At 40.2% G+C, this 218,643-nt stretch overlaps 4 protein-coding genes and 1 long non-coding RNA gene across 6 annotated transcripts; 3 read left to right on the top strand and 2 right to left on the bottom strand.

Moving 5' to 3' along the window:
- The first annotated feature begins 1,087 nt into the window (after window positions 1-1,087).
- SLC10A7 (solute carrier family 10 member 7) lies at window positions 1,088-141,176 on the top strand. Of its 2 annotated transcripts, XM_053941353.1 has the most exons (12): window positions 1,088-1,253; window positions 4,668-4,750; window positions 8,526-8,662; window positions 12,855-12,930; window positions 47,172-47,210; window positions 92,479-92,514; window positions 104,195-104,278; window positions 114,494-114,659; window positions 117,563-117,614; window positions 119,139-119,212; window positions 134,543-134,688; window positions 137,921-141,176. In XM_053941353.1, exons 1-12 carry the CDS (start codon window positions 1,154-1,156, stop codon window positions 137,963-137,965), a joined length of 1,038 nt encoding a protein of 345 aa, XP_053797328.1. In that variant the 5' UTR covers window positions 1,088-1,153; the 3' UTR covers window positions 137,966-141,176. The 2 variants fall into 2 exon arrangements, with proteins under 2 accessions (XP_053797328.1, XP_053797329.1); XM_053941354.1 differs by lacking the exons at window positions 8,526-8,662; window positions 47,172-47,210; window positions 92,479-92,514; ... (4 more) ...; window positions 134,543-134,688; window positions 137,921-141,176 and having other exon boundaries at window positions 12,855-12,929.
- A 7,612-nt stretch (window positions 141,177-148,788) lies between these two features.
- Window positions 148,789-151,825, top strand: LOC128786886 (acrosin-like). Its single transcript, XM_053940591.1, has 5 exons — window positions 148,789-148,949; window positions 149,174-149,380; window positions 149,718-149,983; window positions 150,217-150,362; window positions 150,831-151,825. Exons 1-5 carry the CDS (start codon window positions 148,879-148,881, stop codon window positions 151,629-151,631), a joined length of 1,491 nt encoding a protein of 496 aa, XP_053796566.1. The 5' UTR covers window positions 148,789-148,878; the 3' UTR covers window positions 151,632-151,825.
- A 6,416-nt stretch (window positions 151,826-158,241) lies between these two features.
- Window positions 158,242-165,906, bottom strand: REELD1 (reeler domain containing 1). The gene is made up of 6 exons (XM_053940505.1): window positions 165,478-165,906; window positions 164,455-164,677; window positions 162,676-162,827; window positions 161,646-161,931; window positions 160,600-160,660; window positions 158,242-158,847 (listed from the first exon to the last, which is right to left on the bottom strand). Exons 1-6 carry the CDS (start codon window positions 165,695-165,697, stop codon window positions 158,242-158,244), a joined length of 1,548 nt encoding a protein of 515 aa, XP_053796480.1. The 5' UTR covers window positions 165,698-165,906.
- Window positions 165,907-173,655: 7,749 nt separating this feature from the next.
- LSM6 (LSM6 homolog, U6 small nuclear RNA and mRNA degradation associated) lies at window positions 173,656-179,686 on the bottom strand. Its single transcript, XM_053940592.1, has 4 exons — window positions 179,632-179,686; window positions 178,589-178,701; window positions 175,347-175,460; window positions 173,656-173,833 (listed from the first exon to the last, which is right to left on the bottom strand). The coding sequence occupies exons 2-4, from the start codon at window positions 178,680-178,682 to the stop codon at window positions 173,799-173,801; spliced, it is 243 nt and encodes an 80-aa protein (XP_053796567.1). The 5' UTR covers window positions 178,683-178,701; window positions 179,632-179,686; the 3' UTR covers window positions 173,656-173,798.
- A 463-nt stretch (window positions 179,687-180,149) lies between these two features.
- LOC128786888 (uncharacterized) lies at window positions 180,150-182,451 on the top strand. Its single transcript, XR_008430499.1, has 3 exons — window positions 180,150-180,214; window positions 181,708-181,804; window positions 182,233-182,451. It is a non-coding gene; the product is annotated as an uncharacterized LOC128786888 (long non-coding RNA).
- The last annotated feature ends 36,192 nt before the right edge of the window (window positions 182,452-218,643 follow it).

Raw genomic sequence — 218,643 nt, 5'->3', positions numbered from 1 at the left:
ACATCGGCAGAGACTGCAGGATGAAACTTGCCCAAAATGTTCGGGAATCGCGCAGCAGAGCTGCCGTGCTTGGGAGAGCCCTGCGGGACGGGGCAGCCGCGGCAGCACCGGTGGGAGCCGCTGGAAGACAGAGCGTCTCCTGCTTTATCATCTCCCTGTTCGTGGACTTGGAGCGCGGTGGCCGCGGCCGGCCAGGATGATGAATCCATCGGGGAAGCGCCAGAAGAGGGGAATAGGGAATGGAAAGCGCGGGTGGAGCACCAGGATGAGGTTTTACGATACTGTTTTAATGGAAGCGGTTCTAGCACAGAGGCAAACCAGGGAACCGCCCGCCGCTGGGAAGCGGCTGGCCCGACAGGGGCTGAACGGGTGCCTTTGGGTCTGCCCAGAACGGACAGACAGGCGCTCCATGCCAACTCCAGGGCGATCCCGATCCACGTGTCCCTGGCGGCGGCGGCGGCGCAGCGCCGGGACGGGCGGGCGTGAGCGCACACGGGTAACAGGTGCGTGACGCGGCGGCGGCCCCGCCCGCCCGGCGCTCCTGGCTGCCGCGCCCGGGGCTGCGGGGAGCGCAGCTGTCGGTGTTCGCCCCGCCAGCCCCGGCCCGCGCCCGCCCTCACGGCGCGATCCCGGATCCCGGATCCCGCCCCGGCGCTTCCCGGCTCGCGCCCGCCCTCCCGCGCGTCAAACGCCGGCCGTCACGCGGGCGTTGTAATGTACCGAAACAGCGCGCATCCTCTCGCTGCGACCGCCCTGCCGCGACCGCCCAGCCCCGCTCCCGCCCGCCGGCACCGCCTCCGTGCCCGCGCTCTTCCCGAGCCGCTCGGCGACGGCAGCCACGGCGCTGTCCCGTTCTCGCCGCCGCCGCCACCCGCGGTATCCGCCTCGGCGCCGAGATGCGTGGCGGGGGCGGCCGGAGCCGGTGGGGGGGCCGCAGTTGCGGGTAGCCGTGCGGACGGGCGGGCGGCAGCGCGGGGCTGCGCGCCTATTAGGAGGTGCGTGGTAGCGATGGCGGCGGTGGGTGAGCCTTTTCCCGTCAGCGGATCCGGCTGGCCGTGCCGGCGGGCGGTGGGGCCGCGCCCCGCCCCGCGCCCGCAGCAGCCCAGCGGCACCGGGCCGAGCCCGGCCGAACCGGACCGAGCGGAGCTGCGCCATGGGGCTGCTGGAGCGGCTGCGGAAGGAGTGGTTCATCCTCGGCATCGTGCTGGTCATCGCTGTGGCGCGGCTGGAGCCCGGCGTCGGCGTCAAAGGCGGTGAGTGCGGGCGCCGTGCCCCGGCAGCCCGGCGGGGGCACCGGCAGCCCCCGGGACTTTGCCAACTCCCCGCGGCCGCGCTGCCCCGTCCCGCCCGTGAGGGGTCCCTGCCCTCCATCGGCTCCTCTTCCCCGCTTCCAGCCACTGCTCCTCAGGAAGCCGGGAATTGCTCCCGGGTGCGTTCCCGTGTCTTTGCTCGGCACTGTACCAGTGGCTGGAGGAGCGTCCTGCTCTTTTGGGATTAGGAGTGGTGGAAGCCAAGCTGGCTCTGAATGTGCTCCTGTTCAACTAAGTCATAACTTCCAGAGGTGTGGGCATGAAGTCCCGGCAGCTCAGGGTATGGATTTCTGCCGCCTGGGAGCTTCCCCGGAGGTGTAGCTGGAGGAGTATTGTGGTAAACTCTCAGGTGCTGTGTTTCGGCCAGACCTTTTCTTTCGCTTTATAGTAGAACACTTGTATTTTAAAGTTTTGGATTTTTTTTTTTCGGTCTCGTTGTTGTTCCTCCTTACTCCCTCACGAAAGGGAGAGGAAAACAGGGAAACTGCTCCTGTGGAAAGTGGTGGTGTAAAAAATGCGTACACGGGGCAAAGCAGATCTGTCCTCTCTGCTGAGCAGGGAGGGCTTGTATGTTTCCCGGAACAAGGGCTGATGAAATATCCACTGTTATTTAAACATAAACAATGTATCTTTAAGTATAAACGCTGGGGGTGTATCCCGGTCGGTTTCCATTGGAACTTCAGCTCCAGACGTTCACAGATTTCAAGACCAAATTAAATTTTGTATTTCTTCTTCCCAGTTGTTCTCTGATGGCTTGAGAAAAGGGATGTAAAACACTTCAGTAGAATTCCTCTGGCAGTTCCATGTTATGTGAGAGGAGAAAGAATCTATCTGTGCTTTTATAGGCACAGGGTTTTAAAAAATTTTTTTTTTCTTCTTCATAACAGAGCTGAAGTTTGAGGATAGGCAGCTTCTCACTGAGGAGCCAAACTTTTCCCTCCTCTTAAGTTCTGGGGGAAAAAAAAAGAAAGTGATTAAAAAAATATGGCTTTGAACACATGCTGTGGCAACTAAGGCTCCGGTACTTCATGGAGTTCAGGGTAGGCAAAATCCCTGCTGTGCAAGGATCCCTTCTGACATCGGTGTGCTGTTCTGCATGGGTGAATAGAACCCACGTGGAGCTTCTTGCAGGATCCGTGCTGTGTTTTCTGCAGACCTTAGAGACTGACCTGAAATTGATAGTATCAGGTGTTTTGTCCCTTTCTGCTTTGAGTGCCGTGCTAATTGTTAGCAACCGTGTGGGAGGGAGATCCTTTTAACTAGAATAGGAGATAATTGTTCCTCGGCTCACTTCCTGCATGGAAGCGCTATGATGGAGCACTTCATTAAATTATCGTGCTGCAAAGAGATGTCAAGCTTTGACACTGTATTGTTCCTGGGATAACTTGCTTGAAAAATCTTGGAAACATTGATTGAGAGTAGTGAGCACATGTTCCTCATAGTGGTATCCCCTCCTCTGAAACTGTGGGATCTCAGTGCTCTGAGGAAGAAAAATATTTCTTTTTAAAAGCAGAAAGAGGTGAGGGGTGGGAAGTAGCAACACATGAAAAAACCTTAGTTTGTCATCTTCCAGCTGACAAAGCCATGCACGGTAATTTGCAGGGCTTTAGTGAATGGTATGGATGGTCCAGCATCCATACCCGTGGAAGATTGTGCCATAAATAACAAAGATTTGTGTTGTTGTCACCTTCGTGACATAAGCCAAGCCATTTTTGTGTGTTTTCCTATTTGATAAATGAGCCCATTTAGTTCCTTTGTGCAAAGAATTTTTCTGTTGTGACCAGAGTTCCCTGTGCTCCTCGAGTGTGTGGTTGCTCTGGTGGTAGAGGCTTCTCCTGGGAGAAGGAGTTCAGGTAGCCCAGTGAAAAATCATAAACCAGAAAAAACGGAGTCCTGGAAGAACCCCTGTTTTAGCCAGATTAACTCACTGCCTGTCTGCTGTATGTGCATGTGCATAGAGACTCTAATCTTCTAAAGGATTAGAAAATAGAGGTAATTGTGTCTATAAAATATAGTTTTCTGTAGAGCTATATATTTATATAATCTTTTGGGGTTTTCCCCCCCCATCTATTCAGTTAACATGCCATAATTTTGCAACTAGTCATGTGCTTTGTTGCAACTGTAACTCTTGCATTTCCTGTCTTATTTTTACCTTAGTCTTCATAGATATAGCTTGCTTGGGGTTTTTTCTTGTTCGATTTTTTTTTTTTTTTTTTTTTTTTTTGGTGTTTGGCACACACACTTTTAGTGTCTTGTCAACAGAGTTCTCTCTGAGAGTAGGATTAGAGTTGAAATTACTTGAGATACTAATTTGACTTGTACAATCAAGTCCCTCTTATTTAAGGACCATTGACCTTAACTCCAGTGTGACCATCAATGTATCATTCATCTGGGGGAGCAGAAAGGTTCCTCTCTTCTGCAGTGGTGAGTCAAGGCTGGCTTGTTTGCTCCTGCACTTTTGCTCCTGACAACTTATGGTCACTTATAGAGTGAGGATATTACTTTGGTCCTAAGTAGACTGCTAATATTTTCTTTCTAACATAATATCTGGTTGAATGCTCATGAAAAAATGAGCACATATGTTTTATGCCTGGTGGCCTCTGCAGGCAAAGTGTATTAAGAGCATTTGTCATTTTTATAGGAGTGTAAAAACGACTATATTTTAATCTCCCTGAAAAAAGTATATAAATATATACAAATGTAAGCCTTTAATACAGAGGAACCCTTGGTGATGCAGGCATCTGCCCTTGCTGATTTCACTGCAGCAGTGTCTGAAATGTGTAATTGTGGGGCTGGAATGAACCATTTTGAACCATTTTCTGTTGTGAGTGGAATAACACAGAATTGTATTGCCCCAAGGAAATCATTGCAAGGTGTGATTTGGGCTCTTCTGTGCAGGCAGCCAGACAGGTGTGTGTGTTGTAGGGAAAGAAGAGAGAGGTAGCTGTGTGAGGGATGTCAATGGCCCTGTGAAGGTACCAGCTAATATTTTTATTGGAGTGCATGGTTTGAGTTTGTTGATGCTGTAGGGATAGTCTCATGGCAGAACTGTGAAAGGCTTCCCATCTTCAAATTTCCAGAATTTACCTGCGAGTTCCCAATGGCCTCTAATCATGGAAGTCAAATTTATATAATGACATAACTCACTCTACACTCACTGGTTTACTTTTATTTTAAAATGAATAGCATGCTTTCTGTAACTTGCTAGAAATGCCATTCTTTTTATTACAGACTTTACTGATTAGATTTTCTCCAGGTATTTTTTTTTAAGTATTCTCATTTATTCTGATATAGTATATGCATATCATTATCCCTTTGACTGTAGTTCACTTTGTTCTCTGTGTTTGTATTTTTTAGGACCCTTGAAGCCAGAAATTACCATAACTTACATTGCTGTTTCAGCTATATTCTTTAACAGTGGACTCTCCTTAAAAACTGAGGTACTGTACTGTTTCATTGCTTCATTCCTATTATGCTCTAAAAATTTTGTGTTCCTTTTGATCAGATTTGAATGTAATTGGAATGGTGGTGGTGCTGGGAGGAGGGCTAGCAAGAGAAGATAAATATTAGATGTTTAAGGAATAACCCTCCTTGATTTTATAAAGTGCTTCACAAAGTAATGAAGATGATGAGGAGAGTGTGAATAAATGTCACCCATCCACAGAGGGTGGGTGGTTTGTCTCTGCACAGCTTTAACTAAATGGAAGTGATGAGCACAATTTGGAGACTGGACCTACACCCTGGTTGTGTCCCAAACCCAAATCAGGGTGAGATGCAGCTGTTCACTGCTGGATTGATGGAAACAAAGACTTGGTGGATTTAAGTTACCTTTTTTGGTAGGGCCAGGGCAGCAGCTAGGATTAGCACAAAAGGGTTCCTATGCAGATACAATGTCAATATAAAAAAAGGCAAAGTCTTGGCAATCTTTTCCCATAGGATTTTGTTGTGGTTTTAGGTGGGTTTGAGGTACCTACACTCTGGTGCATATCACAGGCACTGAGATTTCTTTAAAATTCTGTGTCACATGTTGTTCAAAGAGGAACAGTCTGGGATTCAGAAGAGATGAAGGGGCATGTAAAGGAATAGTGGAGAAAGGAGATGATGGCTATGTGCCAAGACAAGTAGCAGCCAGAGTTGAAATGAAACACTGCACATCTCTGCTAGTCTTATTTTCTGATTCCTTTGTGCTGTTGACTAACAAGGGATGCTATTCATAAGTTGCATGATACTAATGCCTGAAAGAATCATCACAATTTTGTCCAGTTATCTCTTGGTGGACTGGGATTTGAGTGAACACTGTGCATTCAACAACAACAAAGTCTCTCCACCTGCACCATGGTTATAGTGGTGAACTTTCATCCTTTCAACTTCAATGGAAATAGGCTGTGGAGGGGCACTCTCTTCCACAGAGAAGAGAACTCAAAACACAAACCTGAGTAGTATTAATAGAGTGGAGCATGCAGAGAAAAAAAAAGTAAAATTTTTTTGCCTTTCACTAGTTTGTATCTTTGAAACCTTGTATTTGCACAGCAGCTGTGAGAAATCAGTAGCATTGTCAAAGTCCTGATTAGATTCTCCATGCTAGTTTACATCTAAATTCTTCCAGTTAAGGTGATGTGACTGACAGATTTCTGGGCAATGTGTCATGTCTTACTTTGAACTTACATAACTTTTTTCCATCTATTAAAGCAATATATTGATGTGAATGAAGCTTTTACAGGAGCTGATGTTTATGTCCAGGTAGATGATCTCAGAATGTTTTGGGAGCAGCAGTTAGAGCTAGTGCTGTTATCCAGCTTCATGAAGAAGCTAGGCCTTTCCTGAATTTCTGCCATGGAGATAGAAGACAGAAGAAGAAAATAACTTCTCACATTGTAGCTTGTGCTATTACTTTCTAAAGTGTATGTTAAAAACAATCCTTATATGTGTTAGGTGGCCAGGTCATGTTTTTATTAAAATACTTTGAGGCATGTTTTAGTTGTTTAAGGCACAATGTAAAGCTGGTATTATTACTCAACAGGCCTTTTTATTGGATTGCAAAGTATATGGTTTTTGCTTTTGGCTTTATTTGTTCTTGGCCTGCATATCAGCTGTTCTACCTTAGACAATGTATTAGTTAGATGGAAACTAGTGCTTGGTATGCTTTATGACAGGATGAGATGTTTGTAAGTGATAAATCTGACAAAATTAGAAATAACTGATGCTCTTTTAATGTTACACTTAATCTGGTTTAATCTGCTGTGTAAGTGCATGCTCAAAACAATTTGCTAGTGTGTTCAAAAAGCATTTTACAGAATAATTGGCAACATTCAAGGAGAACCTATCTGTGCATGGCATTGTTACACTTTCAGAACCAGAGGTGACAAAGGTCCTCTTACATTTGTAGAAAAACTCAGTGTTCTCTGACAAGAGCATTTCATTCCACCTTAATATAATGCTATTTCAGTTTGCAGTGACTGGAAAGCTTGCTCTTTTAAAGCAAATACCTCCCATAGGGCCCCAGAAATTAAATCACATACTTGAGTTATCCATTTCAACGAGGAATTTGGCAAGCCACTGAGAACACTGTTTGCTCTGTGTGGGTATTTGCTCAGAGGAGTCCAGCTGTGACTATCGGAAGAATGGCTGGATGGCAACAGGGACCCACACCAGCCAGGGAGAGGCTGGATAGGCTCCCTAAAGGGTGTGAAATACTGGGGAAGACAAGGTAACCTGTTCTGTCTGGTGTGCAGAGACAGAGTCATAACTAGAAGCTTCCAGCAACTTTTTTGAGGTGGCAGATGTATTTTTGGATAAACCCTTGTAAATTGTTTAAGAGGGTGAAGGCTGTTTGCCTCCGTGTTTATGCTGTGATCATCCAGTTTAAGGCATAATATTATAATGATAACTATTCTAAATTACTGTTACTATTCTCAAAAGCAATCACTGGAAACATTTTCAAGACTGGTAATTTAGATCTGCAGAGATTTGTTCCATCAATAAATGCAGTAGGTTGGCTGTGTTGTATCACCTCTGGAAGTTAAAATGAGGCTTTCTTTCTGTCTTGGGTTTTGGTTTTGGAAGTATCACAGAGTCTTCTGAAAACCCTCTGGTTTTGAGGCATTTTCCAATTGTAAAAATATGAAATTAGAAGGGTACTTCTGTATGTGAGATATAGATAGATATGTTTAATGCATCCGGAGCGTCAGCTGGAGAATCCCAGCAAAATAGATTTTAAATAAGAGTGCCATCAGTTCTTTTGCATTGCTTACTTGAGAAGAATGTGAGTTACTGTGAGACAAAGGAAGAGGAATTTTTATTCTCAGTCTGAGAGATTTGAAATGAGTTGAAATGTGCAAGACTCTTTCAATGTACTCAAAAACCTGTGTAGAAGGTCCTTGAAATGCCTGAAAAGGGAGAAATAGAGAGAGACAGAGCTAGCTGAAGAGTTTTTTTCTTTAAGGGTACTTGATCACCTCTCTGGAGTGCTCTCACACTATTTAAAATTAATTTTTTCTTTGTTGTTTTCTGAGTCTCCAGTGGTGCTTTAGACTTTATTTCTCTGAAATTTATGGCTTAACAGTTTTTAGCTTGTTATGGTCTTGGTATTCTTTCTTTGTTATTCTTCATCAGCCAAATTTCTTTTTCCTATAAATTTCCTATTGATACAATAAATAATCAAAGTCTGCTACTTTGCTTTTAGGGAAAAAATAACAAACATGAAAAAACCTCCGACATCACAAATGAATGGTTGGTAATACAAACATCCATAAACAAAATCCAAAAAAATCCTTTTTTTTTTTTTTTTTTTTTTTTTTAATAGTATAAATGAGAATCACCATTTCTGGTTCTCTTCAGACAGAGGAACCTGAAATCATGTACTCCCTACAAGTTTTCATGCGTCTTGATATCAAAAGTCAATAAACAGCCATCAGCGCAGTTAACACAGGTTTTTGAAGCCGTGGCAAAGTGCTAAGGCTGCCTGCTGAAAAGCTGCTGTTCTGAGAACTACACTATTATTGAAGTAGTGGACAATTCCTGTGGAAAAATGCCCAGGAGCAGACAGCTTTTATGTTGTCTGGAGGACATTAAAGAGGAGATCAGATGATCCCTAAAGGTGACTTTTTGACGTGCACTCCTTTTGTATTATAAAGCTGATCCTAGTTTTAAAAGCACAAATGTGATCTTACTTCAGCTGTTATGACTGCAACTTCCTCTCTTCTTTTTCTTTTGCAGGAGCTGACAAGTGCTTTGATGCATGTGAAACTACACCTTTTTGTCCAGATTTTTACACTTGTGTTCTTCCCAACAGCAATATGGGTCTTTCTTCAGCTGTTATCAATCACACCTATAAATGAATGGCTTTTAAAAGGGTATGTTTAAGTATAATGGAGTAAAATATATTTGTAGCTGTTTTCTTAAAGGGCTGCTTATCCTGCAACTGGTGTTTTGTTGTATTGTGAACAGGTTTTGCTGGTTGTTTTTTGTGCTTCAGCACTTTGCTATTGAAAACAAAGTACGTGCACAAGATTATCCCTTCAGGAACCTGGTCTCATTTTCAGAAAGTCTGGACAGTTTTATGTGTAGGGAGGTTGCAACAGGTTAGCTTTCTTTTTCACAAAACACAGCTGAAAGGATGTGTTGGGTCTCAAGGAAGGTGGGGAAGAAAGAAAAGGAATACTGAAGGAAAAGCATAAATCAGTGAATAAATATTGTGTATGCCACATTCTGGCCTGCTGTTTTTAAGTAGTTTTCATTGAGCATTTCTTGCGTGGGTTCAGTATCTGTTTCCAGCTAAATTATTGGGGTAAAAAAGAGTAAAGTTTTTGTAGGACAAGAACTTTGTGATGAGCAGAAACTAAGTTACCATGAACACAGTGTGTTTTAAACCTTGTCTGTACACTGCCAATGTGCAAAGCTGCATTGATGGTGTGCTAGGGATAGATGCTATGTTAAAAAAAAAGTTAAAAGGTTTTTTTTTTTGAATGGGAGTCAATACTTAGTGCCATGCAGGTATACTGGAATGTTTGAATGTAAAAATCAATTATTTCAGAAAACTATTGAAAGAATCCCCATTGTTTCTTACTGCTTGGTGAAACATTGCTTGGGGAGTTCCTTGTCTTTAAAGTTTAATGAAAAAGCTGCTCATGTTTGTGTTTCTACAAGGCCTAAACATAAAGGAGCATTTCATTTTGTTTGTAAGAGGCTTCTCCTGATGCTCCATCAAGTGTGAATTGGTCCAAGTGAAAGTGAAAAGGTGACATTGAGACAACATCAATTAAAAGTTAACACACTTTTGCTTAACAGTATCAGTAAAGCAAGGAAATAACAAGATTGCTATATGATGTTCATTTGTATTTAGCTATTTTTAGTAAAGGGTATTCTTCAAAATAAAATAATTGTGATTTTTTTTTTGTCAGCTAGGAGAAATATGTGATTTTCCACAGTAGCCAAAATTCCTTTCTAATCCATGGAGTTTCAGTTTCTGAAATGCAAAGTGAAAGAGATTTTTGGGGATTTTTGGTTCCATGAAGCATGTCTCATTCCTTCTTTCCCATGAATCTTATGCCACTTTGATTCTTAGTACTTAAGTGACATGATCTATTGCATGCACAAGTATAATTGTATGTATATGCATGTACAGCTGTAAAACTGTTTGTGAAACTTGGGATGTATTTATTTTTGTAAAGAAAATAAATACTTGTGCATTTATCTCCCTAAATGTGGAGCCTAAACCAGGCTCATTTGTCATGAGTGTGTATCTGTGTCTTACTAGTGAGCTGCTGTACTTCTGTATGCTTCAAGCTGCCTTTCAAGCACTTGTTCCTTGAGTACTGCTCCTGATTTGGCAATTTTATCTTTTAGTGCAGTAACTCTGTTGTATTGAGGTTTCATTGAAAGAATGATCAGATTGAGGAGTTTAATTGAGGTGGTTTGTTTGGGTTTTTTTTTTTTTTTTTTTTTGAGAGTACTTTCTTGAGAAATACTGCTGTTCAGGACACACTCAGAGCAGCAGCCACTGCACTGGGAGCTGTACAGTGTGATGCAGGTGCAGAGGATACTGAACTCTGTCCTAATTCTAGAATAACACATTTCAAAGCAGGTCCCTGTGCATGTGTGAGGAGCTGATGGGAGGGACTGTGCTGTGGCAGCTCTGTGTAAACAGAAGTTCATCCTAATCCCCCACAGCTGTAGTTTTTATTCCCTTAGAAACGCTGCAGTACCCAAGGAAAACAGTGAGGGAAGACAGGTTTGGGCAAAGTTACTTCCTTATCACACATTTAGTGCAGCATGTGGGGGAGGCTGGTGGATAGCTCTCAAAAAGGCCTGGAAGAACAGGCTTCTGCTTCCAAGGGCATGCAGCACCCTTTGGCAGGGCAGCTCCCCTGGGCACTGCAGTTCTTCACTGCTCCCTACACTAGGTTATGCCTGAAGGGCACAGCCCACAGAACCTTTTCCATCTTGCATCAGAATGCATGGTAGATTCTCCCATCTTCCCTAATGGTCTGGTTTTGCTGTAAGTGTTATTTGAGAGGCAGATTTGGGTGGTACAGCTTTTCACCTGTGTCTCTACAGCTGAGTGGGATTTTTGTCTTTCCCTCCCCCCTCTGTCTGGGATGATATTAGGAAGTTTGTTGCTTTGCAATAATTGTGAAATTTATAAAATAGAGGAGAAACTGACATCCACCCAGGCATCTTATAAGTTGATTTTTTTGTTAGCTGACCAGGTTTTGCATTGATAACATCTATTTGTAAAGGAGCACGAAGCAGGTTATTAATTTATGCACAGATTCACCTCTTCTCAACTCTAGGATGTAGCATTTACAGCACAGGTGGTAAGGCACGAGATGCAAAGATTGGGTATAAGATACGTCTAAAACATGTGACTTCAGACTCTACTGCTCAGTTGTCTGTAGTGATATCAGCAGAACAGCAAGTGTCTGAACCCCTGATGTTAGTACTCATAGCATGGCCTCATCCAGTGGAATATATGAGTTGGTTGGTTGTTATCTCTAGTAGTCTGTTGGCCATTAGAGGAATCTGTTTATATATTGGTAGAATTGTGTTGTTGATACAAACTGAAAAAAAATTTACAGGTGCATGTTTCAATACACTCAATTAAGAGTGTGTCCTTTTAGTGTGTACTAGTTTTTTTTTTTTTTTTTTTAGATTAATATTGCTTGATAGGGATTTTTATTTTTAATCCCAAATGTATTATTGTCAATTTGAGAGGGTTAACAGAGATTGTATGATTAAATCTTTCCCTTATAGTATGGAAAATCCCTGCCAGCTGAGAGGAATGCCCTTGCACACATTTTGTACCTCTCTGGATAACTCTGAATTTAATCCACTCCTTATTAGAGCAGGTGAGAAGTCTGAGGAGCTGGCTGCCACATAGGAGATAACAGTATCACAGTGTAGGAGACAGACATCAGAATTGCCATGTGTTTGTCTGCTGTATATTCTCCTATATATTTCCAAACTTTCCTGCACGGTTTCTTTTTCCTTTCTTTTCTTTTCAGTGTGAGCTTATTCTCCCGTGTGCTGACAACTCTCTGCTGCCATAGCTTATTTCACTGTAAGCTGAAGGTGCTCTGTGCTTCCAAGGTGGTGCTTGGATTTCTATAATGCTTACATTGGTTGCCTCTTTCCTTTCACACAGTGTCTGTAGCTGACAGAGGGAATGCTGTCATTGTCGCTTATCTGTTTCTTCTTTTTAAGCTTTTTGTATACTTGTGGAATATCAATTGCACTCTAATGTGCACCCTGGTGCCTGGATTTAATACTTCTGTTTGCTGCAGCTTTTTGACACTGCCTTTCTTGGGGGTTCTACTGACAGGGTTACGAATGCAAAGTAGTTCACAACTAGTAATTGGTTGTTCTGAATTAGAATCTCAAGCTCTGATACTTGAAATCATATGTAGATTCCACACTTTTGGGGATTTTGCAATCTATTTTATTCTATGCATTACTGTTCCTTCCAAGTCAAGACAATTTTTCTTCAGAAGCCCTATTTTACTTAGTTTCAAATTTAATTGTAATTTATTGCGGTGTGATTTTGTGGACTGTCTTTGAAAACAAAGGAAAGTTCACCACTTTTTTCTTACTTTGCAACAGCATTTACTGTGCACTTCAATAACTTTGCTGCACAAACAATGCTAAAAAATTACAATAATAATAGGGTATCTTGGATTTCTAAAGTGTAAGAGAAAGCTGTTGATGCTTTGATGGCAGTCAGGTGATTTTATCCGGAAGTCTGTGATAGATGTAGATACCTCTGTGAATGAGAGCTACAGCACTACAGATGGGGAAGTGGAGTCACAGAGAGGTTAAGTGTGCTTTTTGCATGGTGACATGACTCTTCACCGTGCTGACTGGAGAGAAATGGTATAGAAATGCTGCCAGCAGGAGTGCCCTTCCTGGTGCAGGGCTGTAACTGATTGGAAGCTGATTGCACTGCACAGGTGATAAGACTTCCTACTCTGCTATTTGGTGTTTTAAGGTAGCAGGTTGCTTAGTGTTTGCCTCCTGTAAGGAATGTAACACTCTTTTTGTTGTTTTCAGCTTGCAGACAGTGGGCTGCATGCCACCTCCTGTGTCTTCTGCTGTAATTTTAACCAAAGCTGTTGGTGGGAATGAGGTGAGTTTGCATTTTGGCTTTTTTAAATAGGCATTCAAACAAGTATGTATTGATGATGAACTCAAGTGGCAAAGCACAGACAGAAATATGACACTACTGTGGTTTGTAAAGCATTCTGGAATTAGGGATTAGGTGTTGACTTGGTGTCAAACAAGGAAAACAGTGATATGTTACATGCTGCCATTGATGAAACTGAAAGAAACTCACTTTTCTGAGGTGATACAAAGGTTTCTGATAGAAATTAGTGTTGGGAGATTTCTGGTGGTTGCTGTACTGGAAGTCCTAACCCTGTGCTGTGTTGTAGTTATTGCATAGACCAATAGATTTGCAGTGAAGTCATGCCCTTGCAGAGATTCTTTGGATGTGTTCAGTATTAAAAAGCCCTGTAGTTGGGATTTCTCAAGCTTGAAGCTGCAAATATATCAAGTGACATGGCAATACAAACATGGATTTAAATCTTATATTGTTATTTGAGACTGCATGAAGTGAAAATTCAGGGAACGTGGAGTTCTCTAACAGTGATGCAATGCAAAGTTCTCAACAGATAGGAAATGCTGGGATAGAAGTTGTTGGTGTAAACTCAGCTTGATCATGATAAATTTCTGCCTTAAAATGGCATATTCTGGTGTAATTTCAGACTCTTTCTTTATCCACAAAGCACTTGCTGTTTTCAGGAAGGCCAGATAAATGGCATTTAGCAGATTAATCCAGCTGTGCTAATTAATGAGCTTGTTTCCTTTAGATTTGCCTCCTCATAGCTGCTGAAGGTGGAGGAGACCTGGTAGGTGAAGAAAGAAGGGAATTAACATTGACAGATGGGATTTACACCCGGGGCAGTTGGATGCTATTCTGAGGAGTTAAAGGCAAATCTTAATTCAGCCATAGAACTCCTGTGTGAGGTTGGGTGGTTCACTTCAACCGCATGTTTTAAATATGGCCGTTAGTTGTGAACTTCTCATTTTCTGAGTTCAGGCTCTTGGGACCGATTAATGTCAGCTTTGAAAACACATGATAGCACTGAAAGAGATTGAAGTTGTACTTTGTACTGACAAAGTGCTGTTTAATTGCTTTATCCTCTGAAGAGAGACCCAAAGTATTTCAAGTCAACCATCTCTAATTATGGGCAATCCTGATGCACATCACTGTCTGCCAGTTTGCTGTCTTGAAAAAAGAACCATAAAATTGTCTGATGGAGGTGCTGGGGAGTAGTTACTATAAAGAAATAATTTAAGTACCCAATAGTGATCAACAGAGAAATGAGAGGTTTTCCAGTTATAATTCTACATGTAGATGCTGTAAATTACAGCAAGATACCACACAGTGAACAGTGAGGATTAATTGAGTGAGAGCTCATTCAGCACTGTTGTACTAACCTTAGAACAGGGTAAAGATCCTCTGGAAAAAACTACAGTGAGATTGGTTAGTTGAAAGCCATATAACACAGTGTACAGGAGGGAGAGAGCTACTTTAGTTTCTTGACCATTAGAAAACACTTTCTTATGGTAGTGTCCTTCAGGGGTGGTGAGGGTGTGTGCATTTTATACCTGTAAAAGCTGAAAAATGGCTGCTTTCTATTATGTGGTTGTATAAGTCTCTGACAAGGTAAGCTTTAAACTCTGATTTTTCTGTGCCAAACTGGTGTTAGAGGAATGTAAAATGGCATACCTTGTAGTAAGTTTTACAGATAGTTGCTGACAGCAGGGAGGGTGAATCAAGAATTGAGTCTTGGGAATTGAGAGTCTGTAAAGGAAACACTCCCTTTAAACACGCTCAGCGTAGACAAAGTGTGTGGCAAAGTTATTGCCAAACTTGACCTGTTGGCATGTTTCCAATGCAAGTATATTTTTGGAATTTGGTATTTCTATGTTGTTCAGACTAATTTTTCTTCTGAAGAGCACCAAATCACATCCCTTGTGCTAGGGGAGGTAAACAGTCTTGCATCTCTCCTTGCCAGACTTCAGCTGAGCTGTTACTGATGTATTTCTTTTTCTGATAGAAGCAGAACACTGCATTTTTTCCCATTTCAGTTTGAATCCACTCTGATATATGAAGAATTTAAATGTGGGAGTCAGTTGGAAGTACAAGTGGTTATACTGTGAAAGCATTTGTTCATAATAATGCTTCTTAAACTGCTTTTTGCCTCAACAAACATGTATCCCTTACCTAGAGAAATTGATTTGTCTGAGGATGTATCTAACACTGCATAATAGAATATGAAGATAAATGAGCTTGCTCAGGACTATAGCAAGGAAGCTCCACGTGAAGTAATTAGTCTGAGAAGTGTCCTGCTGCTGTAGAGTACAGGCACACCCTCAATAACTGCTCTGAAGACCTCTTTGGATATCTTGAAACACAGCACTTAAGAGCTGTGGTGGTTGCCTGTCTTATGAGAGTGTAGAGGGGTTTAGGTTTCTTTGTCTAAGTAGAAGTGACTGTTAATTGTCAGTTTGGACTTGGGGTATTCTTAAAGAAATATCAGGCCCTGTGTTATGGTAGAAGTAGTACCCCTGGGGCTGGGGAAACATGGTCTCTATTTTTAGCTCTCTCATCAACCTTTTGGGTAAAACAGGGTGAGTTACTGTGTCTCCGGAGTTGGCTGTGATGCATAATAGCACATTTGTGTTTGAAGATCAATGCTGAAAAAATCTAAGATCTATATTTTATTGGCCTGGCACAGGGTAGTTAAGTATTTGGTAAAGTGCTTCGAAAGTGACCTACATCATTAGAGGCTGCTTGGGTGGTGGATTTTGTTGCATATTAATTGGAAAATTTGGTTGTGAGATAATAAAAGGGAGACTTTCTTTCTTTTCTGTTTCTCCTTCACCCTGATTCTCCAACACTGCTCCTGTGATCTTTTCCTATGTTACTTTCATTAACCCTGCAAGCAACTTTCTAAACCAGCCTATTCCTAGCTTTTGTTACAAATGCACTTAGTTCATTAGCAAAGCCAGTTTCAAGTACTGAATGTTTGATATATTTGAAGGCCTATATGAACAAAAAAACTTTCATATGTTGACTGGTGAAAAATGAGGAGGGATCACCATAAGAATGAAAATCTAATTTTTAATTTGTTGATATTTTCTCAATTACTTATTTGTTTCTGTTAAACAATCTTGTGTTTTGTGTAGAGGACAGTCCATGAAGCTAAAAAGATTGGCATGAAAGCCAGAAAGCCTCATGTTTGTTCTTTGCTCTTGTGCTGTGAAGGGTCAGGATTTTAGTGGTGTAGCACATTGACAGCACTGAAGGCTTTGTTGTGAAAGACTTGGTTTTTTTCAACAAGTCTTGTAGTTTTTCAGTGAAATTATAAAAACAATTTCTTTAAAAGTCTGCAATAGAGACAAATAAATATGTCATCAAGGTTCTGTTAAGACAAACCTATTAAAAGCTCAGAGATACTCAGACAGAAGTGCTGTAGAGATGCCAGATATTACTACAAAGTATTCAGACAGCAAATGTCACACTCTCCTTAAGAATCAAAGTAACGAAGAAAAGAGATTGGAAATTAGATCTATAAGTCTATTATCAGTTTGGGAGAAAAGGCAATTTGTGATGACTTTTATGGCAGCTTAATGACATATTTTTGAAAAGTGTAACATAACAGGAAGGAGCTCTGATGGAATTGTACAGATAAATCGTGGCAGACAGCTCATTTTGCTGAAGAATACTTTGGCTATTTTGCTTTCTCATACACCACACAACCACTGAGGATTTTTTGTTATTGTTCAGTTGAGCTATAGCTTGTACAAAACCTCTTAAACCTCTTAATCAACGTAATGCTTTATTCTTTTTTTTTGCAACTTTAATGTTGCTATGCCCTTTTGTAAAACAAGGTGTTGCACATGCAAAACAAGATTTTGAAATGTAAAATAGGCTACAATGAAGAAAGCCAGAAAGGTGTTAATGAAATATGGTATAATGCAAAGAAATAGTTCTATTATTGATTTTTAGATTTGTTTTTTGAAGCAGATGTAGAACATAAAATTGAGTACAAATTTGCAAGGTCCACAGCTAACCTTTCTGGGAAAGAATCAAGGGAGAGCAGCCACATTTACCCAACAAATTATATACAATAGTTTTAAATGATATTTTGAAAAACATAGCACATGAATAGTTTCTGAGAAATGAAGACTGGAAAATTCCTTTGTTTGTCTCTGTGTTTTTCGTTTTTTTTTTTTTTTTTAGTAGAAATAAAGAAAAAGTGAACTCTAACACTACTGTAAAGTCACAGGAAAGATATTGATTTCTCTAAAAATACCTGAAGTTCTTTGAACTGTGTATACATGTACATTAACCTTTTAGAAAACAAAATAAAATGAATAAAAAGAAGTACAAGCTCTAATGGTTTGTGATTCATACACTGACTGATGCACCAGTGTACCGTGAGTGTTTACTCTTGGAAGGTAACACATGAACATTATGAAATAAAATTTTTTAAGATCTTCAAATAAACTGTGCCATGATGTTTAGTTATCTTCTATAATATAGTTTTTCCTCTCTAAATATAAGTCAGTAGTGTTGTCTAAAATTTGATTTCCAAATTGCACTTAAAATGTTCACATGTTCAGGCTTTGTTTATGAAAGGGTAAGTAGTTTAATTATATTGTTTTTAAAAATGATACTGTAAAAGGAAAAGAAATATCATGATTCTTTTTTCCTTTCCTAAGTAGTAAATTTTGTCTGCCTACACAGATTAAACAATTCTAAATGAAAATTAAATAATTCTACTATTAGATACTACACTGAAATCACTTGGAAGTATGAGAATGTTGGAGGACAAATTTAGGTAAGATGTCTGTACTTCACGTGTACAAATATAAAGAATTGTGTCAGCATAAGCTTTGTATGTACATAGGAGCTGTTGTGCTGTTACTCACCCACTCTATTCTAGTATTACAGTCTATTTTTTTATGTATCCTAAGAGTTTACTTTTATTTTATTGTTGCTGTGCTTTGAGCAGATGGTTTTTATTGAACTATTTATTGATGCTTAGGGTTTTTTTCCTTCCCTGAGTGGTGAGTGCATTTTATATCCATCAATACATAGGAGGAGCCCAAATTATTACTTACAATATGAATTTCATCACTGTAATGTGTCCCAGTCATGCAGCTCCATTAGGTATCTCTAGAGTTCCTCATATCTTCTCAAGTCTTCCATAACCCAAAGCAATTGGGAGTCTTTGGGGTTTTTTCCTTCCCTCACTGATCTCCTTTTGTTTATCAATAGCAGTTGTAATACAAACCCACTACTCAAACTGCCGAGAGGGAGGTGGATTTTCGAAGGCATACAGCTCTGCTCTTAATTCAGTGGAGCAAATCCAGGCTAAAATGAGGTGTGTGAAATCCCCAGCCAAGCACTTCAGCTTCAAGCTCTTTACTTTGTGTGAAGTTTCAGATTCTCCAGCACCTTTGAGAAGCAGCTGATTTACTAACCCAAGGTGTCAGTGGTTGAGTTACACTTGGGATAAGATTTAATTTTGTCTCTGGTTGCCATTACCTGTAATTGAGGGTCTTTCATATTGCTCATAAGGTGTCCAGTGGAAAAAGTCCTGGAAGTACAAGACTCTTAGAGTTGTGCAGTTAAGATATATAAAACAGAACTTGCAGTCTTGTGCATGTTCAGCCTTCCCTTGTAGCAGTTCTGCCATAATCTAGAACACTGTAAAATAGCCTCTTTAAATTGCACTGATCTGGGCTGTGGCTGGAAGCTACCTGGGATCATCACAGCCTTGTGTTTTTACAGCTGTGTTTGCACAACTGTCCTAGATCTGACTTTGTAAGAGTGTTTTTAGAGGCTTTGCTGTTGCTGTTCTGCAGTGCTTGACTGGGAAGCCAGTTGTTTTTTTTTTTTTTTTTTTGTCTGGTATGGCACAGTCACTGACCCTGAAAGCTGTTTGTGGTATAAAGAAGCCAGGACAGAAAGGAGAGTCTTGCTCTCACGCTTGATAAAAGTGGCCTTTTAAAGAAAGGTGATTTTGAATTTGTCTTGGGTTCTTTGTCTTGAATTTGTCTGCAGGTTAATTCAGTGTGAGGTTATACTGTGCAGGAGCTTCCTTTATTTAACAGTGAGTGAGGTATGAAATGCATTGTGTATGCAAAGCAAGCATTTTTAAATGTGAGCAATTCAGAAATAGTTATATTAAAGTATTTGCAGAGAGTGGGATCTAGTGCTCTAAAATTCAGGCTCTGTACTTTTTGCTGTTTAATATTATGCCTGTTTGAGAGAGAGCAGGTATTTTGCTAGCAAGGAGCAACCTGCTCTCCCTAACTCAGCCTTTGAAGATAAACATGTTTTAGAGGGCAGTGAAAATTTGAAAGATTATTCAAAAAGTTACAAGTGATTTGTTTTCACTGGAGTGTTTTTTTTTTTTTTGCAGTCTAAATTCCATTGAGCACCTGCATTCATTGTGTGAGGGTGATTTCCTAATGAAAACCTTTCTTTTGGCAGAGTGGTGCAGTTGTTTGCTGGCACTGAAACCCAGGGATGTGCTGGCTTCTGGTTCCATTGTCCCTCACCTGTTGCCTTACAGCTCATTGCAGATACATCTAAATTAAACAAATCTATTGAGAACAAAAAATGCCATTTAGGAATTTCTTTGATGGATTTAGTCTAGGAGCATTGCTATTGGAGTTCTGAACACTGACTTGTAAATAGATAATGTTACATTGTTTTGTCTTTTTTTTGATTTTACCCTTTTTGTGTTAAAATCAAAGCTTTAGCATATTTCACTTGGAAAATTTTTTCTTGTATCCAGGCACTGTTTTAGCTGGCATGAATATTTTTGCTTAGGGGCTAATAAGAATATATAGGAAAGAAAGCAAATTAAACATTTTCATAATTTCTTTTCTTTAGTTGTCTTTTTGGGCATGCAGTATTAAGTCTTGATTTGTGGAAATCAAAGCTGTAAAACATGAAGCAGGATTTTCAGTTAAGATTATTCTCTTTAAATTTTAATTCCTTTTCAAGGAAATTAAATTTATTTTATTATTCTTTTTTATCATTGTGGTTATGAAAAAACATTGTGAATGTTTTTGTCTTCTAAACTGTTTGTCAATTTATTCAATATGTGTTAAGAGAATGTGTTTTCTTAAAAAAGGAAAACCTCATTTGTGAGAAGACAGAACAAACTCCTAGGTTATTTTATCCACAACTAAATAAGCCCAAATTTATTTAAAATTCTTTCATATGAGAAGTTTGGATATTTTTTTCCATTTGTACTTTTCAGTTCAAATTTTTTTCCATTTGTACTTTTCAGTTAAACTGTCTTTTTGTTAATTTGTTAGAGCATGTGGCAAAAAGTGTGGAGATCAGTAGAGCAACAGATTTTTACTGATTCCAAAGCATTTTTTGTCCTTCAGTTTCTGGAAAATATTGGCCCTATGATGAAGTCTGAAAAGAGCAAGCTGCTGATAAAGTGTTTCTGGACATGCTGAAGTAAAGCCATGTGTTTCCTGGGAACCCTTTTTCAGACATGCAGACCCCATGCTCAGGTGCTTTCCTGCTCAGCCAGGAATTTTGCTCAGGTTCCCTCATGAATATGTCCTTTCCTATTTGAAATCCTGTACTTTGCTGCCACTTTTAAATTAGTGGGGTGGGGGGTGGGAACAGCAGCACTTGGACTAGCTGGTGCAGAAGCTTAAACTCTTGTACTCACATGGGAAGCCCTATGAGCAGATGGAAATTTTGAGAGGCAGGAGACTGGTGAAGGAGTGCCCTGGAAGCACAGCAGCCCCTGATAATTCATCTGTGTGATGGGAGAGAAGTTTTGCTGTTAAACATAATCTTTGCCAAACCATCCAGTACCTCATGGTATATACCCCCTATACAAGCTGCATTTACAGGCTATTTGCTTCTCTGGCTCTTGGGGTCCCCTCACCAGCCTCTGTCTGACCTCCCCAGGTCTGTGCTGTCTGCCTCTGCATCCTGCCCTGCCCCAGGCCCTTGGGGTGTCCAGGGAGCTGACACCAGGAGGAATTTTCCCCTAGATTCAGGGGAACAAAAAACTTACCTTTAATTGAGGTGGATACAGTAGGTCTGACTTCATCTATTTATTTTTAATAGTAAAGACATGTTTAGTAAGACCTGCAAACAGAGAAGTTTGTTTATCTTCTTTGTTTATCAGCAGAGAAGTCAGCAGCCATGTGCTAACCAGGTAGTCTAATGCAGTAATTCTGGTAGTTATGTGGCACATGAGCTAAAGAGAGTATTACTGGGCTTGAACTGAACTGTATTTGAGCTGGTAAGTTGAGAGCAACAGTATATTTCCTGAAATAGTGTGCCAATTTATGTGTGCTACTTTAGTGAAATTTTGCAACTCCCTGTTCTAGCAGTTACTGTGGATTATTGCAACAGGATTCCCAAAATGTTGAATTTCTAGTGTGTAGATGACTTTGCTTAGTTAGACCTATTTTTTTGTTGTATTTTTTTAATGATCAAAATTAATTTTGTTTAGTGATATGGTTGTAAAATGTCTGTAATGTATGTGGTGATGTATACTTGAGGCATGCTGTGTGAGTGCTCCAACTGCATATCCAAAACCTTTTAAAAGGAAATCTCAATGAGCCCTATGGGACAAAGTAAATTATTACATGTGGTGAACTCCTAAGTCATAGACCAAGGTCATGGCAGTGAAAGTGTATTTCAAAAAGGTTTTATCTGTGCTTGGAAAGCAAATGAAATCTCTCATCATTATCTTTAGAATTATAGTTGTAAGAGGATTTTCACTAGAGGTGAAAGATCAAGTTCATGGCAGACATAATGGAGTCTGAAAAGTTATTTCTGAGCCATAATACTGGGGCATGAAACATTCACTGAGGTTTTCACATTATTGAGTTTACAGCCTGTAATCTGGATACTGAAGATCAGAATGGTCGTCATCATTGCTACTGTTATGACTTTATTTTAACCTTTGCAAAGGGGAAAATTTTTAAAAAATTATATTGTAAAGACTTTTTAAAAAATATCCTAGATTTTCAGGTGTGTCAGTCTCTGCCATTGCACACAGGCTACCTTAATAATAATAATCCTTCTGTAGGAAGATAATTCAGTAAATCTGAATGATCTTACTGAATCCATCCAAGCACATGTGCATGCAGTGATGTGATCTCTGTCCTTATTTGCTGATAGTTCACATAAATCAGAAAGAACAGATTATGAAGGGAAACAGGGAAGAAAAGCATAAGTAGAACTAAAGTTCTTAGAGACCCAGATTTTTGTCCTGTTGATGGAAATGGATATTTGTCTGTTTATTCAACACAGTGATCTATTTTGCTAAACTTTGCATGTGTACATGCATTCCAGTGGTACTAATGAGCAATAGAAACCTGCCCAAGAGTAGAGTCTGAACTCTTTGCCTGCACCTTGGGACTGGTTTTGCAAATATCCCTGCCTGTAGCAGCACTTACTTGCTTACAGAGTTTATAGAGCTAAACCTGTTTGCTTGCAGAAGTGATGAAATCTGCCACTGATGTTTAAAAGACGAGCATTAAAAAATCATCACTAAAAATGAATCTGTGCTTTTGCTGTCATGAAGGTGATTCCATTTACAGGAAAGTTTCAGCTGTTGCAATTTTATTCAGAATAGTCTGCTTAGCCCTCTTTTCATGCCATTTCACTTTTGGGTTAAAATTCAATGTTTTGCTGTTTTGTTTCCTTAAATCCTTCAATCTCCTTAAGAAAAGGTACTTGTTCTTCAAGTTACAACTGCAAATGGCAAGCACATTACATATTTTTGGCAAGTGTTATTTTAATTTCTTTAAATTAAAATAAAAATTTCTTTGAGCTAATTCTACAGTAGTAAGATTTTGTAACTGAAGCTACTGCAAGTCAGCTCTAAGAGTGGCTATCAAATTGTATTCGACTTGAGCAAAGTATTTTGTTTCAAAATTAATGTGTTGGGAAACCTTTCATATATTCTGTGCTTACAAGATTACTTAAAAGTCATGTAGGAAGAGGAAGCATAAACTGGCTTGATAGGTTACCTGTAATTCAAGAAATGGCAGCATTAAAATTAGACATAAGATCTCAGTTCTGATCTATGCATGTGTTTTATGCTTCTGTTTTAAAATGGTGGTCCTGCAATTTAGGAAATACATCCTATAACTTTTTTTCCTGTACTGTTAATATCGTGTATGTTATCTCAAAAACACTTGCTGTACTTTCATTATCCAAATGGCCCGGAATATCAGCGTTGAGTAAGACTTTCTGTGTAGGTTATGTCCTCCAAGGCATATATTGTAATAATTTAGTTGATGGCCTCTCTTATACCTTTTCTTCTCAACCAGCAGTGTCTGTGCAGTTGTGAGGCATTTCAGTTTCTAAGCCTAGTCACAAATGTCAGTGACCTATTGATACTGGGACGTTTCTGCTGTTTGCAGCACCCGTGCAGACAGCTTCTGCATGGCTTAGTTCTCTATAATTTATGATCTGAGGAGCTCAGAACAACAGATGGTATTGGTAGGTATGAAATACACAGAAAATACACAGTATTGTACAGGGCTGTCCTCAAATTCCTTCTGCAGACAAGTCACTCTGGGGCATCTCTGCTCCGTAAGGGGTCTGCTGTCATGACCCCTTGAGTAACAAATGCCTCTGTTGTTACATTTGGGTTTCCAAACCTTCATGGAACTCCCAGTAGATAAAACTCAATTTTATCTCATCTTCTGCAAGTAACAACAAAATACATGCCTTGTAACCTTGATTTCTTTTATTTGATTCCTCAGCATTTTAATACAATTTTCTTGAACTTTAGATAAGTCCATTAAATTAACTCAGTTCTAGCGGTAATAATGTATACAAATTTAATCCACTAGCCTATGCAGTAGTTTTGTGTAACTGATTTATGTAAATATGAACTCCTAGAACATAAGGATACTTTATAACTGAGATACTTTGTGATTCTGACAGCTGTGCTCTCTCTGTGATCACGATTCAGATGTGCATGTTTCCTTAAGAATGTGTAAAATCTTCCTCATTGTCTTAGCAGCACAGTTATGCTTACCAGCCTCCCAGTTCTTCCCTTCTCTGGGATTTTTGCATAATATAAGTCCTTGTGCACATTGCATAAGTATTCTGTCATATCTCTAAGTGATCAGACTGATTTTAATTGCTCTCCTCTTCCAAAACATCAGCCAGTTGCAGCATGCTGTTTGCCATCTTCCCTACTAGTATAAAACCACAGTGTAAATCTGTAGTAGTCTTCTGTTTCCCTTACTGTCTGGTTTTAGTATCAGTCAGTGCTTCTTCCAAACTGCAAGAGGATTTTACACTCAGACGAATGACTTGTCATGCTAACTCAACATACAGTGTCTTGTGAGGTGGATGGCTCATTTAGCAACACTTCCAGCAGGCTGTGTTCATGGTTTCTATATCAGCTTGTGGGTGTTTTTGTTTGGTTTATGGGTAGTGGGAGGCAAGAGTATCTTTTAATACTCTAATAATTTTTTGCAGCCTTAATGCAGATCTGCCATACAAGCAGATTTTAAAGAGATTTCCTGTCTTTCAGGCTTCAATTTCCTTCTAAATTGTGTGATGCAAGGCAATGGAAAATTCAATTTTGTCAGGTTATTTCCTCCTGTGGAACATATTGTAATATACTGAGACTTTATTCTGAGCCATCTCATTTCTTAGATGTTTTTACAAAACTAAAAATAGTTGAGTTGGGTTTTCCTTCTAATTAGCACATGCCAGCTGCTTCCAGCAAAAGAACACCTGTGCTGCTAGTGAAGATACCTGGAAACTTGGGCTTGATTCTTCTCCTTTATCCTAGTGTAAATCAGATATTCTTCTGTTGAAGTCAAAGCAATGGGGTGGATCAGTGTAGGTGAGAGTCACAAAGGAAATTTGGATCTATATAATTTCTAGTAGGTTGATTCCAGAGGCAGTAATTGGTCTGAAGTGGTGTCCTTATGCAAAAGTGTGCAGCTGATGTAAATACCAAGTAGATGCAAAAATAGTGGAGCACTGCAATTTTTTCCACTGTATTGTCATGCTAAATACTGTATTTTTGAAAATATGGTCTTTATTTCAAATAACTGAAACTGCCTGTATTTTTAAAATAGAGAAGGAAAAACAAGTATCAGTATTGTTCATGCTATAAATGGTTCTAAAGATGGAACTTTATTTTCGGGCTAAGTTTATGTCATTATCTTGAAGTTAGAGTAATTGTATTTATCTCTAGGAAGTGTGTTCCTCATCACTAAGCTTGCCCTCTACTATCTCCTTATGCAGATATTAGAGGACTGTAAAGTCATTTTATTAGCTGACAAACTGCTTAATTACAAGATAAGAAGCAGAGCCTTGCTCAGTGGAGGAAATGTGTAGTTCTTCCATCTACATTCAGAAGCCTATTTCCTCCAGCTTTCATTGGAGGCAAAGGCAGCCTCCAAAACCCAGGAGAATTTAATCAAAGTGGTTTATGGATGTTTTCTCCTGGGTTTGTTGATACAGTCAGAAATGAAACGCAGAAATAAAATACCTAAACCATGAAGAAGTGCACAGTATGCATGTAATCAGCAGTGAACTATAGAGCTATACTGTTAAATGCCCTGGATTGGGAAAGAGGTAAGAACATGTACCAGTTGTATAGACACCTTTCAAATATGTAGGTTGAATCCTAGTTAGGATTTAGTACTTGGAGGGTTCTGCAGTTTAGTACTTGGTTCTGCAGTGAATCAATGCTTGAACTTATGCCATTTAAAATATTACTCATTAAACCTTTTTTGGTGTAGACTAACTAGGTTCTTGGAGGAGTTCTGGTCCAGAATGGCTTTGCCTCTCTCTGTTCCACCGTAGGGACAGAAAAATGGGAACTATTCCATTCAATTTCCAAATTAGGAGAAGTGCTAACATGGATTTTGTTTGAAGACCTTTTATCTCTGGAGTTTGTTTTCATATTTGATTTGCTTTCTTATGGACATCTTGGCATTCCTGTCATGCTACAGTGCTTTCTGCTTCCAGCTGCGGAACTTCTGGAGAAGGGCTGTGGGGAGCTTTATTCACTACTAGAAAACCTCACTGAAGAGCTGGAATTTCCTAATAGATAGTGCCAGGCAGCATTAGCTACTGATGTTTGGATACCCACAGAACATAAATCAATACTTAGAGTCAACAGAGGAGTATTTATGTTCTGGAGCATTTGCTCATTTGCTGTTGGAGTCCTGGTGATGGCATATGGTCTTGCAAATAAGGCTGTAGTACCTAAGTCTAGGCTGTAACTGCAGTATTTAACATAGTCTTACAAAAATGTGCCTTTAGGCACTGTGAGAAATGTTCATTAGAACATGTATATAATTTGAATTTTACTGTATTTGATAAGTAGAATTTGTGTGAGATTTCTTTGCTTTTTGACTGCCTTTTCCTGCCTGATTTTGAGAAGTACATAATGTGGTTTTTTGTGGAGTTTTGTTTATCGTTGATTTAAAAGGAGTAGAGAGAAAGGCCAGTGTGTGGGATGCACCATTTGAATTCTATGGCTGGTGAAGTCAGAAGGTATTAGGCATCTACAGTGCATAAAATACCAAAATTAAAATTCCACCTAGTTTGCTCTTCATTTTTTGTTACTTGTATTGATGCCAACTCACCAATAAAGTCACATACTTTTTTGAAACACATTAGTTTGACCTGTTCTGCCTTACAGCACTTTTCTTGTTATGCTGCAGTCTGGATTGTTCTGCAGCAGACAATGTGTTGATGAGTACAATACAAGTTTTTACCGTGATGGTATGGACTATTTTATGACTTCTTGTTTCTGTTGTGCGAAGCATCATAGCTACTTGCAAGATACAACAGTCACAGAAGTCATCAATTAAACTCTAACAGGCTGATATCATAGCAAAGCTTTTAAGACAAACATTTGTTCAGCACGTGTTTCATAGAGCATAAAAGCCAGTTTATGTTGTCCTGGTGCTGCCAGTATTTAAAAATTTGATTATTTGGACTAATCCACATTCACTCTAACATACCATACAAGCAGAGGAGAATTTGCTTAGTACATATTCAGAAAGAAATAGCTTAGCATCTTTCTGAATATCTTGCAACTATGCTGAATTTTTCAGGAGTTAATTTACTGTTGATATCATGCAGCTAAAGCCAGTGGTGCCCAGGTTCTTTTCTTATTGGTCCAAGTGTTACAGTGCATTAGGAAACTGCTTACATACTTTGGGGTAACTTTTTTGGTGTTGTTTGTCCCACTGGGAGGGGACTGTTGTGGCTGGAAGGAAGCAGGTAAACTGTGGTGTGAGAAATGAGGAAATAGAGTAGGATGCTCTGTAACAGCAGGATCACCAATAAAACACATAATTTTCAAACTGCTTCTGTCTGTAGCACTTGCTGAAGGTTTTCTTTGGGAGCTGGTGTGATATGACATTATTCAGAGGTTTTTCCATAGCTTTGTTCTCAGCACTTTGAAAATATCCTGAAATGAAGCAAAGTTAAATCATATGGGCCTGCCTTTAGAAAAGCATTAGAATTTGCCTTTGTGTCCATTCTTTTTAGCTTGCTCTTTCCAATCGAAGGGGGGAAAAAAAAGGATGTTGTGGCTGATTTGAAAGGAGGGGACATGCACACAGAAGTGAATTCTTGCTGTTATGTGCCACCCCTGGATTTTAAAAGCAATGCCAATGGAAGTACATGGCTCAGATAACGTTCATAGTTATGGGCATGTTTAATTGCTCTCAGAAAAACATGTGAGAGTTCTGTTTATTCCAGGCCTAAGTGCTCTGGTTCCTTGTGTTGCTGAGTGCAGGCAGTAAGAGAGCCCTGGGAACACTTGGGATGTAGCTCTGCTGCAGGAATAGGAAAAGAGCTCTGCTGAGATCCCTGCAACAGCTCTTGTCCAGCTGCCAGCAGCACATCTGATGTGACCTACAGAGATTTGGGCAGGGTGGGAGTCTGGACTAGAGGTTGTGGCAAAACCCAGGTAGACTGTGATAGTGAGAGAGCCTGGTCTCGGACTTAAACCTTCCTTTGGCCATGGACTTAAATCTTCCTTTGTCCATGTTTGCTGCCCATTTGACCCCTGTGGGCTCTGTGCATCATGAGTTGCTCAGTGTCTAAGCTCAGAGCAGCCAGTCGGGCACTGAGCTGGATCTGTTGCAGTTGTCAGAGGGTCATTCTTCTGGGATAACACTGCTGGCAGCTAAAACCTATGAATGACTCAAGAATAGAGTGTTTGAGGTGTTGGAGTATTTTTTAATAGGTTTGAAAAACATTGTTTGATCATGCAGCATGTGTTGGTTTTTCAATAAAATCTTCATTAAATCCATCCACTCCTTGCAGGATTTTTTTTTTTTTTTAACTTCTGTTTGCCTGTGTCACATGTTCTTGCTTGGATTATCATTCATTAGTTTCTCCAAAGAGATTAACAGTTCCTTAAAAGAGGATCATGTGCATTCTGCTGTTCTGTGTGAAAGTGGTGCTGGAGAGCAGAGAAGCCCCGGGATCCCTATAGAAATTTGCAGGCAATTTTGATACTCTAGTCCACTCAAAAAATCTGCTGATACCGTAATGTTTTTTCCCTTGCCAGGACCCTCCTTGCCTGGTGTCATTTCTTGAGCTCTCCTGGGATGAGATTAGTCTAAAACAACAAAGTAGCCAGATGTCTGGTTCTGAGAGAGTCCCAGAGGCCAGGGTATGGTAGGCAACAGTAATCGCTGGGGGCTGAAGATCAAAGATACCTGAGAATTACTTATGGGCACATACTATGTGTCATTCCCATTATTAACAGTCTGAGAAAATTTGTATCCCTAATTAACCCTTTTGTTGGTTAAATTTTTTTGCCAGTACAGTCCTGTCTGTAAGAACTGTTTGTTCTTTTTGATACCATTACATGTTAGTTTAAAAAAAAAGAACAAAAAAGTAAATTAAATATTCTTATAATAGCAAATTTATGTAACTCATTCAGATGTTTTTTATCATGGTCATTTGTAAATGTCAGAAGTGAGAATGATTTCTCTTTGTTTACTGTGCCATCCTTTGGGTTGGTGTCATTCCTATCCAGAACTGTGTAAATAATGATACTTAATCAGGGTGGTGATTTTAGCTTATTGCTTCCTAATAATCTAAAATGGATTAGTATCTAATTCCAGGGATGGGATATCATATCATTACATCCCCCTTATTGCTATTTATAATTAAATGCTAATTAATATTTTTAGTGATCAACACTTGTTTGTATTCTATATTCTGAAATAACAAACTCAGACTGTAAGTGCTGACTGAATTCTTGTAGTGCTTTAGGAATTAGTGAGTCCTAGAGAGAGAGAAAAAAGAGAGGAAAACATGATTGTGGCCTTCTGTGCTTCTCTTTTTTTATCCTCAGGTAAAAATATCAAGATTGTGAGTTGAATATCTATTTTAATAAGTAATAACATTTTCTGGTGTTGTAGAATTGAAGACTGAACAATTTTCCCTGACTTTTGGATAATAATATATAGTTACCAGAGATACCTGATGTTTGTTCTGATTAGTGCAATTTCACTATCTTTAACATTATACAATATTTTGTGTGGCAAACACTGTATGTGCACGTTTGAGTGTGAATTTCTGGTCACACTAAGTTTGTGTGTGGTTCAATGTCTATATTGCAGCTGTTTAACAATTCTAACAGGCAATTTTGAGTGAGCAGTAAGTGAAGAAAAGATCCCTGGAGTGCTTTAAAGGGTTGAATTGATTTGTCTGTTTCAGTCTTGACAGTCTTACTTCAAACCATTTTATTTGAGCAAGAAACCCCAAAAGCTGACCTGTCTGAAAGCCTGTTGTGTTTTTTTTGTACTTCCACTTCTGTCACAGGTGGTGTGACAAGGTGCTGTCTGCATCTTCCAGCACAGCCACGGCTGCTGCTCCACTGTCCCCATTCCTGTTCAGCTGCACACCCAAAGCTTTGTTCAAAGCAAATTACCATCTAAAGAAATGTGAGGGAAAAGCTTTCCCGTGAGCCAGACTTGTTTAATCTGTAGCTGCCAGCAGAAATTACCAGTTATTATCTGAAAATTTCACTGAGGTTCTTAGTATGAATAGGATGGAGACAGGTACTGTGTTTCTTGGAGATGCATGGGAAGGGGGAGCTGCACAGGAGTGGCTTGCAGGCAGTAGCTGTTTTCATAAGGATGCTGGCAACCTGGATTTTGGGTCATTTGTTGCCATTCATATGCCATAATCCAGGCACAAGCACTGTGACTGCTTGGCTGCCTGCTGCTCAAAAGATTCTGCCTGACCATCCTAACTTAAAGAAATGAGGTCTTCATGAGGTTTCAATTCTGTTTCACACAACCCCTGTGGGTTGCTTTTTTTCTTACTTTTCATTCTCTGTTGTTCCTTTTGGAGGCATTGCAGCAGTTTTGTTTGCCTGCACTGCTCTGTTGAAGGTTACAGTCAGAACTGGAATATGCAAAATCCAGGTGTCCATGAAGTTGTGTCTGTGGAGGCCAGTCAGTATGACCTCCCTTTGAGTTACCTCACACAGGCAGCAGGGTGCTTCCCAGGAAGGTAGAAGCCCCAGGTGAGGTTTTGGGAAGAGCTCTACTGGATGGATTTGCAACGTATCTGAAACAGAATTCCTTTCACTTCATTCTCTTTTGTTATCTGCCTGGAGGTCTTGGAAACCATTCCACTACAGCTGACAAGCAAGAATGTGACACAGTCAGCAAATACTAGATGAGTTTACAGAAGTAGAGGCACAGCCATCTTCCTGTGTTTTCAGGCTGGTAAAATTCGTATATTTTGATCACTAGTGCCACTTCAGCAATTTAAGTAAAAAGGTGACTGGATCTGAGGTGATGTGGGAGATTCCAATGCAGTGCAGGAGCAGAGCAAAGCACTGCAGAACTACTTCTCCCTGACATGCCAGCAACTTTTTATGTTGAGAGCTGGAGTTATGAGACACTAGTTGTTATTAAACAAGTACTTGGAGTTTGGCAGTGGTGCAATTACTGTTATCTTCTGCAAGTGGATTGTCACCTGCTTTCTTGTTCATGTGGCACATTTCTGTACCGGGAAATGTCATAAGGACCTGTAAAGCCGTTCTTTATTTGGATTTAAAGAAAACTGGCGTTAGAGCAATGCAGGTCCTTGAGTGGACTCCTGTAAATACCTTACACAAGTGTATTTGACTTGTGTGGCAAAGCCAGGATGCTACAGGATGTGAGAAGCTGCTGGAAGTGTCTCCTAGACCCGATGAAGCCAATGCCAGCTGGCTCCAAGATGGACTGGCCAAGGCCCATCAGCAGGTTGTGCCTCTGGAATTATGTTGTTAAGAAGAGCCAGAAGTCTCTGCGCAACTGCAGCCAGGAGAGAGGAGTGAGAATATGTGAGAGCAGCAGCCCTGCAGACAGCCAGGCCAGTGAAGAAGGAGGGGCAGGAGGTGCTCCAGGTGCCAGAGCTGAGGTTCCCCTGCAGCCCGTGGTGCAGCCTGTGGTGAGGCAGCTGCACCCCTGCAGCCCATGCAGGACCATGGTGGAGCAGAGATCCACCTGCAGCCCATGGAGAAACCCACACTAGAGCAGGTGGATGCCTGAAGGAAGAGGTGACTCTGGGGCAAGGCTGCACTGGAGCAGGCTCCTGGCAAGACTTTCAGATCCATGGAGAAAGGAGCCCATGCTGCTGCAGGTTTGCTGGCAGGACTTGTGAGGACCCATCCTGGAGCAGCCTGTTTCTGAAGGACTGCACCCATAGAAAAAGACCCATGCTGGGGCAGTTTGTGAAGAACTGCAGCCTGTGAGAAAGACTCATATTGGATACCCTGTGCCAGAGCAGGGGAGAAGAGTGTGAGGAGGCAGAGGCAGTGTGTGATGAAGCCCTGTTTCTCATCACCCTGCACCTCTGGTGGGGAAGAGGTAGAGCATTTGGGAGTCAAGTTAAGCCTGGAAAGAAAGGAGAGGTGAGGGGAAGGTGTTTTTAGGATTTTATTTTATTTCTTGTTTTCCTACTCTGATTTGATAGGGAAAAAAAAATTTCTTCCTAAAGTCAGGGTTGCTTTGCCTGTGGCAGTAAATGGGTAAGTGATCTCCCCCTGTCCTGATATCAATCCATCAGTGTTGTGTTATATTTTCCTCTCTTCTGTCCTGCTGAAGAGGAGAGTGATAAAGTGGCTTTGGTAGGACCCTGGCATCCAGCCAAGGTCAACCCACCACAACAAACTGAATAAATTTGAGTACATTAAGGTGTTACATTGCATGTTAATGAATACTGCTTCATTCTGGGTGCTTCTATTACCACAGAGTCTATGAATTTGAAATAACTTTTGTGAAGGAAAAAACATAGGAAGTCAAGACACAGCACCATAGAAATCTGTGGGAACAGTGTTCTCTGGTTAGGGCTTTTGGGTATCTAGGGATGACAGGGATGCCCTGCTGGCGCAGCTATGTAGGGATGAAAACAACTGGGTCACTAATATGCTCCTGTCTGGTATTTAAGAATAAAGCCGTAGGAACTATGAAAGAGGAAGGGCTCTAGAAGCAGTCAGCAAGTGTTGTAAAAGAAAAGAAAATTAGGGTTGAATTGAAGGGTAAATTATACAGAAAATTAAACCACAACATCTGCATGGAACTAGTAGTTTGTTACTTCAAGGGAATATGTAGGTGTTTTATAGTTATGTCATCAAATGAAATGTATCTGTATATATTTTGCTCCATACTGCAGTTGTTATATTTAGTGGTTTTGGGGCCGTTTACTGTTTTAAACAGCCCATGACAACCCAAGATGAATGAGAAACTGAAGCCATAGTTTCCCTTTTTACTTACCTGAGCCATTACAACCTTGGGATGTGTAAAGTCAAATAAAAAAATCACATATTGATGTAATTGAGGCAGGGACATGATCTAAAGCTCATGTAATGAGATAAATAGGAAAATCTTTGTTTCCATTCACAAGTTTATTTCAAGTCTCATGTTCCATTCACAACACTGGAATTCATAGGAAAAATGTGGAATGTAACTAACATGGCAACTTTTTCAAAGGTGTCTGCACATGGCAACATGTGAGTAATCAGAAACAAAAGCTGCTTGGTGACTTGATTATACTCAAATTCTTGGAAGAGAATTCTTGCTGTAGAATATCCAGTTTTCCAGCACGTCAACAACAACTTGGTGTTGCTTTAGTTTGTGGAGCTTTTGTTTTCTAATGTGGGGAAGAAAGGAAATTAATTAGAACAAACTCCAGAAAGCCGTGACTGTTCTTATGATCTCTCATATTTAAAAATGTCAGCTCCTTTTCCTGGTTTTTGGATGAGCAAAAAATGTTTAGAGGCGTTGAAGGAGAAACGCTGTAGTGAATTTTCCAAGTTCCATTCAGTTTTATGCCAACAATGATGGGAACTGCCTTGTGTGGCAGAAGAGATGATGGAAGGATCAGAAGCTGGTTGACAAAGCCCTTCCTCTCTAAATTGCAGATCCTAAACATCTAAATCAAGTCACAGTAATATATGAGCTTGTGGCTGTGTAAGAAGTCTCCTGTCTATATAAAGTACTTAGCAAAGCCCTGGGTTATCCTGGTGTTTTATTGGTGACCCTGTGACCCAGCATAAATTCAAGGCAAAGGGCTGTTTTAACTGTGCCCCCTTCCCAGCTCAGAGGGGTGTGCTGCTAACAAGTTATGGCTGTGATGGCAGAAAAGACTGTCTGTGTTGGGAAAATTAATTGCTTGTAAGCAAATGTTTTTAAAATGTGACATGGTTTTCATAATGTATGCTTTTTGTTAGTGTTATGTATTCGAGGAATAGTAATAGAGCTTGCCTAAGGATTGCTTTCTAAAATATTTAAATTATATAGCTAATGTTGTTTTCCGTGGTCTTTCTCTGACATCCATTGTGACATGGATTACTATGCTTAACACTTCTCTGTACTGATACTATAACAACCAAGCATTTAAAATGAAATGCACATTTGCTGCTGAATGTTTCCTTCTTTGAGAGGGCTAGATTAATGAAAATTAATGAGGTTAGGGAAATTTTGCTTCACAAGTGATCAAGTAAATTGGGCTTTGCACAGTCTGCAAAATGTTATTTTAACAAGACTGAATTACATTTCTGTTGTGCCTTCCATTGTTAAGGGTAATTAGAGAATATGTATGTTTTAATGAGAATAAAAGTTATGTTAGAACCGAAAGCTTTTCTCCTAGTAGTCTCTGAGGTTGTCTTGTATAATATGAGGAAAATACTGGTTTTTACTGGCAAGTGTGTTTATTTTTCTTTTTGTTAAGTACTTTGTACAAGCAGCATATATACTGTAAATAAAGGGTTTTTACAGAATTACACTGAAATACACTGCATAATACGTTTATTTAAGGGCTTTTTTTAAGGGCTTGATAGAGGATATGTGCAAATTAATATTCTGAGTTGTAGTTTGCTACCGAAAGCATTTGAAATGCGGGAATATTTTTTAGGTGTTAAAAAATGTTAGTTGGGAAGAGTAGTACTATTCTAAGCCTTCTTTAAATTGGACGTTTTCATAGGTCTTGTGTCTGAAATCAGCATTATAGTGATTCTTGGAAATATCTAGTATGTGTGTTTGTACACTGAAATCTTGTTATGGGCTCTGCTCCTTAATCAGTAGCTGTGTCCTGTGGGGTGGCAGGCCTTGTACCAAAGATTGTGAAATAACTTTACTGCTGAAAATCCTCCAGCATTCCAAACCCCAGCAAGAACAAGCGAGCCCACCCTAAACTGGCTTTCTTGGATGGCACGGCACGGAAATAACAAAGACATCTCTCTTTGGTTTTTCCTGCTCTTTCTTTTGGGGAAGAATCCAGAGGATAGGTAGGGCTGAAAGTTGCATCTGGAGAGCAGTGCTTTGTATTTGAATTCTTGTTCCAAGGTGGATCCTGCCAGCAGCAGCAGTAGGTCCTGTTCCAATCCCTAGAATTTCCAGAAGTTAAAAGGCAGGGAGCGAGTCGGCTGGAAACGGCACGGCAAGGTGCATTCGAATGGAGTGAATAAGGATGTGCAGCAGGCACGTTGAGGCGTGGAAATGTGTCTTCTGTGGGAAGGTAATTGGGATGGGGGCTTGGCAGGAGCTGCGTCGGCCGAGGTGGGGGCGACTGCCACAGGTTGATGGGCAGGTGATCCGGCAGGCTCGGCCGGGCGGCGCAGGAGGGCTGCCTAATATGCTGCGTGCCCTAAGGGCCTGGGGAACACAGTTGGATTATTATGTTAATGCCTGAGCCTGCTGCCCTCTTCCTATCCCAGCTGGGCTCCCTGTTGTTAGGAACTGCTTTGCTCTGACAGTGGAGTAATATACTTCATGATTGAAAGGGCAAAGGGGCTGGCAAGGAAAGAGAGCAGGCCTGCACAGATATGTAAATGAAGGGGGGAAGGCTGTAGGGGGGTTTGCATGTAGGTGTGGGTAGCAAGTTTATTAGGAAATGAGTAATATAAATCTGCTAATTGAATTGTTATTTACAAGTCCCATTCCCTGATTTGTTTCTTTGTGCGTTACCCACCCTAATGCTGATGTACAGTGAATTCAAAGTGCTTACCAAAGCAGGCACTTAGGTTGATTTATTTGGAACTGCGGTGCTATAATACACTGGTACCAGTGTACAGTGCTGACAATGGTGTATTTTTCAGGACTTTGATTACTGTCTCATGCTCTGCCACTCTATTGCTACACTACAGCTTATAGTGGTGATATGATTCTTTTATGTATTGTAGATAAGTATATCACTCTGCATTTTGTTGATACTTTGAGAGTAGGATATAGATACAGATTACAGGAATACATTTGTTATGGTGTTAGAGCAAATTGAACTTTGATTCAATGAGATGGTGACGATGTTGTGATATTTTTCTGAGGTCTTTCCTGCACTACAATTGACTAAAGACTGGGTTTTAGAATGAATGCATGTGAGAGATGAAAATGTGTTCCACAGACAAATGGGGGGGGGGGGGGCTTAGTGTTTGGTTGGTTGGGTTTTTTTTTTTCCTTGTGATGATACGGTCGTAATGTACTGAGTCTTTCTCTGCCTTTTATCAAGCTTCTATCAGTGGCGAATTGTGATTCAAAATACCAGTCAGGTGGGATTTATAACATCCTTATTTGTCTGTTTTAGATCCCAAAGTGCTGATCACTGACTAGTCAAAGAAATTGGTGTTCTCTAAATTGAACTTCTGAAAGTGAAAGCTATTTTTACAAAATGCAGCTAGTGTGTCAGATATAAAGTTGTTTGATAGATGAGGCGCTGCTCGTGGAGCTGGTACTTGGTGTTTGTCAAAGATGTGATTTCTGATTGCTTCTAGTGTATAAGGTGTCTTTTTCTACTCTTCACACATTTGGGTATTCCAGTTCTGCTCCTTATCTTTGTGTTCCCATGTATTGCTGCTCTGCCTTGCCCTTAAGAAGGTGTCTGTCTTGGCATGGGAACCTCCTGCTGTGCAGCAAAATTGGCAGCTCACACTTCTGACCTGGCAGCTGTGAATGTTCTCCTTGCACAGTGTTGTCCACATATGCATCTTATGTTACTGAAGTACTGTGTGGTGAAAAAGAACTCTGGATCTAGTTTGCTTCTGCAGACCTAGTGCAGATACAGGGTGTTCTGTGCATGACTGAGAATTTCTGTAGCCCTTGCCTCACTGGGTGCCCATGAATAACCATCACAGAACAGGTAATAACATTCTGTGTCCTGCTGGAGCCTTTGTATTTAACACAAAACTATTGATTTTCTTTATCGAAGTATCCTTGGCATTCTTTGTAGGCAAATCAGAATGTGTTGTACCTGTCTCTACAGCTTATGAGTTAAAGTAAGAAGATAGTTTTCACCACAAAATGGTGAAAAACAAGAGCATTGATGTAAAAGAACTGCTTTCTTGTTGAAGGAGTGTATTTTTCAAAATTTTCCTTTTTGTTTTTCTTTCACATTGTATCTGCATGTAGTTCTTGAGTAACATCTTTGGGAATATGGAACTCGAGCTACATACTGTCTCAAATTTGGAATGTTTCCATTCTTGTGTGGTTTTATTTATTTTTTTTTCCCCTTCCTCCCCCGTTTATGCAATTTAGACTTTGCAGAAATGCTTCCTGACTCTTTCAGGAAGATATTTGTAAATGTTTTGTTCCAGGTCAGGTTAACTTTTCAGTTTTGCAAACAAATCATTTTCACGTGGTCCACATTTCTCAGTACAACTTAGGTGTTCCATGTTTCCATTTCTCATGGTAAACTGATCTCCCTGGCTATGTCTTCTCAGTGCATCCTAAGAATTTGATAACAGTGCTGCATTGTGGATCAGCTGGAAAGCTTTGTGTGGCAACAGTCACAGAGGCCATCTTTCACTAGGTATGGGAGAAATTCAGCTGAAAGCAGTAAAATAACAAAATGAAATTATTAAAACAGAAAATATCAAACATGGGGCCAAAAGTAGTGATTCTAAAGATAGGGGGACCTTAGGGTTAAAGCACATGTTTAAATACTGCAGTATCCCTTATGCTGCATATTCCAGTTTTCAGCCAGCTCTGGATGTCAATGGAAGATTTGGTGAATGCTGCCACAAAGTGCACGTTCAGTGTGAATGGCAAGTTTTTAACTTTTTGCAGTAAAACAAACAGCCATCACAGCTTTTGGTGATCCTCTGCTCTCCACAGAGCACGAGTAGAATTCTGCACATGAAACTCATAGGTTTTAGAGTTTTCTCTCCACCTTTTCTTTAGAGAAGTAGTGGTTATATTATAGTAGTCTATATGACCCATTAGAGAGTCAAGTAAATTACCTTAAGGAAGTAATAAAAATATCTTCAATTTAGTTGCTAATGAGTTGCTATGTATTTTGTTTATGTTTACATAATAAATATATACACATATGAAGGAAAATTTTAAAGAAGTTTCAGCACCTTTGTAGTTCATGATGTACTCGTGCTGTTTGCTGTGTAGTTGTGAAACTAAGTTCCTGACCTAGACTTGATTGGCATTTGAGTATTAATCCTTGCACATGGAAGACAAGCCCCTTCTACCCCCTTTGGAATAGAGGATGTAGCAGTCCACTTGAAAAATGGGGGCAACCATCTGAGTAGAATTTAAAGATGTTTTGGGCATGATACAGAAGAAGGGTGGTGGTAATTACCAATGCTGTAGTTAATTTGTTGTCAGTGAAAAGTAACTTGGACCTTCAGTTCCCGCTGATCCACTGCTGAATTCCTTGGGCATATTTTGGGGATATGTAATATATAAGGATGCACATTTAGGCACTTTCTCACTCTGTGCATGTGTAAGTTGTAGTTAAATGAATTGCTAATATAGAGGGTGAAAGTAGCTGAGCAGCATTGCAAAGCGTGCAGTTGGATGCATCAAGATTGTTCCTTTTTATCTTTCATGCAGTGGCTGTTATGTTGGTCTGGTGCTTATTGTATGCAACTTTTCCTCCTCTCTCTACCTCTGCCACAATATTTCAGTGTGCAGAGCTTTGGCTAGTTAATAAAAAGGGAATTTCCAGTACCATATAATATTGGCTTATAGTAAAGCCTAACCTTTGGGCTAGGTTAAGGAAAAACAAATTGTTCTTCTTCGAAATATGGACATTTGTTGATGAGAGGACAAATTCTAACACGAGCTCCAGAGTTCAGGATTCATGGATCTGTGCAGAGGGCCACACTTCATTTATATTTTACAAAGCTGCTGTTTCAGCCAGTCTCTCCCCATGCTGTGGCCTTCCTTGCACTACTGTTATGTTTCCTATCTCCTGGCATTACACAAATGCTAGTGAAGCTGTTGCCAGTGGTAGTAGTGACAGGGACTTTCATAACAATGCTATTCTGAGCTGGTTTTGAAGGCATAGCAGTTAAAATGTCTGGTTCTGCTACTAACTGCCCAGAAAGCAATATGAGTGGGATATTTATAGAAGAATACTGGTGCAGGCACAGCCTTACAGTAAATGCAAAGGGCACCTTTTAAAAAGTGGCCTTGTGCTTTCATTTCACTTCAACAGGGAAGCAATACTCTTTGGAGTTGTGGGATGTATTGTTTAACTAGACCTCTAATCATGTTATGGATGGTGTGTCTCCAGGAGAATCAGGGGACAAGACCTTTAAGTGTTTTTATCACAGCTTAAGATCTCAGAAAATGTGAACTTAAATAAAAGTATGTTCAGGAGGTTGTTATTGCTCTGTATCCTTTTGAGGATACCTTCCATAGCATTTTTTTTTTTTAGAGAGAAAGTCTCTTACAGTTATGAAGTGTTTGGCCATAAGAGAGGAACAAGTTGGCAGTACTTATTTACCACTGTTCAGCTGAGCCTCCTTTATTAAATCATTGTTCAGCAATCTGTTTGTCCTGGTGTGAGACCCAGTGTCTTCACTGCTAAGGTGATAAACCTGAAGTCCCTAAGAAATGCACAATGTACATAAGACTTGTGGGTAATTTTGATACCAGAGTGACAGTGACTGGTTAAATTCTTAACTTTTTGCCCTCTAACCACATTTCATTGGCCAAATGTATGGCAGCTAAGGCTTACACTTCACAATATGTGAGTACAAGAGGGAAGTTACCTTGTTTTTCCCTGATTAGGAAAATGATGGAAATGGGCTTTCCATTTGGGGAAAAATACATACAAAAAGTTTGGCTAGATGCCTTTCTAGGAACTAAGAGCTTTCTGGTGTGTCAGAGCCACGTGAAGTTTGTGGAGGATTAAGTCAGATGCTGGAGCATGGTGTTTATGCACATGTGTATTTGGTATGAGAAAGCCTGTGTTGTAATGAGCCTGTCAGCTTTAAATCACTGCTTGTGCCAATGTTTACACTGGCACTGGACAGTCATCTCAATGTTTGCATTTGCAATTTTTAAGTAGAAGAGGAAAAAAAGAGAAACTGCCTCTGTTTATTCATGTTGGTATTCAAAAGTCCACTGTAGGTGCTCAGGTCGCTGCCCCGCCAGGGTGTGTGACGAAGGAGCCAACAGTGGAAGGCACTGTGTCTTATGAGAGTGATTTTGTGTTTTGAGCTGCAGCTGACAGGAGGATGGGAAAATTAAATAAGATCTTCAGGGTACTGCTGAGCTTGGGGTATGACTGTCACACAAGACGAGGTGAGAGTACTGGTGGCTGTCTCTACTGACAGCCCTTCTTGCTGTCGAAAGGAAGAGGATCACAGTTGCTAGAAAAGGAAGATTCCCTTAACCCTGGCAACCTGAATAGACAAGGCTTTGTGTGTTGCCTACATTTGTGTTTCTGAATATGGCCTAGATGGCTTTTTTTTCTGCTTTTTTTGTGAACATCACACCAGTTTTGTTTGCCACACAGCCACAGGATCATCTGGTGTGTGTAAATCTTTGCCATTTAGGATAAAGCAAAGAAACTATGAACAAAGTGACAGCATTGTACAGCTGATGGCATGGGCTAGTCAGGCATGAAGCCTGTCATCTCTTCTGTACCTGAGGAGACCAAGTCTTGGTTCTTTCATTGTGAAAATGGACATTCCAGCTCCTGACAGAGGTTCTTTCCTCCTGGCTTCATTCATGTGATCTTTCTGATGACAGAAGTCTTTATTTTCACTGAGCTCAGTTATACAAGTAATCTCAAGTAAAATGAGATACAGTAGTGTTGCTTTCCAACCTTTGCTAAACATGGATTTTCTGTTACTCATCCATATATTAGAATTGGTGGGAATTTGCAGAGTGACATATAAATATTCCTGAAACCTGAATGATTGATGTTTGCCATTTGAATTGTTAGCAAATGTTTACATTCTGGCTTTACTCTCAAAAAAAAAAAAAAAACAAAAAAAACCAAAAAAAAACCCCAAAATAACCCCAACACCTCTCCTGGCTCTGGCTTTTAGTCTTTCTTCACCTCCTCCTGCCTCTGAGTGAGAAATACCATGCTGGCACTCCAGAGTGCCCTTGAGTCATCCCAGTTGCTGTCAGTAGAGACAAGTTAGCAATTTTAACAAAAATATGGTGAGCAGGATAGTTTTCTTTATCTGCCTCAGTATTGCTAAAATTATTGGTGAAACAGAGAAATCCTTCAATGGGAAGAACCACATAACTTATTAAGTGTGTCCAAAAAGCTTTCCTTTTAACAGATGTTTTTGTATTTGTGAATATTAGTTACCAAAAGATGGTGATGGATATGAGGAACTACAAAAATTGGGGAATGAAAGACTGATTTTCAACAGAAACAACTTTGCTGGTAAGAGGCAATAACTCTGCCAGCAGAGGCCCCAGCCTGCTTCCATGCTGTTTCTGTGTTCTGCTTGTGGCAGAATGCCACGCCTGCCTGAAGCAGCACCAACTTCTACTCAAGTGATGGCAATCTCTGGCAGCCTGGAACAGAGGGCTCAGCGCTGTGTTTTAGAGAGCAACATTTTCTGGATTATGTTCCCCTGCTGAAATGCAAACAAACAACAGATTAGTTATTCTGTTTTCGTTTTCTGGTGCCTTTTCAGTGTTGTTTCCGTAGGACTGATGGTTATTGAAGACAGTTGAAATAAAACAATGTTTTCATGTTGTCAGCACAGCTCTAGGGGCGGGTTGGGGATTAGGTGATATCTTTGCTATTTTTTCCCAGTCAGCAAATTGTGTTGGACCACAGGGGACGTGGCAATGGATAAATACATAATCCCCTCTGTACTTCAGGGTTTTTTTTTTGCTGGTATACTGAAAGCTTCTTGGTTGGTAGGTGTGGTATTTATGTGTGTGTATTTTGGATTCTCTGGATTTTTTTATTTTTTTTAATAAGAGCATAAGGTCGTGTACATTTCCACTCTACTAAAATAATTAGTATAATTTGGTATTTTTATAAGAGACTTTTTGAACATCAGCACACTTTTTTTTGGAAGATTTCTTTGGACTCAACATTTAGTTGATATCAAAGTTTTGTGGGTTTAGTTTGTTTTATTTTGTGGGGATTTTGTGTTTTTCATATGTTGTGTGTTTGTGTGGTTGTTGGTTTGGGGGTTTTGTGTGCTTTTTGTTTTGTTGTAAATGCAATACAGCTGTTGTGGTGCCCTATCTCATATACAGCACATGGGCTGGAGTCGTGTGTAAGTTGTATTCTCCAGCTTCTGCTGAATTCAGTATGGAGTCTGCGTATATCAGAGTCAAATCTAGACCCTATTTGTTTCCCAGAAATGATGCTGGAGTGTTAAAAAGACATGTGCTTTGCCTTGGAGGGGGCAACTGGGCTTCTGGAGATTTGGTTGAGCAGTTAACACTGCCTCTTTCATTTTTGCCATGCTGGAGCAGAATTTTTATATGCATTTTAACAGTTATTTAAGAGTCCCCATATACTTAGAAAGGAATCTGAATATATGTGCCTTTTTTAAAGCTGCATCATAACTAGGTTATTCCATCAATACAGTAGAAGGACTGGGAGCTGCAGTTGGAACAATATGTAAAAATACAGCTTGTAAAAGATTTCCTTTATTAACTGTCATCATCCACAGAATATATGTTCAAATAAACGTTGTGTAATAACTAAATTTGAGATTAATAGGCCCCTTAAGAAACAGCGAAGTCATTCAGGATAGTCAGTGAAAAATAGCCTGTAAGACTGTAACATGCACATATTGTCCTGCTTACATGCTCTCTCTGGTGTCGTTCCCATTTATCAATGTCGGCAGGCTCTGTTCTCATTAAAACACTCTTGCACAAAAGCAACTTAATTTTCTTAAGAGAAGAGGACACCTGATTCAATTTAGTGCTCAAAACCAGGAACTTGAATATATATTTTTTTTCCTGTCTGAACTCAGATGAATAGTTATGAACAGCAACACAGATTAAACCTTATTAGGTATATTTATATTCTGTTTGCAGTAACAGTGCTGTGGCAAATAGCTTTCTACAGAGATGTAACGTCTTGTTATTGGAAACAGCAGTTAAGACATGAGCTGTGGTAACACTTACATGAGATTTTATTTTTAAATAGGAGATTGAAGGAGTTGTTTAAAGGGACTCTGCCAACTCATTCAAGTTACTTCTGACGTCCTGCCTTCTTCCACCTTTTTGAACCACACTGATCTTTTTGGGTAGATAAAATTTTCTTTTCTGTCCTGTTTGGTCAAATAATTTCCATCACTTTCTTCAGTCTTTCTCTCTCTCTCTCTTTTTTTTTTTTCCCTTTCTTCTTTTGTCAAATAGGAGACATGGTTGTATTAAATTCTGTAATAATAGTATGGATGCTGTAAAATGTTACACTACCATATTTTGTTCTCTGTCCTCTACTGCATAATCCTGCACTAGAACTGTGAGAGTCCTTGTCTCTCCCCAGTTCTTTTCTGCTCTTCTGGGTTTTTCTTTCTTCTTCACTGTGCCTTCTGTGTTAAATAGGATAATTAGTCTTGTGCTGATGCTTGAGCTGTATATCCCACTAGTGTGTGGTACATCCCCCAAGTGCTCAGGTTTTAACTGCAGGAAATTGCAGACAGACACAGAACAGCTCTGTGTGATGCCCAGGCCGCTTCCTTCCAGGATGTTCTGGGGCTGTTTGGTTTCATTACTCTGCATCTGTGGCCTTGACCCTGGAATGTCCTTTCCTCAGAGCAGGGATGACTTGGGGCCAGACAGGCCCTGGTGTCCATAGCATGTGCTGGCCCAGCTGTGGGGTGCCTGGGGGTAAGTGTAGGCTTAAATACAGCTTGGAAGGTTGTCTCCCTAAAGGCTGCCAAATGGCACTTGAGAATCAAATGTTTTTGTATTGAAGCACTATACACATATTGGTGAGAAAATCTCTTACCTTTTTCTCTGAGGTCCACGTACAAAGCTGTGAGGCCCTGCTCTTTCCCTGTGCTCTGCAGTAAAGTTCCAGTTCAGCTGTGCATAACAACTTGTTTGAAATACTGCTGATAATGATGATATGTTGCTGTTTGACCCAGGTGTTCCAAATGTGGCCAGGGTGTCTTTTCCTGTTGTTTAATGTAGTCTGGCTACTTTATTATCAAAACATTATCTAGTCTAATAAATTCCAAGATAGTTTAGCTTGGTACCAAAACCAAGGCAATGGAACAAAGTTCAGAATGTATTCTATATTTAATACTTGAATTCTCAGCGCACTTGTTTGATTTGCTCTTCAGTCACATGTACTTGAGCGCTGCATGTACTTGATGCTGCATTTGGATCCATACCTGGGGGGGAATGCTCAGCTCCTTGGTAGTGGCTCTGCCTTTTTCTTCCGTCTTTTACCAGCCATTGTTGCCAGGAGGACTGTCTTAGATCTCGTTGCTGCCACTGTAGAAATCTAAGCAGTGTTTTCCATACCTATATTCCAGGAAAAGGTGAGAGATGAAGGGCTGAAGCTTTGTGCTAGACTCTCGTATGAGAAGAGGAAACTTTCTGCCAAGTGCTGCCAGACAGGTGTCCTTCTAAGGTGGCCTGGTCACTTGTCATTTGGAATTCTCCTTGGAAATGTAGACCCTCAGCATTGCCTCAAGGCCAGTGCCATGCAGAGTTGACTGAAATTGTACCTGCCCAATAATAAGTGAATTTGTTGTTTAATTGAGCTAATATGTACAATTGTTAACGCAAGTGATGCTGTCCATGCTCTTGTATGGACAACATCACTGGCAGTGACTTTCAGTCATGTCTCTTGTGTTGATGCAAGTGTAGAAAACTTGTCTAGTTGTTGGTTCTGCTGCTTTTGAATGCAGTCTGACCTTACATTTCAATACATGGCTGTGCACTTACCTTTTGAAAGGACTTCACCATGGATTTTATAGAGAGCTCTCCCCTCATACTAATGGTCAATACAGTGAATGGTTTGCAAACACATGCAAATATGAACTTGGAGTATTATAAAGACATCCAAATGTTTTCGTGTTTTATTGTTTCATTTAAGCTGGCTGCAGACTGTCTGATATCTGTCGAAGCACAAAAAGGGCAAACACTAAAAAAAGTGATGCAATATCAATGACTAATAAATGTTTCAAATAGAAAATGAAGAGTCTGGCTGTATCATGTGTCAGCACTAATGTTTATTTGCATCATCCCTCTAAGGATTTCAGAATGCTTTTTAAGGAATGAATTAATTTTGACAATGCCCTGTGAGGTATGTGTCCCTTTGATAGAAGGGAGTTGGAAGCACAAAAATGTTTAAATTTACAGGGTTATGCTACTAGGTATGTTTAATTACAAATTGGAGCAGTTGATTCAGTTTACTACTAGTTTGTTTAAACTGAACCAGAATCACAAATATAAGCCCCAGGTTTGTGAGTATGAGAAGAAATTAGTTCTAAGTTTGTTTTGTAGGGGAAATGTTTTAAAAAAAAATGCAGATAGAGTAATTGGCATATGTAAATCCTCCCTCACTGAGGCAAATAATCTGGATGATTGTATCTTAATATGCAGTCTTCCTGTTCTGTTTTTTTTTCTCCTCCTCTTCTTTTGCCTGTAATGAGTGTTTAATCATCTGCTCTGGATAATTTCTGACACTTCAGAGAAAGGGAGTTAAAAATTGTAAACTAGGATACTCCAGAACTGGTTGTGAATTATGACTTTTGCACATGACTGACTAAACATCTGAAGCATAAAATTTGTCCAGGATTGTTTTAGTCCCTGTTATGTGCTTGAGATTATTTAAAAAATCCAGATATCTTCCAGATGGATCAGGAATTAATAAAAGCAGTTTGATAATGGGCAAAATACCACCATCTAGTATCTCTCCTTTATACCTTTCCAGATACAGAATTTCTCCTGGAAGTGGAATTGCAACCTGTTCTAAGTAAAATAATGTGATGTCTCTAGATGATCCCCAAAACAGGATTGGTAGCCATGTTCTAGGTTTGTGTGGATGAGTATAGTGTGTCTTTATCTTGCTACATGAAAGTGTCAGTTGCACAGCTTCAAATACAAGTAGAAAATCCTGATTTAATTCACACTTGTTGAAGAATTGTTTATACTACTTACACTTCCTTTCAGCTATGATCTCTGACAAGAGAAGCTATTTGGACTTGTGCCTCCTTTTTTTTTTTTTTTAATGTTCAAAAAAGAAATGCTGATGAGAAAGAGGTGTTAAAATATGTTACTGTAGTTTACAACTGTCAACTATAATGTTTTATTTAGCTGTATCTATTCAGATAGTCCCTCCACAACACAGAGTGCCATATGCCATTGTCCCTGTTAGTGAGTAAGTCAGCAAGGGTTTCCCAGTCTGTATTTGTTTTTCTATTTGGGCCACTGAGGAGCTGTGGTCCAGTGCCATCTTTTATTGATAGGGCCAGCAGAGGAGGAATCTAATGAAATTATCAAAGCTTTGAATTAATTATGAACTTGAATAAGAAAGCTAAGCTCTCTAGAGCCAAGGATCTCATTACCCATTCATTTTCATTGCATCCTCTTATGGAGCAGAAGGCAGGTTCAGCTACTGCTCCTACCCTGATTTTGGACTTTATTCAAACTTGTTCAACTCACTAACAGCCTCTTGTTATTAATCTGTGGCTGGAAGTGTCCAGGGTGATTAATTTGACTCTAAATCGGCACATAAATGGTAGATTTCCCTCCTCCCTTTCCTCTTACCTTTGCTGTGTGGCTTCTCATCGTCAGACTGGCTGCCATACAGGAGTTTCTGTTCTTTCTTGGTAATTGGGGAAAGCTATGCAAGACTCAAGTTTTAACTTCCTGGGATTTAATGAGTTCATATTAAGAAATAATACTGCTATCTTATATTTCCTGGATATTTAGGTAAGCACAAACACTTCTTAAGTCATTATCAAAATTGTTTATTTTCTTATTTTAAAAGACTATGGAGTGAAAAATAATGACATTTTGGACTCAGAAGTATGGGGTCGTTGTGGGATTTTTTTTTTAATTGGGTTTTTTGTTAGTCCTATTTTAAATTTGTCAATCTACAGGAAATTCTCTCTGTCAATACTTTATTATGATGAACTATTAAAGCAGTTTATTTACCAGATTAATATTTCATTGAAATTTTTAAAGTGTATGAAAAGGCAGTATTTTAGTTAAATCAGGTAATGTTTATTTTAATTAATAGGGCAGTATATGAAAATGTTCCTGGCGAATTAGAGCATGAGTAGTGAGACCAAGCTTCTGTTTAATAGTCTTAGTTCTTGTGGATATTCCTCTTCAGTCTATTGGCAAAAATTTTCTTCTCCTTCTGCTTTTGTCCGTTTCAGCACATTATTTATGAATACATAAACCAGAATTCATCAGTCTTCATAAGTTACAGGCAACTGGCAATTTTTTAAGCAGTGGCTAACTAATGGTCTCTGTGTATGTGTGTATTTGGAGAATCTAATAGCTTGGTGTGTGGGGGAAGGACATTTTGTTCTTGCACTGTAGCTATTGTACCATTGATGATATTTATCCTTTTTTTCTCTCTAGGCAGCTGCTATATTTAATTCTGCTTTTGGAAGTTTTTTGGTAAGTAACACAGTATTTATAGCAAGTGCTTTAATAGTCTTATTTTTAACAGTATCATTGGTGTGTTTGTATTTTTTCACATCATTGTTGGTGGAATTTTGCCATTCAGATGGCAAGATTTTGAATAATCTTTCAGTTTATGTCACCATGCCCTTAAATATGGATATTGCAATTTCTTTTCTTTTTGTTAAACTCTTGAGAAAGGTAGTGAATAAATTGTCTTTGCTCATAGTAAATTAATAATGTGTAAACACATCTTAATTTTCTCCTTAATGGGTTAACAGAATCTATTATTATGCAGATGTTTCAGACATGGGCATCAATATATTGATTTTTCTAATAAGGCCCATCAAATACTCATTATTTTCTATCAAGAGGCCATGGATTTTGAAAAGAAAACATGACCCAGCTGATCAGAGAGTAGATGCTAATTTACTCAGTGACTTGTCATTTGTTTAGCATATTTTACTGTCAGTGAAGCCACTCGATGTCTCTGAGGAACACACTAAAATAGCTAGATATGGGAAAGCAATCAATCCAGCTGGAAATATAACTGTTTCTTTAAAAAGCAAAAGCAGTATTTGTGGTCCTGATGGTCTACAAGCATTTGGAAAGGACAGGGTAAAGAACACTAATTATATGTATGAAGAAAGGAAGAATAGATTTCTTTTACTGATATGTTGTTTAGAGAGATATTAATGAATGTTAAGGAAAAAATTATGTGTTGGCAAACTACTGTGACTGATTGTTTATTTAGGCAGCTAATAATTGAATTTGTCCTCACTAAAATTTATGCATGTTCAGAAGTATGTGTTTGTGATGCCAGTCTTGTGTCCCAGTTTTATACTGTGATGTATAAAATGAATGAATGATAAAAGAATTCAAATTACAGAATTGAAATCAAAATAACGCACTTTTTGTTCATGGCATTTTTAAAATGAAAAACCAGCTTTTAGAAGCTTAAGTATATGGAGAGAGATAAAGTCGCATGGCATTTTGAAGTTGTGTTGTGCTGCTGCATTTTTGAGGGATTAGGTTGAAGTTAGGAAGGTGGATGTAAGTTTTTTGGGGTATGCATGACCTCTAACATATTTAAAATATGACTTCCCAAGTACATTTTGTTACCTGTAATGTCCTGCTTCCATGGGGCTGCCTCAAACTGTGGAAGTGTTGGGAAAACTCTTAAGTCTGTGTGTGTATGTGCATGGTATTTTCTCTTGCTGTTTGGCATGAGCTCCTGGTTTCCCTGCTGTCTCCAGCTTTCAGTTCAAGAGGTTTCTGTGAATACCCAAAGGCTCAGTTCAGCTGCCATTTGGAGATACTTTTTGGCTTCAAATAAGAATTTAATCTCCACTGCATCTGACTACAATGCTGGCTCCTAGTAAATCAACAGAGACATATTTTCCATTTCTAGTAGCTGTTTGCAGCTCTTTGAAGAAATCTGAGCTCAAGAAGCTGAGTTAGGTTTTATTTTCTTGTAATACTCCTAATTTTGATTTTGGTCTTAGTTCATGATCATTGGAAAGTCCTACTTACATGTAATTACCTCATTTCACTTTTTGTTCCCTTCAGGTCTTTTTGCAAATGTTGGAGCAGCATTGCAGTAAACATTATTCTTACAAAGTTCCCAGAAAAGACTTTTCAAAAATATTAAAGATCAGCTAGAATGAAACCATAGTACCAGCTGATTTTTTCTAATTACCAATTTTTTTTTTTTAGAATAACATGGTAAAGATACTAGTTACTATTAAATTACAAATATATTCCATACATTTAAACACTTCTTATGGTAATTCTACTTTGAAATCATGATTATATAGGGAATACATGTGTATGACAAAAAGCAAATCACAAATATGTTTACTGAGTGCTTTGTTCTTACAAACTTTTCCAGTTATGATGTTGACAGGATAAACCTTGTGATTGAAATGTGATAGTAGGCCAGGGATAGTAGTAAGTAGGCAGAGTTGTTCACCAGTAGTTTCACAATGGTGTGGGTCTACATGACCTTGAACTGAACTCCAGATATGGAGCACTGGCAAGCATGTGGTCACTTACAAAGAAAGTTTGCTGTTGAAAAACTGGCAAAGCATTAAATACATCTGTGTTTGTGTGTGTGTGTATATATATTTGTTTGAAATCAAAACCATTATATAAAATGTAAAAATAATTGTCTTGTTTCTGAGAACATAATGGAAGGTCCTAGTGGAAATGGTTTTGGGAATCCATCAGTTTATATTGGTGCCTAACTTAGGATTTGACTATGGGTGGAGAACCTATGTTCTGTATCTTCAATTCATGATAAATCTAAATCACATCTGTGTTTTTCTTAGGAGTGTCTAATGGTGAGTTGTATGTGAACAGGCTTAGATGGAGTTACAGACCTTTGTGACCAAAACTTTATGGAGATTATTTGGAAGGCTCTGACCTCAGCAAGGCTGAAGTTTTTTCTTAAGTTCCTTGTCTTACCATGTGTAGCATGTGGGCAGGTTGTGGTGCTGTGACAAAGCCAGGACAGTGTTTTCCCTTTTCAGATTATGCCCTGTGGGCCAGTGCCTGTGTGTGATAGTGTCAAACAGGCTGATTTAAAGGGGCTGAAAGATGTGCTGTGCTGATTACTCTCCTGCCCCCACCACCTTTTTTTTTCCCCTTAAGACTAGGGAATAGTGCTTGAGGAGTTAAATTAAAGTAAGTTGTAGAACAAAATGTTTGCAGGAAAATACTTGGTATAATGTTAGAATAACACTGAGATCAGCTTATTCAGGTGAGATGGAACCTCTTGTGATATACAAGATTCCAAATATGTCCTGATGAGCAGAAATGCACTTAGATTAAGGACCTGGGGGTGTTTCCACTGGTAAAGAGATTTACAAAAACTGCCAGCCAACCACAAAGTAATTCCTTTTTAACTCCACCAAAGTCTATATTCCTATAAATATACAGACAAAACAGTACATGGAATGATACTGTACATATTTACATTATTTTATTGACTTAGTTTAATAATGGCTCAGGTCTAATTAAAACCCAGCATTTGAAAAAACTAATTGTTACAGAAAAGTGTTTTTATATAGCTAGGTTAGTAATAACTAACGATAGATGAATTCAATTTACATAAATTTCAGCCAAGAGAATATTTAGGCTCATACCACAGAGGATTACTCTGAGCCGGGTAGTTAATATCATTATCTCCTCCCCTCGTTTAAGCAGTTTGGTTTACACTAATTGTAGAACATGAGAACTGATTTCAGATTTTCCTCTTAATGGAGTTTTAATATAATCTGGTAGTGTTTTACTCATACAGAGTGGTTGGTTATCCCAAGGTTGCATGCACATGCTAAGATAGAAAGCACTGTGTTAGCTGCTTCCACTTGGAGGAGAGGATACTTTTGCACCTAAAGGCTGAAGAAATTGTCTGGAGTGTGAAGTGTGGGTCTACTGGAATTCTTAATGTTGTGTGTGTTGCCATGCTTCCTAAGCATTTCTATTCCGCTTCTAAAAGAAGAAGACAAATACTTGCGAATGTACAAATCACAGAGCAATAGGCAGGAGACTGCAAATCATGCTGTGCTGATGGTTGTTCCATGGTGTTTGCCTGAGTGGTTCAGCTGCTTTGACTTTGTCCACCAGTCACTGAGGCTGCTCCTGCACTGGAGACGTGCTTGGTTGAGAGCTGCACTCAGTTTGCAGTGACAGTGTGATGCCTTGTGCGTGGGACATGCGCTTCCAGAACACTGTGTCCTCACAAAATGCTCTGCACTGCTGGACTAGACCAGTCTTGTCTAATCTTTCTATCTCTCATTAATCTCCTTTCTGCTTGAGATGGTGGGCTGGGAATGCTGTAAGAATATCCAGCCTGAGGTGTGAGTCAGTGCAGGCTTTTTCTTCAATACCTTGGTGTGGGATGTGCCTATTGGGAGGACAGTGTGGAAATGCCATGGGAAACTACAGTTGTTTAGCATAAGGCATTTCCCCAGAGTCCTCTGCCCCCCAGTGCAAATGAGCACATGCCCATCACCTGTCAGTTTGTGGTTGTCATCTCCCCAAGTTCTGGAAAGTTCCCTGTTCTCGTTGTTTCTAATGGTTCCCTCTGTAAACCACTCCTTCCCTTTTCCCTCATTGGCCCAGTTTATGTTACCCCATCCTTCTTCTCCCTCACACCCTCTTCCCATTGAATCATTTGTACGCTATCCAGGCCAATTGAGGGTCACCCTGTGGGACTCAGTCCGGGCTAGCCTAGACCTTGGGATTATGAACAGTTAGTGTGAAAGGAACAGCCATCAGCTTTACCTTAAACAAAGAACTGCAACTGAGGGTCTGAAGGTCTGTGGTGACAGGAAATCAAGAGGAAAAGAGAGGATTCTGGGCACTCTGCTCTGGTGACCACTGGACTCCTGAGAAAACTCCTTTAAAGTGTTGTTTAAGACTTCCTCCAGTGCTGTCTTGGATTAGCTTTTCTTTCTCTGTTGAAACATAATAGATGAAATGAGGCACATGTCAGGTGCCCATCATTCCATTAATCTTCTTTGTCCAAACTAAGTATGTGTGGGTTTTTTCTGACCATATCTCAGAGACAGAGCTGGTTCATGTAGTTCAAAAAGCTCAAATAATTTTTGGAGCCACCACATGGCTAGTATTTACATTGTCTTCCAAATGCAAGCTAAAGCTAGCAGAGAATAAAGTCAGCTTCTCACATATACACAAAGCTTAGTCGGTTAATGAAAATGTATGGAATTCTTATCTAGTCTGCTTTAGCAGGCATAATGATTTACACAGCCTGACAGCACTAGTGCTGCAAGTAAATGCATTAGTCATAGTGTCCATTTTTCTTGCAAATTTGTGACACAGATTTAATTATGGGAATGACCAGCGACTTACAAATCTAATTTTGGTAGGCTGAGCCAACTTTTTTATTTTAATAACAATGGATTTTTTTAGCAATGATTTCATTACCATTTAAAGAAATCCAACCATATGGAAATAACCAATTGGCTGAATTTATTTACTTTATTTTACCTTAATGGATGTTGAATGGTTTAGGTTTATTTGGGGCTTTTTTTATTATCACTTTTTTAATCTTAGTTATTTCTAGGATAAATATTTATATCTGTCTTAAGTATTTCTAGTATAAACATTTTAAATATTTTTCTAAAATCAGGCACATGCTTGAATACCCCTTTGTTCCATCTTAATTGTGTCTTTGCAGTATGAAAAGGGGCAGAACAGTCATCTGGGATTCCCTTTTTACTCTGCTAGCTGTTTACAAGGAAATCTTGCCAGGAAGTCCGTTCACAACAGGTGCTGAATTCTAGATTGAGTCTTGTTTAATTTCAAAGTGGAGTTGCTTTATGGTGAGCCACTGCCCTCTCAGCAGCAGTCTCCTCTTGCTCTGTGAGCAGTACAGAGGTGCTGCTGGTCTGTGCTCCGAATTTGATTGGGGTAGTTCTCCAAGTCCTGAGCAAGTTCTCCCTCTTAATCAGCCACTAGAGAAGGCACCTTATCTTTGAAGAATTGTTTTTTGCATGAGTGGAAGGGGATGGCAGATCTCGGCAGCAGTGAGTGTTTGGGCCAGATAGTATGAACCAGGCAGGAAAAGTTTATATTCCATGGAATTTAAATAATCTTGGGAGCCACTTATGTTGCCTTACTGTAACTTATTTCATGGTTGATGCTCAGATCTCTTGTTGTTGTTTAACATCCCCATTTTGATTTCTGCTAGCTGGACCTGAAATCTCAAAGTAAGATTGGGCATCATTGGCTGTTTCCAGGTTTGCCAAGTAACTTCTCAAAGCATGTAGGCCTTCAATCTCACTGTGTACTCAAACTTCCAGTGTATCACATGCTCAGTTGAATACCTAAACTTGAGTTAGTTTGTATTATTTTGGTACAAGCAAGGCAGAATAACAAAGCTTCCTGTGAAAGACACCCTTTAGCAAAAGCTTAAATACATATGTGATTATTTTCAGGGATTGCTGGGCATGTGCACCCATCCCAGTATTCCTTTATTGATCATATCTCTCCCTCCCAAAGACTGACAGAGTGGGTGTCAGATAGAATAAAAAAATCTGCCTGTCTATGACTAATGCTGAACTCCTTAAAAAAAAAAATAAAAAGTATAAAGGTGCAGTACTCCAAAAGAAGTAAATGGGATCTTGATCACAAGGGATTGAGAGAAATAGGGTAGAGGGATAATTGGAAATGTGGGTATTGTAACACCCACTGTGTGGTCTCACTGATGACACAGTTGGTCTGAAAAGACATTTAAGTCAGTAGGGATTTGCAGAGCCAGCAAGCACAGAGAACTAGTTAACAAATAACAACCCTGCTGGTGGTTATCTTTGATATGTTACAGAGAAGGAGGGTAGGTAACAGTAACCAAGAGGAAAGAAAATGTGCTGGCAAGGTCTCAAAAAAGAGTATCCTCTAGAAGGCCAATGATTAGTCCCTGTATTTTTTTTTTACAGTGGTCAAGAGGAAAATGCCTTGAAATCTACCTAATAACAAAAAATGTAAACCATTAGCTGTCAAATGTATAGAAATTATGTGGGCTGTAGCTTATCTCAGGGCTTTCTCAGTTTTCCCATTAGCTTTTGCTACTGATCATTTAATTCATCTTGCTTGGTCTTATGGGACTCAAGCAGTCAGTCCTGCCAAAAAAAAGTTTGTTTAAAGATAGCAATAAGTAGGCCATTAAATACAGCTCTTTGTATTATCTTTGAGGCCAAAAAAATAAGCAATTGCTACCTTTCTAAAGATCAATATATTTGAGTATTCTGCTTTTCCCACTTCCTCATATGACAGCAGACAGGTAGGATTTTTTTTTTTTTCCTTGCATCTACTTTTTTTGGTCAGCAACCTCATCTAGTGCACTTGCTAGGCATGGTACTCAGTGATGGCTTTTGAGACAGTAGGTTGAAGCCTGCCCCCATCATTACTGTTTCCATGGATTAGCAGGCTTTTAGGAAAAGAGACAGCTGAGGATATATGTGCCACTAGCATTTCTTGAGTTAGTAAAACAAACAGCAAAAGTGGATGTTGCTGGTGAAAATTCAGAGGGAGAACTCAGCATGTTTGTTGCACTTTGGAAAGATAGTGCGAGAGTTCAGGCAGCTTCACTCTTCCAGTCCAATTGTCAATTCAGGAATTGCAAGGTAGAAGGGAGAGAAGTTGCTATAGCCAAGAGTGGACACTCAAAGTATCTTAAACTTTGTGATCTGGTATCTTTCTTCTGATCACATAGCGTGGGGAGACTGAAAATGAAAGTGTCTCTGTGACTGTGGTGCAGCATCACCACAGTCATCATTGTTAATGGAGAATGAACACTGGAAATTTACAAGAAGCTTGATTCCATTTGAAGTGAAAGCTAATGGATTAGAGAATCAAGAGTGCCTCTCTTTGGTAACTATTATTTGGAGAACCTCTAAAGAAGGAAATAAATGTGTTTAATATTATATAATCAAGTGATTGGTTGGATTAGTATGTAAATCAAATCTGTGCTGATACAGTTTTAGCATGAAATCAGTTTGTCTAAGATTACTTATGTAATAATTAGCAATTTGACATTGTCCCCTTTAGTATGAAAATACCGCATTTTTGTCAAAAGAATTTGCTTGTTTTGGGCTATTTCTTTTCTGGTTTTGCTTACTAAGGTTATTGGCCAGAACTTGAAAGAAAAAAAAAACCAACCAAAAATCACAAATAAAAACAATTATCCCAGGATGGAAATCGTGTATAGATCACAATGTTGAAAGGTCCTGGGTTTAGTTTATGATGTTTTCTTGTCTTCTGTATTAGAATGGTTTCCTGTTTTTTCACTCCAAAATAAAGTGAAATTAACAGAAAGAAATATCAATTTTTCCATTATAAAATAAGATCAAGATGTCTGACTTCTAGTTAAGTCACTGAACTTGTATCATGGAACTGTGTCGTATCACTTAAAATTAGTTTTAAAAAATGTTTGCATTGAAAAGCTACTTTATTTGCTTCTGACAACTACTTGGAGAAATACACGTGTGCTTTTTTAAAAAAAAAAAGTGAAAATGTACACTACATAACTTTGAACAGTTTATTTGTAAAGCAAGAGATTTAAAATACTTGCAAGAATTTAGTGGTGTCTGTGGGAACCAAATGTTTGATTTTATTAGTTCTTTTTGTTAGGTGGGTTGGTGTATCAAGTAGAAATTGAGAAGGGAGGCACTGTGAAAGACAATTTGGCTTTTATTTTGCCCTCTCTAGTATCTTTTAATACTAGAAGAAGCATTCCTCTGCATTCCTCTAGGGCTGTGGTTATACACAAACATGTAGTCATTTGGCCTGATTTAAGGGTAAATGTTCCCTGCAGACAGATTTGGAAATGCACAAAATATGTAATTTTCTCCCTCACTTTTAAAAAATTCATCAAAAGGAAATGAAAATGTTTTTTAGAATCTGCTGTTAATGTTCTCCCCCAAAGTTTTAGCTTCTGATTGAAATGGAGCAATGTTCTTTCCTCTTTGCTGCAGCTTTTAGTCACCTGCATAAGAAAAGTATGCGTGGGGTGAGAGGGAGTGGAGAGAAATCATCCTTTCCTTGGGAATAGGGATATTTAAGCCCCTGTTTTGTGCTTGATTAGGACTTTGAACTGCTGCTGCTGCAAGGAGTTGTTTCACCCAGCAGCTGTGTGTGTGCGCTGTGAAACATGAGCTGGTGTGCTGAGCAGTCACCTACACTAATCCATCAGGGAACAGGGAGCTCTTTTTCCTTCTCTGGCCACCAAGCATGGATTCGGTAGCTAGCAAGAGCTGAGTTCTAGCATGTAGTACAAACAGCAGTACCAGTGCCGCATTGTTCTATACAAACCTTCTTTTACCTTTAGTTAACTCTTTATGGGAGGAAAATATCCAAACCACATTAATTTATTAAGTTTTTTTGGTCCAGAACAGGTTAAATCTCTGCCTGGATTTTTTTTTTTCTGTGGTTCTTCTCTATCTGACTGAACAGCGCCTACTCAAAACTCGGCAGTCCTCAGTCTCTAGGGGTGAAGACAAGACGGATGTCATTATTACTCTAAGTTGAGGGGCTGGAAATCATTCCCCTTGCTGTCAGGGTGACAAATACTGTCTTAGTGGAGGTGCCAGAGGTTAGGTCAAAAGCTCTCGCAAAGTCTTTAGCTCAACTAGCAAGCAAGGCGTGGTTATAAAACTGGAGCTTCCTTTGGAAATTGTGTTTATTCTTTATTGTTGACTTTTTAAAAGTCAGTTTTGGGAAACCATCATGACCCTTCTGTATGAGCCAGGAGTAGTTAATGAATATTTTTTTTTTTTAGTTGCTGTACTTGTTGTGGAGAGGCTCCTTTCATTATTATTTTGCCTTATCTTATTTACACCAGCCCAGCAAAATCCAAACCATCTTAGAGTAATGAGGCTCAGACTTGCTTATACAGTTTATCACCTTTTTGGCATGGCACGAGCAAATGCACCTTGCAGCATCTTGTTTCCTTCACCATCATTCCAACTCTCCACCCACCTCCTCCAGATTACTTTCCTACAATGATAAGTAAATTGTTGTATTTGTTGATTCTACTTCCTGAAAAAAGATTGTATGACAAATTTCCTTTTCTAAATTATTTTCTGATGGTACCTTCTTGGTTGCTCCAACGTAACTTTTTGCAAGGATGTTTATGTGCTGTCCTTTCCGTGAGAGCTGGTGGAAGATCAGACTAGAAGAACATCAGACTTTATCTATGACAAACTCAGTATGCTCTACAAAGGGTGAAATGATTGAAAACTTGTAATTTTTTACTTTCCAAGAAAAAGAATTATATATACTTGTTTAGGTGACTAAACAAGTTAAGTGATTGTGTCAGATAGAAAATTTTGCCTGTTGATATATGAAGATAGGTTTTTCATATTATCTTCTGTCTTTCAACCAGTGTACTGAAAGCTCAACATGGGACACTTTCCTTGGATACATTTGTTGGTATCGAGTGTTTAACTTGGCTGTGACTGTGCATGACTGGGAACAGCTTTTTGCCTCACATAAACCTGCTGGATGAAAGCTGCACGTGGTTTCACCTCCTCTGCCTACTCTTTCCACATGCCCTTGTACTGTGGTAGCTACAGGTGCCAGCACTGATGTCCACCTGAGTGGAAAAGTCATTCTGGCTTCTTCCTCCTGGTGCATTTGAGGCAAGCTCTTATAGTCTGAAAATGCACACCTTGCTATGCCTCATTGCTTAATTGTGATCCACTTTCTTAATCACATTTTTACTACTCTATGGAAAGCAAATGTTAACTATTTGAAAGAGAACTATATTACACAGAATGAGATAACATGAATAATGGGAAAGGGTTTTTGAAAAACTCAAATCTTTTAATAAAATGGACTGTCAAATATATGAGCACGTCTTTCAAGCAGTGATCAAAAAAACGTGTGAAAAGTTTCATATCCTTTTAAAAGTCGAATTATCCAATATCATAACATTTTTTTGTTGGATGGACAGTACAAAGATGAAAGAAAATTTTACAGATAACATTGCACTTCACAGCTGACTGAAGCAGGTGTTAGAAATGCAGATTAAGTATACTGACTAAAGACTATATAAATTTGAAATGAAAATGCCACTGGTCTACTTGCAGCGCCCTGCACATGTGAAGTTTCAGATAGTTAAATTATTCATTTTATTGTGTGAGATAGTGCAGCAGTTAGGGAGAAGGTCCTTGTGCATTTATGATTTAACTTTTCCCTTGTAATCTTTTTAATGTTAAGTGATGAGCAGCTGACAGAATTTGATTCCTTGTTGAGTTTTGCTTGGAAAGAGAATACATAATGCAGGTAGATAAATCCACACTGTAGGTTTATTTGCCAGTTAGGTGTTTTACAGGAACATGCAGTGCAAATACACAGTTGTGGGTAAATGCAATTTCTGTAAAGGAAAAAGACTGAATGTTAGTAGTGTTGCTGTGCAAACCTGCAGACATGGGAAATCTGAATCTGGTCCTTCCACACAAAGTGACATAAGGTGTTAATTTGCAGGTCAGTCTTTTTTGGACTTCACAGGCTTTGTGTAGACATTATGCTCCATGATGTACAGGTACTTTATTGTGTGGGTGGTGTGAAGCATGGGAAAGAAGGCAGTGGGAGAGAATTGAGGGTGTTTCCTTCCAACAGCTCAGTAATCTGCTAATAAACTGTACTAGACTGTGAATTTAATTTTGTCATGACTTTTCAGGTGCCTGGAGCTAGTAATCAATCTGTAAGAGGTCTAATTCTTGGACAAATTAAAATTGGAAGTGGATTGGAAGACGGAGTCTCTTAAAGTGAGGAGCAGTACTGAGGCCCCTGCTCAGCACACAGACTGCCAGTGTCGTTCTCACTCTGGACTGCTGTTAGAAGAGTCTGGTGGGACCCCACAAAACCCCAACATCTGACTAGCAGGGGAAATAGCAACCAGGACATGTTGCTGTCCTTTGTCACCTAGAATGACTGTGAGGGAAGGGGAGCTTTTGCAGGATTTATTTCTTAAGTACTCCCTGGATCTGCTGGTTCTAAAAGTATGCTGTTATGCAAGAACTGCCTCTTTGATTTTGGTTTTTTGTCTGTTATGTTTTGGTTTGGTTTTTTTTTTTTTTTTACATAGACAGCATTGTTTTGTCCATCAGCTCACAGGGCATGGTATTTGTATTGGCAGCAGTTCTGCTCTGACTGGAGGAACTAGTCCATGGTCTGTAAATATTCTGTATATGGTTGTGAAAGCTTGGTTGTAACGAGTGAAGCAGATATTCAAGAGTCTGTCTACTGCATCCTGGGAAGTAGACAGCATGCAGCTGGCAAACCAGTCTTTGGAAATTTGAAAAGGCTTCAAATTGGTCTAAGATTTTTACATGCATGTAATTAATTTTTTTCGTAAGAACAAATAAATCCCAGAGGTTGCACTGCTTTCCATAAGCACCTAGACATAGCTCAATTTCTTTCTTATTTCTGATAATTGGTGCTTAGAGATACATGCTTTTGTTCCTTCAGTGGTGATCATTGGATCTTTCCCTGTGCTACAGAATGGAGTTACTTCAGTGGGTACAAAATCATATGAAGTTGTATTTAGTCCCCAGAAAGGCCACTTGGTGCATTTGTAGTACAGACAATGCACTACAATGAAGCATTTAGCAAAATAACAGTGTCAATTTTACTGTAGCCTTAACTCTTGCTTAGCATTTTGGTAAGGTTTTTTGGTCATTGACTTTGAGAAACAGCTTCTATCCATCTTCCTGAGTTTGAAGGCAAATTAACACAGAGTAAAAGACTACAGATTCATTTTATAGACTGTATAGTGTCCCCAACAAAGAACTGGTACATGAACTCATGTATAAAATATATTTATTACTATTGCTTTCCATATTTTTAGTAGGTAGTTAAAATACAAGCTAAGAGCATCACTGTAACACAAACAGCTTGCAAAATAATAAAATCTAAATGAAGCGTAATATTTATAGAGTACTGCCTTACTGTCTAGTTTAGTCACTCAGTTAATAAAAGTATGGTTTTGCTGCCTGCTTTTTCTTTTTCCTCTTCCTCCCTCCCTTCCTAATTACAGTGTGGACTTCCCAGCAAAGCTGGCCCCTCTGCCATTTTGTCTTGCAGTTTCAAAATCTAGTAAGTGTGCATATGAATTCAAGTCAGAGAACTAAAGTAAATTTCATCATTATTATAATTTCAGTTTGCTTAGCTCAAAGCAGAGTTAGTGGAGGGCTGTTCCTACCCATGTACATGAAAGTCTGTGAAATTGGAATATGTCATTCCAAAGACATTTGGAAAAATATATTACGAGAGTCTTACTATGTCAAGCTGTGGCATAATTATTGCACCATAAATGCTTAGAAAGCATTATGCTGGATCCTTTTTTGTTTTTCAATCTGATTTCTCTTAACTCTTGGGATTAAAATTGTTATGCTAATTCAGACAACCGCACAGTCCAGTGCCAGCTGCACTTGTATTGAGACCATCCCAAGCCAGTGCTATCAAATAATACACAGAAAACTATAAAGTCTGTAATATATGATAGGAGGTATAATTTGTTTTATTTGCTGTTGGTATTATTTTATAAGCTGTTAGAAACTCTCCACAGCCTCTTCCAAATAATTACTGTGCTTTCCTGTAGGAGCAGTAAAGGGCTGATAGAAAAAACCACTACGATCTTGTCAATAAAGCTGTTCAAACACTTTGGAATAGTGAGATATACATTAGGACTTGTAGATGTATCTTTTTCTGCAGGAGTACTTGCTGTCCCTAGGCTGTCCAGTTAATGTTTTGGTCGTGTACTTGGCCATGGATTTCCTAAAACCCTGTCAGAATAAGTTTCTTTTTGGAGAACTAGTGAGGGGGTGATCCATCAGACATCAGAGCTTGGTCAAGCACTAGCACTGAAATGTCCAAGCAGATTAAAAAGAGGTTTGTGACAAAGCAGGATTTTGGGACAGGAGAGCCCTGGAGAGCAGGAGGTCTAAATTAAGATGATCCACTGGATAAGCGAGAGAGGATGGGCAGATCTCTGGGGATTGTGCTGGCTTCCATGCAGAAGGAAGAACAGCAAGTTCTGGCTCAGCCTGAACCAGGGTTGTCCTGAGGCAGCCCCGACCTGGGGGCTCCTGTTTCAGCAGTAGGGTGCACACACTTCAATTTATTGTAAATCCTGCAGATTTATTCCCTCTGCACCATTGCCACACATCCTCTGCCTAACCGTTCTCACTCCTGAGGTTTCTTCTTTTTTTCACCAGAAACACAGAAGTCCTCATCCAAATAGTCATTTGAGAGCCAGCACTAGCATAACTTGTTTATGCTGAGATGGGAGAGTAGATCTTCAGGGTGTTAACATCAAGTAAAAGCCTCTGTGGTGAAAAACTTTGGAATTACATTTTCCAGACTGATTCTGTTTACAAATATCCCAACAGAAAAATAATTGGTTTATGACGTTACATGATGAAGTTCAGTTTTCATGGGCAATCAGGCAATAATCTTGTAGAGGATTTGGATGCTGTTCTCTAGGTTTTTAAAGGGACTATCTTAAATCATGGTGAAAAGCTAATCAGCTGGACTAAGATGTTGATGCATTCCTTGTGCTATTAAGATTCTTTCTGATCACCTCTATATTAATATTATTTCAATGCAAATATTGCAAATTCAGCAAATTAAGGAATTATTTTGAGGTGTTCACCTGCACTAGCTTCCCTAGTGCCTGATCTTTGTAGGGGAACATTTGTCCTTCTGCCACTCAGGAACTGTGGTGCACATCAGATTGTACCTTCACTATGCCAGGAATGTACAATGTGGGCACATTAAAAGCATGTGGACAGAAATAGGTTTTTTTCTGCAAACTGTAGTCTAAGAATTAGGGCTTGGTTGCGAAAGGAAGGTTTTTCTTGTCTAAATATTTCAAAGCCTGTTTGAGTGAATGTGTCCATATCTAGAGTTTACCTTAGGCTGGCTGCTGCAGAAATGTCTGAATTTACTCTGTATTACACAAATACCACAAGCATTTCAAAAGGATTTGTTCTTTCCATGATTTCCATTGACATGTGTAAAAGGGGATTTTTGCTCTGCCGTCCAGTAGTTGTGCTCGTAACTGACTGTGTTATATACAGAGCTATTAGCTTTGCACTAGTATAAATATTTGAGTCCTACAGCTTTATTTCTTAGGCCATAAACTCATACTGTCTGTGCTGGCAGTAGCGTCTTGCATAGACAATGTTACTCTCAGGAGCTGGATTAATTTCTTCCCATCCCATTTTATAATGTGTTGAAAACACCACTGGTACGTGCACAAGTAACAGGGAGGGGGAGAAAAGAAGCCTTTCAGTGTAATTCTTACTATAATGTCTTTACAGGACCTGGGATTTTTTTTTTTTTATTAGAAATGCTCAGAGTTTTTGTTGTGTAAATTACAGAAGAAACATTCCTGAAGTCCTTAAGAAGGGACCATTTTCTCCTGCATCATGATAAATGTAGCAATTGTGTGTGTATACTAGAATAGATCATATTGAACATCCCCTGAGCTCCGTTTGCAGACAAGCCCTATCTCCACCATGACAAAATTCCCATAAGAGTTTAAATTATTAATGCTCTGGAATCTGCGGGGTTCAGCAGATATGTTCAGCGTTATTGATGGCAAACTTTATCCCTTTATTCCTAAGACACATAATGAAATAGGGACTCCCTCAAATAACTGCATTTCGTGTTTAGGCTAATTTTGTAGAGGCCAGTGGGCTTTGCCTTAATGTGTGTAAATACAATTTTTCTGATTTACAGCAGATTGTGTGGTAGCTGGGAATGAGACTGATTTGGCACTAATTTATGAATTCTTCCAGCATTCTCTGTGTGCTGCACCCTGTGCGGGCAAGATGCACTAATTACACCTACTCTGTATAATGAGAGCTTTTAATGACAATTACTGATTGTAATTACGGATGTTTAGGGACCATTCTTTTCTAGCTTAAGATGATGTATTGACTTTTATAAGAGAAGACTTGTATTTTCACTTTATGCAATATCTCTCTTTCCTCCCCCCAGCCTTCTCAACTGATAGGCTGACTGGTGAGGCTGCTAAAGTATTGCCACAGAGAATTTCACTTCAGCAGATAGAATTTCACTTCAGCAGATATAATTTATCACTCTTTTGTATTTCTGAATTCATACAGGCACTTTCACATGTTCTTTTTCATAGCAGTTTAGTATTTGGAGTGATGTTACACAAGTTGCATTTGTTTTAGGTAACAAGATAAAAGTACTTCACACTGAATATTTCACTGCCATGTTAAGCAAGCCCATTTACAAAAGCTTCATTTTCTCTTAATATACTGGTATAAATGGCATTTTAATATGAGGTTGTTGATTTTAAATAGGGAGTAGGTTTTATCTTTGTTCCACATTTCAATTAGATTAAATTACTGTTTGTTGTTGAAATCACTATTGAAAAACAGTGATTCCACTTGTGGTCCCAGATTACAAACTTGCTTTGCAAGGAGCCTGCTCACTTTTCTTTAAGTAAGGCTGTGAGACTTCTCAGTGGCTGTTGTCTTGAAATACAAATAAAGATTTAGGCAGCTTCCAGTTTAGTGGCCACTCAAGAAAGTGAGACAGCGAGATATTAATAACTGAAAGATCAGTTTAACACTTGGGTGGAAGAGACACACTAAAGATATTTTTTATTCCTTTCACTTTCATTTGCTAGTTTTTAGGTGGTTTAGGGATATCTTCCTTTGCTTTGGCTTCTACTGCTGGCAGTCTTGTTTTAATATTGGAAGCAAAGCCTTCTTGTATTTCCAGGGAAGCAAAAGCAGAGTTGTTGTAATGCAACTAGCAGTGGGACGGGACTGGGAGACAGACCTGGTCTGAGTATAAAAACCTCCCTTTCCATGTTTGCATGGCTTTCTTGTGCTTTGTTCCGTTTTTAAATCCTGGGCACGGCAGTAGTCTAGTTTAACAGAGAGCTCTCAGTGAGAACATGGTATTCCAGAATGTGGGAACAGAAGTAAGAGGTTAGATGGAAAAGAGAATGGCACTAGGCTATGCTTGATCCTCATGAGTAGAGGAAAACTGGCTCCTGGGCCATGGATTCAGGATCTTAGTCCAGGGAACAGCAATACACAACACAGGTGCCAGGGGAAGTGGCAAACACAAGGGAAAGTGCTGACAGGCACAGCCTCTCAAGAACTGTCTGTGAAAAGTGACATGTCCCACTTTCAGTTTCCTGGTAAAACGCACAATTAGTTGAATCTGCAAGAATCTCACACAAAAATAGGTAAGGGACCGAACTGACTGCTGAGTTTCTGAACAGACTTGTATCTCTGCAAGCAAGCTTAACCTCTGGTTTCAAAAGTGGAAATGCAGCCTCAGAGAACAAGGATTTTGTCCGAGGCTTAGCCAACCTGTTCTCTATGCTGATTATATTTAGTTTATCTCACTTCCCTACCTCTCCCCCTCTAACTTAGGGATGAGTTGAGGCTTTGATTTTCTAATTACCCTTAGTAGGAAACACTTTTCAGGAAAGCAAAGAATCACAGACTTCAGAAAACAGGTTTATTTTTCAGAAGTCTTATGCAGCAAGAGATTTAACCTCAGTAAAATCACAGACTCCCGTTCCTTTGTTCTTCTGTCACTGCTTTTGGGAGTCTTGCATTTGTGCCAAGCCATTTTTCCTGCCTTCTTGGCTCAGTGGGCTTATTTTCTGGCATTGTTTGACTTCTCTTGCTTACAAAAGAACCAGCCCTTACAAAACGGACTGATTCCCAAGACTATTTATGGAGATGTGGAGTGGTAGTTTCAACTCACACCCCATGTCTCTTCACTTCCAGTATTCTCTTCCCAAACCTTCTACATTTAAGGAATTCAAAGCCCATGCCACAGTTAGTGGAAAATATGCTATTGTAGGGGAGAGGAGTCACCCTGGTGTGTCTTCTTTGCTTGGTGGCCACACCATCCACTTGATGTCAGCCCTTGGTAGCAAAGGGAGGTTTCTGGTTGTGTTGGCAGAAGGTGGTGGTGGAGGTCAGTGTAGCAGTGGATCATCAATGGAAGTTCTCTTCACTGTCATCCCTAATGGACAGGCAAAAATTGTATCACAAGGACTAGAGAACCACTAGGAGAATGGTGAATTGCTGTATAGGACAACGTAGTATTAGGGAGGAAATATCCTTTTGAACTTATACATGTACTTATATGCTTGAATTGGTTTTTCTCCTTGATTAACAGTTGTTTTCTTCTTAAGGAACACTGAAAATGTGTCTGAAAAAGTAAAACTGAGTGTGTAAAGTAGGCAGGCATTTTCTGTTTGACCAGAAAGAAACACTTCAAAATAAGTCCATAAGTGGAGTTAGTAAATTTACCTGCTGGAAGTGACATCTTGGATGTCTAATGCCTTTTTTAGAGAGTTTTTTCCCTGTAACTGGAGGGATAAAAATTTGATTTTGTCTAACAAAGATGTGGTAGTCTTTTCAGGAATGAAGCTGGTGAGCAGGTTTGAGAGTCTATCCTTTGCTTGTCAGTGTAACTGGAGACTCTTAGGCCAGATATTGTTGATTTTATGGTGCACACCAGAGTAAGTTCTTTCTCTGGGGTCCTGCAGGAGGCTTGAGTGGTGCATGTATTATTTTGTACAGCCCTGAACAGTGATGAAATGGTTGGGAGAGAAGTATTTCATGGAATGCTTTGGATAGTCAAACCAGAGTCACTTTAAGATGAATTTGGGATCATGAGGACTGCATTGATTTCTATAGGTTGTTCAGGTGAGTGGAATTACAAAAGTGAAAAACCATCAAGCAAGTCAAAAAGCAAACTTGGCCTTTTAAAAGAAATATTATTAATTTGGAACTAATCTTGTTTGGAGAAAAAAATGTGGCGGTAGAATGGATGCTAATGTGGCTCCAAATGGGCATTTGGCAGTTCTACGTGTTTTGGTGAGGACATCACAGTGGGTGTTCTCTGCTGGTGCCTGGAAACATTGAAGATAACTAAACTTCTTGCTTTGCTGCTTACAGCAAGAAATGTGCTTTAAATGCTGCAGTTGTGAGGGATTATGTTTCAAATAAAGCATGTATTTTCCTAAATGTGATTATTGGCACACTTCTAGTGAACCTGGTTCTGAGGATCTTTTGGTAGATAGTAGCAGGGTGCTCAGAAGGAAAATTTTCTTGTCCAGCAACTGTCAGAGTTTTTTTGTAGACACTTCTGTTTTTGTTTTTTTTTTACAGCACTTTCAAAAGGAAAGTGTGATCCAGCAAAATGGGATTTTTTTTCTTTTTTTCCTTCTTTTTTAATCTGAGGTGCAATTCCTCACAGACTTCTCTGATGACAGTCAGTTTAAGAGGTGACAACCTGACTTTATGCTCCTCTCATGCTGCAAAAAAAAAGATGCCAACATGTTGGTTTATTAGGCTGTGTTTCAGACCAGAACAGTGAAATGAGCTGAGTTTTAAAACAAAAACCAGGTGTTTATTTCCCCCACTCAATCATGTCTGTGATCCATTTTAGAAATAGTCTCATGTGTGACTGAAGATGAGAAGATGGTTAACTGTGGCCAAAGGAGAGGAGGCTAAAGATAACATTTTTTGCTGGAGGAGATTGAAGTGAAACTGTGCCTTGTGTAAACTTAAAAGGTGGAATTCTGCCCTGATGGAAATCAATGGAAAGGACTGGTCTGGTGCCAAAGTGCAAGGTTTCTTAAAGTAATGTTTTGCTACAAAACAGAAGGATTACAGGAAGCAGTTACTTTTTTTGGTAGAATTGTTCTTCTGGGTTTTTTTTGGTAGTGTATTTTGAAGTTTTTCTTGTCAAGTATTGAAGTGCTCCAAGCTGCAGCCAGAAAAAAACCAATGAAGTGTATTTCATATCACTCTCATATCGACCTTATCTCTCTACATCTGCCTGAAAGGAGGCTATAGCCAGGTAGGGGTCAGTCTCTTCTGCCAAAAAACAAGCAATAGGATGAGAAGAAATGGCCTCAAGTTGCACCAGGGGAGGTTTAGATGGGTACTAGGAGAAAGTTTTTCTCAAAAAGGGTGATTGGGTACTAGAACAGGCTGTCCAGGGAAGTGTTGGAGTCACCATCCCTGGAGACATCTAACAGACATGCAGATGTGGCACTGAGGGAGAAGGGTTGGTGGTGGATAGGCAGTGCTGGGTTTATGGTTGCATTTCATGAACTTAGTGGTCTTCTCCAAACGAAATTATTCTATAATTCATTCCATTCTTATGGTTTAAAAACAGTGGAAATGCTGTAAGTTGATACATGTATCCTTACACAGTCTTTCTGACAATGTCCTTCTCATGATTCTACTGGATTCCCTCCCTGGTCCAAATAACAAATCATGTATGCAATATTCTATCTTTTTATAAATAGGATGAGTACCTTCCAGCTAGAGATATGTTACTGCTTTCAAACCCCTTTTGCTTGAATAGAACAATTGCAAATATTTTAAAGATAAAGTTACATTAAATTATTTACTTTTCAAATGCTGAAGTTAAGAGTTTATGTAAAATATATGTAGTACCAAATGGAGGTATAAGTAGCACTTAATATACTGCTGACACTGCCTTTATTTTTTAGCTGTTTGAGGCTTCCAGACTCATTTTTGAATATCTGTGAGATATGTCACACAGTTTGATAGCAAAGTTACGACTTGGTAATGTTTCTGAAAAGTACAAATATTATAAGAAAGAATCCAAAGAAGAGTCTGCTAGAGTACCCAAATGAGATGGAGCCTGGACTCTTCTGTTTTTTGTGTAAGAAATTGGAGGAGAAATTCCCTTTGTGGGTACCAGTGATGTATCAGTTGATTGTGGGCTATACTGCTGAAGAGGACCTGTGTTCTATCTGATCTGCTCGATGAAGCAAGGGGGAAGAATTGTCAGTCCTTATTTATTCAGAGCCAGGTCTACTTATCCCCTAAAATGTAAATAAAGGAACAATCACCTCTGTATTTTTCATTGCTAGTATGAGCTGTGGCATACATGTGACACAGATGGAGTGTTCTTTGTCTCTAGTAACCAGCTTTATCAAATGCCACCTCCTGACTTCCCGATGATCAAGCAATGGCAGTCAGCACAATAGCACTTTGTATTTAATGCTTCCTTTTAATCTGTTGTCTTTGCCAGCCTGTTACACATGACTTTGTGTTAAATGCTTTGAATGCTCTGGGTGTGCACTTTACAAAGCTCTGTCTCAATTCCTTGAACTCTATCTGTAAATATCTACTCAGTCCATTCTGTTCTGGAGCCCAAGAGCAGATAGGTGTGCTTGTTCACCTTGTGCCGTCACTTGTAACTTCCGTGACTCTTAAGGGATCTTTATTAAAAACCCAGAATGAAAAAAAAGCGGGGGGGGGGGGTGCCAACAAAACCAGGCAAACCCCATCATATATCTATCTGTCTCTTGGCTTCCTTTTCTGTCCTCTGGGGTTTTTTAATGTGTGTCTCATAAGCCAGGTTATAGCCTTTTGGAGGAAGAGACTGCCTGATAAATACATGCAGTTCACTGCACATGGTTCATCTAACCATTTAGTGCTATTGTAAAACAAATAACATAAATAACTCTGTTCTAGTGCTGAGTCTTCCCTGGTAATTTGTAGGTAAGCACTTACCTGGGTGTTTTCAGTTTTTGTTTCTCCTGTATGTGTGTATGAAGGTTGCATACAGATGAAATAGGAGACTGATTAACTGGCAGTGTAGAAAAATCAGTGCAACCAGCTACTCTGGCAGTTTGACAACCATTTGCATACTAAACTGAACAAAAAGGAGAGGTGCTCTTTAGCCTGTTTCAGTCACGGCAGTCTAATGAATTGTCCATAGCTATAGAAGTTATTAAACATAATTTGTGCTCAAGCTTTTTTAAAAAAAGCGTTTATAATATTCCCTTTAAAGATAATCTGTTGGTGCTTTGGTACAGAAAAAGGAGGATTTATGTTTTCATGGTACTGCTAAATAATTTGAGCTTATGCCATTTTTTAAACGCACTTGCATAATATTCCTGTCTGGCATTTCATTATACAGAAGATTTGAGGTGGGTGAGGGAATGTTAAAATTGTGTACGAGAAGAGCATTTAAGAAACCTCATTCACTTGTTTGATTAACATTTAGCTGCCTCTGTTCTCTCCATATGCAATCATGACAACATTTAAGAAAATACTGTGTTCAAATATGCCATTTCATGGAGGAAAGACAAAGAGAGTTTGCCAGGGCAAGGGGCAAGGTCATCAATTTGTATTCACTGAATGTGACATATATTGCATAAAGAGGATTTGATCAAACCTTTTTAATGTACTTTCTTCAAGAGGTTGAAAGGAATCCTGCTATAATTGTCTACATTGTGTTGGCATAAGAAGGACAGATGGCTACTAGAGGGCACTTCACAGTTTTCCTTTCTAAGGATTGCAAGTATATGATAAGTGAAATCCTGGTTTTGGATGGGAGTATGTTGATACCAGTAAGATAAATACATCCATCTACAGAATTTCACCTCATCCAGATGCCTTAATGTAGAACTAATTGATACCATGACTCATGTACTTTGGGTTGTTTGGATTAAAAAAAAAAACAAACTGCCCAATAAGTTATTATTGTCCTTAATTTTGAGTCTAAACACATTGCAGGATGGCGATAAATAATTTCAACACACAGATGACTAAGTTTTTTATATCTTGTTGACTGCTGATGGTCATATAATTTCAAAATGCACTTTTTGTCATGTCTCATTCACAATGCCATTTTGAAAATCTCTGTCAGTGTGGGTTTTTTGTCTTGCATATACCCATTAACTGGATGGTTAGCTTTTCAGGCCTCTTAGAACAAGATTTTATGTTTATACCAGTGAATTTTCTCTTTCCAAGTTTCCCACATTTTGAGAGTGAATGCACTTGCATCTATTGTGTCCTGGCCACCTGAAATTCTGCAGAATTTTGCAGTGCCTGAAAACCTTTCCCAGTTGAACACCTTTATTATTCCACTGGGTATCAGATTTTGTTCTACAACTTATTTTTATCTGTCCTCTTTGTCCAGAAGAATAACTACCACGTTCAGAAGGATCTGATCCATTCTGCTAGCAGGCCTGTAATACCGGAGCGCATCGTTTGCAAAAAGCTTGGGGCTATTCTCCTAGCACTTGGACATTTTACATCCCTCAGCCACCAGCAGTACATCCTGATTCATTAGGACACAGTGCAGGACCAGGCTTTGTTCCCTCTGTAGCCTGGGAATGTTCACTCTGTGCCCGCTGTGGTTCTTGGCTGTGCAAGAGGCAGGTGCTCTGTCCTGAGGCCCTAATTGTTAACAGGGATGGCATCTCTGTTAACTGAGATGATCCACACTGACCCAGCAGTCCTGGAGGGGGCAGCTGCAGATGTGGTCACTGAGGCTCGTGCTTTCTACATTCTGAGAACTTCAGTGGAAAGGGAGGCTCTGTGCCATTTTGGCCTTTTATCCTGTTTTTTGAACTCGCTATTTCTTCACAGTTCTATCATGCTATTACAGAGCTTTCTGCTGGATCCATTATTCTTCAAAGACTTAATTAAATTGTACAGTGTAATTAATCTGTTGCCTTAATTTCTGAGATTCTCCAAGTCTGTAGGTAATAAAACAACAGGGAGAGGTTCTGTGGCTGCTCAGTTGTATTAGGAGTCTGGGGGGAAACAAAGTATATTCCTTCGATGAAAACAACTTCATACTTTTTTTTTTTTCCAACTGTATTGCAGCAAACAAAATCTGCTATCCTGTTACTAATTGAATATTCCTTGTCTATCAGTGGCCTAGAGCAGATAGTTAATAAGCACTGCATGTAAAGTTCAGGTTATTCTTATATGTCACCTTTCCCTGAAGTTCTCACACTCTCCAGCTCTGTATTTCCTAAATTACTTAAAATTTCTGTATATGTAATGAATTTCAACAGGTTTATCTTCTGTGAGTTTGTCCTGTTTTCTCTTCAATCCGTTCTACATGCATCCAGTTGTAAAAGAATAGTTTTAAGGAAAGAGGTGTCTGGAATGAGGGTTCTTCCATTAGATTTTACCAGAATATTCTGCCATTTCTCCCATACGTTAGCTGTGCTTACCTGCTACTACTTGAAGCATTGCATTGAAATAGTAGGGCATTGGTATCTCTGTGTCTCACACATCAAGTGGAAAACAGGTGACTGAGTGCAAATCTTTGGAAATAAACAATACTACATGCAGGATAAAGGCACAGCTATAATAGCTCAATAGAGATGGACATAAGAAAAACACATTGGTTTGCTGCTCGGTTAGGACTGTCACTCACCAAGATCACTCACTTCAGGACACCTGTTTAAAGTTTGGCTTTTGGGTTAGGAACATATGGGAACAGGTTGAGCAAAGCCTTCTGTATGTCCTTACTCTGCTTTGTCTATTTGTTCCTTTAACTATATCCCTTCTGATGTTTTCAGCCATATATCTTGATTTTGCAAACAAAACTTCTGTACAAAACTGTATCTGTCAGCAGTCAAAAGTATGTAATTTCAATTACAGCTTTAAAAAAAAGGTCATATGATGCTTGTGTGCATTGACAGGCATATCTTCTATGGTTAAAAATATGTGGAGGGTTTGTTTTGGGTTTTTGATGTAGCTATTGATAGCAGAGGGGAATACAAATGTAACAAAGAATAATTGAACAGGCTCTTTGAATCTGACTTCACAACAAACATCAAAGAAAAATGCACTGCCACCTGTTAACATGGTATGAAAGGTTAGCAAGTGTGCATTGTTCTCTGCTAAATTGTTTTGCTCTGTTAAATCAAAGTTAGCTAGTTGAGAGACGGTGTTATTTTAATAGGTGTCTCTTTTAATTGTATTTCTTCTGACATTCTTCATGCTGTTGTTGGGCTGGGAGATACTTTTCAGTTTTGTACTTATCTCGTCTTTCTGGGGCACTGAGCGAGCTGAGATAATAGCTTTGTTTTGTTGCTTGTTTCTTTTTAATCCAGTAGTCACTAAAAAAAGTAAGATATAATTAAGCACAGTTCTTATAAAAACTGCTGCTGATCCTTTCAGTCTGTGCTCACTATTTTGAGCATGTGCTTGCTAACGGAATTCATAAATATCTTGTATGATCTGTGGGGGAGGGAAGGAAGCATGACCTATATGAAATGCCTCAGGCCAAAATAAAGTTTGTTTAGTCTGCACATTCTTTAGTTCAAATACAACTGTTTTTATTGATATATTTCCTTTGTTTCATTGTATTGTCAGCTCAGTTTTCATAACTTTACATTAGACATTAAAAGCCTGAAGGTGTGGAAGCTTTTCATTGGCTGGCTCTGAGTTCTGTATTGCAAACCTGTATGTAATTCTGAGATCTTTGCAGGATAAGGGAAGAATGTCACTGATAGGGAGTGCCAGGCTCAGGAACGATGGGCAAAGCCCATAGCATGACACCAGCACAGTGTTTTGATGCAGAATTACCATGTATGTCAGGTAGAGAGCTGAGATGAAGGATTTTCCAAGCATCAGAGCAGAGCTGTGGCTCCAGGAGCCCCAGGTTCAGAACAGGGGGAATCTTCTTTTCTGAAGAGTGGGCAGGATTGAAACTCCCTTTACTTGCTGACTCACAGGTGTCCAAACACCTAAACCAGAGGTACTCTGTATTCCACTTCTGGTGTCTGCAGGCAGATATTCTGTCACAGCTGAGAGTTAGTTATTCACTTTGTACAGCTCAGACATAAATGAATGTGAACTTTCATGTGAAACACTCCTGTTTCTTCTCCTTTTCATTCCCCTGAACAAGGCAAGGTTGCATCAAGTTGCCTATCTGTACTTTCAGCATCCATGTGAAATGGAATGTGTTTGCAAAGAGCACTGTGATAAAGACAAGCTGATTTCTCTCTCCCTCCCTGCACCTGAAGTGCAGGTGAGTAAATCTTGAGTGCAAACATGAGCTACAGAAGCCAAGAGCAGCAGCTTCTCCTAAGCAGAATCTCAAGATAAAGCAGGAAGATAAATGGATTTCTTTCTGTGGCCACACTTGGCAGCACAGTAGAGATAGCAAATGACTTGAAGCATATGAAGAAAACACAGCTTCTGCTTGCAAATATAAATCACTTCATTCATGAAAAGGTATGAAATGTAAAAAACTTAATTTACATGGTGATTCAAGTTACATTAACAGCAAAGTGAAAAGAAAAAATTATGTTTATCTTATGTCTGCAAACCTCCCATTGTTTTCCTCATTAGCCCCATGTAATTTTAAAGTAGCAACACACAAGTTGCATCCTGATTTGACCTTAGGAGCCTTGCTGTTCAACTCAGTGGTTTCCCTGTAGAAACAGAAACTGACACTGCCTCGCTGGAATTTTCTTCAATCAATATAGTGTGGCACAGTACAAATTATACAGCAAAATGGTATTAAAGAAAAGCTCATCTATTGATACAGTTGGCTAGAGAAACAGATTTTTATTTAAGAGCTTTCAAAATATTTTTTATAAGTGAAATGGGACCCTGTGGAATGAATGGTGTATTTTTTACTTTTAAGGTGCAGACATTCTTTTCAGCTGGTTTAAGCAGTGTAGAACTCCTTTGTATTGTAGCCTGTGCAGTAAATAACTGTTATTGTATATCTCAAATGTGGCTATATAACAGTATTTATGCATACATTTCTGTAATTTTTAGAACAAACCCTTAGAGATTATGTATTGTGTGAGTGCAAGTCTACAGCAGCCAAACTGTTAATTTGCCTGACTAGAAATATTAACCATACTATATCAAATAACTGCCAGGAACAATTCCCCACCATTCCCTGTGACTTCATTTTAATTGATTTTTTTTTTTAAACTTCCAGCTTCTGAGATTTTGTTTACTCTGACAGAATGTTTATTAAATGTGTAAAAAGAAAATTGTTTTGTAAATTGTTTCTGAGAGTGCTTTTATCTTCCATAAATTGGTGGCTCATTCAACATTTTCCACCTACCTTTGTTTTCCACCCCTGTGCTCTGCCTCATTTGTTTCCTTATTGGATTTGGTGATTAAATACTGATCAGCTGCTGGTCTGATCAGCTGTGCATATTGCTGCCTTTTAAACATTGTTCATAAACACCCTGAGGACAGGGTGATAAACAGGGTGGGGGTGTTGAGTGGGACCGTTTGATCTGTTTTACAAATGATGGGCAGCTCCACAATGAGCATTTGCAAAACTGGTCACTGAACACAGACCTATGTGTTACAGCAGAAATTCGTGACACCCAACTGTCCAAAAGGGCTCTCAGCTGGGAGGTTTACATTGCAGAGATGTAGTTTGTGTTCGGGCCTCTGATCCCAACAGAGAACTGGCAATGCTTTTATTAGGTTGTTTTTTTTTTTTTTTCTGTCTTGTTCTCTTTCCCCTTTAAGATATTTTCTTTTCAATGTTAATATTGTACAGTCTGTCATGCATTGCAGTGGCAATCCATGAAGGAACATGGAATTTACATATGAATCTAAACTGTTATTTTCTCTTTGAAAAGCAGAGATAACATGCGCAAGTGCTACCTCTGAACAAAAAGAACAAATCAGGATAGTAAAGAAAATAGTGTAAGGATTTAGACTGTACTTCAGTTGAAATATCAGACTATTTGCTGGGAGGTATCATAATATTTTATTTCCACTTGAAACAAGGATTTCTGAGTAACCAAGTTCTGGGAAATCACTGGAAGTGTAACAGGAACAAAAGACATGTTAAAAGCTGGTATTTTGTACAGTGAATTCATACCTTTTGGTAGACCTCTTCCAAGGACAAGTTAAATCTCTTTGTTGCTGGCTTGGGTACAGTAATGCTGGTCTGATAACACTAAGTTCTTTTGCTGTCAAGATTTCAATTGAGATTTTTTGCATATATTTACAGTATGTGTGATAATTAATATTATTTCAGGAATATAGTTGTCTGTTGAAGCACACAATTTGCTTCTTGTATGCTTTGTAAAGTCGTGATAGGTACTTTTCAAACTTTTCAAAGTACCTAATTTGGTTTCAATGGGAGTTTCACTTATAAGCTCCTTATTCGATTTTTGTTTGTTTGTTTTAAATGTTTCTAGGCACCTCTGCCTATCTTTAGTAATTGGGTAGCTTCAAGAAATCCAGTTGGTGGGAGTTATGCATTTAAGCCACTTGATAACCTAAGGAGCAAGGTGTAGTCATGATGAGCATAATTTCACTTCATTTTGAAGTGCTTGGATCTCTTGCAATCCTTGAAGGCATTGCCTGGCTCTTGCATCCAGCTGCTGGTGAGTTGGGGCTTTTTAATTGTTTCTGTAATGTAAGATCAGGTTCTGGAGTGTGATATCCAGTCATTGCTAAATGATGTGCTTTTTATTTACCCAAAATTTACCAAACCCAAAATTTGCCAGATTTTGGGAAATTACATGCTTATCACTATGTGTAGAAAGAAAACACAGGGCTCCTGTTCTCATTCAGGGTGGCAGCAGCTCTGGGCATGCAGAATAGAGGAGTATTAGACACCTCTGGCATTTTACTGATGTGGTATTTAGCAGCTAGAGACTTGTTCACACTTAGATGATAAGATTTTATACTTCAGATTCAGAAAACTCAATTCTGCTCTGGTAGCACCATGAGTGCTTGAACAGTTATGGGCTCTACCATTTGCTTGTCTTTGGTTATGTTGTTGGTTTTTTTTTTTCCCTTTTGGTGGTTATTTGTTTGGTTGGTTTTTAGACTTCACTCATGCTGTGATGTTTAGAAAATGCAAAGATTCTAGGTGACTCTAGGCTCATCTTGCCTACAATCCTATCTGGCTGTTCATTCTGACCCAGGTAGAACAGGTGGATGCAAATAAGGACTGAAAACTTCATAACTTCAACTTGACAGTGGGATCTTGAAGGTCTTTTCTAACCTAAAATGTTCTGATAATAGGGTTTTTCTGTGTGCTGTGGGGAGAACCATTTACACCTTCTAACTTTAGAGCCCAAGTTAGATCTCTCATGGGCTTTAAATACAGAATCTTTCTAACCTATGTGCTTAAATTATGTTAAAGGGTTAAATATCTTCCTCACCAACACGTGTGTTTAATACAGTAGGTTCTACCATAGCATAAATTGATAATTGCTTATTTTACATGTGTTATTATAATTGTAGAAATAGGCTCAAATTATTTGGATTTTTCTATAGTTTGAGCAACTTTGCAGATTTTTTGCATTCCTAATTTCTCAGCACAATTGTATTTGATAGTTATATCCTGAAAATTATTTCCTGCTTTTTTTTTTTTTTTTTTCTGGTAAAAATACTAGCCATGAGAACCACAATAAACATGTTTGTATAGCAACTGGTAAGAGTTGAATTGAGTGGGGTTTGTGTCATCAGCTGTCAGGGCTGGAGAAGATGAGTAGTTAACTGAGTAAGTAAAGTGTAACATTACCACTGACGGAACATTTCTTACCATTAAGCCTTCAAACTCTTATTCAGCTGTCAACACATGGGCACTTTCTGGAGCCAAATTCTCTCACGCTGTGCACTGCCTGCAGCTCGCCTGGAGCTCAACTTTGACTAAAAGTGTTGATTTCGCTCCTTTTAGCCTTGTTCTCATTTAACGTTAAAACCTGCTTGAGTCTGCCTTTTATTCTGCAAAGTACACACGGATGTATCATCCCTCGCACACTTCTGATGTGGAGTTAAGGCACTCAAAAGATATGCTAGTAATCTTAATGAATAATTGATTAGAGAGGAGTCTGGCAGTGTTAATTGTGAGGTGCAGCTGAGTGAATGCCAAAACAAAAGCTTCTCTAAATGTTTCCGAAAACCTTGTAAAGTCTTTAGCATTGAGCAACAGGGTCAGTGCACTGAAGTGGAATTTAAAGGAGGTTCTTGAATGTAATGGATTTTGACTTCCCTTTGTCATGTGCCTCAGTGCATCATTGATTGATCACTCATTTGTTAAATCAGCTGTATTTTTTGCCATTTGTCAGAGCATAGACACTTACTGCAGCCTTTTTCCTTCTAAACACGAGTTTCTTGTCTTAATAAATCACAGGTGTAAATTAGTTTTTATCTAAGGTGATCAATTTTTCAAGCAGGAAGGCATGTGAAGATGGTCACAGGGAAATGTATTGTGAGATTTTATTTTCTTAACTATTAGGAGGAAAGGGAAAGACTGGGGATACATTTTAGCTGAAACATCGATAATTCATGTCTTTAAATTCAGCTTCCAGCAAAATACTCAGAAATTATTTTATTTGGAAAGCTCTAAATTGTGTGCATTGAAAGAGTAATTCAAGGTACCCAGTGTTGAGTCAGTTGTGTGAGAAATGAGCAAAGGAAACGTCAGGGTTAAGGAACAATCAGTGTCCTGTATGTTTGCAGCAATGAGAGATGCTCTCTGATTAGTGGAAAGGCTAATTACCTGGAGTATGCAGGACCACTGTAGGTGCTGTGCATACCTGATTAGAGTTCTGACAGCAGGGCAGAAGAAAGAAGACCTTGAGAATATGCCAAAAATACCCCTTTATGTAAGCAGATGCTAATACCCTTGGAAGAGAATAGTCACTTACCCAGAGTGGTTATTGCTGCTAATTACAAGAATTCTGTGGATGGGCCATCAACTTCTGAGAAATGTATTCTTATGGTATTTAATACAGCAATTACTTGTCAAATCTGGAAATGTTCATCTTGATAATCACTGCTTGCTGGATAAATGACCAAAGCAGATTTATTTGCCAGTTGTCTGAGTGAGTTGCCAGTAGTTGTGAGGGACTGAAGGCAAGCTAATGTTGGGAGTTTTTTCAATGTTGATACTAGTAATGGAGTTAGAAGGTTTTTCTTGGTCTCATGGTTAAGTAAGAGATATTGAAAAAACATATATATGACAACAAATGCAGAGAGCCTCGGTGTCCTGCTGGGTATAGGCTTAAATGTTAGGTACTTGGAAGTCAGCTCCTTGAAGGGTTATAGTTTTAATCTTTCTGGAAAAGATTTTGAGGAGAGACTGAAAGAAGCAGAAAAGAAAGAGCCTCAAGAAGACTAGGGAAGGGAAAAGTCAGTCATGGTGAATTTGAAGCTTCTCATTAGCCTAGAGTTTAGCACCGTTACTACCTAGATGTAATTAGAGTGAGGAAGGGTGAAGAAAAAAATCCTCAGCTCTGACAACACCTCTTTTAAAAAACAAACCTTCCTGCTAGGGGCAGAATGCCTCCTTTCTCTGGGAGGAGCTGTAGTTGCTCAGCAGCATGATCAAGGTTGGGTCCCTCATGAGCAGCACTGTGAATTAACCACAGGGTAATTTGAGATGTAGATTTGCTGGTGAGTAGAATGACAGTGTATTTTTGGTGAATCATGATATGCAATTAAATTATGACTGTGATTTGGTAGGGGTGTTTTGTTTTGCTGGCAAGTGCACTGCAGTGGCGCTGCTGGCGCTGCAGAGGTTGTTGCTCCCCCAGCAGAGCCCCTTGCTCCTAGAGCCACTCTGCAGGTAGCTCAAGCAGCTGGTTTCACTTTTGTTACTGCCAGGCACTGGGGATAGTTTCCTTTCTTCTTTCTCTGGCTCCCTAGGCTCTTATCAAAAGTGTGAATCTGAAACAAAACAAAATAAAGCTTCAGTCCACATCTTTGCTCAGCCTTTACATGTACATTTTCCTGTTTTGAGTTCTTTTAAACTGCATCTATCAGAAAGAATAGAATAGTGCATCACCTAGTAGAGTATTGAAGTGATCATCCAAGCAATTTTCTTCTCCCTGAAGCCAGACAGCCAAAGCTTTTTATTACTGACTGACTGAACTTCCTGTGTCTGTCTGTCTAGGTTGCTAGGCCACCTCGTTGTCATGATTTGTGATGTTAGAGGCTTTTGATTGTAGGCAAACCAGAAATACTAATTTAAGTATAATATTTACATTTGAAAACCCCTCTTATGTAAGTTATATAAAAAATAACTCAGCAGTTTTATCTTTTGTGTGTGTGCATGTAAAGCTCTAGTAGGCATGTGGCAAGCAGTCTTTCAACTCTTTACTTCATGTAGCTTCTCAGTAAAACAGTGTGGTTAAAAAAAAAAAAAGAGTATGTCTTTAGATATTTTGCAGCTTGGGAACGACCATCCCAAGTTATTGTTACTTTTAGCCTTACAGGATGGTTATTTCTGCTCTGTGTATGAGGTAGCCTGATATCTTTTTTGTATGATCCAGAAATGAGTGGGATGATGACATTGTGGCCCTTTAGTAATAGGGCCTTGATTTGCCCATTGGGGTGTGGTGCCAACCTGTATTATTTGCATTTGCACTGCCTGAAATTGCTTTGGAAAAGAAATCAAATAGTTGTATGTAATTGAAAATAACCAAAACAGCTTTTTTTTGGCTTTGTCACTTGTGTGAGAGTGAACAGTAAGACTTCAGTACAAAAACCCCAAAGAAATTGTGGCTTTTTCACATGGAAATTACACTTAAAATGAAAAAGGCTGACAGTAAACTGGTAGTGAATGAACTGATGGGTATGGATCTGTTCTCTGAGGAAACATACTTTTCATTCCTAGGCAGACAGGATTTGTATTTCTCATTTTCAATCAAAACCAATACTTAACACCAAGATGAGGGTGTTTAACTCTTCCATTATGTGGGTATTGAAACTGCCCTGTAATGGGTAACTATTAGTTATTAGGTAATATTGAGCTGGTTTTGTGATTTTCACAGTGGTAGATGGCAATGACATGTAATGTGTTATTGGGGTGCATATCACTGATTTATGTTAGATCAATGAGGCAAACAGAGCATCTGAGAACTGCTTTGAAAACAATGTCAGTTATTTATCTTAGTATGAGTTAAATCTTGCTGCTCTCCCTGCACTTCCCATGTTCAGGGTAGGAATGGATAGCGTGTGATTCAGTTCAGTGTTATACAACTTCTGTGGAGAAGTCCAGTCTGCCACCCACCAGGTGAAACAGTTTATGGAAAGTCTTAGGCACACAAAATAGGCACAAACAAATCTCTTGTTGGTTAAAAAATCCTAGAAGCCCTCAGTAAAACTCAAAGGCCTTAGGGATATGTTTTGTCCCTTCAGCTATCAAGGCTCTGTGAATGTGAGTGGCGTATCATTTAACCGAGTAATTGCAAGGGATTCCACTTTTTAAAGGAATATATTCTTCTTGTAGAATGAGAATTATTCTGGATCCAGAGGACTGAGGCTTTTGTAAATTTAAGTACAGAAATGGTCTAATCCCATACTGTGAACTTGCAGCCTTGGCAGTGGTTCCTTGGGAAGACCTGGGGCAAAGCCTAAGGAGTCACAAAGGAGCCACCTCTGGAACTGTGGTTCACTGAGGACAAAGTAGACTGAAGACTCTTGCTCTGAGAAGAGGAAGGTAGAAATCTTGGATAAGACCTTTTAGTTGTTCCCTTGTTTTACCTCCTGTAAAATAGAAATACCTTCCAATTTAACACTGTCTTGCCACTTGAGCTCTTAGGAGCTGAAATAAAAAAAAGCATTTGTTGTGGGGGTTGTGAGGGAAATATTTTCTCTTCCTTTGGTTCCATCTCACACACCAGCTCCCTTTCCTGCCTAGACAGTCTCTGCTAGACTAGGACTGTTTTGTTTTCAGAAACAATTTTCCCCCTCTGGAAATATTCTGTTATCTTACTGAATCAAAGACCCGCATTTCAGGGCAGATGATTTAAATGCAAAACCAGTATTCATATCAGAGAGGGGAAAAGCAGCCTCCTTCTGATGGCACAACCCATACAGGAAATGGAAGTACAAAGCCAAGTTTTGTTTGCTGCCCTCCTCCCCTTTTTTTTTTTTTTTTTTTTCCCTTTTCCTGTTTGTTTTCTTGTTTGGGTGTTTTGTGATTTTTTTAAAGCAGTTCTTTAGGATGCTTCTGCCTGACTTTTTTACCTTTCTGGTGTCAATTCAGCAATGGTATGATACTGAAAAAAGCCCCTGGCCTTTTCTTGAATGTGAGATCTGTATCTAGTGAAAAACACACCAAAAAATGAACTTGTTTGAAGCAGATGGATTAAAAAAAAAAAATCATAAGATACTCCAAGGGTCATATGACATTGATAACAAGAATGAGGTTTTGGCCCATTCTACCACATATGAGCCCCCCCCCCCCCCCAAATTTTCTTGTTGCAGACGTGCATATTCAGCACATTAAAATGTGTGCTAAGTCGACTGTGTGCTCCATGGGGATATTCAAAACAAGGCAGAAGTTTGTGCTGCCAAACCTGTATTTGGGCAGTAGGCTGGAGGAGGGGATCTGAGCACTTGCAAAACCACAGAGAGATGCCACTAGGAGAAGAGAATTTTTTACTGACTGTTAGAATTTGCAAAATGAAATCTATTTAGTGTAGTCATGCTGAAGTGCATTTGGAATTAGAATGGAGAAGCAACTTTTTCTGCTGTGAAATAATTTTGGAATTTTTTATATAGGATAAAGTTTCTTTTGTAAGTAAATTATCTCAATTTAATCAGTTAGTTTAAAGAGAATCACATTTCTGTGGTTTGGGGTTTTTTAACCTTAGTGTGCACTTATGATTTTGAGGCAGTTATTTTATTATCTGCCACAGAAAGGTGGTTTATGGTCCCTTTTCCTTATTCACAGTCATTAATAACATATTCAACCCATGTACGAACGTTCAGCGATTTATGCACACTTGAGCTCAGCTGAATACTGTAATATCCCACTCTAGCCATTAAAAACAGTTATCACAAGATAACATTAGGTCAGAACGCAGAGCAGCCTGGTTAAATTGTATTATTGATTGCTGCTTTCTGAAGATTTTCCTCAGTTGTGTTTAAACCATCTGCTTTTTCTTGTTACTGGCTTCTAGAAAAGAAGGCAATGTAATCTGAATTGAGATGTCTTGCTTTTGATGCTAGGTTGGAAGTTCATGTTTATATAGTTTCATTTCTTACATAAATCATCTCAATTTGTCTAGTTCCAGGTTTTTTGAAGACAAGGGTGCATCTTCAGTTGAGTCTTCCAAAGTGGAGAATATGTACTCATCTACTGCAGAAGTTAATGTTTCTATTAATTAAAGGACTTTCTCTGGAATTTATGCAGATGTAGAAAGCAAGAAAGATTTGGGTTTACTACTGGGTTTTCAATCAGTTTAGTTTGTGTGTGTCCTGTAGACATTTTGTAGTCTGCCACCCACCCTCCCCAGGGGGTGGATTGGTAGTGTACCAGCTGGTGTGTTCTGTTTGTAAAATGTGAGATAATCACTCCTGTAAGACCACAGTCATAATGTCTTTAGAAATGTATTTGGGATTATTTGAAAAGAAATAATAACTACAAGTACCACCTTTTTTTCTTTTCATGTATTCTAGCCCATTCATGAGGATCTGCATATTTTTTAATAATGCCATTGCTTTCACTGACTGTGTGTATAAGTGTTTGCATGCATTAAGTTTTCTTCTTCAAGAACAAAATTTATTTGATACTGAACTTACTGGATTCCTAAGAAAAGAAATCCTTTCTCCCTCTATGTAAACTGTGGTATTTGACTCCTCTTGAGTATGTATTCATTATCTTAAAATAGAAAAACCCTCTCCTCCCTGGGCTCAGAATCAACATTATTGTTGAATTCTCAGGCCTAGGAGAATGCTGGTTGTATTGCAAGCAAGTGATTTTCTAATCTATGTGGCTGAGAAAAACTGTTCATTTCATACAAAAAGGGTTAATCATATTGCCCCTTTTTAAATACCACTTTGCTTTGCCCTTCCTGTGTTTGCAGAAGACACAATCAAATGGCAGACCTGTGTTTTTGTTCCTTTTCAAAAATCCCTGACAAGCCCATGACACAGGCTACTGCTGTAGCTGTACATTTCTATTCATTATTGATGACTTGGGGCCATGCAGGCAGCACAGAACACAAGCAATATAGATTACCATACTGGGGGCTGGGTTTGGGGGGTTTGTGTCTATGCATGGGTTTCTGTGCATTTGGGTTGGGTTTGGCCTTGGAAATACTCAATGCTGAGTGGAAATCCTACCTGAGAATAACAGTGGGAACAGATTAAATGAGCTTTGTCATACATTTTATTAAAGCAATTCAGGGCACTTAGACTAAAGATAAAAAAAGGAATGTATCAGTGAGTTTGCTCTCAAACTAACTGATAATAGCTTAACTTTCCAGCAGACTTGGGAATGATCTTGAAGGATCCTGGGATATTTTGAGGGCATTTCTCCCCTTACAGAGTGCAGGTAGCAGGTTGGCTGATGAGACATTTTTTCTGATAAAGCCAATGTATCCTATCTAATTCATAAGAATAATTACAGACAAACTATGCTGTTGGTTTGATTTGGGGTGAGGGAGATAGTGTCTCATTTCATGGATAATGCAGTTAAAACCTATATTTTGGGGGAGTGGAGAATTATGCCAGCACTTTAGTGATAAGTTTTAGGTGGTATTTCTGAATAGGAGGTCACCAAGAGACCTTTGCAATAGTAAGGAAGTGTTTTAGTACTACTGATGCATAATTAACCTTTATGGGTTTTTATTGGAATAACACTCCTGTCCATTGTATAAAGTTTTATTTTCTTGCATGTGTCAAGGAGGGTTTTTACACTGTTTATACTTGCACTGTTTGAGGTTCTTGACTTGAAGAAGAATGAAGGAGATCAGAGTTTATTTAAACATAGTGTTTATATTAACAAAATGTGCTTTGTTTTATATGTTGGTGGTGTCTTTATACATAACCTGTTCTACTTGAATAGTTTTCAATTACATGAAAAGCCATATAAAGAAATAAGTAAACTCAATTTTGATAACAGCTTATAACTGCTCATTTCTCTAGAATTTGCCATAGCTTTTCTCTCAGGTTTCTATAATCATTCCTTTACACTTCTGGGTTTTTTTACACAACTGATCATCATGGCAGGAAAAGTAAATGCACAGATTAGTTCGTTCAAAGTTTTGTTAATTCAAAGCTTATTGTGTCAAAATAAGTTTTTAAACATTGGCTGGAACAAAATGCTGTCTGTTAAAGGATGGTGAGGTCCACTCCCAAAGAACGATAGTCTTGTGAGGACCTTTCCTGTTGGAGCTGTGACCTGGGACTGTTTCAATTCTGTTCTCCCTTTAAAGCAAGGCTGGTGGACCAGCCTTTGGGAAGGAGAGGCAAGAAGCCTTCCAGTGGAAGAGTGGCACTTAGCTACTCCAAAAAGCAGTGACAGTCAAAGCAGAATGTTTACTTAGTGTCTTCCTTCCATTTCTGTGGCTCTGGTTTCTTTTGTTGGGGCTTATTACTCTTCAACGTGTCTCAAAATACAGAATCAACTCTCTGGCAAATTGAACAATACAATAACTTCTGTTTTATGAGGAGATTGTTTTCCCTGGAAGGTCCCACAGCACCATCTAGTGCCATCCTGTCCTAGTGTCACATGGCTTTGTGGGAGCAGAGGTGCTTAAGCTGGCATGCTTTGCTGGGAATGGCTTCTTAGTAATTTAAATTAAGATTTGCCTGTGACTTGGCATAGATCCAAACAGAGGGGAAATTTAGATTCTTTTTTACTTTCTCCTTCAAGAAAACAGACTCAAAAGTTACCTTTTCTTGTGAAACATGTTTGTTACTGCTACTTCATTTTTATTTTCCCTGTACAGTACAAAGGAGAAATAGTGGTGCATCCTTAACACTACACTAATATACTTTGCACTTAAAGTACACCCCAACACATGTAATTAGCTTTATTATATCCTTATTATATCTTAAACCCTTTTTCTAGGAAGGGCTGGGCTTACAGCTGTAGATACCCTAATCCTACAAGCTTTGTGCCTTTCCTCCTCAGTCCCACTGAAGTCATGCTCATATGGTGTGGAGTCTGCTTGCAGTGGTAGAAATTACAGGATTGTGTCCAAGTGATTTTTGCAAAGACAAAGGGGTCACTCTGAAAATAGTAAGGGTGTGGATGATTGAAAAGTTCTTTCTCACTTTTATGTCTCCTCTAACCATGGTCTGCTTAATGCCAGTGTATAAATGCCTATCCTGACATACAGAATCTTAGTGATCTTGTTCTCTGCTGACACCCCATGAGAAATTTATTTGAATAGGAACAGACAGTGGTTTAATCAGCTGGAATTAGGAAAAATGTTTGCATAGGATGAAATTTTAAAAGGCTCCATTGAGATGGAAAGTAAAGGAGAGGAATAAAGTCTTAAGGCCAGGAGTGATGGACAGCAAAAGCAACTGAAGAGGAAAAGGAAAGAGGAAAATGTAGCTCCAGCAGGCTCGACAGTATCCTTGAAGTCATTGAAGATAGCAACAAGAGAGCCAAGTTAAATGTGTTGCACAAGAGAGAGGCAAGAAAAAATTACAGGAAGGTGTTACAAGCGTGGTGGATATGGCTTGATCCTGTTCCAGAAGCGTGAGCGAAGGCACTGGAACCTCCTCGGTCGCACACAGAGCTGTGGAGCTGCTGCGGAGAGGATGCAGCACTTGCTGCATGTGGCCAGAAGCAGCACCCGGGATCCCACCTGTTCTAGAGGCTGTTCCATACCCTGCCAGCCAGCTCCCAGCTAACTCATGGTTTCAGATCATTTGATGGAAGTGGTCATTTCCACCTCTGATTGAGACTTGTGTTGTATTTTGTGCATCATTCCAGATATTACTCTTGTATCACCTGCGAAGCACCAAGGAGTTTTCCTAGTTGCTTTAGAACTTCAGGGTCCTTACTGCTGTGTTCTGAACTGTTCTGCTTAAACACGTTTCTAACGTGTTTCAGATGCCCTCTGCTGGGAAAGCCAGGCAAACTGGGCTTATCTCTAGTTTGCCTTACTAAATTACCCTGTTCTTATTCTTGGCTTAATGCTCAATCTGATACCAGAAACTCCCCCCTCAACCTTACTGGAAAAAAAAAATGCTCTCTCCTTTTGGATTTATTCTTTACACTTCATCTGTGACAAGTGTGGTAGTGTTACTGCTGGTAGTTCAGATCGCAACATTTCTTGTTTCTCTGATCTGTTTTGTTGAAAGAACTGAACTCTGGCTGCTCACATTCCTTTTGATTCCATTTTTTCGCACTTGTATAAAATGTAGGCAAGAGAAACATCTGCAAATAGTAATTATTAATAGATACTGGAAATGTTTTTGATTTCTACTGTTATCTGATGCTGGCACATTTTTAAATACCATCATTCTTTTTTTTTTTTTTTTTTTCAAATTAATGTCCATTCCCACAATTGGGGGCACTAGATTAATACGACAGAACAAAGGTGATGCAATGTCTGGAACAACTCACAAAGTCCTCTGCATAATCTCATAGTTGATATGAAATCTGGTTTATTTTGCCCCTACTGATAAATCAAAAGCCATTTTGACACAGTGCTTCTAATTTCACAGTTTTGTTATTAAAATCTAATATTGGCCTAATTGAATGAGATACAGCTATTGTCGTGGTCTTTATTTCTAATTATAGTTGAATTAGGGTTACATAGAATTGTAGTTTTGATTTTGTATTGTAGTTTGTAATCTTGGTAGGCTACAATATTTATCATTTTACCAAAAATGTGTGAATTTAACTTCATATTCTTTTCAATATCTTTCAGATTTTCCTATTGTTTATTATGGGGAGAACGAGTTTATTAAGCATCCTAAAAAGCATCAGTTCATAAGCCTTTGTTGTCCCCAGCTTTCAGAATAGTAATTTCATATAGAACAAGACAAAAGAGCTAAATTACATGTTTTATTTCGAATAATTGCAGTTGTATAAGCCTCCTCAGAACCAACAATGTCATTAGAGTAGCTGACAGAAGAGGGAGGAGTTTTACACTTGAAGTTATTTTGAAAATAATTGAATTGAAAACAAAAGGCAAGTAATTATCTGACACCAGGAGCTTCTGTGATGTCCATGGGGGAGCAACACAGGGATACAAGCTGCATCTTGGGGAAATGACTGAAATTACAACAATATGAGAAAGCTGTAATTTAATCTATGAGATTGCAAGAGACAAATGCAAACACTTATGTCATTTACATGGGGACAAATTTAGAAACGGGGGGGAACATGTTTTATTGTGGAAATCAATTTCAACCTCTCCATCAACATAAATTTGTCATCTCTGCTGCCATCTTTAAGTAAATCAAATGAACAGCATAGCTTGTATAGCCATGCTTAGAAAAATATTAAAAGCTGCTTAAAGAACCCATAAAAAGATAGTCTCTCAAGGAGGCTCCTGTAGCCACTGGATCCAAATACTAAGGCACTGAAATGTTTTTGGAATAATTTCAGTTGCAAACTTGAAATCTACCTCCTCAAATGATTTAGTACTTAAAAACGGAGCTATGTAAAATTCACAGTTGCCTCTGCAACTGTTATCAGGCCCTTTTCTGTTATGCCACTTCTGCATCCAGTGCCTACTTGTGATTTCACAAGAACTTGCCTGGTCCCAGCCTGACTTTTAGTGGGTTTTGCCCTTCTGGTTTGGAACCAAGTGTGTTAGCATAGGAGATTTTTTCTTCATCTGTGGTTTCTGTCAAGAGGTTTTGCATAGTTCTAAAGCTATGTGGGGACAGGTGGGAAAAGGGAGAAGACAGCTAATTGCTGAGGATTTTGGTGTGTGAAATCCCTACATGTTTTAGCAGAGGGATTCATTCTATATATGATATTTAAAGTTAAGATTACTGCAAAGCAGTATGACATGGGAGTACACTTGAAATCAGTTTATTTGAGATAATGAATAATGTGGTATCACAGGTAATAAACAGTGTATTTACTCAGGGGTGATGCCGTGAAATGGAGCTGTGATCAGACTGAGAGGTGAGGGTAGTGGGAGTCTTGTGCTCCTTGATTTGAATAGACTGAGAGTTGGCTCTGAGTGCTGCTGTGCTCTTTACAATTTCTGTAAATTCCATCTTCTAGAGGCAGGGTTCTCTTTTTAAAATGTATAACATTATAAAGTTGCCTGCAAATTTGTTAAAAATAAAGGAAAAAGTTTGAAAACACACTTCCATGCACAAAATCAAGGGGAAAAAAAAGATGTAAGAAATAGAAATAACACATATTTTGACATTAAGTTTCACTCTTATTGTAATCATAAAAACTACAGTTTTGGGCTTGGAACATTTGTTTGTTTATTTGTTTGTTGGGTGGTGAGGTGGGATGCACAGGCCAGGGTTTTTTTGATGTTATTAACTCCATACTCTAAGCAACTGAGCTAATTGTGGGGTTTTTTTGGCTGATCTTTCTTTTCCAAAAAGTGCCAGCAACTCTTGAAATAAAGTTGTTTGAGAAACACTGCCGTACACAGAAGACAGAGGTTCATTTCTCATTTATGCTTGTCTTCTGATGAAATTATCCAGTGTTCATAAGCTTTTTTCTCACACCTTACCCTATCAGCAGCATGGAAATGCTGCCCTGTAAGTTTTTATGTAACACTGCTTACACTTCTGCTTCTTTTGTATCCTCCTCTGATAAAGCATTCAGGAACCTCTGTAGCATTAAGCACAAATAGGTAATTGATTTCAGAAAATACACATTTGTTCAGAACCTTGGTTACAAACCCCTTTCTTTGCTTTCTAGCCCTGGTTCTTTAGACAAATCAGATGTGACTTTGGTTAAGGTTTTTCTCCCTAGCAGTTGCCACATGCGTGTCATATTGATGACCTGTAAGAATGATGAAAAATTGCATGGGAAATTTGTGGGTAAAGGAAACTAAGGAAAGTTCACATGTATTTCATGCCTCATTACAATAATCCCTACTTGTCTTCTACCATGTGTCCCTCTGGATCTGTGCCCACCTCCTTCTTCCTATTTGCATAATTTCATTCTTAATGATTTGCCACCATAGTTTCAAATTCATTAGGTGACTTCCCTTCCCTGTCTGATTTGGCAGCCAATTCCATGTATTGATTTTATATATTCTTTTGGAGGATAAACACTTCTTAATACCTGCTCTACAGCAATGCTATACTGGATGAAACCTATAGAAAACCTCTTAGCAATTTTATCTAATCAAAGCAAATAACAATTAAATGGATCTCCAAGTACATCCTTGCTGTTTACATGTGTTTACATGCTTGCACACCCAAACCTGTATTTAAACTCTCTTAAATAAAATTGGTTTCATGATCTTTACTGTGGGGAGATGTTTCCAAGTATCTGACTCTTCAGACTCCTATGTTGTATCAGTGTCTCATGTCAGGCTGAGATTTTTTTCCTGCCCTTTCCACTAAAATCATTGAAATATATTCAGTCAGTCTTTCACATCAGAGGTGTAAATGGATTTCTTGAAAGTTTTTCTGCAGATAGCAAACGACAGTCACTTTACAACTTTGACTCCATTGTGGGCAGCAGTTGGGAAGCCTAACACTCCACCCGAACTTTGAAGATGCTAAAACTGTGTAATGACCTTGCATTCTCAAGGGCAGATGCTCAGCTTTTGCTGGAAGTGCTAATCTACAATTTATCTCCATACACTATGTATTTGACAGCACTTGCCTGGAAAGCAAGGCAGGGAAAAGCATTGTCAAATTTAGTGCCATTTTCTTCTCTGACAGTCTCAGTATCTAATGGACTTAGAAATGGTCATCTTTATTTTAATTTTTAGCTTCCTTTGTGCTTCTCAGCCAGTTGCAATCTTAGAAAGCAGCTACAGTGCCAGTGTCGGAGTATTTTCATCTTCGTGAAGCCTCTGCTGTAGAGTGAGCTGGGCTCTGGAGTAACTGTTTTCTTTCCACATTTTCTTTATTCTTAGTGAATCAGACTTTGGGCTTTACCTTCAAAATGTAAATTGTCTCCTGTATTTTCTGTCAGTAGGCTTTAGATTCAAAGTGCTCTATTTATTATTCTTTAGTGGATATGAATTGAGATGCATCACATAATGCTCACAAGCACATCGAGGAGCATGTTCCTAATGAAGAGGTGATGTGTCAAAGCAAGGTGCTGTGTGCAGGGAAAGGTAATGCCTTTTGTTAGACACATACACCATGGCTGGGTAAACCCTTCTTCATATCTGGAGCAGGAACCTGAAGAGAAGGGCTTCAGCTCATAAAAACACATCAGTGTTTTCAGGTTAACCTATAGGTAGGCTTTACATCCCCAAAGTCTGTTCTTTAGCAGTTCCATCAGTTGGTTGGGTAACAAAGGTTCCCTCCCTGAATAAATCGTGCCTTGCTTGCCCCTGTAAACCATCAGCCACCACTGCACTATTGACTGAAGAAAAAAACCCCTTTGGTTTTTGCATGTAATGTAAACCCTGTGGTTTTTCAAACTGGCACTCCCTATCAACATAAAATATTAGCATGAAATTACTCTGATTCAGCAACAGCATCTATTTTTTAATATGAACTTGTCTGTTCTGTCAGGTAATTGTTTCGCTTCCCAGGGAATTGGGTGTGTGTTGCAAATGGAAAAGTTCAACCTTGTAAATCCTTTCTGTGGTGAGGCAACAGGAAACCCACTTCTGATTATTAAGATCACCGGGTTTAACAGCAAAATTTAGTAACAAATTGCAAAAATTGACCTTTTGAATGCTAGATTTGCAGCATGCTCATTCAGGAATCTCTTTACGATGTATAGGAGGATTCTCTTGCTCTCCACTTACAGTATTACAAGTGTTACTGTCACAGAGGTGCAGTTTCCTTTTGTGTCACATGCTTTGAATTAGCAGTGGCTGTTGCCCACTGTGTTAATATCAGCAAGCTTCTGAAGTAATTAAGTAGTAAGTCACAGCTCCCATCCCAGGGAGGAAGGACACCATCTTGATTTATCAAGAAGATAAAGAGAAAGGTTGGTTTTTTTTGGTTTGTTTGTTTTTTTTTTTTTGTAACATAGAAAACCTCACTGAGGCATGAAGCACATAAGAAATAGCTAACGGTGCTGAATCAAGGAGTTTGTTCAGGTTCAGAGGAGAGCTGGCTGTGCTCTCAAGCTGGTGCTGTGCTCTATTCTCCCTACACTCGGTTCTCAGTTGGAATATAGGATGCTTTCAGATCACTCCTGCTCCATCCATGCTCCTCCTCACCTGTGCAAAACCCTGAAGGTGGAGCCCTGCTGCAGTGCTGTTCTATCATCCCAAACTTAGAGGAGTTTGGCAGCACTCAGGCACTTGGTAATGTCTGGTGGTGTTTGAGGTGTGCAGTGTAGCTGTTGATGGGGAAAGGGCAAGGTCTGGCTCAGGTACTTGTAGCAGCCATCCCTAAAAGCTGGAGTTTGGTCGCCCTGATGCAGTGACTGTGTTGTTTCCTGCATTACACAGATCTTGCAGTCAGTTCTTCCTCATAGGTTCTGCTGTATGCAAATGTCAGTTCAGCCCTTGATGCCTCCTCCCTTCCCCAACTTTTGTTTCTTCCTCTCCAGCTGCTGTACTTGAACACCTATATTTCTGTATATCTGTTATCTGCATTTTGGTCTAGACCTCCTGTAAATAGTGAGTGACTCCCTGAAGCAATTCTTACTGCTTCTACTTCTCTTTTCAGTCTTTTATGATCTATCTCAATTGTGACATTTGCAAAAAGATAAATTATTATGGATAGCTGGGCTGTGGGGCAGTCAGATATGGCATGTATTATTTATTTTGAAATACATTTTTAAATTCTGCAGAGGCTTCAAGTTGCACAGCTTAACTGTTGCCTCCTTGATCCTTCCTGTCTGCTATAATTTGTGGCATTTATTTGTTGCATTTTGTTTTAGGAACACAGTAGGAACTCTCTGTGACTGATAGTCCATCTGGATCTGTGATTTTTTTGTGGACTCAGAAAGCAAATACAAAACTAGTTGTTTCAAGTTTTTCTTTGTATTTTCTTCCAAGAGATTGAAGTAAAGCCATGTTACTCAAGTTAAGTGAAAAGCAGGGGACAACTTGGTTTTTTTGTTCAATTATTTTTCACTTGCAGCTAAATAAAACATAAAATAAGAACCCTTTTAAATAAATGTGAGCATGTTTTGGACCTTTGTCCTTTAAAAATAATTTGAGAATAGCTGAGAAGCTAGCTGTTCCTGTGACCTATCTGGATGAAGAATAGTCCTGGCCTAGAGAAGTTTTGAGCCAGCTCTATGAATTAGCATGCATTAAATGATGGACTCATTTTATTGAGCAATAATAAAATATTGAAGTCAGATGGAAGGATGATGGGGAATTGCTGTTTGCAGCTATGAAAGTGATGCATGTCATATTAACTCCCAACCCAAACAACTCATTCTAAGATTTGCTTTCATGAAACTTAAAATCCTCTATTTTGTCCAATCATCAGCTTTAAACCTGTTCCTTGTCAGTGAAGACAACAAATCTTTTTGCTTGCATCTGCCCGGGGGATGTGGAAAGCTGAGGTGGTCCTGTGTGATTAAATTAGATGAAAGACTTGCCTTCTACCAGTGAGACATGAAGTCTAATCAAGTGAAATGAGTTTTGAGATCTCAGCTCATTTCCTTGGGGAATATCTGCTTACATTACACAGTCACGACACCTAATTCATCACAGTTGATGCAGCTTCTGCTCAGAAGAGGACCTGGGACTGGGTGGCATGGGACTTGATCAAGTCTCTCCCTAAGGAGGAGCTGCTTAGTGAAGTTAAGATACAGCACTCTGAGGGGAGAACTTTAATATGTCTTTTTTTAAAATAAATTATCTATATTTCTGTGTATCAGAATATATATCTGTATATTTTAGAACAGAGAGACTTAGATGCAAAAAGGTAAAAAAAGGTACTTGGTACTGAGTGTAGTTTATAAAATGATTGCTGCATAAATGTTAAAGAACATGCTCAGTGAAGAGCAAAGTTGAGCTTGTTACTTAATTTCTATGAGGTTAAATGATGTTTGTATATTTCCATGTACTAAGGTAAGAAAGTAAATATTTTTCTGCCTCCCTGACTAACAGAATGTTTTTGTTTGTTTCTTCCAGGGCATTGTTATAACTCCACTTCTGCTTTTGCTTTTTGTAAGTATCATGATATTAATTTATCTTTTACTGGGTAATCTTGCACCTATTAGATGTTATGTTTAAGATGCAAGTTTGGATGGTTTTCACAGTGCATAAATAATGAAGAATATTTTTCTGGTCAATATTTGAAATTAGCTGCCTCCCAGGAAAGCCATCAAAATGTATCATAGTGTATGCAAACCTCACCTACACTTCATTCTAAGACTACCAAAAGCTGTTGCTCTTACAGAAGTGTAAAATCATATGCTGTTAGTCAGGCTGGGTAAAATGCAAAAACACTTGCCAGGTAAGGAGATAACTCAGCTAGGAGAGCTCTTGGAGAGCTTTCACTTGCAGGAGCTGGACAGGATTGCACTGATCTGAAGTGGATGAGAACAACTAGAAAAGCACTACTCAGATAAACACAGCCTTGCTTTTGGGCAACTAAGCCCATGGATATTTTTGTGGCAGAGACAAGACAGATTACTGGAGCCCCTGTGCATCACTGAATGTAATGCTGCTTCGTTCCTGTTAGTTCAATTGTTACCCTTCAGTGAGGGCCTTGGATCCTTGCAGCTCATGGTAGAGAGAAAGGGAGGAGACCAAGCTTTATCTTCATGTTTTATAAAAGCATGGATATTAGCATACAATGGAGAGGCTTTTGCAGGTGTGTGGTGGTGTTTAGTAAATCCCTGGTCAGATAGGAAGTCTTGATGCTTGAGGATTTGCTGGCATAACTGGTGTGGTGTGGTGCAAGCTGCTGAGGGCTGTGGCTTTGTGAAGAGCAGGGAATATAGCCTGAAGCACTTCAAGAATTTCAAGGAAGACATAAATTTTCTTTTATGTTTGTCTTTCTGATGGCTTTGTATGTGTCTTGGTTTGGAAAGTGTCTGCTAAGGAAGGCAGGAGCCTCCCCTGAAATGGAAAAACATAAACCCCCTCCCTCTGAATTGTTATAAATTTGAAATTAAGGGGTGGCTCTCAGGCAAAAATATGGGAGCAGGAATAACAGTTCTTTATTAGGGAAGAAAATAAAAAGATAAACAATGCAGTAAACCAAAAGAACACTGACAGAGTCAGAATACAACCTGACACCCAGGGTGTTGGCAGCAGTCCAGTTGGAATTGTGGCTGCAGTGCTCCTGGAGTGTCAGGTGTGGTTCTGTTGGAGCAGTGATCCTGTAGAAGGGTGTAGTCTTCCTTTGATGATCCAGTGGAAGAGGCAGCTGTTCCTTTGGAAAATCCAGTGGAGAAGCCGTGCTGGTGCTCCAGATTCTCAAGATTATGTCCAGGTAGGAATGCTTGTCTCCTTCCTCTGGGCAGAGCATCTCACAGTGGGATGCTGCAACTTTTAGCAGTCATGTCATGACATTCAATAGGCCATTAACAGCAGATGTCACCCGGAGGGATGATTGATTGTGGAAGAGATAAGGAAAACTGCCCACTTAACAGAAGACAACTGCCATACAGATGGCAAATAGAATACATCTTGCCTTGCAATCTGGGACAGTATGTAAGTCAGCACACTGGAAAGGGGGGGAAGTGAGAAGTTGGTCTGAAACAATTTGTAAGTGGCATGCAAGGGATGCACTGTTTATAGCAGGGATGCTTAAGCAACATATGGGCTATATACAAATATAGCAGTATAAACTGGGATAAATAGCACTGTGAGAGTGGCTGTAACATCAGCTACTGCCTCAGAATAACTGTGTGGGAAGAGTTTTATTTTACTAGAGCAAATTGTAATTCACTGACGTAGCTGTGTTTACACACAAACTGCTTTAACCATATTGTATATATTGATACACACCAGCAAAGCTTTCTCAGTACACCTGGGATCATAGACTTATTGTAGGTTGAAAAAGATGACTTTTGTTTAAAAAAAGACAAGTGTTTTGTTATTCTTACACTGAATATGTTGATCCAGGATGATCTGCTTTGCTGTTTTCCAGTCCTCTTCTCTCCTGTATATAGAAGCTGTTTCTTCCACAAGCATTCATTCAGAAAACTGTGCCCTTGATTCTAAGTGAAACTTCAGCTCTTTTTTACTTTTGCTCACTGGCAGCTTTCCCCGTGCTCTACCTCACTGAGTTTGGTGCAGTGAATAGTCAAATTGGGTATTTTCTGCAGAAACTGAAATGTTAAGGAAAGATCTGTGTGTCTTTTCAAGCAAGATAAAGTTCTTTTCTTTGGTGTCTATATAGGCAGATAACAAGATATTCTGCCCCATAAATTGCCCCATAAATCCCTCTTCTCAGAAGAGGTGATAAAGCTTCATGTGTGCAAGGACAGGAAGACAAATCATGACTCTGTTCTTCCTACTAGCCCTGGAAAGATTTGTATGAGAAATGTGTAAAATTCACATTAATTGTTGGGTGGTTTGTAACATGACTTGGACTTGTTCTTCTTGAGGAAGATACACACATGAATTGCTTTGTCATCAGAGTGATAAACAAACTAGTCTGGGGACGAGGGGAGTTACAAGAACTGTGGGTTTTTGTCACAGAGCCCAAAACTTGAGGACTGTTCTTGTGCTATGTAAATATTTAAATCTTCTTGAGGTCTTTGTTGAGGGTTTCACAGATGAAGAGCAGTATTCTGGTCAGCCCAGCAGCACACTTTGCTAAGATGAGGTCTCCCTTCTCTGAAGGTTCAGTTTATCCAGTGATAGATATTTAGGACAGCTGAATGTGCAAAACTCGAGTTTCATGTCCTGTGACAGCCTGTGGTTTGGACTGCTGAAACCTTTCTTTCTTGTGAACCACTCTAGTTTTCCTCTGAGTTTCCTTGATGCATCTGGCCTGGTGAGCATAGTGGAATCAAGCACGCAATTCACATGTTTCTGTATGCTTGCTTACAACCTGCAGCTTTGTCATTTCATGTGGTACTGTGGAGTTACTGTGGAATTAAAAACATGGACTAGAAGAGTCCTGGTTTTCTTCTCTGAACCATTTAGCAGTTTAGTCATGTGACTTAGCCTTAATGCCTAATTAATACAGGGTGAAATTTCAAGTTTCAAAATAAAACTTCCATTTACCTCTACAATAACTGAACTGAGCTGCTGAATGCTATTCATGGGCCTTTCAAGTCAACGTCATCAATGAATTTTAATTAATGAATCTGGTACTCGCAAGCATTAACTCTTCCACTGAGTTGTGCTGTGATAGCCTGAATGCTCTGTTACATTAGTGTTCATATTTGTTATTCTCCCTGTGAACAGTGCATAAAATAACTTTAGTGCTGCCAGAAATAAAATACATTGTTGTCTATTAGCTTGTTTTTGTTATATAGCTTAACCTGAGGTAGTAGTTACTGTTTATATTTTGCCCTGTGTGCACCAGAGAATATAATGTTCTGAGCTGCCTTTTTGTTCATAATTGCCCAGTAATGTAAATATAAATTGTCTAAACAACATTGATAAAGGCATGTTGAAGCTATAATAAATAATGCATTTAATGCAAATAATTTATCATTTTAAGTGAATGGTGTTGAAGAAGAAGTCAGTTACATTTCTGAAAAGTGTATTTCTGCTATGAAACTTCTGGTGTAAAGCTTACTCAAAATTAACATTCTAAGAGGTTCAGATTAATTTAATGAAGCCTTAAATACTGTGCCTGTAATTACTGCACTGTATGAGGATGCTTAGCTAAACTTTATAAAGAATATCTGACTTGGTCACAGATACCTCTGATTAACATTTTGCCTAATAAGAGGCTATTGCATCTTTCTTCCCAGATATGTTAATCAGCAATATCATCTCCTTATGTTAACCCTTGTTATTAACAGTTAATATGCCATATTTCCAGCAAAGATGTTAGAAATGGCCAATGTCCCATAAATTGTATATAACTGGGGCTCATATATGTGGTGAGCAGAAACAAAGCAAGTTAAATCGGTTTCATGTTAGCATGAGGTTATGCTGTTTGATATTTCTTTGCAGCATTCTGCAGTGCTTCATTAGCAATGATTAGGAGGCTGTGTGCCGAAGCATTCAGAGAGTGAGGCTGTCCATCTCCCTCTTGTCACTTTGCACACTTAAAGAGAATAGCAGATCGATCGTGACAATTTTTAAAGCAGAAAAATAAGTTTTGTTTTCTCCAAGGTTAGTTATCAAAGTAGCAGAAGTCTTAAGGGTGTGAATCTATGTACTTCTTTTGAAAGCCATCAAAAATATTTGAGCTAAGTCAGTATTTTACGTTTTTATCTACTTCAGAAGCATGTCTGCAGAGCAGTTAACGTGGAATGTAAAAGACCCCATACGAAATTCATGTGTATTTTTAAAGATATGCTTGGCAAACCTTCTATGTGACTGTCAGGCATTACTCCCCCATTAGCTCTTTTGCCAATAGAACTACCATTTGTGTCAAAACAGAATCTTTTCAAGGCTTTATCAACTTGCTCCTGTTCTTGATTTCTGAAGTTTTATTTTGATGTTGGTGTTGTAGTGGTGATGTCATAAGTACTAGAAAGTAGCACTGCTGAAATAATTCAGGAGTAGACAAGTGAAGGAAATCTGGTGCAAGTAGCGCAGAGAAAAGTGAAATAAATAGAGTGAAATTAGAAGCTGATTTAAATGCTGGAGAGCTTTCACTTGTATTCACAATCCTTAAATTAAAATATGGGTCCAAAAGTTGTTGATGCTTCTCAGATTTTTTTACCAAGTCTATCCAATCCAATTAATTCAGATAAATCTGCTTATTGAAAGGAGCTGTCAGTACTTTTTTTGTTTTTAAACAGAACTTCTACACACTATGCCTTGTTTTTCTTCTCAAGCACTTGGTAAATGAGAGCTGATACCAGTCAAATGAATCGTTAAATATGCAAATATCTTAGTAGCTGGAAAGCCTTGGAAGTTGATAAGGAAGTTACAGCTAATGGATTTCACTGGTATGTGACAAAAGGCTGATTACAGTGGGGAGGGGAAGGGAGGGGGAGCAGCACAGTGCATTAGCTATTAACAGATCAACTCATTCATGTGGAAGGTTTAAAGTGCATCATTATTTTTACCTGGCTATTTACCTCACTGTTTCCTTTCTTCTTTAATCATTGGGAAAACAAAATTCTCTGATCTGATCCAAACTCTTTGCAATTAACTAGAACTTTTCAATGACTGCTGTAAAATATTTACTTACTAATTTTATTGCTTTTTTTCACATGCACCTTTTATGGCTTTGTTATTTAAATTGGAGCAAGTAACAGAGAATAATAGGGACCCTCCTTGTTCCTGACTCACACACAAAATACTGTAGGTTTTTCTAGGTCCTTCTCTACATGTTATTGCTCTTGAGATTTTCATCTATGTAAGACTAGGAGAGCCTTTCAACTGCACAACCTGCTTCAGCATGGGCAGAAGTTAACCACACATTTTTAATAGGATCATAGAACCAGGCTACCAGGAGAATCCCATCCTGACTCACCCAATCCATCTCTTTTCCATGCTTTGCAATTCACCTCAGAACTGAACATGATCCAACCTAAAACTAAGGATTTTTGCTCTGCCTCCACCCTTGCAGTACTAGAAACTTGTGTCTCTGATGAACAGAAAACTAATTTCCATTAAGTACTGGTTAAGGATGTGTAATCCATTTGTCTTTGTTGCCAGTGTTATACATCTGAATAGCACTTCTCTGAAATTTATCACCCTGGCTCTGACTTTCTCTTTGCCAGCCTCCAGTCAGCTAGGCTAAACAAGCCATACATTTCTAATCTTTAGATTCATAAAACCAATCTCTTAATCTGAGGTGTTTTGTGCACCTGCTCCAGTTTTAATTCCTTCTTCAGCCCAGGAATACAAATCCTGCACAGTTGTGCAACTTGCTTCACCAAGGGCTTATCCAAGCCTTGTGCTACATCTCCAGTATCCCCTATCTTGACTGATTTATTTCTTCTGGTACATCACAGTTTTCTTTCTCATGGATAAATAATATTCATGGTTCTTGACTAATCTATGTCTTTCCAGCTAGTCAGGCCCTTGTTTGCAGCAGAATTTTTGGATGCTAGTCCTTAAGTCCCTGCTCTCCAAGGGTATTAATCTAATTCCCATTTAGGTGTTTCTGGGTTGTAAACTTGATCTTGTTTCTGTACATTAACCCTCCAGATCATCGCACCACAGTTAAGTGGAAGAGTAGCTCTGGTGTATTTCAGATGAAGAACATCTATGGTTATTTTTACTGCTCTATAAACGGCTTTAAAATCCACAGGTGTGTTTGGATTGGCTTGGTATTTAATGTGTCATAGGGGAGCCCAAAGGGGATTAGTCATCTGTGATCACTTTAACAAGGGAAACCCGAAATATACAGTCTCATTGCCCCAGCCAGGAAATAAAAAAAAACTTAAAAAAAAAAAAAAAATCCAAGATTGTCAGCTTTTGTTTTTCCATACTTCTGACTCCAAAACTTTGATTTTTTTTTTTTTTTTTAAATTTGGCAACATGGCAACAGAACTGGAGGATGTATGTAGACAGATAGATACTTTTTAATTTGTGCCAAATCAACTCCCACAGCTACACAAGCTGTGTGGCTAAGCATACATAGAATATATAAGCATATATAGAATATGCAAGAATTTGCAAAATATGTCTAGTTATTTAGCAGAACTGGGGGATTTAAGTTTCATTCTTAAGAATAATAGTGAAAGATCTCTTTGTTAAAATACATGACTGCCAAAGCATCGTATGCCATCTCTGTTTGCCCCTTTCTGAGGCAAGAGACAATTTGCAGGTTTTGCCAGGTGTAATTAAAACCTTTATATTTAAATTTAGACATGTCCTGTAGAAACTCCATTCTCAGTGATATGCTTTCCCTTCCCTTCCACCCATTCCAAGTGGATTATTTCAGTACCAGTCAATGACTCTTGGTCAGTGCTGGCATTTCTTGCACGGCTTCTGTGCCTTACCGAGATCTTGGAATGCTGTGCGTGTGACTGCCTGTAAAGCAGGGGGGTGGGAAGGACACCCCAGTGACCTGTCAGCTCTGCTTGGGTGTCATGTGGGAATGCCCTCTTTCGACCTCCTGCCTGAAATCTGGAGCTGGGCACTGTGGAACTCACAGGAGCACATCAGCACTCTTCCATCTGCTCCCTGCTTCTCAGAGCCTCAGCATTGTTGCTGCCCATGGTGGTTCCCATTACAGCATTTCCATTTCTGGGCTACTGAGGCAGACGTGGTTATTTTTCTGCTCTACCGTAACATGCTGCAACGACTGGGTCAGGGTGAGGGCTCTGGAAGGAGTCCAAAGCAAGGGAGGGTTTTGTTCAGCATTGCCCTTCATCACTAAACTGGATGCCATCCACATCTTTTCCAAAAGTGCATTGCTTTCTCTGGCCTTTCTGTAATGGGCCGGCCATCCCCAACAGGACGTAAAGGGATTGAGGCATGAGGTGTTCCAGACAGACCTCTGAGGCAGCTGGATCTGGGCTGGGTGAGGAGAACCAGAAGCAGTGACAATGCAGCACTGAGTTCAAAATTTAAAGGGGGTGTCAGAGTAGCCAGACCTTTCCACCAGAATGTAGAAAATAAAAGCTTAAAATTTACTATCTTGTGTAAAAGAGCAGCCAGTAGTGCCCCTCCCCATCAGTTCTGCCCTCTTTTCACCCCTGGTTCACTATCAGTGCTGCCCTCTTTTCACCCCTTCCTCCTCTGTGCTCAACAACTGGTGAGGCTGAAGCTGGTTGATGGTGTGTAAAGAGCACAAAGACACAACCTGAGGAAGCATTAATTGCAGGAGAGCACTGGGAGAGTAAAAGCTGCCCCTAAAGGACAGCCTGCTCCGAAGTGGACGCAGTGTGTGCAGCACATGTGTCACTGGGCTGTAATTTGGTGGGACTGGGATGATGTGTTTCTTCTGAGTCCATGGCAGTGTAGACATGGGAACACCCACTGTGATACCTGCCTGGGCAGCCAGAAAGATGAGAATGGAGCATCTGGCTTGTGGAGACAGTCTAGGCTGGGAGATGGAATTGTCTTGTTTTTTATGCAAGGAAGTTTGGGTTTTGCTCTTTGGTTTTGTTGTTTTTTTTTTTTTGTTTTTTTTTTTTTTCCCATATCCAGTTAAATATAGCCCTTTAATTAAGGATAAGCCAGTGTTTCTACCACAAACTCATAAAGAAACCCACTAAATTATTTGTTGGGTTTTTACAAAACAGGCAGTCTCTTGAGAAGAAAGGTCTAGGACTAAATTAGCAAGAATGCTGCAGGTCAGGTTTGAAGTGCTGCATGGTGACAGAATTGTTTGGGAAGATTTGCCTGGAATTATCCTTCTGCTTATCTGAGTTACTCTGCTGAAATCATTCAGATTATTTAAGTAAAAAGTATCTTTCCCAAATCAAGAATTTTCAGGGTCTTTTCTTGAATAGTGAGTCCATTAAAGCAGAGCTGCCTTATTTCTAAACCTGTAACTGAAATGCTGCTATCCAGCATGGTGTGTAACAATCTTTTCACAATATCAAACTTTGAAAATGTTCCTAAATAAGCATGGACAATATGGTGGCATGAAATTTGTGATTCCTTTTTCATTAAGTGGTGCATTTTATCTTCCATATGTCATTCCAATCAGGTAGGGGTAGTGTTTTTTCAGCTATAAATCAGCAAATTGATTTTATGATGTTTTTATGCCAGTTCTTACAGTATACCTGTTTGCCATTGAAGAAAGGTTCATTTTTAGGCATAAAGATTATTATAACAAGGGGAGCAGCCAAAGATAATCAGCCATTTTAACATAATAGTAGTTTCTGTGCAATGCTCATCATCTAGGTAGTTAGTTCTTACACAAAACTTTCATGACAGCTAATGGAGCACAGAACTTACCTTGATCCAACTAAAACCTGAGCGAAATCCTATTTATTCATTCAGACAGAATATTTGCATTTTGTAAGTGTGTAGGCAGGTTTGGTTGACATTATATCAAGGTTTTTGTTTCCTCAGTTCTCACTTCTCTTTCTCAAAACAAGTGTGGTAAAAGTATCCAAAAGATATGTTCAAAGGAGCTCTGGAGCCCAGGCAATCTCTGAGAGTCCATGGGACACTTAGAGTTGTGAGCCTGATGAGTTTTCATGCTACAAATGTTGAGAAGGCCCTGGTCAAAGTATGCTTCCATTCATTTTGGGGTCTGTAGTAATTTTGATTCTTTGTGGTTAGCCACCATATGTCCAAAGTCTGGGTTAAAATGTCCTTATTTTCTGTGTAATGGAGAAGTTTGTGCCTTCTCTTCAGCCCATATCTTATCTTCTATTTCTTTCTCAGGAAATAGATTTAAGTTTAAGGTAATACAAGAATTGGTAACCATAATCTAACAGATAGATTTTGATAAAAAACAGCCCACTGAAATTATTGTCAAAGTATACAGAAGGGAAACAAAGTTTAGAAGTCTGTTTGAAGACATAATATCAGTACCTTTAATTCAGTTTGTAATTATCTAAAAAACACAACAAAACAAATACCAAAAGCCCCACATCCAAAGCAGAACATATCCTTGTATATATACAAAGTGCTTAAAAATTCCCAACAGTTTGAAGACACTACATTTGAAGTAATATTTTAAAAAGCTGGCAAGAGTGTGCCTTTTCAGCAGTGTGTTATGCTGTTGAATAGTTTTTCTTTCCTGACTTAGAAACTGATTATGCATCCACTGAGCATAAAACTTAAAAGTAATGAGCAAAGTCCAATCAACATTTTATAGAAAAGCACGGGAATCACTGCCAAATTGTCATAGTTCTGTGAAGCTGTGCAAGTGTCCTGGCTTGCTTAGACTGACTCCTCTGTGGCCCAGGCAGACTTTAAAGTTTAAAAATCTTGACTTTCACTTGAAAAGGCTTCCTGGAATACACAGTAAGTAATGCTTTTAGCTTCTCAGCACGTAACAGTAAGTCCAAATACAATTTGAAAAACTAAGAACATTTAAAATTTCAGAAGCTCCTTACAAGAATTAAAACAACAAGGAGATGATGAGTGGGATGATGGAGGTCTGTGCTCTCTGTAGGGAAACACTCAGAGTGCCCTGTGTCCCTTGGGAATGTGGCTGCACTGCCAGACTTTGGCTACTTGTGGGTGATCTGAATGCAAGCTTTTACTTGCAAGCTTTTACTTCTCTCTCTTGGCTCTGTGGGAAATTTAGGCTCACATAGTCCCTACCTGCAGACCAAAATTCTCAGCTGTGGTGTCATCTTCAGGTCCCCTCCCGTGTGCCCACATCATTAAAGCTGGAGGTGATGGTGACGAGATGTTGTAATTTATTAAGCAGTCAGACTGAGTCTTAGCTGATGTTGCCAGTTCAGGTAGCACATAGGAAACAGCCAGATCCTGTATGTTCCTCCTGTTCCACCTCTCCACCCAGAGTGTATTCAGCAAGGGATATATGAAATCTGAGGCCGTTTGCCTGCACCCAAAGCTCAGCTTGCCCAGAGACATCCCCCGCAGCTGTGTTCACCCATTTCCCAAGCAGTGAATGTACAAATGTACAGGTACAAAAAAGCAGTGCAGTTGTACATTTCTGCATAAATTAAAATACTTAATTATATAAGATTTCTGATTTTTCTGTTCTTCAGATTTATGAAGAATTTTATTTTATGCCAAATCCATTTGTATGGCCACATGTTGATTTTTCAAGGCAGGCTTATAGAGAGTTACTAGATTGCATGATCACCTTGTCGGTCATGCACGTAGCTTGGAAAGGAAGGTAAGTGTGAAAAGTATAATTCAATCTGAGTATGATTTATGAGAATGATGTATGCAAGAATGTTTTAGGAAATCAACATCATTTAGATGGTGCTGAAAAGATTCTGTATTCTGTTGTCATTTTGAGAATCTTTAAAGTGAAGTGCAAAATATAAAATAGAGTGGGTCTGTGAAAACCTTAATGTTGTGTCCTTTGCCTCATCTTAAGCAAGTGGTTGTTTATGGGAACTCTGACAATGCTATTCAGTCTCCTTAGTGTATGTTTTTAAATGTGTGTTCCATTGTGTTAAAGAGGTGTTAAATTACATTAAAGGAAACTTTCCAATTACCTAGCCCAAAACAAGTCCAGTCAGAATGTACAAAATACTGTATATTTTCCTAAACATTCTGAAGCAGGTTCCAAAAAAATTCCTCTGACTGTATGTGTTCCTCTTTTCTAAATACTTCTAGCATTTACAATTATTGTTAGAGAGATCACCTATTTGAAGACTAAGACTGTCAGTTCAATTGTCTTAACGAAAGAATAGTTCTATATTTCCAGCATATCTCTTTTTTTGACAGCACTGAAATAAAACATGTGAATGTTTTCTTCACTATTTCATTATTTTCATTTATTTATTGAAGTAACTACACTGACTTCTGTTGCTTGATGTTTGTATAAATGGTAATGTAAGTCGAGCTAACTGTTTGGTTAGGAGGATTCACTCCCTGTCTCTTTAGACTATCATCCTACAAGTGCTTATATAATTTAATTGGCATATATGTATAGCAGGTTTTCAATTAAATGAATATTGATGGAAATATTACCCTAGGTTATAAAATAATCAGAGATTGGTTTAGTTCTGTTTTGTGGAACACCAAATGCTTTATTGTGACTTAACTATTAAACATGTGTGCAGCTACTTCCAGTGCACACGGTTCACAGTTTTTATGTGTAAAATAAATTGCATATTAATGTGTGATAGCTGTGTATGAAATTTCCAGATACTTAGAAAAAGTGGAATGTTAATGGTATATCTTTATTTTGTAGCTTGGATCATCCTCCTCTGTGCCTTTTACATCCATATTCTCGCAGCTGTTTATGACTGTTGTAGTCCCTCTTATTATTGGACAGGTATGTCTTTTAAATATACATTCTTATTTAAAAAAACAAGATAAAGAGAGCTATCTCAAAGACAGACTGGCAATCTGATAAGCTGCCACATAGGAACAGCCTCAGGATAGTGAAGTCTAATATCAGAGAAAAGATGCTACAGTGCTCCCTGGAGCCACATTGATCTTTGTTGAGATTGAGCATCTGTCCCTCACTACCACAAACATACGCTGCTGCAGAGCGAGGAGGGAGCTCGTGAACATAAAGTGGGGAAAATGGCAGCCCAGGCTGTGCAAAATTCCAGCCCCATACAAATGAGCTTTGAGACTACTACACAGTCCTTTTGTCACATGCCCTTTGCCTGGGGGTGAAGGAAGTCCTTCCTCCCTGTGTAGTATCTACTGATAATTACAGGAATTTTAAAAAAAAGAAAATCTCAACATTAATAAACATATAAAGGCTAAGTGGTCACAAGTTAAGAAATCATAAAATTAAGGCTGCTCGAGCCATTTTGCTTATGCTTTGCAATAAGGGGTTTAGTTGCACACCTGCAAACTATTTTCATATGACTTCTCTATCATGTTACACTGGGTGGAAGATATTTGTGAAATGAGCAGTTATTCAACATTTAATTTTATACTCATTGTTCATATGTTCACACAAAGCCTTATTTTTCATGGCATATGATAGAAAACTTCCACTGAATGTAAAAAATGCTAGTTGCATATATAAGGTTTTCTGTGATCCTTGTCTCTGTAGTGTCTGTTTGTTCATAAATATTAATATTAGTTATTTTTTCTCCCAAGTCATGGTGGGAAATCACAATAGTAAGACCAAAAGTTGTCATAACTGTTGTCATGTTCTTGGACACTGAATCACCTTAGGACTAATTTTTACTTACTTGTAAGTATTTGTTGTTCTCAGGCATTTGGAATGCACAGAGGGAATATCAGTGGGATTTGCAGCTCGTTCTAGCATCCAGCTGAACAGGTTCAGCTGGAACAAAATCTGAATTTTGTCAGCCTAAAGCAGACTTTAAAATGGAAGGCATGGTTGAAATACAGGCAAATGAGAACAGAGGCTGTAAAGGAGCACCCTGGACAAGGTTAAGAATGTCTGTCATTGCCTGTGCTACACAGGATGTCAGTCAGTCTTGTATCAAACTATAATTGCACATTTCAAAATCAGCATGTGCTGAAATGTAACAAATTCCTAGTGAAGTTTCTTTTGATTCAAAACACCCATTGAAGTCTAATAAAGGGACAAGCATGATAAGCATGACAGTAGTCATCAGCATCAGCACCTGTGTAACCTCTTGCAGCCATGTAATCTAGAAAATGGACATTAACTCTGTGTCCCTGAAGGCTGTGGAACTGCTCTCGTACTTTGAATTAAATGCCAAAGAGTTTCCTTATTAATTAGGACACCGGGTTGCTGATTAACCTACCTCTGTATTGTGTTCTTACCTTATCAAAATCAAGTGTCCTCCAAAAGCAGACAAGCAAAAGTACTCGAATCCTCTTCTGAAAGGTCCAAACACTGGAAGCTGTTAGTTGGAAGCCTTAGGTGGACATTTCTAGGGAACAAATGCACGACAGCAGATTTAGCAATAGTCCTATAGCCATGGAGTATCAGCATCTGTGCTGCAATGTAATAAACTCAAAGATGAGGTAGATTGCTGGACAAAGTGATGGCAAAATTTCAAGAGAACTTTCACCTGTATGTGTAATGGAATGTTGCTTTGGAAAGATGTTATAGGAAATTGATATGTCAGCAAATTGGTGGAGTTGGGTGTTCTTTCAGCTGTAAGAAGTGATAAAGCTGAGTATCATGGATGGAGCAATAGCCATATGAAATAAGTGTGATCGCAAGATCAAAATCAGAATTGTGATTCTGATTGAGATGGGATTTAGGAGTTCTGATAAAGACTGAAAGAAAAAAGAGATAATCTTAAGGCTTGTGTAACCCAATGACAAATTAATAGTTGGGGTTTTTACAAATACACTTCAACAAGAAATAGGATGATTCTCCTTTAAAAGCATTTTAAGCAGTTTCTGGAAGTGAAAGGTCAACAGAAGTAGCTCTCATTCCTCTAAGCATAAAGACTTTGTTTCTGGAGTTACTGCACTTGACCATATCTGTTCAGAGGATGTGGAAGAGAAGAAATGCTAATGAAAGCTACAGATCAGAAATGCCAGTAGTTTACAGTGATTATCTTGATTAGGTAGAGATGTACAAAGGTAAACCAACCTGCCCAGATAGGAATGAATAGAAGCCATTTCTGAAGGTGGATATCTAAAAGTAATGGGCAGGAATCAGGGAAGGCAATAAGCAAAAAATGGACTGATACCAAGAGATGCAGTGATAGGTCTTCTTGCCCTTCCTGTGCTCCAATTAGATGGGAAGTTTTGCCCTTTGTTCATAGACCACCACTCACTCATCACTAAAGTGTTGCCCAGCATGTGGCACAGGGACATGTTTGTGAATCACAGGTCACTCACTCTGGGGTTCCAGATGTGTTAGGGGATAATGGCCCACAATTCCTGAATGATGCCTTCAGCAATTAATTCGAATTTATAATTTCATGCCCACGACATTAATTCCTTACCACATGCAGCCATATTGTTCAGCAGAAAAGTCAGTGGAAGAATGCCTGGTAAGGTTACCTGGTAACAAAGAGCTTGACTGGGGGGAAAAAAACCCTCAAGCTTGAAACCTGCCTGCTTAGAGGATTGTCTCTCCTCAGCCTTTCTAACTCATCTGTGATCAACGGGGGCTTTATGCTTGAACCACATTGGTGTAAAACAGAGGAGGCTGCTTAAAGGAAGTGTTCTCCCAGGGCTTTCTTTTCCTTTAAAAAAATCTCGCCTCTGGGAAAACCTGTGTTGCCTAAATGCTCATTTCCTGAGCAGGCTGCAGAGCTGGCTGTTTGAGCAGCCTCTGGGATATAAGCAAAGCACATAAAAAGGTGCTTTTAGATTGGTTTTGTTTGGGGTTTTTTGTTTGCTTTATGGCAAAATGTATCAAGAGTTTTGGTTGCTTGGCTGATTTGTCAGAATTTTTGATGATGGCTGGGAGAAAGAAGTCACAATAGTGTAATTGATGCTTATTTTCTTCTGTGTTTTGAACAGGTTTTTTAGCTTTTAGGACTACTGTTAACAGGAGTCAAACATGCTCTTCTAGGTGCTGGCATTGAAATGTGTAAAGGGCTGCAGGTACAGGCTCTGCTCAGATGGTGGACCATTCTTTAGGGAAAGAAAGAAGTGTTAAAGGAAGAAGGAAGATACAATGTTATCAGAAAGGCACTGAGTCTCACAGATAGCAGTGATTGATAAATGGTCCCCAATAAGAATTGCTCCATTCTTTGTCAGAGACGTGCAGGTTGTCTGATCCTAAAAAATGTTGTAGCCTGTGTCCTCAGTGTCTGCAGATGTATTCTGCTAATTGACAGGCTGGTGTTACTCAAATCAATATTGATAGTATAATATTGCATTTGTATTTGTAGAGTAACGAATGAGACCCCTCTGACAAGAGGTCTCGAAAAGGGATGTAATCTGTAGTATTTTATAAAGATCTAATTTCCTATAAGCCTTGAAGATCTGTACTGGGTAAGAGCTTGTTATTTGTGCATCACTCTTGTATACCTCTAAGGGGAATTTGAGAATACTTGTTATACAATAAACATGGTAATAGATATTTCATGGAAAAGATTTTTGAATCTGCTCTGGCAGCTTGAAGTTCTGATTATTTTTTATCTGGGTAGCAGAGTCCTGGGTAAGATTGCTGCTCTTGAGTTGTTGTGATTTTGCTACAATCATTGTTTCCCTGCCCATTGATATTGGTAATACTTTTAGCCATCAAAATGTAAGGTTTTGAGAAATATACAAGCAGTTTCTTCATGACCAATTGTGAGATTTAGCTGGAGACTGTTGTTTCTTTGCTTATTTTTTTTTCTTCTGAAGTGACAGATAACAGGAGCAGTGAAACCCACCACAATGTTTCCTTTCCCCTTTTTGCAGACTTTCTCCGTTCCCTACACCTAAGTGCTTATGACAGACTTTTATTTTATGTTTTATATTAAAGAGCGATTTATGATTAAATGTTAATGAAATAGAATTTTCACTGTGCTTTCATTATATTCTACTAGTTTGAACATTTTTCAAAGCAGCACACCAAAACCCACTGTTTTCTATGAATAAATAATAAAAAGCTTGTCTGTACATTATCATTCATGCATTCTCTAGTTGCCCCATTGGTAATTTGTCTGCCAACGTAAAGTGGGCACTTCGCATTAAACAGACCTTAACTAAAGCTAAAATTAATGTTATGATTCTGTGTAGTTCTTCTTCCCAAATCTATAAAATGAAACCAGTTGTACAGAAATCCTCACTGAATCTAGTCACACACACACAAAAAAATCTTGATGTCCTACAAGTAAAGGATCTTAAGTGCCTTCTGCATCATTGCCCAAAATGTTCCAGAGGAGCCCTATCAGCATTTGGGAGCTGTGCTTATCAACACAAGTCTAAAAGGGTGCTATGTTGCAATACAAGTTGTAAGTGAAATTGAAACTAAAAAGCTTAGCAAGGTATTTATTTTTAAAGAATGAGAAATGGAAAGGGGAAGGTAGGTGGCAGTTGATAGGAAGTAGAAGGAACTATTTAACTAAAGTGGGAGAAATAAAAATTAACAGAACTGTTATCAAAAAAAAGGGGGGAAAACAGTGTCAAATCTGTCTCTTCTTGTAAATGAAATCCACATTGAAGTAGCCCTAATTCTCTTCGAAGTCCAGGAGAGCTGCAGGGAGGAGAGACCTGGGAGATGAAGTCTCCTAGGAGCTTGTTGCAGAGGACAAAAGAAGTGGATAAACAGCCTTCAGAGCACACTTCACTCCCTACTAACACCTGACATAGGCAGGGAACAGAGCTTCCTTTCCACAGAAGGCAAAATATGAGGGAAGGTACTGCTGCTGCAGGAACCCTTCACATTTTTACCATGTCGCACCTGTTTATAAGGTTTTAAAGCAACAGTTGCAAATTACCCCAAACTGTGAAAGATAATTTTGAAAATGGCCTTATGTGGTTTCTATGAACCTTGCTTTAAAGGTGTATAGGTGTCAGGAGCTACCTCTTGGGAATAAGCTTTTAGAGGAGTTTGGTAAACTGAGGGGAAAAAAGCAAGATGCTTCTAGAAAAAGATTTTTTTTTCCCTTCAGATTGCAAAAAAAAAAATTTTTTTCCACCCTTTCTTCAGAAAGCAAACATTAGATTGCACACTCTGTAGCATAAGGGTGGATTTGACAACTGATGATGTCCTAGGCAAGCAGGTGAACCATCACAAAATCTGAAACTTTACTGCAGTATTCAGGAAATGGTGGGAAATTATGCCTTCACACAGGTAAAATCCCTCAAAAATTATCAGGTCAGGGTCTGGCTGAGGTGGTGCAAGGTTTGCTTTATAAAGGGGTCTATGCATTTGGACTGGCATGCAGATTTTCTATATATGGAGGCTGGTTATGCTATAGAAATCTGTGAATTATGTCCATCTTAGCATCTTATTTCATTTATATTTTTATACAACCCAATTCATCTCTCTTGCATTCCAGGATTTGATTCTTTATACTGGTTTTTACAGCTGCTGCCATCTTAGTTGATTTTCTTTCTTTTCTTTTTTTTTTTTTTTTTTTTTTTTTTTTTCCAGTTTTCTCACCTTTCATGTCTTACAGGCTTCACTGACCTAGTTCACAATATTCCCTGCAATTGTCTTTCTTGGTTTACTATCATTATATAAGAAGAGATATGGAAAAAGTATAGGACTGTTGAAAATATCTACCCTGACTCAAAGATTTTCAAAAGAAAATTTTGTATTTTAGACTTCATTGCATAAGTCTGTTGCTATAAGTAGTAGTAATATTAATTAAGAATGAGTTAGGAATCTCACCTTAGAGGACAAATTAAGTAAGGTAACTGCTGCATTTAGGTGTGGTGATAATCCAGCAGTTTCAGCTTGTTTACTCTTGTGTTTGAACACAAGGAAAAAGGTGACTTGTGTTTCTTTTTTGAGATGGTAAAGCCCCAGGTGTTTTTCCCAGGTATCTAGAAGAACATACCAATACACAATAAAAAGGAGCAGAAGTGCAGTAAAACCACTGTAAATTCTGTTAAAGAGGAGGTCAGTCCAAAATAATTGGTAGAAATAGGAAAAATCTATTTTACATAATGATGTAAATACCAAGAGAGACTCTTGTGTATAATGGAAACAGAAACTGTGACTTCCTATCCATTTTGTGGGGTTTTTTTGGATTGGGTTGTTTGGGTTTTTTTTTTTAATTTCTTGGATTTAATAAACAAATAAGTTACAGATCTAGATAATTTTTAGGAGATGTGCTGCATGACTAATTTCAGACATTATTCCATTCCATATGAGGGAGGGGGGGGAGCTCCTTGCCCTATTTAGCTCAATTAATAATGAACATTAATGTATTACCTTGTTTATTGCATTTTTTACCTTCTGTGTCCAGCACTTGGGCAGACAGGTAGAAACAGTCTAGCTGTATTTTACTGGCAGATTTCTCTGGGCATACAGTGTGACTGTTTTGAAGGTACAATTAGAGAAGTGAATTGTTTTTCTGTAACACACCTTTTGCTATTTTCATGTGTGATCTAATAATAGATAAGCACAGTTTACCTGCTTTCCTGGAACAGCAGATCATGTTTCTTTGCCCAAGGATGTTAAGTGAAATAAGCATTAGAGCAGTGAGCCCGTTTGCTTAGGAAGGTTGGTGTTTAGACAAGAGGGTTATGGCAGGATACAGAGCAGTCTGTAGGAAAAATACTGTGGATATAACTATTCTGGTAGGAGAACTAAATTGAAATGGGGACACTACTGTGAACTCAAGTGTAATTACATTTCTTTGTTGTTAAAAATTAAATCCTGGGCAAGAGGAAAGTTTGAGCCTGAAACTGTGTTTTGAAGCAAATTTGAGCTGATGCCTTTCCAAAACCTTTGGAGGTTGCCAGAATATAGTCTTCAGAAGGTGCTTGCTGGACACGTTTATGTTCTTTTATTATCCAACTTTTCTGTGAGTTTATCAGGCGGATTATTTATAAAATATCACCTACTATGAAGTTTTGCTTCTCTCCCGCTGTTTTCTCCACTAGACTGCAGTTTGAGGGAAGGATTCACCTTCATGTTCTTTCATGTGCCACCTCTGGGTCAGCCTTTCCCTGCTCTTTGGGGCTGGCATTTGAATCTGCATGGAAATCTTTACAGTGCATCATTACGAGCATCGCTGCTGAGCTCAGCCTTGGCCAGGGATGGATCCATCTCGGAGCTGGCTGGCACTGGCTCCACCAGTCATAAGGGAAGCTTCTGGCAGCTTCTCCCAGAAGCCATGCCTGTCACCTGCCCTGCTACCAAACCTTGCCACAAAACCCAATACATCCCCTTTTGGCTCTATTCCATCAGTGGGATGCATCCATTTTGGATGCCATTGATTTATATTAACATTCAAAAATGACTGTGTTAGCTTTTGCTGCATTTCAGACAAATGAAGCTTTAGTATCTCAGCCCAGGCTCTGAATGTGTGTTGTCTTTGTTGTGTTTGTGACATTTATCGTTATTTCACTACAAATATTCCCAATTTTGGTTTTTTGTAGTTCTTTGTTTACCCTGAAAAGTTATAGAGTTGGGTTAAGAATGAAAAGGCTTTCAAAGCATCCTTGTCCTGAAGCAACTCTGCCAGGCATGAATAACAAATGGATTGTTTTCCAGTCAAAGTGCATCAGCTGACATGAGCTTCTGTAGGGTTGTATTTCTCCCATCAAGTTATACATGAATTTAGGTTACCTTGAATTAGTGATTATAGGCTGAATTGACCTCTGAAATTACAGATCATGTAGAACCTTGTGAGAAAATCAAAATGTATGAGATTCTGTGTTAGAGAAGATATATTTTGTCTGTGTTTTGTGCACATTTAGCATGACACTGGGTTGATTAGATGATTTCCTGAAGCCAAAATTTAGTTCTTCGGGGCCTATGTAATTTTTTTAAAAATACAATGTGCAGTAAGAAGCTGTACTGGTATTTATGGATATTGATTCACAAAAAATCCAGGCTAGATACAGGTGGATATTTAAAGAAAGTATCACTCAGTTGAAGATTCTAAGGAAATACTTGAAGTTTCATTTTTAAAATGTTTTTTATTTCTCTTCTGTGTCAGTCAAGGATAAATATGTATATAATGTTATTATTGTTGTGTCTGTTATAATTAGACCCTGAGCAGGCACATGGTTATAGTTTTTGAATCAAATACTTCTACTAGAAATTGTACCATGGCATAATGAACCATCACTTTTCTTTTTCAACATCTCGTTACTTTCAGTATAAATCTTCTGGAAGGACCATAAATTAATAGGTGGCCTTAAGTAGTTTTTCTTTTTCCCCGATGTGACAATTTAAAGGATAATAGGATTTTTTTAAACTTCATTAAAAAAACTGCTCACTTTAGAAGTGAAAGACTACTTTTTGCTTCTGATAATTAAAGTCCCAAATTTGCTCAGAATTGGTCTTATCTGAACTTCCCATTAGATGTCTTTCACATTGCTCTCTGCATGTCTTCACTTTCTTGTGTCTCTTTCATCAGTGCAGTGTCTTATTTCTACCCAGTGGCTGAAGGAGCTCCAGTGGAGGCTCTTTCAGAAGTCTGGCCTTATATTTTTTGTTATTTTCTCTCTTTAACATCTGGCAAGTGTGACATTTTAAAGTTCAGTGTTTTCACCAGGGTGTTGAGCATTCCCTTAGATATTTTCCTGCAAATTTGTTATTTTTCATCAGCAGGAAGCCCACAAGTGCTGGGAGGTGAGTGCTGATCTTCAGCCTGCTTAGCTTGGCATGATGCCCATGCACCAAAGTTTTAGCATGTGCCCTGATGGAGTCTCACTGCTGTGGTGACTGGGATGGCTGCTCCCAGGACTTCCCTGCTGAGAGGCTTGCAAACAGTCCAGGAAAGCAGTGAGGAAAACTGAGAGCAGCTTGATTCCATGGCTTTGGCATTTGTTGTGTGAAAGAGTCCTATGGTAGCATTGGTGGCGATGCTTGATATTAATCTTGAATACCTCTAAGATTTTCTGTGTTATTAAACCAATAGTGGTGATGTTGGCTAGTGGCACCACTAAGGGAAGGTCAGGAGACACCTTTGGAGCCCTCTGGCAGAAGTGCTTCAGGATCCCGGGGTGTGATTTCCAAAAGAGTGTGGTAACAGAGAATATCAGGAGCCCTCAGGAGAAATTAGGAAAGATAATGTGCTTGCTGAAAAATTAACACAAGCCGCAGCTGTACGATAAAAGCTTTAAAATTTTTTTTCAAACCATACAAAGTAAACAGAAAAACTAAAAGTGACTCCCCAGGCAGGACTAAAATAGATGCATTGTATCTGGTGAATGAGGCTTAGTGCTATGGTATTCAGCATAATTTGAAAGTTGAGGTTGCTTTAAAATTTATAGTAGTTTCTAAAAAATTCTTGAAAAACTGCTTCATATTCTGCTTCCTGAAAGTGCAAAAGTTCCGCTGAGTACAGTAGGTTTCCTTGTTTTCATGTGTTAATTCTGGTATTCTAAAAGCGTGCAAATGGCATTTGTCTTTGGATTTACAAAAACTCCAGATATTCAGAGTTTGAATTATTTAAACTCCCACAACACATGCACTTTTGCTTTTCAAGCTTGAGTTATAATTTAATTAAAAACTTCTGGTGCATCGCTAGCTATTTAAATATTAAAATGTTCCATGGATCACTTTCGATTATCTACCATCATGAAATTCCTGAAGATGTCAGATTTTTAAGATTCCCAAAGTTGCACTTGGAATTGTCTGTTGATGCAAAGGGGACTGTGATAATTACATACATCCATTAGTATCAGCAGAGGAGATAAACTTTGGGGAGGCTTAATGGGCATGTCTCAGTGACAGCTAGCAAAGAACATTTGGCATGATTAAGGATGGATTTGAATGCACTTGAAAATATACTCTCATTATGGACGCCCAGTGGAAGTTGCACTACAAATGTTAAATTCCCCAGAAGAGGAGTGGTGTGGCAGGGAAGCTTTGAAATCCACTGTGGCCGTCATCCAAATTACTCTCTTCTCTTTGTGTCTTTCCACTGTCAGATTCACTTTGTGATGCCCAACTTGGCTCCCTGCATCTTTGAAAAGAGACAACCTGTTGGTTTCTGTGTTTCAGATTGTCCGAAGATACATCAAGGACTGGCTTGAAAGGAAGAAGCCTCCATTTGGTGCTATCAGCAGCTGTGTGCTCCTGATGATCATCTACACAACGTTCTGTGATACTTTTGCCAATCCAAATATTGACCTGGATAAATTTAGCTTGATTATAATCGTGTTCATAAGTAAGTTTAGCCCTAAAATTACTATTTTTTTGTGTGTTTCTGGTCTGTAATGAGCTACATGTAGTGGGGGAGCTGTGGGGCTACTGGCATGGTGTTAGAGCTTCTAAAGCATCTACTACACCAGACTGCCAAACTTCTTAGAAGCTGGATGCATTTAGGGATTTAAGTTAGCATTTAGAGAGGAATGAACCCTGCTATTTAGGTGTGCCCGAGGTTGCTCTGTGGCCCTTCTTTTCTGAAAGGGCATAGTAGTACTTTACAAGCACTTACTGGCATTCTGGTTTTGGCTTCTTTGTTACCGAACAGCCATAAAATACACAAACGTCACATTCCAAACAGCAACGAAAGATTTGGGGTTGAGCTGTTACTCAGAAGCACTGTTAGAATTTTTACACTGTTCTTCCTTAGCATATTATAAACCTATTAGGAGTTTGAATGTGTTGATCTGTTTCTGTGGATGAGCACATTTCTTAGGGTTTCTTTTAGAAGCACTCAAGTCATTCAGCCTTAAATAACATCCATGTGAGAATAGGCTGCTGGTATCCTTGCCATCAGCTGGATCCCTCCCTCCCAGGGAAAGGCAGTGCTGTACAAGCACTGTCTCCTCTCCCAGCAGGGAATTCCCATCTTGCTTCAGACTGTCCACAGACAGGAGTTTCAATTTGCATGGAGGAAAGGTAACTACAGTATGCTTCAGTATAAATCACATCTCATACTCTAAAATTGTTAGGTTTCAGGAGATTAGACCATCACCTACTTTGAGTTGTGTGTCTGCATTATGCTTCTGTCTAATAAAAATAATGGATCTTCTACAAATCTGACCTCTACTAAAGCCAGTAGGAAATTTACCCCTGCCCTTTGTGCATCAGATCTTAATTCTGTCCTAATTGTGGCTTTTTTTTTTTGGATTATGAAACACTATACCTGTGTAATATAATACATGGAATTATAAATGGTACAATATAAATGTTTTATTCTGAAAGCAAAGGAGTAGGAAGTAATGCTATTTTTGAAATGGAATAAATACTTCTTTGCACTGGCACCCAAGAAGGACCTTGCACTTAAATCAGTGCAAAATTGTCAGCAAAAAAGAACGGTACAGAGATTTTAAACTCAAACTTAATGTGTAGAGAAACTCAGAATGAAACAATTTTAAGGTACTCTGCTGACCCCTAGTTTGAACAAAAAAACAAACCAGTTTCTTTTTTATTTAAAGAAGACATGTTCTTCCTAGGACTGCTAATGTATATAGTGTTTGCTTCTGTTTCCTTGCTGGGCCTTTATTTCTCTTCAAGACAACTCTGTATGTGTGCCATGTGGAATGAAATGCACCATTTGCTGTGGAATACACTGAAAGTCATATCTACATGTTCATTGCCAGTGTGCATAGCTGGAATTTCTTAGTAAGAACATTAACATAAGCATTGGAACTACTTGGAACGTATTAGACAATTGGCTGGGGAGTTTTTCTGGAATATTTACAAAACCAAGAACCAAGGAAGTTTTGGAGATGGGTATGCACATTGTATTCCAGAAGAAGTTTCTGTCTCACCATTGGATGTGTCGGCTGGATGCGTGTATAGTGTAACACCAGGAAGTGAAATTAGCACGAGGAGTTTGAGGTGAAACTGAGTTTGTTATTCTGCTGATTAATGTTTTTATGTAATTTTTATGCTAATATTCTAGTCGCAGATAAATATTCACAAGGAATAATTGGTAGCAACACATGCCTATTGCTTTACAGAATTATGTGTAATAAGGGATTGGTTTTTTTTTCTGTTCATATTAAATTAATGTACTTAGTTGGAGAAAAATTATAATTCAGGAACAATGGATTGCTCCTTTAGTTCATGAAGGAGGAATTAAGTGCATGCTGAGGTGACATTTATACATTCTAGGAAATGTATGTAGGAGAATAGAAAATGTCACTGGTAATAGCTAATATCCCTGCTATGTTTCCAGTCGTAAACTGGGGACAAAATCAAAAGCATTGTCTTGACTTGCATGCCCTATGGGGCATGTCAGCCTTACTGCATTCACAAGTTTTGCAAGGAGTAGGGAGAGGACCCACCCCAGATTCTGCTACAAGTAGTGGGTTTTCCCCAAAACCCACAAACTCAGAAAAGGCCTGTGCAGGTCACGAGGTCTCTCTTCCAGCCTTGTGGAGATTCCCCATGCTCTGGGCTGATGCTTGGTCTCTGCAGCTCATGGACTCTGACTCCTCCTTGTACCTCTGCAGTCCAAGGATGGGCTCTGTGCCCCCCAGAGCCCCTGTGGGTGTCAGCAGAATTGGCAGAGAGAAGAGCTTCCCTTGGGATGCTCACAACTACCTGCACTCAGTCAGCACAGAGCTGACTGAGCTTGAAGGAAATGTCTGACACACACTGCCCAGCCCAGGAATTAGCCTTTGTCTCAGAGAGAATTCAAACATCTATGATGAACTTCTCTTTCTCTCCCCATGAATGATCATGATTAATATACCCAGGGCTGGGAATATTTATTTGGATCATCCTTACACACTGTGCTTTCTCCTGTAAAATAGCAAGTCTAAATGCCCAGCAACCAGAGCATGTCTGACACATTTTCTGTTGTCAACCCAACAATCAGAACATGTGCAAAGAGATGTGCAGCACATGCACTATTTCCTGCCATTCATCGTGTCAAGAAATACTTGATTCAGAGGATCTACCCCAGGAAGAATTTGTGCAGCCATAACATTAATTCTGGCTTCCCTGGATATAATGATTTGTGTTGTTCTTCCAGGCAGTCTTTAAAGGTTGTCTGTCAATGGGTTTCCCTGGATAGACTTGGTCCAGCCTCCTTTCTGACCTGCAATATGGGAACAAAAGGCATGGACACAGTAATTACAATTGTGGTCTAATTTTAGCTTGTTTCTCTTTCAGTATTTTCTGTTCAGATGAGCTTCATGTTTTTGACTTTCCTCTTCTCCACAAGGTAACTGAATGTGCTGAATCCTGACCTTTGAATAATTCTTTTGTGTGATATCTTTGGGTGACAAAGTTTATGCAAATGTGTAAAGGCAAGTTTCTGAATAGGGATGACCTCATTTTGGTATTTCATATTGTCCTTACTGCATTTGCTCTGTTAGAGTTTCATAGGCTGAGAGAGCAGGACCTGAATTCTGTCCTTTCATGTGTGTTAATTACAGAGTTGTTAAATCTCAATCAATCACTGCTATACCTCATCCACTGAAAAAAATGGATTTGCACAGATGTCACTGAAGGTATAATTTGCCCTGCAGACATGCTGATGACATATGAGAGAAAGAACTCAGTTTGACTTTTTACATCTCCAGATACATTTGCTGCGCTGGCAATTCACTCCTCTCTATATATGTCAAGTTTGCTACATTTATATGGTGATACTTAAAAGACATCTGTCCTGAACTAATGTTTGGTAGAGCTTTTTTTTTTTTTTTTTTTTTTTCTTTTTTAAAGTATGAACCAGGAAGGACACTTGTATATTCTCAAAAACTAGTACTGTGAGAATGGTGTTAGCCAGTCAGTGACTCAGGGCATCACTGATGCTGGTTGGAGTAGCCACAGTTGCCCTCTCACTTAGGCTTACTGGAGTATTTGTTTTAGCAGCTCTCTGCTGAAAGGGGAGTGCCACAATACAGCAGACTCCAAGCATATGCTTTATATAAATTATACAATATCCATAAGGGAGAATCACAAAGAAGGGTACAGTGTCTTAGAGCTACTTAGGCTTCTTTTGGTGCCACAAGAAAATTTCTCTGTGACAAGATCATATCCTAGCCTTAAAAGGCATTTTAAAATAACTTCTGAACTGCTAGACCTAACCTGGGGGGAAGATATGCCCCAACTGTGAAATCTAAAATACCTTAAGCAGTAAGCAGCTCAGTATGGTGAATATTTAGAATTTCATAGAATTACTCCTAATTTGGAGCAAAGGGTGATCATTGGCAGTCATCTCTCTCTATATATATATGTCATTTTCCCACCCCTCCTGGCCTTAGTCCCAGTGTTTAAACCCTTAGATGTAGTTTTTCTCTGAAGTGGAAGCTAACTCCTTAGTGTAGACTCAATATCTTGTTCAAACTGAGCATTTTGTTACTGCTCCATACTAGACAAAGAAAGAATAGGCCATTTTCTCTTATTTTGTGGAGGCAAGTGGCCCCTGCATTGATATTTTTGCATGTTTGACAAAATAAACTTGGCTGGAATAAAGTTATGTCCTACACACCAAGTCTTCAAAAGTCCTATCCTTCACATGGGAGTGTATTCATTAGAGAGCTTGCCACAACAGAGAAACAATTCTGCTAAAAAATAATAAGTCAAACGCTGCTGTTCACTTATGGCTGGAATTATTTCTGTCACTAGACTGATCAAAGTGATGTGAATGTGTATATGGATCCTCAAAGTAATAATTTTGATAGATGCTTTTTTTAAGAAGGTTTTTGCTATCAGAGGTTATTAACACTCTTCTGTTTTTTAGGAATAACTCTACTTTCACACCAGCAGACACAGTGGCTATCGTTTTCTGTTCCACACACAAATCCCTCACCCTGGGTAAGTCAGGAGATAAACTTGTGAGCAAAACAGCAGTAACATTAATGCCTTGCTGTGTTGAAAAAAAAATTGGTTTAGTTGCTGGTTTTTCTGCTTGAATGGTTTTGGGTTTAGTGTGACAAATACTGCTACCAGTATGATACTAAAAGTAGGATAATATTTTTGCACAGATGAAACTAATGCTTCCTACAGGGCAGAGAACACAATTTTCTCAGCTGAGATTTTAGTGGTTGTAGAGTAAGGCTACCTGATTTGTGGAAAGCTGTATTTTTCTTTCTGTTCTTATTCTGCTCTGTTGCCTAATCCAATGCTGATAAAATTTCAGGTTTTCATCTTCTTTTCTGAAGAGATGGCTAGGTGTACCTGCCCAGTTTGACAGTAAAATCTTACATCTAAAAGCTGGGATGTACAAGTGAAAATCAAAGCACATAGGGTATTCAGAAATCACAAATAGACAATACTCTTTTGCTTAATATGAGCAAAATATATGTGTTGGAGTCTGCAGACTTTGGATAGCTTTATTTCTTGGCATTCATTTATCAAAACATCATAGAGATATTTGTCACTTATGACCCCGTAGTGATAATAGAATATTCTGATGGATATTCAGAAAATACTGTTAAATCAGAAATGCTTGCAGCCACTTGCTGCTGGTTCATCCATTAGGTTCAGTCAGGGACAAAACTGGACTGTTTTCAGATTATAAAAACAGATGTTTGGTAAAGCATATATGACTGAATATCTGACTCTTTTCAAGAGTGTAACTGTGAAAGAGGAGCACAGCTAGTGTCAATGACAAAGGTAAGAGCTCAGCCTGAAACAGGGGAATAACAAGTTGGGACTTAGATGTTTTCCAAGTCAGTTTGATAGAGTGAAACTCACCTCAGGTTCTTTGCTTCAGCCAGGCCTGTGCTGCAGAACTATTAGCAAGTGCCTTTGAAAGTCTGTGGGAAGTGGAGGAGTTCCTGGAAGACAAGGAAAAGTCAAACAAAATGTCCCTTTTTACAGTGGAAATGAGGAGGGGACGAGGAATTGTAGATCAGTGAGTTTTAACTTCATTTTGTAGAAAACTACTGAACCAAGTCATTAAATAAATTATTTTAACAGTGTAGGAAGAGCAAGGAGATGAGTAACAGCCCCATAGCTTTGTCAAATACATAGCATACTAAACTAACCTACCTTCCTTTCTCACAGGGTCCTGTGGGTTGCAGGGAAGCAGTAAAAATTGTGTGGCTTGAGAGTGTTATGGCTTTTGATATTTGCACAATGTTTTGTGCTCCACAATTCAAATATTATGTGGACTAACTGGAAAGAAATGAGAAGAGAGTGCCATGAATGATCATAAACCTCAAAAATGTGACCCCAGAGGTAGATTGAAGCAGTTGGGATTGTTGAGAGAAGATAACTGAAATACTGCATGAAAGGTTGATGCAAAGAAGGAAGAAAGTAACTCTGTCACAGTGGACTTTGTAAAGGGAAGGACTTTGTTACAGTGATGATGATTTCAGCTAACAATCAGGGAAACCTGTCTAGTGTAAAACAGTTCAGCTTTGGAATATGTTACCTATTGAAGTCTTCAATCTCCTATCATTGTAGACAAGCCTCAGATGGGAATTAAATAGCTGGAGTTGATCCTGCCTTGGAGCAGAACATAGATTACATGACATTGGTCTTTTCCAGCCAAATGTTCTATGAAACTGAGCTTGGACTAATAAAGGAGCTTGTATTCAAGACAGTTACTCTTGTATTTATAGAAAGCAACTGTACACATAGGTCATAACACACTGCTGTGCTTTCTGTTTGGAAGTGTGTATGAACTTAGGGCACAACTGTGATTCTACAGAAGAAAAGCTGGAGAAGCTGGTTGTGTTTAACAGCACAAATGTGCAAGTTTCCCTTTCTCTCCCTGGAGAGAATAGTTTTATATATGCTCTGTTGCATATTTCTGCCAGCTTGCCATGACACTAAGAAAATAAGCACAAAGCCTTTTAAAATATTTAAGTCCTAAGGGGACTTGCCATCACCCCCCAAAAAATGAGGACTGTTCATTTCTTTTACTCACTCTACCAAGCATCCTTATGCAGCCTGTCTTGACCTGACTCTGTGCACACAGCTGAATCAGTTCACTTTTCTTCTGCTACTACACTCTCAATTTTTTATGGTTTTTTTTTTGTTTTGTTTTTTTTTTTTTTTTTTTTTTTTTTGGTTTTTGGTTTGTTTTTTTTTCAGAAGAACTTAGTTTGAGGTTCCTAGCTCCCTTGACCTTTTGGCTCACATTTTCCCAATTCCAAGTTACTGCTCATATTAGCATAGCCTTATGAGCCAGATTTTGTATTCTGCAGCTTTCTTTGCCCAAGTACATCAGCAAAAATACTTTGACCACCTTGACTTCAAGGACTCCTGCACCTTTTCCCCAGGCATAAATACCTTTTTCCCCTAGTCCAGATATCCCATGTCTAAGAGTGCAGGTTGAAGTGAACAATGTAGATGGTGGAACGTGGTACTGTGGGGCTGTTTCTGAGCTGTGGGCTGTTCTGTCTGTCAGCTTTGGGGCAGACTGCTTTCCAGTCATCCTGGGAGAGGAATGGGGAAATGCTCCTTTTGGCAGTCCCCTGGGAGCCTGTCCTTGGTATGCTTGAAGTACCTGCTGGTCTTGTGTGCACCCCTGCTCCATGGGTGTCCAGGTGTGCCTGCAGTGTATCAGATTCCAGCTGGCTGAGTTTGGGACCATTGATATTTTATTCTGTTTGGTGTTAGTACCAGTTCCAGATGACATAGAGCTGTATAAAAACAAATGTGTATGAAAATAAGGAATATTGGATTTTACAAAGCCAGAGTGTGATGAGGCACGTGCCTGAGCTGATGATGCAAACAGATATGTTGACCAGAGCAGGCGGCATTTTTTCCTTCACTGAAGGTGGGAGCAGAGTAGATCTAATTAATTTTTAAGGCTTAGCTGTTTCTGAATGACACTTAAATCTTTCCCTGTCCACCCTGGTCTTAGCAGAAACAAGATAAACACAGGCATTTTGGTCTTTACTCTTTTGCTGTTCTGGCACATTTCTGCTTGTCCATAGGTGTTTATTATAAACATGCAACAAGAGATCTTCTGCTCGCTTATGTTTCTTCTCCCTGTGTGCCTGAAAGCACAAACACGGCTCACGCTCTCATTTCACATCTGTTGTGGAGCTCTGCTTTGTTTGTCTTCAAGATTCCAGTGGTAGTGCATAAATGACCCCCCAACACTTGTTCTTTCGCTTTGAAACTGATTTCTCTCAGCTTGGCAGGTGAAACTCCAAATAGGTATGTCTGGCCCATTCCCTGGGGAGCTGAGAATGGCACCAACTAAAGTGGGAGAAGAGCTGACAGCTTTAAAGCTTTAGAAGTGGTAATAGGAGAGGCATGAGAAGACTTTTGTAAGTCACTTTCTCCCACACCATATTATGAAACCAGCTAATTCCCATGCAGTGCATGCTCATGAGGCCAACTGCCACTTCCACTGTTGCATCCATGAATAAGTGCTTGCTCTGCACGGAGATGAGTGCTGCTCCCATATGCTGGGTCTTATTTTGTAGACAGAACAGTTGACACACTTTTTGTCTCAAAGATCAGAGTGCAGGGTGTGTTTGTGTAAGGACAAATTACACAGGGTAGGTGCCTTTGTGTTCCTTGGTTGGGAGCACAAGACAATACCTCTGCATATGAGGTGGGTGCTTCGGCAGGGTTTTGAATAAAGGGCATCACACATGCAGCAAAACCAATGTTTATTTGCATTTCACCTAAAGAATAAAGCAGGATATAAACTTGCAAGGAAGCCAAGATAAATATAGTATCCACAATGGCCTCTGGCATTTTCACCCCCACATTGTTCCCTTTCTCTCCTTCTCCCTGCTCACATATATGCAAGGTACATGTGAGCACACACATATGCAGACATTTGATGCATGGCTTTTATTAGTGCATTTGCCATTGATTGATTAGTACTTAGTATTAGTACTTCTTCTATTGATTGATTGCAGATGAAGTGACTATTTGACCTTTAATTATGAGCCTTGCTATTGAAAATGACATTGAGCTATGGCTTCACATAATCCATCTGGAAAGCCCGACATGATGCCATTCCCTGGAGTTCATTCAGTGAGAAGAGAAGAGAAGAGGCCTCAAGGAAGTGCAAAGCTATCACTGTGGCTCATTTTAAAAAATACTACAGTTGTTGCTTGCACTTACACAAAAGTTGCAGCCAAATACAGAATGTTAATTTGTTTTTTTCAGAGAGTGAATTGCTAGCTGGAAGTTACAACTCTGAAAGGAAAATTCAGGACTGTCAAAACACAAACATTTGATTTAATTCATGGTATTTACTATATAAAATTATTTTATCAGCAAAAATCAAAGTACTGTTACCTATTTTGGCTACCACAAGTGCAAATATTAATACTGGAGGTATGATGAACAGCAGATTGGTAAAACAAAACAGCAACAATAGCCCTACCTAATAATAAGATTGGGGTATTGTTTGTGATGGAGGGTGTATTTTTCCTCATTTGGATTCAGCAACGTAGCAGTTCTCTCACCATGAAGCCCTTCAAGTAATACAATCAAAGTTTGTAGCCTACCAAGTAACTTTCAGGCAAGAATGGAGTTCATTCTAGAAATAAAAGCCAAAACACCAACTTTCTTTTGTCTTGTTTTAATTGAATTTAAATTTATTTTTTAAATACTCAGCCTCTTACTGCTCAAGTACTTGAGCCATGGCCTGTACTTGAACAATTCTTAAAAGCCTGATGTAGTGCACAAGTGGATTCAGAGGGGAATGTCTGCGAGGGGATCATCCAGGCTGTGGATTAATCAGCCTGTGCCTTCCCCCGAGCTGCCCAGCTGCACAGTGGGACAGAGGGCATCATGCTGACATATAGCTCCAATCTGCTCCCAGGTATCTATAGTTTTCTGTCATGCTTTCTACAGATACCACCTTATAAGATTTTTCAGGATAAATAATATATTGAAACGCTGTACTAATCCATCGTAGACTCTTTTTATTGTCTGGTGATAATTACCTTTCTCCTTTAAATAGAAAAATGCTAAAATGTTCTAACTTGTGCTAAGATAAAAGGTGGATTATTTAAAAAAAGGAGGCATCTCTTAATCATTCTGTAATAGAAAGGTAAGGTGGCAAAATCACGTGTGTTGCCCTAAGCGAGAATTGAGGCTATTCTCTGGTATTTTTGGAGTGTAGTGGTTTTTCTCTGCTCCTGCCAGAGAACTTTCCTCTAAGGCAGTTATTCATCAAGGTCCTCTGCCTTTCACATAAAGATATAGAGAATAGTCCTGGTTAATTGCTCTCTGAAAGTTTTCAAGAGTAAGACTTTTGATGCTGTTTTTTACCTTCAGAATTTCCCCATGAGTGTTGGACAGGAGATTTTACTACATTCTGTCATACCTCTTGCTGTTGGTAGTGCTTGAATTTGCATTTGTATCTTTTACAGGCCTTTAGTCTCATTGCTTCCCTGGGTGTCTGATAGGGTGATATAAGTAAAAATGATCCAGTTACTCCTCTTCTGGAACTGGTGGGTGCTGACCCTCGGGACAGAAGGGAAGCTGATGGGAGGAGAATGCTTCAAAGAATGAGTGTCTAAAGGCTGTGTCTGGACTCCTCACTGCTGCCCAGAGAGTTAGGAACTCTCATTTCTGCTTCTGAGATCCCTCAGGAGCAGGCTTAGTGACTGCTAGAACCTTCTTTAAGTTTTGATATAGTGATTCTTTGGGCCAAAATGAAATCTTTTTCTCATCACTTCAGTCTTTGCCCAGCATTTGCTTGGAAGGAACAGCAGGTTATTGTTTGGGCATTTTCCTCAGCTCTGTGATTCTCCTCTCTATCTCTGGAAAAATAAGAATCAAGGGATTTGTGTTACATGACACGACAGTGGGGAGAACAGAAGTATCTTGATCTACTGCGCTTTTCTTATGTTAACATCTTTCTTTTGTAGGCAAGTGAGTCACATCTCTTAGTTTGGCAGTCTTCTAGAGCCAACATTTGGTTCTTACCCACCAGTATTATCAGTCAGGTTATCACCAAGTAACTGTCATGTCTTCTCTCTCAGCAGACCTCAAAAAAAGCCTGGGAAATGCTGTACCTGGGAAATGCAGTGTACCTGTTTCCAGTACACTGCAAAACCATGTATATCTTGATATATATATAATACAAGGTTTTATATAGGTATGTTTACCTATATAAATGTTAGCAAACTGAAATATGGACAGAAGATTTCTGTAACTGGGGATAGGGTGAGTGTTTGCTTGCACACACCATTCACTATCTTGCACATGAAAGCATTTCTGCAGTACTTACACCATTCCTCACGTGGGGGGACTGTCTGCACAGGAAATCAAACAGTTTTGGGTAGGCTGTGGTCCCTGGGATGCTCTGTGCCAGAGCATCAATCTTATTTTCTCTCGTTACTCATATGTGGCTGGCCGCTGTTTGCCTTCTTCAGAGTAGAGCATCCCTGGTCTGAACTTTGGAGAGGGAATGTGCTGGCAGGCCAGTCTGACAGTAGGAAATGGCATGATCCAGGGAGTTACGGTGGCTTTTGGGCACAGAATGCCTGGCTCTCCCTTGGTTTTTTTAATCACAACTATCACAATCTAGTACATTTAATCTTTTGCAATTTAGACAATTTTGACCTTTCTGTGATTCTAGAAGGGGAAATACTACAGCAAATTAGGGAATCTCTTTTCCTTTCTGACCTGAAACATATGTTTCTTTGATTAGACCTAGAATGTGGTGAGAAATTCTATACCAGCTCCCAGGGCTTCCTTTTCATCTGTATAGGTTTTTTATTAATATTTAGAAAGTTTGCCTGCAGCAGTACTAAAATGTGCATCAGAGGACAACAGTTGTTTACTGTGTTTGAACTGAAGAATCTCTCCCAGGAGATCTCATGCACTTGAAGTTTACATCTCTCAATCTCGACTTGCAGAAAGAGATCGATGAATAACAATTGTCATTTCAGAGTTGCACCTCTCCAATTATTTATTTGGTTGTGTGTCTTTCCAGAAGCACACGTAATTGGATCAGACACTAAAAACCAGATTGCAGGTTTTTAATGACAGCAAGCTCATACCTCTTCATAATGAAATAAAAAAAAGTAAACACACATATCCATCTGTAAAATGATAATGACACAGGAGCTCTCCCTCCCCACCTAAAACAGTTAAAGTTAATTTATCTACTTTAAGAAACTGCATTATATTCAGCAGACAGCTGACAGGTCACCCTTGGGAAGATCCATGTTTGGACATGACTCAAGTTGGGTTTTTTTTTTTTTACCTCAAGCTGGCAAAGGCTACAAGTGTCACCCAAAGTAAAGCTGGTGACTATTGAAGATGATGTTGAGTCTCCCTGAGAGAGTTGTATCTACATTTGCTCTCTCAGTGCACCTTCTGGCAGCCAGTCTGAGCTGCTGACTCCAGACACTTCTAAAGCAGTGGGTGCAAAGATGTGAGAAATCAACAGCAGCAGTGAAATCTGGAAATCTCCGGTTGCAGGAGAGTTTGGGAGTCTGGAGCAGGGATCCAGCTCTAAAGCTGCCATGACCGCTGCAAGCACAGAACCCTGTCCACAGAGTTTTAGAATAGGAGACAGCATCCCATTGGATTTCTAGGTGTAGGGAGCTGTTTTCTCAAAATGCCTTCCCAAATGGAGCAGTAAGATTTTACTTATATTCTTATATTCATATATGATTTTTTTTTGGCTACAGAAATTAGATGAATAAAGGGAAAATTATAGGTTTTTCCTTTATTAAAAGAAGGGTCTTCCTGGTTTACTATTTATAATGAATTTATGTTTTCCTTTGCATCAAGGTTACAGGTGGAGAAAAAGCTTTAAAAAATCTGATTAAAAGATAGTATGAAACAGGTTGGAGCATAAACCTTTCCTTCCTGTCTTTACAAACATAATAAGAAAAACTATAAAACATGTTTTAAATGTTTTTTAATAATATGTATAGATAAATCTATATAATCAAAACTTTAATACTGTGAAATCAGCCTCAGCTGTGTGTGGAAGGGAAGTAGTGTTCAAGAAAAGAATCAAATTAGTCAAATCTCAGCTTTGTGGGTTTAGGTTACTTGTCCATTTCTTTGTCCAGAATTCCTTTTGTTAGTAGGTTTCCTGTACTAAACCTCTAAAAAGGACTTAAAATTCTATTAATTTTAGCTTTGTAGCTTAGTTATTGATAGCAAATTTGTAATTCATTATTAATTTGCTGCCTGTGCTTTGAGTAGGGGGTGTATGTATGAAGAGTGAGCTGGTATCCAAGCAATAAAAAAAAGCACTGAAGTGTGAGTGTGGGCTTACAGCATTGCTGCATCCACATTGTAGTGCCAAATTAAGGATATGAAAAATGACGTACGGTGTTCAAATCATTCCTGAATCCCCTGTTAAGTAATTCCTACCACCATATTGTCAGCCAGGTGGAGGTGTTCTGGAGTTTCAGGCACCAGTCTTCAGTTGTTGGTGTTAAATGTTTCATTGTTAGCAGCTGGTAAGATTGCCTATGCTGTTCATTAAACATCACTTCCAATCTGAATGCACCCGTTGAAGCCCCAGAAACAGACAAACTGTACTTTCTTTCTCTTCCTCCCAGCTTTTGCAGTTTTATTTCCTTAAAACTTTGATAGTGTCAAGATGTGCTTTTCCCTGGTAACTGCACTTACATTGCACTTGAGTTACTGATTTCTGTATAAGTATAGTGGGCCAGTTATCTAAAGAAAAAGAATGAGCAAAAGCTTTCGAAGCATATTAAGTTTTCTTCTTTCCTTAAATTCTTGTTAGAGTTACAGCAAAAGGAAAATTCTCTTTCTCATTAATTTCTCCTCCTCTTCCTCCTTTACTTAAATATTAAACCAGTCTTATAACATAGCATAAATATATATCTATATATATATGTAACTCTTATAGCATAAATTCTTGCATCCCACAGAACTGTATGTCAGTATATGGCCACATCACTGATTAAGGGCAGAGCCTTCCCAGTAATTCTAGCCCTATAAATCATTTAATGTAATGCAAGGGGATTGTTCTTTCCCAAAGAGAGGGAAATGTTTTTGAAGATTAGGGTCCACACCTCCAAACTGAGTGAGGACAGCCTCCATTTTGCAGTTTTCTTCTGCAGTTCTTTCAGTCTCTCTTAATATCCCACAGTCCCTTGTGTAATCTCCCCCTCAGATGTGTGTTCATACCACTCCATGAGCCTGGTTTTTGCTTTCCATTACACTTGTGACTGACCTGAAATATGAAAAGATACTAAAAAAATTGTCTTTTTTGTCCCTGAGAACATTTTAGGCATAAGTCTTCTTCATACAGCATGTGTGTGGGCAAAAGGGCACAGTTCTTCCTGCAATGTAATGTGATCTCATATTACATTGGAAGGTGCTTTCTTTGGCTGGAATGGGAATACTCAGTAGCCAACAAGTATTTGCATTGTTAGAGGTTGTCAGGTATCACTTAGCTATTCCCATACCTGAAAGAAACTGGTCCTTAGGGAAAAGCATTTAACTTGAATTCAGAATTTGGAGAGGGCATGGATGTAGGAAAAAGAATCCATTTAATTTGTCAAAAGCATCTTTTTCTATTGTGATCTCAGTATGTCACAGCACAGTCTGAACAAGGGCAAGAAACATCTATCCCTGGTTTGGCTTCACTGAGAATAGGCATAGTGTGTGACCTGTCTCCTCAAAACTAATTACAGCAATGATTTGCCTGGGAAAAAAACGGGGAAACCCTTAAGAAAGTTTTCAAGTGAGATAAGCAGTATCTTACTGTTCTGGCAGCTCTCTGTATGAACAACTCTTTTCTAATCCTCTAAATTAGGCACTGGCTGAATCTTACCAGCCCCTTCCCACCATGCAGCCACTGGGGTCCATGCAGAACTGTTCTGAAACTTGGCAGCCAAGTTTCAGGTGCTCATTTGGCGCTGTCTTTGCAGCATAAATTCAGACCCTCCCTGCTCTGGCAGCCTGGGAGAGGTTCAGTGCAATATATGTCCCTCTTTACAGGCCTTTTCTCAGATGAAAAAAGAAATAGCTGTTTGACCAATAACGTCCCTTTCACATCAATCCCTGAGAGGAACCTTCAGCAAGAGAGTAGTGTGGAGAGCATCAGAGAAGCTACCATCATGCACTTGATTCATTTTGTGTATTGCACTTGAAGATTGTAGCAATTGAGAGTTCCGAAATGCATTGACAAGCACAAGGGAGGGGTAAAAATTCAGAGGTTAAAGCTTTTATTCCAAGTATTTCCACTGCTTCTTTGTGAGGGTTCTTTGGCATTCTGATTCCTGAATGCCTGATGGTTCCATAGCCCTAGGATGACCTCTCTGTTTTGCCCCAAATCTCTTTTCCTGAGGAGAAATGCTGCAGCTTTTTGTGATGTGGAATGTGTTTCAGTAATGTAGGCAATAAAGGTTTAGGATAAATTGTTTGCTATGAAGACATGGAAGGGAAAAAACCTATACAGTGAAGTATGGCAGTAGAGCACTAGCAATAACTCTGCTTTGGGTGTGAGAGATAATGGCCTGTGTTTTGGTGGTAATAAAAATGTTCTATTAAGTTCTCTGAAACCATTGCAATGTGATAGAAAACAGCAAATGATGAAACAGTGCTTTAAGGGGAGCTTACACATCCAGCGAACATAAAATAAACATATTAAAATAGAAAAAAAAAAACAAACCCTGATTTCCAGTACTTATTGTTTTATCATTTCCATCATGGGTATAGGATAAAAAAAAACTCTTACTTGCTTGTTAGAGGAAGAAAGCTCCTACTTGAAGTTCTTACTTGGCAGATGTCAGTTGAAAGCTCTGCTAAGGAATATGCTGCAATGTCAAACTCTGTTGGGTAATTTTAGACAAATGTGTCATGTGTGACATGGAAATATGGCATGCCGTACATTAGTGATTTCCCAAGTGTTTGGATCAGGTAGTAATGTGCTGAGAAAGTGCTCTTTATCTCTCCACACTGTGTACTTGTATAGCAGTGGGGAAAGGCTTTTGGTAGAAATTACTTTAGTCAGAAAAAGAATCCATTTACAATATGTGCCTTCTAACATCTTTCAGACAATGCATTGTATTAAAGAGGCATTTTTTGATTAATGTTTTATAAACATTTTTCAGCATGACAGCTTAAAGTCCCTGTAAAATTGTAAATGCGTGCATAGTGCTCACTTCCATAAAGTCAAATGCCATCTCATAAAGTCTAGTTGGATCCTGTCAGTGACAGTGACACAGAATCAGAACCTTGGAGCATTAAAATTAATTTGCTTCATTTATATTACTACAGTGATAGCTAGATGAAAAGAGTCCTATATTTAAATTATCTTTAAAATGCCTTCAAATCTTTTAGGGTTTTTTATTATTATTATTTTACAGTTAACTAAATGTAGTGAAGTGCAGCATAATATTTTCATGGACCTTTTAGGAAATGTGAAAGTAGCAAAGGGGAAAGGGGAGGATGTGGGAGGCTATACTGGGTGCAAACTGGGGGAAGGATTAAGTAGCTTTCAGTTGAGCAGTTTATTAGAGAAGCAGTGGCCTTTGTCCAGGGCTGATAGCCTACAGCCTTGGAGCCAAACTGGAACACCCTGGAGCGATGGAGAGCAAAAAGGGCTTTCTATGCTGCAAGAGCAGTGCTCTCACTCTTCCTTGCTGCTGTTGAAGGTCAAGGACAAACAGTTTTTCCTTTGCTTTCCTCAGGTTTGCAAAGGGCTTAATGTGGAAAAAAAAGAGCTGAGTGAGGACACCAAAAAGGGAGAAAACTGAAACGTGCTCCCTGTCACAGGCCTGCCTTCTTCTCTCAGCTGCAGTGGGACTGTGATGTTGGTGCCCCTGCCCTTAGCCGAGCTGAGTGATTTTAGTGGAAGTACCCAAAACTTACATGGCTGCAAAGAGTAGAATCAAAGGTCTTGGAAGCAAACCCTTGGAGGCTGAAAGCATGGGAGTGGAGGAGGGAAAAGGAGGAAGGGAGAAAACACAAATGAAAAAAGAGCTTCTGAACACCAGGGCCAAAGAGCAAGGAGGAAGATGGGAACATGGGGGAACACTGGTAGGAGAAACATACCCAAACAAAGGGGTAAAAAGCTGGGAATACCAATGATCTTGTTTGAAAGGGATACTTGTAGAACAATCTTTGCTTTTTCTCCCTTCTGCTGCAGCTCTCTCTAGTTCTAGTCAGGTGAGGTGCTGCTGTCTCATCCCACTCCTATCTTTGGAGGAAGATGGGAAGCTTGTTAAACCCCCACTTTGAGCAAAGCTGACCAACTTAGCACCAAAGCACAGAAGACAACTTTGTTATTCAGGTCTCATGATATTTAGTGAGTGAGGGTCTTTGGCAGAGAGTTGAATTAGATTGCTGGAAGCTTGTAACTCCATAAACCACAGCAGCATGAGTGGGTGTTTGTGGCATGAGCCTTCAGTGTTTGTTTTTCTCCCAAGTGTTTATATATATATATATATGATATATATATATTTTTATATATATATATATGAGAAAAATGTAGGTGTTTTGTGTTTCATTTTAAAAGAGGTACAAGTAACTATTAGAGCATGTTTTCCCTAATTAGATATTTGCATGAGTTTTATATGTTTGGAAAACATTGGCAGTCATACTGATGCTTGCAGCTACTACATATTGCCACTAAAAAGTTTAGATGGCATTTTAAAAAATAAATAACACTCATGCTGTTTAGTTTAGCTTTGTGGTAATGTTACTGACACAAGCATTTGTGTCTACACTATGGGGATCTCTGTCACGAAATATTTTCTGAGAGAGTTGCATACTGGCAAAGTTGGAATTATAAAGATCAGAAAGTGCATGAAAAGGCTGTGTTTCTTTTCTTTCCATTAGACTAGTCCTCACCTGCAAAAATGATTATTATGTCTTCTTTTCACCAGTTAGCATTTCCTGGTAAATAATGGGAACTTTAATTGCACATTAGTAGCTTCCAAGAACCTGTTGTTGTGACATGTATTTAAACAAGCTGTGAATTAAGAATCTCTTTCTACCCAGTGATCTAATTATATTGTCATGCTAATTATAGTATTTTGTATTTATATTTGACAACTTTAATTTTCTTTTCCTAGTTTACAGAAGCAGTTTTCCTCTAGAGAATTTACCTTTTAAGCTGCAATTTCTTATATTTCTTTCAGAAAATGTACAGTTATCTAAAGCATGTCTCAGTCACTTTGGATGCATTCTGTTCACGTCTCCGCCATTAGTTTCTGTGTGATCTTAGGCTAGTCACTGTAGTGTTTCTGATTCTCTGTAGGAGCCCTCTTCAGCTTTCTAAAATGTTTTTGGATCTGTGGATGAAATTGCACTACCAAAACACCAGGTACTGTCTTACAAACAGAAATACAGCATGTTCATAGCTTGGGACTCTAGCGTATTTTTCTGTGATTAGAAAATAGAAAAGGACCCAAGAGGGTCAATTTGAGATGTGGAAACGGGCAATAAAACCTTTATCTGTTTACAAAAACAGTATGATGGGCATTTGAGGTAAATTACATGCCTTAATATAATGCTAATGCCCATTTAATTTCTATCTACATACTAGTTATTCCCAAGCTCCAGAAATTAGTGTTAATAATAAGCAGTTGTGTGATAGGTCCATGATGTTGTTTTGAAGGCAATTATAATACTGAAATAAAGCATGCAAGCCTTTATTTATTTGATTTAATCCATCCCTGCAAACATACACATAGGTAAAGGCTACTAGCATAGGCATGAGATTTTTAGTGGTGTAATGTGATGAAGCTAATAATAATTACAAGAAATGGTGCTGTGAAACATCATGAAGATTTCAGCAAGCCCAGACACATGTCAACAATAGTGGGGCACTGGTGAAGTAGTAATACTCAACAAATAAGCTATTTGCTCACAAAGCAAATATTAAAGGAAACCTGAAATGGTGTTGAGAATGGGAGTTTATCCAAGATCTAAAGAAAAGTTTCCATAAAGATGACAGCTTTGGCTGATCTGACACATCTCCTCCTTTGTGTGTGGCACAAAGCTCAATGTTTTGTCCTTGCTGAGAAAGGAGACAAGGCAGAGCCAAGCTGGATGGAGATTGGAGCAACCTGGTCTGGTGGAAAGTGTCCCTGTGGCAGGGGGCTGGAACAAGATGGTCTTTGAGGTCCCTTCCAATCCAAACCCTCCGTGATTCTATGAGACACTCAGATGAGCTCTGTGAAAACCGTGTGTAGTCTGCTTCACTTCAAGGTTGGTGCTGGCAGAGGACTCCTCGAGTGACATTTAAGATGAGAGAGAAAATAAGGTGCATTCTCAGGAGGCTTCTGAGGAATCACAGCTGCTCTTGTTGGCAGCTGTGCAAATATCTGGTCAGGCAAGACAGAACTGGTTGCAGGTTTTGTCCACACCTGCACTTTGTGGAGCATGGTAGCAAAGTTCCAAGATAAACAGATAATTTTGAGCAGTAATATGCTCAAAGTAGGTATAATTGGTTTCATTACTGCAGAAGCGAATAAAACTTATTTTTACATATCACATCATCAAGCAGGAAGATCGTGCATGGAGATGTCCGATAGAATTAGCACTGTTGAGTGCAAATTGCAGCTCTTGGAAAAAAAATGGCCCATCTCTAGGTCTTAGCACTCACTTCTTCCAGCATCTAGGAACTTCTGTACTCCAGCTGCTGCCTAACTGTTTGTGGGCAGGATCACTTTATATTGCTCACCCAGCTGACTAAACCTTTTCTGTTTCATGGGTCAGCCAAAGCAGGGAAGGCTCTCATTTGGATGCTCACCAACTGGAAGGAATGCACAAGCAAAACATGACCCTCCTCCAGTGGAGAACAGACCAAAGAAAGTTTGCAAAGATTATAAGCAGGAGTTGGGCAGGAGGACAATCATGCGAACACAGAACAGCCCAGTGAGAGGAAGTAGTAAAGAAGCAGTGCAGAACTGTGGTCAGCAATTGAACAGCCATGCTGTAGCAGAATATATTATACATCAAGTCTTCAGCAGCAGTTTTTATTTACTGCAATATTTGCATAATTAGAAAAGATCTTTCATGGCATTCCCTACTCCACCCTTTCTGCCACAGAACTTTCTCTGCCATGTATTTTTTGTATTCATGTTCTTGCTCATTTGGGTTTGATTTTTAATATATAAAACATTTCAGTTCATTTTGGGATTTTTGGGATTTTTTTTTTCCTTTTTAATTGTTAAATGTCAGTGCAACATAAAATGCTTTGCTTTTATCTGGAGCTCAAAGTCTGAGGTGAGAGTCTGTCTCCTGTTTTTCTCCCTGCAGGGATTCCCATGCTGAAGATAGTATTTGCAGGTTATGAACACCTGTCCTTAATTTCTGTCCCTTTGCTCATCTATCATCCTGCTCAGATCCTTCTCGGCAGTCTGTTGGTACCAACGATAAAATCCTGGATGGTTTCCAGGCAAAAGGTAAGGATTGCTGGATTTGATTTATAATGGCAAGTGTTCTGTGAGGGGAAAAATACCTAAACACAAGTCCTAAACTCCTGGGGTTCCATCTATGGGTTGGGATTTTTCTATTTCCTTGCTTCCTCTATAACAGTGATAATCACAGCAGTATCAAAATAAAAGTGCAGAACTTCATCCTGCTTGACAAGGGGATTGAAAAGACTCTGAAAAAGTTCAAAGCATGAAGTTAGACCTCTACAGTTAATTCAAATTAAAATTCATTCAAATTATGAATTCAGAATATGCCCCATAAGAATGGCTCCATCCATTAGCTGACTAATAATCACAGCTTTGGATCTCCTTTATGGAGAAGTGACAAAGATATGTTGGCTGGCATGGGAGCTGGGGAAATGAGGTAAAATAAGGACACTTTCTGAACTGGATTGAAGCAGGATGAAAACTTTTTTCCCCTTCCCCCCCCACTTGTGTCACCATTTACAATAGTGTCTATTAAAAAAAAAAGTCTACAGCAGTTTGGGTTATCCCATGTCATGCCAAAATTAAGGCATGATAACTTGTAGGATTATAGACTGTAACCTAGAGGGTTTGGAATCAACATCACTGATTCAAATATGCTTATTTCAGTACAAATTGAAGGTATGGACATCTGACAGCCATTGTGTGATCTATGTGAAATTATTGCAGCGGTTTCAGTCAGGTTCTCAGAATAACCACCCTGCAAAAAGCTAGTCCATGAAATCTAATTGAATGCTGTCTTTTAATGTTCTGAGATAATAAAGATCAAGAAGCTGCAGCAACTGAAGCAACCTTTGGCAGCCCAGCTCCATCAGCACCCTGCATTCTCCACTTAGCAGTGGAGAAATTTTATTGCTAACGCTCAGATTTCCAATTTTCAGCAAAACCCCAGTGGCTGTCATTTTACAGCTTCACACCACTAAAGTAACCTCACTATCTTGAATGCTAAAATTCCCCCAAATCAGTGATTTTCATGTGTTATCTGAACTGTAAAAAGCAGGAAAACACTCAGTTTCCAGAAACTGTGTTCAGAAATCAGACCAGGTTAATATATACTGGTCTGAGTATCTGAAAATGAAAATCTGAGAAGCCAGTGGCAATTATCCATCAGTCTGAAAATCATGGTTTTTCTTTTAATCAGAAATTATCAGGAGACTTTACAGGTGGTATAAAGAAAATTCCATGCTATTCCTGTAGAAAGACAGCCTAAAGTTTATGCTGCTGGTGACAGAATAATCCCTGCAATGCTGACTTCTCTTCAGCGTCTCAGGAGTGGGGCTGGAGCTCATCCAGACCTCCCTGATTCTCAGGGCAGTAATGGCCTTTAGGGGCTGCTGTCAGCTGCTGCAAATTAAAACAGCCTTTAAACAGACATCAGAAAAGTCAACCAGTACTGGAGAGATTTACAGTTCACCAGCACTAGTTTCTTATTCATTAAGCATCAAATAAACCTCCTGTGCTAAGCAGACTGTAATGCCACTGTAGAACCACTTTGGGGGATTGTTGTTCTGTTGCTGCAGTTTCTTCAGTTGGTCTTCTGTATTATTCACAAATGTTATTTTAATTACTCTTTGAAAAAAATCAATGAGGTTGGGTCTGGTACAGTTGCAATAAGTATAATAGAAGTGAATGTTGTGACTGGATAATGGTCTCCTGCTTTGAAAATAAACATGTCATCATCACCCTTGATGTTTATTTTCTACAAACACCTTGGCTTCATTTTGGCATCTCTCTTGCAGGGGGAGGCAGTTATCCAGTCACAGTACTCAACTGCAGTGACATTCTTACTTAATTATGATAGTGCATGTGATCGGGTTCTATGAAATTGAATTTAAATATTTAGAGGTTCATCTACACTAAGGTATTTCTACTTTGTAAATATGGCAGCAGAATCTGCCAAACTACAAAGTTAAAAAATTGTTTCCCCAAACAAAGTGTGGAATGATGTCTCTCTCTCCAAAGTCTCTTGCTGAATAATATCCAAAAGACTAATCTCAATGGGTTGGATTTAACAATAGTTAAATGCTGGTGTTTCTGAGGGGAATATATCCCATTTATTTTTAAAGGTTTTGGGTTTTTTTTAAGGGTTTACATTTGTGCTGGAGTGATTTCCAAGCAGTGCTTACAAGCTTTAAGTGTACAATATTAAAGGTTAATATCTACAATAAGAAGCCCCATCAGGCATCTCTCAGACTGAAAATTGCTTGTTTAGCCAACCTGCTGGAAACAAGAATTCAGACAAATGCGAGTCTGTCAGGACTTTTCACCCAAAAGACTTCCTTCAGAAAAATGGAGGTTCCAAATTTCAGGAATTTGCTAATTTGTCTAAATTCCTCTCACCTGGGCCAAGAAGGCAGGGTGCTTTTTTTGCTGCTGAGCATACCAAGAGCCAGCATCCTTCCCAGTGCCCACTCTGCTGTACAGGAGCAGCTGAAAACCTAATGCCTTCTGAACCTATCACATTTCTTTCCTTACTTAGAGAGGCTGCTTCCTGCCAAACTGGAAGCATGAGCACTGAGCTGAACTTCTGTCACACACTAAATAAATAGCTCAGCTACCATAATTGGCCAGCCCTGTGAGGAACACAGAGCTGGACCCTGCCATCAAAAAAGAAAGGGGTTTCTTTCTTCCTCAGCAACAATGGAGCTACAAAGATGTCAGATGTCCCCTGCCATAAGATCACCTCTGGACTGATTGACTTTGGCTATTTCATATCTTTTCTCAGAAAGGAAGGTATAAACATCAAAGGTGCATGACATCCATCACTGCAGCAGTGATTATCCTCTGAGCAGGCTTTGAACCATGTGGAAGGAAGCCAGGGACACAAAGGTGTTGGCACAAATTTTCTTCACTGTCTTTTCTTAAGCGGGTCTGAAGCTCTTCTATCTGTGCCACGAGTGGTTTGAGTGGGGTCCAAATGGTCACTTTGTAAAAGGCATCTGAGACCCATCTCTGCTTCCTTCACTGGCACTGTAGTCATAGTCCTTGTGGTTCCTCTGTTAAGGCTCTGTGTGTAAGTGGAGGTTGTGATGGGCTGTAAGAGACACAAAGATCATCTCAGAACCCACCAGCCTGTCAGCTGCACGCTGACTCTGCTCTCAGCCGCTCAGAAGTACACGCAGTGTTTTGTTGCCCTTTATAAATGAGACTCTTACATTGTGCTGTTGCTTGTCTTTTAAGGGCATAAAAAAGTGACTGTTTTGTTTCCTGTTCGCAGGCCCTGAAATTAACCAGGCAGCCCAAAGCACCCGTGAAGGTATAACTGTGGAGATGGCCTGTGTCACAGTGAATGTATATATGTACTATACTGTACACACGGACAATTGACACAGCTGGGTTTTGTGAATGTTGCTTTAGTGCATATTTTATTTTTTATATATATCTATATATATATATATTAAAAGATACCTGTTAAGTGCCTTACAGATGCATTTTTGGCAAAAGCATTGTTTTCAGAAGCCACTTTGTTGGTTGCTGCAAGAGGTTGTACAGTATTTTGGAGTCCTTTAGTTTATTTTTCTAACCGAGTCGATGATCATGACTGACAGCTGGTTCTTCCATTGCCCCTGCTTTGAAGCCAGGGTGCACCAGCAGCAAGTCTCTGTTTTAAACTAGCCAAAATGACCAGGAGCCTATCCCACTGCTGGCTTACTAGCTCTTCTCTTGGGGAAGAGCTTTCTGAAGGTTTTTTTCTGAGATTGACTTGAATTTCTGTGTGACTCTGTTACACTCCCTAGTCATATGACTGTGACATGCCTTTTTCTTCTGAGTTTGTGTATACTCAGCATGGGGCCATCCAATGGATAGAAGCTGAAAAGCATGAATTATTTGCATTTGTTGACACAGTTGTCTAGACATTCCTTCAAAGTTAATGGTATCTCAAAAAAATTCTTTCAATTCCATTGTATGATATTGTGCCATTGTATATCTTAAATGCCTCATAAGCTTCTTCAAAAGAAATGGTCTGGTGCTTGGGTTATGAGTGAAGTATTTGTGTTTACAGCTAGGAGATCTTTTTATCATTTACCCCTGAAGAACATGAATTTTTGGTTTTCTTTTTTTCTTTTCCTTCCCCCTGTGCAATGCACAGAGACCTGCACAGAGAATTTAGGATGCTGAAACAGAGCCTTTATTGTAGTAAGACAAGCTATGTTTTCTCTATTGCTGCATTGGTAATGAATAGTAGTTTATGAGGACAAGAAAGTTGACAATTTATTTTTTTTTTGCTAATTAAAAGGATCCTTATAGTAACCGAAACACTATCTTAGCTCATTTGACAATCAATCACAACTTTTTAAAAAACAATATTACTCTTTCTAATAAACTTAGGTAAAAAAAGAATACAAAAGACTGTTTCTAGGCATTGAAGAGAGATGAATGCAGGCACATATTTAAACATACAGCCAGCACTACATCTTGTCTGGGAGATGAAGATTCAGAAACATGCTCTAGTCCAGACTGGGGGGTGTGCCCATCTGCAAAAATTGTGCTGGCAATTGTGCATTAAAATATGAAGTAAGGAAAGGAATAGGTCAATGTGAGATCGATATAAATGCAGAGCTTCCGTGTGTGTAGTGGTTAACATTGCAGCTAAAGGTGTGGCTGAGTGCAAACACCTCAAAGCAAGTCTGTAGCAAACATAGGTTATCAGAGCTCTGATAAGGCTGTAAGCCTTTACACAAACTGAAGATCTTCTATGTGACAATAGGCATGTGAAATTCATATCCTTTTGCCTTACTAAAAAAACAAAATAATGTGCTTGGTTTACCTAGTCTGTTACTTCCAGTCCTGTGAGCAACAGGAAAAAAGTAATCTGGTACCAATCCTCAGTGCTTTATCTGATGGCCACTCCCTGTTGCCACTTGTATGAGAAACTGCGGGGAGCTGACAGCATCACCCCGTTCAGAACTGGCACACCAATAAAAGGACCATGTGACAAAGTCATGGGAGGTGGCACATGATGAATTCTTTCCCTCCCTGGAAGGGGGATCAAGCTCTCCCTGCTGAGTAGGCCAGAGGGCTGAGGGACACTGTGCGCTGCCCATGTCCCCAGGGCTCTGCTCTCTTCCCACTGGGCAGTGGGCAGTGAGCTCACAGTTTGATCAGCGCACCCCTAGATAGCACAGGCAGATCCACCAACAGGCCTGCTAGGAACTGGAGAGTTCCTGGGCCAAATTCAAGGTTCCACTTCCTTAAGCATTCTAAGTGGTAACTGGTTCCATATGGGAAAAAGTTCCTCTGGGTTTAAAAACCCCACTTGTAGCAGGGGACAGCATCCAGACTCAGGACAGTTTCTTTATGTTCTGCTTCTGTAAACCTGAATTTCCAGAGAATATAAAGACTTAATCCCAACCCACTGAAATCAATGACTCTTTCTGTTGGTTTTGAATGTTGAGACAACAGGCCCAGAGGCAGTGTTCCCTTGTATTTTAAAATACATAGCAGGAGTTCAAGCAGACAGTAGCTGACTGCGGTTGTGTCAACGCTAAATAATCAGAACGCTGCAAGTACCCTTACTGAGCTACCTCTGTGTACTGAATCTCTGCCTTTCGGTACTTCCAACAACTTGCTTAGATTCCATTGAACACATCTTTTGTTTTTTGGGTTTATTTTTTTTCAACACTGAAGACTATTTCAGACTGTTTTACAATGTAGTTTTGTTAGTCTTTACAAAGTCCTTGTTGATTGCTTTTGGGCAGCTTAAATATTGTGTATGAGTGTTGGAGGTGTTGGTCTAAAGGGAATATCAAGCTAAACTGAAATACATATTTTAAATTCATACTTAATAAAACTGAATTGTGCACATCAATTCTGTTAAGACTGTTAAGATGTTTGTTTTATGACTTGTTATATGTCTTTAATAAACAGAATTGTTTTGAATTCAATTTTGTTAAAAAGAAAACAAGATAAAATTATTTATCCTTTAGGTCACATTTGTACCTCTGTTACATGTTTTATTCTTTTGTGGGTGAGCTTTTAAATTTTTGCTTTTTCTTTTTTTTTAACAAAAGGCCATTAACTGTCTGGAAATACTTAATGAACTTTGGGAAAGAAAGTCCTCAGAATGCTGCTAATTGTCATCAATTGAAAATTAATTCATTGAACCTAAATAGTTTTTCAGTAAAGGATTAGAACAACTCTGAATCTTTTCAACTTCTTGGCCTTAAATATAACTGATATTAAACATAATCAGGCAAAACTGATGGCAAATGAGAACTTTGGCCATGTTACAACATAAAGATTTTCTTCATCATCAACACATTCTATTTCTGCATCTTTATAATCCAGTGATAGCAGAGGAAAAAAACCCACCCAAACAATAAAACAGCACTTCAGAGGTCAGGGGCAATGTTAGCACTTTGTGTTGAATTACTGAAACATTTTATTTCCCTTTTTGTGCATTTAATTGAAAAGCTTTTGATGATTCCAGTAACTTATCAAGATAAACAATTTTAAATGTAGTTAAAATCAAAGACTGTGGTTGTGTTTTTTCTCATTGATCCTTTAGTTAGTGTGAGCAGGTTATGTGGTAGAAAGGCAGTCTCAGCAGAAGCTGCGCAGTTGTGCTTGTTCACAGAGCAGAAGGAGCTTGGTTGTACAGAGTAGTCCCCTACATTACTCTGGCAGTCAAGGAAAAAGGAGCTGTTAGTTTTATTTGTTACATTTTTTGTGGAACTATCTTGACAGCGGGAGGTTAGAAGGCAAGATGAAATATGGTCTGTCTGCAAGCACATTGATTTATGTGCGAGTGCATACGTGCATAAGAGATGAGCAGTTATATATGTAGAAATGACTAGAAAGGGCCAAGTCCCTGGGATACATTTCTTTTTTTGCAAGACTGCATATGGAGAAAGAGCTACTTTTTTTTGATGTTATTCTGCCATTAAAAATGAAATTTCAGACACTGAATTGTGTTTTGTATTGAATCATAATCTCATACAGAACCCTTAAAGCAGACAATCGCAGCTTTGTATTTGTAAAATGTAGACTGTTTTGCACTTAAATAGATGTTGATGCATTTGGGAATTACAACACAGTAAAGGGCTAAATCATACTTCCTCCATTTGGTTATAATCCAAATGCATTTATATTACTATTATTATAAAGTGCCAGGAACACAGGCAGTCCCTAGCAAACACGTTAAATAGACAAGAGACTAAATTCTGCCCTTGGTTACACTTGCACATCTCCAGTGCAAGGTTGTTAAGCTGCAGAGCAGTCTCCCCAGGGAAGCTGTTTGAAGAGCCCTGCCATCGTTCTAACAAAGCTCGGGGATAATGTAGCACATGATGAGACTAAATGAAGAGTAGTTTACTTTAGATTTGATGGCCTGCCCTTTCCAGCATCTTACAAACCAAATATCTTTTTTCCTATTTCCATGGTGTAGCCCCAGTCTCCCAGACCAAAACTTACAGCATCCTGTCAGAACAATGTCAGGGGAGGAATGAGAGATGTGGTCTCCTCTTTGCCATTTTCTTGCTTCAACCACACAATTGCTCGTGATCATTAGACTGTGGCTTCTATAAGGAGGCATTTTGACTTAAATTCCTCCAAGTTGATATGTCCTGTTCCTGTGAAATTCTCATTCAACAGAGAGCACCCTGCAGGATGGTAAGGAATCTTCTGGAATCGCATGGACAAGCTGTGAAGGACTAGAGAAAGCAATGCAGGGAAATGCAGGTTGGAGGCATTGCTCCAGGCAAGTCTGCTTTGTGCCAGCATCTAAAGCTGCAGCAGAGGTCATGAAAGCAGCCTTGGGATTGTTCCTTTTGCCAGAAAGGTGGAGAGTGAGAACTTCAGTGAGAAGTGAAATTAAATTTATTAGTGATTAAAAGGACAAGAGAAATGTGTTGGAAACAATGAATGCCAATGAGGCCTCTCTGCTGCTCCCCTAAGCAAATTGCAGTCTCAGTGGAGCATCAGTCCCCCAAATTGCAGTAATTGAGTCTGGAGCTGATGGGAGCATGAGTCACCACTTAATTTTCTCATCAGTGGAGGCCAAGTTTTCAAAATATTTTTAGATGCATTTCCACAGAGATTTTTGCCAGCCAGTGACCTATAGAGTGACAAGAAAATGAGCAATAGCTACTGCTGAATCAGGCTTTGCTCCCTGCCACCTACCCTTCTGATCATAGGGGCAGGGAGGGCAGGTAAATCAAAGGCTTTTGGAATTATTATGCAGAAAAGAGCCCTGCTGAGCTGATAGGAACACCTGGATTTGTTAAGTAACAAAATAACCTGTGAATTCTTAGGCTGCCTGGTAGGTTCAGATGAACTTTGACTGTGTTGCTAGCCCCAACCAGATGCAGGTGTGAGATGAGGAACTGATTGTGATCCCTGCTCCGAGGGACAGCCCATACCCAGCAGCTGCAGCCCACGGAAGAGGCCGTGCATCTCCTAAGGATCCTGCACTCGTACATCTCATCTGCTCTTTGCCTGTGTTCAAAGCTGCCACCTGGCACAACCATTTGTCACCCAGGTAAGAAAAAGGAAAAAAGCCTCTGGGTGGCATCCTGTGTGGGGGGGCTACATCTAGTATGATAGTCACAAAATCAAAGACTTGCTGGTGCTGGTTCATCTCTGTAAGAGAAAACTTATTGTTCATGGTCAGTTTTCTTATGAAACAATTCCAGCTTCTCAGGGAAAGCAGCTGTCTGGAAAGGGAAGAAAATTAAAATGAAAGACAATTGAAGGAAAGAATGAAATTGAAGGAAAGACAATTTCATTGATAGGATTAAAAAATTATGGAGGTCACGTGAGGGCTGGCATTCTGACAGAAGAAATGCAGGAAATAAAATTTAACAGTCCTGTGACAATAATTGGGTATGAAATTCTATTGACAAAAGCTTTTGCAGTTCTGTGCTCCCTCTGTTCCTTAGCATTGTGACTGCAGTCCTTTCTGGTTTCTATCCTTTCTCTGCTGTACAGTCCATACCCAAGATGTCACAAAATTGCTTTATTTTCCAGTACCTTCCCTGTGTAGTTTTGCCACTTCTTGTCAACACTGCTTGATGAAGTAAGTGATAAAATGTCTTTAAAATGTCTTTTTCCTTTCTTTTTTTCTTAATTTTAGCTTCTCCCAGTTAGCTGTCCCCAACTGAACCTAGTGTCATCATCAAGATGATGCTCTCATCTGTTCTCCAAGCTCTCTTAGAGACCCTGTCCTGTAGCCAATAAACCAGGGCAGCTTTCCAAGATAATGCTTGAGGAAGCAGAACTCAGCTTTTTGTGCTGACACTGAACAACTTAACCCCTGCAAATTACAATTCTTGTGTTCTTTGTTGGGACTCGCAGTTCCTCTGGAAGGGAACACCCACATGAGGCAGACCTGAAGCTCACTGCTGGATCCATTAGTCACAGTCAGTCCTTTGGGCAATCCCAAACCGCTGCTGACATATTTTGCCAAGTTTTCCAGCAAATTCTTGCTTTTTCTGTTTCATAATATTGCTTCAAATTAGAGAAATGTTGGGAGAACCTCTTTTTTTTCTTTCTAAAAATTACAAAAAAACCTTTTTTTGATCTATTTTAGGTCTCTGTTTGCCTGAAAAATTAAATGTAATTTCCCAGAAGTGGCTCAGGACTACTATATTTGCTTCACACATTCACTCTGCCCCTTCCCCAAAACATACAGTCTTTTAGATACCTCACAGCAAGTCGCATAAAGCCCTTTTTTAAAAAAGAGCTACAACATCTGTTTATCTGGTCCAACTCTCTGATAAATAAAATATATCCCAGAGGCATAATAGCGTGCTAAAAATAAGAGTATGACACAATTTGAGCCAGCTAATCTGGTAACTCTGTTTGCTGCAGCTCACGGTGTGTTAATGTGAGAAGCCTGTATCTTTCCAGCCCGGCTGGCTGTGAGCATCACGCGTGGATCTCTCCCGGAGCCAGAGCCAAATCCCACACTATTGTGGCTTCCTGTGCTCACAAACTTCCTCCCTCTGGCCTCTCCAGGTGTAAAAACATAGGGGAGTTGTGATATGTGAGATTTTGTGTGAGTCAGGGAGCAGAACAGAAGCGCCGGAGCCCGACTTGTGTCGTGTTTGCGATCAGGTAATGCCTGTTTGTGATACAAAGCGTGTAACCTCTCTGATTATAAAAGGCATAAAGAGCTGTATATAGCTGCACTATCACATATCAATGTCCCAAATAATCTCATGTTAATTATCTATCAGGGCAATATCAAAAAACCCAACAAAATTCAAATCTTGCTAATACCAGTTTTTTAGATTATTTTTTGGTAGGGTTTTTTTTTGTTTGTTTTGTTTTGTTTTAAAGTAAGGTGCACAGTATGTGAGGAAAAACTCCTCCATGTGTACGATTATGTATATTAAATCATTATCATGTATCTTCTATAATTTGATCACATATTTTTAGGAATGTATTTTGCTTATCTAGCTCTCTGCTTTCAACAGCAAACTCCTTCCACTAACTCATCTTGTTTGAATTTTTATATTTCAATTGAATAAGAACCTTGAATTTTGGTATATGCATAAATGTGCTCCAGTATATGGCAAGCAGCAGCTTCCTATGTTTAAAAAATAAATGTAGTGAGAAATTTCAGTATCTTTTATTACTAGTGAAAATGAAATTTAATCTGTTAAGATGGCACAGTGATATTCTTTGAATAGATATTACTTTGAATGTGGTTTTTTTTCCAGAACCATCAGTTTAGGAGCTTATTTTCTTAGTAACAAAATATTTGCTCTGGACAATCCCAGAAACATAATACATTAGTAGAAAGAAAAGATTATTTATAGCCAGTAATTTAGCTGTTATAAATTATGACTGTGAAGAAAGAGAAAAGGGTTCCTTTTTAAACCTTGCTGCCATATTCTGGTGCAGCGATGCTGAGTAAGTTATGTTCTTCTGATGAACAGTCAAGTCTTGAGTAGTTTTCATTTAAGCATTTTATTAAGCACTTTTCTCAAACTCACCTTTTTTGTTCTGTTTTGAGCAGACTTCCGTCTGAATAAAACTCTCAGTGACTTTTTAGCCTACATTAAATTCCCACTGACAAACAGATGAGAATTATTATTGATTTTCTCCAGAAAGAACTAATAGGCTTTGCCAAATAAATCATGCAGATTCTAAGTGTGCTATTCATCTCTTCTGCAGATTATTGCTTAAAAGCCATGATAGTTGTCCTTTAAAAATCAAAAGTCAAATCCGTCCTCTGACTTGAAGTGAAAAATTTGGACTGATGCTTGTTCTGGGCCTTATTGTTGTTTGGTTTTTTTTGCCATTTGGAAAATGAGAAGGCTAGCAGGCATGGATTCTTGGTAAGTGTGGATTCTTAGTTTCTAGGGAACTTGACCACACCTGGAGACTGGAGGTAACTGGTTTGTGTTAATGAGTGGCTCAGTTATTTATCCCTCCCCAGTATTATGGAACACCCCAAGTCTCCTGAGAAGCCAGAGCTGAACAGTGGAGTTGATAATCTTCATCTTGGGACACCCTTTGTGTCTGTGCGTCTGTCTGTGTGTCAGTCATGGCCCAGGGCCCTGACCAAGTCCTGAAATATTCCAGCATCTTCCACTGTTTCAGTTCCCTCTCTTCTGGAAGCTGTAGATAGTTTGTGCTCCTCTTATCTTTCAAGAATACATTGTAGGAAATCATTACATTTACTTAATTAGCTTTTTCTTGATTTGAGTTCATTTGGTGCAGTCACTGGTGCTTCTGCAGCACACATTCCACCATCTCTTTGATTTTTTCCTAATTAATGGAAGAGTCTGATCACCCACTTCCAACTAGTTTTTTTGATAATTTTTGCTGTTGTTGTTTGGGAATTGATTTTGAGTTGAAACATGTCTCAACTAACCACATGACATAATACCACAAAACCGTATGAATTAACAAATACTAATATAACAATTAGTTATATTATATATAGTTAATAATTAGTTATATTATATATAGTTAAAACCGTATGAATTAACAAATACTAATACTTAACATCTGTCCTAGATACCAGTGTTTGTACTCACACACAGAGGATGCTGCTACAGGCTGAAATTAGAAGACAGGAACAATGTAGTTTATCCAAAGTCTGTATTTCTCTAATAAATTTCAAATCAGCATGAGACATATTCAAATTCATTTTATTCAAATTCAAATATTCATCTGTTCAGCATCTTCACCAAAATGAGAACTTTCTAGATGACCCATATGCCAGCAGAAGTTGTCATTCTAGCTGATATTACTCAATTAGCATTGTATGAGATTTCTCCAAATGTGTTGACTGACGTAGCCATCTTTAAGGGAAAAACAACCAAAAAAAACCCAAAAAAACCCCAAACCACCACCAAATCCCAAAAAAAAACCCACAACCCAAAACCAACCAAACAGAAAAATCCCACAAAACAACAACAACAAAAAAAACGCCCATGTCCTTTTATTTTCTCTTGTTTGTCACTAAAATGATGCATTATAAATTTGCCAAGTCTTGCAAACCAGCACAATTTTGTATTCTGGGCACACCATTAATTTTAACAGGAAAATATGTGTTTAGAATCACTAGGTCTGCTCAAACATTGAATGCAGTTATTTTTCAGTATTTTCCATACATGAAATTTAGCTACCTTGTTGTATCAAAAATCCAGCTGTACTGGCAAACAAACAAACAATTTTTTTTAAAAAGATGGAAGAGGAAAAGGGGAAGGAAGAAACCCATGTGTGACCTCTGGTGGTTTTACGACTTACTCAGGATATTGTACCTTCATCAATGATTAAATGACTTTCCCTTTTAAAATGTATTGAGCCCTCATTTTTATGTGGATGCATATTACTACACCAGAAATTCAACCTCTCACTGAGGGTGGTCATAAGAATAGGAAAACAACTCAGATAAGTAAAACCAATGCAAATGTAAACCTTTTGTTAACTCCTTGAAAGAGACTGACAATCTGAAGAAGTGTAAGCACATGGGGCCTACATTTCCCAAAATAAGAAATGATGGCAGATGCTCAACTGGCACTGATACATCAGGTAACCATCACTCTGGGAGGACAGGTACTCTCTGAAAACTGGGCACTTTTAATAAGATTGAAAAGAAAGTGTTTAAACACTGAGGTGTCCAAAAATTTAATTTGGTTTGCAAATACAGATTATGACTTTTTTCAAGTTTCTAATTTTTTCTTCTTTGTGTGTGCCTTTTCCTTGCTCTGTCTGAAAACAGAAAAAGGGGTAGAAAGCACTATATAACTAGAATAATATGTGTATATACACATATTAATTTTATACATCTATATCAGTCAGCAGGTTAATATTCAGATACCATTTTGATTGCATATTTTCTTTTTTGTTTGTTTGGTTAAGGATCTTCATGAGGTTTTCAGAATATATAGGCTGGCATGGAAAGCAAAGCTGGATTTTATCAGATATATCTCAGTGCTTCTTAATACCAGTGCTTTCATCAGTTTTTTCTCTATGCCTTGTTCTTTGCAGGCAGCACTTAGCACTTCATAGTCCTTCAGAGAGAGTGCTGACTGGCTGAGAAGTTGTCCTGGAGAGCAGGGGCACAGGTATTTTCCATTTTAGATACATAGGCCAAAATACCACACATACATGACCAAGCCGACTTTTACTTAGGTACTACATGATAGGAAAAGTCAGTCAAATTGTCATATTTTAAAGAATGAAAGCAAAATTGTCCACCTTGCTGACAAATGGATCTGTGCTTCACTGTGCCCCAGGGCCTGCACACCCTCATCCTGCAAGCAGAGGTGCCTACAAGAAAAGCTGGACAGGGATTTTCCATAAGAACAAGTAGTGATAGAACCAGAGGGAATGGTTTCAAACTGAAAGAGAGCAGGTTTAGAATAGGTATTAGGAAGAAATTCTTGACTGTGAGGGTGGTGAGACACGGGCACAGGTTGCCCAGAGAAGCTGTGGCTGCCCCATCCCTGGAAATGTTCAAGGCCCGGTTGGATGGGGCTTTGAGCAGTGTCTGGTGTGAGGCTGGAACTGGACGATCGCTAAGGTCCATTCCAACCCAAACCATTCTATGGCTCCACGTTGCTCCCTGTGCCAGAGGCTGCAGTGCCCAGGACGCGGAACCGGCTGCTCTGTGACATCAGCCCAGGGCCGAGGGCGCCGCAGGTGCTGCGGGCACTGCGGCTGTGCTGGCGCACGGAGGCCTCACTCCTGCGGCTGGCACGAGCCACGGCAGCGATGCTGCTGCTCTGCCTCCTCGTGCTGCTGGCCACGTGCAGGCCTGTGCAGGGCACGTGGAGCTCCTGCGAGTAAGTGGCCCCAGGCTCTGGGAGGGAGCTTGGAGCGCTTCCGGGGCTCCCTGGAGAGCGTCCGCTTGTCCTCCGTGGCCAGGCCACAGCTTCCCGAACCCCGTGAGGAAGCCTCAGTTCCTTGTGGACAGGCCTGGCGTGCTGTCCCCACACACCTTGTGGGGAGCTTCTGCTGGAGCAGCAGCAAGCCATGGAGCAGGATGGAAATGACTTTCTACTTGCAGAGGAAGCTGTGGGCTCCGGCCCTTGACTTCTGACGAGGAGCGAGGCATGACGCGCGTCGTGGGTGGCAAAAGTGCCGAGGCAGGGGCCTGGCCCTGGCTTGTCAGCATACAAGATCCCTCAGTTTCAAGCACGGGGCATCTGTGTGGAGGATCCCTCATCAGCACACAGTGGGTCCTCACAGCAGCCCACTGCTTTGCCAATTCCAGGTAAGGAGGAGCGGGAAACAGGGATATCCCCACAACATCAGACGGTGTCCTGTCAGCAAGGGCCATACACTTCTCCCATCTCATTTCTTTGCAGTGTGCCCAGTGCCTGGGCAATGCAGAGCCCAGCTGAGAAACTGCTCAGGAGAAGGCTGGGCACATGCCACAACTTCCTAGCAGCTTCCAGCTGGCATTCCCAGAGCCTGAGGCGTGCTAGAGCAGTCACCGCCTCCATAGTGCTGCTTTCCTCTCTGCCTTGAGAAGCAGAAGGCTGGTCACTGCTGGGCTGCCACAGCTCCAGGCTCTGCTCCCTCTCACCCCTCTCTCCATGTGCCTTCAGGAACATCAGCGCCATGCGCCTGCTGATCGGGGCCACCCAGCTGACTGAGCCGGGCCCTGGGGCCGAGGTGCGCCTGATTAAGCGGCTGCTGGTTCACAAGGAATACGGTTCTGCCGACCAGAGCAACGACATCGCGCTGCTGGAGCTGAATGAGCCCGTCCAGTGCAGCTCCTACATCCAGCTGGTCTGTGTGCCCAACGCCACGCTGAACGTGGCACAGCTGGGAACCTGCTATGTCGCTGGCTGGGGTGCCACTACAGCAAGATGTGAGTTTCCAAAAACGGAGGGCAAGCTCGATACACTGGGAAGATGGGTTGGGCTTCCTGACAGCAGAGGCCAAAGCCAGAATCAGGCTGCCCACTCCCTAAAGGCAGACAGCAGGGACAGAGAGCTCCAGCACCTCTGTAGAGACAAAGCCAAGCCCTAGGGAAGGGGATCACCCCCAGATGGGGAAAGTGGCAGCGAGCTGCTGGGTCCTCATTCCTTTCTGTGCTCACAGCTCAAAAATCAAGTGATGTCCTGCAGGAGGCCAAGGTCCACCTTATCAATGTCCAGATCTGCAACAGCAGCGAGTGGTACCAGGGGGACATCCATAGCCACAATTTATGTGCTGGCTACCCGGAGGGTGGCATCGACACCTGCCAGGTAGGAGCATCACTCAGTGACAAGTCGCTCAGCCCCCAGCAGCGCAGGCAGCACTGCCCCAGCCCCTGCTTTCCCTGGCCAGTCACTCTCAGCCCTGGCTCCCCACCTTCGCTGAGGCTTCCCACCCATTCCCCATCTGCAGGGCCTAGCCCAGGGCCTCTCTTGTCTCAGAGGCCTGGCACTGCCCAGAAAGCCCTGCTAGTGCTCCTGGCAGTCTAGAGGTCCAGATGCCAATACTGGAACATCTGTTCTCTGCACATCCAGGATCACTCTGCAGAGCTGAGAGAGAGCCTGACTTCACAGGCCCCCAGCCCACTCCCAGCCAAACTTCTGGAGGCTCCAGCACCTGAGCAGAGCCTTGCTCTGCTGAGAATACAGCTCTGGCAGGGGCTGTGAGAGAGAAGGAAGCAGCACCAATGCTGACAGGGACCACCCAACACTACCTTAATCCTCTCTGGTTTTCTGCAGGGTGACAGCGGGGGTCCACTCATGTGCAAAGACAGCAGTGCTGACTTCTTCTGGGTTGTTGGAGTGACCAGCTGGGGGAGAGGCTGCGCCAGAGCAAAACGGCCTGGAATATACACTTCTGTTCAGCACTTCTATGACTGGATTCTCATCCAGATGGAACTGCTTCCACAAGTAGAAGCTTCTCGGGCATGGAGTCATTACACAACTGCCTCGCAACCCTGGACTCATCATACAAACGCCCCATGGCCCACTCAGAAGCCATGGCCAAGACCACCTCCCACTTATAAGCCATGGCCGAGACCACCTCCCACCCATAAGCCATGGCCAACAACACTTCCCACTCAGAAGCCATGGCCAACAACACTTCCCACTCATAAGCCATGGCCAACAACACTTCCCACTCAGAAGCCATGGCCAACAACACTTCCCACTCATAAGCCATGGCCGCCAACACTTCCCACTCATAAGCCATGGCCAACAACACTTCCCACTCATAAGCCATGGCCAACAACACTTCCCACTCATAAGCCATGGCCAACAACACTTCCCACTCATAAGCCATGGCCAACAACACTGCCTACTCCGAGGCCATGGCCAAAACCAACCCCCACTCAGAAGCCATGGCCAACAACACTGCCTACTCCGAGGCCATGGCCAAAACCAACCCCCACTCAGAAGCCAAGTTCAATACCTACACCAGTGGAAGAGATTAAGAACTGCCCATTTCCACTCAAGAAGCTGATGGAATTCTTCACCCAGATCCAGGAGCTCCTGAAGAACTTACAGGGAATTCCAGTTTGAGCAGGAGAATGGACAGGATCCAGTGCAGGTTGCATGGGACTGCAACCGTTTCCTGCTGAGGCAGCGCCTGCTGATCCAAAGGCCGCCTCAGTGCCGAAGGCCTGCTCTGTCCTGCCTACGTTGCTCCTCTACATGTATACAAGTGCTAACATTGACTTAGTTGCTGAAATAAAGTTGCCTATATTTGGAGTTAACCATGCTTTCAGTCCAGTTTGGTCTCCTGGGCAAGGCAAGGACTTCCTTGCCCAGGACCTGCAAAATGAGGCTGCCTCAGACCACTTGGACACAATGAGAGTCACTTCTTAAAGGGCCGGAATTGTGTCTATGCAGAGAGGAGAGTGCTCAGAGCCATGACAGGATGGAGAAGACTGGCAGATCAAGGCTAGGAAGAGGACAGGAGGAGACAATGTCACATGCAGACACCTTGGGGAGGGAAACACTGAGGCACGCAAGCTGGTGACTGGGGCCTGTCAAAAGCCTTAGCTAATGGAGCAGACCTGGGAAGCTCCTGAGCATGACAAGCAAAATTTCTGACTGTCACAAAGACAGGGCGAAGCTGAAAGGAGCTACAGTGCCCTAAGGAAGAGCATGACTTCACAGGTAGCAAAGGGACATTGATGTGTGAGGTGGCCACACTTCAGAGATGTTTGAAGGAAGAGTTGGGGTCATTCTGGGGAGAAGAACCTGGTAGAAGAAGAAGGACCCAAGAAACTGCATCTGTAATGCCATGGAAGGCCAAGGTGAGCTAGTTAACAGCACCTGCAAGAGATGGGACAAACCGTCTGTTCACAGGTGGGACAAACCTTGGATTCAGGGGGAAGAGATAGCAGGGAGGAGAGAAGGGCAGAGACAGAGAGCAGTCAAGGAAGAGGAGGGGGATGTGTAAGCATGGCAGGTAGGCAGAAGGGAGGATCAAGGAGCCAGTCTCACAGACACAAGCGGCATCCTTGACCTTACGTGTGGGCCCAGAACAGCACTAGCCCTTGTAGACATCAAGGACAGGGAGCCTCCCAGAGGGTGTTGCTGTGGCTGACGTGGCCAGCATGGACTGTGCTGCATCCATGTTTCCTGTGCTTTGCACAGGAAGGATGACACTGTGTGGGTATCTCTGGCATATTTGACTTGTGCTGCCCTGCTCACCTACCATGGCTGTGATGAGATTGGCCATGTGCATGCTGTCTGCAGGAGCCATGTACTCTAGTGGGTGTTTTTTGGGACGGAGCTTCTGGCAAGCAGCTGCAGAGGGCGGGGTGGCAGTGAACCTCCCAAAGAGACCATGATGCCACACAGGGTGTTTTCCTGCAAGCTATTAACAAGAAGTTCTGGAGCCCCTGCAAACAGAGGGGCTAAAATAAAGCTGGAGAGGGACTTTTTTTACAAGGGCAAATAGTAATAGGACAAGGAGGAATGGCTTTAAAGTGAAGGTAAATTTAGAATAGATATTAGGAAGAAATTCTTCTCAACCAGAGGAATTCAGTGACTTCAAAGCTGCAGTCAAAGTAAATGTCACAACCATCTCCTCCTCAGAGATGGAAAAAGCCTGTCACAGTCATTACCCTGACACAAGCACCTACCAGCAGCTTCGAACTGCTCATTCAAATGCCAAGTGACAGGCAGATGTTTCCAGTAAGAAATACAGCCCTCTCCGAGCCTTTGGTTGCATCAGCCACCAGGACAGCATTGCCTCAGCCTTCTCTGGCCGGGGCTGTGACCTGCTGGAGTCACTTGAGCTCAGCTCTGACCATGGGGCCCAGACAGACCACGTGGCACTGCTGGAACTGGAGAGAGGTTTGATTTTTCTTGTCATAAACCTCTTCGTTAGTGGGAAGCTGTCAGGAGAAGGGCACATAAGACAACTTACACCCTGCTTATTGTTTTCCCAGCAGCGTTCGTGTAGTGGATTTCTAGAAGAAAAAAATCCCCACAAAATGCAATTGGGAATTTAAAATAGCATCGGGGAAAACTGTGTAAGCTCTGTAGTGGCTTGATAATTAAGACAGAGTACAAACCATACAAGCTGAAATGCAAGCGCAGGGAAGGATTACAAACCCTCCCTCCGCCCGAGCGCTCCCCGCCGCGCCGGGACCGGCCCGCGGCGCGCGGCCGCCATCGCCGGGACAACGCTGCCCCCTGGCGGCGCCCGGCGGGAGCGCGGGGCGGCCGGCGCTGCCCTGGGGAGCGCCTGGGGACGGATCCCGCAGCGCGGGCCCGCACGGATCTGCCCGGCAGCGCAGGTACTGCTCGATTCCTGCCCCGAGCCGCGCGGGCAGACACCGCTGCAGGCAGCCTCTGTCTCTGACACGTCGCCTTGGTGCTGACTTACACACTGGTAATTGCTGGTGACACCTGACTTCGACTGGGTTAAATATTTTCCCACTCCGGGCCGCGTGTTTGCACAGGAAGGATCAGCAAGTCACGTCTGCTGCCGTTCCCTCTGCCCCATGTCCTTGGTACCTGGCCGTCAGTTCTTAATGGACATCAACATGCGCTGATATACAGCCAGCCTGATCTTTGACTCACCTTTGGAACAGCAACACATTTTCTCAACAACAAATTATACTTTGACATTAGAAGGTGGCAATCTGTAATGGATATTGCAATCTGAAGATTGAAAGAGACTATCTGTGATCTTTGTCCTCAGCCGAGCAAGCTGGAGTCTCTCTTCCCTCCTACACATTATTTGATTGTGGGACATAACCTTGGGATGTACTAATAATCGTTAGTCAGAGCTGATGTATCCGTTACGGGCCTGCCCTGCTCAGGGAGGGAGACGTTCTCTAGAACGGTAGTAAATCAGCAAAACATGCACTTAAATATACAGTAAAATGTGGTTTGAGACACGGTCCTTCATACATCATGTATCAAAATATTTTATTGAGAGAGTCACACGCACTCTAATGAGGAAAGAGGGCTGCCGAGACAAAACCTGTGAAGGGGAGGCAGTTCAGTGGCAGGAAGGGGCTGGGAGAGATCTCTGAGCAGGTCCTGGTCCAGGGGAGGTTGTGACTCTCCAAGTCCTTCTCTGTCCTCTCATAGCTTTGGACAAGCTGGCAGGAGAGAGAAGGGAAGGCAAAGACAGGAAGGGAGCCCTGTAGAGCTGTCCAGACACAATGAGCCTTAAGGGCCTGGCAGAGGCAGTGAAATGGTCCAGCTTGCCAGGAGGAGTGAGAGATCTGTTCTGCTGTTCACCAGCTTTGCAGGTCAGGCTGCTACTTTGTCATTTGGTTTTGCTGCTAAGCAGCTGTCTTTTAGGAGCTGAATGTTGCAGGAGTTGTTAGAGCATCTCCTTTTCTTTTTTACAGGCATTTGTCATTATTATTTAAATCTGAGTGAATAAATAACACATGCATCTGCTGAATGTTTTACTCACTGGGTTCCTGACCTTACTGCTTTGCCTTCCTTGGTTTTGTGGTCCTGAGTAGTTGCAGAAACTGTGCCAAAAGGGCTGGCCAAGCCAGCCAGCCAGATCTCTGAAATGCCTGGGGCCGCATCCACGCTGATCTGGGAGAGCCTGAGCTCACACATCCCTGCTGACTGTGATTGCTGGGCCCACAGGGCCCTGGGGCTTCTCCTATGAGTCTCGTCACCCTTCTTGCAGCTGGCCAAATCAGTGCATGTCTGGCTTTTTTTGCTCACTAGTGACAATTTAACCAATGCAAGAAATGTCTGTGATATCCAAGCTTTGGATCAGCTGTCTTGCTTAGTGTGATCTCTCCATATTACATTTTGTTGTTTATATATTTTCTTTTCTTGAGTAAGGATAGCTCAAGCATTGCAATAGCCATAAACATTTTTACTGCCAAAACTATGTTTGATGCCTGTTTGGCTGGTGGGGGGAGAGGCTCAGGATAGGTGTGCATTAGCTGATTTCAGTACTTCTGACCCCAAACCATGTCACTTCACTGAGGGATGACAGCCTGGCGTGGGCCACAGGTGACTGCAGGCTGAGCTGCCCTGGAGGAACTGAAATCCCCAGTGCCAGCAGAACGTCTGTGACCAGCCCAGTCATGCACCTAGAGAGGGGAATAAGGCAAGTCTTTCACTTGTCTCTCCAGTAAATATTAGAATGGTTTGTGCCTTTGTTTTCCTAATTCTGACATTTTTTTTTTTCTCAGAAATCTGTTACAAGCGTGAGCACAGATTAATTTCCATATAAGGCAAGTCAGTTAAGAATGGGGATGTTTGAATGGTTTGCCTTCTAATAAATTAACCAGTGCTTGTGTTTTTAACAGCCTTAAGAAGAGATAAGACTTCTGTTCCTCCTGTCATGGCAACTACAACAAACAGAACATCATTCAGAAGTCAGAAAAAAAGACACAGGCACTTTAGGTCTCAGCCAAGAGAGTCGCAAAGTAGCAAAACTCATTACTAATTCAGAGGAGCTGAATCCCTCAGAGCTCACCATTACTGGTCTTACTGTTAATAACACTGGAGCACATCAATTCAGCAGAAGGCAGAGCTTGGCAGAAGGCAGAATGGTGTTGAAGTGCCACTCTCCCAATCAAACACTTCCATGAGGCCTTCCCTTGCTCTAGTCAGCCTAGAAAGATGCAGTGCTGGGTTGTGAGGAAAGAGCTGAGGAGAGGAATGTTCTGGTTTTATAGCCAGAGCAGTCTGGTAATATTAATCCTAGAGAAACATTGAAAGAGGCCATAGGTATTTGTAATTTATTCATAAACAGCTATGCCATCATAAGAAACTTTTTAAAATAATATGTGATAGTTCTTTAAATATTTAAGAGTTTGTTGACCTATTTTCTCAGTTAATTAGGATTTTTTTTTTGGCTGCATTAACAATGACTTCAGTGCAGTCTGTTTTAGTCACTACACAGTTCAGCTACACTGGGTTACAGAAACATGATTTCTTTCTAAGGCACATGACATGGGAGAGGATTGCTATTGTAAGTGTCTAGATGTGTGCTTAAAAACCTGGAGATTTACTAGTAGGTAGGGCATAAGCTCAGTTAGTGAATATAAAACCATTCACCTGGCATCGTTCTGAGTCCTAAACCAAACTTTGTCTTTTCAATTACAGAACTACCCTTGTTTTTTCTGCACCAAAGGGTGCAGTTGCCCTTCTCTTCAAAGTGCAGTAGTTAAGAGCATCAAGCTCATCTCCGCAAGCTGCATTTGTGAGTACACTTCTTTTCTTCCTCTTTTTTTTTTTTTTTTTTTTTTTTTTTGCCCAGGGCTCACTGGGCCTAGAAGTGAAGTTGATAAAAAATTTGTCCATGTGTGCAGCACAAATCACAGTGCAGCAGTATGGTCAGAAACCAGCTTTTTCTGAATGCTAATGGAAGGCATTGTTAGCAAAAGCTGCACTCTGTGCATCGTGCTGGAGCTGAAGCAGGAGAACTCAGGTCCCACCTGTCTCCTCTAAAGTTAGTGGTGAGGTAAGGGAGGATGTAAGAGCAGGGCTTTGACTGACTATCCAGCATGGAGATGGGCAACTAGTTGGAGATGGCCACAGAGCCCTCCTGACAGAGGGGAAGTTGTCACCAGGAAGGCTGGGTGAACCATCAGTGTCCTGTCATTATCTGCTTGGTTCAGGGGGATTGCTGTGGGCTGTGAATTAGGCTGCAGCACCAAAATGTAAGTTTGTTCCCCACTACATGGCTTGGGAATGATGAGCTGATCCACTCTAGAATTGACCACCAGAGGGGTCAATTCCTGTTCTCTGAAAGGCTCTAATATGTACATCTCAAGAGGATCATTATCAGGTCTATTTCTGGCTCTTTCAAAGCTGCAGTAAAACAAAACTTTACCCTTGCTGTTGCCACCTCTCCTTCTTAGGATGTGTCCAGGATCATGCTGTTTTCCAAGGGTTGCTTTAGGGGTCTCCTGCAGAAAACCACAGGGTCAGAGAGAAGTTTGCACAAACAAGGATGCTGTTAACTTCCCATGCAGCCTTTGCAAGGCATCTCCAAAGTGACCTGGGAAGGGTACTTCTCAGTCCGTGCTTCTGCACAGCGTCACTGAGTGACTCAAAGTAAAAGACTAAATAAATGTTGGCTGTCAGGCTTCGACACGCTTCTTCATCAGGTGCAAATGGACAGGAAAGATTTTCTTCCATTTGCACCTGATGAGGAAGCATGTTTCTCCACCAAAAGCTGGTGTTTGCCATCCTGTGTTTCACTCCATGGATCAATTCGGCGTTCTTGGGATCAATGTTCTCCACTAATGAGTTATTGCTTTTTATTTTCAAATTGAAACTTCAAGTCTTGTGGCAAATATTTGTTATCCGAGGGATACCAAGTACACAGAGTCAAACCTGTAAGCTCTTAAATGAGAATGGTTGGGTTTGTAGTTCCTAGAAAGAAATATAACACTAGAAACTTTTTTTCTGAGCTTAAACAGGAGTCAATACCACAATGCAGAGGAAGAATTTCTATTTCTGGCTACACCCTTAAGGCAACAGAAGAAGAGTATGTCATTGCCACAGTGACAGCTAATGAGCAGATATACAATATTAATTGCAGCAAGTGTAACACACTGAGCAATCTATCAGCTTCAATTTTCTCAGCAGCTGTAGTTTAGATACATTTGCCTAACACCTCTGTCTGAACTGGCTGCTTTGGGTTTGTTTGCCTGTTTGGCAGCACGAAGAGGGACTAAACCACCACAGTCCTCTTCGCGCCGCTCAAGGGGCTGACCCAGTTGCACTCAGCAGGCACCAGCACGAAGCTGTTGTCCCGGACCTTTCGGAAGTGCATCACCTCCCCGTTTTCCGTGATGGTGATGATGTCGGGGTCGGGCTCGCTGAAGGACACCTCGGCCCGCTTGTGGCAGTGCTGGGCACAGACACAGCGCATGGCAGCTGCCAGCAGCAGGCCCAGCGCGGCCGTGCAGACCAGGAGGATGCCAAGTTGGGCTGCAAGGAGTCGGGTTCCTCTACCAGGGCCTTCCCCTATCCCAGGAACAGCAGATTTGGGAGCTGATCTGGTCACCCATGGCAGGGTATTCCCAGCTGCCTCCTGCTCATCCTTGTCCTCCTCACCGCTGCCTCCTCCAGAGGTGCCTGCCTTCCCTGGCTGTGGTGCCAGTTCTCTTCCTGCCATTTGCCTTGATGCAGAGGACAAATTGCCAGCAGTGTTGGCATCACCAAGCCAGGCTGTGGTTGCAGCGATGTCGCCCAGGTGAGTGCGTACATGCAGGGCAGAGGGAGATGCTGTCACACGTAAGGAGGCTTTCAAGATGGTCCCACTCTCAGTACTGCCCTTTGAAAGCAAAAACATGCCAAAATGTGCAGTGAGGGAAGCAAAAAAGGGGGGCTGATTAAGTTCTTTCTACCTACCTCATGGAACACTTCAACTCTATTTCTAATGCCCTTGTGTCCCTCTGGCTTTATATTAACTCTTCTCTATTCCCTGTTTACTCAGTAGCTTTTAGAAAATGAAGCAGATGCAACCCTGCTCGATCCACACCAGAATTGCCATGGGAGGAACAAGGCACCCCAGTTGGTCCCAGGGGCAAAGGCAGTGTGGGTTGGAGGAGCAAAGGTGAAGGGCACAGGTGGCGAGGAAGGTCACTGCTTTGTCTAACTAAATGTTTGCAGTTCCTGTTGTGGTGGTGGTATTTTTCACAGGCATCATTATCACAAAATGATATCACTTAATAAACAATTCCCACCTTGAATGGCACCAGGGTCATGCTGAAAGGGCAGGTGTGATTTTCCCAGCCATGCTGCATGGGTAGGCTCACATGGACCCACTGGGATTCAGTATTGCCATTCTGACGCTATGGAGTGGACAGACATGGAACACTTGGGATGGCCTTTGCCATCAGCAGTTTTGGGGCATTCACATACAACCTACAAACTCTCCCCAAAGCCTGTCTTGCTTTCTCAGTTTACACAGCCAGTCTGAAATCTTCTGCCCCTCTATGTTGCTTAACCACCCATTTTAGTGGGAATGTAGGTTCCTGCCTGGGCCTGTTTCTGGGCACTGTCTGGTTCCATGTACCTTATTTTAACTGTCACAAAATGCCAGCTGCTCCACGCCAGTTCTGCAGCCCAGGCTTTGCTGCAGGTATCATCCAAGACTAACTGGGGAACAAGCATGCAATTTAGGAGGCCCCCAGTGAATTTTTCCATTCCTGCTATGCACCTGAGCCCCCATCCAAAACCTGCAAAATGTACTGGAGTTTTTAATTTGGCTCCACTGAGATTTGGATCTGGCCCTCAGTAGCTGGCACCTCTCCAGCCTGTCCAGCCCAGCAGGCTTTTTCACACATCCATTAATTACACCAGAGAAACTCTCACCCTCTACCATCATTAGTGATTTCTAAAGCTTCCTGGGAAGACAGTGTGACAGGAGCACAAAGCTGAGGTAGGAGCCCTGACAAGCTGTGAAGCAAAGTAGTGGAGGGTCAGAGCATCCTTTGTGGAAGGGATGGTTTCTGAAGGTGCTATTGAAATACAGTAGTAAATAGAATACTTTTGGTGGCTGAACTGCAAACTGTAAAGTGACAGGCTGGCAAAGTTAGAATTGCATGTGTATGGATCACTTGCCCTCAAAATGCAAACATTGTACTGTAAGGATATGCTGCAGGACTTGGGACTTTGGGCTAGAAAATTGAACTGCTTGCAAGTCCTTGCCCTTTCTCAACTCATTTCTCCTTTCTTTTCATACTCTTCTCCATTCTTGCCTAATTTCTCAATGTTTTTGTTCCATTATGCTCTTATGATCTTGCCTTGTGCAATAACTCATCCTTCCCTTTGGTTTCCATCTACTGCCAGTTCTCCACTTCTCTCCATGGCTAGGTGCTCATGGTATACATCTCTCCTTTACTTGTTCTCTGTCTTCTGCTCCTTCCTAAATATTTCTGGCTCATTCTGTGCTGTATGTTGCCTTTCTCTTTTATTTTCAGTGAGATTATTTCTCTTTCTCCTTTGGCATTTTGGAAACCAGGTCTAGTTCTTTCTTCTCTTTGTATTTTTCTTCTCTCCATCACCTGCATAGTGGACTTACCCCGTTAACTCTGTGTCCTGTATCTCTAAGCACACACATTTCCAGCAGCCTGTAGTCACATCTACATAAGGGAAAGCAATTGTTTTTACAGTGGGCCTCTTAAAAACCCAGGCAGTGGGCTCAAAAAAAAAAAAAAAAAAAAAAAAAAAAAAAAAAAAACAAAACAAACAAAAAAAAAAAAACACCAACCTAGAAAGATTTATAAACCCCAATTTCCAGTTAAGGAAAAAAATTTAAAACTTTCAACAGCCTCAATGTAGTTTTATTCACTTATGACACCTACATGGGCTGCTGGGGCATCCTCCCCACCCCTGGTTCTTACCGTCCTGTTGCCTGTACACATCAAACACAAGTGTAGGGTGGCAGCACTGGCAATGCTTCCTGCTCTGAAATATGGACAGAGGAAAGGCAGGGTTAGCAAGTGACACCATAGCTCACACCACCAAGAAGTGCTGCTCCTTAGAGCAGTTTTGGGAGGCATGCAGTCAATGTGGATCATACAACCTGTATTTTGAATTATGCCTGATCATTGATTCCTATCCCCATCATTTTCACCCACAGTATGAAATATTGCATGAAAGCTCATGCAGCTCAAACCTTCTAAAACTTCTGAGCAAACATCCCCAAGCCCAAATTTCATAATTGCTTTGCATCCTCTTTTTTTTCCTTTTCCCTGCAGATGGAGAAATAGGTTTGCTGAGTTCACTGTTTCACTGAATATTTGTATGCACTTTCAGAAAAATGTTATAACAGTCGATAGTTTTTATCACATCTTTCCACCACCTGGCTAGTCCCCCACTGTGCTGAGCAACGCAGCGTTGGGTTCTTAGGAGTTTTGGATTTTCTCCCTGTCACTGTCTGTCATGTGCAATATCCAAAAGATTATTTCTCAAAATCTCAGCAAACACCCTCTCACCTCCCCCAGACACCTTCCTACACTTAGGCATCTTCCTACATTTTCCTGGTTCATCTGCAGGGAAATTATTACTGTTTTCCTTCCCCACACAAGGACTGGAGAAACAGCTTTTCCCACCACCTAGATTTACCCCTTGAAGGTGCTGTAGCTGGAGGCATTGTCCTGGGAGAGGGAACCTTGCAAGGCATCCACCATTCCAATGTCTTGGGTGGGAAGGGACAGCTCCAGCCTCCAGCCTCTGGACCGGATACTTCTGCCAGACACAGCCCGCAAAGTCCGGGCCGGCTGTTTTGGCTCAGCAAAGGGACGAGTCTCCGACCCCACACCAAAATCTGGCTCTGGTGCTGGTGTTGCCACGATGCCAGTGGGGCTGGCAGGCAGCAGGGAGCCAGTGGCAGCTGCAGGAGAGATGGGACCTTAGCCAGCAGGGAGACAAAAATCAGGGAAAGAGGAGCAGAAGTCTATTGTCTTTGGTTTGTTTATTTCAAATCCCACTCAGTGCCAAGGTTTGCCAGGAAGGTTTGTAACAGTGACTCTTTTATTTTCATGTCACTTATTTTTAAGAGGGAACCCACATGGAAACTAAAGCAGCAAAGTTCGCTGCCTATGTAATAGTCAAGTAAAATAATTAAAACTCAGCCTTGGTGCCATGCCAAAAATGCTGAGAAATACGTCTGATTTAGGTGTAAGTAAATTCTTGGAGCATCTTACTGACCAGAGGCTGCATAAATACAACTAAATATATACCTGGAGGGCAATAATCACATTTGGAGACAAATATGTTCCTCTGTTTAGGCAACATTGCTAATTGCACTTCCTTCTCTTCAAGACCTGAGATTTTAGGTAAAGTATTTTAAGATTTGCATTGAAATCATAATGCAATGGCATTATGGCATTGTGGCACTGGCAACTCCATTTAACTTCCTGGTGCCCTCCTTGTAACTGGCTCCTCAAATACTGACCCACACCTCAAATACTGACCCATACCTTCACTTCAAGGAGCTCACCATGGCCATCACTGATCTCCTCGACAGACACAGGAGTTAAATGGTTCTCCCCAGCTTGTTTGGGGCACTTGTGTTGGAGACTTGCCCAGAATAAGCTGTAAAACTGCTCTGCAGGGGGTGTTGGTAAGAAACAGCAAGGTTTGCTCACCATACCTGTGGGGTGAGGGTCAGCTGGTCCCTGCAGGGGCGTGGGGGCTACAGCATCGGGCTTCTTGTCAGCAAGAGTCTTGTTTTGCTCTCCCTGAGCCACAACAGCAGATTCAATCTTTGCCCAGTAAACAAAGTATGACTGGACTATGGAGATGCTGTTAAAACATAATCAGTCAAGAATTTACTGGCTCTATAGCATCAATAAAACATCTGACTGTTTAGCTAATCACAAAGATTGCTTTAATCTGAAGAGAGAACCAATGCAAAAGTATTTTAAAGGATTTGCCTGTTGTACGTTTTCTATTACAAATAAAAGGTACCAGGTCCTATAAGAAAGATGTGGGGTAAAGAATCACCACTCAAGAAATAATTAAGCTCAGCCAAAAAATTTGTGGGAACTTAAACAAAAAAAAAAATTAAAAAGCTGTATTACATTCATCATGTTGATAGAAGTACATTTGTAAAACTTGGACTAGCTCTGCTTACAATCTTCTGTAGGCAGGGAAACAACAGTGGTATTTATTAATTAAAACAAGCCAATGTAACTTGTACAAACAGCAGAATAGGTAAGGGGAAGAAAGTCTCTCTTCTCAGCCTTCTGATATTTGAGCCTGCCTAATCCTCTGCTTTTTGTCAGGTGCCAAAACTGTTGGCCAACCTTTAACTTCACCCTGAGAGCCTTATTTAAGCTGGAGATTTTGGGAGAATTTCAGCTCAGATTGCTCAGCTGCTTCTGAGAATTATCTACAGGGAAACCAACCTAGGTTTTCCTGTGCCAGATGACACTTATGAAGCATTTTTAAGCCTAAAAAGGCATTTTTCCAGATGCTGTGATGGGGTAAAAAGAAAGAGTCTATCAGATATCAGCTCGGAGGGTCAAAAGCCAGACATGAAGGAAGTATCAGAGTGGATGGCTAGGACTAAGTCTTGTTGGGATTTGTTTGGGTTTATTTGGGGATTTTTGTGAGTTTAATAGTATTTCTTTAAACTTTAATAGTATTTTCTGATATACTGCAATGACCAAAAATTGGAAATTCCAAGCAGCAATATTTCTGTTTCAATGAATTTTTCTTGAATCATGATGAGATGCTCAAGCCACAGCACTCAACAGGACACTTAGGTTTTGGGAAGCAGCCAAGGATCTGGCCAAGCAGTTTCTAAGTGACTTTGTAAAGTTGAAATATAACAATTTAATATCTTTTGAAATTAAGAGCCACTGTGCTTCCTCTAAGGCAGTCAGTTAGATGATGTTTCATTTCGTTCCAAATCAGAACCAAGCTACTTGGACAGTTTGGGACTTTGGTGCAAAACAGAAATGTCAAGTTTTGACACAGTGCTCATGCTCTTTCTATTGTGAGTCACTCTGTTTACATTTAACTTTTTTTAAAACTACCTCTTTTTTGTCTTTTTTGTCTTTTTTTTTTTTTTTTTTAAGAAGTGATATACAAGATTATCCTGTAGGCAGGGAAGTCCTATGGGCTGTATTATTTACAAAGACAGCCAACACGGTCACAGTTCTCTCTTTATGCCTTAACATTTCTGTTTCCTAAAATGCTTAAGCTGTCATCTTCCATTGTATGTATTCTGAGAAAACAGTGACCATGTAAATAAAAAGCAGCACTATGCAGCAGATATTAATGGTGACTTATGTACCAGCTGGGATACTGTTGCAGCATTTGGTAAGTATTTAGCTATACTGGGTTCAAGATACATTAACCACTGTGCTGGACAACCTGTAACTGAGAAGACACAAATTCTGATTAGGAACCAGCATGTCCTTACAAAAACTTGATGTCTCCAATGGGTTTGTCTGGTGCTTTCCATACGAAGGACAGGTTTCTCTTCAGTGACTTGTCCGAGTGTGTGACAGTGTCACCATCTTCAGAACAAGTCAGCAGCTTGGAACCAGGAGGCAGGAAGATGAATGTGCCAGCGATTTCGTTGTTGGACACTTTGCGAGCCTGCAGCATAAAGCCCATGTAATCCCGGGTGCTTCTTACTGTCACTTTGGAAGACAAAACACAAGACACAAAGGGATTTGTCTTGCTGTTATGGAGTGAATTGCCTGCAATGGAGTTCCCAGAAAAAACCTTGGGCAACACTACTGAAAACACCTTACTGGCTTTGTCCTCATAGTCTGTCTTGGACATGCTAGATACAGAAGGCCAGACTTTTACCTTTGGTTTTGCAATGTGTAATTGCACACAGGATTTGCCTGAGACTTCCCCCCCCCCATCCCTCCTTGAAGATAAGCTATTAACCACATTAGATCAGCAGCATGCAGCCATTTTTATGCAAGGAGTATTGGACACCACTCTGTATGTAAGCGAAAGCTCATGTTCTGCTCTCAAAGGGGTTTTGTTTTGCACAGGGATGAATGGGCAAGTGGCCAAGCTGGGGAATGGTACCTCTCAGCTCTGTCTGCATCTGCCTGAGGAGCAGCAGTGACAGGGATGTGAAATACTGCCAACTATGCCCAAGAGTCAGGTGAGTCACCCAGACCCCTTCAAGTGGTGCAGAGGGGATGGGAAGGTGACTTTATGCACTGGAGGTGCCTCTCATGGGCCACTGCATGTAATGAGGTCTGTCGGTATGGTTGAGACCCAGTTGAGATAAATGAATCCAAACAAAAGCACCCATGCTGCAAACAGAATTCCTCTGTAAATATGTCCTCATGACAAGAGAGGTGTTGTAGCTCACTCGGAGCAATTATCCCTCTTCCCAGACCTCGCAGAGATTAATTCCATCGCTTGAGATAAGTTACCGTGTATTTTTCAGATGCAGGAATGAGAAGCTGTTCCTTACCTGGCACCTTGTCTCCCGGGAAGAAGAAGGACATGTTGGTGTGGACAGTGACATAGTTGTTGTTGGAGCTGTGCAGCTGCACCCTCAGGTGCCTGGGCATCATGTCGCTGCAGGCGGAAAGGCTCGCACCCTGCGAGAAGGCGGCCGCGTAGGAGACCAAGCACAGGGTCGTGCAGGCCCAGCCAACAATAGCAGTGTGGGCTCTCCCACCATCCTCCATCCTACAGCAGGAAACAACGTGGAGTTCACTTCAAAGCTGTGGCTTCCCAAATGGTGCCACTGATTTATCTGATCTCCAGAGCCGCCCTCCCCTCAGTCTTTAAACAAAAGAGAATAAGTGATCTCTGTGGCACCTGGAGCCGCTTTGGGAATCCACGGCATTTACATTCTGAAGTGAACTGTTCAGGCTGGGAGAGGGAAGAGCCCCCCCACAAGAGGATGTATTTCTTGTCAAGCTGCCCATGGAGGGTGCAGCAGAAAAGATTTGCTCTAAAACGTTTTGCGGGTTTTAAGAGGAGGAGCAGGCTCTGTATAGCCACGCTCAGCACCCTCCACCACTCCCAGCCCAAATGTACAGCCTGATCCATAGGGGAAACATCTGCCCCTTGGACCTGCAGAGCTGCTGCAGGCCCCATCACACATGGGGCTTGTGCCCAGGGCAGAGCCTGTCCCTGCCTGCCATCACAGAGCTGCGTCCCTGCGGTGACAGCACAAAACACATTTCCAGATTGAACAGAGTATTGTGCCATTCTGCTTTTCCAAAGTGAAGATGAAGGGTGAGTGTGTGGCATTTATTGTAATGGATATCGCAAAGTGGGTGCTTCTGATTTTAATGCAGCGCTTTTTTCTTTTCAACATGCCTGCCTTAGATGTCATTACACTTAGTCAATGAGTAAACGTAAATAAATCAGAGGCAACAGAGCTGAGGAAGTCTAGCTTACACCTCCTTCTCAAGCACTTCTGAAACTTGCCAGCTGACTAACGAAGCACCACTGCAAGCGGAACAATTCATGCCCAGCCTAAAGCAGCAAGCAGATGGATGCAGTTTAACCTTCGCAGCCAAGCATCCTGCCAGAAGATGCTCGTGAGAATCACAGGAGCCTCTGCTGACTCTTCCAGCCCTGCTGGACCAGTAGCAGGATGTCTCCTCTTCATGGAGCCAGCCTCCCTTCTGGGCACACCTAAACAGTCCTTGCTGGGTAAGATTTCTTGCCGGAGCTCATGGAACTAGCCCCGAGCAGCGGGTCTTTCCCTTGGGTCTTGCCCCGGCTGTGCCGTTTCCCATCCCGCCCTCCTGTGCCCATCCCCGCGGGGGAGCAGCGCTGCTCCCCGGGGCTGCCCGGGCTCAGGCTGCCGATGCCGCCGGCGCTTACCTTGGGACACGTTCGCTGCCGGGCTCGCTGCCACCACTGCCCTGCCAGCCTGCCGAAGACCCATCCTTTCAGGGACCTTCCTCGCCCGTTCCTCTAATGGGAAGCGCAGCAGCTGTTACTGCTAATACCCACCACCCACAGCAGCTCTCTGCCGGTGCCCAAATCCTGCTTTAATCATATTCGGTATTTTCTTCACATCCTACCCAGTTTTTTGCTGTTTGGTTTTTTGTTTTTGTTTTTTGTCTTTTTTTTTTTGTTGGATTTTTTTTTTTGTTTTGGTTTTGTTGTTGTTTTTTTTTTTTTATTTTTTGTGTGTGTGTGTGTGTGTGTGTGTGTGTGTGTGTGTTAAATCTCCAAGTTATTTCAAATCTCTGCAGAGGTGCAGGATGATGGGACTTTTTCTCCTCTGTTACCCTCCCCACACACACATCCCTTCTTCCATGCTGAAGCAAAGCAAAGCCAAGCCACATCAGCTCCCCAGCTCCCTCCATGCGCCCCCAGCAGTGTGCCCTGTCTCTCATGCTTACATGGGATTAATTTTGGCAGTAAAAGCAGAATATTGCTATAAAGGCTGAGAAGGTTCATCCCATGTGCCAGCCTTGCCAGCAGGAGCCATCAACACCCCACAAATCCCCCTAAGCTGGCACAGGGGACCAAATATGTGATAAGTATGACTGTCCCCCGGCACATGAGCTGCATTCATGACCCGGCTGTCAGCCCTGCTCCTTGCCCAAGCTTTGCTGCAGCTGTGCTGGCAGTCGGTGGCAGAGCTGATCCTGTCCCTTGTCACTGCAGACTGCTCTGGTGATCAGGACTGTCTGATGATCCTGCCTACTGTCACCAGGTCACCAGGCTCACCCTGCCAATGGCTCATTTCTGCCAGTCGTGGCTTATCTGTAATCCTGCTTGGGATCTGACCATTGTGTGAGTCTGTCCAGTGGGGGCATCCTGGTGAACTCTGCCTAGGGCAACCCCCAAAAACTGGGGGCAAGTTTGCAGATGCTTCACTTATTAGTGCTGTTCCCATCAGCCTGCCTCCTCTACAGCCTGTTTTTTGGAAGAGACACAAAATGCCAGGCTGGCACTGAGGTTCTGCTGCTGACATCCCAGCTCTCAGCAGTTAAACTGGTTGGAAAGTATGGAAACTGATGCTACTGGGCTCTCATCAGCCTGCTCTTCTCTGCATTTGAAAGATGCCTTAAAATCACTGAATATCAAGATATAATGTAAGTCTTGTAGTTTTCTTTCCTTTACTCAGGGGAAGCAGAGCATAGTTCAGGGGGAGGGAGGACAAGTTCGCATTCTTGATTCTTTTCCAGCTTGTAATTGCCCATCCTTCATACACAAAAGAGAATAACTTTATGCTCTATTGATGAAACCAGCTAGTCTCTTATGGTTTTTTCTTCCTAACTTATTCCTAAAATCAGTGAGGGCCATTTCTCCACTGACTCCCACCTGAAAAAGAGGGAAAAGCAGCCAAGGGCAGAACCTGAAACAGCAGTGTTTGGTGTTCCCTGGAGCACAATGCAAAGCTGTGGGGAGAGGAGGCTCAAACAGATCCAACCCATGTGTAACAGCAGAGGATGTAGAGCAGGACTGAACTGTCCATACTCACTTCCAAGGCTGCAGCAGCCTCTGGCAGGGCAGGGCATGCTGCTGTTCACAGGTTCAGCAGCACCAGTCAGATGGCACTGCCCGGGCAGTGTTAATTGCTGGGCTGATCTGAAATACAGCATTACACAACATTCATCCTCACTGCCTGCTCTCAAACACAGGAACTCCATGGCTTCAAAGCTGCAGTGAAAGCAAATGTCACAACCATCTCCTCCTCAGAGATGGAAAAAGCCTGTCACAGTCATTACCCTGACACAAGCACCTACCAGCAGCTTCGAACTGCTCATTCAAATGCCAAGTGACAGGCAGATGTTTCCAGTAAGAAATACAGCCCTCTCCGAGCCTTTGGTTGCATCAGCCACCAGGACAGCATTGCCTCAGCCTTCTCTGGCCAGGGCTGTGACCTGCTGGAGTCACTTGAGCTCAGCTCTGACCATGGGGCCCAGACAGACCACGTGGCACTGCTGGAACTGGAGAGAGGTTTGATTTTTCTTGTCATAAACCTCTTCGTTAGTGGGAAGCTGTCAGGAGAAGGGCACATAAGACAACTTACACCCTGCTTATTGTTTTCCCAGCAGTGTTCATGTAGTGGATTTCTGGAAGAAAAAATCCCCACAAACTGCAATTGGGAATTTAAAATAGCATTGGGGAAAACTGTGTATGGTCTGTAATGACTTGATAAATAAGATAGAGTATAAACCATATGACTTGAAAAGCCACTGATATGTGTACAAGATTATAAACCCCATGAAATTGCAGGTTCTGTGGTGCAGAAACTCTATCCTTCTTGCAGGCTGTTTCTATATCTCCACATCACCAGGGCACAACAAGGCCAGCAGATGTGGAGCAGGTGCAGTGGAGATCAGTATGTAATATGGGCATGGACATAAGAGACTCAGAGCTGACACTCCAGAGCAAGCCGGTTGCTTCATTGACAGGTTGGGAAATACTTTGCTGCTGCAAGATAGTAAGGGTTTTAATGAGTTAGAAGTTCCTCCTGGTCAGCTGGCAGCCACTTGAGTCCTGTGAACGAAGCTTGAGGGGGCTTAGGGAAGAGTGGGCCGGTTGATAAAGTAGAGAGCTTGAAGGTGGCAACAGTTGAGTTCAGATCACAAGGAACTGATCATTAAACCAGCAAAGCTGGCAGCACCACCTTATTTAAGAATATTTCAAGTCATCTTTAAAACAAAGAGCAGTGTCCAACTGTGAGATGAGTGGTTAAAAACCCATGGTAGTCCCACAGGGAGAATAGAGAACTATCTCCAAACTAGGATCTCATGGATTGACCTATGCATATCTGTTCCTCTGTGTTTGGGGAGACCAGGATGTTTTTCTGGTTATTAGTTAGGCAAAATTAGGGTTGGCAAAAGTACTGGCAGGTCCTTCCCCTTTTATCCAGTTGGCTCTTCTTGCTGTTCTTCTGTCACTTACTGAAGTGTGACAGTGACTAAAATGTCAGTGCTAGGAACAAACTGGCACATACACATACATGCAACATACATTGTGAGCCTCTTTTAAGGCTCAAACCTTTTGAACAAATTCAAACCAAAATAACCCTTTATTTTATTTGGTAACTACTGCAGAATAGCTGTAACCTGGGCAGCTGTTCTGCTCTAGAGGAGGGGTTGAAGAGAGGGAAGAGAGAGAAAGAGAGGCAAGGCCTAACAACAAATAGCTTGATGAATGCTTTAATGAGACTGAGTAAGATGAGGACTACAGACAGCAGGTAAAATGAACATGCCCTCAGATGCTGGGCTCCTCACACGCACATAGCATCAGTCAGAGTCCACATGGATTTTCCCACAGTGCGCTGCACAGAGAACTGCTCTCCCTTTTTGCCACTTGAGCTATTTTATAATTTCCATACACAAAACCAACCCTCTATTCTAAAGGATGATCTCTTGATGCTCCTCTGTTAGATAAAGGCAAGGCCAGGCAGGTGGTGTGATCATGGCACTGAGTGGGAGCTGCCCGTGAGCTCCGTGAGGGTGACCTGACAGAGGGATCCTGTGGCTGAGGGTCCTTTGCTCAGGGTCACTACAGCAGCCCAGGAAATGCCCCCTCCCATCTGATTTCAGGCCTTGGAGAACAGTTTGGCACAGGAATCCCAGAGTTTGAAACTGCTGACTCCAAAGCTTGCTTGTTTTCAAAACCAGCACAGGGCTGGAGCTAGCCACAGATGTGAGTTGGGATATGAAAGATCAGGCATTGCTCTGGCACCATTAGTCACACGTTGCAAGGCTGTCACTTTGCAAACACTTTCACGCTTTCTTATCTCCCAGGAACAACACAGCTGTGGGGCACAGCTGGTTTTCAGAGCTGTGAAAAAGCCTGAGGAACTAGAGACCAAGTCATACCCAGAAGGGCTCTCCAGTAGCTGTTTTGTCATGGTAACATCACAAAAAAGACAGAACTCAAATTAATGGTGTTCAGCATAGTTTTCATTAGATTCCCTTTGAACTAGGAACCAGGTGGAAACAAATTGTAAAAGTGAGTGGTCATCAGGGTATACACCTTTAAAACAAAACCTTCCTAGCATGCTCTGCTCCCTTTATGTAGGGCAACTCCAGGGCACTGCAGGCTTTAGTAGAGACCTGGCTTGCCTCCTTCTCCTTCCAGGCTTTCTCTAGTTTCCATGAGTTATGTATGCTGTGCTGCTGCTCTCAGCCAGGCTTTTGTTTCAGGAGATGTGGCTCAGTTTGCTGTCCCAATGCAAGAAGCTTGTGCTGGATGTGGGCGTAGAGCAAATTTACAGTTATTGCTCTTCATGGAGTGTCTGTGAACTGAATGTGTCGCTGAGGGTGGGGTAGTGGTTGAATGGCCACAGTTTCACAGTGTGATCTCATTGCATAAAAGTACTGACTATCAACATGAGTGCAGCTTCAGTCTTTGAAATTCAGTTTTGGATTACTTAATTTTGGGTACATTCTTCTAAGTAAAGTGGTGGGCATATGCTTGCAGGTTGTTCAAAGTATTAATGTTTCATGGTCAGTTCTGATCTCAGTGAGCTTGATCCCCAGGTGAAACTGTTTTATACACAGGTATTGGGGCAAGAGCATCAGAATATGGCAAATTATGTCATATGGAGAATTTGTAAAATAAACTGGAAGTCAGTGATTGTAGGAAGTAAAGGCTTCATTTCTTTTGCTACTTTTGAAATTTAAATATGAATTACAACAGCTGACCTTCAATGCAAATCTTCCTGTCTACCTCACATAGTAATAATGACTTCATGACCTAGAATACATTAAAAAAACCCTTGGCATGTAAACTACATAGTATTTATATTTATATAGAGTTTAGTATGTGATTAGACCACCAGAAGTAGCAGATTACAACTGAAAAATGTCCTATAACTAGACTTGTAGAAACTGAACCACAGCTAAAAGGTTAACAATGCAAACTCTTGATGTTAAATCAAAGTCTGCAAAATGTGTTGCTATACATGGGTAGGTGTGTGGAGGGGGAGAGAAAGGTGGAGAGGGAAAAAATTAATCCTATATTAAAACAAAAAAACCAAACAGAAAAATCTAGACAGTCTCCAGGACTGAAAGCAGTTACCTGCTAGCTACATATAGATGACAAGGCAAATTAAAAATTGCATGCCTCACTTGGAGGTACATTTTTTAAAAAAAGTCACTAACAGAAGAGCAAGTTGGTGGTTTGTCTTAAATCCTGGACCTTTTTCAACCCTTGTCAGAAAATTGTAAGTTATTGAAGTATATTGTACAGTAGCAACTCTATTTTGTGTGTTCTGTCATGGCTTCTGAAGTGCTTAATGTGGAAAGGTTAACTACTGACTACAAAATAATTTAGAATTATTTCTTCATCTTAAAAAAACAGTAAAATTAAAATTTGCAGTTCACATTCTCTCCCTCTGATAACTGGAATGTGACTATTCCCTGCTTGCATCAGACTGGTACTTGGGAAGAATGGGACAATGCTATATTCACACAGTTGTCTTGTGTTAATCCATCCACAACTAGAAGTATTTTTGTTCCTGGAGGCATTGTAAACTGTCCAAAGAATAAAGCCAGGCTTCAGAAAGTTCATGTAAAGAATTGGCTCAATAACCTCACCATGAGGTACATTACCCTAACTTATAACTTCATCATGAAGAACAAGAAAACATTCTGAGTGTGTGATGTTAAATGCAGGAACACAGGTGAAGGAGTATCTGAATTTTCAGACTTGGTTTGGGTTTCTTCTTGGCTGACTGCATGCAAAAGGAGGAGATATACTTTATAAATTGGAATAAGTATCCATGTAAAATTGAGCTGCTTTTATTCACTGTGCTTTGATTATCTGGGAGCATTGTTGCAAAATACACACAAACAAGTTCCCTCTCTGCTGTCAGCTCTGGGGTTCCCCCTCCCTAATGCACACCCCATACTCTAATGCACTTCTTCTCATTTCTGGCTAGACAGAGGGAATATAGAGATGGTACCAGGTTGTGGAGGGAGTGGATGGGAGAAAGAAGGAACTGACTGGAGAGAACACTTATGGCATGTTTATAAAAGCTTTCAGATTCCTAGTGTATTTTCAGGAGTAGATTTAGGTATTAGTTAAAATTACTTTTTACTGAAGAAGTCCATTGTGTTCGGTAGAGAAGCACAAGAAAAAGGTCACCCCAAGCAGAGGAAGGGTGGGGGTACACAGGCAGGAGGTGAAGTAGCTACTAGGCTGTACTGACATACCAACTGAGAGCTCTTCACCTCTGACTGACTTCCTCAGCTGGCACAGAGCTTTCTTTTCACCCTTAAGGCTTTTCTTCCATTTGATTCAATTCTTTCCCCACCCCTAACTGTTGAAGTGTCACTGTTACATCCCTTGATTCAATCCACAATTCAAGATTTTTTGGACAGCTGAACTTTTTAGCCGATGACTCTTACTAGCCTGGCATTTAAAGCTGACCCCATGTTTTCCAAAAGGGACAGGTCATTGTCACCAAACCATTAGCATTTCCCTTCCCACCATCAGTTAAACCATTGTTTTGCCATCAATACAGGGCTCTGATTTGCAATTACTCCATGCCTGCTTATCTTGCAATCAGTATTTTTATAACTGTTAGCATAATTAAATGAGCTGTTGCTTCAAATTAGTCTTGCAGCACTATTACACGCTTCTCTTTTATTTTTTTTTTCTGTACAATGGAACAAAGCAATGCTTTGAAACAAAAGCATTCAGGCAATTTACACTCACGTTTACATTTATTAAAAAAAATACTTATACACTTGTGTGTTTCACCTGTGGATTTTGAACTACAAATCAAATAGGGCTCATCACTTCAAAGAGGTTCACAAGTACAAAAAAAACAGCCTCCTTCTGGCATCTTCACATCCTCCTCTTCTGGGTGCTTATGTACAACACTGTGAAAAAGAGAAAGTGACACACAGAAGAGGGCCTTGGTAAATAACATGCAGAAGCCTTTTTATTTAAAACATCTTATTTCCATGGCATATAAATTGACAGTGTAAGAGATCCCATTCAGCATGAACAAAGCCAGGCAACCTTTAAGTCCAGGTTTCAAAAAATGCCATTAGCTCTAAACATTATGTATTGCTTTGGTTCAGTATTTATTTTATTCATAGCCCAACTATGCTCCAGCAGATGTAAGCTGAACAGAGCAGGAACAAAGACAGTGCCCTGCAGTATTACTGAGGGGAGCATGAGAGATTCCTCAGCAGCAGAATTACAGGTGTCAGACACTAATGTGATCTTTCAATAAAAGCTGGAAATCCCAAGCACTTAAGGCAAAGCTAATGATTAGTTATGAAGGAAGAGACGTCTTCCTCCTGCTTGGCTGATGATATCCCCACAACAGATCCAGTCACAACATAACATGATATTGTGTGCTCCTAAACCTGCCACATGTCTTCAGTTCTCTGTTCAGCCTGTTCTTGAGCCTTCTGCCTCTTGTTTTAACTTTCATAACAGATTATTTCCTTAATTGACTCTCCAGCTGAAATGTCACTCCAGTTCTTAGTGTAATAGTCCACATGCCTTGCAAAAAGCAAGGACTGGCCTTGTTTCAAGGATTACTTCTCCACCCAAAATGCTCTTTTACACTGGTGCCATGTTCTCTTTGACTCTTTTTCTAACATGGGATTCAGTCCTTGTGTCTTTTTATTCCATCCCTCCTTGCTGAGCTCCATTTTCTTCAAAAGCAACTTGGTCAAACTCTGCTTCATTTACCTCATCTATAAGTCTCTTCACCTCCAACTTGTGAACCTTTTCTATTTTTAGATACTCTTCTCCCTGGCACGTCCTGCTATTACAGCCTGATACTAGAGAGTCATTTCAGGAGCCTGGGGTTGTCCTTGAAGTGCACTAAAATCCACCTACTGCACTTGGATATTCAAAGGTTTGATATTAAAGCATGAGTGATTTTTGACTGATGGTAAAATCTTTACTCAAAACATGAAAATAGGCTCCAGGACTAAGGATAAGCATTCATTCAGTCCTGGAAAACTGCTTCACCAGAAAATATTTGTGTCTCTGTAATATCTGCATTGTAGCATAAATGTATGCAGTAGCTTGCCTAAAAAACACAAACTCTTATGGTGCAGAGGCCATCTAAGCAAGCAGTAAGTGCAAAAGAGTAAGCCTGTCAAACAGTAGAAAATAAGCTCCAAGAAGGCTAGAAAAGAGCATGCTTCTCTAAATGAACTTAAAGTTCAGAGGAAAAAAAGGACTACAGGAATGTGGAAAAGCACAGACCCTGGAAAGTGAAACTGTAAAAAACAAATATTGTAAAGATTTCCAAGAAAGAATATTAGTTTTAGGCTTACAGGCAGCTTACTTACACCTCAGCCATCCCTCGAATTCAGAATATCAAAACACAATTTTCTAACGTGCAATAACAGAAGGATTAGGAATTACCATTATTTCCTCGGATAAATGCATCCCCGTACTTGTTCTTTAACTGTCCATTTACATATTCCTCAGTCTGCTCCAGAGCTATGTTCATATATCCATCCAGGCAAGCCAGGACACCTGAAAACAGTGGCAGTTTAAGAGAGAATCAGCTTGAACTTATTTTAAGATAAACAAAAATGCATTTTGTTTGAATAGTACAGGAAAAAAGCCTACCCTGTATTCTTGTAACAAACTAAAAACCCAAGCATGGACTTCAAAGAATTCAGCTGGGAGAAAGGAATCCCAGGCACTCCAGTAGCAAAGTTATCAGTTGGTATAAGAGTTGTGGGAGTAAAAAAAATAAGTTATTAAGGCATTGTTTTAAAAGATAGACAATTTCCATTTTGAAAGTTTGAGCTGTCCTTTCTCACACACCAAAAAAACCCACCTGTGGCATTAAGTGTAACTGGATAACCTAAGGACAAAGCCATGTAAACTGAGTTGTCAACAAAACTTGTGAAGGATATAGCTGAAAAACAACCCTTTTAATACAGGACAGCATACACATATTTGTCTTCATGCTTACAGAGCTAGGAGAACACTTCCTGCAAGTCTCTGTTTTGATGTCAACAAAACTCTACACATTTTTCAACAAAGGCCACTGACATCTTCCCAAAAATATAAAATTACATTGTTTCAATAATGCAATTAAAGGAAAAAAATCTGCATTTGTAGTATTAGGTGATTTTCTGGATCAGGAATATATGCATTTTAGGAGGACAGAGGTAATACAGCTTTTTACAAGTTCTTTCATCTTCTTCTTACATGTGGGTTTTCCTGACTTTATCCCTGCACAGACAATACTATTTAAATAACTTTCTCCTCTGTTTGAAAAACACCTGGCTTTTTACCTGGCAGTAAGACATGAAATATAGTATTTTAGCTGTACTTAGGAAGAGGGAGAAAACTCAGGACACATTCTCATCTTTCAGAAGTGTTACTGCAGGATCTTCTAGTTAATAATCAGGAATTCAACTTCTGCCAACTTGTCATGGCTTAAGGGCTATTATTTTCCTTTCTGTTTTTCTCTCCTCTGTTTCCACAGGCATAGGAAAAACTGCTCACAAAGTGCCACTAAATGCACCAAGAAGACCCAAAGCAAAGTCAGGATTCTCTTCCACTCCAGTAATCCCAAGGGATCCACACAACAACAGAAAACAAAAATATGTTTGTACAAAATTAAAACTGGACCATGTGGTTTACCTGAGCTACATACAACTGAGTAGGCCATAAATGTTGCATTTTCAAACTCTTTTGCTCCTAGAGTACATTCATGGTCGTTTCATTCTCTTCCTCCTTTTCTTTTTGTTTACTCTTACATCACTAATGGCATCAAATATTATCACTGCCCATCCTGGCTAGCAATTTATCTCTTTTATCTGTATGTAGAGATGTTTTAATGTACATATCCATATTTACACACAGAAACCATACATTAATGTATCCCTGATCATTTCTCAGGGCTTCCTGACTCGGACATTTGCAGCACTTGGCAATGGTTGAAGACAGTTCAGTTACACATCAACACTTGCACGAGACCATGCTGGTGCTGGTGTGTGTGGGGGCAACAAAAGCATCAGCAACACAGCCTGGGGAAGAATCTGGACAGAATTTGCAACAACAGCCCGAGATGCTGTTTTGTAAATGTTTGGCTTTTACAAATGCTGGTCACATTTCTGCAGAAAACAAACTAAGTGCATATTTTTCAAACGAAAACACTACACAGATTTTCTGTCACAAGATCAAAGGAGTGCAGGGAAATAAGGAAGGGAAGTGGGGAGGGGAAATCCAGTGACAAATAAGAGTGTTCAAGGAACTCTTGTTCAATTAATGTGGTGTCACACTGTAGGCACGTTAAACTAGCTTTGCTGAGGGGTAAGTTGAGTGGCTCATCTACAGCATTTACAAATGGATCTTACCAAGGGAGAGGTAGCAATGGTCTCAGTGAAAATAGGAAGTACAGCAAAACCCAAATCTGGTTTGGCCTTGCCTTGTGTGTACCCTCAGGTAAATGAGGCCTTGCTTTAACTGACTTTAATGAGCTCTCTCTACATTCCCCTGCACTAAAGAATTTACAGAGAGGCAGCAAACTTCTTAAGCCCTCAACCCTACCCGAAGTACTCAGACAATGTGGTTCTCAAAGAAATGAGAGACTACAAAGTTTGTCAGCTGAGCGACACTGCAGAGAAACAGGAAGGAGTAAAAAGCCACTGCTTGCTCAGTCAGTGAACAGTAACAATTTAAAACTGTCCTAGCACAAAGATTCCTTGTCACAGCACAAACAAGTCTCTTCCCACAAGTGCCAATCTAAGCCACTTGAGGTAAACATCTGAAGAAGGGGTCTGTTGCAGAACCATAATGTTTAAGTCATTACAGAATAAAATCTCTTAATTGAGCACAGCAGAAGATACATGATTAGTTTTGACTGAGTTTGGATACTGCTAAAAAAATTGGTCAGGCTGATCCTGTTATCTTCATGGGAGCAGGACCAGGACATTTCATTGCACAGAGAGTTTTAATTTACTGGTTAAAAAAATCTATAATCTATAATCCTATATACATGAAGGTATACTGAACATATATATGTACATATATATATAACATGATAGACTGAAGAAATCAGGAATACAACTGATGGGCTGTGTTAAAATGAAGCTGGCAAAAGCTACACTAAACTTTTTCCTGTATCTCTGTGAGCCTTGATCCAGCACAGGTCTAGGCAGTTGTTTAACCAAGAATGTCAATAACGCTTTCATCCCTCGTGTAAGAATTCTATTGTGACTGACAGCACAGTTTACTCTCAAGTTTTCCTGGATCAAGATCTGTATTACCTAGAGAACAAAAAGGTGAAGAAAAGTCCAGTTCCAACAAGGGGTGTTTCTGGCCATTTCAGGAGTTGTAATTCCAGACAATCTTTCCAAGTATCAGTTTAGAAACTCAGAATCATCCACTTTAATCACCTGTGACCAAGGACACTAATGATTTAGATCAGGAATTTTAACCTCTAAATCCACTGTTGTTACCCCCTTCTTTTTAACACTTTCTCCAGAGCTGATTTTCTGTTTTTACTGTCACCATTCTGAGATCTCGGTCTTCATACTCCATGATTCTGGATCACACTGCTTTTCTTTTCCAAATCAATGCTTCTATTCCAGCCTCCTCAATGAACTACTTTACTCACTGTGAGAGACAGATCGAGAACTTACCTCGATAATCAACTCCAGAATTTAATTTTACAACAACTGGCCTTCCAATGATTTGTTTTAGGAAGTCACTGGGGGTTTGCTTCCGTAGACTCATCTTGATCTTCTCTGGTAAGCTGAGAAGTGAAAACATTAGGGTAAGAGATGTGCCTCCACCTTGTTTTAAATACCCTGTACAGACAGGCAGACCCCTGATTTGTAATACTTTCAGTAGGAGAAAATACTGAAAGAGATGAAAGCAAAACTTTAAGGGTTGAGGTGGGGAGACAGCGCTCCTAAAGCCATCGCATTCAGCTTTCCCTTTGGCATTTTTATTACTTCTGAAAGTATCACTAAGAATCCTTGTTTGCCACACTGTGCAGCTTTTAAATTTCAACAGTGCCAAAGGCCTCATCATCCCCAAAACCTTTTGCTAAAATGATTTTAGAGGGCTAAGCCATAAATAGGTGCTTCATGTCTTTAAGGACAGAGGGAGCAGCCCATCCATGCTCTCTATACACCGAAGTCTGTGAGAGAACAGCAAGAGTAGTTTTGACCTCAGTTCACAAACAGAAGAAAAGCATAAATTTGAAAGCATGCCTTCAGATAATAAAGCAGACTAAGTTCGGGCTTGTGATTAAATTACGGCGGAAAGACGCTGCGATTTAAAAACGCAGCAAACGCCCCCAGCTCGGTGCAAGACCCCCTCTCAGTACTCGCTTGACTTCTGCTCTCACATCGCTTTGTTCTGCCTTTTGAGCCAAAGGTAGAAAACACCCGCACGCTGCCGGCTCCATTTCGCCGCTTCCTGGGGCAAATCGCAATGGGCAATTCCAGACGTGAACCCAGGGATCCTCACTGTTTCCCCATCAACACCCACCGCCGCCCCAGGGCTGCGTCCCTTTCCCGCACCACACACGCGTTTGAAGCCGCTCCCCCCGTGTGGAACCCTCGCGTTCCAACCCTGCCCCGGCGCCCTGGGGGCGGCCCCGGCCCGGAGAGCGCGGCTACCACGGCAAACCATGCCGGGGGGCACACGCCCGGCCCCGGGCCGGCCCCGCACTCACCGCCCGCCGCCTCTCCCGGCGCTTCCCGCGCCCCTTCCCGCCGCCGCCCCGCCCCGCTACGGCGGCCGGGCGGGACAGCCCGCGCAGCGCCCGAACGCGGGGCGGGCCCGGCCGGCGCTGGGGGCGCGGCCCTGCCGCCCGCGGCCCTCAGGGGTCTCGCCCGACCCCCCGGCCCCTTCACGGAGGGGCGGGGTTTTTTTTTTTGTGGCTTGCTTGGGATTCCGCACAAAGTAACACCCCCATCGGAGGGAAATCTTAGAGTGTGTAAGATTTGCAGGATGTCTTGTGGGGAAAAAAGCCCCACAGGATCAGTTAGGTTGGGAAAGGCCTCAGAGATCATCGAGTGCAAGCATTGCCCAACAGCAGCCTGTCAGGCAGACCATCCAGCGAGGGCCGCTTCCAGGCTTTCCTTTCCAGTCACCTCCAAGGACGGTGACTCCACCATCTCCCTGAGCAGCCCAATCCAAAGTCGAATCACCCCTTCTGTGAAGGAATTCTTCCTGATGTCCAATATTATTATATTCTACTCTAATGAGACCTTGTTAATTCCCAAATGATCTTGTCCTTCCTTATCGGAGACACGGTGAGCACCTCACAGGCGTCCTGTCCAGGACCAGACAGGGAAATGCTGAAGGTCATTTCACAGAGGAATCAGTGAACATATAAACATAAGAGATTTTTTTTTTCTTAAAGTCACCTGGGAATAAGTTGGCACAAGAAGAAACCGAACTCACCTTCTACTCTTCTCCTTCTCCCCATCATCTCACTTGTTTTTCCTCCTTTCCCCCAGCTATCTCCTGATGTCTGGAAAATACTTCTTTTTTTTTTTTTTTTTCTTTTTTTTTTAAGATTTAGGATTTAGTACTGTGACAAGACTTAATCATCTGTGAAAGCTTCTGGACTGTTTTGTTTTGTTGGGTTTTTTTATCTGTCCGGTATTGATTTAGCATCTTGTCAAAGCTCTCAATTCTCATGATACAAAGAAAATGTACCGTGGCTTTTCAGAGCACAGATTTGTATTCTCGCTTCTTTCTGGAGTTGTTTATCTTCTCTTTTTGAACACGTGTCCAGTAACAATTTTTTCTCCAATGCTTAGACTAAAAGGCTTTTAAGAGGCAAGAGCTGCAAACCCGACCTTATTCACCTGCCTGTCCCAGAGTTCAGGCACAGGCAGGGACAGGGAAGTTTGGCCACACTGTGCCTGTGTTTCCAGGCAACCGTCATGTTAATCAGGAGCATCCAACTGTGCTTGATTATATCTAGTATTTGAAGCAGAAAAGGAACATAAAATAGTTACTCCAGGGAGCAGACTTGCAAAGTTTTATTTGGCTTCCTGGCTTCAGTGAGTAATGCTTTGATAAGGGAATATTTCTGTTTTCATTGTTATCAATCTCCAGTATAAAAATTGGGCAAATAAAACTTTCATGTCTGGGCTGGTAAATTTGCATGGCAATTTTGCAAATCCAACCAGGGATACTTTGTTTTGTGAGCCTTCCTCTTTGTTTTATTTCTTACAAGTTTGCCTTCAGAGCGTGTATTTTTTTTTTTTTTTTGAGCCATTAGAACTGATGAGCTGTTTTGCTTTCTGCTCAATAGGCTGCTTTCTAGTTAGCTGAGGCTTATACTTAATGACAGTTTCTACATGTGTGGATACTTTGATTGTCTGCTGTCAGTCAACAAAATCCTTGTACTTTCCTGCTTCACAGCCTGTGAGCCTCACAAACAAACACATCAGATCTGAATCATGGGCATTGAGACTGGCCAGTTCTGTAGCCTTAGCTCCCTTCTTCCATAGTTTGAGACCAAGTTATGAACCCAAATCTTGGGTCATTTTCCTTGGTTTGCCAGAGGTCTCAAAGCAGTCTCATGTGCTGTTCCTCGAGGTAAATTAGCCTTAAATGGAATCCTTAAGGATTCCAAATCTCCAAGAGTGAAAATAGAATTCAGATGTCATTGGCTAATGATTATCTTTTGTTTTTTTGTCCTCTAGATGAAAAAAGTATTTTGATCTAAAATGTTGCATACCTGGCTCTCAGTAGATTGTTTTAAATACTGCATTGCTTTATCCCTTCCTAGTGTACCATGGTAGAGCTTTTTCAGCTGTATAACTCCTGGAAATCCGTGAGATGCTGCCCTTGTGTTTTAATCAAGATGAACTTGAAAGGTGAATATTGTAAGTGATAGAAATTATTTATAATTTGGTAATAAAAGTTTATGTCTAGCACTCCAAATTTCACACATCTGCTATGTGCTCGCCTTGAGATGTAGAACAATTGCAATTGCCTTTACATTTGGCCTCAGATGAAAGGTCATAAATTACAATGATAGAGTTCGTAGTCGTTCCCAGCTCACAAAATTTCCATATTAACATCTTCACCTCAAACATAAATGGTTACAGAGTTGCAAAGTAAAGAGTTGTATTGGCCTTTGTCAACTGAACTTTAAGATGGAAGTCTGTGGATCGTGTACTATTGCTAGCTCTTAAACATAAAGCATCACAGAATCCTTGTTCAGAGGACCTAATTAAAACTTTACAGTTAACTTTAAAAATGAAATGCGATTTCGCTCTCACTCATGCTCTCTCTCTCTTCTCTCTCCTAGCAATAAAACCCACTTCAAAGTTAGGAAGGTTTTTCTCTCCCAGCTACTTGAAATAAAAGCATTTTCAGAGTGAGATGGCTACAGAACACAGAATGGGTCAGAAGGAGTGTCCAGTTTTTCCTTTTCCTGTGAATTGCACATCATTTATATAAGTGCAGATCAACAACAATCCAGACAACAAAAGAATATCTGTGGCCCATTCTGAATTCAGCCTGAACAATCCCCAGCTACACCCAGTAGATGAATAAAAGCCTCAATCTTTAAATAATTCTCACCTGAAACTTTTGTCAGAGAGGAAAAATCCATTCTGGCCCAAATCGCAGCATATCACATCATTTTAACAATTAACTTTAGTGTCTTCTTAGGTTAGAAAAAAAGGAAAAAAGCATTTTTTAAAGTTATGTAATGAAGTAAGAGGCAAGATCAAGTTCCAAATCCAGGGGTGCATTTCTTGTTCAGAGCCTCTGAGGATGGGGAGGTACAAGGAGGTATCAGCCTCCATGAAATAGTGTTGAGGAGGAGAAGCTCTGCAATTCAAGATTAGCACTGCTATTGCAGGGTTTCCTGAGGGCCCTGAAGTAAACGTGATAGTGCATTTCTGGGATTTGAGAGGTGGAAGGCAAAATTTTCCTCTCACTAAAGCCAGCAGAACTTTTGCTAATTACTCCTCTGTTACTTAGGATATGTTTGTAAGTTACTGAAAATACACCTGAGGTCTCAAAACTTTCCTTCTGGGGCTGTGTTCTTTCACTGTGATTTATGCTTCTTAGAACTGTCTTCTTCTGATGTTCTGAGTGCGAGGAATAAGACATTAAGGAATTGAAGGGTGCATGAAGAAGCAAGAGAAAGAAAGGAAGTATTGGGACCTTCCTCCTTTTCCTCCTCTGCAAACTTCCTGGTGGACAAGGAACTGTCAGCACTCCTTCCAGGGAGCTGGGGAGAATAATGTAAGAACTCAGCCTGAGGCTTTGTCTCTGTCTCCTACACTTTCAGTTCCATAAAAAGGAAAGGAAGAGCCTCAGAAGCTTTCAGAGTTCACTTAACCCCCTCCGAGTTCCTGGGAGTGCTTGGCTTCCCAAGGGCCCAGATTTTTCATGAGCATTAAGAGGTCTGATATTCCCCTTTGCATGCATTTGGATGGGAGAGTTCAAGCCTCTCAACATGTGAATGATTGTCTGTGCCTTTACAGTAAAACTTCAAAGATGTTTTTCTCTGTAAACAGAGGATTACTTATCCAGCAGTTTCCCATGTTGTGCTAGGATCATCAGAACTACTGATTTCCTTCCATGTTCTCAACTAAAAAGTTAATGTATTTTTGAATGGAACCTTACTCAAAATAGTATTGGGTTTGACCTATAGGTTTTAGATAGAAGAGCCTAACAAAATTCTATCACCTTCAACTTCTTACACTGTGCTCACCACCTTGGGATGTTCATCTCCTCCTATATGGCTTAAGTGACATGATGACTTTTTGTCACATGTTAGTCTTTCCTAGTTTCTGTCCAGTTAAAATATACTGTGACAGATCATGTCAGGTTTGTGCTTTCTATTAAGCAAAGGCTGGAAGCCCCACTTGATTCCTTTTTGCACCACTTAGCTAGATTTTTTTCTAAAATATGATGGAGTTGGAGCAAAGCCTTTTGTGCTTAGACTCTATAGAAGATTCACATCAGGGTAAAGACACACTCTATAGTTTTTGCTTGTGGAGTATCAATTCCAGATGACATTCAAATGTAAACTTCCCCACATCCAGTTTGATGAAGCTGATTCAGTACTTCAGGTTGAAAACTCTAGTATCAAGTTTAAGCACAAAAACGGGTTGGTCACTTTAAACTCACCTGCTGGTGCAAATCAGCTGCGAAGTTGGTTCCCAGCTCCCTAGAAATGCTTCTGATGCAGACATGGGGATGTGAAGTAAGCATGAGTCAGATTTGTAGTGTGATAATAACAATATATACCTTGTCCTGAATTTCAGTGAAAAAGGAAGGTTAAAGTGTGCTCAGCCACCTTAAGCATGTAGAATGATGGGGATTATGTTACCATCACCACTTACTAACAGGAGAGCTCAATTTCTGTAGAAATAAAATGCAATTTAATGTCAATGTTAGGCCACTCCTAGAGCATTTGTGAGCTGGTATTTTTCAATAGGCCCAAATTTCTGGCTATTGACTAAAAAGTCATTATTTTGTGAAGGGAATGAAAGAGAATGCAATTCTTTTGTAATATAACAACAAAAATGGATAAAATCAAAAGGGAAGACTAGAAGGCTGTATCTGTATGAAATAAACTGTTTTGCTAGGAAAATGATAATAGCATAAAGTTTCATATTAAGTCAAAAGTTAATTTTTCACAGAATACATTATACAACTCTCTTGTCTTTTTACCTCTAATATAAATTCAATGGATACACTAGTGAAAATAAAGATTCTGTCTATAAATAGAGATCTGTCAATCTGGTGTGACTGCCTGTGACCCAGTCCCTGGGGCCTGCAGTTTCTGAGGTAGTATAACCTCAAACACACTGTTCAGATCTGATTCCCTGGTGTTCACACATGCCAGAAAATATTCCTCTATACTTTTGTCTTGTCTGCTTTTACAAGAAAAAGTATATTCCTGGAAAAATTACATAAAATAATATTGAAGGTTAGGTACTAACTCTTCCAGATCTGCAATAACAGGTTTGGAGGAATGCTGTCTTCTAGGAGAGGGGAATGATGTGGGCAACTGACTCACTGTTCCACAGTCTGGTTCACACCTTTCAGGCAAAACTGCCATCTGTGCCATCAGTGCAGCTCCACCTCTCCCAGGAATCGTAGGAGTTTTAGGGCAAAAAACGACACCCATCTTCTCTCACTCACCTGATCCTACCTGGAAAATTGAGAGGGCAGTAGCATGAAGTGCCTGTAGCCATCCAGACCACCTGGCAGTAGAAATCTCACTCTTGCTGCTGCTGCTGGACCTGCATGGATGTTGGAAACAGTGGAGAATGCTACGAAAGCACTCAGCATAGACAGGGTTTGTGACAGTGGAGCTGCAAAGGTTCAAAAGCCCCTTGTGAGCAGAAGACAGGTGATACAGAAGCCTGATCAGTCCTTGCAGGCTTTTGTGGCCAGGAAGGTGTTGGCAACATTGCTGTAAAATGGGTTATATATCCTTAAGACTTGGATAATTAAAGAGCTACAGCTCTCATTACTCTCTCTGCTGTGCTCCATAGCAGAGGACTTCATGCTACAAAGAGGAAGAAAATCCTCTCTGCTTCCGGGAGAAAGTGGAAGGTGAAGAAGCACACTGCGTTCACATGCTTTTCTTTGGTTCTTGTTTCATTTCACTTCCAGCCCCATTGAGTGGCACATGTTCTTGGTTTCCTCCATGACGTGTGCAATCCTCTGCTCTTGCCTCATCAGACCATGTCCCAGCTGTGTCACCTCCTCAGCTACATTTTTCCTACTCATTCACCTTCCTCATCCAAATAATTTCCTTTCATTTTTTTTCTTTTTCTGTTTTTATTTTGTTGGGGTTTTTTCCCCCCATCGCTTTCACCTGCTTGTCTTCTTGGGACTGACATTACCAATTGATTTCACATAACGCACACAGGACAGCCTAAATATATATTCCTGTCTCTGGATGTAGGGTTTGGACATTAAAACCAATGTCTGTGAGGTGAAAGGCTTCATCACCCATAAATAACTCTTAAACTGCTCATTTTGGCTCCTCAAACAGAGTATCAACAATGGATGATATAATTTGGAAGATGAAATGTGAAAATACACATGCATGCTCACATGCTGAAGTCTCCTCAGCTGGAAGGAATTCTGGTGGAAATGGGAAATAACAATGAATTAGTGTTTTTGCACAAAATGGATAAGGAGGTTTTTTTGGTTTTTTTTTTTTGGTTTTTTTTGGTAATAATAAAGAAATATCTGTGATAATTTATCCCATTGTTGAATAAATGAATAACCACATGCTGTGTAAACACCTCAGGGTTACATGAACAAACAGTGCAAATTTCCAGTTTGAAATTTGGAAATGAGCAAGTCAAGTGTGGGACAGGTTAGTCCGGAGAGGGAGGATCTGTTCTCACTTCTTCTGCTGAGCTGCTCTCAAATGTTGAGGCAGCTCATCTCACCTCTCTGTGTCTCACCTTCTCCTCTGTAAAACAGCAAGAATGATATATCTAAAGTGCTTTCAGTCATGGATGAAAAGTTTATGTAGTAGGAAGGTATTATTAAGATCTTAATGATGCCATAGGAGAAAACAATCAATAATTATTTATATTTTCCTTTGCTGTTTAAGAGGTATTTTTCTACTGACTGTATTTTCTACAGTCAAGTGCACGACAGCTGAGTGTTGTCACTGTCTTGCAGAACATACAAGTCTTTTTGTATCTATATTATATAAAGATGGAAAACAGGTTAAATTCTAGTATGTCATTTCTCTCAAGGCTGAAGGGCCAAAGTCAAAGAAAAATCTAATGATATACTACATGAACAAGTGCTATGATTATGCATTAATAAATTCTACAGGACTGTATATGCATGCTTTACTCATACTATATTTTAAGGTTGAATTTTTTTAGGAATTCAAATAAAAAAGATTGCTTTCAAAAATTGCCCCACATCAAGTAATCTGTGTTTAAGGAATTGTGTATTTATTTTTAAAGTAACCTCATTACTACCAAACTACTTCTTCCTTTTGACAGTAAAGCAGAGTGCTTATCTTCCATATTTTCATAATGAAAGCTCCCAAGCACAGGATACTGTGGCAGATTTACAGCCTGTGAGCAGCAGAACTGACAGGCATTTTAATATGAAAGGAGATATGATGTCTTTAATGTACAGTGATGTCACTTCTAACAAGGTAGAAGTGTGCTTTTTGCACTGCAATCACCGTAAGAAGTGAAACCTGTCTGCTTCAGAAGTCACCTTTTAACCCAGGAAAAGGTCACAAATAATAGAAAAAAGACAGGACTCTGCTTACTCAGGTGGAAGGGCACTCTGACGTTGGAGGAGCAAGGCTATTGTGGATGTGCATTATCTCCAGGAAGTTGAAGCTACAAATAGTCTAGCTCGAGCTAACCTTGAGAACAGAAAAGGAAAGGATAATGAAAATCCTCAAGGGAGTGTTAAACTGAAAGCCAGATTGCCTGTTGACCACCCTTTTTTCTTTTATCCAGCATTGATTGGACCTAATAACTTGAAAGTGATATTGACAGCAATATAGTCCACCATTACCTGGACACATGATTATTTCATTGAGAGAAAGGACAGGAACCCAGTACCAAAAACCTATTTCATTCTACATTAGACCAGAGAATTTACTACTTTGTCTAGGAAATATTTGCCAGTGATTTTAAAGGCTGATTTAAAATGTGCATTTCTTAAATGCGCTCCCAGCTCCTGACTGAAAGCTTTTATCATGACATTCTGAAGATGCACCATTCTTAAACATTATATACAAGAGCATAAGATTAAAAGGCCATAAAATGGTAAGAAATCTCAAGGTCCAATAAGTACATTGTGTTAGCATTGGGCTGGTGGCTTTGATTAAAGGCAGGAAATTAAAATACGTTGTCATATATATAGAGACAGTATCTCCTGAAGACAGTTGCTTCCTCCAAACTAAAATTTCAGAAAATCAACTTCGGATATTATGTCCTTTGGTATTTTGGCAGTTCAATCTTGAAGGGATTGCAATAAGGAGGAAAAGAACAGCATAAGAAGTAATTACATTGTTTTCTATTATCTTTGCAGAAATCCTGATTTTAAATGAAAATGGTTTTCAGGAGCCTCTGAACCATCATGTTCTCCTAACCAGGGTGCTGGGGCATAGAAACAGTGACAGTCAGGTAAGGTAAAACAAGGAGGAAATCACAGCATTGAACAATTAGAACAGTGTTATCCCCAACATGATGCACTCATGTCAATACAGCTGCGTATCTCTCTGTCCTGCAAAATCAGAAATGATGATTGACCTCATGAGGATGCTTGTAATGTCCCACTGCTAGTCCTGTGTTCTTTTGAATTCAATTTTTATAGATCAGTATATTCTTAGGGGTGATGTGATTGGTTTTCATTTACTTTGAAACAGCGGTCTCCCTTCCTCCCTCTTCAAAATGGAGGGAAGAGAAACTGCAAATTCAAGTTTACATATAGAAACAATCAAGTCACATTTCAGAAAATATCAGAAATACTGGCAGTATCAGTAAATTCTTCTCCTCATTTCAAGCCTGTTATTCCAACAGCAAAGGTACCTTTTGAAGATAAGCCCTGTGTATGCTTAGAGTTATGATAATATTTTAATTATATTTTCCAAAAAGTAAAAATACTAGGAAATGAGATACAATGTGATACTGCTGTAGATCCACAGATCCCTATAAAAATAAATCTGGTGTCAGTAATGTAAGGTAATGGTTTGAAAGGCCCTGTAATAACTTTTAAAGGTCCTGTGTCTGGAGAGGAAAGCAGCTTGACAGACACAAGTCATGAACTGCTTCGCTTTCCATGCTGCCTTATATCTGTCAATATATTGGTTATGGAGCTGTGCTGAGGCCAGTCTCCAAAGGCAGACTGTCACATTTCTCAAAAGATAAAACATCCCTAAGGGTACAAAGAATTCAGGGACACAAGCTGATAGACAGGAGCAGCGCTGCGACTCTAACATTTTATGGCTGAGTTCAACGAGTGAGCCCTTTACTGGATAATTGAATTGATGAAAGGCTTACAGTTGCCCCGATTAAGCTTATTCCTTCTCCATATGTAAGACTCAGGATAGTTTAAGCAGAAACTGAAGAAGAAATTCAGGAGAGAGGCATTCATAAGCTCTTTGAAAACCGGTCTCGCATGAAAAGCTTGCCATTTGTTATGTTACATGTGCTGTTTGTCCATACAAAGAATCCTGTTGTCCAAGAAGTGCTATTTGCAGCAGACTTTTTTTTTTTCCTTCTAACTAAGGGTTTGTAAATATTTTTAGATCATGTCTTGCTGCTTCATGACTCATTCCCCTTGCGATCTTTGGTATTTTTCCCATTTGTGATCATGCAGCATCCCTGTGGCATATGGTCACCTGGGAAAATATTATTAGGAAGAAATTAAGGGATTTTAGCTATTTTTAACATTTCTTGGAAGACTGAAATGTGGAAGAAGAGCCACATCAAAGCAACATTTTTCAATCTTCTGTTTTACATTAACCAGTCTCATTTGTTTGTGCTTTCCATTGTATCTTTATTCATAACTGAATTGAAAATGATTTGGGCAATGTTCTTTGCCTCTGCAACATGCTTGTCCAGTGCCAAGTGCAAGGGACCATTAGGTGCTATGATAATGCATTTTTTAAATAATTGTATATTGTACCAGGAACTCATCGTTTCCTGCTGATGAAAGAGAACAGCCAGGAGATGTTTAACCAAGTACTCAGGTAATGAGGACACACCTTCTAGTGTGATGAAAGGGAAAAGGAAATATGATCTAACTCTTCAAGCCTAAACTTAGATTTAGCACTGTAAGTGTTAGCAGCAGGATGCCATGGCAGTGTGAGGGTACAGTCAGAAGCAGGACTTACTTTTTACAGTTCAGCAGTAGATCATGTCCTGTGTGAAGTTATGAAAGTTATCACGAAGTCTCTTAAATAATCTTAATAGAAATTAACTTCTACAAACAAAACTTCTTATTTAAGAACACTAGCCATGATGGGCTACTACAGAACACAGCTAACTGATGTAATAATGTGGAGATATCAGATTTGTGACAGGACCTCCAGACCCTATATTTTTACTCTGACAGGTTTAAGGGCAATGACTGTAAATAAGCCAATTTCAATTGTTTTTTATACTGTATTCCCATTGTCCTTCTGAAGACATTAAGGGAAAGGGACACTCAATTTAAACCTGAGCCTATCAATATCAATTAATCAATAGATTCAACAGGCTGGCAGCCACTTATTTTCAACAGAAACTCCATGGTTTGCCTGTACCAAAGCTTGTTTTTTTTTAATATTTAATTTCCAAATTTCACCTCTAGAGACAGCAAGCTACCAAGAGAATCCATTGTTGACATCTTGTCTTGGCAGTGCCTATGGTTTCATTTGCTCTTGGCCTGGACAGTCAGACAACATCCTTGCTGGACCAGGACAGTCAGATGTACCTAGACAATCTGCACTTATCAGTGTGAGTCTCATATAAGTAACTTAATATGGCTTACAAATTGAAACACTTGGCTAGTGTGCTTATACTCTCTCCCTAAATATATATATATGTATATGCTGAGTAGTCTGATAATTTTTTTAGGGAAAATACTATTTCATTCACAGTTTATTTTTATTTATAATGTTTAGTGCAATATTTATATATGTTTAGTGCAATTATATATTTACACTACTCTCACAGGTTCATGAAATATTATACCATATGCTTAAATATTTATTTTTTTCTTTAAATTCAACACTGGGTTATAACTGCAATTTTTTTCTTCAACCCAAACTTTTGGGTTCCATCCACACATGTGGTATTTGCCATTCTGTTTAATTAATCAGATTGGTGAGAATGTTTCATTTTTTAAAAGAACCTTCTCTTTATGGAGAATTAAAGGTCATAGCTGGAAAACTGGCCAGCCAAGCTCAGTAGTTTCTAAGTATTTTGTTAATTTTTCCTGGTTAATGGTCCTTTCAAATTCAGAGTGTGCAGTTTCTTTAGACTTGCATCAAACACTCCTCATAAACAGCAGCTCACAGTGGGAAAAGATAACCTATTTCCTTCAAGCACTGCAGCTCTATCTGTGAACTATTGGCATCACATGAAGATTGATTAAAGTTCTGCTGACACCTAATGCACAAGAAAAAAAAATTAAATTGCTCTCTTTGTCTATCAACGGATAGCCATCTCAAATTCTAGCTGCTTGTCTCTGAGGTGTGAAACAGACTGATTCTGTTTATCAGTTAGGGTGCCCATGTTTAGAGCAACATTCAAAGAGTGATGGTAATGAGGGCCCACAATCCTGGCTCCAGGGGAGTACTTCGGTATTAACCTCAGTGCTGGGTCAAGCCCTGTCCCCTTTAATGAGGGATGTTTGGCCTTCCCAGGCAGCTGCATCTTGAGCTGAAGTGTGACATAACCTCTTCTACCTTATCACGTCAGGTGACAAATTTAAACCACAGTGGGGTGAAAAAGGCTTGCTCAGCACTACAGATAATTTAATTCCTCAGTCATCTTTCCTCTTTATCTCCTGTTGACATGCTCCAGACTATAAAACAATGATAGAAACCATGTTCAGATAAACATAAACCTTATGAAGGTGTCCAGTGGGCTTTGTGCCCTTCCCTAGTTCTCTGTGAATAGCAGATTGGGGTGCTGCTGGTGAAGAGGGAAGGGATGAAGCTGGAGTGATCTGTGCTTTGGGATCCACCTGTCTGTGTGACAGACCTCCTTCCAAAACTCAGCAGCCTTGCCCTGCCTCATGTGCAGCCCATGGGGCTTTGTGGGGACTCTTGGTTGTGGGGATGTATGAGTTTAACCTAGCCCTTTTCTGCATGGTGTGATTCTGCCAGTCTGTTTCCTTGGACTTTCTATTTTTAATATAATATGCATGTCTCCAGAAAATTACCTGGTTAGGCTTATAATGAAAAGTTTCCTGGGAACCACCACCTTTTTATCTGCTCCACAATGGGCTCACTCCTCAAACAGGCTTGAAATATACCCAACTTCTCTTTGGGTTTTGGAGGATAAAAGCAGTTTATTTCATTAGTCATCAATCAGAGACTGAACAGCTCATAGATTTGAAAGTGCTGAATCTAAGTATTGTAATTTATGGTTGGGAGGCATCATCATTCAGTCAAATATGCTCCTTTTCCCAAGAGTTGCATAAGAATTACCACTTTGATGTTGCTTTGTATCCTAGATAAGCCACCTAAACATTTTGTGACTCCCCTTTTATAGAAAGTGCATAATGGGACATATATTGTCATTGTAAAGGGCTTGGAGGCAGTGCCAGGAGCTCTTTGCTACACTAACAATAGCAGTGATCTTTAAGGCAGTTCAGCAGTGAGATACAGAAATTGTCAGCAGTGCTTGCTGTTGTGTAACCCCAGCCAGAAACTCAGCCCCGCTTCCTGGTGTGATGGGGGAGAGAATTGGAAGGGTAAGAGTGAAAAAATTAATGGGTTGAGATAAAAGCAGTTTAATAGGTAAAGCAAAAGCCACAGATGCAAGCAAAACCAAACATGGAATTCATTGACCACTTCCCAAGGACAGGCAGGTGTTTGGCCATGCCCAGGAAATCCGGGCTCCATCACATGTAATGGGGACTTGGAAAGACCATCACTCTGAACATCCCCCTCTGATTCTTTCTTCCCTAATTTTACGTGCTGAGCATGATTCCATATGTTATGGGATATCTCTTGGGTCAGTTGGAATCACCTGTCCGGGCTGTGTCCCCTCCCAGCTCCTTGTGCACACCCAGCCCCTCGCTGCTGGGGTGGGGTGGGAGGCAGAAAAGGCCTTTGCTCTGTCAGCAATAACAAAAACATCCCCGTGTTATTAACATTGTTTCCAGCACAAGCCCAAAACATAGATCCATATTAGCTAACTATGGAAAAAATTAAGCTCCCCAAGCCAACACCAGCACACCTGCTTGGCCAGGAGTGTGGAGAGAAGCATGTCTGTTGAACAGCTTCCAAGGCTACAGTGGCTTCGTGATGCTGGAGAGTACCTGTAGCCACTTGGCCATCCAGGATCTGACTTCTGCTGCCTCTGAAAGGCCAACCAGATGTAGTGACCTGACACTCAGGAAAGGAAAGCAAAGCTCTCTCCTAAGAGCTAAGATCATTAGTGAGTGTCTAAAGGGGAATACTTGTTGTGACATTGATTTGTGCAGTCTTTTAATTGCATTAAAATAGGTGTAGCCAGTTCGATGTTTGCACTAGAGTAAGTTTTTATGAGGCCAGACTAATGAATGAGCCCCTCTGCACCCTCTGAAATCATTTGTGTCCCTCCCTTGTGTATAGATCGAAATTACAGCAGCAGCCACAGCACAAGTGTGGCAGTGCCTGGAGAGCAGGCCAGTGCAGACCCATCAGTCAATGTCCTATTGATATACTAACAAAAATGGACTAGTAGTGTGTCAGTGTTAAATGTTGCCCTGGTTTTATATGTGTGCATTTTTCTAGAGCTAACGTAAGTTCAATTATACCCTCTATAATTAAGTATCATTAATAACCATGTGTTTTATTAAATTAAAAATATCTGGTAAGTGTCAGTCATCTTTTTGTGTATAGTTCAATGGAGAGGGCTGCAGTAGATCCATATGGAGCCCAAAAGCCAGCTGAGAGAACTGGAAAGAAGTTTCAATTAGTGGAGGGAGGTTCACAGCAAGAAAAATATGCTGATGCTGTAAACTCCTTCATTCTGACCCTCCCATTCCACTCAGGCATGTTAGAGACAGACCTCCAGCGAAGTCACTACTGAAACTGAGGAGGATAAGCAATAGCTTTTCAGACATGATCTATTCCTGGTAGCTAATGATTGATTTTAGATGTTTGAATAAATGCACCTACCTTTTTTTTCTAGTGATAGAATAGTTTCTGGTGCATAAAAGTGTTGCGTTACATCACCGCATTTCTAGAGTGCAGCGGCAGCAATAGCTGTATTCCTGTATAGGTGCCTTTCTTAATCATTCAGATCCAAGAAAAGAGCATGCCTTTGAGCTGCCTGAGGGACAGCATGATTGGCATCAAGGATGGACACACCTCCTGTCCAGGCTGTGGGCCTGAGGTCAGTGAGAAGCTGGTGTTGATCCATGGCCACCTGGACACAGACGCCAAGAATGAAGGCAGCCCACGGCAGGAGAGGATTGTGCCTCACACCACAAAGTGCCACTTGTTAGCAGCAACACTGTGCCCTGAGTGGACAAGGCAGGGGCTAAGGAAAAAGATGGCTTCCTTTTTTAGGATGATAGAATGCAATTGTTTGTCAAAACTAGCGGGCTGTGCATTCAGTTATTTTATAGCAGCAGTGTCAAGTGTTCTGCGTGTTATGATTATGTTGTATAACGCTAGAAAAAGTACAGAGCTGGCAGCTAAATTTGTTTTGCGAACTGTAACCTTTACTGTGATCCAAGAAGTGTTTGTCTTGCCCCATACCAGTACTTTATTCACCATAAAATGACTCCTTTGCTATGCAGAATTACACATAAGCACCTTTTCTTTCTGCTGCATCTATACAATACTTTGTGGAGAGCAATGTCAGCAGCACTGTAGGAACAGGATTCAGGAGTGACAGATACCTCCTCTTACCTCTGCTGCTGTAATTCTGACAGGCCTAATCCAAATCCACTGGAAGTTTTTTCAAAAGGCATCCATTTGTCTCACTGATCTTTGCAACAAGTCCCAAGAGGCATTTGTCAACCTTTTAGAGAAGAATCTTCAAATAATGGGAGTCCCACTTCAGTCAGTCAGGGGCTGATCCTTAAATGCTAGTCTCCAAATATTTTGGATCATATACACCTATCAGCAAAAAAATACACCCCCACTCTATGTACAATCAATTATTTATTAATTAATTATATACATGTGTTAATGCACTAACTTATATATTATAAAACATGCATAAAATAGAAATTTTTAAAAGGATGAGTTGAAAATTAAATAGATTAAAATATTTTTTAAATTATTTATCAATGAGGCACACATAAAGAACATCTTCTTTCATCCCAGTGGTCTGTCTTGTGTGTACCCCAGTTTGGAGTCCATCATCTTAAAAAGTCCATTCATTGGCAGTGGCAACTTTACATCATCTACCACCCAGAAGTTATCTATATACATCTTCTTGTGTGTACACCTCTGTTCAGAAACCACTTATTTATGTCACTCACAAGTTTTGAACACTTCATAATATTGTCTATGGCAAGACCCTTCTCAGGCTCTCCATTTGTAAAATGAAAAAAGCCCCGGGGAATTTAAGAAGGTTACATACACTGTAGGGGTTTTTTGAGAAGGTAACTAATGGACTACCACTATTACAAGTCTTACAGGCTGCTAAACTCTGTAGCATTTGGGTTTCCTGGACAAAAAATATCCTGGCCAAACGATGAAGATTAGTAAATAAGCTTGATATTACCCTTTTACATCATAGTGATCTCATAGTTGTCATAATTTAAATTATGATGCCAGAACCACGCTTCTTCCACAAACTAAATGATTCAGCAGAGAATTATAATAAAAAGAGGCTATCTGACAGATTATGGTTTAACTAGAGTTGAGCCAAATTTTAGATTCAGCCATTAAAACAGCTGTAATCAGCCCTGGTTTAAATTCAGCTTTGTCTAAAAATCTGCTTTTGTTTTGCTTTGATTTTTTTCCCCTAATGACCATTCATTATGAATGTGAACTTTACTTCTCTGTCTGGATATGTGTAAATATTTTGAAGCTTCTGTTTGCTGATTCCCATTATGTTTGAACTCTGCTTATTGGGGCCAAATTTCATCAGGTTGTTTCTCCTGTGCTCCTGACTCTTGAGCTGGTTCCACTGGAATGCTGTTGCAAAGAATTTTCATGCTGCTTGACCCTATTTCCACATACTCTTGCCTCCTTAATTTTCCTCCCCACAGCATATTATTAATTATATCAGAATTAAATATGCTAATTTTTCAATAAGACAACCCCAAATAAAATTAATTCACACCATTAGTAAGATACCTGGAAAAAAAATCACAATTATTTTATGAAAGGCACAATTTCCAGAGGTACAAAAATATTCAACATGAACAAAACCTGCTCACCTAAATGTCACTCTGAAATTTTGAAAGCTCTTTCATAGTTATCTTTCCCTTCTCTGTTTTATGACCTTAGGACAGAGAACATGTCTATTTAATGTCTACATTAAAATGTAGCATGTCTACATTGAAATATTCAGTTGCTATTGGCCACTGTCAAATCAAATGATCACTAACTTCCTCAGATCTTGCCATTTTATTAAAATCATTAGCATCCCATCTATTTTGGAAGGAAACATTGTTTTAGGTGAACATCCTAAGGCAATATTTAAAAGTGGATTTCTTCCTTATTTTTAATATATACCATTTATTATTGCATGAAAATTAAGTAATGTAGGGAAAAGAGGCACAGCTCTGGGGTGTCATCACCTTTTTAACAGTGCCATAACCAGCTTGGTCAAAAGGGGAAAAAAAGGTTAAGATAGTATAGGACACCACAGGATGTAAAAGTCCCAAAACCACATGAGAAGTCACTGAGTTAACATGAAAGATTTCAGAATGAAACCTTGGTGTAATAAGCCCCTTGCAATAAAGGGCTGGAAATATTGTCTCTTGCCATTTGGAATATGTTCACTGGAGAAGAGCTGGAGTCTGTCCCACCATCAGCTCAGACAGGAGTTCACCACTCCCTAGAGGGGAGTGCAGTAGAAATTAACTCAGTAATGCCTTATCTTCTGCTGTTATAGGAACTCTGTCAATCTTCCAAATCCATGTGGTGAGTAATCCATACAACAGCAGCTCACGGAAAGTGTGGCATATAACAGTTCCTGGTTTATTCATGGCTGGAACAGAGCTTACCTGGAAGCTCAGTTGAAAAATCATCCAAACAGAAGTAGGAAAGGAAACTTTGCTTGGGTAAAATTAATGAAACCAATTAACTCAGAGCTGTGCATTTTGGAAGAGAGGTCTCTGCAAATTCTAGAAGGCCAAGGAATCCTCATTTAGAATATTTTTTTAATGTATGTGTGTGTGTATTTTATACATGAGATATATATATATATATATATATATATATATATATATATATATATGTATAGATGTGTATGTGTTTATAATAAAAGCAGGGCTTTTATTATAAACAGTGACACCCAGTTAGTGCTGACTTATAGGTAACAAGAAGAAAGTGAGCAGGTGACTTGCTCCTAGCAATGTCATATTTGTACCTTTGTCAGCCTGGACTATTTCAGCAGCAGTTTACTGTCACTGCCATCAGGGTCAGCAGATCTCAGATCTTACTTTCATTACACACTTATTTAGAACCATTACCATGCAATATTAATTCTGATTTTAAAAGCATCCTATAACTTTAGTAATACATATAATAACATTTACACATAAATAACCTTTGCATCTGAATCTAGGTCAGCTCATTGTCTCTGTCAGGGAAACAATCCCTAATACCTGTTTATGTCAGATTGAAGAAACTGATCTTAGCCACCTTGAACTGTTGCCTTTGAAGGCACAGGTTGTCAAGTCTTCCTGACTGCAACGATCTGACACAAAGGAAGTACCTCTGGCAAGTTGATTGTATTTATCCATCTTGCAAGCAGTTGCCCAGCCTGTGGATTTCATCTCTTCCTCTGCAGGAGCACTTTGCAGCCAAGAGATACCTGCAGGATGTACAGGCACAGAACTGTTGAAGACTCACCAGGTTCCTGAATCTGAAACCACACATATTTAAGTATGACAGTGAACCTACTGAAGCGATTATGACTATTTGCATAACTTAAGGCAAGTGTTTTTGGATTTGGGCGTGTGCTAGCTAGCATCAAGTTTACTACTAAAGAAGGAATAGATTAGTTTGATTCCACATCTTTTAAATGTTCAATTATGTAATGTGAAATGGTTTGGACAAAAATGCTTGCATTGACTTGCAATAATGCATGGAAGAGTTCATGCAACATCAGTCAGAATGAAGAAAAAGAAACCACATTGACAATTATTTAGTAAAGAGAAAAATAGACATACAAATAGGAGTTTATTCCAGTTCATCATAACCAGATGTGATCTATAGTGTACCATACTTTCCATTATTTAAAAAAAAAAAAAAAATTATGGGCTAGATAAAATTCTATTACTGTACTTGTTTTCAGTACCAGAAATATGTCCTTGATTAGATAGCTTCAGTCACAAATAGTAACATATATTTTCCTGCCACCTGCAAATACAAACAGTGCTGTGTTAGGAATTGGAACGGGAATTAATATATTTGTACAGACAAATGCAAATACATTATGAAATAATATATTTTTAATTATTATTTTCTAAGGATTTTTTTTACCAAATAATCACAGCATTAAGAACATATAAAATTCTTCATTAATTTAAATTTGATATTTTTTCCTATTTTTTTTTTGCAGTGGTTTAGTTTATTTCTTCTTAGTCAAACTGGCTTGAAGTGATCCTGACTTCCCCAGAAGCCTTCATAAATCCTGTTAAACAAGACAGACACGTCTGTTGTTTAAAACTCAGCTAGGAGGAGGGCGTTAGTTCCACGTGTGCAATTTGAATTTGTGTCATCTACATTTCTGCCAATGCCCCAACAGAAGGGGGAAAAAAAGCCCCCATGTTTCTGACATTTTACAGGCAATTTCAAAATTCCATTGCTATTTAGAGGACATTTGGATTAAGACAAGTATTTTTCATCCTGGACTTTCAGAGGCATGTGGAGAGCACCCTGAAGTATGAAGTATACAATGGAAATACTTTCATAAGGAATTACTGCTTGTGAAATGGGAGAGCTTTGCTTAAGTTTGTTGACATTTGGTGGATTATTTCTGTGTCTGTCTGAGGTTGTCTGCACTTCAGAATTTTCCACTATTGCTAGTCTGCATGTGGCTCTAGCAGAGCCTCAACTGTAGACAAGCCATGTGTGTCCTTACCAACAGATAATAACTTTTTTCAGAGCAGATTTAGATGCCACAGCAATATGAATGACAGCATCTGCTGGTACATGAGAAGTTTGAGCAAAGCAGGCAGGCAAACTCTGAGTACCTCCCCTCAGGCACCCCTTTCCTTTGTGACAGTAGCCACTGAGAGAAACCTTGTCACATGGGAAGACAGGGTTAATGTGCTCTGAAACTGTGTATGTGCTTCGTATCAGTAGAAGTACTTGTACAGAATTTAAGGATTCCTGGCCAACTGGTTAAGGGAGAGTGGGAGAGTCAGTGGAGTGTGGCCAGGCCTGTGGCTGTCCATGCTGCCCACCTGCAGCCTTCTGTCATCTCCTGCCCTACTCCTCTGGTGGACCAGAGCTCACACCACCAGAACAATGCTTGGGACAGCAAAAGCACGTGGGGTGGTTGTTCATGGCTATCTGGGTTTCCTCTCTGGTTGTGAAGGACATACTTTGTATATCTGACCATGCAGGGTGTTTGCCACACTCCCAAGTTACTTGGCAGTAGAGTGACATACGTGGGACAACAGAGGACCCATCCAGGCTTCCCATGCAAAGAGCTGTTTATAAGCAGCCTTTTGTCACTTAGGAGCAGGATCTGACCTGTAGCTCTGTCTGGTGTTCTTATGTGCCTGCTGTTTGTCTCCAAGGTGCAGCTTCTTCTGGAAAGGAGCTTTGCAGATGTACAGACTCCTAAAGCTCAGCCATGTCTTCATACCTGGGTGAGTAGTAGCTTTGGCCATTGATACTTGAAGATACAGCTAAAGAAGTGGCTTCAGCAGTATTTCTGGATAATACCTTCAGCATGTCTTAAGATATTGGACGTTTCCACAGTCTCCAGTTCTTGAAGCTATGGAAGAATGTACAAATATCCATTTCCTTGCAGAGGTTCAGGTTACACAAGCTCTTGGGTTTGTAAGCTGTCTGAGAGGTCAAATCCAGTCAAATGCTTGTGTGGCTTATCTTGTATTAAATATTGCAGTAGTCATCTTATCTATCTGAGAAAGGTGAAGGGTTCACTGACCCCGAGACTTGAATCTATGGTGCCAGGGAGTCAGGGAATTTTTCAAACTTGCTGTATTATGCTTATCCTCTTACTGTCTGACTTCTTTTTAAAGGTGGCATTAAACACAGAAATACAATGTAAAAGGTACATTAAAAAAACCCCAACAATCTCTGATTGTCTTCATTTGTAAGCCTTGCTTATGCTCTGATCCTACAAAGCACTGAACATCTCAGGTAAAAGGGCTCTTAACTTCTGTGGGCTTCAGTGGGAATTCTTGTACTGTATGCTCAGAAATAGGAAGAGAGGGATCTTGAACAGAGTTCAGAAATGTCTTTGGAGCTCACTCATGACAACACTTGCAACCTTATCCACAAGGTCATTATTTTTAAGGGCTTCTACAGCTCTCAGCTCCCATAGCTGTGGTAACATGAGAATATTTGCTATCATTATACAGATAAACAAATGTCTAATCTTTGTGGCTGCAAAAAATGTAAAAACATTGAATCCATTTATCTCAACACCAGCAAACCAGACAGATGACTGAAATACCACAGGGTTCTGAAGTACAGTAATTCTTAAAACAAGCTCGTGGTATTTTTTAATGTGTTTAGAGTTATCAATCCTGGCATTTCCAGGCTTATTTCCTGCTACCCCATTGTGCTTCTTATTTTAAGTTTTGAACAACAAAATTCCTACATCTCTTTGCACATGGGAACAAGCTAATCCTCTAAAAAATTCTAAGACCAAAATTGCTTGTGTTGTTTTTTAGTGAGTGGCTTGATGGGCCACTACTGGCCCTCTTAAAGATTATTCTAATGCTGTTGTGAAGGGCCTTTCATTGACTGAAGAAGCCCTGCTATGTGCTACTATATTTTGATGGTTTTTTCTATGTCTTCTGATGCATTCAAAGTAATTTCACAAGTTGTTCCCACAAATAGTGGGATCAGCTTAACATAAGAAGCAGCACCTTCCCTGTGAGCCCTGAGCTACTGTCTCATCCAGGCTCTTAATATGCTTAAATGAGGAGCAGTATTTTTGTCCAAAACTCTTGGCCGTTCTTTCTGGCCAGAAGCACTAATTCCTTAAAACTTTTTGGAACAGCTCTTCTAAATAACACTGATACACACAAAAAACCTGCTTTTCTGTTTGCCTGCCTGGAGTGTGTAATCTCATATCTGAACAATGTAATTTATTATCAATATCTGAAGTGGATTCCTACAGCTTCCCTCATATATTAATAGCTGTAGCTTTTATTTTCTAAAGAAGGATCTCCTGGGCCCTTCTTGTGGTATAAGCATTGCTGCTAACCGAGTAGCTGGCTGGAAAGGATGATAGTCCCTTGCTATTATAAATCAAGTGAGCTCACCTTTAAATGTCTGTCTCCATTCTCCCCTTTGGGCATTGTTCCAGTCACTTTTTGGCCTTTTCATTTTAAAGAAAAATCCTGCCCATATGGTCAAAGGAGGAAGTATACTTGCCCTCAGATTCATTTAATATGTGCTTGTTCTGTATATTTTGGAACTGGACTGCCATTGTGCAGGAGAGGAAAAAATAGCCATCTTCAATGAAAATCTAAATTAGTACCCTGCATGCATCAAACAAGAATAAAAGCCCATGCTGGAGGATACAGTAGATCTAAATATGCCTGCCCTGATTCACGTAGATGGCCAAACTCTTTCAAACAGAAACATAATTTGACCTATGAAGTAATTAATACCATGATTATGGGGAGGGAAGACACCACAGTTCAGGCTGCAGCCCGGCTGCTTTCCATTAATAGAAAATTCTATTATTCCCTCCCCCCACACACATACTTATCTCAGTTTTAAAAATTATGTTGGCCACAAAATTGCGCTGAAGGCATAGCAGAATGTTTCAGCAAAGTTTCAAAAAAGTTGGTGTTTGAGTTTCCCAAGTTATCTGATTATAATTTTGTTCCTCTATTATCTGAAAAGAGTAGCTCACTTCTTTTTCAGCCTTGCTGTATAAATCCCTTTTACCAGACTTTTGAGGAAGACAGATTGGCTTAATTAAAACATATTTCTTGGTTTTATTCTAGGTAATTCTGAGACCAGTCTCCCACACACCAATATCAATGGGGTTTTTCCTGCTGGATTAAGCAGAAAGAGGAATACCAGCTGAAATCTAGAAAGACCATGAGAGGAGGGGTTTTTTTCATACAATTTGTAATTAATTATGGTACTCACTGCTACAGGATTTTATGAATCTCACTTTTTTGTATATATTGAAAATGTAATCAGACAACTTAAAGAGAGTAAAACCTATCAGGGACTTTCAAATATGCAGATAGTAACTCTTAAAAAAATACTTATAAAAACTATCCCTAAATCTTAGATCACTAGACACTATGGGACTGTACTGAGGATGTGTCACTGCATGTTTGCCACTTCTTATTCACTTCCTTAGGCATTTGCTGTTGGCTTCTCCTGGAGGAATGGTAGCTGGTGGCCTGGACCTTTGATTTGATCACTCTGGTCAGTCTGAGGTATGTGAACAAAAACTTGACTTTGACTCAAAGGTTGTATTCTATGATCACTTTTGACAATTATAAGCACAAGGAATGTGGTCATATTTTCAAATTCTGGGGTGAAATATATGGACACCTAAAATGTGATCTGAAACTTTTGCATTATTTGAGGGTATGCTTTGTCAGAATAACAGCCTGAAGTGCCAGGAGCAGAGGAGAAGTATTATAGGTCAGGCCTACGTCCTGCACAGAAGCTCATTTGTAAATGGTCCCTCTGTCTCCACTTAGGACAGCTATAAAATCAAGCTAATAATGTTTATACTTAGCTTTGGAAGGAGCTTTGAGAGCTAGAAATAAATGCTTACTCTGCAAATGCAAAGATTTATTTTTTTGCATGGAGTGATTGCAACTGAGTAAAAATGGGAAGAGGATCAAAAACATTTGGAAGACTCAAGATCACAAATGACTGTCAGTGACACTAATTTTCCTAATGTTTTAGGTGCTTTTGTATATCCTCTAGGGAGGCTAAGATGCATCCAAGAAACAGCTCTGGCATTATGTGCCCTAACTTTTTATGCCTGGCACCTGACGTGCAGTTCCAAACTTTACGTTAGGCACAGCATTTCTGGCTGTGCGAATACTGAACACATTTTGCCAACAGGAGAGCAATGGAGTTGTCTGAGAACACTGAGCTTGAAGGCAAGAACCCTTTGCTAGGTGGAAATTAATTTTTCAGAGGAGTAAAGGCCTTCCTTTTAGGCAGATTTTGCTGGCATTTAAAAATACATCTCATTGTAGGCAGGTACTTCTTCATTTTGGGGAGATTTATCCCCAAAACCTCAGATATAAAAGAGTTGAGATCTTTGCAAAACCCCATTTTGTAATAAACCCCGTGTAATAAATACTGACTCTGGCTTTAAATTAAAATGGAATAATTTATTGCTAGATTTGACCATTCCCCTTGAAGATGTCCAAAGTGTAAACTGGGCATCTTCAAGGCCTCTTAGGACAAAGATGGATGAGGAGAAGGCTGGCTGTGAGCCAGCAAAGCTGACCACAGCGAGGGAGAAGAGGCCAGCCCCTGCTGCCCTGACTCCAGGCTGTTCTATGGAAAGATGTGTAAGGACAGGATGAGGATTTTGCAGAAGCTGAGACACTGAAACTCAGCAGCCTGGGACCACCCCTATGGAAGCATCTGGGAACCAGCAAGCTCATCTAGACACAAAATCAATCTTTAGTTAAAATCCATGATCTTTCCACGGGTTTTTAAGGCCAATACAGTAATGGGGTCCAAGAACTGGCTCTGAGAGTGCAGTGCTTTAATACAGAAGTCCAGTTAAAGTACCCTGGAAGCCTGGCACTGCCTCATGGAGTGGTTAATCCATCTTCCCTCTCTGCCTCTGCTGTTCCTGCACATTTGAACTGTCATATCCTTTCTCCATTATGTAATAGCCTAGAGGTCACACATGTTCCTCTGCTTTGAATAATACATCTCTATGAAGCCTCAGTATCTCTGTTTGAAAATTTATTTCTTTCATTTTAATATTTTATCAATTTTGTCCTAAATGGATGACCTTAACTGGTTGCAGTTCATTTCATTTCTTCTCTGCTTAAATATTTTAAAGGTTCCAAAGTACAAACATCATTCATGCAGTATGTAACAAAAATGCTCAGCTTGAGCTTTGGATTATTTAATTGTAATTGTCAAGCTATTATTAAAATTGATTTTTTTCTTCTTCTTTTCAATTTCTTCCCCCTCTCCTTCTCCCATTTCTAACGTCGTTTGTCACATCCTTTATGTTGGTATTTAACTATACTTCAGTGCTTATAGAAGAGGTGTGCAATGCATTAGGACCATTGTTTGTGGACAACATACAGGCAAGAGTCCAAATCACCCTGCAATGGGGGCAGGCATTGCATTCAGAAGATACCTCAGTAACATAATTGATCCAGTACCAGATACAGTATTTGGTGTTAGGTACAAGTTGAGCTTTTTGCTCTATGTTTGGAGAAAAAAGAGCCAGAGTTACAATTTACAAGCTGGCCATCTTGATGCTGCAACCAATCTGGATTTCATTAAGCCGGAAAGAGGTTTTATTTGAATGGTATATCATCACAACACACACATATGCACCAGGAAATAAAAGAAGTTAACAAATACCTTGCAGTCCTAGCTCTGAAATGAGTTGTGCTGTTAGAGAGATGTCATTTTGGGCACACAAGGTTCTTTGTAAGAGTAACAGTCCTAGCCTTTCTCAAGCCTTTTTAGGTAATTAAATTCAATCTTCATAAATTTCAGTATTGCTTGGCTTCCTGTCCTGAGCAGGTTGATGTCACTACAGGCAGCTTCACACTGACGGTTGCTGAGTGCCCGGTCTCACTGACCCTTCTGATGTGTAAAATGTTTTGGGTTATTTAGATGTGAAAGGCAGTAAAAGCTAGTAAGCACAAATTGATTTAATGATTGTTACTCTGCACTTATACTATGAGAAAGCAAAGCTAAGATATCTGCACTTCACACTGTGGCATTTTGATTAAAAATATGAATAACAACACTGAAGGAATCTGACTCATGTCAGATTCAAAATAACTGTAGCTGTTCTGTGTTTGCAAAATTTAAAAATCAGTATACAATCCATTTTTTTATATTTAAGACATTTGATTATGAGGGACAGGTCTATATTTGTGCTGAGTATTACCTTTCTCATTTTCTTCTCTCTTGCTTTTTGTTCAGTACTAGTCTTGCCCAGCTGTAGCTGTTGGTAAGATATGGATTCATGTTCCATTTCTGACATCTCTGTGTCATATTACAGTGACATCACCTGTTCTGGTTTGGCTATGCAGTATTCCACCAGGAAGACACATTAAATCCTTTTTTGCCTTCCCACTAAGTCCCTAACTGCCATATTGAGGACAATATGAAAGAAATGGCACCACCTCTCTTGCACTGGCTGTAGGGTTTTGGTTTACCTGGAGTCGTGTCACTGCAACAGATGCCACGCAGGTCACTGAAAGCAGGAGTCTCTGTGCCTCCCTGTGAACAAACGGGGATATCTTGTTTCCAGGTGTGATTCCTGGGCTGTGCACAGAGGTGGAAACGAGTGGAAATGAGTGAATGTATAAGCAGGTTGCCTCTTTCCTGGAATGGAGATGTGGATCCTTGGGCATAAGCCAAAAAGTCCTGTCAGGTGTTTTTATGGTAATCCTGTTTTCCTCCAAACAATAGAGTAGATGTGCTATAACCAGAGCAAATGCTTTGAATACTTCTTTAAAGAACACTTGGAACACTTCTTGCATACTTTTTCTGCACTTACAAACAGCTCACTTGGTTTCTGAGGAAGCTCCTGAAGGTATCCAGCATTGCTTCTCTGACTACAGGAGTTTCCAAATTCAGGTGGTGTGGTAGGTGAGGTTATCTTGCCTCAACAGGGAGTGTGTTAATATAATCCTTCAGAAAGTTTTTGCAAACACATCCTCCTCATCCCTAATTATATAATTAAAAAGCATAAGCATTGAAAATCCTTCTAAATGCATATTTAAATCCTAAAGGATCTCCTTAGAATGGAGTATTACATGAGATAGAGAGCTTAGCAATGAGTTGTACTAAGGCCTGCTACATTACAACAATTTTGAACATGTTCTCTTCATTAACTCAATATCAGTAATTGTGTTGTTAGCAGTGCACCTCATACTTAAATTTAAGCAGCTTTAATGTACTTGTAAACTGTATTTCTGTCTAAGCCAGACAAAACATGAGGGAAATGAAGAATGAGGTGTACAAGGAGAAGAACTGAGGCACAGAGGCAAAAGATACAGAGACAGTCTGATTCCAGTATCTGCTGTTCAGTAGTAGCCAGGCACAGATTCCCAAAATACCGTAAGGAAACCGTGGCATTTCTCCAGAAGCAGATTTCCCTGGGAAATCTGTCACTTTGGCCAAAGTGAGCACACGTTGCTGCTCTTTACCTCAACAGGGTAAATATCCTCATGAACAGCAGTATTTTTGTGTGACTGCAGCTGCTCTTTCAACTCTCTGCATAAAGACCTGCATTTGGGGAACTAAAGGTTATGAATTCAAATCCCAGTTTCCACTTCCAGATGCATGTGTACATTTGGCTGGAAACAATGCTGGCTGTGTGGATGTATACAGCCACGGATCATTGCAGCAGCACAAGTCAATTAGCCTTGGTGACACTCCAGTGTCCTGTGAAATAATTCTGTGGATACTTCAGGGAATGTTGTCAGAAGGATGACATTGAGAGCTACAGGACACAAGGGGCAAGGCCAGCAAAATAACCACCTTTGGCACAGGTTTCCAAACTCCTCTGTGTTTACAGACACCTGAACCTTTCTGCATTTCCTGTGTCCCTCTTGGGAAATAAAAAGGATCACAATTAACCTTTCCTTATTACCAAGCTCAGGAAGCAGTAGGGGAGCCCCTCAGGTGACACATCTCATTTGAGCTTTCCACTGGTGTCTGCAATCATGGACGTGTTGTGGAAGTCAAGGCAGGGAGAGCTGAGCCACCTAATTACAATGTATTTCCAGGCCCCATTTTTATTTTAAAGGCAATAATACACAGTAGTCTTCATTTGACTTGCAACACAGGAGTCAGGCTGACATGAGATAAATCTCCAGTCATTCTTCAGTACTTCCATTTCATTGGAGGCTACTCTGTGAAAGTAAAAAAGATGGCATGTAGTGACTTTATATTAGCAACTAAATATTTTGGGGGTTTTGGTTTTGTTTGGTTTTTTGGTTGATTTTTTTTCTTTTACATTTTTCTGTTTTCATCGCCCCAAAAACTCTAAGGTATCTCTCTAAAGAAATGCTGAAATTTCGTAACTTTTTTTTTTTTTCCTAGATATAAAGAGACCTCCTGTCTGGTTTTTTTTTTTTTTTTTTTGTTTGGGGTTGTTGTGGGTTTTTTGTTTTGTTTTGTTTTTGGTTTTTTTTTTGGTTGTGGGGTTTTTTTTGGTTTTTTTTTTTTTTTTTTGTCTTGCCCCTTTTGGAAGGAAAAGGTGTATGTGATGAACACGTTTTATTTTCTTTTAAATATGGTTTGAAATTCTTAAAAAATAGCAGGTTATTAATGTCTGGCTTTAAAAATTGTGATTTAAATTTCTCTCTAGTGAAAGCATGACAGTTTTTTTTAACCTCATGGTTCTGTGTTGTGCTTTGTTTTTTTAGCTTTTTCTCCCCAGAAAGTAGCATAAGAAGTATAAAATGGCAGATTTTCTGAATAGAAGTATAAGTAAAAGAAAGTATCACTTTTTTTACTTTTAATTGTCTCTCCTGCTCAGTTTTGAAGTGTAGAAGAAAGTTTTCATTTTATAGAAAATTTAAGGGAAATAATTGTGATTTTTCTTCCTCTCCATACACTGTAATTTCCTTTCCTTCTTAATGTTTTTCACTGAGGACTCAATCTGTGACATTGCACTTTGTTAGGAGCTGAAATCAATGTAGAAATTAAGTGTTAGACATGTGGGATACGTAATGGGAGACAACAGCTGAGAATAAAATTAGAAGAAAACAAAATCCTTGATGGAGAGAGCTAAAGATATAATAATTTTGTTACTATTAGACACATCTTGGAAAGAAATTGAGAAAAAAAGATACAATAGGATAAAATTAAAAGAAAACAAACACTAAACCATACCACATTCCAACCATGAATTGAAAACAAGACATTATCATTAAAAGCCTAGTATTGTACAAGTTTTGATAATGCATTATATTCAGAGACAATCAAGGTAATTTTTTTCTATTTGACAGTCCCATGCAAACCTCATTTGCAAGGATGTGTTCAGCTGTGGGGCCCAGGCTTGAAAATTACCTCTGTATGTTGGGAAAAGTTTAGTTGACAGCAACCAAAATTCCAAAAAGTTGAAAAATTGGGCCTTTGAAGAGAGACTAAGAAATTTTGTCATGGTTCAGCTAGAAAAAGCAAAGCTGAAGTGACACACAACTTTAAAAGTATGTTATAAAGAAAAGAGGACTCAGACCTGCCAATGAAAAAGGAAAAGGACAGTCCAAACTGTAGGTTTAGGTGAAATGTAGCCGGCTCCATTTGAGGGTTGTGCCAGGGAAAACCAAGTGGAATGCTGGATACTGGCGCGTGGGTTGGTGGTGGCAAACAGTCACCTTCTGCCTTTTCAACTCCAGCAAAGGACTGCACCAGGAGTTCAGCCTGGGGGCAGGAGGAGAGCAGCACTCCTGCTGTGGAATTTTTGTGCTGGTACCCCGAAGTTGTCCCTGGCCAGCAAAATCTAATTACCTTCTTTTCCTTCTTATGAATCCATGGGAAAGCAAGGCAGTTTTCAGCAGACCTGGCAGGTACAGCTTGACTCTGGCCCCACTTTATTTCTGTAGGAGAGGTTGTCAGAGACTGCAGAAATGGCTATCCTTGTATGGTTGAACTGAGATTTGGAATGTCTCTAGGAAGAAGAATTTAGACATAATCAAATCAACTGTGTTCCTTGTAGAAGAATGAAAGCAACCTACCAACAATCCTGGGTCTCAGTATTGATTCTCTTCTTATATTTGCAGTGCTTTGAAGCTGCTATGGTCTGTTGGTTCATTAAATTACATTTACAAGTTGTCCCTAAACACTGGCTTTTACATAGTCTGCATTTTAACACTCTTTAAGTGCATATTGATATGTTCTGTCCTCTGTGCAAACCACAGTCAAAGAAATCCCTTTTCTGCAATAGCTAATGAGGTACCAGCGTGGTAAAACAAACAGAAGGAGGAATTACACAGTGTCAGGAAGCTCAACCAAAGAAATGTCACTTTCAGAGAAGCAGCAATGAGAAATGACCTTTCACTTTATTACAGTGTGCCAAATTTGGTTGGGTTTAGACAAGAACCTACAATTACTGAATATTTCAAAGTGCACATTCTTACTCACAGAGAAGTCAAATAGAGTTGGGGGGACTGATTTCACAGAAGTACCTATGATGGAAGATGGGTTTGACACACTGACGACTGCCATGACTGAGATTACAGCTGAATTATGCAATTAGGTTTTATTAACTATACCTATTATTAAGGACTTTTCATAACAGAGGAAAGGATGTCAGGTCCTGATGATTGTACTGACCTCGTATGCCACTGGGAAAGATGCAGAAAGGCTTTCAAAAGAGCAGTATAGTCCCTATTTAATCTTTAAATAAGAAAGAAAGGTCAAGGAGCCATTGCTGCTACTTTATTTCTCTCAAATCTTCACCAAGGAGACATCCCATTTTAATGTGCATTGCCTTGGATTTATACATATTAGTAAAATATGCATCACTGAAACATTACATACTTTTGAATGCACTGAATTTATAGCAGAACTTACAAAGTCTAGTATGTGCATGTGTATGAATCCTCAAAATTATGTAACTAACCTCTGAAGGTTTCTCACTTTAATTGATTTCTGACACAAAAATAAAAAGAAAAAAGAAAACCCTCCAACAGATTACTTAACATCTCTGTAAAAATGTCATATCCACACAGATATTCACTTACCATGCCAAAGAAAGAGAAAAAATAGTGGCAATTTATATTCATAATGTAGTTCAATTTAAAAATTACATTAATAATTAAAGATAAGTAAATGAAGGTGACAACCAACTCAAGATGGGTAGGGAAAAAAAAGCCCCAAACAAAACTGCAAGCAGCAGTGTAGTAGCAGAGAGTTCTTTAAGTCCACTAGTTATGCTCCAGCTTTAGTAGGAAGCCTAATTGTTCCTTAAATTTTGACTTTCCCTTCCAAATTGAGAATGGGATGTCCAGAGTAGGTGCAGCCCAGTTCTTCCAATGGCAGATGTCCCTCACCGGCTGCCTGGCCTGGCTCCTTTCAGCGGGTGCAGCAGGATAACCTCCCCACCTGCTCCACACAGAGCTGTATGAACAGCATGTTCCATCAGGGAATGGAGGGAAGCCTTCAGGACTGGGAAGTGCCAATGTCAGTGCTGCAGCACACCCTTACCTCAGTCCTTTGAGAATGTCTGCCTTGTGATAATCTTCCACTATGTGATTGTTGGCTTTTGCAGTGGGATGCAGCAGTTTGTCTTCTGGGCCTCCTTTCAGAGTCTGCCCCTGACCTTCACTCATGTTTCAAATCCAGGCGTATTTCTCCCAGTCCATTCCCCATCTTTCTTTGGATGTAGTTTTTGCTCTGTGTTTTAACTAGATGGATTTCTCTCCTCTGCTGCATGGATCTCTACAAGCCACTGATTCATCCAGGATACTTTTTCACTCCTGGTGGCTAGCAAGCTGAAAGTGACCATTGTAAAGGAGGCTTTTAAGAAATGGAAAGTTTGCTCAAATGAGAACAGGAAAACCCATAAAACTGGCAGGCCAATTTCAAATGAGAAATTAAAAAAGCTAAAAAGAGCCTTGCAAAGAATGCTGTAGCAGAGAGTAGAGAAATTTGTAAATACACCAGAAGCAGGAAGCAAGGTGAGGATTAGTAGAACCACACTATGACCAAGGTGTAGAAGGGGCTGCAGCAGTTGAAGAAACTCCAGTGTGAACTCTTTCGGTTGTTTTTTACAGCAGAAACTGTCTCATTCCCAATTCTGATGCATACTTTGTAGCAGACAAGTCAGAAAAATAGATCAATTTGAAGTAAATCCATGGGATATGTTTATCCAAATAAAAAAGTCAGAGGTCAGTAAGTCATCACAATGAAACACCATCCACTCAGGAGTCCTGGAGGAACTCAACTATGAAATTGCAGAACTCCTGGCCATGCTGTGGAACACAAGAACAAAGAGCTACTGTATTGGAGTGTGAGTGTACAGCCATCTGCAAAATTGCCAGCTTCCATCTACCAAAAGGCTCTGGATGGATCCCAAGAGCTGCAGACAGGTGAACCTTAGCCTCATTCTTAGCATAACGGTGGAATACCATCTCTAGCAGTGGTAATAATAATAGTGATGATAAATAAGATCAGTGAGCAGATGGATAAATTTGACTTGTTGGGAAGGGATCAAGTTGTCATCTGTAAGGGGAAATACAGCTTCACTAAGCTGAGGTTCTTTGATGGTGACAGTAAGAATATGGACAAAGAGGACCAACTGGACACAATCTATTTGGGTTTTCAAAATGCCTTTGCCAAGGTTCCAAAGGATAGAATAGAATAGAATAGAATAGAATAGAATAGAATAGAATAGTTCCAGTTGGAAAGGAACCTACATAATCTAAGTCCAGCTGTCTAAGGTTATTCCAGAAAGTAAAATTAGACTTGAAGAAAAGTCCTTGTACGGACTGAAAACTGGGCAAAGGAAAGAGTAGGGATTAATAGGTGTATTTCAGGATGGGAAATAATTGCCAGTAAGGTCTTCCATGAAGTGGTCCTGGGACCAGTTTCATTCAGTATTTAATCAAAGAGCTAGAGAAGAGAATGAACAGTGGAATTTTGGGGTTTGAAGGTGATATTAATGGATTTTGCATCACAAGCTTTAGTGTAGATAAATGTGATTTTATGAAAAATAATCTAATCCCTACCTATATGACGTAGAACTCAGAGCAGAGTGCTGAACTCTTGAATTCTGGAAGAGATCTTGGACTGATTGCTCTCAATTCACTGAAATCATGAGCCCACTATGCTATGGCAGCAAAGAAAACCTCAAAACCCCAACCAAAACAAAAAACAAACACAAGGAAAGTATAAATGAATACTTTGTACTGAGTACAAATGAGAGGTGACATTCTGTCACCATTCAAAGCTGTGGTGCCTCCTCTATTTGGTGCTGCCAGTTCTGTTTTCCACCTCCCAAGAAGGAGGCAGTAAAAGCAAAGGAAATACAGAGAGGGACAGTCAAAAAGCTTGTGATGATGTAGTAACAGCCTTGTGAGGAGGGAAGAAAGCTGATATTCTTCATTTTGGAGAGAAGGATGAGGGGAAATGTGATAAAAGTTTACAAAATCACAGGTGTAATGGACTAGCTAGATTTTCCTAGTATCAAAATGCTCAGAAAGGAATTAGACAACTTCATGGATGTGCATGAAGGGATGCTGCAATGATTATGCAGGAATGTAACCTCTAAAACCTCTACAGCAACAGTGGATGCTGGAGCAGTAGAAGAGGAATACATTGCCAATTGTTGCCAAAGTCACATGTCCTCCTGAAACAACTTCTGTTTTTGTTATAATCCCTCTGGCTTCTCTGTGATGGGCCAGTCATTAGCCAACACCACCACCATCCCACCCCCCAAACTTCCCAGGGAGAAAGGTCCAAGTTCAAAAAGAAAAGAGAAAAACCCTACTGTTTGAGGTGCAATAACAGCTCCAGGTGCAATATCTTAAAAAAAAGGGGGGAAGGAGTATGAGGGTCAGAATATAAGTAATATATAGATAAAGAAGAGGGGGAAAACACAGGAAAAAAGAGCACCCAGGTGTGCCTATTACTCTTTGTGGACCTCTAGGGATGGAAAAATGAAAACAGTTGCCAGAACACTGCCTGCTTCCCATTTTTTCCCTGCTGTCAGAGACACAATACCAGACTGAATGGATCCATTGGTCTTACCCCAGAGAATGTTTCTTATGTTTGAATGGTCTTTTATTGGAGGCAGTCTTGGCCATCCTGGAATTCAAGGAAAGAGTTGTGACAGGTTGTACAGAGACTTACTGCATAATTTGTTTCTCTGTTTAAGAAAAAACTTTAAAATATGGTCTCAGTTACCAACTGAAATAGAAAACTACAGGGTATTGGATAGAAGGCAAGTAGGACATAGAAGAAACTGCTAAGGGAGATATTTAGGATGGATGTAAGATGTAAAACTGTATCTCACATAAATCAGTGGGTTTTAATCCTTTTTGATTTCCAGTGTAGGTGTGTGGCAAATTTAACCTACTTAGAATAAATTTGCTTCTTTGAATTTCCCTTTGCATTTCCTTTAGTTCTCTCTGAGTTTTGCAGGCTACAGGTTGATAAGTATTATAGAAAACACACCATCTTGGAAATTAACTATTTCTAGATGGCTTCTGCAAAGTGAGAGCACATCTGCATGGACACTGACGAGATTATAATACCAATGGTCAACCTGTAGTAAAACATTTCTTTCGTAGAGCTGAGTAGTTGTGCAATGCATAGCTGACTTTGGGGCTTAGGTTTTTTGGCAGATGCTCATCTGTTTAGAAAAGCAAAGAGAAGGCTCCAAACCTTACATATCATCTCCCCCCATAGTGCATCTGTTCAACTCAGACTTGCAAGGCACTGGGTTTCATCATTTGTGAAAGTGGGTCACAAACCCAAACAAAAAATGCTAAATAATGACTCCATCTATTTCCCTGTGCGTGATACCAATCAAATTGTGAAACAGATCTTCAGCTACAATAAATCAATATAGGTCAGCTAGGACAATTTTATTTACAGGGAGTGAGAATTTGATGCTGTACTTTGTATGTGACAAAAAAAAATGCACCTAAAAAATTAAAAGGAAAAAACAATCCTGTATCTTTTGCTCTACAACAATTATGCAAATGTGTTTTAATAGAATAATAGAAGACTGCTGGAGAGCATTTGGTGAAGAGAGGAATTAGATAATAATTTGACTGTAAAACTAAATTATATAAAGACATGCCACACATTAATTATTTTACATCACCTACTTTTCCCAGACTAGAGCACATAGATCTGACTGTGAAAGTACTAACAGAGTCCCAACAGTCCTGTTAAGAGACAAAGAAAGAGAGATCTGGTTAAGCTATTTGTTCATGTTAATACCACTACCTTATAGCTTTATAATTTTGAAAATTATAAAGTGAAACAATACCACACTGATAGAATAAAGATTTCCAAAACTTCATGATCCTGATTCACATCTGCTTCATCCCGTCTGTAGTCATTTTGTCCCGCAAAACTTTATCATATTAATCTGGTAGATTCTTAGCCCTTCTTTGTATAAACATTAGTTTATGATAAGATGAGATAAGATGGTAAAAGGGGGTCCAGGGGGCCTATTTGTTTTTGTTATACATTGGAAAGTGTGTGTATGTGCCTATAACTTTTGAATACTGAAATGGACATTGTAAACTGGGGGTGGGGGGGAGAAGAATTCTGCCCTGTTTTCTTCTATCCTTGCGACTCCAACTCTTCTCTGATGTCTTCTGTTTACTTTCTTTCCATGGCTTTTATTTTTATTCTCTGTATTTATTTTTCTCTTATCTCTATTTTTCTCTTATTATTCTCTTTCTCTTATTTTCCTCTTTTCTCTATTTCTTTCTACATAGCCATTCTGCTATTATCACTTAACACTGCAGTTGTTCAGAGTTATTTTTAAACTGGACAATATACTCAGACTTATACTCCTCAATTTCATTTAGGACCCCACTGTGATCACCACTGAACCTGAACACTCCCTTGCCTTACAAGGGCTGAGGAATACAGCCCAACTCTGCATGACCAAAGGTATTGTAATATGGACCTTTGTGTTTAAGCAATTATTTTAATTTTTTTTTTCAGATGAATTCATCTTTTGAATTGTAGTTTGTGTGAGAAATTTTATGGGCTGAAAATGGATAGAACACAAAGGATGACTGCTTCAGAGGACTGATTGCTCACAGCCCTCACCTCTGTTTCATACATCAGTACAGACCTTTTGTAATTAAATATATGAGATTCCTTTGAAGCATATCCCTGAACTGGTAAGTGAGATAACCTCGTACTTCTAGAATCCAGAGAGGTGGGAAGGCTTGAGGCAGGCTGATAAACAGAGGCTGGGACAGAACTGGCCAGTCTGTGCCTCAAGCTGCATGTGGCTCTCTAAATATTTAAATACAACCCCTGTGCTGGCTGGCATGGGGGCTGGGGCATAATCCCTGCCTCCAGAAGCAGTGACTCAGCAAGAGCTTCCAAGGCCGATTTTGGGGATTTCCTTGGCCTCTGACTGTTTATCTAGCAGAGTCCTATTCCTCAGGCAAAATCTGCAAGGCCAGTTTATCACCAGCTGCCCTGAACCATTCCCACATCCTCATTGCACCAGAACAGGATAGGTGTCTTGAGGCTTTTAACACAGGGAGGATTCTGATGAGGTGTTTAGAGAGCTGAGGAGATCAGACATTATGGGAAAAGACTGTGAAATAGTCTGATAGGTTATGTTTTTAAATTACATCTTTTCCTCATCCACAGTAAATTTTTTCCAAGCCATATGATCCTCAAATTACCAATACAAATGGGAATACAATTAATAGCAGTGCCATATCTTTATGGGGAGCATCACATTTTTTGTGCCAGGAAGGCATGCCTTTTATTCTATTAAACTGAGCAAAAGTCTTCTCCTGGGCCTCGTCTCCTGTGCATGGTGCCATCCTTTCAGGAATACATCATCATCAGAGTGCTTTGTCCCAGTGATGTATTACACTAATACAGCTGTTGCTTTAATGATATATTAGTATAATACCTTATCAGAGTGATGCATACCAATGATCTATTGCTCAAAAGGTGGTGCCATTCAGGAATGAAAGAATTCATGGACACAGTCAGTGTAATTATACAGATAAAAGCTGACATAGATTACGCTGGAAGCTGCTTTCATGGAACCAAGAACACCAGCACTGTGCCAGCCTGTTTGGTGCCATTTTCTAGTGCCATTGCACTGGATTTGTAGTGCTGAGGTTGTTACATCTCTTTTAAACCTTTTAAATATACTAAGAGCAACTACCATTAACCTTGGGTCACTGTGAAGCAGAATGTATCCCGTTACATTATTTTTACTGTATGGTAGTACAGTACTTACTTACCCGTAACCACATGAAACCAAGTAACATTAACCTCCAAATAGCCTGGAGAACACACCATATCTCATTATAATCATCTGGGCTTCATCCTTTGCCTGACTTTAATTATTGTCCATTCTCAAATATTTTCGATTACATGACAGTTGAACTACTTCAGCCTGTCATTAACTGTAGGCTTCTTTAATCTCAACCTTCATTTTCTTTACCATTACATTTATTTTCATTACTTTAGCCACTGAAAAACAGGTGAAGTCAGACTCAATTACATTGTTTTATGTAGCATCTTAATTAAACATTTCAAAGTATCATCCAGAGATTGTGGCAAAAAAAAAAAAAAAGTTCTATTTTCTATTTTTTAAACATTTACTGTAAAGAAAGGGAGAAAACCGTGAGCCTATAAAATAAAAAAACCCTCAAAACTCAGATGTTTTTCCCCTCTGCCTTAACTCCTTCACTAATTGGGTCCAAGCTTCCTCACTAATTGGGTTTCCAAAGAGAAAGACAATCAGAACCACATTTTGCTTGTGGTAATTTAACTGAGGTATAAAGTATTGATTAGCTTATTTACATTTCCTCTAGATGTGCTTTACACCAAAGTGTGAAGAATGTTGCAGAGGAGAAAATAAAGGCTCCAACTTGTTTCAGTTATCAGAGAAGGGAAAGGAGTGTAGTTAACTCAAGAATTTTGCCAAATAGTCCAGCACAAAACAATCAGTAACACAAATGAGGGAGAAAAGGACATGCAACGTATTTATAGAATGTAAATACTGGGATTTTTCCTTCCTCTTCACTTTCTCTTCTGTTATCTTCACCTTCACTGCTAGTGACAAGTATCATTTTAATTTGCAGGGAGGGTTGCTAAAGCAACTTTCAGGAATGTATTTAATCGGGTGGCAAACTGAATTCCCAGGAGCTGTAATGGGGATACAGGGTGATGGATGCAGGACATGCTTCCTGTTACATTCCTAATCCTCCAAGGTCACTCAGCTGACATGTGACCTTGCAGTTTAGAAACTGCTGACCCAGATCTTTCTCCTGCCCCACAGGAGGATGATATAATCTAGGAGCTCATGGGTGGGGCTGTGCTACCTGATCTCTGTCAGAGGTGGAAGCAACCTCCTGGGATGGCAATGCAGGAAGTATGGCTGCAGTGAAGTTCCTTCAACAGGAATCTGCGACAGATTTATTCAGATCAGAAAACCTGCAAGTTGCCCAGTTGTGTCTTGACAGGGTGGAGGGGGAAAGGCAGCCTCTTTATCTGGCCTGAGAAACCATAAACCCCAGTAGGACTGACCTCCAGGGCCAGGCTATTCAATATTTTATCTGAAAATATAATTGCTCAAGTCACTGTAGGAGGAGATTTGCAAACTTCCCTGCACTTCTTAGAGGAAACTGGTCATTTCAATGAGTCTTTAGTAGGATTTATTTAAAAATTGTATATTTTACAAATGAATACTTGTAGTTCCTGCAGTGCTGGCCTCCTGATCATGGTGGGCCTAGTGTGCTTTTTGTGGAAGTCTGATCTGTGACAAAAGCCTTCCAGAGGGTGATTAGCAAACACAGTAGCAGCTAATTCTGATAAACTGCGGGTGAGCAAATAGACCTTTGTGTAACTTGCCTTGTGTGCTGAGCATTGGAAGGGACAGATTTGGGATGGAGAGAGAGAGACTTAGCAGGTGGGATTCTGACACTATTGCTCTGCCCATGTACATCCTAAATGAGCTTCTGTGATACCATACACATTAACAGCTCATGACACATCATATTTTCAGGGTCAAAACAGTCAGTAAGGTAGGGGGTGAGTGAGTCTTTTCTTAAGAGACGGGCATTTGCATGGAGAAAGAGAATAAAATGCTTAACACTGTACAACATCCTAGGGGACTGCAGGCAAAGTGTGTGGTCCCAGCCAGCACAGCCCTGATGGCCATTCAGTCATAGGCAGTCCTTGTTTTCTGCTTTGGAGGGGCAGTTTGTAGGGTCTTTTGGAACCCATCTGAATGGTGACTCCAAGTTTTTCTTTTCCTGAGTTAATTTTAGCAACATCTGTTTTCCAGTCTTTTTCAATGTGTGCTACACAAATGCTTTTGCTAGTGTGGTGCAGAAAAGGAGGAATGATGGACAAGGTGGGTGGCAATTGCTTAGATTTGCTCTCTCTGTACTGCCACTGAATGTCAAACCACACCATGTTACTGGGCTGTGTCAGATTATGTATGAACGCAGCATTCCTGTTAGTTAATACCATCCATTTTAGCCAAATGGCATTCCTTTTAGTTTAATAAATAATAATTGATTTTTAAAAGTTGGAGTTTTCCCTGAAGCTAGGTTTAGGAACCTACAAATTTGTTGTTTTGAGCTGAACCAGTCTTTCAGTTCCCTCTGCAGTCCACAGAGACAGCACGGCTTCCCCAGAGAAATTCATCCTAACTTCCACAGGATGGGGAACAGTTGCTTAACTCTCTTTTTTGACAGCAGGCAACCAAGAAATCTAGGTTAAATTAAATGACTCTCTTATCATACTGAAGATTAGCAGAAT

The sequence above is a fragment of the Vidua chalybeata genome, chromosome 4 (assembly GCF_026979565.1).
Source record: "Vidua chalybeata isolate OUT-0048 chromosome 4, bVidCha1 merged haplotype, whole genome shotgun sequence".
Classification (NCBI taxonomy): Eukaryota; Metazoa; Chordata; class Aves; order Passeriformes; family Viduidae; genus Vidua; species Vidua chalybeata.
This window is presented reverse-complemented; position numbering and strand designations above follow the sequence as displayed.

Bases quoted from the DNA above. Each gene is read 5' to 3' on its own strand.
- SLC10A7 (XM_053941353.1), top strand. From the start codon at position 1,154: ATGGGGCTGCTGGAGCGGCTGCGGAAGGAGTGGTTCATCCTCGGCATC. The intron at 4,751-8,525 runs GTACTGTACTGT...TTTCTTTTGCAG, and splicing joins GACTCTCCTTAAAAACTGAG to GAGCTGACAAGTGCTTTGAT. The intron at 117,615-119,138 runs GTAACTGAATGT...TCTGTTTTTTAG, and splicing joins ACTTTCCTCTTCTCCACAAG to GAATAACTCTACTTTCACAC.
- LOC128786886 (XM_053940591.1), top strand. From the start codon at position 148,879: ATGCTGCTGCTCTGCCTCCTCGTGCTGCTGGCCACGTGCAGGCCTGTG. The intron at 149,381-149,717 runs GTAAGGAGGAGC...ATGTGCCTTCAG, and splicing joins CACTGCTTTGCCAATTCCAG to GAACATCAGCGCCATGCGCC. The intron at 150,363-150,830 runs GTAGGAGCATCA...GGTTTTCTGCAG, and splicing joins GTGGCATCGACACCTGCCAG to GGTGACAGCGGGGGTCCACT.
- REELD1 (XM_053940505.1), bottom strand. From the start codon at position 165,697: ATGGAGGATGGTGGGAGAGCCCACACTGCTATTGTTGGCTGGGCCTGC. The intron at 160,661-161,645 runs GTAAATCTAGGT...TCCCTTATGTAG, and splicing joins AGCTACAGCACCTTCAAGGG to ATGTGACTACAGGCTGCTGG. The intron at 158,848-160,599 runs GTAAGTCCACTA...TTGCTTTCAAAG, and splicing joins CAGGACACAGAGTTAACGGG to GGCAGTACTGAGAGTGGGAC.
- LSM6 (XM_053940592.1), bottom strand. From the start codon at position 178,682: ATGAGTCTACGGAAGCAAACCCCCAGTGACTTCCTAAAACAAATCATT. The intron at 175,461-178,588 runs GTAAGTTCTCGA...CACTGTTTTCAG, and splicing joins TTCTGGAGTTGATTATCGAG to GTGTCCTGGCTTGCCTGGAT. The intron at 173,834-175,346 runs GTAATTCCTAAT...TCTTTTTCACAG, and splicing joins ATTTATCCGAGGAAATAATG to TGTTGTACATAAGCACCCAG.